General features: G+C 34.8%; 11 protein-coding genes, 3 long non-coding RNA genes and 2 pseudogenes across 25 annotated transcripts in view; 13 read left to right on the forward strand and 3 right to left on the reverse strand.

Annotated features, from left to right (window-relative positions):
* Positions 1 to 3,383, forward strand: part of LOC121254042 (WAT1-related protein At5g64700-like) — a 4,750-nt gene extending 1,367 nt beyond the window's left edge. For both annotated transcript variants that reach the window (XM_041154007.1, XM_041154006.1), the window contains 5 exons: positions 1,345 to 1,461; positions 1,632 to 1,866; positions 1,986 to 2,144; positions 2,771 to 2,922; positions 3,054 to 3,383. In XM_041154007.1, the coding sequence (XP_041009941.1) occupies positions 1,345 to 1,461; positions 1,632 to 1,866; positions 1,986 to 2,144; positions 2,771 to 2,922; positions 3,054 to 3,171 (781 nt within the window). In that variant the 3' untranslated portion in view covers positions 3,172 to 3,383. The remainder of the gene's footprint in view (positions 1 to 1,344; positions 1,462 to 1,631; positions 1,867 to 1,985; positions 2,145 to 2,770; positions 2,923 to 3,053) is intronic.
* A 25,742-nt stretch (positions 3,384 to 29,125) lies between these two features.
* LOC121254043 lies at positions 29,126 to 36,147 on the forward strand (annotated as a pseudogene).
* A 13,657-nt stretch (positions 36,148 to 49,804) lies between these two features.
* LOC121256136 (uncharacterized calcium-binding protein At1g02270) lies at positions 49,805 to 54,387 on the forward strand. 2 transcript variants are annotated; one of them, XM_041156793.1, is made up of 10 exons: positions 49,805 to 50,611; positions 50,779 to 50,883; positions 51,046 to 51,151; positions 51,809 to 52,029; positions 52,145 to 52,221; positions 52,333 to 52,441; positions 52,555 to 52,680; positions 52,795 to 52,905; positions 53,058 to 53,165; positions 53,538 to 54,387. In XM_041156793.1, exons 1-10 carry the CDS (start codon positions 50,426 to 50,428, stop codon positions 53,766 to 53,768), a joined length of 1,380 nt encoding a protein of 459 aa, XP_041012727.1. In that variant the 5' UTR covers positions 49,805 to 50,425; the 3' UTR covers positions 53,769 to 54,387. The 2 variants fall into 2 exon arrangements, with proteins under 2 accessions (XP_041012727.1, XP_041012726.1); XM_041156792.1 differs by having other exon boundaries at positions 53,541 to 54,387.
* A 4,098-nt stretch (positions 54,388 to 58,485) lies between these two features.
* On the forward strand, positions 58,486 to 62,380 carry LOC121256162 (NAC domain-containing protein 91-like). Its single transcript, XM_041156832.1, is given in 6 exon segments — positions 58,486 to 58,990; positions 59,483 to 59,760; positions 60,766 to 61,077; positions 61,191 to 61,616; positions 61,698 to 61,955; positions 61,957 to 62,380. Coding segments are annotated over 6 exon segments (1,479 nt in total). The 5' UTR covers positions 58,486 to 58,827; the 3' UTR covers positions 61,999 to 62,380.
* A 6,032-nt stretch (positions 62,381 to 68,412) lies between these two features.
* Positions 68,413 to 128,396, forward strand: LOC121254002 (NAC domain-containing protein 14-like). 8 transcript variants are annotated; one of them, XM_041153956.1, is made up of 8 exons: positions 68,443 to 68,682; positions 69,209 to 69,504; positions 69,952 to 70,248; positions 70,365 to 70,649; positions 70,733 to 70,804; positions 70,841 to 70,960; positions 71,157 to 71,220; positions 78,807 to 79,553. In XM_041153956.1, the coding sequence occupies exons 1-8, from the start codon at positions 68,520 to 68,522 to the stop codon at positions 78,962 to 78,964; spliced, it is 1,455 nt and encodes a 484-aa protein (XP_041009890.1). In that variant the 5' UTR covers positions 68,443 to 68,519; the 3' UTR covers positions 78,965 to 79,553. The 8 variants fall into 8 exon arrangements, 7 of the variants coding, with proteins under 7 accessions (XP_041009888.1, XP_041009890.1, XP_041009891.1 ...); XM_041153957.1 differs by having other exon boundaries at positions 69,221 to 69,504; XM_041153961.1 differs by lacking the exon at positions 78,807 to 79,553 and adding an exon at positions 71,334 to 72,481 and having other exon boundaries at positions 68,445 to 68,682; positions 71,157 to 71,258.
* LOC121254006 lies at positions 68,851 to 75,952 on the reverse strand. The gene is made up of 2 exons (XR_005938551.1): positions 75,830 to 75,952; positions 68,851 to 68,915 (listed from the first exon to the last, which is right to left on the reverse strand). It is a non-coding gene; the product is annotated as an uncharacterized LOC121254006 (long non-coding RNA).
* LOC121254005 (NAC domain-containing protein 62-like) lies at positions 76,133 to 77,276 on the forward strand. The gene is made up of 3 exons (XM_041153964.1): positions 76,133 to 76,384; positions 76,863 to 77,044; positions 77,105 to 77,276. Exons 1-3 carry the CDS (start codon positions 76,247 to 76,249, stop codon positions 77,166 to 77,168), a joined length of 384 nt encoding a protein of 127 aa, XP_041009898.1. The 5' UTR covers positions 76,133 to 76,246; the 3' UTR covers positions 77,169 to 77,276.
* On the forward strand, positions 96,174 to 153,255 carry LOC121254004 (NAC domain-containing protein 74-like). 2 transcript variants are annotated; one of them, XM_041153963.1, is made up of 7 exons: positions 96,174 to 96,292; positions 96,527 to 96,563; positions 144,487 to 144,773; positions 151,863 to 152,099; positions 152,215 to 152,520; positions 152,621 to 152,953; positions 153,053 to 153,255. In XM_041153963.1, exons 3-6 carry the CDS (start codon positions 144,525 to 144,527, stop codon positions 152,849 to 152,851), a joined length of 1,023 nt encoding a protein of 340 aa, XP_041009897.1. In that variant the 5' UTR covers positions 96,174 to 96,292; positions 96,527 to 96,563; positions 144,487 to 144,524; the 3' UTR covers positions 152,852 to 152,953; positions 153,053 to 153,255. The 2 variants fall into 2 exon arrangements, with proteins under 2 accessions (XP_041009897.1, XP_041009896.1); XM_041153962.1 differs by lacking the exons at positions 96,174 to 96,292; positions 96,527 to 96,563 and adding an exon at positions 143,053 to 143,310.
* LOC121255213 (protein FAR1-RELATED SEQUENCE 5-like) lies at positions 133,246 to 136,892 on the forward strand. Its single transcript, XM_041155492.1, has 8 exons — positions 133,246 to 133,308; positions 133,412 to 133,471; positions 133,564 to 133,680; positions 133,794 to 136,106; positions 136,191 to 136,280; positions 136,354 to 136,434; positions 136,513 to 136,565; positions 136,743 to 136,892. The coding sequence occupies exons 1-7, from the start codon at positions 133,246 to 133,248 to the stop codon at positions 136,549 to 136,551; spliced, it is 2,763 nt and encodes a 920-aa protein (XP_041011426.1). The 3' UTR covers positions 136,552 to 136,565; positions 136,743 to 136,892.
* A 7,179-nt stretch (positions 153,256 to 160,434) lies between the features above and the next one.
* On the forward strand, positions 160,435 to 162,629 carry LOC121253828 (heavy metal-associated isoprenylated plant protein 9-like). The gene is made up of 5 exons (XM_041153747.1): positions 160,435 to 160,726; positions 160,847 to 161,033; positions 161,140 to 161,312; positions 161,443 to 161,533; positions 161,995 to 162,629. The coding sequence occupies exons 1-5, from the start codon at positions 160,706 to 160,708 to the stop codon at positions 162,459 to 162,461; spliced, it is 939 nt and encodes a 312-aa protein (XP_041009681.1). The 5' UTR covers positions 160,435 to 160,705; the 3' UTR covers positions 162,462 to 162,629.
* Positions 162,630 to 175,040: 12,411 nt separating this feature from the next.
* LOC121254075 lies at positions 175,041 to 176,792 on the forward strand. Its single transcript, XR_005938570.1, has 2 exons — positions 175,041 to 175,204; positions 176,320 to 176,792. It is a non-coding gene; the product is annotated as an uncharacterized LOC121254075 (long non-coding RNA).
* A 27,316-nt stretch (positions 176,793 to 204,108) lies between these two features.
* LOC121254183 lies at positions 204,109 to 211,056 on the forward strand. Of its 2 annotated transcripts, none has more exons than XM_041154141.1 (7): positions 204,109 to 204,205; positions 204,447 to 205,193; positions 206,390 to 208,035; positions 209,135 to 209,323; positions 209,487 to 209,664; positions 209,762 to 209,953; positions 210,134 to 211,056. In XM_041154141.1, the coding sequence occupies exons 2-7, from the start codon at positions 204,494 to 204,496 to the stop codon at positions 210,877 to 210,879; spliced, it is 3,651 nt and encodes a 1,216-aa protein (XP_041010075.1). In that variant the 5' UTR covers positions 204,109 to 204,205; positions 204,447 to 204,493; the 3' UTR covers positions 210,880 to 211,056. The 2 variants fall into 2 exon arrangements, with proteins under 2 accessions (XP_041010075.1, XP_041010074.1); XM_041154140.1 differs by having other exon boundaries at positions 204,202 to 204,274.
* A 4,983-nt stretch (positions 211,057 to 216,039) lies between these two features.
* Positions 216,040 to 218,972, reverse strand: LOC121256201 (annotated as a pseudogene).
* On the forward strand, positions 217,569 to 217,808 carry LOC121256202. Its single transcript, XR_005938935.1, has 2 exons — positions 217,569 to 217,698; positions 217,772 to 217,808. It is a non-coding gene; the product is annotated as an uncharacterized LOC121256202 (long non-coding RNA).
* A 23,581-nt stretch (positions 218,973 to 242,553) lies between the features above and the next one.
* LOC121255881 (caffeic acid 3-O-methyltransferase-like) lies at positions 242,554 to 247,320 on the forward strand. Its single transcript, XM_041156429.1, has 4 exons — positions 242,554 to 243,123; positions 245,718 to 246,028; positions 246,245 to 246,309; positions 246,778 to 247,320. The coding sequence occupies exons 1-4, from the start codon at positions 242,705 to 242,707 to the stop codon at positions 247,078 to 247,080; spliced, it is 1,098 nt and encodes a 365-aa protein (XP_041012363.1). The 5' UTR covers positions 242,554 to 242,704; the 3' UTR covers positions 247,081 to 247,320.
* Positions 247,321 to 264,129: 16,809 nt separating this feature from the next.
* On the reverse strand, positions 264,130 to 270,614 carry LOC121255775 (protein DOWNY MILDEW RESISTANCE 6). The gene is made up of 4 exons (XM_041156274.1): positions 270,113 to 270,614; positions 269,769 to 270,016; positions 264,851 to 265,175; positions 264,130 to 264,641 (listed from the first exon to the last, which is right to left on the reverse strand). The coding sequence occupies exons 1-4, from the start codon at positions 270,308 to 270,310 to the stop codon at positions 264,396 to 264,398; spliced, it is 1,017 nt and encodes a 338-aa protein (XP_041012208.1). The 5' UTR covers positions 270,311 to 270,614; the 3' UTR covers positions 264,130 to 264,395.
* Positions 270,615 to 288,358: the final 17,744 nt, after the last annotated feature.

A 288,358-nucleotide genomic window follows, 5' to 3' on the forward strand; every position in this document is an offset into this window, starting at 1 on the left:
CTTCAAATATATATATATATATATATATATTAACTTAATCATAGTGGAAAATATTGAGTTTCCCTAAAATATATGATGATCTGCAGGTGTCTAACTCTTTGGTCAATAATATATATTGTTTATATAGGGTGCAAATTTAAAATTAAGAAGAATATATACAGGTGATCAGAAGAATAATTTCCTAGTTTTTTTAATGGAATATCAGTAGATTTATAAGAGGTGAAAGAACATATATAAATATTTTGAAGATAGAGTAATATTGCTGTTCTGTTATGTATAATAGGGATAATTAATAAGAAAAATTCTTCTCATCAATCACTATTTACTATCTCATACTCTCAAATTTTATGAGAAATACATCAACATCCTATAAAAAAAAAAGCTATAGATGTGAGGTATGGAAATGAATAGTAGCTGATTAACAGAATTTTCTCAATTAATAATAATTCGTTAGAATAATTTAAAATTATTTATTATGAGTCGCTATTATCTTTTAATTATTTAAATAAGGGCGTAAAATTAATATTATCTAGTAAATTTATTTGTTTTTATTAATTGAGAAACGCACTAGTTCTACAAAGTACAAACGGACTTAATAGGCATTTAAAGATTTCGGCTCCCCGAATAATTACAACCTTAAATTTATTCTTACCCATTGCATGAAAACCTTCCATGCAGTTTGGCCACGTGCTCTCCAGTCTTGACCATTCTAGTAACATATATTTATTATGGTTTATTTATTTATGGTATAGATATATATATATTCCACTCATCATTTATTACTTTTACATAGTCAACGTGAGATAATGAATGAATTAAATAATTATGACAAAAAAATAATCAATAGCATTTCTCAGCATTAATACTCTATATGTTATCAATTTATATATACTAAAAAAAAAATAGATTATTTACAATAAAAATGATTATTTATAGCGAAAATACAATCATTTTAATAAAAAATAATTATTTTTTGTAGGAAATACCTGACCATAAATATATATTTAATTCTCTAATATATATGTATATATATATATATAAACACATATTATATGCTGTCTACCTAGCTATAAGCTGGTCTTTTTTATGAAATTAGAAAATATTCTAATGCCACATAGAGTATTAATAGCTACAGTATAACCATTTTTGTTTGTAAGATCACGATCACGAACATATAATTAATGTTATTTATTGTGAAATTTACAATATGCTGTGTTTATAATCTCTCTCAAGAGTTTGGACATTAATTACAAAAAATATTTAAAAATGTTATTTATCGATCAAGTACTGTTTCTTTTTTTTATTTTTATTTCCTTTTACTTTATTTATTTATTTACAATACAGGATATCAATGGCTATGGGACTGTACAACTATGGTCTTCGAGACACCACGGCAACATATGCTACAAACTTCCTCAATTTAGTTCCAATAACTACTTTTGCCTTCTCCACAATTGCAGGGTCATATAATATTGGAACTTATTGCACCACATCTACATGACTAATTTCCTATATATATTTCTAATTAATATATATCGCTGAAAACTTTATTATAATACATAATTAACACTTTGTTTCTTATCTATCTATATATATATATATATATATATATATATATGTTTCATGTGTAGTATAGAGAAAATGGGACTGAATACAAGGGCTGGCAAATTAAAGACAATGGGGGCAATTGTATGTGTAGCAGGAGCACTAACGGCTAGTCTCTACAAAGGAAAAGCTTTCCATCTTAATCACCATTCTCTTCATGACCCTCATCTTGTTGTCAAGCCATCTAAGGCTCATTGGGTTCGTGGAACTTTCTTGTTGGTTGGCAGTTGCTTTTCCTACGGTGCATGGTTCATAATTCAGGTATACATGAACGTCATCATACGAACGTTCCGATTATCTGTTTTTGAAACAAGTGATGATTTAATATTTAATTTACATTCTGACGGGAAATTATGTGCGATATATTTTGCAAAATACAGGTGAAGTTACTCAAAGTTTTTCCATCCAAATTTTGGGCAACACTGCTCACATGTGTTATGGCATCAATCCAATCAACAGTGATAGGATTGTGCTTTGATAGAAGTAAGACTTCTTGGAGATTGGGATGGAATCTCGAACTTATTACAATTGTTTACTCGGTAAGGTTACAAGCCAATTTTTAATCTCCACATCTGTAACAAAATGATATTTGTTTAAGGAAAATAAACAAAGAATCAGTGATAATTTAGTGATTCAAATTAAACTCATGACACCTCCGATGAGAAACCATGTGATCATGCACTTTGATCTGTTCCAATATTTGTCATAGGAAAATGCTAACTTGTCACATGGTTTTATCTCTCATTTTAACCTCTCATGTATTTTATTTTATTTTAATTTTTTTATTTAGTAATTAAGGAAGTGACTATTAGTGAATTTGTATATTTTTTTAAATGTTTGAAAGAAAAAACCAAAAAAAAAAAAGAAAATTTGCACTAGCGGTACACCCAGTGTAAATGCTGGGCGACCTAGTAGCACCATCCTTTGTCATAATGCCAAGTGATCATGACATATTGGTGATTATTCAAGCTAATTAAATTAGATGCATGTGTTTAAAATTTCTTGGAGATACGGCCTTAATATATACGATATACCGAAAGAGAGTTTTCATGATGAGTTATGTTTTGATTTATTTTTAGAGTGGTAATTACCATCTTAGTGAAAAGAACTTGTGTAAAACATAGTCAGTTTTTGTGAAAGAATCGGGTATATTTTTTATACACAGGGAGCACTCACCACGGCTGCAACTTTCTGCATAATTACATGGATAATTTCATTGCGAGGCCCCACTTATCCTGCAATGTTCAACCCACTTTCACTCATTTTTGTGGCTTTATCAGAAGCGATCATACTTGGCGAAGCGATCAGACTCGGAATGTATGAGTATTTTCTTATGATATGAGCAATCATGTGTGACATTTGATCAAATTTTCTGACCCTATGTTTATTAATTAATTTGCTACTTTTTATACAGCAAAACCTCACTTTGTTTTGAATTATTATTGCAGCATTCTAGGCATGATTCTGATTATTTTTGGGTTGTATTCCTTCTTGTGGGGCAAAAGAAAGGAGATAAAAAGTGCAGTGCAAGCAAATCCCTCCAGTACTGCGGTGAACGGAAGTTAAAGCAGCAGTGGGAAGGCTAGCTAACATGCTTAGTGATTCAGATATAAATCAAATTGATAATATACAGTGCGAAGGTAATCAGGGCCGGCTTTATGTTCAATTCAAAACTGTTGTGTCCAAAAACAATTACAGAAAGAAAATTTATAAATTGACGTGTCTTAATATTATACGTCAAATTTAGTTATGATGTAGTACATCTAATTACGTTAGTTTGTAATGCAATTTGACGTACTCTCTTGAATGCACAGAGTGCAATCATTCTATACTTTTTTAAGAGATACAGAAAACCATATCATTGTTTTCCTTGATCTGTAATTGTTTAGCAAGCACAGGGAAAATTAGAACATGACTAATGAAAGAACAAATAGCATAAAGGTAAAGAAAAAATTTCACATTACTAACTGAGGAGAAATATATCATTTCCATTTTCAAACTCATGATGAAACAAGCTGTTTGCATTTGTTTCCTCTAAGCACACGAGACAGTGATCATGGCTTAGCACGTTTTCGCAAGACAACAGCATAGACTGAGAAACGCATCTCCAATAATCTCGTGAAACTCTGCTGAGTTGATGAGAGCAATGTCACAGTAAGCCAACTCCTCAATATCATTCCAATCACAAGCTCCCACATCCTGAATCATCTCCAAAATTGATTCCCTCAAATCCGTGAATGGATTTGTAGAGTACTACTTAACCGCACAGACACTACGACCTGCAAAAACACCACAAACATCATCAGGCAAGCAAGCTGCAAAGCTTATTCTTTTGTTCCACTTGTGTGGATTCTTCTTCTTTTGTAGTTTCTTGTTGGGTTCCTCGGGAACATCCATGGCTAGCTACTGCAAAACAATATTAAGTGTCTATGCACCAAGAAACACAATCGCCATTGTAGGTGATGATCATCTATTTATGTATGTATATATATGCATGATTTAGTTACAAGTACTTGCAGTAGTTAGGTGCGTCAATGAATGGGGATTCGATTTGGAAAAGGGGCCAGCAGGACAGGAAAAAGGGTTTCCATGAGCAAAAGATGTGGCCAGGAAACAGCTGAATAGCTGGATATTTAAATAGCAGTAACGTCAATCTGGCCATTACAGAGGCGCCAAGAATGCAGATACGTGGGTGCCATTAAGAAATTTCATGTAAAGTAGTTGAATGACTTTAAATGCTTCATTTATGGATCACTAGCTAGCTAGCTCCTTTCAAAACTCCCTCGTAACAAATGTCCACAATATATATGGCAGTAGGTTGCATGATTTCACTTCTCTTAGCGGGGCAGCTTGCGATAAGCTAGCTGTTGTTTCAAATAATATTACTGCAGTCTGAAAAAGAAAATTAGAGTAATACTATACATTACACTATCATCTTATTTTCATCCTACTAATTAAGTAGTATATAGCATATTTATCATCATTTAATAATGATAAATGTGTTACATCTTACTTAATAGAATGAAAGTAAAATAATAATATGGTATATAAAACTTTCCTTTTCATTGAAAAAGTTGAGAGCCAATTTGAATTGTGGAACGTACTGCGTATCTGATCCATAGCCATGAACGTTGAAAGCCAAACATTTCTTCAAGTAGTGTGGGGGATAAAGTCGACTGGTTCAGCCCATCCCTAATAATAAGGGAAGAGATAAAACCAATAATCTAGCCTAGAGATGAGGTAAATAAGAGATAAATGAAGTTAATTGACTACTCTTAAAAAGAAAAGATTTTATAAGACAAATATGACTCAATCATTCTAAGGAAATTAATATCTATAAAAAGAGGAGATCTTTTCAAATAAATAGGCTCTCTACGACTTCTCTACGCATATATTCCATCATGTACAATGATTCCAAAGAATTTTCTCTTAAGGAAGACATCTTTTTCGGCCTTCAGAAATCCTAAATTCTTCAAATATTGTATTGTGAGATATGTAATGCTATGAGAAATTGTAAAATTACTCATTATAGTGGATTTCACTTTCAAATAACTTGTGGACAAAAGCTTTTATCTTGAACCACGTAAATCTTTATATCTTTTTTATTTATTTTTATTTATTTTTATATTTATTGTCATGGATGAACACGAAGAATACAAAATTAACGCCAGAATGATCATCATGGACTAAAGATGAATCTTTCCTCCGTTCGGCCTGTTGTGAGATTTTTGGCATTAACAGATAGCATTGAAATTTTCCATCCATGAGGTCGTGTCAAATAATAATTATTTTGAAAAGAGCAATGTGATTGTCCGAATTACAATATTTTTTCATTTTCAATTAGGTTGATATGCGTTAAATAAATTTATAAGTCAATCATTTAAATAAAATACTTATTTAGAACGTGACATCATCACTACAACAATTTTGAGCTTTTGAGACGAAATTATTTAGGAACGAATAAAATTTCATTCCTAAAAGTTATTTTTTGAGACAAGATTTAAATTTCATCTCAAAAAATTAATGACTTTACAAAATCATTCGAACAGTAAAATAACCATTCGAATAATATTTACTGTGACGAATTAAATCGTCTCAAAAAGTTTTTTCAATTCGAACGGAAAAAATACTTTCGAACAGTAAATTTTGGTAAGAAAATAATTTATTATGGTGGGAAAAGAGTTTGGTCCACCATTAAAAAATTAGTTTTACATGTGGATCTCATATTTACTTACTATTTTTAAAAGACGTATGCGACGCTTGTGCACTATTTGGTTACAAATCTCATTTTTCTCCCAAACTAGAGTTATTAATAATGTTTTTTGACTTAATGATTAAAGAAATGATTATTAATGAATTTATGTATTTTTTTAAATATTTAAATATTATGTGAAATAAATAAAAAATCAAATTGAAGTGATCGGTCCAGACTATTGGTTCCTTAATTTTATCGGTACCAGTAGCAGGACTTAGTTTGTTAATATGTTCCACCTAACAAATTTCCCCTGGCTGGAGAAGGAAGATTTTTTTTTAAAACATTTTTTATACTGCTCTTTCAAATTAATATCTAGTAAATAAATAAATACGTTTTTTTATAAGAAAATGATAAATCTACAATTAGTCTATAACTATTTTAGCTCTCTACTTAAAACTAAGAGTAGCTATGTAACTTAAAACTAAGAGTAGCTATGTAAAATTAAAATTAATTTTTTATGAAGTGTCACAATTACATCGGTTAATTTAAAATGAGTTGTAAAATGGTTATAAAAAATTAAGTGTATGATTATCCTTTTTTATATGTATGTTAATGCAATGAAATATACACTCATACAAATTATACTTGCTTGATATTATGGATAATAATTATTTTTATAAGCCTTAGGACTTGTTTGGAAACACAAACCATCACATATCATCTTATCTCAAATTTTCTTATAATTTACTTTGCAAACATCACTAAAATACAAGTACTATTTAATTTCAAATCTTTAAATTTTTCATTTAATTATTAAAAAAATTTCAAACTTCCAAATAAAACACAAAAAATAAAACTTTTTACAAAATTTAAAGCAAAAATTATATTCTAACAATATCTTAACTTTATAATATTATTATTCAACTTTTTCTATCTCTCAATACTCAATAAAATATTTTAACTCAAACAATTTTATTATTATTCACAAATTATTTCGTTACTATTTATAAAATTATCATATCATCTTATTTTCCAAACATCCACTTAGTTAAGTACTTGATCTTAAAAAGGTCGCTGGTGTTGAGGAACAACAAATTAAGTCAGATATGAAAGATCAAATTATAAATCATAAGTAATTTTGATGAAGATTTATTTATTTATTTCATTAAATTACTTAATAATCCTTTTAATCTTCCTTTCTTTTTTACAAAATCGAGAATTGTCCACCATAGCACAGATAGATAGTTATTTCTAAAAACAAAATGAAAAAGCGTAAGTGGCCGGAAAGTTTAATTTGCAAAATTAAGGACATAAGGATGCTTGACCAAAATGTTGTTATTATATTCTTTATACGAAAAAGTATAGAATATGATAGAAATAATTAAATCTACATGATCTTTTTATGGATTCAATTTTTTATATAAGTGTTTATTTCAAAAAGTGTTATAACAAAAATTCTAAATTCGAACCCTAACTTCATACTCTACTTTATTTAATTATATATTTCAGTTAGATGGCATCACAATTTTATGTTTTTAGTTTTTGGAGGGCGGGAATCGCATTAATTCGTTTTTTATGATATGAAGGTCCAGAGGAGGTTTAGCTGAAATTCTATCCATATTTTTTTAATATTTTTAAATATATATAAAAAATAAAAAAAAATACATCAATACACGTAAAATCATTTTCTTAATCACTAAGTAAAAAAAAAAAATTATCAAGCGGTATACTTGAGCAGTACCATTGGGACGGCAAAATAGCTTTTCTCATAAATTATACTTATAATTAAGTTGTTGCAACGTAATTTTTTTTTTTCCGAATAAAACCTCATCTGCATTTCATCAAACTTTTCTATGGCTATCAGCCATTACAAGAGGCAATATACTTGGTATTACATTGTCTAAGTGAATAACTCTATTGTATAGTGAAGCTGCTTGTTGAGCCAACAGATTGTTTCCATCCCTCTTGGTATGTTTAATATCCTACATTGTATCAACCAGAGTAATTTCTTTATCTCTAACCATGCAATTCAGAATACCATGTTGATCACTATCATTCTTCATTGCATTTACAACCTGCCTCGAGTCTTCTTCAAAAAGTACATTTTGTAGACTCATATTTTTCCACCAACTTGCTGCTGTGACCAAACCCCTAGCCTCTGCGATATCAGGCTGCACACAAAAATTTACATGTTTGTTGCAACGTAAATGACACATGATCTTTCGCACAAGAAAATTTATTAGTGGTCATGTGAGTAGTAAGAAAAGTAACAAAATCCACCGATTGTTTTTTTTTTTTTTTTTTTTTTTTTTTTTTTTTTTTTTTTACTTTCAATTTGTTTTTTTATTATTCTAATTTCTGCAACTCAAAAGCATTTGTGATCCATATATATATATATATATATATATATATATATATATATATACATGTGGAGGAAACGTGCTTGGGTGCCATTGGATCATGTACGGTCCAAATTGAAAGTTACAGCCGCCACAAGATTGGTATTCATATTTGGAGAGTGCACATAATCATTGATGACTTCCCAGTATGAGACATATGGGTGGGCCGAAAGTGTTTTAACTTTGCAATATAAACTGTCATATCTCGATTCTCCATTAAAAAAAAAATACAATACAATGTTTATTTTTTGATAAATTTAAAATTTTAAAGAATTTTCATCCTTAACTTCACATGAAGCTAGCGTGTCTTTTAGCTTTCATCTAATTTGTTTGGAACTTTTATCTACGACATGTCATTTATTGTAGTTTTGAGTGCAAAGTACAAATTTTTTTTTTCTGTAAATTTAAGGTTCAAAACATAGTTATCCCTTTTCAATCTATATCTTGTTTAAGATCTCATTGTTGATACGAAAGAAATAGTTTAGGTGTTGATACTTTAGGGTACAAATTAAAATTAAAAATAGATGATAGTTTATATACGGGAATTACAATTTCCTTTATAATATATATATATATATATATATATATATATATATATATACACACATACTTCTGTCTCAAATGTAATGCGAAAAAAAAAAAAAGTTGCAGGAAGTGAACCTCTGCATAAACAGGACTCTATCTTCCCCCCCAGTACGGCTAACAAATCCATCAAAAGCGTCGTCTCGTGACTTTAAGCTTAGTTTGGAATGTTAATTCATTTCAACTCAATCATTATAATTTTTTTAAATTTTAATATAAAATATAATAAATAATTTAATTTTTTAAAATTTTAAAATAATAATAATGTTAAAAAATAATATTCTAATAATATTTTATTATCTCAATTCAACTCAATTAGCATCTAAATACAGCTTTAGCTTAGGCTTTTACCGTTAAATGGGCTCTTAGCAGCAGCGTCAGCATCAAGAAGAACATGCTTTTTCTAAAGCCACGGCGGCCGTATTGGGCTACAATTATAATAGAAGCATCAAGGTAATTACTAATTAAGCAGCCTACCTAAACACATATCAAGCCCATTTTAAATTACTAATTACTTTTTCCTTGCTCATTATGCATTGCATGCATTTTAAAACAGAACAAGCGTTGGCCACGCAAGTACGGGACGATTTGAGTTTTCCATTTCTTTGGTGAGTTTAACAGTAACAAGGTTGACAGGGGTTGTAGATGAGGCCATGGGATCGGGCCTAGGGAAAAAAAAGAAAAAAGGCAATGGTCACGTTTAGGCTCTTGATACCATAATACGACACCAAAATTCTGGGAAACTCTGTGTTTTCCACGGAGAGGATATGTATTTATATGCAAAGTTTACAAGAGATGGAAGCCGAATACAGGCTGTCCCTTAACGTCTATGATATACAAAGCAAGTATAAATATGGAAAGTAAATATTTACAAGAATAACAATATCCTCAAATCATGCATAATATATATATTGCAGGTCCTCAAATCATGTTCGGCTGATTTCAGCCATTGCTGTCAAGATCATTTACGGTTGTTTCCTTAATACGCCATAGATAGAACAAATCAGCTCTGCAGACCCACTTTCCAGACAACCATATTATATACTACTTTTTTTTCCTGTTTTTCATCCACTTTAATTTCTCTTTATACATCCAGGCAGACGGAAATCAGTCAGGTAGAAGTCTGTCTTATAAACTTATATATATATATATATATATCGAGAGAGAGAGAGAGAGAGAGAGAGAGAGAGAGAGATCATCAATCGAAGAGATGGGCATGAATATGATGAAGAAATGGTTTGAGTGGTCAAAGGTGGTGGTGAGCATGATAATGGTGCAGCTTTTCGCAGCAGGTCTGCAACTGCTCTCCAGGGTAATTCTCAGTCAGGGAACCTTTGTTTTTGCATATATGGCTTACCGCCATGTTGTTGCTGCGATATGTGTTGCTCCTTTTGCTTTCTATTTCGAAAGGTGATGATCCTCCAGTTCTTCTTGATTTTTTTTTTTTTTTTTTAATAGCCTTTCTAATTTTTTGTAATCTTTAACAATTTATATGGTGCCGTGGTTGCAGGGGGAACGCAAAGAACTTGAGATCGTCCGTTTGGTTCTGGCTCTTTCTCAGCGCCGTAACCGGGTAAGCCATATCTGCGCGTGTATATATCTATATACATATATGTATATATCTATCTCTATTATATAAGAGCCTATCTCAAATGAACAGTAATAAATAGTACTTTTCTTATTTTTCCGTGTGACATCCGTGTAGCATGTATACTGCTTTTTATATTTTGTATCCGTAAATGTCTTTTTATTATTTTAATATCTTTTTATATATAGATGTATCCTATCTCAAATGAACAGTAATAAACAATACTTTTCTTGTTTTTTCGTGTGACATCCGTGTAGCACGTATTCTACTTTTTATATTTTGTATCCGTAAATGTCTTTTTATTATTTTAATATCTTTTTATATATAGATGTATCAGTATATATTATTTTAATTATGAAAAAGGATGAATTATGTCAGTAAATGCTTGTATCAGTATAAAATGTCAATAATTTTATATTCCCAGTATAAATTTTTTTATTATCTTCTTTAGTCAGTATATCATTTTAATTATGAAGAAAATTACTTGTGTCAGAATATATTTTAATTATGAGAAAAAAATTAATTTTATTAGAAATCTTTACATGCTTGTGTCAGTAGGAGAAAGAAATTACTTGTGTCAGTAGGTTGAATCAATACATGAATATAGATAATTATACTGATTTACATATTTAAATAATTAAAAATGATAATAAAAAAGAAAAAATCGCCACAGAAGAAGGAAACATTAAAAAAATATTGTAAAACAATCGGTCAAAATCTTCTGCCGAGACAAATATATTTGTCTCATACTCCAAATTGAGCTTCCCTACAAAATAAAATAAAATAAAATATATGTCAAATTTTTAATTTAAAAAAATACAACTGAGTGAATAAAAAAAACTGTAAAAAAAAATGTGCCGAACAAAAAATCCATATGCATACTTCATTTCAAGACTTTTTCTCCCTATCTGATTTGGAAGATTTTCTTTTTATCTCTGATTTGATGTCTGATTTGATTGGTTTTACAGCTTTTACTTACTTTACAGCAGTCTGATGGGTGATAGATAAGAGGTCTGGAAAGAGGATGCCTAGAAAGAGAGGGAACATACTTTAAAAGATAATGTTGTGTTCATCTTTAGGAGAGTTCCTATTTTCATAGTGTTCTTTGTTTGGTTCTAGATATTGTTCCTCACTACTGGTAATTTTCTGAAAAATCCTGTATTTTTTACTTCTTCTCTAATATTCCATTTTTTTCTTTTACGTACTGATCATTTTTTCAGCTTCTTTACCATCTCTTCTCTTATTCTCTATTTTTTCCCTTTTATTGATTTTTAATATTTACTGTTGATTTTTACTGATGATTTCTTCTACTGATGATTTCTTTTCAGCTTCTTCTAAGGTGTTCTTACCAGCAGATTTCAAAAACTAAAATTTTCTGGTGTTTGATCATTGTAAGTGCATGATTGTTTAGTGTAATATTTTCTGTTAGTTATTTAGAGTAAATATTTTTTTACTTCCATATTTTTTGTTCATTGGTTACTGCCATGCTTAGTATTTTCTTTGGGTTACTGATTTGTTTTCAGGTCTTGTTGATTGAAAACTTTTAGTGCTGGACATTTCTGATTCTCATCTTTGTAAGTGTATAATATTTTTATTTTGTATTTATTTTTCCCCTTTTTCATTTATTGTTTTTCTCTTTCTCGCTTTGTTGATATTTTGTTAGAGAAAACTATTGTATTCAAACAGAATATACAATAATAGAGATAAAGAAAAGCCTTCAAAAAATCATATGTTGTTTATTTTTATTCTATTTTTAATTTATTATTTTTCTATTTGATACTGTGTTTCTAGCTTCGTTAGTCTTGTGTTTAAAGACACTATACCATGTTCAAAAAACCAAACACAATATTAAATATATATAACCGAAAAGAAACTGTGAATGCACTTCAAAAAAAATTGGCAGACAAGTAAAAATAAAAGAAATGCTTCTGAAAGCCCTATCTACAAAAGAGGTTATGTAAGGCCCAGTTTCTTTGTCAAAGTGGCTTGGAACCGTGCGTGAAAATGGCCCAGCCATTTCAGTGCTTAGTGAGACCACCAAGCGGCGTCGTTTTTGAGGTGAGTGTTTTCTCCTTCAACTTCCGTTTCTTTCCGCATTTCTCTGTTTCAGTTTTAGTTTCTCCCGCATCTCTCTCGTGCACGTCTCTCTTTTCTTTTCGGTTTCATCTTTATTTCCTGTTGTTGGCATTAGTTTGAGTTTCCGAATCCCATGCCCTAGACCTCCTCACGTGGATTTCTGTTGCTGCGTTGCTTCTGGTTTCCCGAGTGTTGCCGTCTGCTATACTCTGTTTTCCCTCCATTTCTGCATTTTGGTTTCCGTCTGCAACTCACGGGCATCAATTCGCATCCCCTCCATTTTCGATTGGTAAGGGTTTCTTTCTCATCCAAGTATCGGTTTCTCCTTCTGTAACCGTGCGATTTCTGCTTCTTAGTTTTGGGTTTGGTTTATCTTCTTTTTGATGCAATATCTGTTTTGGCTGTGAGTTTGAGTAGTTTTTGTGAGTTTTCTGGTTGTTGCGTGGTGAGTATTTCGGGTTGGTGTTTTGTCCTAGGTTTGGATTATTTGAAGTTTCATTGTAGTGGAATTGTTGGACTGGTGGTGGAGAAAATATTTGGAAGTGTTAGTTTATACTTTATGTTATGGAGTTGGGAATGGAAAGAAGAGTGCTTTGTGTAGTGTAAACTGGTTTTGTTGGCAAAATCTGCGTACTTCGCTCGAGCAGACTGTCGAGCGCGATTCGAGCGAACAGCCAAATGAGCATTGGCTTGAGCGGAGTGTCGAACGAGACTCGAGCGAACCTCTCTGTCTTGCTTTAGCTCGAGCGGAGTGTCGAGCGAGACTCGAGCGAACCTCTCTGTCTTGCTTTAGCTCGAGCGGAGTGTCGAGCGAGACTCGAGCGAACCTCTCTGACTTGCCTTCGCTCGAGCGGACTGTCGAGCGAACTTGGCTCGAGCCAACTGTCGAGCCAACTTTCAGCAAACACTTTTTCAGTTCCGAATCAGTCTCCACTTATAGCCAACGTACTGAGTTTAGTATAGAATATTTTAGGTCGAAGTGTGGGCTGTCCGGATTGTTATTTGGCTAGTTAAGTTTGATTAAACTCGTTGAATTATGGTCTAGAGTTTGAGTTCTTGAGTTGTTTAAGACCAATTGTGTATTGTTGGACTTTAATATTTAGTTTATATTATCTTATGAATAGGTGGCGAGACGGATAGAGATCGTATTCAAGTCATAGATAATACGCTGCAGGAGTCAGGTAAGTGGGGTTCCTATGCTAGGTTTTATACAAGTTAATAAGACTGAGGCTGATTTTATGAAAAACTTGCATATTTTGTGTTATGTTGGGAACTTGTGAAAATAAAGATCAACCTCGGTCACTTATCTGCATTATTCATGAAATCTGTGTGAAAAAGGAAAAAAAAATATGTTTTGGCATGCATTGTGTAGACATGAGCTAAATTCTGTCATGTGGTTTCTGAAATCTGGAAAAGAGCGATATTGAGGATATGAAAAGTTGTGCATTTTTTTTTTAGAAAGAGGTTCTGGCTTTTGTGTTCAGCGTGTGTAACCGTATGATTCTGTTTTGGTACTCTGTATTATTTTGTTATAACATCTGAAAACCTTTGGCATGGTGTACTGGTTTTCGTATCTGATTCTGTCTCTGCTTTGCTCTGCTCTGCTCTGTTATGCTCTGCTCTGTTTGGGTTGGTACCAACTTCTCTGTCTCTGAGTGCACCCACTTTGGAAACAAAGTGGCTTTATTGTGGTCTTTCCTGTGTGCACACTCGGGGCTCCGAGAAGAATGAAGGAAATATTTCACCTCTGTCTCTGCCTGGTTTGGCCACCGGGGTTAGCACAACCCTACCACGGGGGTGAAACATGGTCTCTGCTCTGTTTGATGCTCTGTTTTGATTTGATGATGATACTCAGTTTATGTTATGCCAAAGTACCATGGGTTTTACTTGTTTTAAAACCATCGCTCTGTTATTTGAAAATATGTTCTGTTCTGCATGATAACTCTGGAAAAATATTTTGTTCTGCATACTCTCCTTGATAAATGCTCATGTTTGCACGCTAGCATATGATTTCTGCTTACTGAGTTGTTGATGACTCACCTCCTATCATTATAATATTTTTCAGATGATGTGGTGAGTCCAAATGAGGACCTGGATTAGAATGCTCTTTGTGTCTAAAGCTGAGGAGATGTTGGTAGAAGAAGGACTTCTGGTGTTCTTAGTTTTAATATCTTTGGGTTTTATTTATGTCTTGAGTTTAGTAAGATTTATGAAATATTTAGTTGGTTTGTTATGACTATCGGGAAGTTATGGACCCCTTTGATTTATTATTATTGCATTAAAGATTGTGTGGAGTTTATAATGAGATTATTGAGAAGATTTGAGATTGATTTTCATTTATGAAGTTGTTGGAGATTATCCTTTGGATGTGTTGGGAGACATGTTTATGAGTGACAGGTAGTAATTCTCCAAGCTACCTGGGTTTGGGGCCTTACAGGTTATGTAATAATCTTATTTACAAGAGGTAACCTTATTTACAATATATAGTGAGAAATCAAAAAAAAATTACTACAAAAATACAAACAAAAAAAAATACTTTAGAGCAAACTAGTTTGGTTCAAACCTAACACTTAACAGAAGAAAAAAATCCACACAGTAACCAATCTACAGAAACCAACACCATAAACAGCTAGGCATGAGAGAAGAAAAAAAACATCCATTCAGCATCCAATAAACGTGATCTGGAAAGAACAGCTTAAACAAGTTATTTCCTTGTTTAATACAGAATACAGAATTGTCAAGCTATGTACATTTAAGGGAATTAAGACTACAAAATTGTCAAGCTATTTACATTTAGGAGAATTAAGATTTCAACAGGTTTGTTTAAACGTACTTTCAAATAGATTTTCAGTAATTTAACCTAAATGAAATGACGGCTAAACAAGTACAAAAAAAGTGAAGATTCCCAAAAGGCAATCTTGTTCCAAAGTGTATATTCAAGAAATAAGATAGCAAATTGTATAAAATGGAAAAAATTAAATACAAAACTAATAATGTAGTACTTTACCTCATCGCTTGGGGAACAAACTGCAAGCAAAGGCTTGATGAATACTCTGCTTGGCCTCGTTGCTAACCAAAACCTGATCAGGCGTGTAAGAGATCACACTCTCCTCTGCACAAACACAATTGTCCGTTAGACTACCCCAACTCAGAAAATGAACCAAATCCCATCAACGTGACCAATTACAACAACAACAAAAAAAAAAAGTTAAAAAATTCTTTCAGATCTACTCAAATATATAAGGAATGAAAATGGTTTCTTCATTCTCTAACACCGAAAAAAAAAATAATCTCCACATATGAAAAACAAAATAACCCTATAGGAAAGCACAACAAAATTAGTGAAAGAAAAAAAATAAAGATCAAGCGAAAAAAAAAATAACACTAAGATCTGAACAAGATCTCTTCAAATATATGAAGATTTGTTCAGATTACAACAAAAAAGGTTGGAAAAAAAATTCTTTCAGATCTACTGAAGAAAAAAAATCTTTCAAGTAGATCTGTAAGTAAAGGGTTTCTTCATTTGCCTACACCGAAAAAAAAATAATCTCCACATATATGAAAAACAAAATAACCCGATAGTAAAGCACAAAAAAATAAGTAAAAGAGAAAAAAAATAAAGATCAAGAGAAAAAAAATAATAAGAACACTAAGATCTGAAAATAGATCTATAGAAAATATGAACAGCTTGAACAGCTTTAAAGATGTTCGGATCTATAGAAAATATATCAATAAAACGAGTTAAAAAAATCCACTTGATCTTTCACATCTTTAAAACTGTTCAGATCTATAGAAAAAAAATAGAAATAAAACATGTTAAAAAAATCCAGATCAACTTAGATCTGTAGGAAATATCTCTTTATTTACCTGCAGATCCATGATGGAAACAAAAATATAGACAGCTGTAAATAGCAAATGTGGCCAAAAATATGAGAAGTGAGAGTGGGCTTACGGGAGGTAGATAGAGAGATAGAGACGGGAAGATGAAAAAAAGTAAGAATAAGAAAGAAAGAAGAAAGAGTGAGCGAGAGTGAGGGAGATGAGAAGATTATTTAATAGAAATCGAGAGAGATATCAGACAGCAAGAAATATATGAGAGAAAGAGAAGAATAAAAGTGAATAAAAGAAATAAAAGAATGCGAGTGAGAGTGAGAGAGAGAGAGACGGAAAATGACGTAGAAGATATGCTTAATGCCTGAATATGTTATAAATGCTTTTTATGAATTGTACTTGTTAAAGTCATTTCCCACTCAAACATTATGTCAGCCATTACTTCTTGTTTGTCACGTGATATGTACTTAAAGTCATTTCCCGCCTAAATAATATGTCGGTCATTACTTCTTGTGAATATATACTTATTTGATTTCTCTTTCACTAATAATACATGTCATTTTATGTCAATCATTGCTTGTCACGTGATTTTATTTATTTAACTGGTATAATTATCGTCTAACTTGTTAATGGTAATTCTCATGATAATAATATTATATTATTATTAATTAATTTAAAAATTAGAGTGTGTCTTCAGTCAATCTCATCTAACTGATACCATTAATAAAAACAGCAATAGTGACAACTCCAAATCATTATAATTGAATGGTGGGAAGTAATTTGTGTTAGAATCAAATCAACGGCTTGAAAAATAAATATTATAGTGTTTAAATAACGCCTCATTTGAATTTAAAATTCACCTTAACTCATCTCAATTAATTTCATTTCAACGATATAAATTTATATATAAAATATAATAAACAATTCAATTTTTTTAAATCTTAAAATAATTTTTTATAAAATATACTAAAAAATAGATAAATATGAAATTTACATAAAAAAAATTATTTTTTAATTATAAACTCATTCTTTTTTTAAAAAGGTACGTTGAGGTTCATATCACATGGTCCAGTGAGTTAAGAAGCATCATGATTATGCTTGCCACGTGATTTTATTTATTTAACCGGTATAGTTAATCTTAAATCTATTATGGTTTTTTAAAAAATATATATAGTTACAATGTATTTTAAATTATTTAGTTTGAATAATATTATATATATATATATCAAATTGACACATAAACCCAAATCCAATGGTGAAGATTTAAAATTCTAAAATTATTTATATATATATATATATATATATATATTATTATGTAGGAGAGAGGGAAGATATATGGGAAATCGTGAAGGTGGGATCCAATGACAGCTGCAACTGACATATCACGTTTCTCTTAACTTTTTTGACCTTTTTCTTCACCTCTACTTTTTTTTTTAAAATATTATTATTGTTTGAATAAGTTCAAAAGTAAAAAAAAAATAAAAAATAAAAAGAATTTGCTGAACCACCACAAAATTGACACGTCAGCTAGGTCAAGGTGACCATCTTTTCGATTACTCTCTTGATCATCTTTTAGAGATAGAGACAATTCGATATTTATTTACCGGTGATAAAACGGAAATTTATGAAAATAATAATTATATTTAAAGGTCTTCATATAACTTAAATGCATATTCATATTTTGGTTAGGTATGAGTAAAATCTTTTACATTAGATTAGTCAAACTACTAAACCTAAACATATGAGTTACAGAATGTGCAAGTTCCATGCACTTCTGGAAAAAAAGTTAGAGGTCATTATTATAAAAATAATTTTTTTATGTGAGTCTCAAATTTATCCAATTTTTTTAAATGAAATATTATGCGAAATTTACACGTCCTAAGATTATTTCTACCATGCATCACTTATCGAACATTCGTCTTTTAAAAATGAAAACATAATAATATTACTATTATGACATAACTAACTGTTCAATTAGAAAGCATATCCGATACTTTTAGCTCGGATTGCAGGCCTACTACATATGTCATCTCAAAATCAACTTAACGAAACGAACACAACTTAGTGAAAATATGAAAATAAAAAATACAATAATACAACAAAAAAAATCATAACATTTTTGCTAATATTATAATTTTCTTTCTAATAATAGGTTTTACATATCCAAAAATTAAATGAAAAAAATTGCAAGAAAATGAAAAAATGCGAGTAAAACCTTTAGATCCACATATAGATCAAACAATGAATAACAAAAATACATAAACGGCACTTCGAAGACCAATGAAAAAATATATCGCATCTAGATCCTGATTCATATGCAAAAATGAACAATAAAAATACAACAAAATGAAAATATATCCCAAATCCAAATGGAAATGCAAAACGAATAAAGATACCAGAAAACCTTCAAATCCAGATCGAAATGCAAAAATAGACAAGAAAAATACAACAAGATGAGAAAAAATCTCGAATAAATAGGAACCGAAACCACATAAATCTTGAATAAATAGGAACCTAAACGACATACACAAATGGCACTTCAAAGACCAACGATGTTATATGTGTGTGTGTGTGTGTGTATGTGTGTGTTTATGTGTATACAATGCAATCAAAACTTACAATGTCTTTTGTGTCTAAACAGGAATTATCCTCCTTATCAAGAGATCTAAATATATAAAAGACTCTCCACTGTTCATTTCAAGACCTGTAAGTGCCTTTATATATATATATATTATTATATGTCACTACCTTGGAGACGTTCATTTCGCATTAAGTAGTTATTAATTATTCATTTAGTTTGGGTTGTGTGGAACAGTATTATCCAACGTTTAGAAGAATTGTTTGCTTCGTTAACATAATGAGAAGTGGTAAGATTGTGTTAATGAGTTATGTAGCATTTGTTTTCAAATAGTAATATTAGTTTTATAAAAGTTAAACTTTGAAACTATTTTTTGAAGATCAGGGAAAACAACCGGCGAAGAAAATCTCGTATAAAGATTTACCTGAAGAGAAAAAATAAAAACTCCATAGAAAACAGAGAGAAAGATATGCTAAAAAAAAGCATCTAGAAGCAATTCCATCCAATTAAAAGATTCAGCTTCATTTGGGGGTGATCAAATTACTACGTCAATTGATGAACCTTCAAATAATGATGTCCAACATATAAACATCATTCAGGATTTCACTGTTCTACAAAAAGTGTTAAAGAGACAACGAATTTTCCGTGCTGGTGTTGATATCGATGAATTGGTTTCGTCTCATGAAGTATGTGTTCCTCTTGGTGTTAATGTCTGTATAGTTGATTCAGAGGCAACTTCATCATTAAACAATGTGGCGAATCGTTCTGATTGTCCGAGTGATTCTATAGATTTCCTGACACGTAAGTCAGGAAACACAAACATAGATGAAACGACCGTCTCTAATCAGTTTTTGATTCAACAGGTTTTCTTGAAATTATTTTTTCATATTTCTTATTCAAGCAGCCTTATATTCTTTTTTATTGAAATTTGGGAACATCCTATTCAAATAGGCTCCATGTGTTGTTCGGGAAGAGTCAAGTTTTGAAACAAGTATACCATCATCTCGTAGGGGTAAGAAACAAGTATAATTATATTATTCGTTCTTATTCCATTGTCAACTCTTGACACTCTTCCGGCAGTGTCCTTAGCCAGATCATTCAAACAATTCGATGGGTTTACGTCTATTGTCTTCTGTTCATTTTTAAACTCAATAGGTGGGGAGCATCGTCGCTTTGTTGGACGTAGACAACTATTGCAAGTTGTGCATCTGAAGCATATTCCTTTCCGTATGTGCCTTGTTGCAGACATTGTAAAGCAAAGCGATTCTATCATAAAACAAACAGATTTTGTTGTGCAGATGGGACAATTTCTTTGGCCACAAATGATGTCCCTGATCAGCTTTATGATCTTTTTACCTCCGATGCAGATGAAGCCGCGCATTTTAAGACATATGTTCGGACTTATAATAACAAGTTCGCGTTTACATCTTTTGGAGTTAAATTCGATAGAGATCTTTGCAGACGAAATAGAGGGATTTATACCTTCCGAACTCAGGGACAGATCTATCACTATATTGATGATTTAGTCCCTTTAAATGGTCGTCCTTCTTCTCTCCAATTGTATTTCTATGATACTGAGCACGAATTAGAAAATCGTATTTCTGATTCAGACAGAATGAACCCATCAATTATAGCTCAACTCATCGATATTCTTCGCATCAATCCATATTCTGTGTTTTTCCGATCTCTTGGTGATTTGCCAAATTTGGAAAATCAAGTAATCCATATAAGATCAGATGCTGGCCTAGATCAGCGTGTGTTCAATGCCCCGACATCTTCACAAGTTGCAGCAGTATGGGTTGAAAATGAAGATGCAGATCAGTTGGGAGGACGGGACATTTGTGTCTTTAGTCATTCTGGTGGAAGTCATATAATTCAGTATTATTTTGGCTGCTATGATTCACTTCAGTATCCGCTCTTATTTCCTTTCGGGGATACTGGTTGGCACCAAGGTATTAAAAGGATCAATAGAGGAAGCACATTAATATGTAATGAAACAACCCGATCAATAGATTCTCACCAATCAATCTCAGCAGAAGAATTACTTACAAGAGAACAACGAGGTTAGAGTGTAATCTTAATCTTTCCATTTTGTACTTAGTTTGTATACGTCCAATTTTGTAATATTGCATTCCCCTTCAACTTTTGTAGCATTAAACAGAAAAATGAAGGATCCAATTGTTTCGTGTCGTGAACATTATTGCTACAAATTACAAATCAGAAAAAATTTCAGATCAATTTTATTGCTGTCTGGTCGTCTGTTGTAACAATTTGTTGTTGATATGTATATTAAGATCGAGACGTCAAGATTAGATTATTTCTGTAGCAAACAACAACATATTCGATCTGAGTTATATCAAGGTATTGTTGATACCATTACACTAGGGGAAACTAACACTTCTAATGTTGGAAAACGGATTATTCTGCCTTCGTCTTTTATTGGGGGTCCAAGAGACATGCGAAAAAGATATATGGAAGCAATGGCTTTAGTTCAGCATTATGGTATACCAGACATTTTTTTAACAATGACATGCAATTCAAATTGGCAAGAAATTTCAAATGAATTACGCCTACATGAGGAGAGTCAAAATCGGCCTGATTTAGTTGCTCGGTCTTTCTTGCAAAATTAGAAGAATTAAATCATCGATTATTCAAGCAACAGATATTTGGAAAAGTTTAAGCATATGTTTATGTTATTGAGCACAAAAAAAAAGGCATTCCACATGCTCATTTTTTAATTATATTACAAAGAGATTGGAAACTCTATGCGCCTGAATCTTTTGATGAGATTGTATCGGCAGAAATACCTGATAAAAATACGAATTTGCACTTGCATAACGCCGTTATCAAGCATATGATGCATGGACCATGTGGAGTGTTGAATCCAACAAATGTTTGCATGAAAAAAAATGGTTATTGCAAAAGCCATTATCCAAAAAATTTTGCCTCAAGTACGACTGTTGGAAATGATTGCTTCCCAATATATAGGCGTTCTGACAATGGAATAACTGTCAAAGTGAGAGGTCATAATTTGGATAACCGTTGGGTTGTTCCATATAATCCGTATTTGCTTGCAACATTTGACTGTCACATTAACGTCGAGATTTGTTCTACTATAAAAGCAGTCAAATATCTTTATAAGTACATTTACAAAGGGCATGATCGTGTTGCTTTCAATTTGGTTTCTGAACAAAATAATCAACAAATTGATGAAATTCAACAATTCCAATCAGCCCGATGGATTGCTCTGCTTGAAGCTATGTGGAGAATATATGGCTTCGTTGTTAATGAAATGTACCCAGCAGTGTATAGCTTACATTTACATCTTGAGGATCAACACCAAGTAACTTTTCGAGCAAATGAAGACTTAATCAATGTTCTCAACTCTGATCGGTCTGGAAAATCGATGTTAACAGAATTCTTTGCATTAAATCGAGTGGATGAGAATGCCAGGACATTGTTATACAAAGAATTTCCAGAATTCTATGTTTGGAGCCAACAATACAAAGAGTGGACTTGTCGAAAAAAGAAAACTGTTATAGGTCGAATTATTACAGCAAATCCATTTGAATGTGAGAGGTATTATCTGCGGATATTGCTAAATCATGTAAGAGGACCTTTGTCATTTGAAGATTTTAGGACAGTTGATGGTATTGTGGCTCCAACTTTTCGTGAGGCAGCAACTATGCATGGTTTGCTACAGAGAGACAGTGGTTTAGAAGATTGTTTACAGGAAGCATCTCTATATCAAATGCCGTCCAGTTTGAGACGGCTAATTGCAACTATATTGGTTTATTGTAATCCAACCAATTCGAGAGAGCTTTGGGAACGTTTTGAGCAAGATATGTCAATTGATTTTAGGTCAGCTGAAAATTCTATGTTGACTGTAAGAATGCAAGTTTTGTGCTCAATCTCTTTTACACTTGAATCAATGGGGAAAGACATTAATTCATTTCATCTTCTTGATGACGACATTTGTTTTGATAAAGACCAATTCGAATCTAGGGAAATCGATGATGAATTGGCTGTTGAAATTCCAGAAGAAGATACTACTGCATCAGAAATCCTTAATAGTGAACAGCGACATGTCTATAATTCAGTTTTGGAAGATGTTTTTTCAAACAAAACTGCTACATTCTTTGTTGATGGCCCTGGTGGGACAGGGAAGACATTCATGTACAAGGCACTTCTCGCTGCAGTAAGATCAAGAAAATTAGTGGCACTTGCAACTGCTTCATCTGGTGTTGCTGCATCTATCCTTCCTGGAGGTCGAACAGCACACTCGCACTTTAAGATTTCACTAGATACTGATGAACATAGCATGTGTTGTGCTAATAAACAAAGTGTCATTGCAAAGCTACTACGTGTAGCAAGGTTAATTATATGGGATGAGGCCCCTATGTCAAGAAAACAACACATCGAAGCATTAGATAAAATGTTACAAGACATTAATGATTCAGAGTTAACATTCGGTGGAAAAGTTATTGTTTTTTGTGGAGATTTTCGTCAGATTTTACCTGTGGTTCGTAAAGGAACAAGACAAGAACAGGTTGACGCCAGTTTGGTTTCTTCTTATTTGTGGCCTACATTGATCAAACTTCGTTTAAGTGAAAATATAAGAGCAAGATTGGATCCAGTTTTTTCAGAATATGTGTTAGAATTAGGCAACGGAATGCCACCAATCACAATTGATGAAACTGTAAAAATTCCTAATGGCATGCTTGTTCCCTATAAAGATGACTGTACTTCTTTGGATCATTTAATAGATGTTGTTTTTCAAGATATTCATGAATATTCAATAAATATTTCAGCTATGATGAATCAGGCCATATTAACACCGAAGAACAGTTATGTTGATGAAATAAATACATTACTGATTCATAGGTTTCCTGGTAAGCTTAGGCGATATTATAGTTTTGATGAAACAATAGATGCATCTGAACAATCAGTTATGGAGGATTTTTTAAATACTCTAACCCCAAATGGACTTCCTCCTCATGAATTGTTACTAAAGATAAACTGTCCCATCATGTTGCTTAGAAACATTAACTCTTCAGAAGGACTATGCAAGGAACACGTCTAATTTGTCGGGATTTTGATCGAAATGTAATTGATGCAGAAATCGCAGTTGGGCACTATAGCGGAAAAAGAGTCTTTATTCCAAGGATCCCATTCTTGCCAAATCTTGATGAAAATAGTGGTTTCCCATTCAAACGAACCCAATTTCTTATCAGATTAAGTTTTGCAATGACTATAAATAAGTCACAAGGGCAAACATTGGATTTTGTTGGGATATATTTACCTCAACCTGTTTTCTCACCTGGTCAATTATATGTGGCTTTATCAAGGGCTAAGACTGCATCTACAGTAAGGGTTTTAATACGGCCAGTGTCGACTGAACGATCAGAAAAGAACTGCACAAAAAATATTGTATATACAGAATTATTAAGATTAGCATGTTCAGATTAATGTTCTACAGGTAATGATTCAATTGTATAATTTGAGTTTAACTACTTAAACAAAATTATGCATTTTATAGAATTCTTTTTTCTGTATATTTAGTATTGTGTTCTTTATTTCTCATTGTAATTTTTTTTTAATTTAGTATTGGGTTACTATACTTACACATTTAATATTTTTGTATGTGAACAATTTTAAAGATGCGGACGGTTTATACATCGATAAAAGATATCACTCCAAGTACAAGGAATTGGAAAATCAAAATGATCATGGCAGACAAGTCACCCAAACGAACAGGCAACGCTCACCAGTGAAGTATCAAAGCCTAACATTCATTGATCCAGAGATATAATATTTATTTCTATCTATTGTCTTTTATTTTTTTTGGTGTACTAACAACTGATAAATAATTTTGTTATTTTTGCATCATATTTATTAAGTTTTGTATTTTTATTTTTTTTACTACTAATTTGTAAAAAGTCTTTAAAATATTATTTTTTTAAAACCCAAAAATAATTTAAAATAAACAAAATTATTATACTCAATTATTTATTACAATATTTTTTTTTGTAAATTATTTATTTCAATTTCTTATACTATACAGGGAAATCGAGTACAAGCAACAGTGTTTGATAAAGATATAGACTCGCGAGATGATACTTTACATATTTTCCGATCATATTACATCAGTAATGCATATGTAAGGCCACTGGATCCGAAGTATAGAATTGAAACACATGGATATCAATGGATCTTAAATTCCAAAACGATAATTGAGGAAGTTCCAAAGGATGAAGAACAATTAGAGGTACCAAAGTACCAACTCATTCCGTTCAATGAATTAGACGCTTACAAAGACTCAATTGCAGAAATAGGTAATTCACTCTTGATTTTAGAATATTTAATTATCAATATATTAAAAATTTAAATCTTATTTGTCAGATGTTTTAGCTGTTGCAATCAATATCAAGCCATGTAGAGAGATAACTTCAGTGCATGGACCAACAACTATACAGGAAATATATGTCATTGATCAAAGGTAAAAATATTTTTTGGGTAGTTCACTTTTTTAAAATTATGTTTCAATTTTTATTTCTTGTATATTCTGTTAATTCTTTTTTTATTCCAATTTTTGTAGCTTAAACCCCATATGTTTAACTATGTGGGGTCAATTTGTGCAAGATGAATGCAAAAAAATCTCAGAAATAATTGGGACAAAACCAGTTATACTTGGAACAAGAATAAGAGTTGGTTCTTATAATGGTATTTTTAATAATTAACAATCTTATATTTTTCTTTTATATTGTATATATTTGCATTAATCATGATCTCTATTTCTAATGAAGGATTATCTCTTTCATCACGTCCGAAAAGTAAATTTATGATCAATCATGTTCTTCCTGAGGCAACTTCATTGCAAGAGTGGTAATCATCATAAATAAATCATTATTTGTTTCATGCCACTTGAATATTAAATTCTTCATATTTTTATTTCTTATGTTGCATTTGTTTTTATGAATTTTAAGGGCGGTAATTAATGATTCATTACTTGAGAGTATTATTGCAATATGCTTGACATACCCGTCTACATCTCTGTCTTCTGTTGGTATACGAGAAATAATCAAGAATTGTGATGTTGCTGAGTTGTATTCGAAAAAGAGCTCTAGAAGTTCAGTCGGTGTTCTCTCATCTCTTAATTAAGATATTTCGATCAAAAGTTTACAACCCATGGCGGTAAAATCCTATTCTTTGTAACAAATTTAAATATTTATACAATCAATTCATCTAAAAAATTATTTTTGATCTAATGTAGAAAGTAAAATTTTGGATAAAAGCGAAGATAATAGTGGTTGACTTGCGCCAGATATTTTTTTATATGTCATGTATTGGTTGTAATAAAGGAACTGGGTATGATTACAATGATAGCTTCCTTTGTTACCATTGCAAACACCAAAGTATTTCCCAACCACGGTATGTATCATTCGAATTTTTTGTTCTGTTTGATAATTTATGTGATAGATTTAATGTATAGCTTTTATTGATTCTAACTTAAAATGATATTTCCACCAATTTTATAGTTGTCAAGAATATATTCAACTCGACGATGGTACAGGAAGACTTTCTGTTGTTATGTTTGGTGAAGTTGTAGAGGAAGCATTCGGTTGTTCGGCAGTTGAGCTAATGAATCATACTGGTGATGTATGTTTTCTTATTTTCTATTACCTTTATTGTTGTGAGTAAAAAAGTCCGTTTTAGAATTTTTGACATATTTACTACATTAATTTCCAGCATATATATTCTTTAAATTTTTATTAATCATGCAAGGTTATTAAAAATTTCTTTTGCAGGAACATTTGCCTTATATAGAAAATCTTGTAGCACAAGTTTCATAAAAAGAGTGGATGATTGAACTTTTAGTAAATCCCAATCGATTCAACCAACAACAGCACAAGAATTTCAATGTCATTTCTATTGATGCAGTACAAGAAGACACAAAATGATAGATCATAGTAAAAACATCAAAGGACTCATATTTTGAACTGATGTTTTTGTCGGGTTTGTTGCTAAAACTATCGATATTATAAATATGTGTTGGACTATGTTATATTTTGAACTAATGTTTTTGTTGGGTTTGTATTAAACTTATCGCAAGTAACTTTGCTAAAACTATCGATGTTATAAATATGTGTTGGAGTATGTTATATTTTAAACTAATGTTTTTATCTTCTAATCTATGCAAACATGTAATTATTATACTCTACTTAACTATCATTACCCTTAAATATTTGCTAGATTTTACATTTTTTTTATGTCTTAATTTGTTGATTGAAATAAACTTTTTTATGGAATATATATTATTTTTTTAAAATAATTATTTCACCCAACTATGCAAACGTGCTTTGCACGTTATTTTGACCTAGTATATATATATATATATATATATATATATATATATGTATGTATATGTATACGCTTCTCTCGCAAATCGAAAGTAGTACTTCTCGATCGTATTTTCATCTTCGAGTTAACGAATTTTAAAATACAAATCGAAAGTTTTTTTTTTTTTAATGTTTGATACTTAAAATACAAATTACATTACCTTCGTATCACTACTAGAAAAATGAATATTTGTAATGTATTATTTGTTATGAGAATGACTATTTACGACAAAAATAAACTCATTTTAATAGAAAATAATTATTTTTATAAAAAATAACTAATCACAAATAAGTAATTTTCTTGTAGTAAATATATATATTATTAACTTAATCATATTGGAAAATAATGAGTTCCCCTAAAATATATGATCATCTGCAAGTGTCTGACACTTTGGTCAAAAAAAATATATATAGTTTATATAGGGTGCAAATTTAAAATTATGAAGAATATATACAGGTGGGAAGAATAATTTCCAAATTTTTTTAAAGGGTACTCTTGAATATCAGTAGATTTATAAGAGGTGAAAGAACCTATATAAATATTTTGAAGATAGAGTAATATTGCTGTTCCGTCATGTATAATAGGGATAATTAATAATAATTCGTTAGAATAATTTAAAATTATTTATTATGAGTTGCTATTATATATCTTTTAATTATTTAAATAAGGGAGTAAAAATTAATATTATCTAGTAAATTTATTTATTTTTATTAATTGAGAACCGGCCTAGTCCTCTACAAAGTACAAACAGACATTCATTAATAGGCCGCATTTAAAGATTTCGGCTCCCTTAATAAAAATTTATTCTTACCCACTGCACGCAAACTTTCCATGCAGCTTGGTTTATATATATGCCACTCTTTATTTAGTACTTTTACATCATTAATGAAATAATAATGAAAAACAAATAAAAAGAGTGGAGTTATTATGCCGTTCCACTTTATCATTGAGCATACCGTCAAGTAGTTTTTTTTTATATTTAAATATTTTTTTTAAAATATACTAATACATTTAAAATTACTTTAAAAAAAAATTAAACAGCGATCAAAATAGGAAAATAGAGTAGTTTTATTCAAATAAAAAATAGCATTTTTCAGCATTATTACTCTATATGTTATCAATTTATATATATATATACTTAAAAAAACAGATTATTAGTAAAAATGATTATTTATGATGGAAATAGATTATTTTAATAAAAAATAATTATTTTTGTAAAAAATACCTGACTACAAATATATATAATATATATTTGATTCTCTAATATATATATATATATATATATGTATAGTATACATGACACACACATACTCTATGCTGTCTACGCCTAGCTAGCTATAAAGTCTTTTTTATGAAATTAGATAATCTAATGGCATAGAGAAATAGCTACAATATAAATATTTTGTAGGGCTCATTTTGTACGACGAACATATAATGTTATTTATTGTGAAATTTACAATATGCTGTACTGTTTATAATCTCTCTCTAGAGTTTGGACATTAATTAAAAAAAATATTTATTTCGTAATCACACGATGTTGTGTTTCTTTTCTTTTTCCTTTTTTTTCTTTTTCTTTTTTCCTTTTTCATTATTTATTTATTTACAAAACAGGATATCAATGGCTGTGGGACTGTACAACTGTGGCCTTCGAGACACCACGGCAACATATGCTACAAACTTCCTCAATTTAGTTCCAATAACTACTTTTGCCTTCTCCACAATTGCAGGGTACATATAATATTGGAACTTATTGCACCACATCTACATGACTAATTTCCTATATATATTTCTAATTAATATATATCGCTGAAAACTTTATTATAATACATAATTAACACTTTGTTTCTTATCTATCTATCTATATATATAGAGAAAATGGGACTGAATACAAGGGCTGGCAAATTAAAGACAATGGGGGCAATTGTATGTGTAGCAGGAGCACTAACGGCTAGTCTCTACCAGACAAAGGAAAAGCTTTCCATCTTAATCACCATTCTCTTCATGACCCTCATCTTGTTGTCAAGCCATCTAAGGCTCATTGGGCTCGTGGAACTTTCTTATTGGTTGGCAGTTGCTTTTCCTACGGTGCATGGTTCATAATTCAGGTATACATGAACGTCATCATACGAACGTTTCGATGATCTGTTTTAAAACAAGTGATGATTTAATATTTAATTTACATTCTGACGAGAGATTACGTGCGATATATTTTGCAAAGTACAGGTGAAGTTACTCAAAGTTTTTCCTTCCAAATTCTGGGCAACACTGCTTACATGTGTTATGGCATCAATCCAATCAACAGTGATAGGATTGTGCTTTGATAGAAGTAAGACTCCTTGGAGATTAGGATGGAATCTCGAACTTATTACAATTATTTACTCGGTAAGGTTACAAGCCAATTTTTAAACTCCACATCTGTAACAAAATGATATTTGTTTAAGGAAAATAAACAAAGAATCAGTGATAATTTAGTGATTCAAATTAAACTCCTGACGCCTCCGATGAGAAACTATGTGGGCAGAATTTATAAGCACATGAGGGGCACGTACTGTTATTATGTGATCACGCACTTTGATCTGTTCCTATATTTGTCATAGGAAAATGCTAACTTGTCACATGGTTTTGTCCCTCATTTTGACCGCTCATATATTTTATTTTATTTTAATTTCTTTATCTAATGATTAAGGAAGTGATTATTACTGAATTTACGTATTTTTTTATATGTTTGAAAGAAAAAACAAAAAGAAAAAAAAGTTTTACACTGTTAAAAGGTGGCTTGAATTCAGATTGAACAGTGCATGTGTCGTAGGTTCGCTCGAGTGGAGGTTCACTTAGCTCGAGCGAAGTCAGACAGAGAGCTTCGCTCGACATTCGCTCGACACTCAACTCGAGCGAATTCAGACAGAGAGTTTCGCTCAAGTATCGCTCTACATTCAGCTCGAGCAATATCCAAGTCAGAGAGCTTCGCTCGACCCTCGCTCAACACCCAGCTCGAGCGAGTTCAGGCAGAAAGCTTCGCTCGACTCTCGCACAACTGTTGGCTTGAGCGAAGTGAAGAATATCTATGTTCGCTCGACACTCGCTCGATGTTCGCTCGAGCCAATGTTCACAAAAGTGAATTCTCACTTTTCCTATAAATATCAAACGGCGCCTCTTCTTTGCCTTAAGACTTCAGAAATCATTTTTGCTTGTTTTTAAGTGTTTTCTTGAGAGAGAAGTCTAGAGTGAGTTTGAGAGATAACTTCCTTGTGAAGTTTTGTTGTATTCATCTGTACTCCATCTCTGTTGATAGTGAAATCTTCGATACCGACCCCACCAGTGGACGTAGGCTCATTTTGAGTCGAACCACTTAATTCTTGGTGTTCTTTCTGTGTGATTGTTATCAATTTCTTTCGTTTAGTTCCAGTACTATACTTCGAGTTAGTCTTAGCTACAGTTATTCCTAACAAACTGGTATCAGAGCTTGGCTCAGGGTGATCTGGAGGGATGGCTATGGCTAAGTTCGAAGTAGAGAAATTTGACGGTCAGAACAGTTTCAGTCTATGGCGCATCAAGATGAAGGCTTTACTGCGACAACAGGGCTTGTCAAAAGTATTAGAAGTGTCGGTATCTGACGATTCTCCGGCTCCTTCGAAAGAAGAAGAAGAAAAGGTACACAGTACTATTCTTTTGTCACTATCTGATGGAGTTTTAAGAGAGGTTGCTGACGAGGAGACTGCAACTGGTTTCTGGTCGGCACTTGAGAATCTGTACATGAAGAGATCTCTCACCAACCGGTTGTATTTGAAACAACGGTTATACACTCTCAAAATGAAGGAAGGTACTCTTATTTCTGAACACCTAAATGAATTTAATAAAATCATTATGGATCTGAGGAACATAGATATTAAGCTTGAAGAAGAAGATCAAGCGTTAATTATTTTATATTCATTACCCACATCTTTTGAGAACTTTGTGAATTCCATGTTGTATAGTAGAAATACAATTTCCTTGGTAGATGTAAAGTCTGCTTTGAATTCTAAGGAGTTGAGGAATAAATTGAGTGTGAAGAACACTAATGAACAAGCTAGTGGCTTGTTTGTTAAGGGGTTCTCAAGCAGGGGTAGATCGAATGACAGGGATTCAGAGAAGAATAAGAGAAAATCTAGGGGCAGTTCACAAACAACGCTTAGTAAGAAAAACGTCAAATGTCATTGCTGACATAAGTTTGGTCACTACAAGAACGAGTGTCCAAAACTGAAAAACAGAGAGGACGGCACTAGTTCATCTAATGCCGTTAGTGTTGCTGATGATAGGCCTAACGACCTAGATCTTGTTCTAGCAATTAGCGACTCCAATAGTCGCTTTAGTGACAAGTGGGTCATGGACTCAGCTTGCACTTTCCATATGTGTCCCAAGAGGAACTGGTTCACTAACTATGAATCGGTCAACGGAGGCTCCGTTTTGTTAGGGAATGATATGGGTTGCAAAATTGCTAGAATTGGTTTAGTCAGAATTAAGATGTTTGATGGAATTGTCCGGACATTGTCTAATGTTCGACACATTCCAGATTTGAAAAAGAATCTTATTTCTTTAGGTACTCTTGATTCTCTGGACTACAAGTACACTGGTGAAGGTGGAGCTATCAGAGTCAGTAAGGGCTCTATGGTTGTGATGAAAGGAGATAAGACAAATGGTCTTTATTTCCTTCAAGGCTCTACAGTGACAGGTGCAGCTGCAGTGTCAGTTTCAGATGATCCAGATTCAGATGTCACTCGTTTGTGGCATAAGCGTTTGGGTCATATGAGTGAAAAGGGAATGTCAATTTTGAGTAAGCAGGGTTTGCTATGTAATCAATAGATAGAGAAACTGGATTTCTGTGAACACTATGTATTTGGCAAACAGTGCAGGGTTCAGTTCTCTACAGGGGTTCACAAAACCAAAAGTACTGTGGACTATATTCATTCTGATCTTTGGGGCCCATCTTCCGTCCCGTCAAAAGGTGGAGCTCAATATTTGCTTACGTTCATTGATGATTTCTCACGGAAGGTTTGGGTTTACTTTTTGAAGTAGAAAAGTGATGTATTTGTTAACTTCAAACAGTGGAAAGCTTTGATTGAAAATCAGACGGGCAAGAAAATCAAGCGACTTCACACTGACAATGGTATGGAGTTTTGCGGGGGTGAGTTTGATGAATTCTGCAGAAATGAGGATATTGCCAGACATCGTACAGTTAGACATACTCCACAGCAAAATGGGGTAGCTGAACGGATGAACAGGACTCTCTTGGAGAGAGCTCGCAGCATGCTTTCTAATGCAGGCTTGGCTAAGGATTTCTGGGCTGAAGCAATCAACACAGCCTGTTACTTGGTCAATCGTTCTCCAGCCACAGCGATTGGTTTGAAGACTCCGAATGAGGTATGGTCTGATACTCCTGCTGATTATTTAAATTTGAAAGTTTTTGGTTGTCCTGCATATTTCCATGTTAATGATGGAAAACTTGAGCCAAGGGCAAAGAAGGGCATATTCATTGGGTATGCCAGTGGGGTGAAGGGATTCAGGTTGTGGTGTACTGATCCTAAATCACCCAAGTTTGTTATCAGTAGGGATGTCACTTTTGATGAAAAATCTATGCTTAGTCCGAGAAAGGAGGATTCTGAGTCTACAGGACAAGAACAGGATGTTAGAAAGCAGGTGGAGTTTTAGGTGGAAGCACCACAAGGGCTGCCCAGTGGCGCCCAAGATCATGCCATTGTAGATGAGCATGATTCTGATTCGAGTAGCGGCGCACAAGGTGAGCAAGACTACAGTATAGCGACTGGTAGACAGAGGAGGCAGATTAGATCACCTCAGAGATATGCTCATGCAGATATGGTGATGTATGCTCTTACTACGGCAGAGAATATTGTTGGTCAGGAGCCCTCCAGTTATTCAGAAGCTGTCAAGAGCGCAGAATCTGCACAGTGGTGCGCAGCTATGACTGAAGAGATTGAGTCTCTTCACAAAAACCAAACATGGGATTTGGTTCTGTTGCCAAAGAAGGTGAAGACTGTTGGCTGCAAATAGGTTTTCAAAAGAAAAGAGGGAATCCAGGGTGATACAGATGCAAGATACAAGGCACGCTTAGTTGCTAAGGGCTTCAGTCAGAGAGAAGGCATCGACTTCACTGAACTCTTCTCTCTAGTGGTGAAACACAGTTCAATCAGATTACTACTTGCTTTAGTAGCATTGTATGACTTCGGGCTACAGCAACTTGATGTTAAAACAGGGTTCCTACATGGTGAACTTGAAGAGACCATTTACATACATCAGCCAGAGGGATTCATTGTTGAAAACAAGGAAGATCATGTGTGCAGATTGAAGAAGTCTTTATATGGTTTGAAGCAGTCGCCAAGGCAATGGTATAAGCGATTTGATTCCTTCATGATTGATCATGGTTATTTGAGAAGTAACTATGATAGTTGTGTTTATCATAAGGAATTATTTGATAAGTCTTTCATTTATTTGCTATTATATGTTGATGATATGCTTATTGCTGCTAGAAGCATATCTGACATAGGTTTGTTAAAGACCCAACTCAGAGATAGGAAAGCTGGAAAGTTGTACTTGTCCCAGGAAAAGTACATTGAGAAAGTGCTTCAGAGATTTGGGATGTTTGATTCCAAACCAGTAAGTACACCACTTGCTACGCACTTTAAGCTTTCAGCTTGCCTATCTCCTCAGACAGATGAAGAGGAACAGTTCATGGCTAGTGTTCCTTATTCAAGTGCAGTTGGCAGCATCATGTATGCAATGGTTTGCACCCGTCCAGACATTTCACAGGCCGTGAGCGTAGTTAGCAGGTATATGGCTAATCCGGGTAAGACTCATTGGCAGGCTGTGAAATGGATACTCAGGTATCTGAGAGGAACCCTGAACTTTGGGTTAATATTTGATAGAGATGTCGATCTCAGTTCTAAAGTTGCTGGTTTTGTTGATTCTAATTATGCTGGAGACTTAGATAAGAGAAGATCATTGACAGGTTATGTTTTCACTCTGTGTGGGTCAGCTATTAGTTGGAAAGCAACACTGCAATCCACTGTTGCTTTATCAACTACCGAGGTAGAGTACATGGCAGCAGCAGAGGCTGTTAAGAAGGCCATTTGGTTGAAAGGCTTGGTCAATGATTTGGGTTTACAACAAGATGGGATCTCAGTATTCTGTGACAGTCAGAGTGCAATACATTTGACCAAAAGTCAAATGTATCATGAGAGAACGAAGCACATTGATGTCAGGTACCATTTTCTCAGAGAGATTGTTATAGAGGGTGCTATACAGATTCTGAAGATTGCTACTACAGAAAATCCAGCAGATATGATGACTAAGTCAGTTGCAGTATACAAGTTCAAACTTTGTTTGGACTTGATTGGTGTTCGCATTTTGTTATTCCCATAAGGGATTTGGTGGTGGGGATTGGTTTTGTGATCGGAGGTTTCTTGTGTTTTGGCAGAGTTCAAGCCAAGGTGGAGATTTGTTAAGAGGTGGCTTGAATTCAGATTGAACAGTGCATGTGTCGTAGGTTCGCTCGAGCGGAGGTTCACTCAGCTCGAGCGAAGTCAGACAGAGAGCTTCGCTCGACATTCGCTCGACACTCAGTTCGAGCGAATTCAGACAGAGAGCTTCGCTCAAGTATCGCTCTACATTCAGCTCGAGCAATATCCAAGTCAGAGAGCTTCGCTCGACCCTCGCTCGACACCCAGCTCGAGCGAGTTCAGGCAGAGAGCTTCGCTCGACTTTCGCACAACTGTTGGCTTGAGCGAAGTGCAGAATATCTACGTTCGCTCGACACTCACTCGACGTTCGCTCGAGCCAATGTTAACAAAAGTGGATTCTCACTTTTCCTATAAATATCAAACGGCGCCTCTTCTTTGCCTTAATACTTCAGAAATCATTTTTACTTGTTTTTAAGTGTTTTCTTGAGAGAGAAGTCTAGAGTGAGTTTGAGAGATAACTTCCTTGTGAAGTTTTGTTGTATTCATCTGTATTCCATCTCTGTTGATAGTGAAATCTTTGATACCGACCCCACCAGTGGACGTAGGCTCATTTTGAGTCGAACCACTTAATTCTTGGTGTTCTTTCTGTGTGATTGTCATCAATTTCTTTCGTTTAGTTCCGCTACTATACTTCGAGTTAGTCTTAGCTACAGTTATTCCTAACATACACTAGCGGTACGCCCAATATTAAACGCTAGACGGCCAATTAGTAGCACTATCCTTTGTCATAATGCCAAGTGATCATGACATATTAGTGGTTATTCAAGCTAATTAAATTAGATGCATGTGTTCAAAATTTCTTGGAGATACGGCCTTAATATATACGATATACCGAAAGAGACAGTTTATGATGAGTTATGTTTTGATTTAATTTTAGAGTGGTAATTACTATCTTAGTGAAAAGAACTCGTGTAAAACAGTCAGTTATTGTGAAAGAATCGGGTATATTTTTTATACACAGGGAGCACTCACCACGGCTGCAACTTTCTGCATGATTACATGGGTAATTTCATTGCGAGGCCCCACTTATCCTGCAATGTTCAACCCACTTTCACTCATTTTTGTGGCATTATCAGAAGCGATCATACTTGGCGAAGCGATCAGACTCGGAATGTATGAGTATTTTCTTGTGACATGAGCAATCATGTGTGACATTTGATCAAATTTTCGGACCCTATATTTATTAATTAATTTGCTACTTTTTATACAGCAAAATCTCACTTTGTTTTGAATTACCATTGCAGCATTCTAGGCATGATTCTGATTATTTTTGGGTTGTATTCCTTCTTGTGGGGCAAAAGAGAGGAGATAAAAAGTGCAGTGCAAGCAAATCCCTCCAGTACTGCGGTGAACATAAGTTAAAGCAGCGGTGGGAAGGCTAGCTAACATGCTTAGTGATTCAGATATAAATCAAATTGATAATATACAGTGCGAAGGTAATCAGGGCCGTTTTGTGTTCAATTCAAAACTGTCGTGTCCAAAAACAATTATAGAAAGAAAAATTATAAATTAACGTGCCTTGATATTATATGCCGAATTTCGTTATACATATATATATATATATATATATATATGATGTAATACATCTAGTCACGTTAGTTTGTAATGCAATTTGACGTACTCTCTTGAATGCACAGAGTGCAATTATTCTATACTTTTTTAAGAGATACAAATGTGGAAATGCCGAAATCTTCTCTGTGATGTGGAGGGGATAGGAAACAGAAAACCATATGATCATTGCTTTCCTTGATCTGTAATTGTTCAGCAAGCACAGGGAAAATTAGAACATGACTACTGATGAAAGAACAAATAGCATAAAGGTAAAGAAAAATTTTCACATTACTAACTGATGAGGAGAAATATATCATTTCCATTTTCAAACTCATGATGATACAAACTAAGCTGTTTGCATCCGTTTCCTCTAAGCACATGAGACAGTCATGGCTTAGCATGACATTTTCGCAAGACAACAGCATAGACTGAGAAATGCATCTCCAATAATCTCGTGAAACTCTGCTGAGTTGAGAGCAATGTAACAGTAAACCAATTCCTCAATATCATTCCAATCACAAACTCCCACATCCTGAATCATCTCCAAAATTGATTCCCTCAAATCCGTGAATGGATCTGTAGAGTACTTAACCGCACAGATACTACCTGCAAAAACACCACAAACATCATCAGGCAAGCAAGCTGCAAAGCTGATTCTTTTGTTCCACTTGTGTGGATTCTTCTTCTTTTGTAGTTTCTTGTTGGTTTCCTCGGGAACATCCATCGCTAGCTACTGCAAAACAATATTAAGTGTCTATGCACCAAGAAACACAATTGCCATTGTAGGTGATGATCATCTATTTATGTATGTATATATATGCATGATTTAGCTACAAGTACTTGCAGTAGTTAGGTGCGTCAATGAATGGGGATTCGATTTGGAAAGGGGCCAGCAGGACCGGAAAAAGGATTTCCATGAGCAAAAGATGTGGCCAGAAACAGCTGAATAGCTGGATATATAAATAGCAGTAACGTCAATTTGGCCATTACAAAGGCGCCATGAATGCAGATACGTGGGTGCCATTAAGAAATTTCATGTGAAGTAGTTGAATGACTTTAAATGCTTCATTTATGGATCACTAGCTAGCTAGCTCCTTTCATCCCTCATAACAAATGCCCACAATATATATGTAGGTTGCATGATTTCACTTCTCTTAGCTGGGCAGCTTGCTATAAGCTAGCTGTTGTTTCAAATAATATTTCTTCAGTCTGAAAAAGAAAATTAACAACCTCGTTGACAGCCCCATAAATCTATACAAATAATGCATCTCTAGCGGTAAAATGCTACTATGTTTATGCATCACTTGTTGTCGGTCTCTTCTATCCTTTTTGCTTTAAAACAGAACGAAATAATTAATGCATTGTGTAGTTGAGAGCCAATTTGAATTGTGGAACGTACTGCTTGAATCTGATCCGGTCATAGCCATGAATGTTGAAAGCCAAACAATTCTTCAGGTAGTGTTGGGGATAAAGTCTACTGGTTCAGCCCATCCCTAATAATAATAAGGGAAAAGATAAAGTCAATAATCTAACTATAGATAAGGTTAAGAAGAGATGAGAAAAGTTAACTCAAACTCTTAAAAAGAAAGGATTTCCTAAGATAAATAGGACTCAATCTTTCTAAGGAAATAAATCTCCATAAAAAGAGGAAATCTCTACAAATGGATAGGCTCTCTACGACTTCTCTATGCATAGACTTCACCATATACAATGATTATAAAGGATCTTCTCTCAAGGGAGGCATTTTTTTCAACCTTCCGAAATCCTAAATTTCTTCAATATTAGTATTGTGAGATATGTGAGGCCATGAGAAATTGTAAAATCATTCGTTATAGTAGATTTTGCCCCAAACAATTCATAGACATAGGTTTTTATACAGAATTACGTAAATCTTTATGTCTTTATTTATTTATTTATTTTTATTTATTTTTATTATTTACTGTCATGGATGAACCCAAAGAATATCATATCGACGCCCGAATCATCATCATGAGCCGAAGATGACTATTTCCTCCCTTCGGCTTGTTATGCGGTTTTTGACATTAACATATAACAATGAAATTGCCCAACCACGAGGTCGTGTCAAATAATAATTATTTTGAACAGAGCATGCATTGCGATTCTCCGAATTACAATATTTTTTCATTTTCACTTAGGTTGATATGTATTAAATAAATTTATAAGTCAATCATTTAAATAAAAGAATTATTTAGAATGCGACATCATACAATTGTACTAAAAATAATAAGGCTTACGAAAAACATCATTTCTCTTTCAACTTTTAGGAACTAGTTTGGTAAAGAGGTATGTCATTATGTTGCTCTTTCGTTTTCTTCAATTCTAATTTAAATGTGTCAACGCACTAATCATTAACCAAATTTACTTAGAATAATGAAGGAAAAATAAATAAACATTATATATTTATTGAATAGGATATTACAACAGGTTAAATCCACATGGACCTGGATAATTATTCAAGCCCATAGCCTACCTCACTACTTGAAGCCCAGTTTGATATTAAGAGGATTCAGCCCATCGCTAATACCATCTAGATAACTATCCGACAGTGGTATGGAATGAAATAATTATCATTCAAATTTACTAAGAGATAACCCCTCATCTCCAAGTTTGAATTTAAAATAACAGATGTGTTCGTTATCACTTAATAACAGAATGGTTTAATTGTTCTATATAAAGAAAGAATCCAAGTATGTAAAAGACATCTGATCTATTGGTATTAAGGAGTTTATTTCATCACTAACTTAGATATTAGAAGCGTTCTCTTGAATCTCTAAACCGTCTTATTCTATAATTGCAAGTGATTGCGAGGCAGCAGAGGTCAAACACGTACATAACATTTATAAAATAAGCAATCAACAGGATTAAATATTAGAAAGGGTGCGGCTACTATGCCACCCTATCTTGACCACTAGGCAGTATGCCCAACGTAAATTTTTTTTTCTCTTTTTTTTTCACATTTTTTAACATATTTAAATACATTTAAAAATAAATATTAATACATTTAAAATTATTTCCTTAATAACTAAGTAAAATAGAAAAGAAAAAAATTTTGATCTACAGTCAAATAGAATTATCAAAATGAGTGGACATGATAGTGCTTTCCTATTAAAAACGGACGTATCTTCAACAACCTATTTCCTAGAGGTGGCTAGATATGTAGGTTCTCGGATATTGTTCTTTTTGCCTAGGGATAGACCATGCAGATCATGTTCCCTTGTCCCTTGGCCCTGAGTCCCCACAACTTTGGTACCTTCGTCTGGTTTGTTGATTAAATTATCATGCAAGCTGCACAACTTACCTCTTTTTATATATTTTTTTACCGTACAATTAGCATTTACTCTACCAAACGTTGCTTTACTTCGCGTAAACTTTTTTTAGTTTTTGGTGGGGAAGTTCATGTATTTGCATTGAACAAAATAAGGCTTCGTTTGGTTCATTAACTCTTTTTAATTCATCTCAATTTATTATTATAATTTTTTTAAATTTTAATATAAAATATAATAAACAATTCAATTTTTGCAAATTTCAAAATAATAATAATAATATTAAAAAATAATATTCTAATAATATTTTATCATCTCAACTCAACTCAACTCAACTCACTTCAACATTCAAACACACTCAACGTACAAAAGTACCTTTTTAAGATTAATGTACTTTTAATCTAAAAAAAAAGTTAGAAATTACGTTTCAAAACATCATTTTTCTCTGAAGTATTTTTCTGATAACGATGAACGTAATTCTAATTTAAAAAAATATATATATATATCAATAATAAAAATATCTATATAATTTTTAGATAATTATAATTTTGCCTGTGCATCTTACCACAAGCACCACACTAACCAGAGTCTGGTGGCCCTGAAAGCTTAGAAGGAACAGCTAAGGCACGTGGGGGGCTGAGATTGTGTTTCTTTATCAGTTTAAAATAAAAGCGATAATGAGATTTAATTCTCACCTGTCTATTATTTGTAACATATGTATTTAACAACTTCAAGGACAAAGAGGAAAAGTTTAGTAAGAACTGGGTCTACATATTAACGGATTGATGAGTTTATTTGAAGTCTCACAGCTAAGTGTAGATGGAGAAGACATACTCGATGAAGCTAGAAGCTTTTGCAAGCAACTTCTGAATGCGTGGTTAAGACATCTTGGCGTGAAGACGACGATAGGGAGACAAAGTACTGAAGGGGTAGAAGAGGAATGGAGGCTGGAGTGCAGGGGTTGAAGACGAATGGAGTGTGACGAGATTGGGGGCCAAAACGCCGTGTTTCATTTTCCACGGGGGCAACGGTTCCCCCACGGTTCCTCCTCCCGGTTGTGTATAGTATTTTTGTTCTTAAAAAGGTCACTCGAGTTGAGGAACAACAAATTAAGTCAGATGTGAAAAATCAAATTATAAATCATAATTAATTTTGATGAAGATTTATTTATTTATTTCGTTAAATTACTTAATAATCCTTTCTTTTTAACAAAATCGAGAATTGTCCACCATAGCACAGATAGTTATTTCTAATTAAAACCAAAATGAGAACGCATAACTGAGAAAGTTTAAATTACAAAATTAAGGACATAAGATCATGCTTGACCAAATTGTTATTATTATATTCTTTATACAAAACAGTATAGAATATGATAGAAATAATTAAATTTATATTCTTTTTATCAATTAAATTTTTTATATAAGTGTTTATTTCAAAAGGTGCTATAATAAGAATATTGAATTTGAACCTTAACTTTATACTCTATTTTATTTAATTATATATTCGGCATCACGATTTTTTGTTTTTAATTAGTTTTTGGAGGGCTGGAATCGTATTCGTTATTTAAAGGCTTATAATATTTGATGATATGGTATTGGTGGACGTCCGGATGAGGTTGAGCTGAAATTCTACGCCATACAAAACAGCTGCGCCCATAACAATGCATGGGAATTATAGTATTATACCGCACGCACGCCAATAGTATATGATCAACGGCTCACTCAAAGCACAATTACATGCATGCACGGGCATGCAATTTGGAATTGTTGTTTGTCATCTTTTGTAGACATGAATGGCATCAAATGTCACACTTTCGTATTCACAGCTGATACCAACGCACCACCTCCATTAACCTCAAACTAATTTTTTTATAAAAAAAAATATATATTATTCTTATAATTTTTGAATAGTGAAATGCGATGATATGATTTTAGATGAGTTGAATAAAATATTATTAAAATATTATTTGTTAATATTATTATTATTTTAAATTTTAAAAAAATTGAATTGTTTATTATATTTTATGTAAAAATTTAAAAAAATTATAATAATAAAATAAAATAAGTTGAGATAATTTTTTTATCCAAACAGACTAAATGACACATCTTTCGCACAAGAAAATTTCCAGATGTTTTCCGGATAATGCAAATATCTTGGTATTGTCTAGTAGTGGTCATGTGAATAGTAAGAACTGTAACAAAAAATCTGCCTTATTTATGAGATGGGAAATGATATTCCCACTTAGGAAAATCATCGACAAAATCCATCGATAATTTATTTTTCTTTTGCTTTCAATTTTGTTTTTTTATTATTCTAATTTCTGCATTGCAAAAGCATTTGTGATCCATATATACAAGTGGAGGAAACGTGCTTGGTTGCCATTGGTTCATGTACGGTCCAAATTGAAAGTTATAGCCGCCACAAGATTGCTTCATATTTGGATAGTGCACATAATGATTGATGACTTCCCAATATGACATATGGGTGGGCCGAGAGTGTATGGCAATGCATGGGATGGCACCTCGTTTTAAGAAGTTAGACAGTTTACGAAATTTGAGATGAGATGGGATATTTTATTAAAAATTAAATAAAATATTATTATAATATTATTTTTATTTTATAATTTAAAAAAATTAAATTATTCGTTATACCGGTCATGTTTATCACTTATTTTTCCTTATCCTACAAGATCAGCTCAAATAAAAAAGAGATTAATTGACATATGAGTGGGGACAGATTATTGCCCATTAGCATGATCAAGAGATTGATTAAAAATTCAGAACATCCTATCCGACCAAGGATGAAAGCTAAAAGACATGCTTTATCATGTGAAGTTAAGGATGCAAATTCTTTAAAATTTTAAAAAATAAACATTGTAATTTTTTTTTTTTTTTTAGAATTATGACCGTTTATATTATGTCATGTCATTAATTTTTATTTATTTATTTTAACAGTAATAATTAAATTATGATATAAAATATTAATTTTTTTATTTTTATTGAAGGATGCGATATTGTTAATTTTTAATGATCTTTTGCTTATTAGATCATCAACGAAACTAGCAAAAATAACCAAATAAAGCAGATTACGTGAAGAAATTTGCACCATAAAGGTCAATAGAATAAGAATAATGCTATTATTTCTTCTTAATTTGTTCTCTTATTTTGACTGCCCATGCATTTAATTTGCCCCCTCATTTGGATCCCTCAATTTGCCCCCTTATTAGTGTATTGCAGGTTTTTTTTTTAAATGTTTAAACATGTTTAAAAAAGAGTAATTCTATATATAATCATAAAATAAGTAAACATCGCATAATCACTTTGAAAAAATGTGGAGTCCACTATTAAAAAATTAAATTTTTTCATGTGGATCTTATATTTTATTCACTTTTTTCAAAACGATTATGCAGCGGTTACACAATTCATGATTGTAAATATTTTTTATCTTTAAAAAATGTTTGAAAAAAAAAAACAAAAAGAAAAATTACAATTTGCACTAGCTAGGGGCATATCAAGTGGGCAAATTGGAGGAGGCATAATAGTACTACTCATAGAATAATTAAGATATACCACCCTAGCTTCCAACTTCTCCACCCTTCCATTAGTTCTTATTCAACAAATTCAGGTAAGAGCTTGAAAGTCTCTAATGAAAAAGAGAAAAAGACTCCAAGTAGATCTTATGATCTTTATTACTGTCTGTATAAATATTAATTGAGTATTAAAGATCATAGGGCATGCTTAACGTATACTTGATCCTCCCAACTAGTTATCCATATGTCATGTTTATTTGGTCCACGTTAAGCTCCAATGGCGTTACGCATCTAGAGATAATATTGAGGACGTACGAGAATTAGTCTTTGATAGACTTTCAAAAAAATAAATAAATAATACTTTGGCAAAAATCTTTTCACCCCCGTAGATGAAAATGAAAGCGAGCAATTTAATTAGAAAGTATATATATGTTCTACAAACTTTGACGTAGTCTGATTTAATGCCAATACTACTATATATGATATCCCAAACATTAACAAGCTCATCCAAATATTCTTATTTTTTCAAAAATTCTATTACATACAATCATTTTTACGTATTTTTTATACATTTAACTGATGTAATTGTTCAAAACAATTATTTCATATTAAAAAAAAATGATGCAACCAATCATATTAATAAGATAGATAAAAAATACCTTTTTACTTTTTAGAAAAGTTTGTATGCCGCTATAGTTGACTGCTACAGTATACCACTTTTAAATTTTTTATTTTTTATTTACTTAATAATTAAAGAAGTAATTTTAAATATATTAGTATTTAAAAATATTAAAAAATATTAAAAAATTAAAAAAAAATTTAAAAACACAAAAACAAGCGGTGCTACTCATGTTACTCACGTAAGAGTAGCACCGCCCTTTTTGTTTTTTAAAAGACCAAAAAGATTTCGATACCCAACCAACACCGTCAATTCCTTCTCAGAAAACCAAGGAATCCCTGATCCCTTCGCATCGACAGGAGTAGTGTTAGGCAAAATATCCACTTGTTTTCCTCCTGTCCAGTAAAACATAGCCACCTGCCTTTTGAGCCCTGACAGTTTTTGTACCTCGTCAATTTCGTAGGGTGTAAATTTGTCTTTTCACTTTCAAAAGAAACCTGAGAGACTTCTTTCTTGTCGCACGCATCGGTATTGCCTCTTGAAATTTGGGAGTAAGCATGGTTCGTTACGTTGACTTGAGCTCTATCTTTTGCTCATTTTCCTTTATATTTTCATCCTTATAGCTACCAAATCTTCCACCACTCTGTTTTAAAAGTTTGACTAATTCCACATCTAAATGTTCAGAGACATGCATTCATATGAATGCACCCACGAACACTCGACAAGAAATGTAGCAGTGGCATATAAGTTTTACATGAGACGAGGGAAGAATCACGCTGACAGGAGTCATCATATCAATGTAGCAGCAGACGGTATGTCCAGCCTTGTTGCAGATATGGCAAAAAAGTCGCCAACTAGTTAGGGATGTAAATTTACACCGAAAAATAAAAAAATTGATCCGGATCTATTTTTTCAGTTTTGAACTAGTCCAGTCCAAAACCGGTTCGTATATTAGAAAAACCGGCTAGAACCGATCCGGTTCTGATTTTACACTTTTCCGGACCGGACCGGTTGAAAAATTATATATATAAATTAATATTTTATATATAAATTTTATTATTTTATACGAAATTAATATTATACAAATTATTTTTTATATATAAGTTTTAGACATAATATATAATTATATGTGAAAGTTGTATATATAATTATATATCATATATGAAATAATTTCATATTATAATTTATAAATTATAAGTTATAATATAAAATGTTAATCTTAAATATGAACATTTGTAATTTGTTTGATCATATGTTATTAATATAATTATATATAAGATAATGTTATATAATTTATAAAATAAAAGTTTAATCTTAAAGATGAAAATTTAATTGATCATATGCTTTAAACATAAAAATATACATTAAATTATGTTATATATAGTCTAATATATTATATAGTTATACTAATATATAAGTTTATAACTAATACTCTATATAACTATACTAATAGTATAATGTTAATACTATTATATAGTCTAATATATTATATAGCTATACTAAATCACTATAAGTTTATAACTAATACTAATATATAATATAGACTATAGCTATACTTATAGTAATATAGTTATACTAAATCACTCTAAGTTTATAATTAATACTAATATATAATATAGACTATAGTTATACTTATAGTAATATAGTTATATCAAATCACTATAAGTTTATAACTAATATTAGAGTCTAATACTATATTACTATTAGTTGTATACTTTAAATCTATGTATAAATTAGTATATAAATCACTATACTAAATAATCACATATAAAATAATGATATAGTAATACTAATACTAAATTACTATACTAATGCTATCACTATAATACTATCAATAATATAGTTATAATAAATTAAACTCACTATAACGATTAATAAATACTAATATATAGTTATTCTAATCACTATAACTAATAGTCTAATACTAATGTTTATAATAATATTAGAGTCTAATACTATATTACTATTAGTAATATACTTTAAGTCTATGTATAAATTAGTATATAAATCACTATACTAAATAATAAATTACTATACTAAAACTATCACTATAATACTATCAATAATATAGTTATAATAAATTAAATTCACTATAACAATTAACAAATACTAATATATAGTCTAAATCACTATAACTAATACCATACCAATATATAGCTAATTAGCTATGCTAAATTGCTAATACCTAATATTAATACTATTATATAGTCTAATATATTATATAGTTATAACTAATACTAATATATATCTATACTAAAAGTCTAATATTGATATTATTATATAGTCTAATATATTATATAGCTATACTAATAATCTAATATAGACTATAGTTATACTTATACAAATCTATATTAAATCACTGTAACTATTAGCTAATACTAAACTAATATAGTTATATTAAATCACTATAAGTCTATAACAATTTTTTAATAGGTTAATTCACTATAACAAAATATATATAACTATATATATATATATATTATATGGTATTAAATTACTCTAAGAAACGGTGTCGCTCCCCCCCCTCAGATTTCGTTCCCCCCAAACCCACCCCCCTCCCCCTCCCCTTGAGTTTTACTTTCACTTTCAGTTTCCCACCCCCTCCCTTAGAAACCCTAGATCCCCCCAGACTCTCCAAGAACTGCACCGCACGTAACAGGCTAACAGCCTCCGTCGCATCCTTCAGTCCCTCCGTCGGCGCCCCTCTCTTCCTCACTCTCCGCCTTTCTGCGACTCACGACCTCCATCTCTGCCCTCTCACAGCCTCTCTGCATCCAACGTTCCCGACCTCGCCTCTCTTCCTCACTCTCTCAGAGTTTCACGCAGCCGGCTCTCACGTCTCTCTGCTTTGACGGTAATTTTTCTTGAGGATCTCTATTTGTCTAACGTCAATACTCAATAGTGAAGCATTAAAGCTCTGTTTGTTTAATCTGCAAATATATGTTTGGGTTGCGGACTTCCTAGTTTTTTTTTTTTTTTTTTCTAAGGACCACGTTAGCCTAAATCTTTGTTTGTTTTGTTTGATTAAGCATCTGAGATTCTGAGTTGAATGAAAGCTTTCAAGTGGCTTTGCTCCATTGCATATCATCTGTTTTAAACTGATTTTATCACCTGCATCTGCATATCATTATCATCAATTCATCTGCTAAGTCAAAAATCTCATTATTCTCTTGTATGTTCCAAAATGATTTTATTATCTGCATCTGCATATTACAACATCTCATATTGTTTTAAACTATGAAGGCTCAACAAAAATAAATAAAAATAAATTAAGGAATAATAACATATAAGAAATTACTTTGAAATTAACATATGCATGCAGATAGGAGACTTTCATATATGGATTGGGTGAAGAAATTAATTGGAGCTTATAATATTAATATATTTATATATATATTCTAGCATATATAAACCCACTGTAGCAGATGGATGTTTATAGGTAAAAGAATGGTTGTACTTGGTCTTTGACACTTAATGAAGCAAAATATAGTAGTTGGACAGGTTGCCTGCATTAAGCTCGACCTTTAGTTTAGTTATTAATAATTATATAGTTATAGGCTATAGCTGCTTTTATTACGATGTTTATTTTTGTTACTACATATATAAATCGAAAAATCGGACCGGATCGGAAATCGGTAAAATCAAAAGTACCGGTTTAGGAAGGTAACTGGTACGTAATCGGTTTTAGAAAATGCAAAACTAGTACATACCGGTTCGGTCCTAAATTTTGTCCAAAACCAAATCGCACCCGGACCGGTTACACCCTTAGAACCAGCAGAGTTTGAAGAGCCACAACCTTTGTCGCGGCCATGAGAAGGTCGATTTGGATTGGAACTAGAGTCAGATCTATGATATCCTATATTGAATTATAAGTGATAAGGATATACGGTATATGAGATCTCACATTATTTGAAAATGAAAAATTCTTGCTATTTATAATAATTTCAATAGAATTCTAATTTTATCATTGATTAATCTGTTTATAATATAATCCCAAATGTGATTGGGTCTTTATGAAGGCGTTACAACAACCACCAGATCCAAGGTAACAACTGATAGACTCCCATGAACAGCAAAAGTGCGAGGGGTAGCATGGGCGCCAACTACATAGAGGTTGATTGAAGACTAAGGCCTAGTTTGGTTTCACAGATAATCTTAACCTATCTTATTTTATTTCATCTCAACATCAAAGTACCATTTAAATACAAAAACTTTTTAATTTTTAATTTTCAACTTTCAACTTTTTCATTTAATTATTACAATTTTCTCAAACTTTCAAATAAAACATAAAAATTAATTCAATTTTTTCAAATTTCCAAATAAAAATTATATTATAACAATATTTTAATTTTAGAATATTTTTATTCAAATTTCTCTATCTTATTTTTTAAAATTTCATAACATATTATAACTCAAACTACTTTACTATTATTCACAAATTATTTTATTTTATTTATATAACCAAACGAAAACTATTTTATCTCATATGTATAACTAAACGAGACCTAATTTTGATACAAGCAAAGTTTGTGGACAAGCATGTGCCCGTATAAACGCTGATTTGGCAATAGATTGGTTTGTAGGAGTAGTGGTTAATTAATTACGGTGGAGGACAATATCTTCATCATAATCATTATTTTTTTTATTAAATCATAATAACTATTACCACTAAGTATTAATAGATAAAAGAAAAATAGAAAGACCTACAAATGTAAGCATGTAAATCTAACGGTCCAATTGACATGGCTGGTCTTGCACACAAATATGTTTTTGCAATAGTAAGACCTTTATGCCTTTGCATAAGATTAGATAGTTGAATAGATCATCAATGCAAAATAATGACTACGAAAAACACGAGTATTGAGACATAGGAAAAGCTCTTTTTAGGTGCCGTTTGGATAGTAAGTTGAGTTGAGTCAAATTGAGTTAAATAAAATGTTGTTATAATATTATTATTTTGAGATTTAAAAAATTTAAATTATTTATTATATTTTATGTGAAAAGTTGAAAAAATTGTAACGATGAGATAATATCACTTTTCAATCCAAACGGGACAATGCTTTTTCTCAAACTTAAATGTTTTAAGTGGAAGTGAAATAGACATCTGAATTGAATCTTACAATATTTATTATTATTCATATAAATATTTTGAATAATATTAAATGAATAATAAATATTATACCAACATATATTATAACAATATAGTATGAATTATATTGATTGGAAAATATTTTAAATATAAATAAATTATATAAAAATAAATTATTTTTATTATAAAATAAATTTAACGAATAACGTAAAATTATATCAATCAACAGTTTTGATTGATTTTTATGTTATATGCAGCATATTTAATAAAGAAAGTAGGGAGGATAGATTAAAAAGAGATACTAATTATGATGCTCCATCACTTTGTAGGCAAACCCATTTGTTTACTTTCGGCGGAGAATGAAATTCTGTGGCTCCCAGCCTCCTACCTTCCAGTACCATTCTATTCCTTTACTATTCTATTCCTTTATTAAACATGAATATTATTGCCATCATTTGTCTATAGTATTTAAATCAAAGGGCTCCCCAATATTATTTCTTTTTAATACACTACTTCGTAGAATATAATGTAAGAAGACAATAAAATAGAGGTGGACAGCAAGGGCCGTCCCCCGCTACCCTGTCCGCCCCGCCTCTGCATAGGCGGGCAAAGAAATAGAAGACCCCTAGCAAGGTCCCACCCCACACCTTGTATTTTGAATTACATAACGAGTAAAGACATATCAATCTCGATATCTTATGCAAGGAATAGAAGAATTTTTTATAATTTATAAAAAAGAGAGATATATATTAGGTGGACTATATTGTATTAAATATATTTTTTATAAATAATGTGAAATTTAACATTAAATACAGTAGAGTCCACACATGTGTCATCTCTTTTTTCATATTTTTTGACGAGAAAATTGTGCAAGTGTACAAGAGATAGTAATGAAAGGAAAGAAGAGGAAAGGAAAGGAAAGGATAAAAAAAAGGACAGAGAGGGGAGACGTTGAGAGCAGGAAAAGAGTACAGAAGCGCGGATGGTGCGAACGAAGAGTATGTTACTTTATTTCGAGAAGTTCACATATTTGTGCAGCTAAAGGCGCCAGCCAGCAATACAGCGAAAGAGAGAATAAATAAAAATAAATAAAATTATTATGCCCTATAAATACACTCACATATATACCAGATACCCAACATCAAAAATAGGACAACATACGTATCTCTATCATCCCAGCCCCCAGGTCTCGCTCTCTCTCTCTCTCTCTCCTCCCTCCGGGTAAACGTACACCGCTGCTGCCGGTAATTCCCCCTTGTAATCTTCATTGCCCTCTTCTTCTTCTTCAAAATAATTATTTTCGTACCGGCTATTCACTTTTCCCATCCCCCGCTCTCTCTCTCTGTGTGTCTGGCTAGATCCGTAACCGAAGCCAAGAGGAAATCTAAAGGGAAAACTCGTTCCCGTTTCTGTTACACCCGAAACCAGCAATTCATCATTGGCTTTACAGACAAAACCCATTGTTTTTTGTTTAATAAAAAGGACAAAAAAGTGACTTTTTTTTTTTTTTTTTTTGTTTTCTTTTGTATCTTTCTTTCTGTGGTGGGTCTGTCTGTCTGCGGGTTTGTAACTGTTTGTTGTGGATTCCATGTGTGTATATATGGGGGAGGGAGGAATGAGAAAGGATAGGAGGGTTAATAAGATGAAGGGAAGGGTATCGAGGATAGGGAGTTATGCCATAGCGTCTTCCATGAGGGATCATCATCAACAGCCTTGCATTACTTGCACCACCTTCAACATCCTTGCTCCAATCTACAAGCGCATCAACCTTGAGGTACCCTTTCGCCATTTTTATTGGCAGAATGGGCTCTCCCTTTTTTATCTCATGTTATATCAATTTCGTGGGTTATAATGGTTTCCGAGTGAACGGTTCTTTCTATGTCTTGTCTGATTTGGTGTCTCTTTTTTGGGGCTTTGGTTGGGGTGGCGGGGTGGAAGCAGGATCCGAGTTGCCGTGAAAGTGATTATAGAGCGTATTGGCTGTCCAGGAATCATAGGATATTGGATTTGTTGCTATATGAGAGATCTTCCATCATTTGTCTTCAGGTTTGTATTTGCTTAACACTTGCTTTTATTTTTAATTGAATTCTATCTCTGTATGGATTTAATTGGATTTGGATGAAGTTCATACACGGTTCTTTAAATTTACTAGCATGGTGCGTTATATGTATATGATGTATCTTTGTTTTGGTTTGTGGGTTGGCACAGGAGTTCTGGATTGGAAACGAAGAACTTGTTAATTTGTATGAAAAGAGACTTGGCGATGCTGGATATGTTCATTTCAAGCTTGGACGGACCAACAACCGTGGTGATGGTATGCTCTTTTATTAGGAATTTGGGTTTATCAAGGTCCTATGTAGTCATAATTTAACTTGTTTTCCCACACAAAAGAATTTATTCAATGATTCCCTGTTGTGACATTTACCCATCATTTAGACTGTTTGAACTAATTGAAACCGAACTTGCTTAGTGTTGATTTTGGATGTAAAACATCCGAAATCATATATTCATCTATTCTTTTATATATATATATATATATAAGATTGGTTTAAGTGTCCCATAATCACATTTGGGTTTTGGGAAAAGATGGAAGGAACCGTGCAACTTTACAAAAGTGAGGATGAAGAGGAAATCCATAAGAAGGATTTTGTGGGGAAATGGCTGTGGTGCTTTTGTGACTTTTGGGTGGGCCTTTTTATCAGACTCAGTAGTATCATGACTTTTCAGATCTTAATTATATCTGATTGTCTTTGGTACCGTACAAGAGTATCTGTCTAATGTCAGCTATACAATAAATAGCTAAAGAGAGTAAAAGGGTAGTGTTGAGAAGTTGTTATTCGTATCTAAATGGTCAACAGACCACCTAATGTTCCATCTTGGAGTATATCGAGCAGATTTATTTTTTTCTGCTTTTTCACCCTGAGTTGTATGCATTTATACTAACTTGAGGTCTTTTGGTTGGACTTTATAGGCCTGCTGACTGCAGTGCGCAAGGACTACTTTAAAGTTCTTAACTATCGAGAGTTGCTTTTCAATGACTGTGGAGACCGTGTGGCTCAGTTGTTGCATGTTGAACTAGCTGCCCCATTTTCACAATTCCGGAACAATGATATCCGGCAAGGAATTCTCATTGTGAATACACACTTGTTATTTCCTCATGATTCAACTCTCTGTCTTGTAAGGTTGCATCAGGTAAGTTCTTTTTCCATTTTGTAATCTTCTTTATCTATATATGTGGCTGTGATATTTCTATTTAACGATTATCCTGATGCTCACCTTTGCCATATCCTGTACATTTCTCATATAGGTCTACAAAATCCTGCACCTTGTGGAATCTTATCTGAAAGAAAAAGAACTTAAACCTATGCCCATTGTACTCTGTGGGTATGTTTACAATTATCTTCAAGTTGGAAAGGTTTATACTTTATATTATTCTGTTGTTTCCACTGTACTAGTATTCTTGAAATTCTCATCTTCCAATTTATGCTTTTGTAGTGACTGGAATGGAAGTAAAAGTGGACATGTTTACAAGTTCCTTCGATCCCAAGGATTTATGTCATCGTATGATACCGCTCATCAGTACACGGATGCTGATGCACACAAGGTCAACTTTAACTCACACCATAAATTTTGTTTCCTTGCACTACAAGATCTGACCAGTGCTTGTATTTGTTTTTATTTTTCACATTCATCATCTCTTTCATATTTGGAATGCAGTGGGTTAGCCACCGAAATCATCGGGGAAACATATGTGGTGTTGATTTCATATGGCTTCTTAATCCTAATAGATATCGAAGACTACTAAAAGCAAGTTGGAGTGAAGCAGTATTTGGCATGTTCAAGGTCATCAGTCTTATTTTTTAAACTTTGACTTTATGCAATGCATGCATTGCTGTAACACTTTCTCAAATGCAACCCTTCGCATTGTTTCTGATGGTAGAACATTCCAATTTTCAGTATCTCCTACGAAGGGCATCACTGACTGAGAATGATGCATTTGCCTTTCTAAAGGCAGACAACCATGGCGACTACATTACCTTCTCAGGTTTCTGTGAAGCACTTCGACTGGTATGGTATAATTGTTGGAACAGGAGTTTATGAACCATCTTAACTTTCCATGTACTTTTTTTTTTTTTTTTGCTCTTTTCTGGTTTCTGAGCAGGGTGGGCTTTTCTATTAGAGGGTAAATTTCTTTACTAATTTTTTGTCATTTTCTGCAGCTTAATTTAACTGGCCATTGCAATGGACTTAGCGTTGAAGAGACAAAGGAACTGTGGGTTCAAGCAGACATAGATGGAAATGGTGTTGTTGATTATACGGAATTTCAGGTAAATTCTATTCAATGGAAGTTTGTCTTTGCTCTCATCTATATATAGCCTCAGGGCATTCTACCAATATAACTCATTTGGTAGCAAAATGTGTCTGGCTTTAGCCTGGGAAGCACTCAGGGTTGTTTAAACTTTACATGTGAGCAGCAAGACAATTTCCGTTGCTTATGTCAATGCTGTTCATGTTGTGGGATTGAGTAGTTCTATACTTGTGGCAGCACTAGATCTAGAAGATATTTAGCTGTCAATAAATTGTTTCTCTTATCATAATATGGTCTCATGCACATAGCCACTTTAACAATTCACTAAACCATTGTGCATATTTTTCCTTAATGTCAAACTTATAATGTTCATGTTGCAAATGTGGCACAGCAGCAGCGAATTTGGAATCCTGCGGGGTCAGATCAAAGGGATGAAAATAACAATGAGGTCCGAGATGGTGATAGAAAGGGTATTAAGGAGCAAACCATTGGCTTTAGTATAAAAAATGCAGTTCTCTTCCCTCCTGAAGTAGAGAAAGGAAGGTGGCCTGAAGACTACTCTCTTTCTGATCATGCACGACTTACCGTGGTATTCTCACCGATAAGAATGCCATGCTTTTAGTCAGTATCCTGACCAACCTCCAGTGTGACAGAACTTAGATGCAAGACTTGTCCACAAAGAACCCAAAAAAGGATGGGGAAAAGCTTGGGATGACAAACAAATGGATCTGAAACCGATGCAAAAACAACCATCGGAATTGTTGTGAGAGAGGTCCTAAACTTATTTGATGGAGCCATGATAGATGATTGGAAACTTGTAGTCTCTCATGCTGTTCAAGTTCCGGTACGTGGCAAACCTATCCAATTCAGGCAACTTTGCCGATAAAGTGGGACTAGGATTCTGCAATGCTATGTTCTGTTCTGCCTTCCGCTCTATTTACCCCATGATTAGGAAAAAGAAGAAACCAAAAATAAGAGAAAGAAGGTCGAGACTGGTATACTTGTGGATATATGTAGACTGTAGGAGCACTCACCTTTTTGTAGTTCCGGTGAGATGCATCATTTTGCAGCCTCTTGTAGTTGGACTGCATTCAATCAAAGTATACAGAACTGAACTACCTTGTAATATACTCAGCTCAGCCACAGCACGGTTGATACACCAAATAGAAGAGGATTACAGATTGAACTTGTACAGAGTATGACAGAGGGCTTTAATGTTATTTTCAAGTTGGGAAATTTAATTTTCTTTTCTTTTCTTTTTATCTTTTAAACTTTTGGTTTACTTTGGGGAATGTTATCTTTCACATGATGGTATGAGAGAAGCCATCGTAAGCACTAAGCAGAAGTTCATGGCGTAACATCTGTGCCTATACTGACAAAGATGCACTAAAGTATAATTTTTGAGTAGAGGGTTTTTCTTCCTTTTCTATAAAAGATAAAAAGAAATTCAAAGACGCAATAAAGTAAATCAGAAATAGAAGAGGGAGGAGGAATCGGAGGAATAGAGGACGAAAGCCGCATATACTGACAAAAAATCTTTAAAAATGTTTTGAGTGGGTAGTTTGAATAGTGAGATGAGATGAGATGAGATGTTTTTAAATGGATTGAATAAAATATTATTAAAATATTATTTTTTAGTATTATTATTATTTTAAAATTTAAAAAAGTTAAATTATTTACTATATTTTATATGAAAATTTAAAAAAATTATAATTATAAAATGAGATAAGATGTGTTGAAAGTATTTCTGTATCCAAAGAGACCGACTCTTATCCTTTGGAATAATTATAAAAAAGACTATAATTACTATTGCAAAGATAGCTTTATCACACTACTCTCGAGTGCTTTGCATTTAATGTAACGTAGATCACATTGCAACCATTCTTTGTTACATTTATTACGCATTGTCAGCCCCTTGTCTTACATTAAATAATGCAAGCCTCCTCGAACATTTTTTTCTCGAGCCTCTATGCGGTTTGTCAAGCATATGTATATCTTTATGTGTTATCTTTCACGCCTCTGGTTCATGGTCTGATTTTACCGTGGTTGGCTTTCATATTTGCCGCCTTCTTGATAGCAAGCGTGTCTGATAAGCTTTCCTATTGGTTGGCCTAACGCCTGTGGCTCGCCTTTTGCTCTCTTTTGGGCTTGCATTCCCAACTACGTACATGACCACTAGCAGGTTAGTGAAGTTGAGATCATTTTGTAATCTTTTTGCTGCTGAACGAGTACTGGGAGGTAGGATTGTGCTTATTATTCTCGCACTCCCCGCCACCAGTGAGGTCTAGGATTCCAAAGAAAAAGTCCCTTTCCATCAAATCAAAACGTAAAAAAGAAAGAAAAAAAAAAGACAGTGGAATCCAGAGGTCATTGCAAGAAGATCAGTTTAAGCCTTATTTTGGGGACTAAAAATACTTCCTTATTATTTATTGTTTTATTATTATTTTTTACTTACTTTTCATTATTATTTAATATATTATTTTTTTTTTTACTATTATTTATAAAATATTTAAAAATATTTCACTATCTAAACACATTTTAAAGCACGCAAGAGATCAAAAGAAAAAGGGATGAAAAGGCTGAATTAATCACCCTTTTTTCCGAGGATGACAAATTCCCATCTTTTGCTCTAAAAGGGCTGTAAAAGGGTTGGGTGCTTATTATCTCATTTTGCCAAAGTGATTCAAATTTCAAACCCCACTCAAGAATGAATGAATATCCATTGGCTTTTATGATTTGAATATTTTGAAAACCATTTATTTATTTATTAGCTTTTTAGAAATTCATTCTTGCTATGCATTAAGTAAAGGTGCTGCATGCTGTGTCCATCCATTTATATATATATATATATATATATATATATATATATATTATTAGTGTTAATTCCAAGTTGCACACTCCATGAATGATCCATTTAAATTCTCTGTCTATAATTAAAAAGGGCACTAACGTCCAAAAGAGCTACATATATTTTGTTCGAAACGAGATTCCTCCACAAACACTGAGGATCAGGACACGTACAAACTAACAATATGCAATGACAATTCAAAAGTGGTGAATCTTTGACCAGAAATGGATTGTATTTTGAATGATTTATTATTATTATTATTATTGGTGGACATATATGTGGTATTAATTTTGGTTCTTAATTCCCTTTTGAGTTGGATAATATGTTTCTTTCAAAAATAAAAATAAAATCAAGAGTAATATTATTTTCTATTTTGAATTTTATTATTTCGTTATAGTACTCATATGATGTGTCATATTTTATACATTAATTTTTATAAGTTAACTACAACAAAATAAAAGAAAATTCTTAAACTACAACTCTCAACTCTTTTACAACTCTATATTAAGTTGTTAGGTTCACATTTCACAAAAATTTCTCACATACTGATATGGTTTTGATGCGTTTAGAATCATATCATTAACAATAAAAATAAAATAAAATAAAAATGAAGATTTTGATTCAAAGTACTTAACTCGCTCGTGACTAGACCAATTTTCCCTCAAATCTTTTTTCATCCCAAAAACCTACACTCTCAACTCCCGCCACCATCACCGGCGGTGACAACAACAACAATGGCAACTATCTCACTAGAACTAGATAACACAATCATTTAGAAATTTAACGGATCATCCATTATATATATATATATATATATATCCCAAATAATGAACTTAGAGATTTGAAAATTGAGTGATTGATAAAACTATGATCCTTGGTCTCATCTTTGAAAGGGTGGGGGCTCATTACATCATCGTGCCAAGTGATTCAAAACCCACTCAAGAATGAATATCCATTGCTTCTATGATATGAACAGTACCATTTAGGAGAGTATTAGCTAGGAAGCAAAGCTGGACGTTCTTGCTATGCATTAAGTAAAGGTACTCTCCCTCCATTATTGCACGCATTAATACACACGCATTAAAACAGTACCTATTATATTAGTGTACGTTAATTTCAACTCACACACACTCTTATCTAATTTACTAGTCTATCTTTTTGCCTTTTGTTGGTTCTCTTTCAATAAAAAAGGGTTCTGATCATATGTTTTGTTGAAAAGGATCATCCCAGTAGGATCCCACTTATAATTAAGGAGAACACATACAATATTCATATATGGAACCATGCATGACGTAGTGAATCTATGAACGAAACTGAACATATTTTGAAGGATAGGATTACTTTAATAGGTGGCCTGGATATATATATATATATATATATATATATATATATATGTATATATGCAGTATCAAATTTTATATAATGCTACTTTTGATCTTGAGTTTTATCTTTCTTTTTCATTCAAATCATGTATCGTATTTTAAGCGACTTTATAAGTCGACCAGTTAAATATAAAAAATGTTCACTTTAAATATGACCTATTAGCCGGTATAATTGAGAATGATAAAATTAAAAATATAGAACATTATTTCTTTAGAAAGAGACATAAACGGCCTCAATATTTACTCATCAAAAAGTTTCCTTTTTTTTTTTTTAATCATGTTTTGAGTATTCTTTAAAAATAATTAGTTTGGGTACTGAGAATACAAATATTTTCAGGTATTCTGAAAATACCTCACTACTATTTATTATTTTATTATTATTTTTAACCTATTTTTTCTTACTATTCATTATTATTCAATATTCTATCATTAGTTTTTTATTACGATTCACATAATACCTCACTACCTAAACATAACCTAAAGGCATCTATTTTTGGCACAGTGACACCAACTCAATTGGCTACCGTTATTCGGAAAGACATCCAAATGGCACCACCAACTCACCGGCCTCATCAAATCAATTAATTTGCTTAACTCCCATGCACCTAATTCCCATTAATCTATACATCATATATAAAGCCAGGCATATATCACTTACTAATTGGATTTATTATATACTTTACATCAGCCTGCAGCAGCAGCAGCGGCAGCTTGTGATCTTGGGGTAATTTGTTATGTTCTTTCTTCTCACAAAACAAAAAGTTGCACCAGATGTCAAATACTCAAAAAGAAAACAAAAGAAAAGAAAAGAGGAAAGGAAAGTGAAGGAACGGAAAGTGAAGTAAAGGAAAATAAAAGAAAGTTGGGGGACTGAAAAGACGTTCGTCGTACGTTCGTCACGTCCTCGCGTGTATCTTTCCATTCCTTCTTTTCCATTTGCCATGCGAACGCATCATGAATTTTCACGCGTTAAATTCCCACGTACTCCAGCAGTCCATTACGTGGCAATGTCTCATTTCCTATCCAGCTCTACCACTACGCAAACTTCCTCGCGACGCTTCCTTCTTTCCCAATGAATGGCCGTGAATAGAGAAATACGAGGGTAAACGCTCCCATGCGGTATATACCAGGAATTCATCCGCGGTGTGTATCATAAATACACGCGTCCAGCCCCAAAACTCCTTCCCTCTCTCTCTCTCTCTCTCTCGCTCTCGCTCAATACGTTGTCTGTTTTACTCTCTGCCTTCTTTTTCCCTTAAGTTTGCTTAATCCACAACCTCAAGTCCAGTGACTGGAGCCCCAAATTGAAATCCTAGAATCTCTTCTGATACCGATTCCTTTTGTTTCCTTTTCCGGGTTCTACCGAAAAGACCTCGATCTCAGTTTTGTTTGATCTTTCTCTGTCTCCTTCTTTGACTGCGTCTCTCCGTGTGTGTGTGTGTGTGTGTCTTATGGCTGTCTCGTTGGATTCGATGCCACTGGGGTTCAGATTTAGGCCTACGGACGAGGAGTTAGTGAACTTCTACTTGAGGTACAAGATCAACGGGAATGACAAAGATGTTTGGGTTATTCGTGAGATTGATGTTTGCAAGTGCGAGCCCTGGGATTTGCCTGGTACAGTTCTTGTTCGTTATTTTCATGATCACGCACCCAAATCCATTTTGTTTAATCTTTTTGACATTTTCAGTTTCGGGTTTTTTAAAATTTGTGATTTTGAGTTTTTCTTGGTTCACTTTTGCTATTTGTTTGTTGAATTGTGAATTTGGTTTCCTTTCCCTTTGACTAGGTGAAAAGATTTATTTCTATCGTTCTATGTGATATTTTTGTTTGAATCTCACTTTGTAAGCTTCTTGATCTGATATTTTGGTTTTATCATTTTGTACCTTGAGATTCTCAAAATTTAGTACTTTGTACTATATTAATGTGTTATGTAAGCTGAATCTGGTATTGGCATTTCCACCTTGTCATTGAACTCAATTCACAATTTTTTTTAGTCTATCTGGTGCTTCATGACATATAAGATGATATTGATTCATATTTTTAAAATTATTCCATTTGATTTTCTCTCTCCTGGCATTCATTTGGTGCTTATTTTCCTCGGTGTAGGTTTATCGGTGATAGAGACGAAGGATCAGGATTGGTTCTTCTTCTGTCCACAGGACCTGAAGTATCCAAACGGACGTCGATTGAACAGAGCAACGACTGCTGGGTACTGGAAGGCAACCGGTAAGGATCGGCAAATTAAGTCAGGAGGGAGCTTGATTGGAATGAAGAAGACCCTGGTCTTCCACACAGGGCGTGCTCCTCATGGAGCAAGGACCAATTGGGTGATGCATGAGTACCGCACTACCCTGAAGGAGCTTGATGGCACTAACCCTGGTCAGGTTGGTTTTCTCACTGCATTGCTTTTGATTCTCTCTTTTTTATGCAGCTTGTTGGTTAGTGACATTGAGTTGAGATTTCACCTTGAGTAAATGTTAAACTGAATTTTAGGTAAGTTTTATGTGGATTTACGATAGTTTTGTTGCTGAAATCATGTGGCTACTTAAGTTTAAGGACTGCTAATGTGATTATACTTGTAATTTTAAACGGTGCTTTTTGATTACTAACTTTCATGGCTATATTGAATTTTTTTTTATAATCAAGGAAGGCTTAAACCTACCACTGGATTAAGGATTTCCTGATTTGTATGATAGAAAACGCTGTGTACTACACTATCATCCCACTACTATCCTATTGTGATGATGTGACATTATCAATGAGCTGATCTATCGGTTCACATCAACACATTGGGATGAAAGGGGGATGAGCATGTGGAATATAGCTTAGCTCTTGTATAATTGGTGATATATAAAGTTGTTGCCTGAATTGTTCTTATAATCTTAGGGCTTGCTGGGGAACACAACTGTTCTCAGATATTCTTAAACCATTTCATTACTATTTCACAGATATTCTGAGATATTCTTAGTATCCAAACAAGCCCTAGTTCTTAACTACTCGATTCCTAGATAAGCCACAAAACCTTTATGATGAGAAACAGAATTTGCACAGAAACACATGGCTTGGTGTCTTGATTTTGTGCATTTGGCCAACAACTGATAAGAAAGAATCATGGACTGACTTTTATTTATTTTTTATTTCTTGATTTTTAGATGATTCTTGTGATTGAAATATATGTACCCCTTATCTTCAGTCAGCTTTATGTAATGTGCTTCCCTAAACACCTACCATACATCAAATGGCTGTGTAGAAAGACCTCATACATATTGTTATATTTGGAGTTTTTTAAGTATTCTGAAACATTCAAACATTAGTAATGCGAACTTTTACTCAATACTCAGACAATTGTTACATTCCCCTAACTTACTATGCTGATTAAATTCATGCAGAGTGCCTTTGTCCTCTGTCGCTTGTTCAAGAAACAAGATGAGAGTATTGAAGCTTCAAATGGCAATGAAGCTGAACCAGTTGTTTCATCTTCTGCCACTGCCAAATGTTCTCCTGAAGATACACAGTCTGAAGTAGCACGGGATCCAGCATCTCCATCGCTGGGAGGGCAATCTGAAAACCATCCAGCGAGTATTGACTATTGTCCTGACAAAAAATCTAATGGAACGATATCCGGCACTGTCATACCTGTCAATCATAACAGCAGCAGCTATGGTGCAGAGAGGAATGTGGTAGAGTCACCAGTTTCTGAGGTGAGAAAGAAACTGAAACTATTCTGTAGTATACGATAAATACTATGTTTTGTGCAAATGGATTTAAGTATTTATCTTGTTTGTTCACGTTTCTTCTATTCGTTGTTCTGCAGCTGCTGGAATGCTTTAAAATGTTTGATGAACAACAAATGGAGCTACTAGATGGCACGATTCTCTCCCCATTACACACACAGGTGAAAAATGAGCTAGGATCTTGCTTCACTGAGTACCCTAACCTCACTAATCCGGAAAATAGTCACAGTGGGGTGCAGTTTCAATATGGCTCGAATGAGCCATATGACTTTGACCCTGTGTTCCTAGATCCCTTTCTTAATGCTCCATATGGGTCCCAATATCTCGAAGCTGTCAGTCTATCGGATCTGGCTAATGAAGGGCAGAGCCCGATGAACATGGAACCCGTTCAACCACAAATTCAACCATCTGTTGAGAACTTTGTGCAGGGCACTGCTCCAAGAAGATTTCGCATGCAGTGTAAACTACAAGTGCGGTCTTGTAGTTCAAAACCAGCTACTACGGAGGTGAGAAGTCTGTGAAAACTACTGTAAAAGTCTGATATTATATACATAGATTGTGAAGTTAATTAAAAGGCCAATGTGCAGGAGGGAAAAACTTCAGAGAAGCACGTCCTTCCTGATGATCCTGGTAATGATGCTAATACCACCAGTACTTTAAGTGAACAGCAAAGGATCCTTTCTGATTCCATTGACAACAGCAAAACCTCTCAAGAGCCAAGTACCAGTAAGAGGAGGGCAAGCTTAAAATCACAGGGTAACACTTTGAGACCTCCCTTTCGTCCCTCAATCTGGCCATTTGCAATTATGTTTAGAGTAGCGATGGTTGGAGTTTTGTTCATAATCTTTGCTAGCGTATGGGAATGTATTAGATTTTGATGCTACTTGACACCTTTTTGTGAATATAGTTGGCTCCAATAGTTTTTTTTTAATTATATTAGGCTTACCAGGATAGACTTGTCAGGCTCGTCCATATTAGAATTTATGTAGTTTTGTAATCCCAGCCACAAAAAAAAAAAAAAAGAAAAGAAAATGGTGTTACATGCTCGAACTTAGTCGATCTTTTGTATTATTTGAAATGATTTTGAGCTGCATTGTGCCATATTCAGAGAACGGTTCGGCTTTCTTGATGAAGATGTGGTTTGAAATTTGGGTGAGTACAATTATGGGGATGTTTATAAATTGTTCTTGCCGGAGATTGTTATATATTAGAGCAATGTTATGTATTAATACAATATTGCGGATCAAACATTTTTACTTTATTATTATAAGATGAGTTTGTGTAATAGTTGCCTTTTTGTCAATTTTCATAGAGTAAAGATATGAAATAAACCCATGAACACGCCACACTTTTTTTTATTATTTTTAATTCTTTTTGTTTTATTCTTATTAAATTAATTGAGTTTTTTTACTCATCATCTATATACTAAGGGAAAAAAATAAAAAAAAAAAAATCATGTAATGTATGGTGTAAGATGGATGAGTATAATTTTTCAATGAATAATTAAAAAAATGAGTAATATTTTATTTTAAGCTAATAGTGGAGAGAGGGACTGATGGTAATGAAAATTTTAAAAGATTCATTAATCGTAATTCTTGATAAAACTTCCCGTAGTCTTCGATATTTGTACTAATGATCACGATTGTCATATGTTTTTGTCATCTATTATTTTAAATTTAATAAATAATTCTTTTGAAATGAATTACAGTTTTTTTTTTTTTTTAAAAAAAAAGCGTATTTCTTTTAAAGAAAGGTAGGTCTATTACGTATATATTATATTTATTCATTTTTCAAAATAGTATATAATATGTAGACTGCAAATATCGTTTTTTAAAAAATAAAATATTTCTCAGATCCTTCGTTAAGAGTTTTATATTTATTTATCTATTCTTGTTCTATAAATCGATTTGGATTCATAATCTATTTCAACTCATTTCATTATTATTTATTATTATTTATTAATTTTAACTTATAAATTTTATTACTATTTATAATTCATCACACTATTATTTACAATTCATTTCAACTTATTTTTGAATTCAAAGCTTAGATTTCGACAAAGAAATTTTTTTATTTTTATTTTTAAGAAATGTATGATGCAGGAGAAAAATATCTCTGACAAAATTCAAGAAAATCTTACAAATGTTTTGTTCTAATACTGAAAGTTCTCCTACGTGGCCTAACGGTCAAAGTTTAGTTTGCTTCAGACTTAAGTTTCCTGACGAATCTGCTGTATAAGGGTCCCACACACACTTATGCATGGTTGATTATTCTGTCTATTGACTTTGTTGCCCTGGTCAATCAACCATGTATATGTATTATTGTTTTTTAAAAAATATTCAAAAAGATTCCTTTTTTCAATATATTCCGTAAATAAATATCACTTAGACATTACATGTTCGATGTAAATAATGAAGTGATTCCTTTTTTATTTTATGCTCTTTTCTAATTTAAATAATCTTTTCTAATTTAAAATGGGCTTGATATGTATTTAGGTAGCCTGCTTAATTAGTAATTATCTTGATGCTTCTATTATAGAGCCCATAATTGGAGCCCAATATATGGCCTCCGAGGCTTTAGAAAAAGCATGTTCTTCTTGAGGGTGGTCTGATGCTAAGAGCCCATTAACAGTAAAAGCCCAAGCTTTAAAGTCACAAGACGACACTTTTGATGGATTTGTTTGTCGTATTGGGGGGGAAGATATAGTCCTTTCTGTTCATGCAGAGGTTCACTTCCTGCAACTTTTTTTTTGTTTTCGTTTTTTCTTTGTATTACATTTGAGACAGAAGTCCATATATATATATATTAAAGGAAATTGTAATTCTCGTATATAAACTATCATCTATTTTTAGTTTTAAACCCTATAGACAGAAATTAAAATCCAATTTGTACCCTAAACTATCAACACCTAAACTTTTTCTTTCGTATCAACGATGAGATCTTAAACAAGATATAGATTGAAAAGAGATAACTATGTTTTGAACCTTAAATTTACAAAAATTAAAAAAAAAAAATTGTACCTTGCACTCAAAACTGCAACAAATGACACGTCGTACGTTCAAATTATAAAAACTGATATTTCGTACTGTCCAGTGAGATTGTGTCACACCACCTATCTTTCATCAACTTAACAGTCATATTTAGCTGAAACTTTTGTTGTTAAAAAGATGTAACGTGTCAAATATAATAGTTTGAGGTCTAAAGTAGAAACTTGAATGTATATATAAAGGTAGTAGAAGTTAAAATCTCTATCAAAAGTGTCAAAGATAATGAGAAATGATAATTACAGTAGTGACTATATAAGTAACGTGCAATCACTTTAAAAAAAATGAATAAATATAAAATTTACATAAAAAAAAATTTATTTTTTAATAGTGGATCTCACTCATTTTCAAAGCGATTGTACAACACTTACACATTTTATAACTATATATAGTATTACTCAAAGACAAATTGCTACAATGCATATTTTTTTCAACGATTTTCTCATTTTATAAGAAAACTTCATGTCTCCCTTTGAAGGCATGCTCGTTGTAAAGACAAAAAGTAGATGATAGGGATACAGATTAGAGGGGTCTTAAGAAGGGTGAAGAAATGTTTTTTTTTTTTTTTATAAAATGGATATTACCCTTTATTAAGAGAGGACTTACAAAATTGAATGGTATAGTCCAGATGGTAAATCTTTAAAGACCTAGATCTTAAAGAAACTACCATCTCTGTCCACGACAGAGGTTACAAAGCCCCATAACCCGGTATACCAAACCCCACCAAAACCGTCAACGCGGAGGGGGGACTACAACTCCATTCGGACCAAAGTTTGAAGGCACCACTTTTTTTTAGATTTTTATTTACCTAGAAACTACATTACACAAAAGAAACTACAAAGAAAACACTGTACGAAAAGGAAAAAGCAGTGCACAGAGGCTGCTGTGGCACGTGCAGTACACGCGCCACTCTGGGAAGAGAACCGACAGTCGACCTTGGAGATCCCGGACTCACAGACTCCAGAAACGCCGCGCGTGGCGTTGGCAGAGGGCTCTCCGGTGGTGCGTGAATGCCACATGCCGAACGACGCCGGAACTTCGACCCGCGCGTGCGGACTACTCGCCGCTCCGTTTGGTGACGCATTCGGTGGTCTTGAAGACCGACGGCTGGGCAACACCATGGCGGGGCTCGTGCTGGCCTTTGGGCGGCAGGAAGATCCAAATCTACGATTCTCTCTTATTTCGCCTGAAAATACACAAAAATAAAATACTACATAGAAGAGAATGGAGGGAGGGAGGGAGGGAGGGAGGAAGGGGAAGGGAGCCGAAGCTTCCACCCCTCTAGCCGGATTTGTGAATGAAGTTTTAGAGAAAAGAGAGTGAGTTTTAGAGAGATTTTTCTGTCGGATTTGTTCGAAGAAATGTTAATATATGTATATTTGTTTTTGGAGAAAGTTCTGGAATTATATAAATTAGTTGGCTTAAAGATGCTTACATTCCAAGTTTATAACTTTAGTTTAAACTGAGATAGTGGACAATCCAGTCCCACACCCTCTACATGGCTGATTATACTGATTATTATTTATTTTATTTTGCTTTTTATTAAGATAAAATATTTCCTTTATAATAAATAGCATGGAAATATTATCAAAAAAAAAATTAAAAATAGTTTAGAAATGAACAAAAATTATGTTTCTATCCTTAGAGAACGAAGAATAATGTTCTTAAAAAGATAAATAATAATTTAAAAAGTTAGAAATTAAAATAAACAATTCAATTTTTTAAAATTTTAAAATAAAAATAATATTAAAAATAATATTTTAATAATATTTTATTTAATTTTTAACTTTCATCTCAATTCATCTCATCTTATCTACTAAAACAAATAAGGCAACTTTGTTTCACAATTTCTTGGCGATCCTTATTATCTTTTTGTATGCATTAAAAATGTTTTGGGTCGACCTTTTAGAGAGAACAATTTCCACACTTGTTATTTTTGTATGCAGTGAGAGAGATTCTTTACTTCTTTTTTGTTCATTTCCACGAAATTTCCCAACAGGGGAATCCTTTGGGGGAGAAGGAAAAAGAAGTAATCCTTCAAAAAGTGGTGTGAGGAGAAAGTTCTGGAATTACATAAAGTCCTGAAAACAAGCGAGACCTAAGAGAAGAGAACCCAAAATGGAGCCGAACAAAAAGAGGCAATCTCCCTAAAAAAGTTGGCTTTAAACTTACAAAAGCTTACGGTGAAAGGGTAGATAGTGGACAGAGGACTGGACAGAACCGGTCCGGTCCCACAACTCTGACTTGCCCACTGACTCCGGTCATGGGTTACGGAAGTGTACGGCTCTTTTCATATATATGTATCTAGAAAATGATACTTGTCCAATTTGTCCTTCGTACGTATTTTATTTTTATTTTTTTAATAGTTAGAAAAGTGATTGTGTATTTTTTTTTTAATAAAAATAAAAAATAATATTAAAAAAATATATTCTAATAATATTAAATACTGGGTCAAAGTATTATATGGTATTTATATTGAAATATGTGTTATCAATTTTTAATTTCAATTTTTGTTCCAACTCCCATTTCTGTGGCAATTCCAGTTTCAAAATCCGAGTTTTGAGTCTGAAAAAGAGTTTGGTTCATTAACACATCTCAATTTATTATTATAATTTTTTTAAATTTTAACATAAAGTATAATAAATAATTTATTTTTTTTAAAATTTTAAAATAATAATAATATTAAAAAATATTATTCTAACAATATTTTATTATCTCAATTCAATTCAACTTAACTCAGTTCAACATCCAAATGTAACTTAAATTGTGCGGTTTCATCAAATCAACCATATCAATTATCCCCATTTACACACACACACAGATATATATATATATATATTCATTTTCTAGAAAATTTATTTTTTAATAACTTATTTTCAAATAATACTAAATTATATAATTTTGAAATGTACAACTCACCACTATCTCTTTGAAAAAAGCGAGGTCAATAAAAAAAAAAAATAGTTTTTTTTTTATTTAAATCTTAAGTTTGATTTTTTTAAAAAAAGAAAAGAAAAGAAACTAAACGAAACTTGTCCACCATAAAAAAAAAAAAAAAAAGTTTGTTCCAAATATTACGTCAATTTGTCCTCGTCCCTCTCTTCTCCGTTAGCATCTTCAATACTTGACATAGTTGCTTGGGATTATGAAATCAAATTAGATTCCCACAGTTAAATGTGGTTGCTATTTAAGTTCAATACATGATTTAACTTTTAAATTTTAAAATAAAAATAATATTATAATAATATTTTATTTAAATTTTATCTCATTAAAATATGTTAATACGTCGCCTAAATTTACTTCCTTATTTTAACTGCTCATATAATTAATTTTTTCTACTTTATAAATAAGGAAATGACTTTTAATAGATTGATGTATTTTTTTTAAATATTTAAATACGTTAAAAAAATGAAAAAAATAAAGAAAAAAATAAAAATAAAAATTTGTGTTAAGTGGCATGCCAATGGTCATAGTTAGATGACAACCTAGCATAACTCTATCTCATTTTATCTCATTGATTAATCAAATAACTCTAATTCTAAATGTTGCTAGGAGAAAGTTCTAGAATAGAGAACCAAAAACAAATAACATCATGAGCAGAAGAAAAAGTAATTCTTAGAAAAATGGTGTTCAGAGAAAGTTCTAGAATTATAGGAAATTTATAGAATTGCATTTAAAATTGGGCTAAAACTTAGGATCCAAGTGGACTGTTCCTAGTCCCCACACGCTTGGTTCTGTTGACTTGGATCACCTGCCCAATGAACTGCTAGAAGAGATCATTTGGACAAGTTAAATATATATTTTCTTTATATTAAAATGGAAATAATATATATTGTTAATAATTGTGTCTTTATTTTTAGAGAATGAATATTTGTTTTCAAATGCTTAAAAACAGATAAAATGTATAATTATTTGAAATGGCATAAACTAACAAGTCAACATTTCTCGCAAATTTTCTTATTTAAGCAAAAGAGAAATATCATTTCAAATATATTTATTTTTTTATTATATTCTGAATTTTTGAATTAATATAAAAACATGTACAAGTTTTATTTTTATTTTTTAAATCCAAAGATTGAATTCCAAAATAATTGTTTTTTATAATCTTATCCAAATGATAAAAAAAAAAAAAAAAAAAAAAAAAACCATTCAAACTTGTGGGTATCAACAAAATAAAAACGAATTTAGAGGATCATTGTGATAATAAATTAAAACTGAGAGGACTAAAGTGCAATCTTCGTTAAGAAGCTAGTTGGACTTGCTTTTGACTCATTTCCCCACTATTTAGGTAAAGGACCAACTGCTTCGTCTCTCACTCTCGCTCGCGCTTAGACTTTGTTATAATTGTGTTTGTTCGAGAGTGATATGGATGCGTTGTCTCTGAAAGTGCGACCATGGATGAGATTTAATCCGCCGAAAGACCAGGTCATCGACTTCTTCTTGAGGGCAAAGATCACTGGGAATGATGAATTAGTCGACTTCATTCCCGAAGCTCAGTGTTGCAAATGGGAGCCCTGGGATTTGAAAGGTAAGATGCATTCTCCCCATTCTTATCATCAGAGACCCAGATTCATGTTTTATTTTTCCCTGCAAAAGTTTGTGATTCTTTGTTACTCGGGAAATGTAGTCTTCCTCTTTGCGAATTGTTGTTTGGATTTTTTATGTCATTGATTTTGCTTTTTTTTTTTTTGTTATAATGTTTATTAAACTCTGTTGAAAAAATCATTAACTGGTTAAGTTGATCATATCTGCAGGCTTAACCTTTTGGGATAACTGTTTATTTAACTTGCTCTCGGGAAATTAAATCGGTATGAGAAATGTGACACCAATAAAATATTTGGCTCTTCCTCAGTATGATCATTTGATTTTCTCATTTGGACCTTGAATTGGTATCTTCATCGTTATTTGTTTGAATTGTTTCGTAATCATATTATTTATAATTTTTCTTCTTTTTTGTGTTGTTTTAATTTTCTACCTTCTTTTACTGCACATTAACTCTTTGTTTGATAATCCTGCATACTGTATTTCTGTTTACTAACATTTTTAGCCCTCGAATTTATGCTCAGCCTGGTTAGATTCATGTGGCATAAACACCGCATGTTCCGAGCGGTGGTTCTTCTCGCCACTGGATCTGAAGCATCGAAGTGGGAATCGATCGAACCGGGCAACTAATGCTGGGTTTTGGAAAGTGACTGGAAAGGACAAGATAATCATGTCTGACTTGGGAATGATTGGAAAAAAAAAGTATCTGGTATTCTATAGAGGGCGAGGTAAAGGCGAGAAAACAAATTGGAAGATTCATGAATACCATACAACCCTGAAGGACCTTGATGGCACCCATCCCGGTCAGGTTGGTTTAAATGATTGGTTTGTGATATTATTGGCCTCACATTTCTTCTTAATCTCGATTTCTTAGTGGAAATTCCTGTAAGTCTCGTTTTTGTGTATTTAAGACCATATTTCTGCGAAACTTACGTGGAGGTCCTCCTAAAAAGATGAATTATTCAATTAGCAAGCGGTATGGAATCTGGTAAATTTCTACTTAGGGTCAACATAACCAGCGAGTTGAGGACTGTTTCAATTGGTAATTTTAATTTTAAAGAGGAAGTCTCTTGGTTTATTAGAACCGCTGCATTGTTCTTTTTATAATAAACGAGGACAAATTCTTCTATTTCATCGTTGCCATAGCTCTAACCTTTCTGATACACATCTATAATTTTTTTACCATGCAGTTCTGTAGCAACCCAATTCCTAGGTTTGATCGGCCTGATTCACTTTGTTGATGAACTTTATGCAGAACGCCTTTGTACTCTGCCGATTATCCTATGAACATGAAAAGAGTATTAAAGATCCAAACATCAATGATGCTGGACCTGCTGTTTCATCACCCGCCGTATCCAAATTGTTTCATGAAGAATCAGAGTCTGAGCTACTTCTGGCCTCAGAATTCACTGCATCAGATGTGGAAGCTACTACAACACCTGAAAATTGTGATGAAACAATATCCGGCACTACAACGGCTGTCAAGTGCAATGACAAACATATTAGTGCTCACGCTGCAGGGAATCAATTGGGAGAACTTACCACTATCAATGTGAGAAAATAACTGATTTTCAGCTTAAAACAGTTTTCACTTTTTGTTTTTTTGAAAGTTCAGAAGCGCAGCCGATTTTAAGTGCTTATCCTATCTATTCATATTTCTTTCATCAGGATGATAAGGAAATAGAAAAAATGATCATTGAGCTGCAGCAAATAGTAGGTGGTGATGTTTTGACGCCTTCAACTTCACTACACAATAACCCTACTGTTTCATCAGCCATCACAACTAAATCTTCTGTAGAAGAATTAGAGTCTACGCTAGGTTTGGATGTGGTATCTCCTCAAGAATGTTTTGGCGGAAAGACATTGAACACTATACTGCTCAGTAGTTGTAACCAAAATAGTTATAATGCTTGTGCTGCAAGAAATGAAGTGCCTAAAGCAACAGTCAGTGAGGTAAGGCATTGAGTTCCTGCAAATCAATAGCTAGTGAGATATTTGTTAAATATCGGTTCTGATCGTTTATGTTCCTGTATCAGGTTGATTCTTGGTTTGAGGATGGCTTGAGCCTGTTTGAGCTTCCTTCCGAGCCACCAGATGGCGTGTATGACCTTGCTACATATGGCCATGAGTTTCAGGATTTAAAACTTGATTATCTCAATGGGAACGTTCCAAATATGTTTGGCAGTCAAAAGAATCTCACTTTGGAGTCTATTAAGAACAATGGATCATGCGGTAGCCTAGATGAAAAATTGGCCAATGCACCGGTAAGTGGAATATCTCAAGTACATTTTTTATCGATAGTTGCATGTTGAACCCAGAAACTGTGTTGAGTTGTGTCAATTGCTGCTTGAATGGTTTGACCTGCTAAAATCTTACAGTTAAAAATGAATGAGTTTTACTTGTCTTATATTTTCAGATTTATTGGTCTTTTGAATCCTAACCTTGCATTGTTCTTGACAGTTTGAGTCAACATTTCAAGATTCTGGAGAGATGAGCAAAAGAAAGGCTTCATCAGGGTTGCAAAATCTGGGATCCCACAACATGATATGGATGGGGGGGTCTTCAAATCAGATTGAAGGATCTGATTGTATTTCGAAGAATTAATGACATTCTTCGGAAGATGAGTCTTAACTACTGGCTCAATCCTAAAACCCCATAATCTTCATACTTAATCAAGACAATTATTTCCCAACTAGTATCCCAAACATCAACATATTTTCCTCAGCTTCTAATACACTTCTATTTCCAACTCCAGCATCTAAACACTATATCACACTTTTTATGAGGCCACTCCCAATTCAAGCTTTTACCATTGAACCATAATTCCATGTAAAACCTCCTTGGAAGTTGTTCAAAAAGGTTTTCTCCTGGACATGCATTTCCCTCCAACTGATTTTTAGGTACCTCGCTTCTTTCTTTTTGAATCCCATCCAATGCATAATACTTGAAACAGAGAAGATTCTAGACTCTTTTCAATTACCCGAACTTTTCCCAGCCGTCCAACCAAAATAGTCCACGACCCAAGCGACCTCCAAAAACCTAATGTGTCTTAACAATTTGAATTTGTCCATATCTGTACCATCGAACCTTAACCTAATGATGCCCTAACATGGGTACATCCATGAAACCTCGTAAGTTTCATGTATGATATCATCTTAACGATTATCAGAACCACTGATAATCATATGGATGACGCCATATGAAATGATTCCTAAACCTGCTTAAAATAAGATTCTTATAGTCATAGGGATATTACCAAATCAAATGATTATCCGAAACCTGGTTAGAAAAAAAAATCAGGTGTATATAATCATATGAATGATGCTATACCAAATGATTATTTGGACTTGAAAAACAGGCTCTAATCATCATATGGAACCTGATTAGGCAGGGTTCTTCTTCTACGCACTACATTTGCACAAATTCAGTATAGTGTGATCTGTGTATTCGATCTGGGATTTTCCTGGTTTTACCTCCTTTCAAGAACTGGTCAAGACTTCATGGAGTAATTCCGCCACTACATTTACAGCGGGCGAAAATGCATCACCACGTAAGTGATCATGGAAGATTGACTAAGACGTGTACTTTTGTTTAAGGTACTTTATGTTGCATGTAAATAACGTTGGGTTGTACTTAAGCTATAGACAATATGTAAAAACTAAGGTATTGTTCGGTTTGAAGACAGTCCTCTTGGTCATTACGCATGACGACACAAAGTTTATTTTATCTTGTACCTTCGAGTGAGGCAAATCTCTTAATGCCTGCGTGCCATTGAAACTGATGCATCGATTACTTTCTTTGTTTTACTTTGGATACAATCTCTATCTATGTGGTATCCCGTGGAACTTAATTGGTACCGTCCTGTGTGACTTCGACGAGCTATATTGCTCAGTTCAGGTCCCCTGATCATCCACCCCACCCCCACATCTTTAAAGAAGCTTTATAGTTTTTTATAAAACTTTGGAGTTTCCTTTTTGTGGTTTCCAACACATAGCAAAAATGGGTTGTTGAATTCTGAGTATTTCTCATTCAATATGCCAAATTCTTGAAAGTCTTTCACCTTTTCAAAGAGATTGGACATTTGTTTTGAAAAAATTATTTTCATCAGTTACTATTTATCATTCTATAATTTATACTTTATAAAAAAGTTATAAGTGTGGAGTGTGTAGTGCGAATAGTTGTTATTTTGTAGCAAAACTCTTTTTTTAAGTGTTAGTGCTGGTTTTAAAATTAGTAGGATTATCAACAATTAATTTTTGAGTGGCCTTATTTTCAAAACAATTAATTTTTATTGGGTAATTGGGTCAAGTCAAATGCCTAGGATCAAACTGTTGCCCAAGTGATTATTGAGAAATAAATATATAAATTGAGTTCTACAATACATACATGTACATAAATATAAAACATCACACTACTAAAAGTTACCATTGTTAAGAAAATTGACTCTGCCTATTCTATTATCGAAAAAAAAAGAAAGAAATGATTAATCCTAATAATAGTTTAGAAATGTTGCTAGGAGAAAGTTCTAGAAGAGAGAAGACATAAAAAACAAATGAACCAAATTCTTAATGAGCAGAAAAAAAAGTAATTCTTAAAAAATGGGGTTAGAAGAAAGTTCTGGAATTTATAGAAAATTGGTTTATAACTTGCAATCCAAGGGACCACGTGGACTGGATTGGACTGGTTTACACATGGTTGATTATCCCTCTGTTGACTGGCGCACGTACTCTGTTTAATGGACTATAAATATGAGATAAAAACTCTATAAATAAAATTAAATATGAGATAGAAAATTGTTTTATTCCATCTCTTTGCATTCGTTTGGTTATATGATATAAAAAATCTATAAATAAAATTAAATAATTTATAATTAGTAATGAAATAGTTTGAGTTAAGATTTTTATAAAATTTTGAAAAATAAAAGAGAAAAAGTTTGAATAAAAAATGATAAAATTAAAAAAAGGATTATAATATTATTTTTTTAATATTATTTTTGTTTTGATATTTGAAAAAGTTGAATTATTTTTTGTGTTTTATTTAAAAGTTTGAAAAAATTGTAATGATTATATAATAATTAAATGAAAATTTTGAAAATTTGAAAATTTAAAATTGAAAAATGTTTAGATGTTGACATGAGACGAGATGAAATAAGATGAGATGAGATGGTTTGAAAGGTTTGTGAAACAAGACCAAACCTTAGTGCTGTTTGTTTATTTGTTTTTTTTTTTTATAAGACCTAAGTGCTGTTTTGGATATTAGGAATATCTTAGAATATTTGTAAATAATAGTAAAATAGTTTGTGAATAATAATAAAATAGTTTGAATTAAGATGTTTTATTGGGTTGTTAGAAATGAGAGAAAAAAAAAAATGAATTTAAAAATATCTAAAAATATCTGAGAACAATTGTATTTTCAAATGAGCCTTTAATCACTATTATCATGGTATCTCTTCACTTGACATCTAATAATTGAATGATATGTATTGAATAATGAACTTTGCTATTCATACACACTGCACATTATATTTATTTTTAATTTTTTATTCTTCTTAAACTAATTGAATTCTTCTACTCATTATCTATATACCACACATTTAGTAAAAGAAAAAAATAAAAAAAAAATATGGTGCGTGATGTGTGACATGATGAGTAAAATTTTTCTTAAATAATAAATAGTTTTCAATTAATTAATATCGCATTAAAATATAATAATAATGATGATGATGTATATTATTATTTATCTTTAAAGATTTATTTTGCTATATATATATATTTTGGTAAGATAAAACATTTGCTTAAAAAAACCTTTATAATTAAGATGATAATATGCAAAAGTTTCCTAAAAAAACTAAAGTTCTAAAGAATTAAATCAAACCCGCGTATTTTAGAGCTATGATACGAAGAACGGAAGAAGCAACAACTGAGGATATTTGGACGAAGAGATGAAATATAGAATTTTTAAAATTTTTAATACTTTTCATAATTTTATTTTTAAATAGAAAATAATTCTTAATTTCAAATTTTTAATTTTTTTCATATAATTATTACCTAATAATTATCCAAATACAAAAATAATACAATTTTTAAAAATTTTAAAATAGAATACAAAAATCAATATAATTTTTTACAAACTTCAAAATAAAATAATATTAAAAATTATATCCAAGTAATTTTTAATTTTATATTATTTTAATTCAACTTTTTTTCTCTTAATTTTTAAAACTTCAAGGACTGATTTGGATAATAAAATGAGATGAAATAAAATTATTTTAGATATGTTGAATAAAATATTATTAAAATTTATTTTTTAATATTAATATTATTATTTTAAAATTTTAAAAAATTAAATTATTTATTATATTTTATATAAAAATTTTAAAAAATTGTAATAATACGATAAGATAAGATGAGATCGGTTCTATATTTAAACAAGTTACAAATATTTTTAAAAAAATGTTATTTTTTCTACTCGCCCTCATTTTGACGCTTCAAAATAAGCATACTATTCTGAGCGGCGAGTAGCACCGTTAGAAATAAAATACTGAAATGTCCAAACTAGCCCGTATAAAGTGTAAACGTAGCGAGGAAGTTTGTTTGTTTTTTTTTTTTTTTTGTTTTTTGTTTGAAATCTGAACGGAACTTGATCAAGAAGTTAGGAGGACCGTTTCGAATATTTTAGAGCTGAGCTCCTCTGTATAATAGACCGAGTTGCCAACTGCTTCTTCTCAGTATCGGTCGCACTTTAGACTTTAGTTCAATTATAGTTCTGTTTGTTCGTGAATGTGATGGATGTGTTGTCTCCGAAATTGCCACTATGGATCAGATTTGATCCGCCGGACGACAAGGTCATCGACTTCTTCTTGAGGGCAAAGATCACTGGGAATGGTGATTTAGTCGACTTCATTCCCGAAGCTCCAAATGGCAATCGGAGTCCTAGGATTTTGAAAGTAACGTATATTCTCCCATTTCTTGTTATCACACACCCAGATTCGGGTTTCTTTTTTTTTTTTTTTTTTTTTTTTTTTTTTTTTTTTTTTTTTCGATTTGTTGTTGGGATTTTATGTAGTTGATTTTGCTAATTTTTGTATGCTTATTGAACTCTGTTGTTAAGTTGATCATATCTGCAGTGTTAACCTTTTGGCATAACTGTTTGTTTAACTTGCTCTCGAGATATTAAATCGGTGTGAGAAATGTGACACCAGTAAAATATTTAGCACTGCCTCTGTATGACTATTTGATTTTCTCGTTTGGTTCTTGAATTTTTAACTTTATTGTTATTTGTTTCTTAATCATAATATTTTTGTATTATTTTTCTTCATATACTGCATCCTAACTTTTTGTTAGAGAATCCTGCATGTTGTGCTCGTTTGTTTTACTCACTTTGGCCCTCAAACTTTGTGCTTAGTCTGGTTTAATTCATGTGGCATAAAGACCAAGTATGAAGAGTGGTGATTCTTCTCGCCACTGGATCTGAAGCATCGGAGTGGGAATCGATCGAACAGGGCAACCAATGCTGGATACTGGAAAGTCACTGGTCAGCCTAAGAAAATCATGTCTGATTCGGGATTGATTGGAAAGAAAAACTTTCTTGTATTCTATAGAGTTCGTTGTCCAGGCAAGAAAACCAATTGGGTATTGCATGAGTACCCCAAAACCCTGAAAGAACTCGATGCCACGCATCCCGATCTGGTGGGTTAAGATGATTGGTTTGTGACACTATTTTAATCTTAATCTTAATTGCCAAGCTGAATTTCGTGCAAGTTTATTTCGTGTGGATTTGATTCTATCTTTCTGCCAACCGTGTGGGGGGGGAGGGGGGGGGGGGGGGGTCGTCCTCTTAATAGGGGTGCGGAATCTATTAAATCTGTTAAATTTTTGTTTGGGGTCATCGTAATGAGCAAGTTGAGGATTTCTTCATATGTTTCAATTGGTAATTTTAGCTGTCCTTACTCTAAAGAGGAAGTCTGTTGGTTTATTTGTCCAATTAAATTAGAACAGAGGCATTGTTTTTTTTCATAAAAAAGAGAGGACAAATCCCTCTATTTCATTGTTGTCATAGCTCTAACCTTTCTAATACAAATCTTTACATTTTTAAACCGCACTTTGTAGTAATGCAATGTGTAGGTATTGATCAGCCTGATTGACTTTGTCGATGAATTTTATGCAGAGCGCCTTTGTACTCTGTCATTTGTCTTATAAACACGAAAAAAAGAGTATTAAAGACCCAAACTTTAATGATGCTGGGCCTGCTGTTTCATCTCCCGCCACATCCAAATCTCGTCTTGAAGAATCAGAGTCTGAGCTACTTCTGGTCTCAGTATTCCCGGCATCAGAAGTGCAAGCTACTACGACACCTGGAAACCTTGAAGGAACAATATATGTCACTATGCAACACCTGTTGAGTGTGATGACAAACATTGTTGTGCTCATGCTGCAGAGAATCAATTGGGAGAACTTACCACTACCGATGTGAGAAAAGAATTGATAAAACAGTTCTTAATTTTTTTCTGAAAGTTTAGAAGTGCAGTCGATTAATTAAGTACTTATCTTATATTCATTTTTTTTTTTTCATCAGGATGATCTGCAACTAGAAGCATAAAAAATGACTTTCGAGCTGCAGCAAATAGTAGCTTGTGAAGTTTTGACACCCTCAACTTCACCACACAATACCCTTATTGCATGATCCATTGACCTTAATAGAGACCAAAGTGAGATTCTTTTGACTGATAAACATATTTTGAATGTACTCACTACGAAAATCAAGTGTTGAATCTGAAAACTCAGCCATATGCAGCAGGCTCACTAGCACCATACTGAAAATATGTCCCACAGTCACTGTTGGATTTGGTATCTCCTGATGAAGAATATTTTGACGGAAAGACATTGAACACTATAGCACTCAGTAATTGTAACCAAAATAGTTATAATGCTTGTGCTGCAAGAAATGATGTGCCTGAACCAACAACCTGTGTGGTAAGGCATCGAGCTCCAAATCAATAGCTAGTGAGTTAAATATCAATCCCAATCGTTTATTTTCCTAATCAGGTTGATTTGCAGTTTGAGGAAGGCTTAAGCATGTTTGATCTCCTACCGAGCCATCGGATTACAACTTGTCCTCCATGTTCCCCTTGGATATCCAGTTTGGCATATCTGACCCCGTCACCAATGACTTGAAAAACAGTCATTGTGGGACATATTTTCAGTATAGTGTTAGTGAGCCTGCTGTATGGCTATGAGTTTTCAGATTCAACACTTGATTTTTCTAGTGAGTACTTTCAAAATACGTTTCAGTCAAAAGAATCTCACTTTGTTCTCTATTAAGGTCAATGGATCGTGCAATAAGGGTATTGTGTGGTGAAGTTGAGGGTGTCAAAACTTCACAAGCTACTATTTGCTGCAGCTCAAAGGTCATTTTTTATGCTTCTAGCTGCAGATCATCTTGATGAAAAAAATTGAATAGATAAGTACTTAATTAATGGACTGCACTGGCCTGATGAAAAAAAAATGTGGGATTTGAACCGTGCCACCTACGATAGACTGGCCCAATGAGGAAGTCGGGAATTTAAGGAGGGTAGATTGTGATACCTCATATGATAAGGATAATGGTAGGTGGTGTATGAGATCTCATATTGCTTGGGAAGGAGAATTTCTTACTCTTTATAAGGTTCTAATGGGGCTCCAATTATATCATTGACTGATCCTTTTGGAGTATAGGCTATGTGGTTTGGGCCTTCCATTGGGGCGTTACAACACATATGGCTATGCTTTCCCAGATTTAGAACTTGATTATGTTAATGAGAACTTTGCAAATACATTTGGCAGTCAAAAGAATATCACTTTGATCTCTATTAAGGACAATGGATCATGCAGTGGCCCAGATACAAAAATGGCCAACCCACTGGTAAATGGGTGCTCTCAAGTACATTTTTTGTTGATAGTTGCAAGTTGAACCCATAAACTGTGTTGCGTTGTGTCAATTGCAGCTTGAATGGTGTGAGTTGCAAAAATCTTATAGTTCAACTCAGTCTATATGAATTATATTTTTCAAATTTATTGGTCTTTTGAATCCTAACAATGCATTGTTCTTGACAGTTTGAGTCAACATTTCAAGATTCTGGAGATATCAGCAAAAGAAAGGCTTCATCAGGGTTGCTAAATCTGGAAATCCACATGGTATGGATGGGAGGGTCTTCAAATCAGAATGTATTCCAAAGAATTATTGGCATTCTTCACAAGATGAGTCTTAACTACAGGCTCAAAATCTCATAATCTTCATACTTATGCAAGACAATTATTTCCCAACTAGTATCCCAAACCTCAACATATTTTGCTCAGTTTCTATTTCACTTCCATTTCCAACTCCAAGATCTAAACACCATATCAACACTATTTTATGAAGCCACTGCCAATTCCAGGTTTTACCATTGAAACATAATTCCATGTGCAACCTCCTTGGAAGTTGTTCAAAAAGGTTTTCTCCTGGACATGCATTTCCCTCCAACCAATTTCTAGAAACCTAGCCTCTTTCTTTTCGAATCCTATCCAATGCATAATACTCAAAACAGAGAAATTCCAGACTCGTTACTGTCTAAAACCCCTTTTGATTACCCGAATTTTTCCCAGCTGTCCATTAACTTAAGCAGAAACTCAATATCCCGAATCCGTTTTCTCATGTTGATGAGTCTCAGACTCGACAAATACACCAGCCAAAACAGTCCACGAGCCAAGCATCCTGCAAAAACATAATGTATCCAATAATTTGAATTTCTCTACATCTCTGCCATCGTACACTAACCTAATGATGCCCTAAAGAAGGGTACATCCATGAAGTTTCACGTATGATATCATGCTGAACGATTATCAGAACAACTATCAGAGGGAGATTAGCAGGCGTGGAAGATTGATTAAGACGTGTACTTATGTTGCATGTAAATAACTTTGGTTTGTACTTGAATTGTAGACAATCTGTTAGATAATGTTGTGTTTGGTTTGAAGGCAATTCTCTTAGTACGCATAAAGACATGAAATTCTTATCTTTGTAACTTCGAGTTTAGGATAATTGAGGGAAGATCTCGATCTCTTAATTCCTGGGTGCCATTGAAGCTGATGCATCGATTGCTTTCTTTGTTTTACTTAAGATACAATCTAAATCAATATGGTATACTTGTTTCCGTTCTGTACAAAAGTATCCCCTGCCATGGTGGTAAGAAAAGAATCTTTTCCAATTATTCAAGGCTTTATGGGAATAAACTTTTCGATTGTTCAACAAATCTACAAAACAGAAGATTCATATTAAAAATAAAAAAAAACAATAAGAAATATATATAGGAAGTCGAACAAAACAAAAAATCCACATCGTCCAGTCTACAACAAACATGGCAGACTTGAACTACAAAGTAAATTGTAGACATATTGCGTACCAAAAATAAAAAAATAAAAAAACATATGTGGAAGGTTAACATGTGACAAAACATCTCAAACATCTTCAACAAACTCGGACAAATAAAATCCTTATAAACAAATAAGGTTAACTTGTGGTTTTCGCTAAATCACTTGGAAATCAAAAATTGGGGATAAAGACATTTTATACCCTCAAGCTACCAAAATAAAACTCACGTATTACAACTTTAAACTCTTAAAAACTGCCACTTTACACCATCTACTAAGGTTTTACAGTCAAAATTGTTATGTGTCACCTCATTTTTATTGATCCCAACGACCATATTAATTTGAATTGAGTGTAAAGTATAAAAAATTTGGTAGTTTGAGGGTGCAATGTGTTAAGTTTTGATAGTTTGGGTTGAAAAATGTAAATATCTGCAGTTTAAAGGCCAAAACAAAAATTGCCTTATATGTTGGAATTGATAATGCAGCATGTTGATTTATCTTGGCAGTAAAATACTCAATAGCTCAAAAGACAAAAATATGTAACCTTCCAATATAGATTTTTTTTAAATAAATAAAAAAAAAACCAATTTGTTGGTGCGTTCTTTTTTTTTTTTTTTTTTTTTTGAAATAAAAAAGTATTTCCTTCATTGAATAATCAGTAACATTTCAGTCATTACAGTATTTTTCACTAAGAATGGAATTAGCAATCTGTAAAAGGCCTTCCTCTATCCACATCCTCTTCTCAGAAAAAGAAAAAGCTAATTTTGCAAGCTTATGTGCTAAATTGATAGCTTCTTTGTACACAAACCTAACACTCCATTCTGAATTCCCAACAAGGATCCTTCCGAGTGTCGTCTATGAGAACCCCATAAACAAAATACACAATGGACACACACCATCGATGCACATAGCAAATAGCTAGCATTTCCCTATTTGATATCGTTGTCCTCTGATCTTCCAAAATCCCAGCTCCACCCTTTCATTTCATAGCATCGTCTTTCTCACGTGAATGCAGGAATAAGGTATTGATAATGGTCAGTTTTTGCACCTTGGTTTTAGTTGTTTATGATGTAACTCCTAATTACAGGCCAAAATCATCATTGCATGTACGAAATAATACGTACCCCACTTTCTAACGTATATATGAAAGATGTTATCAAGGAGAATGGGGCTTGTCGTTAGTCCTTGTTAACGATGATAAAGAGACCACATTTGTATGTATTAATTACTAGCTAGGCGGCTCATGAGAAACTATAATTCAACTTGCTTTTCACATATAACCACTTGTAATTAATCTGTTGCAAAGAAGTTAATGATACACATAAGACTTTTTATATTAATTCTGATCCAAGGCGATTGATTATGTAATATAGAATATCCAAATCAATAAAAATATTTTAATATTTCACGATCACATTATTTGATCATAAAATTAAGGCCGGTAATGGAATCAACAAACAAACTCGAATTTAAAGAAATATTTTGATAATAAATTGAAAATCAAGGACTAAAGTGCGCAGCTTTATAAACGCGACTTGACTTAGTAAAATATAACAAGGATCAACTGCTAATTACAGCATTCATTACAACTATCCATTACGAACTAGTCATTACAAAACAGTTGATTACAACAACCATATTAATACAAATATGAAAAGCATCCATGACGCTACTATAAGTGCAGCCATATATCTAGGTATCAGAATCTTAGTTGATCCCACTTAATTCTCAATTTGTCTTTGATGCCGAGTAGTTTCTATTTCCGTTGCAGACTTGAACTTTGATGGCGCTTGCTCGATTGGATATTTTCAACTACCATTTGTTACTTCTAAAGTTCTCTGAAATTGACTTACTGGGATTACATACAAAACAAGACAAATCTCTAAAAGAAAAAAGAATGGAAATGAGATTGACAATTATGGCTCGAAGGAGAGTGACAATGATACCTAAACTTCTTGGAGGAGAATTTCAAGTTCAGCTGTTATCTTAGAGAAGAAATGCCTATTGTAAAGAATTGCTTCTCAACATCTCTTGCATTAATTCTAACAGCTTGAGGTGTGCATTCTTCGGAAGATCAAAATAGAGTACCTAAAAATAGAATACATGACATAACTTTTAGGTTCAAAGAAATTCAGAAGCTTAACTTTTGTCTCCAGACAAGAAGTGTGTAATATAGTAGACTCCTTGAGCCATTAGATATCAACACTTATATGTCAAATATACTGACTCCCAGAAGATTTTTCTTTTTGGATAAGTAAGAAAATATTGGTTAGACTCCTAGAGGAATTAAGATGCTCACCTTGTTTTGATAGGTAATACTAAAAAAATACCAGAGCTTTAATACTGAGAAACCCAACCCATTCAAAGGTATTACTAACAACACAAACACTGCAACAACACCTCCTAGCTCCTGCAATAGCACCTCATATTTCGCCCTAACAACACAAACACTGAAACAACACCAAACACAACCCATTCAAAGCCTAAAATTAAGATATTACCCACAATCGAATTTCACTCGCACAAACACATGAGGATCATAAACGAGGTATGAGAAACATGATAATTTCAGCAAGTATATAAAAGCTACTCTCATACTCAAAACTCAAAAAAATTTCACAATCATTGAACAATGGAAGAAATTGAAAACCAATTTCAATAAGGCACCAAACTGATCGACCCAGAGCAAGGAAAATTAAGAATTTTGAAAATTAGAATATGCTTGAACAAGCCCAAACACTGAAACATAAAATGGGTCTTCCCAAATAGTGAAAAATCAGAGGGAAAGTGTGGGGCTTACTTGGTGGCTCAGGAGAGGCGTCTCAATTGGCTGTGTGTGGTGGCAGTAGTGGCAGCACCTCTGTTATGTCACCCAAATCACCAAAACCCTACACACAGAGAGAGAGAGAGAGAGAGAGAGAGAGAGAGAGAGAGAGAGAGAGAGAGAAAGAGTAGAAAAGAAGAAGAAAAAGGGCACTTCATTTTGAGCGCCAGTCCAAATTTGAGAACAAACTTATGATGTTTGCAGAAAGTAAACATCACATCATGCAGAAACTTTAGAATGGTTAAGGAGAGTTGTGTTCAGAGTCGGTGGAAAAAATAAAAAAATTTTCAAAGCAATACTAGTCCAACCGCAACGGTATCGTTACCCTTAATTTATATATAAGTGATTATAAAATAATTAGAGTTTATTAGGGCAACAAAAGTCAAATCTAACAGTCAAAGTACACACTTTACCGCAAAAAGAAAACGAAAGATATAAAAAGAGGTGAGCAGCACTGCTCCATTTTACCATTAGGCCAAATTGGTATTTTTATTTTCATTTAATTTTTTTTATAATTTTAAATATTTTTAAAAAATATAAAAAAATACTAATATATTAATAATCACTTCCTTAACTATTAAGTAAAGAAAGAAATTAAAAATAAAATAAAATGCATAAAGTGTCAAAATGAGGAACAAGTTGAGTGGGCAAAATAACATTTTTCTAAAAAGAGTGCAGGGAGTGAGGTTTTGATTTGACCCTACTAGCGTTTTTACGAAAAGCTCCCTGCCTTTTTTACTTTAATTACAAAACTACCCTCCAGCACTATATACTGTACCAGATCCGAAAGTTTCATACCGGTTGAAACACGAAATACCGGTCGAAATTGATTGAAGCAACCCAATAAGACCAAAATTTGACCCTATACGAAGCGCAACCCTCTGCCGTACCAATTGTTGTTCCGGCATGGAAAATACTGAAATGATTTTAAAAACTTTGGTTCAAACCTTTAACTTCCAATACTTTTAATACCATTCTAATAAGTAATAACTCATCAGAAATGACAGCAGACAAATTCATTAAAAATAAATAATGATTACCATACGTATAATTTTTTATAAAATTTTATTTATAAACATGTATAATAACATAAGCATGATTTGATTTAAAAAAAAATCATCAAGAACTATTTTGATAGTAAATTAAAAATGAAGGACTAAAGAGCAAGCTTTACAAAGAAGTTAGGGGCCTGATTTATAAATGTGGCTTGACTTTATATAAATATATAAGGGACAAGGATCAATTGCTTGCTTGCACACAACTCTCCTCTCTTTCATTGCTTCCTTCCTCACTTTCTACATGTCCTCTCTACAGGTCCTCTCTTTCATTGCTTCGTTCAATGGATACTTTAAAAATAAAATGTGGCATGCTCAGTATTTTACAGTGCCTTCGAATTGATTAGGTTGTTAAGGAAATTATGTATATGATTGTTATAATAAATCTGATGATCGCACAAATTTGGATAAGATTGAATATTGAATATCAGCTTTTCAGTTTGCATTCTTGGTTGTTGCCAAAGTAACCCAATGATGTTTGACCCAAAAGCTGTGAAAAGAGTGTAAGGTTATTTGTAAGAAATTAAAGACTATATTATTGCATTAAGAAGAACTGTTACTTTTAAGGTAGTTGGGTATTTGAACCATATTTTGTTGGATTACTCTAATGATGAAAAATACAGTTATGATTATGTATTTTGCTATCTAGTAGAGTTATTTTATGAAAAAGTATGAGACAAATATCTTATTGCCTCATGTACAACAGGGACTGAGTTTGTGGTATACTTTGAGGCCACAATTTATGGAATCTAACTGAGAAGATTTATTTTAGGACTTGGAATTGTTGACTTATAGCCAAACCGTTAAGAAAATATTGCAATAATTCCTTAGAATATTTTTCTCCTAATGACAAATATTTAATGAAATTTTAAATACTTAAATGTTAAGGAGAAAGTATAAAAACAAATATGTCCATAAGATTAGTATGTTAATACTACTCTTATGTCCTTTAAATACTTTAAAGAACATGTTGAAAAGATGGATTAGATGTTTATACCATGATGTGAACATATTAAAGAGATCATTGATATGCTAAGTATTTTGTTATTGGACATTGAAATATAACTATTACGGTTGTTTCTATTTTCTTGTCTTTCCACTTTATATGTACATTAAATGATGTAGATGAATGATGACAATATAATGTCTATGATAGACATGAATTAGAGCCCAAGGCATTACAATATTAGCCTTAATTGTCTCAATTAATGATCGTGTTAAGTTACTCGTGTTGTGGTACGTGGAAAAGAATTGTTGGTTATATAACAGAGGACCGTCATGGCTCGTATTATTAGTTGGTTTGACATTAATATTACAGAACTTATGTAATGTATTTTGACCTATAAAAGTTTTTTGGAAATGAATTTGCGCAATATGTTTAATTTCATGTAATAAATCCATGAACGAAAAATATTATTTTATGGGTGTATGGGCCAAGTGGGAGAATGTAAGAGCTTTATTTAAACTCTATGTCCCACACACCTATATCCTGATGGTTTAGAATAGCTCAATTCTTATTAATTAATTGATGAGTCACAATTAGATAAGATTAACTTTAATGAGATAAGATTAACTTCATATCTAATCACAATAGGACACAAAGTCTGTAGATTTCTTGATGGCTAAAAGTTTATAAATAGTACTGAGGGGTTAATGGTTCTCATCTACAACATCATTGTGCCTCTAGCCTTTGGGAGACACTTGTGAGGTTAAGTGGCTAGGATTATCCTTCTCTCATAGTCAGATCAGATTCTTCATCGAACTGTGATGGAGAAATGTACTTCATTTAACTATTATTATTTTATTATCGTGGATCATAGAAAATCGAAGATTCAATTATTAATGTTCATATTAAAATATTTAACATTGTTGTTAGGTTATGTCAAAGATTTTATATACTAATTTATGTTTATCTAAGTCTATTAGAAAAATGATTTAACTAATTAAATTGATAATTTAGATTCATGTGATACGTTATATTTATTTTACAAAAAAACTAATTTTATAATCTGACGTACGACATCAAATTTATTGAGTTTAGTTTTTATGAAATCGTTTATGGTTAAAGATCAAAAGCTTTGAGTAGGGTTAAATTTTTCATTTCTCGTCTCTCACGAGTAGAGGTTTGCTCTTCTGTCTAGTGCATGTTTGGATTTACCCATGGCTGATGATTTGGAAGCGCTGTACGGGAAGCTATCCTTAACGGAGAATGAGCAAGAAGTTGTCTCTGTTGATGATACTAGTGCAGGAAAATATAGTGCATGGTGAGAAATGCTTGATAGTGCTATTGCTTACCACTAAACACTACAATAAAGAGGCTTTTAAGCAAGTCCTGAGGAAGATTTGGCACCCCACCAGATCTATGCGATTGCAGGAGTTGGGGTCTAAATTTCTTATCGCTGAGTTAGAGGATGGCAAAGATCAGGAGAGGATCCTGCGTGATGGGCCGTGGTCTTTTGACAAGCAATTAGTCCTTCTAAAGCCATTTGATGGCTTTCTTCAACCTCATAAGATAACTTTAACGGAAGCCCTTTTTAGGGTGCGTATTCATGATCTCCCACGTATGGCCTGTAGTCAAAGGGTTGCTCGTATAATTGGTGAATCACTGGGTAAAGTGTTGGAGGTGGATCTGCTTGATGGAGAGTGCAAATGGGGGGAGTTCATGTAGGTGCGAATTTGCCTTGATGTCTCTAAACCTCTTTTACAGGAGAAGTGTGTTAGCCTAGGAGGGAATAAGCCTTACTGGGTAAGGTTTTCATATGAAAGGTTGTCGGGGTTCTGTTATATATGTGGCCAGCTTGGGCATCTGCAGAGGGATTGTGAGCAGGCTGGGCAGAGTGAAGCTTCGGATGGGAAATTGCCTTACAGACAATGGTTGCGGGATCTTGGTCATGCCAGTCCAACGCCTTCTCAGAGTGCTCGTCGACAGTCGTCCAAGGTGGTCAATCTTTACGGTGAGGGTCAAAGCAGCGGGTCAAAGTTGGTCCCAACTGCAGGTGCAACATCTCCGGAAGCGGTTACAACGGTGTTTAAGAAGCCTTTAAATGTGGAGGATCCGTTATCTGCGGAAATAATGCAACCGTTAAAAGGGAGGGGGGGGGGGATAATGGCATTAAGCATGCCATAATGGTGGAGGTTGTGTCAGTTGAGGATGGGGTTGACGAAATGAGTGAATCTCGAAGTCAGTTGGAAGAAGTAATGCAGACGGCTGAAAATACAATGTTGATAGACCTGGTTTATTCTTCTGAGATGGGCTATTGTGATATGAGCCCATCCCCTAACAACCCAGGAAATAACACGGCGTTGCAACCTAAACAAGGCCCACCTAAAGTTTTCTGGAAACGGAAAGGGAAAGTGGTTAGGCAGGTAAAAGCTGTGGATGTTTGCTCTTCATGTTTGAAGTTGAGTAACGGAGCTCGATTACGAAACTGGATGAGGCTCAAGCAAAGAAGGCAAGGAGCATTTTTTAGGATGTTCAGATTTGTGTTCTTCATGAGGTACCAATTGTTCTATCGACAGGGTCTGATGTTCAGCCCTACCGACAACCATGAAAACAATATGCTGGCATTCTCGTGAGCTTTGGAACTCATTGGGAATTCGTGCACTTCGTGATTTAATCATGAGAGAAGGGCCCGATCTATTGTTCTTGCAAGAGACGAAGCTTACAACACGAGTTATGGATGTTTGTAAATATAAATTAGGTTTTACGAACTTTTTTTCTCTTGATTCTGTGGGGCGAAGTGGGGGGGGGGGGGGTTGGGTTTGTTGTGGAACTCTGAACTGGGAGTTGAAATTAAATCTTACTCACGATATCATATTGATGCTCATATTAAAATGGAAAATTTCACGGAATGGCAGTTTACGGGTTTATATGATCACCTAGAAACATCGAGTAGAAAGTCCACCTGGAATCTCATTAAAACGCTTAATTCGTTTGAGCAAATTCCCTGGTTGTTAGGGGTGATTTTAATGAAGTGTTGCATTCACATGAGAAACGAGGTGGAGGACCAAGACCTGTATCTCAGCTTAAGGCTTTTAGAGGGGTGTTAACAGATTGTGAGTTGAGGGATTTAGGTTTCAAAGGGCCCAGGTTTACTTGGTGGAATGGGAGGAACGACGATACTCATATCTATGAGCGTCTTGATAGGTTCTTGGGAAATATTTTGTTGTCTCAATTATTTCCACAATTGGTGATTCGACATGGGGCTATAGCACATATGGATCATTTGCCATTTCTATTCGAATCTTTTTGCTATAAGGATGAGTAGCAAAGAAAGGAGCAATTTCGCTTTGAGGTTATGTGGGTGGGAGAGGTGCAGTGTGAGAGAATTATTGAACAAGTCTGGAGTAACAGGGAGAGTAATCAGGGTATGGAAGGGATTATTAATCTCATTCAAGGATGTGGGGAAGAGCTGAAATCATGGAACATAGATTCCTTTGGGCATGTACAGAAAAATCTTAATGAGGCTAGGTCTAAGTTTGAGAAAATGCAATTTGCTCATTCTTATCATCTGGATCTTGGTGGCCTTAATCAAGCTCGAAAGGAAGTTCGGTTGTGGCTTGAAAGGGAAGAGGTGATGTGGAGACAACGATCTCGGGTGCATTGGCTTAAAGAAGGGGACCAAAACACACGGTTTTTCCATTCTAATGTATCTACTAGAAGGAAAAGGAATTTAATAAGGGTCCTTAAGGATGATAGGGGAATTTGGCATGAGGGGGTACGAAGGGATGATCTGGTTGTTGATTTCTTCAAGGAACTTTTCACCTCCTTTGTGCAGGGTGATCAGGAAGCTGTTTTGAGCTTGGTTGATAAGAGAGTAACTGCAGAAATGAATGTTGCACCTTCCAAGCCCTTTGTTGCAAAAGAAGTAAAGCAAGGCTTGAATCAAATGCAGCCAACCAAGGCGCCGGGACTTGATGGCATGTCTGCTCTATTCTTCCAATCATATTGGCACATTGTGGGAGGGTCTGTTACAAATGCAGTGTTAGATGCTCTTAACACAGGTAAATTGCATTCTAAACTAAATCATACTCTTATAAGTTTGATTCCTAAGAAGAAAACTTGTGAATTGGTTTCTGATTACCATCCAATCAGCCTATGTAATGTGGTTTATAAGCTTGTTTCTAAGGTCATTGTTAATAGACTGAAGATTGTTTTACCTGCCATCATTTTTGAATCTCAGTGTGCTTTTGTGGGGGGAAGGTTAATTAGTGACAATGTATTGACAGCTTATGAATTAGTCAATTACATGAGAAATAAAAGGCATGGGAAGAAATGGTATATGTCACTTAAATTGGGCATGAGTAAGGTATACGATAGAATTGAATGGGATTTCTTAGAGAAAATTATGCTTAAATTGGGGTTTGTACCCAGATTTGTTGCATTCATATGGAATGTATTAAAATTGTTACTTTTTTAGTTTTAATAAATGTGAATGCTCATGGACCCATTTCACCTACAAGGGTATTAGGCAAGGGGATCCACTCACCCCTTACCTTTTTCTCTATTGCATTGAAAATAGCCTTATTGAAAGATGCTGAGGCAAATAGGAGTTTGAGGGGTGTAAGAGTCTGTAAAGGGGCTCTAGTGGTAACACACCTCTTTGCTGATGATAGCATACTTTTCTGTCGAGCTGATGTTGAAACAACCAGATTTATTCAAGGTCTATTAACTACATATGAGATGGCTTCTGGGCAAAAGGTGAATAAAGGGAAAACAACTATGGTTTTTTCTAAAAATGTAGATGCTATTAAACAAAGAGAGTTGTTGCACTTATGGGGTGTTCGAACTTTCCAGCAGTATGATATATATTTAGGGTTGCCAAAGTTTGTGGGAAGATCTAAATCCAGATCATTTGAAGGTATTAAGACAAGGGTGTGGTCATATTTGCTGAGTTGGAAAGAGAGACTACTTTCTTAAGAGGGCAGGGAAATTCTTATTAAAACAATAGCCTTATCTATACCAACTTACTCAATGAGTTGCTTTAAATTACCCCTGACTTTGTGCTGTGAGCTAGGGAGGATGATGGCGAGGTTTTGGTGGGGTCAAAGAAGTAATGAGAGGAAAATCCATTGGATAAGTTGGAAGAAATTATGTGTGTCCAAATTTAGAGGTGTGATGGGGTTTCGCGATATACATATGTTTAATATGGCTTTATTGGCCAAACAGGGCTGGAGGCTTTTGCAAAATGAGAATTCTTTGCTGCAGAGAATTTTCATGGCTAAGTACTATCCCAAACTTCTTTAGGCGCTAACCCTTCCTATGCTTGGAGGGGTATTTTTGAAGCAAGGCAATGGCTTTTGAAAGGATGTAGGTGGCGTGTTGGGAATGGAGAATTGGTGAAGATTTGGAAGGACCCTCGGTTACCTGGACCTAGACCTTTACATTCTGATCTGGATAGTAGGAATGGGCTACCAATTGATGAAGAAAGTACAGTGGACATGTTAATTGATGATACTACAAGGACATGGAATGAACAATTGATTAGAGCTCTCTTCAATCCAAATGTAGCTTAGGAGATCCTAAAGGTTAGATTGCCGAAAAGTCAATGTATGGGTTGGTGGATTTGGGATAAGGAAGTAAATGGCAAATTCATTGTCAAGAGTGCTTATAAGCTGATTCAGGACTTTGAGGCCAGTGGTGATGGGGAAACATTCATGCAAATGCAAGACATGAATCTTTGGAGGAAAATATGGCATATGAAAGTCCCTAGGAAGATTAAAACGTTTGCTTGGAAGGCTTGTAAGGATATTTTACCAACACTTATTAATCTTAGGAGGAAAAAGGTGGAGGTGGAACTTTAGTGTTGTTTTTGTCTGACTCATGAGGAAGATATTACTCTTGCTCTGTTAACTTGTCCTACTAATTATATTGTTTGGTAGCGTTTCTTCCTGGTCAAGCTTTTTCATACTTCTTTCAATTTTATTCAGACTGTGTGAAGGGTTCTGATGCAAGGCAGTGAAACTGAATTAACTTTGTTTTGTGTCCTTTGTTGGAGCTTATGGTACAGAAGGAACCAAATACAGATGGAGAAGAATTTGATACAACCTGTCCAAGCAGTTGAACATGCTTTATCAATGTGCAAAGCTTTCAATGATGTGCGAGCTATTACATCAAGGGAGCAATTACAAAAACTGACTAAGTGGCAAGCTCCAGAAGATGGTGTTCTTAAATTAAATGTTGATGGGGCAACCTTTTCTGACCTGAGGAAGACTGGAGTTGGGGTTGTTCTGCGAGATAAAAATGGAGCAATTGTGATGGCAGCAAGCAAGACTGAGCTAGAGGTGGATGAGGTAGCTACAATTGAAGCCATTGATGTGTTGAGAGGGATACAACTTTGCCTTCCAATTGCCATTCCAAAATTAATCATTGAAACTGATTGTCTCAGCGTGGTTCAGGAACTACAATCTACAGAAGCCTTTTATGCTAGTGCTGGTAATCTGCTCAATGAGATTAAGAACCTGTTGCTGCATTTTCAGGAAGTACAAGTGCTGCATGTCAAGAGGATGGGTAGCTCATGCTTTAGCTAGATATGCTTGGAACGTTGTTGGAATTAATGTTTGGTGGGAGCAGATCCATTCTTTTGTTCACTATGCTTTATGATTTGATAACAATTGATGTATTGATGTTATTTTTAGTTGAATGAAGTTCTGGTTATCAAAAAAAAAAAAAATGAAGAAAGAAATCGTTTATGATTAAAACATTTGTTATTATGTTTTCACCACCAATACTGTTGTGATCATCAAGAACAATTAAAGGATAGTATTTAAACGATGTTGAATATGTTTTTTCATGAAATATATTAACTTTTTGTATACTTATTCACTCACTTCTGTTCGGACGTCGGCCTTAAATTTCCAAATTATAATGTTTCTTTCGAGTTTCTTAGTACTCTTTCACACCTTTTAGGTTGTTTTGATATTAAATGTGAAGAGATATTGATCCATATGTATGGCAACCATATTTGTTATATGAATGCTATATCACTGTTACATATTATTATGTTACAAGCCATGAATTCCATGTCATATGTTATATGTTTATCTGTTACATGCTACAAATATCATGTCATCTGTTATATGAGTATGTCATGAAATACGTCTAAGTCATGTATGAGTCTTTTATTTTATCATGATCTCAAGTGCTAAGATGAGAAATTATCCTAATGGAACTCATCTGTCTACACTTAAGTGTTTAAATTGGATGTGGAATCCCTTAGGTTGACAAAATACAATCAGTAGGCTTCGAATGGAACTTAAGTAATTGGTTACAAGAGAGAAGTCACGCACACAACACTGGTGGTTCCAAACTACATGTTTACAACTTCAATTATCATGATGTACTCACAACTAATGCAGATGCCTGTGATGTGATATGGTATTGACAGGAGTATACGGCCTTTAAGGAGTCGTGGAGCATCTGCGATTCACGTAAAAAAACATGTATATGTAATAAGGTCATGTTCATATCAAGTCATGCCACATTCAAGCGAAAGTCATGTTATGTTCATGTATAGCCATGTTATTTACAAGTCATGTCACGCATGTCCAAATCCATGTCATGATCCACATATGTCATTTTACTGTCATGCATGCCTATTTATACAATTGGTAGTTTAGTAATTTACTTGCTGAGATTTGTAAAATCTCAATTGGTAGCTAGTCTCGACTACCATTTTCTCCGGAATCGTAGACGATGTGTCAAGGGAGTAGGAATCAGGAGTCCAGGACTCAACCAGCTGGATGGGGTTAAGAGCATTAGTAGTGGGCTCAACAAAGTTAAATTTTGGCCAAGGAATAGCTAAGGTGCAAAATAAAGTATAAATGAACAGTGATTTTAGCCACATATTATATCACTAGCCAAACTTGTTGAGCCCAAGGGGCTGGCCAAATATTATTTTTGGACTAAAAAAATATCTTCTTGCTTCTCTCCCGCACAGTTTGAGAACATTGTGCTTTGAACAAATTAGGCCAACGGTTCAAATTCAGGTTCTGAAATTTCACCACCCTTTCCCATAAATTTTAATACAACAATAATACAACTATAAATTTTAATACAATCATAAGTTTTAATAGAACCATAAACTTTAATACAACTATATATCAATTGAAAAAATATTAGCGTTGTAAAAGAAAAAACCGTTAGGAAATTTTATCCGTTAGAATAATATGAACATTGAAAAATTAATATGTAGTTTTTTAATAACAAATAAATATTCAAATTACAATTAGAATTAAAATAAATGAAAAGCTCAAAATCAATATTTTAATAGAATGGTGATAGATTTGTTAAGTCTATTATTTGATATTATTGAAAAATGACTAGTTAAATTTGTAAAAGTGAATTTCCTAGTCAAATTTTGGCCAAAGTTTGTTGAGGCCATTACTAGTGGTCTAAGTAGGCTGCAGAGGTCGCTCAAGGAGTTCATCGGTGCTCCAATTTTTGGATTCCACTTTGGCGCTTATAGCTGAGTTGTGTGAGCGACTCGTTGTTTAGTTCAGTAGTTGTATTTATGTCTATACTTTTGGATCCTTGTTTTTGGTACTCATTTTGATTCAAATTGATGTTATGACTATTTGATATGCGAATATGATGTAAATATATTTATCTTTTGGGATATAGTACTCGGATACATTGTGTATTGCAAAAAAAAATTATCCGTATAGTGCATATTATTAGATGCATGTTAGGTGCGTTGCATTCTTAACTATCAGAAATAAGAGTATGTGATCATATGTTGCATGTCCCGATACTTCAATTCCATTAAATCCCAAATAGAATTTGGGGACATCACAATACTAAGGCTATTTCTATACTGAAACCATATATATGGGTAGACGGCTAGCATTTCTCAAATCATATATATGTGTAGGCAATGAGTGTCCAATAAATTATTTGATTTTCTAAATACTCATGGTCCATATTTGCGGCAACCTGGCCGACCGCACTTCATTAAGGAGGACAAGCTCGTCCAAAAATTGGGAGGCAACACATAATAGTAGCAAGACTCCCTCTACCCAATCAACACAAGAAAGATTTTATGCCCAACCAATTGGTGGAAAGATTTTCAAAGGCCAACAACTATATACCAATTAAAAAAAAATAAACTTATCGAATCTAATAAAACCTTTACGTTTCGTTGGATTATACAATTTAAATAAGATGAGATGAAATGTTTTATTTAAAAATTATATAAAATATTATTATAATAATTTTTTTTATATTTTTTAATTTTAAGATTTAAAAAAATGAAATTATTAATTATATTTTATATAAAAATTTAAAAAATTATCATAATTATGTAAAATAAGACGTGATAGTTTGATTTTTTTTAATCAAATCGGTCTAATATTAGAGTGAAAAAGCTTAAGAAAACTTACACTAGGATGACGACATCCAATTTATCCCATTCATATCCCACTCACTTTATTTGTGAAGGTCATAGGTGATGGTCGCGTATAGGTTGCCGGACTCGTACTATAATAGAAATCGTGTCATCTTCTCACAGTGATCCAGCCAATCAGTTCTTCAAAACCAAACAAAGAGCGAGCAGTTCCTTTGTATCTGGAATGATCTCGTTTTGATCTCCACTGTTTTCAAGAAAGCAAAGTTCAAACTTTTAACTTGCAATACTTTTAATACCATTCTAATAAGTAATAACTCATCAGAAATGACAGCAGATAAATCCATTAAAAATAAATAATGATTAATATATGTACAATTTTTTATATAATCATATTTTAAAAAGATAAAATCTTATTTATAAACAGGTATAATAATCTACTTAACAAAATATTTACATAATATGATTTGATTTAAAAAAAAAATTCTAAAATTTGAATCAATTTCTGTCATATAAATAATGTGGATATTGTGTTCTACCTATCAACTTATAAATAAAAAAAAATTAAAATATAAGTATTTGTGTAAAATAATATTACTCTCAATGGATAGTTAGTTATATTTGCGAATGTCTCATCATTATTAGAAGAAAACATATAACTGCTTATTAACATTATGAGTCGAAGAATAATATTTATACATTTTCACTGTTCATATATTTAATTTTTTTAATTAATTAAGAAAATAATTATGAGTATATTGGTATATTTTTTATTTTTAAAAATATTTAAATATGTTAAGAAAATGTAAAAAAATAAAATTTGTATTAGTAGCCGCCCGCGGCACACTAGCACTACCCATGGTCAAATGGAAAGGATGATACGACAACAAATCGAGAATTCTAACTTGGAATCAACAAAATAAACTCTGATTTTTTTTTTTTTTGATGGAAAATAAACTCGAATTTAAAGAACTATTTTGATAATAAATTAAAACTGAAGGACTAAAGTGCAAGCTTCATCAATAAGTTAGGAAACGTGGCTCGACTTTATATGGACAAGGGTCAATTGCTTGCTTGCACACAACTCTCCTCTCTTTTCACTTTCTACAGGTACTCTCTTTTTTCATTGCTTCCTTCCTCACTTTCTACCAAAGTTTTAAATTTTGTCGGTACGGTAAAAAATTTTTCGTTTCGGCCGTCTGGTCGGTACAGGTACTATATTTTTTTTGTACCGACTAAAATACTAGCTGTACCGGCCAGTACCGGTCATACCGGCCTCAATTTCGACCTGTATCGGTCTATATTTCGGCCGATACCGGCCGATATTTCAGCCTGTATTTTTTTTTTCATTTTTTTAAACTACAAACTTATTTTTTAACCCTCAATTCAGACTAGACTATTTATAATTTATATATATATGTATTTGTATATAATTTATTTATATATAGACTATTATTTTAAAATATAATTTTTATATATATTTATATATATAATTTATTTATAGATTGACTATCCCGAAACCTTATCCCGAAACGTTATCTCAAAACGGTATCAGTACCGAAATATTTCGTTTCAGTGCCTTGACGGGTACGCTGTCCGGTACGGTATTCAAAACATTACTTTCTACAGGTATTTGTGTGTGTGATGGGTGAATTGCCTCCAAACCTGAAATAATGAGTGTATTTGGTTACTAAACTCTTCTCAACTCATTATTATAATTTTTTTAAATTTTAACACAAAATATAATAAATAATTTAACTTTTTCAAATTTTAAAATAATAATAATATTAAAAAATAATATTTTAACAATATTTTATCATCACAATTCAACTCAACTCAACTCAACTCATTTTAACGTTCAAAGACACCCGTCCCTCGGACGAGAAGGTCATCGATTTCTTGTGGTCCAAAATCACTCGGAATGATCATGAAGTTGACTTCATTTTCGAAGCTCCGAATTGCGGATGGGACCCCTGGGATCTGAGAAGTACGTATCTCTCTATTCTTGTTAGAGAGCTGCTAGGCATCCTGCCAAATTCACGGAGAAAGAAAAACGGAGCACAAATTTTTTACTGTTCCTGAAAAGTAAAATGTTTGTGCTTGCCCCTTTTTATTCTGGGTGAATTTGTCCGTATTGCAAGCACCTTCTTTACTATTACAAACCCAGATTCATGGTTTTTTTTTTTTTTTTTTTTTTTTTTTTTTTTTTTTTTTTCTGCAGACGTTTTTGATTCTTTGGCAGTACTTCGACCTGAAGAGTAGGAAAACTCAAGTCTTTTTTTTTTATGTTTATTTTTGGGAATTGTTGTTAGGATGTTCTGTCAAAGATTTTACTAATTTATGTTTATAGAACCCAGTTAGAAGATGATATAAGTTGATCATATCTTCAGGCTTAACGTTTCTCGGGATAAACTGTTAATTCAACATGAATACGAATATATTTTGCATGAATGACTTTAAATAATCAAGTTTCCCCCGTCAATTACTGTTGCGATCATCAAGAACAATGAAAGGATACGATTTAAAGGACGATGAATATGAATTTTGGTGAAATAAATGAACTTATTTAGTACTTCTTCACTCACTTCGGTTCGGTCCGCCTTGAATTTGCAACTATTAATGTTTCTTTTGAGTTTCTTCGTACTCTTTCACACCTTTTAGTTTGTTTTGATAATAAAATGTGAAGAGACATGGATCCATATGTATAGGAGCCATATATAGTCTGCTAAAAGTGTTCTCCTTCTACTACTGTCTTTGGCCCTCAAGAGTTGTGCATCTTGTGGGATATGAACGGCATGGAGTATCCAGAGTGGTGGTTCTTCTTGCCACTGGATTGGAATGGGAAGCGATCGAAAAGGGCAACCAGTACTGGATTCTGGAAAGTGACGGGTCAGCCAAAGAAAATCATGTCGGACACGGGATTGATTGGCAAGAAAAACTTTCTGGTATTCTATAAAGGGCCTCGTCCAGGCAAAATAACCGCTTGGGTAATGCACGAGTACTGCACAACCCTGAAGGAACTCGATGGCACCCATCCCGGTCAGGTTGGTTTCTGGTTTTTGGTCTCTAGTTTGTTTTTTTTTTTTAAAAAAAACACTAGTTGTAGATCTGCACTGAGGAGTAAAGAAAGGATTTAATTCGTGTACATGCATGGACCCATAACTGGGTAAAAAACTGTTCACATCAGATGTATGTATACAAATTATTTTGCATAACCAAGATGCGTGGAGAGGCTGAGCAGGATAGTGAATTGGTTCAATAACAAAAGGGGTTCGAGTTCATAATCCCTGACGATGGTGCGTGGGGAAGGGCTGTAGTCCACCAATATTCATTCCATCTTGAGGGATTTCAGAGTTTAGGCGAAGGGGAGGCAATGGAGTACCTGATTGAGTCAAGCGCAGCTGCACCAAGGCCCTTGATATCATTAGGCCCATCTGAGGGTCCTATGCAAAGTAGCCGAGGCGGCAGGAGAAGTGGACGTGGTGGAGGGAGGATGCAGGGGTTATGGTGGGAGTTGTTACAAGTGTGGTGAAAGTGGGCACTTTGTGAGCTGGCTGTTATAAATAGGAGTGTAACCGGTCCGGTCCGGTTTTGAATAAAATTTAGGATCGAACCGGTATGTACCGGTTTTATATTTTTCAAAACAGATTACGTCCCGGTTAGCCTCCTAAACCGGTATCTCCGATTTTACCGGTTTCCGGTCCGGTCCGATCCGGTCCGATTTTTTTTTTTAAATGTAAAAATATATAATAAAGTGTTATCTCTTATGATAAAATGTTATTAATAATTTAATATATATTTTTTATGTTTAAAGCATATGATCAATTAAATTTTCATCTTTATGATTAAACTTTTATTTTATAAATTATAATAACATTATTGTATATATAATTATATTAATAACATATAATCAAACAAATTACAAATATTCATATTGAAGATTAACATTTCATGTTATAATTTATAAATTATAATTTGAAATTATTTCATATATGATATATAATTATATATATTATATATAAAAATTTAATATATAATTATATATTATATATAAAACATATATATATAATATTTTGTATAATATATAAAATTAATTTTTATATATTTTTTTTCAACCGATCCGGTCCTGGAAACTACGAAACCGAAACCGGACCGATTTCGGCTGGTTTTCAAAATATAAGAACCGGTTCCGGACCGGACCGGTTCAAAAACCGGACCAACTGATCCGGCCCGATTTTTCGATTTACTGGTTTAAATTTACATCCCTAGTTATAAGAGCGGATGCCGCTTTGGAAAATTGGAATTGCTACAACTGTGGGGAGTCTAGGCATTTTGCTAGAGAGTGTCCAAACAGTTATCAATGATCTGTTGGGGGTGGGGGTAATCGTGTTCTCCTCAACACATTTTAATTCTTTATTGGTTTATTACGGTTGCTCTTTCGAGTTGTTTTCTTGATTACACACTTTTAGGATTGGTTTGGTTTCAAATTATCTCATCTCATATAATTATTACAATTTTATCAAATTTTTATACAAAATATAATAAATAATTCAACTTTTTCAAATATTAAAACAAAAATAATATTAAAAATAATATTATAATAATATTTTATTCAATTTTTAATAAAATATATTATCTCATCTGAACTGTATAATCCCTTAGTTTTAGATTAAAAAAATCTTAAAAATAAAAAAACTAATTTACCATCCAAACAAATATTTTTTAACGCAAAATTTTATTTTCATAACACACCATCTACATTACTGATTTTAAAATATAATAACTCATTCTTAAAAAGTAGACCAAGCGTGGGTGGGCAGACCATAGCATTCATTCAGATTAATAAAAGCAAAAGCGAATCCCCATTTTACATACCAATTCGGCAATCAAATTCACCAAAAGCGATCATGGAGATTTGTTATGAGGTGGCTTGAATTCTGATTGAACAGTGCAAGTGTCGTAGGTTCGCTCGAGCGGAGGTTCACTCAGCTCGAGCGAAGTCAGACAGAGAGCTTCGCTCAACATTCGCTCGACACTTAGCTCGAGCGAATTCAGACAGAGAGCTTCGCTCAAGTATCGCTTGACATTCAGCTCGAGCAATATCCAAGTCAGAGAGCTTCGCTCGACACTCGCTCGACACCCAGCTCGAGCGAGTTCAGGCAGAGAGCTTCGCTCGACTCTCGCACAACTGTTGGCTTGAGCGAAGTGCAGAATATCTACGTTCGCTCGACACTCACTCGACGTTCGCTCGAGCCAATGTTCACAAAAGTGAATTCTCACTTTTCCTATAAATATCAAACGGCGCCTCTCTCATTTGTAAGACTTCAGAATTCATTCGAGTTGTTTCTTTAGTGTTTTCTTGAGAGAGAAGTCTAGAGTGAGTTTGAGAGATAACTTCCTTGTGAAGTTTTGTTGTATTGATTTACTCCATCTCTGTTGATAGTGAAATCTTCGATACCGACTCCACCAGTGGACGTAGGCTCGTTTTGAGTCGAACCACTTAATTCTTGGTGTTCTTTCTGTGTGATTGTCATCAATTTCTTTCGTTTAGTTCCGCTACTATACTTCGTGTTAGTCCTAGCTACACTTATTCCCAACAAATTGGTATCAGAGCTTGGCTCAAGATCTGGAGGGATGGCTATGGCTAAGTTCGAAGTGGAGAAATTTGACGGTCAGAACAGTTTCAGTCTATGGCGCATCAAGATGAAGGCTTTACTGCGACAACAGGGCTTGTCAAAAGTATTAGAAGTCTCGGTATCTGAAGATTCTCCGGCTCCTTCGAAAGAAGAAGAAGAAAAGGTACACAATACTATTCTTTTGTCACTATCTGATGGAGTTTTAAGAGAGGTTGCTGATGAGGAGACTGCAACTGGTCTCTGGTCGGCACTTGAGAATCTGTACATGAAGAGATCTCTCACTAACCGGTTGTATTTGAAACAACGGTTATACACTCTCAAAATGAAGGAAGGTACTCTTATTTCTGAACACCTAGATAAATTTAATAAAATCATTATGGATCTGAGGAACATAGATATTAAGCTTGAAGAAGAAGATCAAGCGTTAATTATTTTATGTTCATTACCCACATCTTTTGAGAACTTTGTAAATTCCATGTTGTATGGTAGAAATACAATTTCTTTGGTAGATGTAAAGTCTGCTTTGAATTCTAAGGAGTTGAGGAATAAATTGAGTGTGAAGAACACTAATGAACAAGCTAGTGGCTTGTTTGTTAAAGGGTCCTCAAGCAAGGGTAGATCGAATGACAGGGGTTCAGAGAAGAATAAGGGGAAATCCAGGGGCAGTTCACAAACAACGTTTAGTAAGAAAAACGTCAAATGTCATTACTGCCATAAGTTTGGTCACTACAAGAACGAGTGTCCAAAATTGAAAAACAGGGAGGACGGCCCTAGTTCATCTAATGCCGTTAGTGTTGCTAATGATAGGTCTAACGACCTAGATCTTGTTCTAGCAATAAGCGACTCCAATAGTCGCTTTAGTGACAAGTGGGTCTTGGACTCAGCTTGCATTTTCCATGTGTGTCCCAAGAGGGACTAGTTCACTAACTATGAATCGGTCAACGAAGATTCTGTTTTGTTAGGGAATGATATGGGTTGCAAAATTGCTGGAATTGGTTCAGTCAGAATCAAGATGTTTGATGGAATTGCCCGGACATTGTCTAATGTTCGACATATTCCAGAGTTGAAAAAGAATCTCATTTCTTTGGGTACTCTTGATTCTCTGGACTAAAAGTACACTGGTGAAGATGGAGCTATCAGAGTCAGTAAGGGCTCTATGGTTGTGATGAAAGGAGATAAGACAAATGGTCTTTATTTCCTTCAGGGCTCTACAGTGACAGGTGTAGCTGCAGTGTCAGTCTCAGATGATCCAGATACAGATGTCACTCGTTTGTGGCATATGCGTTTGGGTCATATGAGTGAAAAGGGAATGTCAATTCTGAGTAAGCAGGGTTTGTTATGTAATCAGAAGATAGGGAAACTGGATTTCTGTGAGCACTGTGTGTTTGGCAAACAGTGTAGGGTTCAGTTCTCTACAGGGGTTCACAGAACCAAAAGTTCTGTAGACTACATTCATTCTGATCTTTGGGGCACATCTTCCGTCCCGTCAAAAGGTGGAGCTCAATACTTGCTTACGTTCATTGATGATTTCTCTCGGAAGGTTTGGGTCTACTTTTTGAAGCAGAAGAGTGATGTATTTGTCAACTTCAAACAGTGGAAAGCTTTGATTGAAAATCAGACGGGCAAGAAAATCAAGCGACTTCGCACTGACAATGGTATGGAGTTCTGCGGAGGTGAGTTTGATGAATTCCGCAGAAATGAGGGTATTGCCAGACATCGTACAGTTAGACATACTCCACAGCAAAATGGGGTAGCTGAACGGATGAACAGGACCCTTTTGGAGAGAGCTCGCAGCATGCTTTCTAATGCAGGCTTGGCTAAGGATTTTTGGGCCAAAGCAATCAACACGGCCTGTTACTTGGTCAATCGCTCTCCAGCCACAGCGATTGGTTTGAAGACTCCGAATGAGGTATGGTCTGATACTCCTACTGATTATTCAAATTTGAAAATTTTTGGTTGTCCTGCATATTTCCATGTTAATGATGGAAAACTTGAGCCAAGGACAAAGAAGGGCATATTCATTGGGTATGCCAGTGGGGTGAAGGGATTCAGATTGTGGTGTACTGATCCTAAATCACCCAAGTTTGTAATCAGTAGGGATGTCACTTTTGATGAAAAGTCCATGCTTAGTCCGAGGAAGGAGAATTCTGAGTCTACAGGACAAGAACAGGATGTTAGAAAGCAGGTGGAGTTTCAGGTGGAAACATCACAAGGGCTGCCCAACGGCGCCCAAGATCATGCTATTGAAGATGAGCATGATTCTGATTCAAGTAGCGGCGCACAAGGTGAGCAAGACTACAGTATAGCAACTGGTAGACAGAGGAGGCAGATTAGACCACCTCAGAGGTATGCTCATGCAGATATGGTTATGTATGCTCTTACTACGGCAGAGAATATAGTTGGTCAGGAACCTTCTAGTTATTCAGAAGCTGTCAAGAGCGTAGAATCTGCACAGTGGTGCGCAACTATGACTGAAGAGATTGAGTCTCTTCACAAAAACCAAACATGGGATTTGGTTCTGTTGCCAAAGAAGGTAAAGACTGTTGGCTGCAAATGGGTTTTCAAAAGAAAATAGGGAATCCAGGGTGACACAGATGCAAGGTACAAGGCACGCTTAGTTGCTAAGGGCTTCAGTCAGAGAGAAGGCATCGACTTCACTGAAGTCTTCTCTCCAGTGGTGAAACACAGTTCGATCAGATTACTACTAGCTTTAGTAGCATTGTATGACTTAGAGCTACAGCAACTTGATGTTAAAACAGCGTTCCTACATGGTGAACTTGAAGAAACCATTTACATGCATCAGCCAGAGGGATTCATTGTTGAAAACAAGGAAGATCATGTGTGCAGATTGAAGAAGTCTTTATATGGTTTGAAGCAGTCGCCAAGGCAATGGTATAAGCGGTTTGATTCCTTTATGATTGATCATGGTTATTTGAGAAGTAACTATGATAGTTGTGTTTATCATAAGGAATTATCTGATAAGTCTTTCATTTATTTGCTATTATATATTGATGATATGCTTATTGCTGCTAGAAGCATATCTGACATAGGTTTGTTAAAGACCCAACTCAGAAATGAGTTTGAAATAAAAGACTTAGGTGCTGCGAAGAAGATTTTGGGAATGGAAATCTTCAGAGATAGGAAAGCTGGAAAGTTGTACTTGTCCCAGGGAAAGTACATTGAGAAAGTGCTTCAGAGATTTGGGATGTTTGATTCCAAACCAGTAAGTACACCACTTCCTACGCACTTTAAGCTTTCAGCTTGCCTATCTCCTCAGACAACTAAAGAGGAACAGTTCATGGCTAGTGTTCCTTATTCAAGTGCAGTTGGCAGCATCATGTATGCAATGGTTTGCACCCGCCCAGACATTTCACAGGCAGTGAGCGTAGTTAGCAGGTATATGGCTAACCCAGGTAAGACTCATTGGCAGGCTGTGAAATGGATACTCAAGTATCTGAGGGGAACCCTGAACTTTGGGTTAATATTTGATAGAGATGTCAATCTCAGTTCCAAAGTTACTGGTTTTGTTGATTCAGATTATGCTGGAGACTTAGATAAAAGAAGATCATTGACAGGTTATGTTTTTACTCTGTGTGGGTCAGCTATCAGTTGGAAAGCAACACTGCAATCCACTGTTGCTTTATCAACTACCGAGGCAGAGTACATGGCAGCAACAGAGGCTGTTAAGGAGGCCATTTGGTTGAAATGCTTGGTCAATGATTTGGGTTTACAACAAGATGGGATCTCAGTATTCTGTGACAGTCAGAGTGCAATACATTTGACCAAAAATCAAATGTATCATGAAAGAACGAAGCACATTGATGTCAGGTATCATTTTCTCAGAGAGATTGTTATAGAGGGTGCTATACAGATTCTGAAGATTGCTACTACAGAGAATCCAGCAGATATGATGACTAAGCCAGTTGCAGTATACAAGTTCAAACTTTGTTTGGACTTAATTGGTGTTCGCATTTTGTTATTCCCGTAAGGGATTTGGTGGTGGGGATTGGTTTTGTGGTCGGAGGTTTTTTGTGTTTTGGCAGAGTTCAAGCCAAGGTGAAGATTTGTTATGAGGTGGCTTGAATTCTGATTGAACAGTGCAAGTGTCGTAGGTTCGCTCGAGCGGAGGTTCACTCAGCTCGAGCGAAGTCAGACAGAGAGCTTCGCTCAACATTCGCTCGACACTAAGCTCGAGCGAATTCAGACAGAGAGCTTCGCTTAAGTATCGCTCGACATTCAGCTCGAGCAATATCCAAGTCAGAGAGCTTCGCTCGACACCCAGCTCGAGCGAGTTCAGGCAGAGAGCTTCGCTCGACTCTCGCACAACTGTTGGCTTGAGTGAAGTGCAGAATATCTACGTTCGCTCGACACTCGCTCGACGTTCGCTCGAGCCAATGTTCACAAAAGTGAATTCTCACTTTTCCTATAAATATCAAACGGCGCCTCTCTCATTTGTAAGACTTCAGAATTCATTTGAGTTGTTTCTTTAGTGTTTTCTTGAGAGAGAAGTCTAAAGTGAGTTTGAGAGATAACTTCCTTGTGAAGTTTTGTTGTATTGATTTGTACTCCATCTCTGTTGATATTGAAATCTTCGATACCGACCCCACCAATGGACGTAGGCTCGTTTTGAGTCGAACCACTTAATTCTTGGTGTTCTTTCTGTGTGATTGTCATCAATTTCTTTCGTTTAGTTCCGCTACTATACTTCGTGTTAGTCCTAGATACACTTATTCCCAACAAGATTTATCTTAATTTGAGCCAGTGCGCTTGAAAACTATTATGGGAATGTTGGTAACATCCATAAGCCATAATTAGTGTTTAAAGACAAAAGATTTATATAAAAAAAAAAAAAACAAAAAAAATTTTAAAAACTGAAAATTAAAACGTAAAAACAATTGAAGAATAAATATATAAATACATATATATTATGACGAGAAATTTTGAAGATCATGTAAATGCAACATGTCTCTTCTATTGAAATGATTTTTTTATTTTTTACATTTGTATAGGGGCTTTCGAATTCAAGACTTCCATTTTAGCGACTGAAAGTTTACACAAATCACGTCACACCTCTGGCTTATTAAAATGGAAATGAATCTTAAACATAAGTAACGCGCTGACACAAAAAAGATCAATTAAATCATAGACTTTCACTAACGGACGTGGCCCCGAGAAGTTATGTACTAACTCCCTGATTCACTTAATGCAGAAACCCTTCGTACTCTGTCGTTTATCTTGTAAACAGAAAAAGAGCGTCACAGATCCTAGCTTTAATTTTGCCGGAACTGCTGTTTCCTCTCCTACAACAGCATTCGAAGTTCAAGCTGAAGCTAATACAACACCTCAGATTTTTTATGAAACAATATCTACCACAACACCTGTGGAGTGGTGACAAAAGTTTTTGTGCTCACGCTGCAGAAAATCAATTGGGAGAAGATGCAGCTACCGAGGTGAGAATGGATTTGAGTTTCAGCTTCAACCTGCTATTCATTTTTTACTTAAAATTTTGAAGCCGCAGTCAATTAATTTAAGCACTTAACTTATTCATTTATATTTTTTCCCCGCAGGAGGATCTGCAATTAGAAGCAATGATCTCCGAGCTGCTGCAAAATCCTGTTGATTTTGAAATTTTGACCCCCTCCTCGACTTCACTACTCAACAGATCTACTGCTGCAAAATCATTTCTTGAAGAATTCTTCTTCGAGTCTGAGATAGCTTCGGCATTGGCATCTCCCAAAATTTTCCCTAAAATAAACTTCGATGGCACAACATCAAACGCTATGCCACTCAGTAATTGTAACCATGTAAGCTATAATGCTTATACTGCAAAAAGTGAAGTTTCAGAATGTAACATCTAAGGAAGGACCACAATGCATCCGGTCCAATCTTTAAAAGTATTAGGGTGAATTTAGATGTTGAAGTGAGTTGAGTTGAGTTGAGTTGAGATAATAAAATATTGTTAGAATATTATTTTTTAATATTATTATTGTTTTGGAATTTGAAAAAATTGAAATGTTTATTATATTTTGTGTTGGGATTTGAAAAAATTATAATGATGAATTGAAATAAATTGAGAATAGTTCATGTTCCAAACGAAGCCTTAATAATAATATCGTTGAGTTTTATTGAAATTATTATAAAACGCAATAAGTTCTTGTTTTCAAACAAGGCAGAATCCAATTCACTACCTATCCACTTCATTGATAAGTCAACACGAGGTATCCCACGGAAGCAACAGCCACTTAGCCAGTAAGCCGTAGGGGTGGCCAGCAGGAACCCGCACCCTGCTATCCCGCATTGTCCATACAAGGGCGGGAGCCCCGCCTCGTAGGGAGAATGTCCAGCGGAGGCGGGGGCAGGCTGACCCCAACAGGAGCCCCGCTCCCTCTCCGCTATATATAAAAAAAATAAATTTTAAATATTTATATAAATAAATATATTATAAATAAATATATATAATTTGTTAAAAACTTAAAAGTTGTATTCAAGTTATTAAATTTTCTTGCACAATCTTTATATACGACGTCAAGACAAACAAGAGTCATACTTATACAATGTGGACTGGGAATAGAATAGAGGAACGCGTTGAGTGCGAGAGGGCTGGATTTCCAGCGACGATGTCGTTCAACCCTTCGGTCGAGGTCGCCAGCGCAAGACACTCTTTTCTTTTCTTTGGTTCTGCGTATAAATACTTTTCTTTCTCCATTGTTTGATTTTCTTGTAAGTATTTTCGGATTGGTTTTTGCATGTCTTCGTGTATATGTAGGAGTGCCATGAACAGAGGAGGAGCACAAACTTTTCTTGCTAGGCTTGTAAAGGGTAAGGAAAGGAGACTGGAGAGGGATTTGGAGAAATTTCATAAAAACACCAACTCCAACACGGGTGGTTAGCCACACAAACGTCAACATTCGTTTGAGTGATTTAAGCAACGTTACGATTCCAAGTTGTGGACAGATTGAGGAGAAAGAACAGCGCAGAACAGAGCAGAGCAGCGGCGAGAATTACAATGGATGCCGCGGAGCGGCAAGAGAGGAGCAAGAGCAGAGAGATGAAGGAGCAGAGCAATGGTGCCCAATAACAGTACTGGATGAGGGCAGCGGTGAGGGAGAGAGAAGTAGTGGTGGAGTTCCCTCAAGGAGCGGGAGGGAGTGGTGGCAGCTCACGGGAGAGAGGAGAAGCAGAGAGAAGATCACCGGGGGTGTAAACATTTCAAGTATATGGGTTTCCTCCAGTGCGACGCGTGCATTATTTGAAAATTAAGGATCAAGACGTTTCATAGGGCGTGTACAAAGCCCTTTGTACACTACATATACACACACCCTCTCACCACTGTTCATGTACTGTATATGTAGTGAATTTTTAATTTTGCCCCCGTCCTCTATTTCGGTCAATGGGAAGTCACCCCATTGCAACCTCTCTTCTGAGTTCTCTCCCATTACACCCACCGTCTCACTGCTGTTTGTGAAGCGCACTGAGCACATGTCGGATGAAATTGATCGAATGGTAAGTGCTCCTATAACTCTTACAATCTATGTTGAAATGGGTTTGGCCGACCAACATCACAATATAAATTTGCACAGAATGTATCCCGAAAGAGATTGAGATATTGGAAGATGTGGAACACCCAGTTATTGGTGTCAATGGCAGTGATTTGAAATTGGAGAATGGAGAAGATGAGGCAGGCTTGGATGGTGTACAATAAATATTTAAACCACATCCGGTGTGAAGATTTTCTCTTTTTGTCAAAGTTGTGGGTCCAGTGGATGTTTGGATGCTGTCATGCTGAGAAGTGAGAATAATTGGAGAATATTTATATTTCTTCCAGCAAGATGATCTGCAACAAGAAGAAGCATTGAATGTCCAAGGAATGAATGTTTGGATGCCAAAGGAATCTATTACTTTGGTCTCCATTTAGGACTGGCAAGAGGCCAATGAACTAGTAAGTGGCAGCTCTCAACTACTTTTTATTGATAGTTGCAAGTTGAGCCCAGAAATTTTGTGTTGGGTTGTCACAATTTGCGGCTTGAATGGAGTGAGTTGCTATAATCATCTGCGGGTACTTTTAACTGAATGAGTTTTGTTTGCCTTATGTTTTCAGATTTATTGCTCTTTCGAAACCTAACCTTGCATTGTTCTTGACAGTTTTGTGTCATTATTTTAAGATTTCTGAAGTGATCGGAAAAGCAAAAGAGCAGGCCTTCATCTGGGTTGTTAAGTCCGGAATCCTGCATGGTACCACAGTTGGAAGGTACTTCAAATCAGATCCTAGGATCTGATCATTGCAATAGAATAATTGACATTCTTCGGAAAACGAGGCTTAAGTACCGGATTGATCTTCTTTGAAAAACAAGTAGATATACAAAATTAAACTATCTCATCTCATCTCATATAATTATTAAAATTTTCTCAATTTTTCACACAAAATATAATAAATAATTCAACTTTTCAAATTCCAAAATAAAAATAATTTAAAATAATATTTTATTTAACTTTTAACAAAATATATCATCTCATCTTATCTGAACTGCGTAACCAAACGAGACTTTAAATACCGGATCAATCCTAAAATCCCAAGATCTTCAAGTATTTTCAAAACAATTATTTCCCAGCTAGTATCCCAAATCTCAACATATTTTGCTTAGTTTCTAAATCACTTCCATTTCCATCTCCAGTATCTAACACCATATCAACACTATTTTTGAAGCAACTGCCAATTCCAGGTTTTGCCATTGAACCATAAGTCCATGTGAAAGCTCCTTGGAAGTTGTTCAAAAAGGTTTTCTCCTGGACATGCATTTCTGGCCTTCAATCAATGTCTAGAAACCTCGTCTCTTTCTTTTTGAATCCCATCCAATGCATAATACTCAAAACAGACAAATTCTAAATTCTAATATTTCGCCTATACCTCCATGTGCCCAGACTCATTATGATATAAAACCCTTTTCAACTGCTGGAACTTTCCCCAGCTGTCAAGAACTGAAGCACAAAACTCAATATCCCAAATCCATTTTATCTTGTTGAAGAGTCTCACGCTCGACAAAATACACCAGCCAAAACAGTCCACGACCCAAAAGACCTCCAAATCCTGATGTATCCAACAATTTCAATTTCTCCACATCTCTACCATCGAGCCAAAACCTAATGATGTCCATGAAACTTTAGCTTGACAGGCCCACATGTTTCTATTATACTTCTCTCTTTATTTTTTTTGAACAGGTGGAAGATGGTTTCAGTGGAATAGTTGGTATAACACCCAGTGGTGAAGGTGGTTCTAATTCTGCTTGTATTTTGTTGGATTTAGAGGAAAACGCTAGTCTTTTAGTACATTTCTCTGTGAATATCCAAAATCCTATATCATCCATTCCTCCAGAAAAAAATAAGGGTGACGATTGCCAAGTGTTTCATCGTGTGTGAATTGTCATTTAGGCATGTGGAGCATGATAAATTTGTCGTACTTGGTGGGTAATTTAGAGCGTAGGTACAATTTGCCATCCCGAATCACCTTTGCAAAAGATTGTATAAATTTATATAATGAATAGAAGCAAAAATTGAAAGCTTTGTTGGCAGTTAAAAGAGTTTGTTTTACTACCGATATATTGACGTCGGTGTAAAACATGAATTGTATCTATTAAAAGCTTACCATCCAAATTTAAAGGGAGATAGTGGACAGGAGACTGGACAAGACTGGTCAGGTCTCACACCTCTCACTTGCCCACAAACACCGGATCATTGATTACGGGAGTGTACGGCCCTTCATATATAGGAGAGGGAAATGGTAATTGTCCCCTCAACGTTACAAAGTTATTGTTTGAATATTTTAATTTTTTTAATTTATTTAATGATTAAGAAAGTAATTATTAATAAAGTTATATATTTTTTAATTTTTTTAATAGTTAAAGATGTTAAAAATATTTATAAAAAAATGATAAAAAAAATTACATATTTGTGCTAGTAGTATGCCCAGAGGTAAAGTGCTAGGCGACCGCTAGCACCACTGTAACACCCCGTATTTTAGTATATTTTTACTGAATAATTATTTTTATTTGTTCAAAAATTTATTCTCTTGTTTTAAAATTATCGGATATTTTAAATGGTTTATTTTATGATTTTTAAATTGTGAAAATTAAATTGTTATGTTTTCTTAATATTTATTTATTGTTGTACATTTAAATTGTTCTTCTTTTTAAATTAATTGATTGTGAGATTTAATTATTTTATTTTCATTGTATCATTACGTTTAAATTATTTTAATTGAGATGCTGTTATAAAATCATTTTCGTTGGATCATTTTTTGTGACCCAAGATGTGAGGATTAGACCTCATTTCATTCCCTTCATTTTTCTTTTTCCATTTTTCTTTTCTTTCCTTTCTTTTTTTTTTTCCTTCCCCAGCTTCCCCCCCCCCGCGCGACGCACCCCCCCTCCCTCTCTCCCGTGCACTCCTCCTTCCACCCAACCCACCGCCGTCGAGCCGCCGTGAGCGACACCGCCCCACCCATCAGCTTCCCCACCGGCCGGCGACCACCCCCCTCCATTTCCAGCTCCTCCATCGCCGCCGTTAGCCTCCACGCACCACTCCAAGCCGCGGCGCATTTTGAGCTCTAGCGCCGCCGTCGCACCACCACCGGCCACCATCTCTTCACCACTTCATCCTCGACCTCCTAGCAACCCAATGAACCCAACCCCAGCTCCGATCCGTCACCAGTGAAGCACATACAACCTCATTTCCAATTTGGATATTTTGGCCTAAAACCACTCTTTGTGCCGCCACCCACGGCAAACCACCACCACCATTGGCTTCACCGACCTCTTTAGGCCCTATGCTATCAATTTTGGGTCTTGGTTTGTCTCCGTTGAAAAGTGAATTTTTGAGACCCACGGCCACAGTGTATTTTACACTGTTACGTTGCTGAGTCGCCACTTCTTGCAGCTTCGTGATCCTTCGGAAATTATAATATAGCGCTGTAAGTATTTTTCCAAAGAACTTTCATGATTTAAATATATTTTTACACTAACACATATTATTGTGATCTGGTTGGACATGTCAGACTGAGTCCAAGGAGTTCGGGGGTCGGATGGATTATGGACGGAGTTGTGTGTTTGGTTGATATTGTGAATTGTTGGTTGTTGTGGTGTTGTTTTATGTATATGGCATATTTGCACGCATGTTTATGTTTGTTAATGAAAACTGGGTTTTCACATGATTGCATACATGTTCATGTGTTTATCTGAAAATTGGATTTTCATGTGAAATGATTTGAGTGTGTTTGAAACAACTGGATTGACTGGTTTGAGAAAAAGGAAAAGAGACTGTAGGGATGGTGGTAAGCAGGGACGGTGGTAGAGTCCCGCCTGTGATTCCCGCCTACTGTGCACGCGATAGGGATGGTGGTAAGCAGGGATGGTGGTTGTGTCCCGCCTGTGATTCCTGTCTATGGTGCACGCGGTAGGGATGGTGGTAAGTAGGGATGGTGATATAGTCCCGCCTGTGATTCCCACCTACAGTGCTCTGATAAGTATTCCTTGTGTGTGATAAGTATTTATTGTGTGGAAAGGAACTGTAGGGATGGTGGTAAGCAGGGATGGTGGTAGAGTCCCACCTGTGATTCCCGCCTACGGTGCACGCGATAGGGATGGTGGTAAGCAGGGATGGTGGTTGTGTCCCGCCTGTGATTCCCGCCTACAGTGCACGCGGTAGGGATGGTGGTAAGCAGGGACGGTGGTAGAGTCCCGTCTGCGATTCCCTCCTACAATGTCTGATAATTGGTTTGTTTTGTGTGAATCATTTTCTGGGAAAATGACAGACTATGTTTTTGGGCCAAAATGAGATTTTTGGTGTGTGTTGGAAATAATCATTTTTCTGGGAAAAATGGTATTTTATGGCTAAGTGTATTTTGTCATATGAATGCATGTTGGTTGCATTAATATGTTTTTATCCAGAGAGTTGTTTGGTTTATACTTACCTACGGTACCATTTTTTTTTGTAACGCAGATTTCGATGCAGATGAGGCTGAGGGTGAGCCTGTGGATTTGGCTCCGCCCAAGGAGTGATCTGGGATCACTCGTCTTGGTTTGAGACTTGTAAAATATTTATTTTTGGATGACTGTATAATTTTTTAAACCTTTTTACTGATTCTTTAAATTGTATTAACAATTCTGGTACTTAGTTGTATTAATTATCCGCTGTGTTGCTTTTGTACATTGTTGCATGTACATACACTTGGCACTATCGTTGAGATGTATGACCCTGTTGTCATCATCCCGGCATCTCGATTTCCGTATCTCCTTACATGGAGGTCGTGGGCGCCACAACCACCTTATAGGAGAGTTATTCTATTATCTTCCTTACAAATGTTTGAGGAAAAAAAAAACATTTATGTAGTATACGGATGATTAATAGAATTTTTCTATATATATATATATATATATATTAAGGGTGAAAACCGACCATATTGATTCAGTTTCGATTCAACCGGTCAACGAAGAGTGGTAAAACTAGCCGGCGTAGTTTTGGCCTATTGCCATCTGTTCATCGACATGAACATCGGTTCCCATGAGTCATACAAACTTCTCAACACTCAATGTATAGATTCAACAATAAACATCAACCATACATATTCAAACAATAAAAATCAACTAGAAGAAAGGGAGATGAGAGACCTAAGACAAAGGCTTTAAGAGCCCAAGAAGGAGATGGTATCACCGCATCAGAGAGGGAGATGGTATTGCCGCATCGGAGAGAGAGGCTGGGGGGTGGCTACCTCTGGGGAGAATCTGAGAATGAGGGAAAAATTTCAAAAGAAGAAGGGCTCGTCAGGGGTCTTTTACCTTAATTCAAAACGGTGTCAATACTGTTGTATTTCTATTTTTTTTTACAATTTGCATTCCAAAAAATACGTTGTTTCACTCATTTAAGTGAAACTGCGTCATTTCATATACATATATTTGAAAAAAAGAAAACATAGTTGATGTTGGTCAGTTCAGCAGTTTTTGCCTGGGTTGAACCGGGATCGAACCAGCTGATGTCGATTTTGCTTAATTCCTGCTGCTGGCCGACTGGTTACTCTGCCAGTTTTGGTCGGTCTGAGTCGATGCTGACCAGTTTTCTCGATTCCTGTACAGCCTATTTGAGAAATAATATTTGCTGTTATAAATTAAGCATCGTGCTCTCCTTTTGAAAAAAAATAAGTAAGTATGATACCTACATAAAAAAAATGATTTTTTAGAGGTATACACACACACACACACACACATATATATATATATATATATATATATATATATATATATATATAAACACACACTATGTAAGAGTTTACGTGCAATATATGTATTCCCTGTCGAAAGTGCCATCGAATTTTCGATATAGTCAATATAAATTTTAAGATATATATATATTTATATATATATAAATTAGAATAACAAATATGATAAATATAAAGATAATCATAAATCAATTTAACAAATGTTACAAATTTTATAAATGATTATAATTATAATTAAAAAATGAAGGAGACAAAAAATGTAAAATTATTGAACACATAACAAATCAAATGTTTAAAACTCATTATATTAAAATCATAATAAGACATGCATTACTCTATTGGTTATGAGACCAATTAAACATGTACATAATAATAATAATAATTATAAAAACATTAATATTAATAATATTTTTTTTATAAATGAAAAAATAAAATAATATTATTTTTAATTTTTTTAGAAAACTACTGGATATAATTGTTATTTGATGGATAAAGTGCAAAAATAGACTATTCATTTGAAATTTAAAAAAGTATAATAGTTATTTTCAAATGAAAGTAATATTAATTTAAAAAGTGACCTTCAGTTTGATTCATTAATTTTAAAAAAATAATATGAAGACAATTATTATGTTTTTGATACGATATCCTATAGTAATAAAATATTATTCTTTAAATTTAAAGACAATATTTTCATTTTTGAAATTTGGAATTGTAATATGGATCTTAGAAAATAAAAGCATGTTCTTACCAAAATAATTTTAAAGGATGAAAAGTGATATTAATTTTTTAATAATAATTTAAAAATGCATTACAAATAGATTAATATGAAACATGTTAGCAAAAAAATAAAATAGTGCATAAGATAGACTGATGCATAAATTGAAACATAAAAATAATAATTACATTTTCTAAAATGAAAATATTATTAATCCAATGACTATGGTTTATTTTATGAGTTAATATGAAAAATAACATGAAGATAATTATTATTTTTTCAAATAATATTATATACGAAAAATACTATTATTTTTAAATCTAAGAAGAAATATAAATAAAAAAAATCTTGAGTTGTTGATTTGTTCCACAAAAGTTCAAAAAAACCAAGATCTTCAATTTAGATTATTTGTGGGTCATTAATAATAATAGTAATAATAATATATTCTAATTAATATTAGAATAATAGAAAACTTTAATTGTGGACAAAAATATTAAGAGGACAAAAATGTAATTGTGCACTAGAGGCCAAAATAGTAATTATCCGATGTGAACTCAAAGATTAGATTACAAAAATGTAATCGTGCAAATGAAGGTAAAAAAGGTAATTGTGCAACGTGAACTCAAAGAAAAGGCTATTCATCTTCTCTTTTATTATCATCTTCTTATTATTTTATAATATAGTATTAAATAATAGAAAATGATAGGATTACTACCATCCTATTATCCATTTACTTCTCTTTTTATATTTGATTATTTTTTAATTTTTAATTTTACATAATGGTTAAGGAAGTGACTATTAGTAAAAATATATATATATATTATTTTTTTAATGATTAATGATGTTAAAAAAATATTTAAAAGAAAATGATAAAAAAATAAATTAACTATAAATAGTAAATGAGTAGTAAATAGGTAGTAACCCTATCACTACTCTTAAATAATTGAAGACTACTTATTATGTTTCATTTGTGAGTCTTTCATTTAATGCGACATCAATAAATGTTGAGAGGATTATAATAAATATGATGATAAATAGATTTTTTCAAATACTAATATTGTAATGGAGTTTTTATATAGGATATTCAGCATATTCCAATTGTATATTTGATTTATTTATAAATATTTAATTATTTAATTATAACAAGAAAAAGAAAAAGAAAAAGAAAGAAAAATCCTTTGTGAAAGGGTATAATTTTCCAACCTGACCTAATGGGCCTGTTACGTAGCTTGAGGGCCAAGTCCAGAAAACTGGGTCTCAAGTGAACACACGGAGTATGTTGCCTTGGCATGCCCCCCCCCCCCCCCCCTTTTTTTTTTGTCTTTTTTATTTAAAGTTTGAAATTAACACAAAAGTTCAATTTTGGATTATTTCCAAAACAAAAATGCTACTCACAACCGCGTAAAGGAACCGTCGCGGCATTGTGTTCGACGTGGCAATTAATAGAACGGCATCGTTACGCAACTTTGCTACAGACGGAAGGGATTTTAAACTTCACATAGCTAAACGTTGTCGTTTAGCCTCGTTACCCTCGAAGACAGAAGGGGTCGCTTCGCCTTCTGTCTCATTTCGCCCATCCCCACGAAAACTTCATCACTTTGTCTTCTTTTTCCTCCTCTTCTCAGCGACCTCTTCTCCGCGAAGCCCCATTGTCCTCCATGAACTGGCCTCTCCACGAAGCCGCCGTAGACGAAGTCTTCGCCTTCTCCGCAGTCATTTTTCGTGGTCTCCTTCGAACCCACAAACCCTCGTACCCACGAACCCTACGAACCCCCCGAACCAACAGTTTTGCAAAGTCACTGTGTTTTGCAGTCTTCGTCATCTCCCGCAGTGAGTGGGTTCGTGGTCTCCACTAACCCACGAACCCTCGTTTGGGAAGTCACTGTCTTCGTCATCTATGAAATCTTCTCCACGAACCCACGAAGCCACAGAGCCACATCCCCTTCGTTTTCTCTGTCTTCTCTTTGTGTTCTCCACGAACCCTCCTTCCCAGAAACCCAAATCCTTGATTCCCCTTCCCAGAAACCCAAATCTAAAACCCCCTTCCCACAAAACCCCGAATCGCTAACCCTAATCCTAACCTTAACCCTAAATTTATTTGTTTGGTTATTAAGCCCCGAAATCCTAACCCCAACCCTAATCCTAACTTTGTTTGTTTTGTTATCAAGCCCCGAAACCCAAACCCTAACCCTAACCCTAAACCCAACAAAATTTTAATTTTTGTAATCATCGATCGGGCCGAGTTTCAAAGTATCCTCACTGCAAAATGTCGTTAGTTTTCTCCTTTTTTTGTGCTTTGGTTTTACTTTCCAAATGTTTGGAAGTCAATAATTCTTTTTAATACATTGTACATTTAGTCATGTAATACATTGCCTATGATGTATAATTGTTGCATTAACTATTTAGTCATGTAATTATTCAAATTACATACCATATCATCGTTGTTAAGTTGCCAATTTATAAACAATAATGTTTATAGCAAGGTGTTGTTAGCAGGGTGTTTTAGTGGGATGTTTAACAGTATCGTTGTTAAACAATATGTAATTATTCGTCATGTATGAGAGTAGTAGCATGAAATTAAACTGTTAGCAGGGTAATTATTATTTGACATGTAATTGGATGAGGGTAGTAGCATGTAAACTGACATGTAATTGGATGAGGGTAGTAGCATGTAAACAGTATGTAATTATTTGAATAAGTAATAGCATGTAATTATTCAAATTTAACTGCCATTATTAAATTGTTACTGTTACTCTTGTGTATTTACTCTTGTCTATAACAATCTCACTGCCATTATTATTATACATCATTATTATTATTGTTATTATTATTGTTATTATTATTGTTATTATTATTATTATTATTATTATTATTATTAATGTAATTTTGAGGATCAAATGACTGCAAACAAATGGTCATTTTTGTATAAATAAAGTAAGAGTCAAATAAGCAACCCAAATTCTACACATCAACATGGGCCCTTTCAATTGTCATAGCGTTCTTTAAACTTCACATAACATCACTAAATGTTAAACTGCTAGCTACTGTTACTGTTATTGAGATCCTTACTTCTACATTAAAATGTTAAACTACTAGCTACTATTATTAGGATGCTTACTTTTAGTTTAAAACATTAAACTGTTACTGTTATTGGGATGCTTACTTCCATATTAAAATGTTAAAATTGCTAGCTACTGTTATTGGGATGCCAGATTAAAATGTTAAAGTTGCTAGCTACTGTTAATTGGGATGCTTACTTCCACATTAAAATGTTAAAATTGCTAGCTACTGTTATTGGGATGCTTACTTCCACATTAAAATGTTAAAGTTGCTAGCGACTGTTAATTGGCATGCTTACTTCCACATTAACAAGTGAAAAACTGTTATTGTTATTGGGATACTTACTTCCACATTAAAATGTGAAAACTGCTTGCTACTGTTATTGGGAAGCGTGTATCTGAATAATTCGACTAATTCCTCCCGACAGTTGAATTTTTTGTACTCTTGAAATTACTGCCATATTGAGATGTCATCATCATTTGGTAAACATGCTTTGGGATACCATTCTGTTTTTGTGAGGAGCCAACCACACTAAGACTGGCTCGTACAGCAAAGAATCCAGGACGACCCTTCTTAGGGTGTCCAAAGTACAACACTAAGGTAACTATATAATTTGTACATAAAATTTATTCATGTAATCATTAATATTAAAACATCTAATATTTGTTATGTAATGATTAATATTAAAACATTTAACATTTGTTATATCTTTGATTAATATTTAAACATCTAACATTTGTTATATATCTTCTTAATCTTCAGGGATTACCATACTGTAGGTTTTTCAAGTGGGCAGATATTAATGAAGAAGAGAATGAGCTCAAACTTCGAGAAAGCGCCAATGAACTGCTAATGAAGGAGAAATAGTTCGAGAAGAAACGCGACGATGTCCACAAGAGGGAGATTGAGGTTATGAAGAAGGAGTTGGTGCTTCAGGAACAAGAAGCTGAAATAAGGCGTTCACGCAGACTACTTTGGTTGTATTGTACTTTTGCGTTGCTTTGGGCATTTTGGTTGTTGCTTGGTAGTGTCTAAGTAAATTCCTAGATGGTGTTAGTTTAGTAGTTCCGAAAATTGTATTCGGACTTTCGATCTATATTGGACTATGTAGTTGATGTAGTTGATGTATGGATATTGAGCAGATTGTAAAACTGCTATTATGTACAGTTTGTGCAGATTCTAAAACTGCAATTATGTAATATAAACAGTTTGTAAGCAATATGGTTAGGTTAATGTTTGAGCAGTTTGTATGGATCTTGAAACAGTTTGTAATGATAAGCAGTTTGTAATGGAAATGGTATGAGCAGTTTGTAAAATAGTTTTGTGTTTGTATGGATTTTATTGGTTGATAAGTAGTTTGTAAAACAGATTGTGAAACTGTTATGAACAGTTTGTGTTTGTATTGTAACAGATTGTGTATGGATTGTGAAACAGATTGTGAAACTGTTATGAAATAGATTGTGAAACTGTTATGAGCAGATTGTGTTTGTATTGGAACAGATTGTGTATGGATTGTGAAACTGTTATGAAACAGATTGTGAGTTTGTTATGAAACAGATTGTGAAACTGTTATGAAACAGATTGTGAAACTGTTATGAAACTGTTTGTGAAATTGTTATGAGCAGATTGTGTTTGTATTGGAACAGATTGTGTATGGATTGTGAAATAGATTGTGGAACTGTTATGAAACAGAATGTGAGTTTGTTATGAGCAGATTGTGAAACTGTTATGAAACAGATTGTGAAATTGTTATAAGCAGATTGTGAAACTGTTATGAAACAGATTGTGAAACTGTTATGAGCAGATTGTGAGTTTGTTATGAAGCAGATTTTGAAATTGTTATAAAACAACTTGTATTGGAACAGATTGTGTATGGATTGTGAAACAGATTGAAGAGCACTGTTATGAAACAGATTGTGAAACTGTTATGAAATAGATTGTGAGTTTGTTATGAAGCAGATTGTGAAACTGTTATGAAACTGTTATGTGAGTTTGTTATGAGCACATTGTGAAACTGCAGCCAAACAATTAGTTATGAGCAGATTGTAATTTCCACATTATAGAGCAGTTTGTAATTTCCACATTGAAGAGCAGTTTGTAATGAGCAGTTTGAGAAGTTTGTATTTGTACATAAATGTGATGACACAAAATGCCATTAACTCAACTGTATTACACAGAATATAGTTTCAAAAAAATCATTACATGATATAACTCGGCATAAATTTAGTAAATTACACCAACAAACTTCCCAACAAAAAGAAAACTTCTTAGGGTGTATTTGGCCAACACTACACCTGCCACTATTAAAATATCAACAACTTTAAACCCAAATTCCAACAAATGTCCTCTCGCAACTGCCAAAACTCCAACAAAATGCCCTACCAACAAGTCCGCTCTGCCCTACAAAACACATAGCATAGATCATGTCAGTTCCAACAAAATGCCAACTATAAATAACAACCAAATTGCATCTGTAATTATTAATAACATACTCAATGTATCAAATCATTGCATGAGTTTTGATTCACTCAACCCAAATTCTCCCGGTTGCGATCCATGTAACCTAAATTGCATTTGTAAATAGTAAACACCAATTGTTATTGTGTTGTGATTTGGATAATACTATTAAAATAGATCATCAACACAAGAGACCCGCTTACACTTTCTTGACTACCAATCACCCTTTCTCGGGCCTGGACTTGTTCAACATTGGGAGTATTCATCTCCGGAGGGCCAAATAACCTCCTGCAAGTGTCCACGACTGCTGTATCTCCCCCATCTTGCTAATTAACAAGTCAGAAATATCCTTTAGCATAGTTTTAACATATTTGCATTAAATGGTAAATAAAATTTAAAATATTTACAATATGCACCTGTTTGCATTTTCCCTTCACTAGTGCTCTCTTCATCTTTGCTTTAACTTTCCGTATGTCTTTCTCCATCCTCGATGCTCTCCTCAGAGATGGGGTCTGCCTTTTCCTCTCACAACGTTCGGACTTAGTACTTGCTTTGAACTACCAACTGTAGTTGTATTAGCAGTCGTACTCCCAACATTCGCACCAGTTAGGGTCATCGATGGGGGTTCTTGGTTGGCACGATATAACTCAATCATTGCATACAATTTTGTAGTTGCATCCTCAGTATGCCGAGTTGAGCCCGCAGCAGGAGTAATCATCTCATAACAGATATTCAACACACTTGAATATCTATTAGCATTTGCCCGCTGATCCCCTCCGTCATAACTGTTATGGATTAATGTGTACCTCCTTTTGATGTCTTTTCTCCATCGATCTAAAATGCATGTATCTGGCACAGACTTAATCCCATTATATTTGATGCAAAAATGTGCCTACAAAATATCCCCTCATCTGAAACAACCCACATGAACACTTTGCAGTTGTATCTTCCTCACTAAAGTCCACATAATGAGTAACTGGCTTTGTGAACTCTTCCACACGAACTTCATCCTCTACATGATATGTCTTTATTTTTTCATCATGCTTAAATAACTTTAGATCCATATCAATAATACTGGTAATTTGTTGTTGAACTTCCCTGAATTTAGCATTCGTGTACAAATCTTGAAATCTCTTCTCAATTGGGAATCAAGATATACAGGGAATTAGGACACTAAATGAATGGAAGTCCGCAGCAGTTTCATTCTCAATTTTCTTTTTCAGAGCGTTGTCAAACTGATCGACAAATTCTTTCAAATTTGTCTTGGCATGAACATAACCGTCAAAAAATGCATTCATACTCTCACTCCACTGCGTAGTACTCATTCTAGCCCAAAATATATCCCTCAAGAATGCCGGTACCCAATGCTCACGGTCATCATATACAATTTTTAACCAGGCATTTTCATGCAAGTTGTATGTGGTTATTAGCTGCTCCCAACATTTTTCAAACTCCTCAACAGTTTGGGTGTCATACACAGATTTCATCAAAGTAGTTTTCATACCACTTTTGTACGAACTATGGGAGCCAAGCTTTTCAGGAACTTTCTTCAGTATATGCAACAAACAAAATTGATGTCAGCTTTCTGGAAATACAATGGCAATTGCATTTTTCATCGCTCTATCCTGATCTGTGATTATGGCTCTCAGAGCTATACCGTCCATACATTTCAACCATGTCTGGAATAACCACACAAATGTCTCCGTATCCTCACTGGATATCAATCCTGCTCCCAACAAAATTGACTGGCCGTGGTGGTTTATACCAACAAATGGTGCGAAGGGCATACCATATCTATTCGTCAGATACGTGGTGTCGAATGTGACCACATCACCGAAATACTGATATGCTGCCCTACTACGGGAGTCTGCCCAAAAGACATTTTTTAACCTCCCTTCATCATCTAAGTCCATCAGTGCAAAGAACCCGAAATTTTTATATTGCATCCTTAAAAAGTACTCTCGAAGCGCTTCAGCGCCACCTTTCCCAAGTCGCAGATGTCTTGCCTTGTCTATATAATTACGACAATCTTTTTCGAGAAACGGGAGGTTCTCGAATCCGGCCGCGCCAACAACAAGACTGCCAAAGCTCTTATTCATTTTAATGCCAGCCAAGTCATTTATATCTAAAACTCTTTTTACTGTCTCGCTAACTTCTCTATTACAACGAAAGAAGTGGGATTTCTGTGGATTGAGGCAATGATTATGGATATTATGACATGTTGTCAACCGCACCTTTCCCTCAACTTTTAAGGCATTAATTTTTGCCCTACATTCCGTCTTTCTTGTCGGACGTGGTTTAGCGATATTCAACGTTCTATTCCGAGCCTTCCCACCATGGGCACAGGCAAGGGTCACATATTTAACAGACCCATCATCGGCCTTTTCACTCCTTTTGGTCATCACTCCAAACCCGCATTTCTTACCATATTGCTTGTAATAGCTCAATAACTCTTCAAAAGAATTAAATTCCATCCCCGACTTTGGCTCTTCAATTGTATCACCACCATCCATTTGGACACACTCAGGTGTCCCAATACTACCATCCTCGGTATCCCTTGATTCTGGTGTATCCTCTGTACTTTCCTCATCACGTTTAGAGGATGTATATGGTGATTTAGTTTCCTTACAATTGAGTGGATCCTCTGTACGAACTCTTGAGCTCGTTACAGAACTTGTAGTGATGAGAGGAATGGACAAAATTTGTAACCAGTATTCTGTATAAATCACAAAAATTAAAGCAATTAATGTAATTATGAAAAAGTATATTTAATAAAAAAAAAATACTAACAAAGTTGCATCACCACTTGAATGTTGATTGGATATTGGTTGCCATCTGGATATGGCATAAAAGTCGATGACCACGTAGGCACTGGTCCATGCCAAACGTGCATGTAACTTAAAAGATTTGGAGTCGTTGTTGGGATGTCCCGACATAAAAAATAATAATGATAAGTAGCAACCATGGAGGAATGATGTAATCAACCAATAAACATCAACTCAACACATTCTCGCATTCCTTTAAAATAATATCACATACCGTGCTTGGAGGAATTGAGTTAGATGGTGTTAGCTCAGCTGAGTGGTATTCTCCTTTTTCCATGCTATCCCAAGGAAAAGTATACCTCTGGCAACAACAACAAGAAAATCACCAGATTAATTGTCATCGTCCTTGGGAAAACAAAAGTTAGAGGCATGAGTGTAAGTAAATGGTCCAAAAAAATTAACAAAATAATTATATCAACAATTAGCCTATGCAATGAATTAAAATTTATTAGCAAAAGAAATAGATTTTTTTTTAAACAATTCAATAATGGACTCTATCATTTTCAAATTTATTACGAATTTAACTATGAAATGGTTTTGTTTGAATAACCTAGTCTCTAAACCCCAAAATCAGCTCACAAATTGTCTTTTTTCTACTTAATATGATGTATTCATGTAGTTAAACATGAGACTGTGCCATTAATCCTGTGCAATGAATTAAATTTATTAGTGAAAGAAATATATTTTTTTTAAACAATTGTCAAATGAACTCTATCATTTGAGAATTTATTAAAAATTTAACTATGAAATAGTAATTATTTGAACAACCCAGTCTCTAAACCCCAAAATCAGCTCACAGATTGTCTTTTTTCTACTTAATGTGATGTCTCCTTGCTCTTAAAAGCCAAGGAAAACAAAATGCCAACCTCCTTGCTCTTAAAAGCTAAAGAAAACAAAATGCCAACCATGTGGCAAGAAGCTCACAATAACAGCGTCTGTAGCATTACTAATTTCGTGGTTATACATGCTAAAAAACAACGGTTGCTTTAAAAATAAAATACTAACATCTATAAAATGCGAATCCTGTGGCAAAATTAATGGACATCACCAGTGCATTTTTTTTCCTACTTCCTAACAGATTTTGGTCGGCCTCTAGACGAACCATGTGGCTTTGGAGACTTTCTTTTTAACAACTAAAAATACTTATAGATGTTTCTATCTAGCCACCAAAATGCCAACAAAAACATCACATACGAACACGAAGACACAAACACAGCAAGCAGACGACGCGGGATGTTTTACCTGAAACTAGTGACGGAGACACGAAAACAAAGAACAGAGATGGAGGAGATCTCACAGCTGCTCACGCGAAGATGAGGAGATCTACGGTTCTTCTAGACTCAAAAATCGATTGCCTCAGAGCTTTTCCACAGTTTTTCTTTTTGATGGATTTTTTTCTCAAATGTAAAACTTTTTAGTCGCTGAAGGAGATTCTATAGCTGTTCACGTGAAGATGAAGAGATCTACAGTTCTTCTAGACCCAAATAGCTCCGGCCTCAGAGCTCAATATCTTCTTCTTCCACAAGGTTGCCGTTCTGCTGGATTATTTCGTCCTGCAAAAATGAAAACAATACAGAGCTTTCCCTCCTTTTTCAGTCAATATTCGATTTCCACTTTTTTTTTTAATTAAATAAGTCGGCTGACGGTTGCTATAGACAGTTGTCTGTAGCATTATTGTTTCCAAAATCATCCTACTAAGTTTTTTATATTATGCCTAGGACACGTGAAGCATATCGATTATATCTAGAGTTATTTTCCAATTTGTAGTCATTAATTTTATATATTTTATTGGAAGACGGAAAATAATTTTACAATTTTAGAATACGTAAATGCTGCGTACTTCATTTAATTAAAAAAATATAAACAAACGTAAAACTCAAATGAAAAATTCTACTTTTTAATGATGGGTTCTGATAGTATTATAGTGGATTTATATACTATAAAACTATATCTAATATTATTCTATTTTATCAAAGAAAAAAAAAACATTTAATTAGTTCAATTTAGATATCAAAACTATTTCATCTTATTTAATTATTATAAATTTTATAAATTTCTACATAAAATATAATAAATAATTCAACTTTTTCAAATTTTAAAATAATAATAATATTTTAATAATATTTTATTTAATTTTTAATTTTTAACTTTTATCTAAAATTATCTTATCCAAATTCCATCTTAAAGAAATGTTCACGAGGGAAACTTCTGGAACATAGATAGAAAAAAAAAGGAAGAAAAAAGAAAAACAAAAAAAAAAAAAAAGCAATTCTTAGAAAAATAGTAGTAACGGGAGAAAGTTCTAGAATTATAGAATTGTATTGAAAATTATTAGGACCCAAGAGGACTGGTCCAGGTCCGACACCTATGCTTGGTCGATTATGCTGTCAATATTCATATTTTTACACCCAAACTTTTTTATTTATTTAAGTAGAAGATAAATAAACATATAGAATAAGTTGCACAATATTTATTTCATCAAGTGCGGAAAATCTAAATCAACAATAATAAATATAAGTAAAAATACTTATTTATTTATTTTTATTCTAAAATTTTAAGATTAAGATAAAAAAATATTTTAATTATAAAGTAATTATATAAAAATAAATCTACAAATTAATATGTTTTAATATGGTACGTCAGATTATAAATTTATTTTTATTATCTAATAGATTTCATAAAATCATATATTTTTATAAATTTATTTTATGTAATCTCTTTACGTTTATAACAAATAAAATAAAAAAAAGAGATTCTTTAAAAAATGACAAAATGAAAATGAACAAGAACCAAAAACACTGTCCTTCCCAAACCGCGTTTTTTAGAGCCATGACATGACGTCTCCGTGTGGAAACATACTCATCTTTTAAATCCACAAAATAATAAATTTTTATAATCTTATCCTAATGATTAAAAAATACTCAAACTTCTGGGTATTAATAATAAGCTGAAACTCAGAGGACTAAAGTGCAATCTTCGTTATGAAGTTAGTTGGACTTTCTTTTGACTCATTTCCCCTCCATAAATAGGAACCAACGGCCTGAGCTCACTCTCGCTGGCGTTCGAGACTCTATTACTTCACTTATAATTCTGTTTGTTCGCAAGTGTGATGGATGCATTATCTCCGAAATTGCGACCATGGATGAGATTTCATCCGCCGGACGACATGGCCATCGACTTATTGAGGGCAAAGATAACTGGGAATGATGATTTAGTCGACTTCATTCCCGAAGCTCAGAGTTGCGAATGGGAGCCCTGGGATTTGAAAAGTAAGATACATTCTCCTCATTCTTACCATCAGAGACCAGATTCGTGTTTTTTTTTTTTTTTCCTGCTAAAGTTTGTGATTCTTTGGAATTAAGGAAATGTAGTCTTCCTTTTTGATAATTGTTGTTTTGATTTTTTGTGTCATTGATTTTGCTAATTTTTGAATGTTTATTGAACTCTGTTGGAAGAATTCTTAACTGGTTAAGTTGATCATATCTGCAGGCTTAACCTTTTGGGATAACTGTTTATTTAACTTGCTCTCGGGAAATTAAATCGGTATGAGAAATGTGACACTAATAAAATATTTAGCTCTTCCTCCGTATGACCATTTGATTTTCTCGTTTGGACCTTGAATTTGTAACTTCATTCTTATTTTTTTCTTAATCATATTATTTATAATTTTTTCTTCTTTTTTATGTTGTTTGAATTTCCCTCCATCTTTTACTGCACCTTAACTTCTTGTTTGATAATCCTGCATACCGTGCTCGTGTGTTCTAATTTTTTTAGCCCTCGAACTTTATGCTTAGTCTGGTTAGATTCACGTTGCATAAAGACCGCATATCCAGAGTGGTGGTTCTTCTCGCGACTGGATCTGAAGCATCGAAGTGGGAATCGATCGAACAGGGCAACCAATGCTGGGTACTGGAAAGTGACTGGAAAGGACAAGAAAATCATGTCTGAATTGGGAATGATTGGAAAGAAAAAGTTTCTGGTATTCTATAGAGGGCGAGGTAAAGGCGAGAAAACAAATTGGACGATTCATGAATACCACATAGCCCATCCCGGTCAGGTTGGTTTAAATGATTGGTTTGTGATATTATTGGCTTCACGTTTCTTCTTAATCTCGATTCTTAGTTGAAATTCCTGTAAGTTTGGTTTGTGTGGATTTAAGACCATTTTTCTGCCAAACTTACGTGGAGGTCCTCTTAAAAGGATGAATTATTCAATGAGCAAGGGGTGTGGAATCTGTTAAATTTTTACTTGGGGTCAACCTAATCAACGAGTTGTGGATTTCTTCATGTGTTCCAATTTGTAATTTTAGCTGTCCTTACTTTGAAGTGGAAGTCTCTTAGTTTATTAGAACCGCTGCATTGTTCTTTTTATAATAAACGAGGACAAATTCCACTATTTCATTATTGCCATAGCTCTAACCTTTCTGATACACATCTATACATTTTTTTATCATGCAGTTCTGTATAACCCAATTCGTAGGTTTGATCAGCCTGATTCACTTTGTTGATGAACTTTATGCAGAACGCCTTTGTACTCTGCCGATTATCTTATAAACACGAAAAAAAGAGTATTAAAGATCCAAACTTTAATGATGCTGGACCTGCTGTTTCATCTCCTGCCGCATCCAACTCTTGTCTTGAAGAATATGAGTCTGAGCTACATCTTGCCTCAGTATTCCCGGCATCAGAAGTGCAAGCTACTACAACACCAGTCGTGTGTTATGACCAACATTTTAGTGCTCATGCTGCAGAGAATCAATTGGGAGAACTTACCACTACCAATGTGAGAAAAAGAATTGAGTTTCAGCGTAAAACAGTTTTTAATCTTTTTCCGGAAGTTTAGAAGTGCAGTCGATTAATTAAATACTTATCTTTTCGTTATTTTTTTAGCAGGATGATCTGCAACTAGGAGAAGCATCGAAAATGACCTTTGAGCTGCAGCAATTAGTAGCTTGTGAAGTTTTGACACCCTCAACTTCACCCCACAATACCCTTACTGTTTCATCCCCTACCACAGCTAAATCTTCTCTAGAAGAAATAGAGTTTGCGCTAGGTTTGGATTTGGTATCTCCTGAAGAATATTTTGATGGAAAGGCGTTGAACACTATAGCATCCAGTAATTGTAACCAAAATAGTTATGATGTTTGCACTGCAAGAAATGAAGTACCTGATGCAACCGCCTGCAAGGTAAGGCATCGAGCTCCTGCAAATCAATAGCTAGTGTGTTAAATATTGGTCCCAATCGTTTATGTTCCTAATCAGGTTGATTTGCAGTTTGAGGAAGGCTTGAGCATGTTTGATCTCCTACCGGAGCCACCTGATTGCAACTTGTCCTCCTCGTTCCCCTTAGATACCCAATTTGACATGTCTTACCCCGTCACCAATGACTCGCACAACACTCATTGTGGGATGTATTTTCAGTATGGTGCTAGTGAGCCTGCCGCAAATGGCTATGAGTTTTCAGATCCAACACTTGATTTTCCTAGTGAGTACATTCAAAATACGTTTGTCAGTCAAAAGAATCTCACTTTGGTCTCTATTAAGGACAATGTATCATGCAGTGGGTCTGATGCAAAAATAGCCAATAAACTGGTAAGTGGAGCTCTCAAGTACTTTTTTTTAATTGGTAAAAGCAAGTTAAGCTAAGAAATTTTGTGTTGGGTTTTCTCAATTTGCAGCTTGAATGTTGTGACCAAAATAGTTATAATGCTTACACTGCAAAAAATGAAGTGCCGGAAGCAACAGCCAGCGAGGTAAGGCATTGAATTCCTACACATGAACAGCTAGTGAGTTAAATGCCTGTCCCAATCGTTCATGTTCCTATCATCAGGTTGATTTTCAGTTCAAGGAAGGCTTGAGCATGTCTGATCTCCTACCAGAGCCACCAGATTGGATCTTGTCCTCCCCGCATCCCTTGGATATGCAATTTGACATGTCTTACCCAATCTCCGATGACTTAAAACTACGGGATGTATTTTCAGCATGGGGTGAATGACCTTGCCACATATGGCTCTGATTTTTCAGATTTAGAACCTTTGTAGGGCTGGTTTGAACAGTGAGATGAGATGAGATGGTTTTAGATGAGTTGAATAAAATATTGTTAGAATATTTATTTTTTAATAATATTATTATTTTGGGATTTGAAAAAGTTGAATTATTTATTATATTTTGTGTATAAATTTAAAAAAATTATAATGATGATATAAAATGAGATGAAAATATATCTGAATCGAAACAGGGCTATGTTAATGAGAACCTTGCAAATACGTTTGGATGTCAAAAGTGGGATATCTCAAGAACTTTTTTTATGGGGGCGGCTACTATGCCGTCCCCTTTTGACCGCTGGGCATATCGCCCAGCATAAATTTTTTTTTTCTTTTTTCTTTTCATATTTTTTTAACATATTTAAATATATTTAAAAAATAAAAAAAATACACCAATACACTTAAAATCACTTCCTTAACCACTAAGTAAAAAAATAAAATAAAATAAAAAAATAAATTTTGACTAGGTGTCAAATAGAGGTGTCAAATTAGGGAGTCAAAGTAGACTTTCTCTTTTTTTATTGATAGTTGCAAGTTGAGCCTGAAAGCTTCGTGTTGGGTTTTGTTGATTTGCTGCTTGAATGGTGTGGATTGCTATAATCTTCTCTGGGTAAATTTAACTAAATGAGTTTTAGATGTCTTATATTTTCAGATTTATTGGTCTTTTGAAACCTAACGACTCAACAATTCAAGATTATGGAGAGATGAGCAAAAGAAAGGCTTCATCAGGGTTGCTAAATCTGGAATCTCACGTGGTATCGATGGGAGGTTATTTCAAATCAGATCGTACGATTGTATTTAGGCTTATGATCCTAAGAATCAAAGGCTTAACCAAATTAATATTCAAAAAGTCGGATACTAATTTTGGTTCAACCCTTGGGAGGTAACATATCTAGCAATTTCTTGAAATCTTGTCTCCTCTTTGAATTCAATTCACTGCATAATACTCAAAAGTCTTTTCAATTGACCAAACTTTTTCCATTTTCTTTTAAATCAAAACAAATATTTCCAAATAAAAGAAATACTCTACTTCAACTTTTAATCTAATCATTAGCTAAATAGAAAATCAAAATAAGTTTTACAATAAAAAATCTTCTCTCATAAAGTTATATTCAAATAACTTTTCAAATCTACCTGTCTACTTTTCCAAAATCAAATACAAAATTTATTTTCAAGAAGTATTTACTCAAATTCTTTTCTACATTTTCCAAAAACTCAATAAACAATAGATCTCAAAATAATTCTTCAAATTTTGAGAGATTTGTATTGTTTATTGAGTTTTGGTAAATGAGAGAAAATTTGAATAAATCTTCTTAGTTTTGTATTAGGATCTATGAAAAGTGGATAAGTAGTGTTGAAAAGATGCTTGAATATGACTTTTTAAGAGTAGTTTTTATTTTTGTATTTGTAATAGTCTTGATTCTTGAGTTTTTATAATAATTAGATGTAGAGTTGAAATAGTGAATTATTTTTTTTTTAGAATTTGGAAATGTTTGCTTTGAAATCTTCAAATTTATTGAAGACTTTTGGTAACCAAACAAGGCATCCCAAAACCTTTTTGTCATGTTGTATGTAGAGTCTCTGAGTCACAAAATACACCAACCAAAACAGTCCACGACCCCAACGACCTCCAAAAACCTATTCCATCCAACAATTTGAATTTCTCCACATTTCTACCATCAGACCATAACCTAATGATGCCCTAAAAAGGGTCCTTACATCCATGAAACTTTAGCCAGACAGGCCTGCAAGTTTCATGGAATATCATGCTGAATAATTATCAGAACCCTCATTTATAAGAAAAAATCTGCTTCTGATAATCATCTGGATGATGCCTTATGAAACGATTCTCAGAACCTGTTAAAAGTAAGATTCTTAAAATCATATGGATGTTATTAAATCAAATGATTATCAGAAACCTGATACAAAGATCATCAGGTATTTATAATCATATGAATAACACCATACCAAAAGATTATTTGAACCTGAGAAACAGGCTCCAATCATCATATGGAACCTGATTAAACATGGGTTCTTCTTCTTACCCATTACATTTGCACTAAGTCAGGATAGTGTGATCTGTGTATTTGACCTGGAATTTTTCTGGATTTACCTCCTTTCAAGAACTTGTCAAGACTTACTTCATGGAGTACTTCTGCGACTAGATTTACAGCAGGCGAAAACGCATCACCAGGGAAGTGGTCATGGGAGATTAGCAACCATAGAAGATAGACTAAGATGTGTACTTTTGTTTAAGCTACTTTATGTTGCATGTAAATAACTTTGGTTTGTATTTGAGCTATAGACAATTTGTTAAATAATGTTGTAATTGGTTTGAAGACATCTGTCAAATACTCTTAGTGATCACGCATGATGACAGAAGTTTATTTTGTTTTGTACCTTCAAGTTAAGGAGATTTGAGCTTAATGCCTGGGTGCCATTGAAGCTGATGCATCGATTGCTTTCTTTGTTTTATAGAGTTAAGACAGAATCTATGTCAATATATATGGTAATCCCATGAAACTTAATTGGTGATGGTGTCACTTAGAATGTGCAGATATTTCCTTGCTTCCTCCTTTCTTCTCAAAATTCTCCCCTGCCATGGTGGTAAGAATCTTTCAATTATTCAAGGGCTATGGAAAGAAAAATTCTCATGACCAGAGCTCCATGGAATACGTCTGTTTTGAACCAGATTTGTGATTTTGCTAAATCATACCTTGTACTTTGACATATTACATTTGTGTCCACCCCAATTACTAAAATTTGACATATTACACATTTCAACTATTAAAACCTCACACTTTGTACCATCGAATATTGTAGAGACCATTGATGCCAGAAAAAAAAAAAAAAAAAATGCTATGCTCCGATTGATTCTATAGCACGTTGATTTAGATCTTGTTTGAATTCAGAAATCGTCTCGTCTCGTCTCATCTCATCATTACAACTTTCTTAAATTTCTATATAAAATATAATAAATAATTTAATTTTTTTAAATTTCAATTTAACATTTAAAAATAATAATATTTTATTTAACTTTTATCTTTTATTTAAAATTATCTTATATAATCTAAACGAGCACTTATTTTCTATCCGAAGGAAAATCGGCATTAGCGAATCTCTTTATAAAAAAGAAAAAAACAGTTCTTCTGCTTGCAACCTCCGGCGCGGAACCGGCGCGAAACCGGCTGACGTGGCACTGCCATGTCAGCCGATAATTAAATAATTAAAAAAAAAAAAAAAAAAACTCAAACTGAAACCCAAACCGAGTGAAACCCAAACCGAGTGAAACCCAAACTCAAACTGAAACCCAAACCAGAAACAATCTTTCGAAGAACCCCCGAAACGTTTCCTCTGATTGTATCTTGGTCTGTGGTCGCCGTCGTCGCCTTCTTTAGGGGTCCGAAAGCACACTGGTCACTGAGCGAGGAGGTGAGCTTTGTTTTTGTGGATTTCTTCTCTCCTCCGCTTCCTATACTTCGCATTTTATTTCAGATTTGGCCACGGTTTTGCTGCGATTTGGACTGAATATCGGGTCCAAATCTCATCCAACCTGATTTTGAACCCCCTTGTATACTTGCTTGTTGTGATGGTGGAGCTTGTACCCGAGCTGTTGCATTTTACCTGTTTACTCGAGCTGTTGCATTTTACCTGTTTGATAAAATGCGTGAAAGAAATATTAGCAACAAACACTGAAGCAAGAGCAAATGAAGAAGCAAAGGAGCCAAGCTGCCTCTTCCTCTAAGTTGAGATCGGTCTTGGGGAGGACTATCATGAGTAGAGAGAGCAAGACTGGGGGACTGAGGAGAAAACCTCAAGGAGCTGGCTTCATTATCATGACTATCTATCAATATAAACCACTAGACTACCTAAAGTATCATGTAACTCCAAATTACAACTTTTACATCAATCTCCTTCTATGAGACCCATTTGTTAAAATCATGTTATATGACATTTTCTACTTACCTCAATGGTCCAATCATAAGAAGATAGTAATTAAATTGTAATTTATATTTTATATTGGGAGCTAAAGTTTAAACACTAATTTTGATAGTTTCTTGATCATATTACAAGAGGAAAAGGATCATAAGTTGTGATGTATTCATAAAATATTGTAGATCATTACGAGAATAACTCTCACAACAATGAGAATATATAAGACAAGGTGGGGATACCATAGAAATAATTCTGAAACTTTAAATATTAAATCAAATAATCTATTATTTAATGATAAGATTAATACATGAGATATAAATATATAATACAAGAACATGATCAATCTCGAGACTTGTAATCTTTTTATATTTGTTTCACTTCAGTGGCACTGTTCTCTGGTCTTGATCAAGAGCTACATATTTTCGTAATATGCAAGAATTTGCTGATCATATAACTTCCACTATGAGTGCAGCAAATTAGGAAGGAGATTGGTAGGAAATAGCTCTTGCTAGGTTCAAATTTTCTGACATCTTTTAACATTAGTTTCCCTTGGAACGTTACGTTTGGTTTGTATCTACGTTCATCATCAAGATCAAACAACTTGTAGTAATGCTCCCATTTGACCTAAAAAATATATATTCTTCTGTGGGGAAAATGCTTTCTTTCTTGCCCCATGAAAAAGAGAATCATATAATATATTTCTTTTCCATCTTCTTGCAGGTCAGCTGCTGGTTTTTAGGTCCTGTTCAATAGCATCAAACTCCCAGTCACCAATCTCCTCTGCCAATTCATCTCCACTAACCTGACCAATTTCCAGCTCTACTTTTGTCGGCTCTGCCTCAGAGTCCAATGCATTGATCAGTCTCTTAGTCATGGCCTCATCTTGTTTCTCTTCCAAAGTCACAGTATTCTGTTTTGAGTCAAGGAATGGACTTTGATGGGGACCATTGCTGGATGGTGTCTCTAACTTTCGAGTTGGAGACTCGATTTGTCTACCTCTCAGCATGGAAAAAGGAAAAGAACATTCATCTACCATAAGACCATCTACCTCAAATCCTCCATCTGTGGTATGTTATTATATGGTGCAATATCTCCACCACATTAGACAATACCAGATTAGTTGATTTTTATTTTCTAAACAGAGTAATAATTTATCCAATAACATTTCAGGACATACCATCAACTTCTCCAAACATCCCAATGCACGGTTACTATCGACCCTCATCCGCGGTATGTAATTTAATTTAATATATCAATAGATCTGATTTATGTTGATTTTTTGTGTGGATATCATATCAATATTTGTTCTAATAACATTTTAGGATATACCATTAACTTCTCCAAACATCCCAATGCACGATTTCTATGGAGCAGTGCCTGTGTGGTCACCGGGTTTTCTCCCATTTCCCGCTGTCAACCAATATCCAAGCAATATACAGGTGGTTCTGTCATGTTCTCCCTTATATGTTAATCTTGCTGGTTTTTTTTTTGAATAGTTGAATTGCAGTTGGTTATTTTGAAGAGTTTAATTGCATTTTTTTCTTTTTAACAGAATGCTAGTTATCCATTTCAACATGGCATGGAAAGCCAGTTGTCTCTCACCAATACCTCCGTTACAAGCAGATTTCTGGGTACGGAGGATACTAGACCCTCAGTTGGGGAAACTCAATCGGCAACTACATCTTCTAGAGTTGAAGAAATTCATCTTGATAGACGAGATGCACAAGAAATCGAGTGTGGTAGTGCCGAAACATCTGAGAAAGTGGAAATGGATGGTGATGATGAGCCCGTTTCGGGGATGGAATTTAATTCATTAGAAGATTTAATGAGTTATTATAAGGAATATGGCAAAAAATGCGGGTTTGGGGTGATGACAAAAAGGAGTGAGAGGGGAGAGGAGGAGACTGTGAGATATGTCACTCTTGCTTGTGCCCGTGGAGGGAAGGCCCGGAATAGGACTATAAATGTCGCCAACCCACGTCCGATAGGAAAGACGGAATGTAAGGCAAAAATTAATGCCTTAAAAGTTGCTGACGGAAAGTTTCGGCTGACTACAGTTCACAATCTCCACAACCACGACCTCAGTCCAAAGAAATCTCGCTTCTTTCGATGTAATCGAGAAGTGAGTGAATCTGTTAAAAGGGTCTTAGATACAAATGATTTGGCCGGCATCCGAATGAATAAGAGTTTTAGGTCTCTTGTTGTTGGCGCGGGTGGTTTTGAGAACCTCCCGTTTTTGGAAAAGGATTGTCGTAACTACATCGACAAGGCACGACATCTACGATTGGGCGCAGGTGGTGCTGGAGCGCTTCGAGACTACTTTCTACGAATGCAGTACAAAAATCCGGGGTTCTTTGCACTAATGGATTTGGATGATGAAGGGAGGTTAAAAAATGTTTTTTGGGCAGATCCCCGTAGTAGAGCAGCCTACCAATATTTCGGGGATGTCGTAACCTTCGACACCACCTACTTGACGAACCGATATGGGATGCCCTTTGCGCCATTTGTTGGTGTAAACCACCATGGGCAGTCAATTTTGTTGGGAGCTGGATTGATTTCCTCTGAGGATACTGAGACCTTCGTTTGGTTATTCCAAACTTGGTTGCAGTGTATGGATGGTATAGCACCAAAGGCTATTATCACTGACCAAGACAGAGCCATGAAGAATGCAATTGCAATTGTTTTCCCAGAAAGTCGACATAGATTTTGCCTGTGGCATATCCTTAAGAAAGTCCCTGAAAAGCTTGGCTGTTATGGTTCTTACAAAGGTGGAATGAAAACTACACTGATGAAATATGTGTATGACACACAAACGCCCGAAGAGTTTGAAAAATGTTGGGATGAGATGATTAGTACGTACAACTTACATGATAATGTCTGGTTGCAGAGTTTATACACTGAGCGTGAGCATTGGATACCGGCCTTCTTGAAAAATGTATTTTGGGCTGGAATGAGTACAACACAGAGGAGCGAGAGCATGAATGCATTCTTTGATGGTTATGTTCATGCTAAGACAAATTTGAAAGAGTTTGTTGATCAATATGATAATGCGTTGAAAAAGAAGATTGAGAACGAAAATTGCGCGGACTTCCAGTCATTTAACGTCACAATTCCCTGCATCTCGAGATCTCTAATTGAAAAGAGATATCAACAGCTGTACACAAATGTTAAATTCAGGGAAGTTCAAATACAACTTACCGGCATTATTGACTTGGACCCAGTTTTACTTAAAGAGGACGGTACAGTGAAGACCTATCTGGTAGAGGATGAAGTTCATCTCGAAGATTTCACTAAGCTGGTTACACATTCAGTGGATTTTAGTGATGACGATGCAGTCGCCAAGTGTTCTTGTGGTTTATTTGAAATGAGGGGGATAGTATGCAGGCACATCTTCGCCGTCTTCAAATGTAACGGGATTAATACAATACCAGATAGGTACGTGCTGGATCGATGGAGGAAAGATATCAAAAGAAGATACACGTTGATCAACAGTAGATATGACGCATGTGATCAACGGGAAGATGCTAATAGATATTCAAGTCTGTTGAATATCTGTTATAAGATGATTACTTGTGCGGCGAGTTCGAAAAAGCATACTGAGGATGCAACGACTAAGTTACATGCGATGATTGCAGAGTATGAAGGGAACCAAGAACCTCCATCGATGACTGAGAAGTGTGGAAATGTTGATGCCGCGACAAATGACACATCGACATATCGTAGTTCAACAAAAGTACTCAGTCCACTTGTTGTGCGAGGAAAAGGCAGACCCCCATCTCTGAGGAGAGTATCCAGGATGGAGAGAGAACTGCGAAAAGTTAAGGAGAAGATGAAGAAAGCGCAGGGGAAGGGAAAACGCAAACAGGTGCAGATTTGTTATATTATATTGTTTATTGCTAAATTTTCATACAAATGCTGTCAAGAACCTCATTGGTTACTATTTTATTAGCGAGATGGGGAAGAGAATCCAGTAGTGGACACTTGCAGGAAGCTATTTGGCCCTTCCGATTTGGACGTCTCCAATGTTGGACACCTGCAGGTAATATAGTAAGTATATATTTATAATGGTTATGTACTGATTTATTGCTAACTTTTTAACAAGTATTTATCAGGAGGCTAATGCAAAAAGCATACCAGCTGTTGAGTTTAGTCAAACCCAGCCTCGAGAAACAGTACTTGAAAGTCAAGAAAGCGTAAGTGGATCGAAACTATAACGATATTGTAATGATATTAGTTGATAGCACATTAAATTGAGTTAATATTTTTTACAGATGCAATTTCGGTTTGATGAATCACAACCACAACAATGATATGATTATTGTGGGTATGTATATTTGACTATTATTCTTGATTATTATTTTTCCTTTATGTCAATCTATGTCGGTTTAGAAGCATCTAGGTAGTTTGAATATGAAAGGTCTTTGGAAATGAGACTTTTGAGGATTGATATATTCTTTCTTTCATTTTGTAATTTTCGGGTTCTGTTATGGTTTTTTTTCAGTCATTTTGTCATTCAGCCTTTGACTAGAACACACTCCATATTAGCGTATGGAGTTGGTTTTTTGTTTTTTTTCACTTGCCAACAAGCGGACACTTGCCAAGAAGGATGGGTTTGTTCATGTGCCGTTGATTTTATGTTCATGCTTAATTGCCCAACACTTATTCTTAATGCAATTAATATTTCTATCTTCTTCATGTGCCCAAGACTCATTAATGCTTACATAATATGCATATGTATAAGGATATATTTTTCCTATATATCCGGATTGCCGTTTTCTTTTTTTTTTTTTCCAGTTCACATTTCGGTCAACTGAAAACCTTGTTGCTCCCAGCCTCTAGTTGTTGTATCAGTGTTGAATTTGTTTACATGATATTTCTCAGCTATGTGTAGTCTGATCTTTTGTTGTTCTTTTAACTTTACTGGAATTGTGTTGATCTTCTGAAACATAAAAAATAAAAAAGAGTCTTATCTTCTGAAACCAAACTGATTATGCTGGAATGTAGCAGGAGCTCTCATGTTTTCTCAATTTCAGGATTGATATTTATCCTTGTGCCCCATCTACAAGCAGATACCAACATACCCTGCTATATTCAGCTTTATAATCTCGTAGTTGTGATATCCATCTGTATCTGTGAAACTTTAGCTATGATGAGTCTGATTGAAAGTAGTAAGTTGTGTCTATCTGGTGTTCATTTTAATGATTGTCTATGTCTCTGATCTAGTGGAACTGCTTGACAACAGCATTGACTAATGATAGTACGGCAGAATATTTTGGAGGCGGATTTGGAGATTTCTTGCATTTAGTTGATAAATAATGATTCTTGGGACTTGTTAAGAAAATGTTAATACATGATGATCCTTGGGGTAGGTCAGTTCTCTTCACACCCCCGTAAAGAGTGGGCTCAATGGGATGCAAATTTATAGCTCACCAAATGTTAATATAAGTTTCATGTGCTATGCCTTTTGCAGGTTCCACAAGTATCATCTTCATAGAAGGCAGGTAAAACCTGAGAATGAACATCGTAAGCAGGCAAGTTCCAATAGGCAAGTTTTTTGATGAGCTGGATTGATTTATTGTATATTGGAAACCATGCATATGTATAAGCTGGTTGCTATTCCAGAGTTGGATTGATTTTAGTTCAATATTTTGGTGGGTTCATGAGTTGTGCTGTATGCACGGGGCATTTAATGTGATTGTGTAATCTGCCCAATTTATTGTGTATTTTGCTTCTGGGCATTGAGGATGTAACATGAGCTATTTTTGTCATTTTCGGCTTCATACTCTTATTAGGTGCAGATTGTGTGATTGTGTCCAGATGATTATTTGAGCCTCCCGTTTTTGGACTAAGTAATGTGCAGTATAGTTCTCGTGCAGATTGGACTAAATAGCTTTTTTCATATATATATATATATCTATTAGATCATAGCTGGTATAAATGTAGTAGCTGGTGAGAGTGAAAAGATAGTCAAGAGTTTGTGAAAAAACAAGTTGTAAATGTGAATTAAAATGTCATCCTCAAGCCGCACTAAGAAATATAATATTGCAAACTGTCATCCTGAAGCCACACAAAAATGTGTATTAAAATGCTATCAATCTTTTTATAAAGCAGTCAAGTAATAATAAAAGCCGCTGTTGAGTATGCAAAAAGTCATAGGTATTCTCATGCATTCAAGCCATAAAACCAGTATGTGTTCCAATATCTCCACCAACATTCCCAATTAAGCAATAAAAGCAGTACACTAGTTTATTACAAAACATAAAAGCAACGTCCCATTTTTATACAAGTTTCAGGAATGATTTACAAAACAAGTTCTCAAGGGAAGTCTGATTTTTCACAATAAAGTGAAAGCGAAACAGGATAAAATTGCACAAAAGGACTTTTTACATAAAAATTATCCGAACCAAGCTAACAATATTACAAAGGCGACAATCCAATACAAACATAATAACTTTCATTTTTCCTTTTTCAACTTCTTCGCCATCTCTCTCACTTTATCTTCCCTTTTGCGAACGGCATACTCGCACTTTAATACATCATCCAACGTCTTCCGAGCCTTATTCTCTCTTGATAAAATGTTCTCCTCTATCAACTTAAATATATCCGTCCATACAAAGAATTCACACATTGCATCTCCCTGCACACAGTAAAAACACCCAATTAACATGGATCCATGTACACCCCGCCACCAACAAATCGATATGCAAATCTAACAATTATAAAGTTTATTTACCGTATTATATTTTGGGCAGGCAAAGAATCTCCTTCCAGGATTTTTCTTAGTGTAGGACGTCTTTATTGGTGTTTTCAAACCACACCAACAAGTTGGTGATTCTATGACATCATCATTAACTAAATCTGATGATTGAGATGATGCCATGTGTGATTCTGAAAAACCAAGCCATGGATCCCTTGTATTAGTCAAACCATGCATATTTAAAATTGTTAAGCTAAGTCAAGGAAAAAGAAGAAAAAAAATAAAGGTTCTCAACCAATAAGTAAGACACTCTAATATAATAAAGTGAACCAAACACTCTGATTTTGCAAAGAAATGTATACTACGATATTTGTGCGTAATGTTTTTCATTTCATACTTAATCCAACTAATTATATTAGTTGATATGAGATAGGTGTTATTAGAGATTATAGAAATGTAGGAGGAAGAAACAAGATTTTTCTTTTCAAAAACCAGAAAGTAAAAAGAGATAATGAATTAGAGGAGAAAAACATTTTTCTCAATGCGCCAAGACCTTGGGATACAAATTGGTCAGCACTAGGACATTGTAGCAGGTTCTTAAGGCAATTAACATAAAAAAATGCAATTGTTGGTGGGGCGCCGCATGGCCAACCCCATGGCAAACTTTATCTCTAAATAATATGATTTCTATAAATAGTACAGAAATAAGTATAATATAATTTGAACGAGAGTTCTATGATTGAATAATAATCTGTTAATGAAATAAATAAATACAAGATCTCCTATAAATAAATACAAGATCTCTAAATAATAATCTGTAAATATTACAATATCTCCTTAAAGCATCCTAATTAGCTTGGCCAAATGAGAAGGTTGGCTAAAATTTGCATAATTAATGTCAAAAACATCACATACTATTGTTATCCTTGAATTAATAAGAGATAAATTGAAGTGATTTTATAATTGTTGATACTAACCACAATGAATCAATACTATCCAAATCAAGCTGCTGAGATAAGCAATGGCAACTGCTGTGTAAAGCTTCATATATTCCCACCCTCACACTATTAACTTTCAGTATTAATAGAAAGCCCACTAATCAATACTTTATTAATGAGTTTGTTAAATTTTTCGTGCTATTACCCATTTAAGCCAACAAAATGCATGATCTCTAGCATATTTCTAAAATAGGCACATTGATATTATTGTTAAGCATGATTAACGATAATATCAGATAATCAGCAGGATATAAAACTTGAACAGATTTCTAACATTGCACTCTGTCATGTAAAAAACATATTTGGAAGAAGAAGTAATTATCAATGCATGGAGAAGAAAGAGGAAGGGTTTATTCACATATTTGTCATTGCTCTTAGAATGGATATGAAACAAGCAAGCTCATAGATCCCCTTCAAAAACTTGGACAGACTATTATATATATAAAACTAATGAGAATTTCTTCTTGGATAATTGGAGATATTGGTCAATGTAAACTAATAAACTATAATGGAGAAAAGAATTAGAGATCTCAGCATTAGTGGAAAGAAAATTTGATAAAAAAAAAAAAAAAGGTCACACCTCAGTACTTGGATATTGCAGATGACATTCAATGATTTCCTCAAGTTTTTTCTAGTAATAAATAAAATCAAGAGTAATTAAATAAGTACTGCTATTGTAATCAAGTATGATTATTAGCCAATATGCTTTACAGCCAAAACAAATAAAATATCAGCCATAAGTATAATCGCAACACTTTGTATATATCATTAATCTTAACTCAAGGGACAAATCAATGATTTTTCAAATAATTCTAATTGTGACAAATACAAAGTTTGACAATATAAATTGATTTTTTTGTGAATTCTACAATTTCGATACACATTCCTCAGAATCCATTGCTCATCAAATAGAAATTCATTCCACTAACATTTACAATTTTCTTATGATTCCATGCAGGGATTCAAAGCCAAGTTATTAATCGGAGCTCAACAATATATAAGAAAATATAACAATCAGAGAACTAACCTGATTTTCAAACTCGGTCCGATTTTGAATTAGGGAAAATTTTTGATGTTAGGGTTCGGGTTAGGGTTCGGGTTCGAGTTTTCGGGCTAAGGCTTCACATTTGACAGGGTTCCGTGGTTCGAACCAGCTCACCTCCGTGGTTCGGTGAAGACGAGAGGGGGGTTAAGGTTAGGGTTAGGGTTAGGGTTCGGGTTCGAGTTTTCGACCTAGGACTTCACATTTGACAGGGTTCCGTGGTTCGAACCAGCTCACCTCCGTGGTTCGGTGAAGACGAGAGGGGGGTTAAGGTTAGGGTTAGGGTTAGGGTTCGGGTTCGAGTTTTCAGGCTAGGGCTTCACATTTGACAGGGTTCCGTGGTTCGAATCCAGCTCACCTCCGTGGTTCGAATCCAGCTCACCTCCGTGGTTCGGTGAAGACGAGGAGGTAGGGCTTCACATTTGACAGGGTTCTGTGGTTCGAATCCACCTCACCTCCGTGGTTCGGTGAAGACGAGAGGGCTCCGCCGTTTGTGGTTCGCTGTAGGAGACCTCCGTGTTTCGATGAAGACGAGAAGACGTTGGTTCGTGCTTCGCCCTAGAAGACCAAGTGGTTCCGTGAAGACGACAGGGTTCCCCTATTTCGTGGTTCGTGGTTCGCAGCTTTCAGACCAAGCGGGAGGAAATGAAATTTTTGCTCTGAAAAAAATGAGCAAATAAGCTGTATTTGCGCGTCTTCATTTCAAATTGGGACGACGACGTTTCGAAACCGTGCCACGTAGGCCTCGGTTACGCGCCGGTTCCCCAACCGGCTGTAAATAGCTTTTTTCAAAATGCTATGCTCCGATTGATTCTGCAGCATGTTGATTTATCTTCTGTGCCAAGGGAAATAAGCCGATCTCTTTTTAAAAAGTTTGGCTTTTCCTTCCCGTGTATTCGAAGGGCAGAGATAGTGGAGAGGTGAGTGGTCCCCACATGTCTGCCATGTTGAGCATGACTTTGTTCACTTTCACAGGCTCCCAGGTCAATGGTCTACAGATGATTTGGACAACCTCAGACTCCGGTTTTCCTCCCTTAATATTATGTATTTATTTATTTTATTTTTTGTTTTTATGGGTAAGATTAAAATATTTTTCCATGTTGGAATGTAAAAACATATTGCCAAAATACAATTTTAAGTAAACAACATATTTCAGAAAGATATAAAGAAATTGTGTTTCTATGATTCTATCCTTATAGAATGTTTATTTTATTTTAACAAGATTAAAAACAAACAAAAGCGTTAAGGTTAGTAATTGAAAGATAGAAATAATCAGAAATTAGTCTTTAACTTCTCCAAACCCATCCTTATTTACCTTCATATTATTATAATTATTGTGAGCACAATAAATAAATAAATATATTTTTTAAGTATCCTCTCAATTGCAAGTGATATGGATACTATTTATTTAATGTAAAATAAGTATATTTTAATCATTTTATTTGTTCATATAATGCAAATTAACTAAAATATCTATGTTTTGCACTAAATATTTTAAAGTGAAATGATGATAATCCTTCTTCTGTAGAAATAATTCTCTAAAAAAAAAAAAACAAATGTCGAAATAATAATGCCTTTAAAAATAAAATATTTAGAGCCATGGAGTTTATCTATATTACTAGGTGGCTTAGATAATTACAATGGAGTTTGCTTTTGACACATAATTTCTATGAAAAAATAATAATGATACCTTTGCAATCATTTATAACTCTTTTATAATTTAAAAACGATTATATAAAATCGAAAGTCTAAACTAGGAATCAACAAACTAAACTCGAATTTAAAGAGCTGTTTTGATAATAAACTAAAGAGTAATGTTAGATATAAATCCTAAATATATAAGTCTTATATAAATTTTTTGTAAAATAATAGATCTTACTCATAAATAATAATATTTTTTATATTTTTTTAAAGTAGAGTCTATTTTTTTATAAAAATTTGTATGAAATTTATATATTTAAAACTTGTACAAATTATTTTTTTAAATTAAAAAGCAAAGACTACAGTGCAACCTTCATCAAGAAGTTAGGTGGGCCAGCTTTTAGAGACTCGACTTATATATTTTGGACCAACTGCTTGCTCTCAGCTCCATACTCTCTGACCGTATTCACACTACCTTCCTTCCTTCCTTCCTCACTCTGATCTGCTGGTGTGTGTGTGTGTGTGTGTGTGATGGGTGAATTGGCTCCGGACCTGCAACAATGCATGAGATTTAGTCCCTCGAACAAGATGGCCATCGACATCTTGATTTCAAAGATCACTGGGAATTGTAAAGGAATTGACTTCATTTTCGAAGCCGGGAAATGCAACTTGGAGCCCTGGGATCTGAAAAGTAATTTTTTCCCTATTCGTGTTCTTACAAACCCTGGTTCTTGTTTTTTTTTTCCCTGCAGAAGTTTGTGATTCTTTGGCTGTACTTGGTTTATTAAACCCTGTGAGAAAATTATTAAGTTGATCATATCTGCAGGCTTAATCTTTCTTGGGATTGGTGGTAAATGGGTAGCTGATGATACATGTGGATAAAATAATGGGTTGGAAGTTACCATCCAAATAATTTTTAGACACCATCGGATTAGCAAGTTTTTTCTTTAACTTATCCGAGGTTAACTTGCTGAAAAATCCTTGTCGAGAATCTAAGCATCTCCGGGATTAGTTGGGAGAAAAATGATACTCTCATCGCTCCTTCTTACCACTAAAAGTTACCATTGTGATTTTTTATTTTTTTTCGACTTATTTTGCTTAGTGATTAAATAAATATTTTTTTGTAATATTGTATTTTTTTAAAAATTTGTTTTTTAATAATATTGTATTTTTTTATTTTTTAAAAATTGATTTAAAAGTGTTAATATATATATATATATATATATATATAAAAGCAAAAAAATAAAAAATCTTATAACTTAGAGCAGATGTTGTTTTGGACACCTGATACCAATAAAAAAAAAATTATGGGATAACTGTTGAGAATGATTTAGATTTAGAGATGAATTAAAATGAGTTGAGATAGTTTGTGAATAATAGAATAAAAATTAAATTATTTATTATATTTTATATGAGAATTTGAAAAAATTATTTTGAGTTTTGAAAAAGTTAAATTGTTTATTATATCTTGTGTAGAAATTTGAAAAAATTATAATGATGAGATGAAATGAGTTACGATAAGTTGAGGTAAGTTTTAAATTCATAGGAGATTAATCTTCGTTCTTTAACCTCCTCCTTTGATTGTCTCTTCATCGAATAATACTCATAGAGACGATGAAATGTGAATAAACCTTATTCAGCACTTGTTCACTCATTTGGGCCTCGAATTGGAAACTTGAAGATGTTTCTTCTTTTGAATTTCGTAGTACTATTTGAAACGTAAACTGATCATTAATAAATCCATTGCATTACACTGATTTGCTTGTAAGATAAGATTTCATCACTGTTTTGCAATCATAAATCCATTGAATCTTTGTTTTGCAATCACTGTTTTGCTAACGTGTTTTACTCACTTTGGGCCTTCTAGATTTGTGCTTAGCCTGGTTACATTTATGTGGCATAACGATGTATCCAGAGTGGTGGTTCTTCTTGCCGCTGGATCGGAATGGGAAGGGAATGAAAAGGGCAACCAAATCTGGGTTTTGGAAAGTGACAGGTCAGCCGATGAAATTCATGTCGGACTTAGTATTAATTGGCAAAAAAGACATTTTGGTATTCCATATAGGGCATGGTAAAGAAGGCAAGAAAACAAATTGGGTTATGCATCAATACCTCGTAACCCTGAAGGAATTTGATGGCACGCATCCCGGTCAGGTTGGTTTAAATGATTGTGATATCAAATTGCTGAATATATAAAAACAAATTAACGTGACTGATAATTTTATTTTATAATAAAAGTAATTTTATAACCTGATGTACCATATTAAATCATGTCAATTTATGAGTTTATTTTTATGAAATTATTTTATAGATAAAATATTTCCCTTTTGATATTATTATTGAATTTGGCTCCACTCAGCTCTTCTTTCTTAATTTTTTGTTAACTAGTGGTAGAGAGGAATAATGAAAATTTATTAAATGAAAATATTAATTATAACTAATTTAACATATTTTGAGTCATTATATGATGAATAAAACGTCTGGCAAAGTATTATTATTAGCGCCCAAACAACTCTATACACTATGAAAGAGAGAGTTTTAGGCCTTAGGCATAGATTTTGTTTTCATTGTGCGGACCAAAATACCCCTGACATAGTTCATGTTTGGACTAAAAATGCCCTATTGCCTCTCTCTCTCTCTCTCTCTCTCAATTCGCTACAGATCAAGCTTAGGGCCACATCGCCCATGGCAGTGATCTCTTTCAGTGCAGGGAGTGGCCGCTGGTCAAAACCTTTGCCACTATATTACTTAGAGCATTCCAACTCCATCCCCACTGCAACTCCACTCGTCAGCCACTGCCTCCCCGTTTTGACATTCCATATCAAACTTACCACCCACAAATTTAGACAAAACAGTTACAAATCTACACAAATCTAGACAACCAGAAATCTACACAAAGTCATACACCACAAAAGGCATCAATGGAGTGTGGTAGAAGGTAGAGGTGAGATGGATCGAGAGGAAGGCAGCGGCTAAAGGGAACCATATGTTCAAAAGCAGAAAGATATAGAGTAAAGACTTAAGGGCTAGCATCGTGGGCCAGTCAACATATGTGCGGGGGCTTGGCTTAAGGAACCAAAGCGATGGGCTGAAGACCATAGGCCCAACATCTATCTAGTATTTCTTTTGTAGTTATTTCCGTTATCTGCAATAATAATCATAGGCCCATTACCGAAGGGCAGTTTAGTCTTTTACGTACTAGTATATATCATAACAGACTACTCTATGGGAATGATTTGGAAGATTTGCTCTGTAATTCAGTTACAATTTGGAGGTGCTCTCCCTCGAAGAGAGTTTATCAAATTTACAATATTATTTCCATCCATTTCCTATCTTTGATTCATCTCTATTACAATTTGGCTTCTACAAAGTGGTACCAGAGACCTCGATTTTGCAATAATGGCTGATGGAACACGCCTAAAGGATTTGTAGGAGGGCTTTCAATCCTTGAAGAAATCCATCAAAGTTCACGTCCAAAATATCAAATCCCAATTCACCACCATTAGTGTGGAAATGTTGGCCATGAGAAGACAAATGGAGACCATGATGTAGTAATTCTCAACTGTAGCAGTAGACCTGCATAACGTAAACAAGATAATTTCATTAGGATCCAACCACAGCGAAGGCAACACCAATTCGCATCAACTCACACATCACACGGGTGAGATTCACCCCAGGGCTATCAGGTTGGATTTCCCAATTTTTAAGAGGAATGATCCCTATGGTTGGCTGTACAAGATCAATCAATTTTTTTCGTTTTACAACACACTTCCACAACATCGTTTGAGATTAGTATCTTTCCATGTGGAAGGTAAGGCACTTGTTTGGTTCCAAGACTTGGATGAGTCTGGTGTGTTATCTAGCTAGGAGGAATTTGTTAGAGCCTTGTTAATAAGGTTTGGCCCTAGTAGCTACGATGATCTAATAGAACAGTTAACTAGATTGAGGCAACTAGGCCTGTTGAGGAGTATAAAACTGAATTTGAAGCATTATCAAACAGGTTGAGGGGACTTTTTGATACATTTAAATTGAGTTGCTTCTTGAGTGACCTTAGGGATGACATCCGATTGACTGTTAGGATGTTCAACCCAACCAAATTAATAGGAGCCTATGGGCTGGCTAAGATCCAGAAGGAGAAGGTATCAGTCCATAAGAAACTCAGCCATAAACCTACCTATTCTAAACCAGCCTTTCCCAAATTTAATCGTACCTACCAGACCCAAACACAAAGCAAATTCTCACACACAAACCAACCCAAAGCAGTGGTACCTATCCAGAAAATTTCACAAAACCAAATGAAGGAGCGTAGGGAGAAGGGCCTTCGTTATCATTGTGATTCTAAGTGGAATCCAGGCCACCAATGTTAAAGTCCCAAATTATATTTGATTGAGGAGGTGGAGGAGGACCTCCCTCCTATAAGTCATGATACTGGTCAAGTAGTAAAAAGTGAGGACATGGTAGACATTCCTGGCCTTATGAACTGTCCAGAAATTTCATTGCATGCCATTTTGGGTTCCCTCAATCCAAGGACTATGAGGATAAGGGGAAAGATTGACACTCAAGGTGTGACTATTTTAATAGATTCGGGTAGTACACATAATTGCTTGGATCCAGCAGTGTTAACTCAAGTGACACTCAATATTAATGCGGAGGAGACGGTGCCATGACAGAACCTCCTGTTTTGGCCCTTCCTAATTTCGAGTTCCCATTTGTTATATAATGTGACGCCTTTGGTGCGGCTATTGGAGTAGTTTTGATGCAAAGGGGCATACCATTGGCCTTTTTCAGCCAAGCTCTCAAAGGCAGGGCCTTAGGGCTCTCAACTTACGAGAACGAGTTACTTGCACTGGTTTCTTCAGTGTAGAAATGGCGTCATTATTTACTGGGATAGTCCTTTGTGATCAAAACAGAAAATCAAAGCCTTAATTTTTTGCTGGATCAAAGGATAGGCACGGTCATGCAACAGAAATGGGTTGCAAAACTCATGGGCTACGACTTCATAGTGGAGTATAAAAAAGGGAAAGATGATGTTGTGGCCGATGCCCTCTCTAGACAAGGCTTAGAGGAAGAAGTAACTATCTCCCTCACATCTCTGCCTACATCGACTGGATGGATGAGATAAAGTCCCTCTATACCATGGATGCACAAGGCCAAGCCCTATTCCAAAAGCATCAAGAGGATAAGTTGCCCCCACACTATTTAGTCAGAAATGGGTCCTTATTCTACAAGAATAGATTGTACATTCCTGCCCATGACACCCTTATAACCAAACTCTTGGAACTGGTTCACAGCAGTCCTATGGGAGGACACCTTGGTTTTGACAAAACCATCCACAGGCTAAGGCAAGATTTCTACTGGCCAGGTCAGAAAAATTCTGTTAAACAGTTTGTGAGGAATTGTGAAGTGTGCCAAACGGTGAAGGTAGACAACACTTTACCTAGTGGTCTCCTTCAACCATTACCAATACCTTCTATACCTTGGTCAAATATTTCCATAGATTTCGTGGAGGGTTTACCAAACTCAGGAGGCTTCAATGCCCTTTGGGTTGTGGTAGATAGATTTACAAAATTTGCCCACTTTATCCATATCTCTCACCCCTATTCAGCAAAGGTTATTGCTCAGCTATTTCTAAAACACATCTTCAAACTTCACGACCTACCCCAAACAATTGTTTCAGACCGAGACTCCACCTTTATCAGCAAATTTTGGAGAGAGTTATTTACACTTCAAGAAGTGCAATTGGCTTTCAGCTCTGCTTACCACCCCCAAACGGATGGTCAAACAGAAGCTGTTAACAAATGGGTAGAAAACTATCTCGGGAGTTATGTGGGGGACAAGCCCATACAGTGGTCACAATGGGTTGCACTCGCTGAGTGGTGCTATAACACAAGTGTCCATGCTTCAACAAAAACAACTCCTTTTGAGGCTTTGTACGGCTACAAGCCTCCCAGTTTGGTGAACTAAACTTGGGGCACACCAAAATTACAAGAAGTGGAAGAAACACTACAACAAAGGGATCAAATATGGGCTCAGCTGAAATAGAATTTGCTCAAGGCTCAAGACTGCATGAAAAAATATGTAGATAGGGAACGAAAGGAACAAACTTTTCAGGAAGGGGATTGGGTATACTTGAAATTACAGCCATATAGGCAGCTTTTCGTAAAGACCTGTTGGAGTCTCAAGTTATCACCCCGCTTTTATGGGCCGCATCAAATAGTCCAGTATGTGGCGGAGGTCGCATACCGCCTAAGGTTACTGGATTCAGCATAGATCCATGATGTGTTTCACGTCTCGTAGATCAAACGGAAACTGGGTGAGAATCATTCAACAGTAGCTACTTTACCTCCAATAGATAAAAATGGGATCTTTAAACTCGAGCCAGAAGAGATCCTTACTAAACGCATGAGGCAGATGAACAACTGGCCCTTGGTTGAACTATTGGTGCGTTGGTAGTGACAACAACCTGAAGAAGCTTCGTGGGAGCCCTACAACAAGCTTTGTTCGGAATACGCTCACCTTGTGGGCAAGGTGATTTAATTAAGGGGGGTATTTTTCATACACCACAGAAGGCATCAATGGAGTGTGGTAGAAGGTAGAGGTGAGAGGAATTGAGAGGAAGACAGAGGCTAAAGGGTACCCTAAGTTCAGAAGCAGAAGGAGATAGAGTAAAGGCTTAAAGGCTGGCATTGTGGGCTAGTCAGTATATGTGCGGGGGCCTGGCTTAGGGAACCAAAGCTATGGGCTGAAGACCATAGGCCCAATACCTATCTAGTATTTCTTTTGTAGTTATTTCTGTTATCTGTAATAACAATCACAGGCCCATTACTGAAGGGTAGTTTAGTATTTTACATATAGTATATATCGTAACAGACTACTCTATAGGAATGATCTAGAAGATTTGCTCTGTAATTCATTTACAATTTGGAGGTGCTCTCCCTCAAAGAGAGTTTATCAAATTTACAATACTATTTCTATCAATTTCCCTCTTTGATTTATCTCTATTACAATTTGGCTGTTACACTAGACAACTATAGCCATGGCATTAGGATTTGCACACCAGAGACCCACGGCACTGTCGTGGGCCGTGTTCATCGCCCATGGCAAGAGCACTATGGCTCCTCTTCATTGACCCATGGCAGCACCTGGATCTTGCTCATCATAGACCCTCGGCTGCACCGTGGGTCTACTTTCATCGATCTACAACACTATTGTTGGTCTGCGTTCATCGACCCACGACAGCGCCATGGGTTTGTGCTCATTGTCCATGGCAACAGCACCGTGGGGTCATGTTTATCAACCATGGGCCATGACGACAATGCCATGGGTTCATTGCCTTCTGTTGCCAATATTTTGATAAAAATATTACCTCTATATAATGAAAAATAGAAAAAAATTATTTTCAATAACAATATTTTTCATTTTATTTAGTTATGTTTTATTATTTTTATATGCATATTATTTTTATTGGTAATAAAAAAATATTAAAATTTTAAACTGTAATATATTTTTTTGTAGTTGTTAGAAACTATTGATGCATGAGAATAATAATATTTATTTTTCCTATTGTTTTGCAAAATGTAATGAAATTAACTGAATAATAGTATTCTTATATTTTTTTTCTTAGGTAAGAATTTTTATTATTTCTAAAGGAAAAGAACATAATTAAAAAAAAAATCATAGAATGCCATAACAAATTAAATGTTTCTGTAGAAATTAATATCCATATAACATAAATTTTATAGTTTTCAGTTATTTTTAATTTTTTTTAATAAAAATAATCATATTTACTTTAAATCAATAATATATATTATTTTTCATTTTTTTCAAAAAAACTATTATGATAATAATTCTATATTATGAAAAAGAACAAGAATTGCTAGAAATACCTAAAAATAAGAATAATAATATTTATTATTTTTCTTGGAAGAAAATTATTAGAAAACCCAAAAAATAGTTAATAAAAACGAGACAAAATAAAAAAGAAAAGATAAACTCAAAGAATGCACATCTAAAGTTATTTGATGAGCTTCCTTTTCCTTAATTGATTTTTATTTTTCTTCACTTTTTCCATATATCTTATGATTTCCACATACCTGGATGGGCCGGAGAGTTACTTTCAATTGTCTAAAATCATCTTTCACAATACAAATAGATATTCCAAAAGACTCCATAAACATAAATTCATCTATTTCCACCAAATAAACATATATATATATATATATATATCCCTCTACAAGGTCATCAAAATAATATTCTGACAAACAAATTGACAACTCCTTATAATAAGAGTAGCACCGTTTGCTATAAATATGTTATATTTGATTTTTTTTTGCATGACTTTCAACATATTTTGTGAAAAAATAATTGTCAAGTGAGTGCATATTGTGTGAGAGCAAAAAACTCTAGAGAGTGTGAGTTGAGATTGAGTGATTGCAATCTCCTCTGGTTAATGAGATTGAGTGATTGTAATCTCCTCTGATTAATATAGATTTTTTTTTGTTTAAGGATAATTCAATTTATTTTTATTAGTTTTAATTGTTATTTTTTTCCTAACACTTTTTATAATATGTTTTTATACTATTTTTATATCGTTTAAGAGATGGATTACTTGGGATACTGATGCTACGTGTCAACTTTTGGTTACTGATGTGTGGCATCTCTCATCATGTGGCATATATTTCATTTAAAAACTAATGAATGGACCCAAACACTAAAGTGAGAGTTTTTTTAACCTAGGTAGGTAATGTGTGAAATTTGGAGACAAGGTTCTTGTTACTGTGAAATCACAAGCTATCCCAAAAGTTTAAGCTTATGAGAAGATGTAGATTTAATTATTTGTCTTATATTCTTAACATTCTCTCTCACGTGTGAATCAGACTCTCCCTTAATGAGTAGGCCCAACTCGTGGAATATTTAATTAAATGAAGTAGATTGTAGAGTCAGGATGCAAATTCAGGACTTCTGCTCTGATACCATTTGAAATTATCATTTGTTTTACAAATTTAAGTTGATGAGAAGAAGTAGATTTAATTATTTATATTATATTCTTAACATTTACAAAAGTACGAAAACTTGAAGAATTGATTTTGCAATTAACTAGAAACAAATCCTGTATTTCATTGTTGTCATGTCCTTAGACTTTCCAAATCCCATCTTTACATATTGTTACCTTGCAGTTTTGTATTAACTCAAGTCTGTAAGTTTTGATCAGCTTAATTCATTTTGTTGATGAACTTTATGCAGAGCCCTTTTGCACTCTGTCGTTTATCTTATAAAGATGAAGAAAGTGTCGGCTTGAACTTCAATATTGCTGGACTTGCTGTTCCATATGAACTTCCGGCATTAGAAGTGCAAGCTACAAAAACGCCAGAGAATTTTGGCAAAACAATATCTACCACTATAACACCTGTAGATTGTGATGGCAAAAGTTTTAGCGCTCATACTGCAGAGAATCAAGTCGGAGAACTTATAGCTATTGAGGTGAGAAAGGAATTGAGTTTCAGCTTAAAACAACTGTTCATTTTTTTCTGAAAAAGTTATAGGTGTTTTCAATTACTAAGGTACTGATCTTATTCATTTATGTTTCTTCCGTCAGGATGATATTCAGCAAGACAAAACATCAGGAATGATCTATGAGCTGCAGCAAAAACCAGTTGATTGTGAGATTTTGGCCCGGTCACATTTACTACATAATAACTCTGCAGTTTCATCTACAGATAAATCTTCTCTTGAAGAATTAGAGTCTAGACAAGCTCTGGCTTTGGTATCTCCCTCATCAGAAGAACAGTCTGACAATTACCTAGGAAAATGTCATCCTGAAGAAACTTTTGATGGAACAAATTTTAACACTACAACACTTAGTAATTGTAACCAAAATGGTTATAATGCTTCAGCTAGTGAGGTAAATCATTGAATTCTTACTTAAAAGAAAATATTATATCGAGGGTAGCTAAGCACCTGCCCCAATCCTTTTATATTCCTAACATCAGGCTGATTTACAGTTTCAGGAGGGCTTTGGTTTTTCTGATCTACTAAAGCCACTAGATTGCAACTTGTTCTCGTTACTCACCTCGGATATGCATATTGGCATGTCTTACTCTGTCAGCAATGACTACAATCATTGTGGGATAGATTCTCTGCATGGGGTTTTGATGAAGGATGATGGATCATTTAGTGGGTCAGATACAAAAATGGCCAATGAACCGGTAAGTGGAGCTCTCAAGTACTTTTGATTAAGAAAATATCATTTTGAAGAAATTTTTGATGGAACAACATTTAACACTACAACACTTAGTAATTGTAACCAAAATGGTTATAATGCTACAGCTAGTGAGGTAAATCATTGAATTCCTGCATAAAAGAAAATATTATATCGATGGAAGTTAATCACCTGCCCCAATCCTTTATGTTCCTAACATCAGGCTGATTTACAGTTCCAGGAGGGCTTTGGTTTTTCTGATCTACTAAAACCACTAGATTGCAACTTGTTCTCGCCACTCACCTCGGATATGCATATTGGCATGTCTTACTCCGTCAGCAATGACTACAATCATTGTGGGACGGATTCTCTGTATGGGGTCTTGATGAAGGACAATGGATCATGTAGTGGGTCAGATGCAAAAATGGCCAATGAACCGGTAAGTGGAGCTCTCAAGTACTTTTGATTAAGAATATATCATATTGAAATAACTTTTGATGGAACAACATTTAATACTACAACACTTAATAATTGTAACCAAAATAGTTATAATGCTACAGCTAGTGAGGTAAATCATTGAATTCCTGCTTAAAAGCAAATATTATATTGATGGCAGTTAAGCACCTGCCCCAATCCTTTATGTTTCTCACATCAGGCTGATTTGCAATTCCAGGAGGGCTTCAGTTTGTCTGATCTACAAAAGCCACTAGATTGCTACTTTTCCTCGCCACTCACCTCGGATATGCATATTGGCATGTCTTACTCCGTCAACAATGACTACAATCATTGTGGGACGTATTCTCAGTACGGCACGAATGAGCTTCCCAAATTTGGTTACAACTTTTTGGATTTGACATCTACTTATCTTAGTGAGAACTTTCCTAATACGTTTGACTGTCAAAATAATCTCCCTTCAGACTCGATGAAGGACAATGGATCATGTAGTGGTCTAGATGCAAACTTGGCCAACGCACTCGTAAGTGGCGACTCTCATGTACTTTTTTTATTGATAGTAGTTGAGCCTAGAAATTTTGTTGGATCGTATCAATTTGCAGCTCGAATGGTGTGACTTTTTATAATCTTCTACAAGTACATTTAACTGAAAGAGTTTTATTTGCCTTGTATTTTCAGATTTATTGGTCTTTTGAAACCTAACCGTGCATTGTTCTTGACAGTTGGAGTCAACATTTCAAGGTTCTGGAGAGACCAGCAAAAGAAAAGCTTCATCGGAGTTGCTAAATCTGGAATCCCACATGGTACCAATGGGAGGGTCTGCAAATCAGATCGTTGGATCTGATTTTATTTCGAAGAATTATTGACATTCTTCGCAGGATGAGTCTTAACTAAAGGCTCAATCCTAAAATCCCAAAATCTTAGTACTTATGCAAGACAATTATTTCCCAACTAGTATCCCAAACCTCCAACATATTTTATTTTGCTCAGTTTCTAATTCCCTTCCATTTCCAACTCCAGTATCCAAACACCATATCAACTATTTTATGAAGCCACTGCCAATTCTAGGTTTTAACATTGAACCAGAATTCCATGTGAAACCTCCTTGGAAGTTGTTCAAAAAGGTTTTCTCCTGGACATGCATTTCCCTCCAACCAATTTCTAGAAACTTGCCTGTCTTTTTGAATCTCACCCAAGGCATGATACTCAAAACAGACAAGATTCCCAATTCTAACATTCCACCAAAACCTCCCATGAGCCTAGACTTACAGTCTAAAACCCTTTTCAATTGCCTGAACTTTTCCTAAGCCGCAAATAACTCAAGCACAAACCTCAATAGCCAAAACCCATTTTATCATGCTGTACAGTATGAGACTCGAAAAAATACACAAGCCACACAGTCCATAACCCAAAAGGCCTAGAAAAACCAAATCTACCCAGCTATAAGTTATGGAGAAACCTATAAGTTATGGAGTTTCTCCATAACTTATAGCTAAAACCAAAAAATGATACCACGCATGAAACTTTAGCCAGAATGGCCCTCAAGTTTCATGGATGATGCCATGCTGAACGATTATCAGAACCGGTTGATAATCATAAGTATGATACCCCATATGAGATCATATGGATGTTAACAGATAATTATCAGAATTGACTTATAATCATAAGTATGATGCCCCATATAAAATCATATGGGATGTTACCAGATAATTATCAGAACCGACTGGAATAGAGGTTCTGATAATCATATGGTTGTTACCAAATCAATGAGACACGATGTCTTTTGATCTCGGAAAGATAGTGTCGTTTGCATGTTTGCTCTGTGGTTTTTATTGTTTACCGACTTTCAAGAACTGTTCAAGACTTCATGAAGTATTCCCACAGTTATATTTGTGATGGGGAGGAAATGCATCACCACATAAGTGACTGTGGAATTAGTAACCATGGAAGATTGACAAAGACTTGTACGTTTATGTAAGCTTCTTTGTGATTCCTATAAATAATGTTTGCTTGTACTTTGACAATGGATACTTTGTAAATAATGTTGTGTTGTATTAAAGGGTTTGGTATAAGATTGAAATGCTATAGGTTGCCTTCCTACAGGAGTCTATAAGTACTTAGAAGGATACCATTTCCTTCGAGAGTTCTGAAACTTGTACGCAGTATGAAGATTAGTTAGTATGCACAATGACAGAAGTTTTTGAATTGATTTATTTAGTGGTGAATTATTTTGGTACTTATAATGATAGTTCTCGTTATTGTGTTTTTTCTGTTTCTACGTATACAGTCAACCTTTGCATCAGTTTTTGAACTGATTTATTTAGTAGTGAATTATTTTGGTCCTTATGAGTATACATTTGCTTTTGTAGTATTTGAAGACCATTAGGTATGAACCCTTAACCCTTTCATTGTTCAAACTTTTGACTGCTAGAAATTACAAAATTACATTCAAATCGATATCAGAGTCCAACTACATTGGATCATATTGCCAGAATCCATGTTACATGTGTGTGTGAGAAAGAGGTTGATTTGAATAAGTGGATCTCATGCTTTAAGTTTCAATTTACCAAGTTGCACAATCTGTCGTGAATAATGCACCAGAAACAGAAAGATTGCAAGCACTACTACTAACACAGAGTGGACATCTACTTCACATGCATGTTTTCTTCCGTGCAATGTACCTATTCTGCACCACAGAGATCTGAAATCCCTTTTCCCAAACTTCCAAAATAAAGAGAATTTAAGACCACAAAAAGAGCAATAATTAATCAACAAAGCACTCCCTTTACCTTTCTTTATGTTCATCTATTATGCCATGGACCCCTTTATATGTACAATTTTTAGGTTTGGGGGGTCATAGCCCATGTTAAAAACTGTTATAATTCATATGTACAATTTTTTTTAAAAAAAAAAGAAGAAAAAAACAAGAAATTCCTATATACCATGTATTTTCTAGGAATTGGCATGCCGCATGGCCATCAAAATCAAGTTAATCACTGATCTAGCTTTCAAACTTTAAAGGGACAACATTATTGCCAGAGACTCTATTGCTTTCAATTGTTTGTCAAAATGAAAGAACATCATCTTGATTTTTATCACAAAGAACAAACCTAACTTTAATTCAAGATAAACATGATTTTTGTCCATGAATTTGTGGATATCATGTGGTACGGTGTTATGGAAATTGTAAGAGAGACTTTTATTCCCTTAGCCTGTCAAGCAATTACATCTCTTTTTTGGACGGTGTAGCTCTGTCCTTCAATAATTTATCCTTTCCATTATAAATTTGTATGTTTTAGAAGATTTAAGACAGTTTGGATAGTAAAAGTGTTTCATCTCATCTCATCTCATCATTACAACCTTTTCAAATTTCTGTATAAAATATAATAAACAATTCAACTTTCTCAAATCTCAAAATAATAATAATATTAAAAAAATAATATTCTAACAATATTTTATTTAACTTTCAATTTTCATCTAAAACTATCTCATCCAATCTCACTATCCAAATGGCCTTTAAAATTCGCAATTATTCTTGACTTATTGGTCATCGGCCTTACATAAAGAGCACTCCAAAAGTGTTTGTCCCACAAAAAAATTACGGAAATCGGATCACAAACAAATAATCAAGACACATGAAAATTCCAACTGCACGATCTTGACCATTATGATGGTCACTGTATTGTTTATCATTTGTTCCATCTTTGTATGATTTTGTACATATAAATGAGTTATTTTTCCTAATTTGAGACAAATATACAATATTTAAAGGACTGTATGATGAATCCTTTAGCTGCAATTCAGTATGAAGAGCACGTCATCCATATCGCTTATATGACATGACAAGATTTGATTTGCATGCATGTTAACAATTTGAAACTCTCATACATATGTGCTTTCTGAAACATGAAAGCTAAATTAATGAGTGGTTGAGTATGATTGCACTTTGCCCAAAAACAAATGGTTTTAAAGTATGATTGCTTTAATCATCTAGATTGAACAATCATCTAGATTCTCCTAACCGACGGTCGCATTGCCAACACCTAGCATAAGATGAGAATCTTCTAATCAGCCTATCTTTCAAAGTTGAAGTGATTCCAACAAACATAACCTAAATTAGCATCTTTACTAGTGGAGAAAGCTAGGAGAAGATGGATTAGAATTAAGGAGGTCAACCTCTTAAGCTTTCTTCCTTTTTTATTTTGGCTGGACTTTGTGACACTTTTGCATCAGAAAGAAGATATGTTGGTTGGTGAAATTTGTTTGGCTTGAAAATTTTCAATGGTTGAGATCTTTAGCCCAAATCTTTCAAGATGGAGGTTCAGTTAATGTCTTATGCTGAGTCATCTCCATCTGTTGTCTGGCCAGTTAGAAAGTAAGGGCTCTTCGATCTTTCGATTTTAGTCACAAAAAGATTTCACAAAAGTGCGTATAGAGAAAGAATAAAAGATAAGATTTACTTAGGATGTACTTCTCCGGTAAATCAGATTGCTAAGCAAAGGACTTCACATTTTCCATGACTCTTGAATTTGGGATGAACGAAATGTGGGGATTGCAGATATATATATATATATATATATATAATAGGTTTTGCGTGTAAAGATCTGCATTGCATACAAGAAACTAAGTTGATCTCACGTGGGTTGCTACCCTTCAGATCACAAACCTGAACTAATAACAACTCTCTTTCTTTCCCCTTTCATTTTCTCTCTCTTGCTGTCATTTTGGGTTACCATAAAGCTTCCTGTTGGGTTTACCAAATGCTCTCTCTTTCGCTGGCAACCACGAAATGATGGGTCAGCTAAGGTTTCCTTAAACATGTGATAACACTATCTTACCAAACCATTTCATCTTGAATTCCGTTATTCCTGATCACATCAACTAATGTATCATATTTTAAGTAGTTTTTCAATTGAGGTAATTGATTTATAAAATTGTTTCAAACACAGAAGTGTTATAGTCATAAAAAAATCTCACAAAAATAAAATCACAAATTGACATGATTTTATATGATATCACTACAAGAAAAACGTGTATTTGTGACTTTTTTTGCAATAGAAATAGACTCGTTTTAGTTAGAAATAACTAGTCACAAATAAGATGTCTTCTTGTAGTATATGTTAGATCTACTTAATTTACAATACAAGTACTAGTAGCTTTACAATATATATAATATATCACATCAAGCTATGTTATTTTGTAAATTTACTTTTGTAGGATCTTTTTGTGGCTAAAGGATTTCTCTATATGTATTTTGATCAACAATCAGGACCTAGATAGTCTTTTACACCCTCCAACATAAGGCTAATGCGTCCACCCCAAGATAGACCTTGAACCTAGGGTAGATTTTGGGTTGGGGTGGCCGTATCAACCCTAGAGGGTGGTGCCAGATTTGACCAAATCCAATCACTTTGGCACTGGGTCTGACAAGGTTATGCGACTCCGGTGCTGGATCCAACTAAACTAATACTAGTGATTTTTCGGCTACCATCAGCCGCCACTAAAGCGGTGACTAGAATGGTGGCTGGTTATTGTCCTAAAAATAATTACAAGTATTAAGATTTTTAGGAATTTATGGTTTTAGATTTATATTTTTATTCTAAAAAATCTTAATCCGATATAGTTTTAAAACTCATTGTTGAATGAACAAATTCTTCTTATCAACTACTATTCATTATTCCACATGACCCCACACCCTATAAAAAATACCCTCACATCATATAAAAAAGTTATATGTGTGGGGTGTGTGATGTGAATAGTTGATGATTTGTAGCAAAACTTTTGTCGAACTACTAAAATGATGATGTGGTGGTGTGTAATTGGAGGGTGTACATCTAGGTCCTGACAGCAGTTGCTCCTTTTCTATAAAGCCATATGCCTTTGAGATAAATAAGTTCTTACAAGTTTGATGCATAAACTTAACGCTAGAAATTTAAGCTAAGCAATATATCAAATACATCGGTGGACATGGGATGAAGCATATGCACAAGTGTCTGTCAAGTCTAAGTAAGGTACTGTAGACTAATGCTAAGCGTGTGTAGCTATGGGCGCCACGCATCAAGCATACCATTCATAAAATCTGTAACTTATTTATTTATTTATTTGGACGTATCATTTCATATATAGTTGCGTTGAAAACAAAAGAAATACTGAATACTGCTGGAAATAAAGAGGCACACATGTTAATTATAAGCACATTCAACAGGCAAAAAACGGAAGAAAAAAAAGAAGAAAGAAAATCTTATATAGCTTGTTCTCTTTATTCAGCATTTTGAGACAATTAGCATGCAAGAATATCGATGTCGTTTTGATATGGTGTACACATACATTGAGACAATTAACAACTTATTGTTAGATTTTTGGATCCTTATTGATAGCAGCATAAAAGCCAATATCTAGACTATCAAGTGTTAAGTTGTTTTATAAGTCAATAACTTAAAATACAATATACCAATATTTCATGTGAATGGAGATAACAAAATGTAAAATGAAAAAAGATATTAATTATCTAATTTAATTAACCATCTTAGATGAGTTCTTTTTTATTTTATTATATTTTTAGTAAAGAAAAGTGTAGGAGAGACAATCGGAGGTGGCTACCTTTCGTGGGCGTGACCATGGTAACACATTATCTACTGCGAATCGAACAAGAGGGACCTAGAAGGTCAACTCGAGTTTGAGCTATAACTTAAACCCCAGTCACACTAGAGAATTCAATGAATTCTTAGGTGGGGAATACTTATAATCTAAAGTGAATCTATATTTAGATTTGAACTCAAGACTTAATACATGTCAAAACACTTAGAAGTAACCAAGGACCAAGAGCAACCACCCTTGGCGGTAATTGTTCATTTGCTAAATTGGTGGGGATCCAAATGGTGATCAGATGCAAATAAAAAAAAAAAAAAAAAAAAAAATGTGTGGTTTTTCCCACATCAGATATATAACAAGTCGTTGATTAGGATGAAGCTATCCAGGTTGTCCACATAAGATGGCTACACATTTCTAACGTTCGCCATCTTGTGAAAAAGATCAACCCGGTCGGTGGGGTGATTGAAAGTATTACCATCTGTGGTTTTTTTCAATGTTTACTTTATCTCTTTTCTCTTGGCCTCACCCATTTTCCCTCCTCTCTCTATAAATCTGCCAACCCTGCTACACTGGTTTTTCCCCCTTCTGAGGTTCCTCTTCAGCTTTGGAGTTTGGAAAAATAATCAGAAAAGAATATTAAATTAAGTGGCTCTTTGCACAGTTAGTGGCACTGCATGTGCTAAGGAATATTACAGTTTTTTTGCTTTATATGCAGCAGTCCCACCTTCCATCCATTATAATTTCAGTGTCTGTATATATAATCACTCTCTTCTCATTGTTACCTCTCCCTCCCTTTCTCCTTCCCTTTCTAATTTAAATTATATCTTACTCGCGATTGATAGAAATGGGTGAAGAAGCTAAACAGGTAAGTTTCTGCATGTTCTTTGCATTTTAGAGTTTCATTCATTTTTATTGAGGTTTCGGCTGTTTTGGGGGGCTACATTTCGTCTATCCTTATTGGTTATTATTTCATTTGCATTTGTAGGAACAAGCTACAGCAGAGGAGAAGAAAGAGGAGAAAGCAGAAGAGAAAACAGAGGAGAATAAGGAACAGAAGCCACAGGATCAGGAGAAGGAAGAGCCAAAACCGCCATCTCCATTAATCTTGTACGTGGATTTGCATTGTGCTGGATGTGCCAAGAAGATCGAGAAGACAATAATGAGGATTAGAGGTCCCATTTCTTTATTAATTGTTATACTGAAGTTTAGTTTCTTTGAGTTAATGTGTGTGCATGTGCAGGAACGTGTGTGCGCTATAACTTTTATGATTGTCATCAGGAGTGGAGGGTGTTGAGGTTGACATGGCTAAAAACGAAGTGACTATAAAGGGGATAGTGGAGCCTCAAGCTGTGTGCATGAAAATCATGAAAAGGACTAAAAGAAGAGCAAAAGTCTTATCCCCATTACCAGCATCTGAGGGTGAACCCATCCCAGAAGTTGTTACTTCACAGGTCTTATGCAGTAACTTTAATTACTTTGAAACCAGAAGAAAAAACAAAATAAAGAAGAAAATTTAAATTTAGTAAAGTACTCAAGTTTTTACTAGCATATTGAAAACAGTCTTGCTTTACTGTACTCCAGGTTACTGGATTAGTGACAGTGGAACTCAAGGTAAACATGCACTGTGAGGCCTGTGCAGAGCAACTTAAGAGGAAGCTACTCAAGATGAGAGGTACTACTAATGATTAAGAGGAAGATACTCTATAAGCTAAGTTAATTATTTGAGTGTGACTGACCAACCGCATGAAACAATGAGGAAAGTTGACATGAAAGGAATCCCATAAAGGATCGATGCTTTCTCATTCCTGGTTTTGCCTGAGGGTCTAGAGCCACTGGCTGATCCAAATGCATGGTTGGCCATCTTATGTGGCATTTAGTCATCTGGGCGTAACTTACATATTTCCAAAATTCCTTATTGTGCTAGTTCAATTTCCCTGATTAGTCCCGTTTAATGTATGTCAACAAATCATAGAAGACCATACAATTCAGTGAATAAACTGGAGAGTATTTTATCCTTATAAGGAGCTGGGATGGCATGTTCTAATTTGAGGAAAAAAAAAACGAAATCATCAGACACAATCTGTCTTGGGGAATAAATGAATCTGAAATTTGATTACTCATGTTGTGTTACAGGTGTTCAAACAGTCGTAACCGAGCTCAGTTCTGAGAAGGTCATGGTCACGGGGACCATGGATGCAGACAAGCTTGTAGCCTATGTTTATAGACGCACAAAAAAGCAAGCTCGAATTGTACCACAACCGGAGCCTGAGCCCGAGAAGAAAGAAGAAAATAAGGAAGCCGAGAAACCAGCAGAAGAAGCAAAACCTGAAGAAAAGAAAGAAGACAACGGAGAAAAGAAAGAAGATCAGGAAAAACCACCAGAAGAAGCAAAGAAAGAAGACAATAAGGGTGCTGAAGATCAAATGAAGGAATTAGAAGCCATCAAGCTGGAAGGTGGAGGGGAAGGTGGCAACATTGATCATGAGGAGGGTATAAAGAGGATGATGTACTATTATGATCAGCCACTGTATGTGATTGAACGAATCCCACCTCCTCAGCTCTTCAGCGATGAAAACCCGAATGCATGTTGCATTTCATAATAATTTCTTATAATATCAAAGAATGTTATGAGAATGTAAAGTGTCAAGTAGCAGCAGTACCACTCGCGTGACTGTGAGAGAATGAGTACTGAAGTTTGGTGGAAGGCGTCAAATAATTAATGGAATTAAAGCAAATTGATTAATAATATAAATCAATATTCTATATGATATCTTTGTATGATATTTAACTGGATATATGCATACTATATGGCCATTTTTATCCAGATCAAACCAATCTAATAAGAATATTCTGATCAGTTGAAATATGTGTCGGCCTTCGCTTGCATGCTTCTTAATTTTATCTTATTAGTAAAGAGTTTAATATCATTTTATTAACGCATTTGTAAATTTACTTTTTATAAATATTTTTGTGGTTGTAGCACTTCTGATCTTTATATAATTATATATGTAGCCTGATATGACACTAGTCAACAAAAACAATCACAAAACCCGGGAAAAATTAAACGCTTTAACCACAAACTACCATGACTACTCTTGATAAATTTATGACCTAAAGTACTATATATATATATATAATTAAATTTAAGTCACGTTTGGATAATGAGGTACTTTGTGAATAGTAGTAAAAAAATAATAAAAAAGTAAAGATAGAATATTGAATAGTAGTGGATATTAATGAAAAGTATGTAAAAAGTAATAATAAAATAATAAATAGTAATACCCAAACCAAACTAGGCCTTAACCTCTTAGCAATGAATATGCTTCACATTGCGCCATTATTAGAATATGATTGTTCATGAGATAGAACTTTCAATAATTTGGGGTGAATGTTTAAAATGAATAATAATTTATGTATAAAAAGTACAGCTTACCCAAAATCAAATTCCCATGATTTTATAGTAAGCGCGCACCTAATATTATATTATCAGGCACTAATATTTCACATGACTTTAGGCATATCAAACAAATATTGATGTAATCTATGCGAAGGAATGGTAGCTTCGGTACCTAAAAGAGAATCTTTCTTTGTACCCTAGTGATCTGATCATCTGGGAATACTATATATTTGCAAGATTCATGTATCATTTTGTCGACCTCCATAACAATGTGGACTCTGGAATCACATGCTATACAATAGCATGATTAATTATTTGTTTAACCAGTCTTTGTCAAGATCTAAATGAAGACAGATTAAGGGTTGCTCATCAAATCCTGTTGCACATGCATGGAATGAGCTGATCATCATGTTTCTGAAGAATCCAATACCCAATTATCCAACATGTTTAATTTTTTTTTTCTTTTACCTCATGACTGCAATCATATAAATAAGAACAATGATGGAATTTGTGTAATTACAATGAAATTAGCCTATCTCTTAAGCATAAGACTGAAGATATGACCATGAAAATCTTGATCTCTGCCATTAAGATCCAAGAACAATACTTGGAAAATGATCATGTCCCACCATTGGTTTCTGATTTATAGTCTAAAGAAAATATTGTATAAGGCCATAAAACACATAAGAATCCATTACGTCAGAAATCCAAATTCAATAAGGGTAAAACTAATTATGGAAATAATTTGAAACCAAAGTACTATATCAACAAAGATGATAAGAGACCCATTTGTTTTAATTGTAACAAACCATATCACTTGGCCAAACATTGTCACTATAAGAAGAGGAAAAATCAAGGCAATGAACAACCAAGATCGCCTAACCCACATGCTCATATGATGCTTTCCAGGACCAACTCCATTGAAACTGATAAACGATATGTAGCCATAAGTTCTCAAGTTTATTTGGCTTGTAGTGCTACTGATTGGATAGTAAACACATGAGCCAATATGCCACTTCTAACCGCAATATTTTTTCAATATATCAGGATACAAGTAGCATGAAAGTGACGCTGGGTAACTCCACCTCTGCACAAGTATTTGGAGTAAGAAAAATTGAACTCAAATTAACACCTGAAAATACTTTTCCTTTAGAAGAAGTATTTTACGTACCAGAGGCGAGGAGAAACCTAATTAGTGGATCTTTACTTAGTGGGGCAGGCTACATATTATTATTTCAATCTAATAAAGTTATTATAACTAAATATGGGTCATTTGTGGGGAAATGTTATGTGAGTGATGGTTTGTTTGTAATAAATATTCAAAATAATGTAGTAGACAAATTAGATTCTAATAATAAATTTACATTTTCTACATGCTCCTCTTCAATATGGCATGCTAGATTAGGTCATGTTAATTATCATAATGTTAAAAGAATGATGGATTTAGAGATTATTCATAAAGTTCCTGCTGATTTGGATGAAAAATGTTTAATCCGTGTTTAATCAAAACAGCCTAGAAAACCATTTAAATCTATTATAAGAAATTCGTCTCTACTTGAATTAATTCATAGTGATGGTTGCTATTTAAATGGTGTCTCCTCTAAAGATAGTAATAAATACTTCATTACTTTTATAAATGATATGTCCAAATTTGTAATGGTTATTTGATGAAAATAAAAGATGAATCTTTTAGTAAATTTGTCGTCTATAAAACTAAAGTTTAAAACCAATTGGAGATAAATATTAAAATTATTAGGTCTGATAGAGGAAGTGAATACTTCTCTAATCAATTGGTTCAATACTGTGAGGAGAATGATATTATACATGAGGAAACTACTCCATATTCTGCTCAATCCAATGATGTTTCTAAAAGAAAAAATAGAACCTTGGTAGATATGGTCAAATGCATATTCTCTAGTTCTGGCCTACCTGAGCAATGGTTGGGGGGAAGCAATACTTTCATCTTATTTTATCTACCATTTAAGGGATCTGACATGACATCGTATAAACTTTGGAAGGGTAGAATACCCAATATTATTTTCTTTGGAGTTTGAGGTTGTCTTGGAAAAGTTAATGTTCCAAAAATTAAGAAAAAGAAATTAGGTCCCAACACAGTAGATACAGTATTCATTGGGTATGCTAAACATAGTTCTGAATATAGATTTTTTATTATAAAATCAGAAGTCCAAGGTATTGATCCTCACACCATGATGGAGTCTAGGGATGCAACATTCTTTGAAGATCTATTTCCTTTCAAAAATAAATTAGGAAGATCTCTACCTACAGTAAGTTTTCCTTCTACCAGTAGTCAACCTACCATTATATCTAATCCTAATAGTGCATCTGGATTAGAAAATAATCTTGGAAGAGGAAAATGAGTTAGAAAGGAAAATGATTTTGGACATGATTTTTATACTTATTCTATGGGGGAAAACCCATTGACTTTCAATGATGCCATGCTTTCCATTGATTCTACTTTCTAGAAAGAAGCAGTAAATAATGAGATGAAATCTCTTAAGACTAATGGCACTTGGAACTTATGTGATCTTCTTCTTGGATGTAAAACCATTGGATGTAAGTGAATTCTTAAAAAGAAATTGAGACCTGATGATATTATTGATAAATTTAAAGCTAGTCTAGTTGCAAAGGTCTTTACACAAAGAGAGGGTATCGATTATTTTGTCATGTTACTAGAATAACCACAATTTGTGTTCTAATTGCTCTAACAACGATCCATAAACTTGAGATCCACCAAATGGACGTAAAGACTGCATTTCTTAATGGCGATGTAAAAGAAGAGATATACATGGATCAACCAGAGGGATTTGTAGTTCCACTACAGGAAATGAAAGTTTGTAAACTTATTAAATCTCTCTATGGTTTAAAACAAACCCCTAAACAATGGTACCAAAAGTTTGATGAAATAAATTTATCTTATAATTTCAAGATAAATGAATCTAATAATTTTTTATACACTAAAATAGTTGATGGTGCATGTGTAATGTTATGTCTTTACGTTGATGATATTCTCATTTTTTATACCAATATAGATATTGTTCTTGATGCTAAAAACTTTTTATCTAAGAATTTTGACATGAAAGATATGGGAGAGGCATAGATAATTCTTGGTACTAAATTAATGAGATCTTGTAATGGTATTAGCATAAATCAATCTCATTATATTGAAAAGATTCTTAAAAAGTTTGAGAGATTTGAATTCAAACATGACAGTACTCTTCTTGATCCTTGTTTGCATTTATGAAAAATCTTGGAGATCATGTGTCATAATTGAGATATTTCCAGATCATTGGTACGTTACTGCATATTGCTAATTCTACTAGACCTAATATACTAGTAGGCCTGATGATTCTCATTGGAAGGCACTGGATATAATTCTTAAATATTTGAGAGGAAACATGACATATGGTATCCATTATTTTGGGTATCCCACTGTATTAGAAGCATACAGTAATGCTAGTTGGATAGCTGATACAATAGATCGTAAGGGAACATGTGGATATATTTTCACTGTCGGTGGAACAGCTGTGGCTTGGAGATCTTCCAAGCAAACTGTAATTTCACGATCTACCATAGAGGCTAAATTAATAGCCTTGGATACTACCGGACATGAGGTAGAGTGGCTTAATAATTTATTATCAAAAATTTCACTAGTTAAAAAATCAATGCCAACTATTTCTCTTCTTTGTGACAATCAGACTGTGATAAGTGTTTGTAATAATAAACATTTTAATAATAAGAGGAGACATTTGAGTATCAAGCATTCTATAATAAGATACCTGATAAAAAATGGATACCTGACTTTGAAATATGTAAAGTTAGAAGATATCCTAGCGAATCCTTTGACGTAAGGATTAGTAAAGTTGAAAGTTATATGTACATCAATGCAAATGGGACTGAAGCCCATAAATGAGGTCACCAGTAGTGGCAACCCAACCTTCCTGATTGGAGATCCCAAGAAGAAGGTTCAAGAGGAAGAATAAACTATTTGAGTGATTGGATAGCACTATTAAAATATTATTATAGGTCCATCCCTAGGGTATGAGTGCTACAAATGCAATGGCAAAGGAAAAGCGAAATGCTTTGAATGAGTCCAAAACTAAGAAGAGATATTGAATTGCAGGTATCTTTGGAGGAGTCACCTATGTGAGTGTAACTATGGGGCTGCAGTCCATGGTAATTGGGTTATTCTCTAGTGCGCTCATGAATCCAAGATATGGTGCACGACCTTTATGTACCACCTTGAAAGGAACCTAATTTATTTCGTACTATGTGTGTGGTGTAGAGAAGTCTGAGTTAAAAGATTCTGGTTCAAAACTTGGTTCACCATGAATCTTTCAGATGGAAAAACGCTAACACTAGGTAGACGTTCAAAACCGCAAGCTACCTCTATTGATGCATAGTACTTAGCCCAAAGAAAATTTTATTCTATTTTGTCTTTTAAAATATTTTAATTAGGTGAGGGATTGTTTTTTTTTTAACTTAAAAATGATTAAAATATTTAATGTTGAGTAAAAAAGAATGTGAATCATTACCATTGTTCAATGTATCGGTTCGCTTGTTTAAATTTAAATGAAAATGTGTCATGGTAACTTGAACTAATATATGCCTCTTGGAGATAGAAATCTTAACCGCTTGCCAACCAAACAAAATGTTGTGTCTTTTGGTGAACTAGAAACATTTTCAATGTATTTTCTAATATTTGAAAAGTTGTGACTTCTCAAAAGTGCTCATTCATTTTAGTTGTGATTTTTCATAAATACCCTTTCATTTATATGTCTTGATTTTTCACAAGTATCATTTCATTTAAATAATTTGTGACTTTTCATAAGTGTCATTTCATTCTCTATAAATAGGGAACTCCACCCAAAAATTGATGGGCTTCAAATTCTCTACAAAAATTAGAGAAATATTTTCTCATTCTTTTTATCTTTCTTTCTTTGGGCTTTGGCTATTTTATATATATCGGGTTCGAGGTTATCCTTTTGTGTGCACCGACAAGGAGATTAACGGAAACCGACGTTGTTGTATCTTGGGAGTAGATTGTCAAGAAGCCTAGTGCATGTTTAAATTTGAAGGCGGCAAAATCTACTTTAAGGACAGCGTCCATCACAACGTACCTAAACATCGGGTTCTCTCTTTCTAATTTGCTCATGTTATTTTACATATTCTCTAGTTTACAAAGCGTTTCAAATATTTCCCAATAGAATCCAATACCCAATTATCCAACCTGTTTAAATTTTTTTCTCTCTTTTACCTCATAACTGCAATCATATAAATAAGAACAATGATGAAGTTTGTGTAATTAAAATGAAATTAGCGTTAGTTTTTTGTTAAAGCATCACTTGTTTCCATAATTTAAATTGATGAGAAGAACTAAACTTAATCATTTATTTATATTATAACACTCTTATTAACTTGTGGGTCGAATAATAATATTCATTTTATTAAGAGCAATGCTATGTATAATTGTAAAGTATACAAACGTCATATAATCAATTTGAAAAAATATGGTGGCCACTATTAAGAATTTTTTTTTTATGTGATTCTCTTATTTCTTTACTTTTTTTTTAAGGGATTACGCGGTATTTGCACATTTACGATTATAAATATCATTTTTCTTTTAGTAAAAAGTAATATTAGGTACAAGTCTTTAGTATGAATCATGTTTTTTGCAGAACTTTGTAAGAAGTGGACCCCACGAGAAATAAATTTCATTATTGAATTTATATCCTAATACTTTTTAAATTGCTTTTCTCTATGCTTTTGAAATACTAATAATTAGTAATTGAAGCCAAGGAGATGCAATGCAAAGTGAAATAATCTGGACCATGGTGATCAACATGCTCTTTCTTTCCCTTTACTTATCCATAACTTCTGAAAACTTTCTACTTTCGTAATAATTACACTGAAATAATACATCATCCTTTCTGATTCCGATTTTCACGTGTTGGTTTATATATAATAGAATGGCATTCAGAAACAGTAGTAAAGCAACCAAAGACTCGATCCATGGATTCCTGTGAGGAGCTCCGTGAAGTTGCAGAACATCTTGACATGCTTACGCTAAACAATCATTGTACCCCAAGTCATCAGAATATATCCATCTTTATGCGCGCGGTTCCTTTTTGTTTTAGTGGGTGCAGTTAAAAGTACTAAATGTTAAGATATAGAAAAAGTTTTGTTAAATTTATATATATATATATATATATAATCTTTGTGGATGTCACATGAAAATACAAGGATAGGATAAGGATAATATGATAAGCAGGTTTTTTAAGATTCTCTGAGACAAACCAGAGGCGTGGGTTTCACATGGAGGAAACGTCCCCACTGCGTTTGAGATCTGAGTCGTCATAATTCTGATCAATAGTCCGAATGAGACACAAAAATCCATATGATCAGATCAATTAGCATGATTTTTAATGTTAATTTTATTTTTTATTTTACATTCAAACTTGAAACTTCCTATACATTTATGCATGTTTCTAAATCAATGCATAAATCAATGTACAATTTCCTAAAGATCATATGAAGTTATAGGAAGGCGATTCATTATCATGTAGTTACGTAGGCATCTTCCGGTCCACATCATATATACTAGGTACTAGTTCTACGAAAAGGTGGATTCCACCGTGAAAAGGTGTGAAAAAATCATTTTTTTTATAAAAGATTTATGCAAGACGTGTGCATTTAGGGTTTGCTACTACCATTACTCAATTCAATTGCCTTTTTTTCATCTACACTGTATATATGATCAGATTTTTGTTAGAACCCTCTGTCCCTTCCTCTTATATTATTATTAGTTTTAATCCTTAATAAAAATAAAATAAAATAAAAAATTGTGCCTATTGGCAGGCTATGATCCACTCAATTCCAAATGCGCAAAATTTGATGCAGTAAATAATCCCTAGTCAACCTCGTAATAAAGTTAAAGGTTATGATCATTGATGTTTAATTTCTCAACCTTGCTTACACATGATCATGATGCAAATGTCAGTTCATTACTACATTAATATATATTATTTTTCTTCCTCGAGTTTTCTCCAGTCAAACAAAGAATGATCGTAGTACTGATCTTGACATTAATGTCTTATTTCTCCAAATACTCTTACGAGGTAAAGGATGTCATCTCGAGAAAAGATTAATGAGCGCGCATGCTGCATGCTGCATGGTATAATCCAATGAGTAACGTAGAAAATGAAACATCGAAACGGGACATGTTTCCTTGTGGTCATGAAAGAGAAACAACTTAAATTAATATTATATATACTTTAATTAATACTTTAGTTTTTATTTATGATCACAAGATTTCCAATTAGCAAAAGAAGAATGTTATATATAGTTGTAAAATGTACAACTGTCGTCCAATCATTTTGAAAAAAAAATAGAGTCTATTATTATTTTTTTTATGTAAATCTTATATTTATTTACTTTTTTTAAATGATTGTATAATACTTACGTACTCACAAGTACAATTATCATTTCGAGCAGAAATCCATCAAGCTTCGTTGATAAGGAAAACAACCCACATGGGGGCCAACATCTATGACTAGCATGGAACCGCACGAAAAGGGTGATCGATCAGATGCATGAATGAACTTTTGGTTACCCAGAAAAGATGATGACACAGCTTTGTACTCATCCAAGTCATCACCCGGCCATATTCATTCGAAACAAGAAATTCTGATCCCTACCCAAAGCTGTCTCTTTAATTGATCAGAGCATGATCCTCTTCAACGTCCTACTCAAGACGTCATGAAAAAAAAATGTAGAGGGGGCAACTTTCTTTTCTGGGGAATCTTACAGGATACATAATGATCTTAGACCTTAATCTATGTCCTATATAATAATCCTATATAAGGCCTTCGATAACTGAAATAATGATCATCAATTACCAACTTATAGTTCGGAAGCAACAAGAATCCGAATCGCTGTGGATATAAAAACGCAGAGCGTGCAGTTATTTGGATGCATGTTAACTTGTGCTAGCTTTCATTAATGGCGGACATGCAGGTTGTTCCTGCTTCGAAGAATGTGGAAGCACAGTACGTGGAGATGGCGGTGCCTCTGTTTTTGTTTTCCATTCTTGTCCCTATTTTTGTATGAAATTACCAAATAGTATGATTGTTTTGTTCCCGCCGTCTGCACCGACTGTATATATTTGTAAACTTATTTCTTTTCCCAAAATAGCCTTTCTTTTTTATTTACTTTCCATATTTGCCCCTATAGTTTTCTGTAAATTGCCAACTTTGATGACTGCTTTTGTATCACCGTTTACACCGACTGTACATATTTGTAAATTCATCTACTTTCCGAAAATGTCCTTTGTTCTTTCAGTGATTTACAATTTGAATTACATTTTCGTTGTTTTGCTGAGGGGCTTTTTTGTCTTTTGTCATTTTTAGGTCGCATCTTACCCATTACATTTTACTTGCTTGCAAATTTACGCTGTTCTATATTTCTTCAAACCTTCAAAGACTCAAGTTTGTCAAATTCGGAATCTAATCGGTATGTTTTCCTTAGCTTTTAGTTCTCAGTTAAATACATGCCAGTTTTCTATATATACTTTGGTGAAATAGATTGTAGACATATGTATGTGCAGTCGACTATAGTTATTAAAATTAACTATAATAATTTTATCAATATAATTATAAATTTTAACAAAATAAAAAAAAAACATATTTTATTAATAATTGAAAGAAATGGACACCTTTATTAAATCAATTAATGTGTTTAATATACTCATGTGATTTAATATAATTTATTAATATTTAATGTTATTACTAGTATGTAATAGTAATAGTTGAAATTTTTTTCATACCTAAATATATAAGATTGTTAATATATATAATTAATATGGTCTTGTTTAAGAAATATAATTACAGAATTTTTATGTTCTGTTTTTTTTTTAATGTATTTTTTATAACTGATCTGGTGCTTCTGTGCTTACTTCAGTGCTCTCTGTTGGCTTTTTTTACTTCCACCGATCTTGTATGTGTATATATATATACACATACTCATATGATATATATTTTTACCTGTATGATGTTATCATGTCCCCAGCTGGTCCATAAATTAGAAAACTAGCAGATCATAGCATGCATTAATTCACCATCTCATATATGAACGTGTGATAATGGGATTGGACCCCTTCCTTAAGTTAATGAATACATCGACACTAGTCATTCCATCATACACACAAACGAAACGTGCATAAAGGAAAACTGGCACAATAGCATAGATAGCAGTGTCAATGATATCTGTATGAGATACATATATATATATATATATGCATTATTGTATATGTCATTAGTAACACCAAATTCGTGCATGATGATCTGTGAGCTGGTCCAAAAATTCAATCGCCCCATTTGTCGAGGAAGAAGGTCCACCCCACAAATTAGGCCTCAATCATTGCTTTCTTGGGCCTTGGCTTTACTGACACTATCATCATTGCTTACCCACCGTGATCCTTTGCGTTTGAAACGATATATATATATATATATATATATATATATATATATATTATATATATATATATATTGTGGATAAGAACAGCAACCCCTAAACTTTTTTCACCAGGGAGGACTAGTCAAATAAAATGAAATCGAGGGTAAATGACATGGATAGATTTTTGGTGTCCCAAAAGAGCAAAACACTCAAATTATAAAACAGACAATTTTTTCCTTTTCAAAATTTTATAAGAAAAATAAATATATATGATGAATTATTTAAGATGATAATTTGTGATAAAAATATTCATTTTAGTAATAAATAATTATTTTTATTAAAAATAATTGTTTACAAATAAACAATTTAATTAATTAAAATTATAGATCAGTTGGAATAATATATATTGTATATATAGAAAAATGTTAGATTGTCCCCTAAATGTACCTCTGATCAGTTTGCCTCCCTTACATGTGTGGTGAATAATTCATGCCTTTTTTAATAACCACAAAAAAAAAAAAAAAAAAAAACCTGGTACAATAATTATTTAGGATAAAAATATTCATTTTAACAAAAAATAATTATTTTCGTTGAAAATAACTGGTCATAAATAAATAAATAGTTTAATTAATTAAATTATAGAGTAATATATTATATATATATATATATATATATAGAAAAATGCTAGGTTGTCCCTATATGTATCTATGACAGTTTGCCTCCCTTAGAGCATCCTTATTGGATTGGCCAAACACATATTCAAAATTTAGCTAATATCACACTTTTTTTATATTTGTCTATTCCATTTAAATTCAATCTCCACATTAAATTAGCCATTCACTCTCTATATAATAATAAAATATTATTAAATTAATAATTTTTTTATTTAGTTTATTTGTATCACATTTTATAATTCTACCAATTTAATATTAATAATACTTATATTCTAATTAAATTAATATTAAATAAAATCATATTTTCAAATGTCATTTAATGCTAATAACAAAAAATTAAGATTAAATTTATCTAAATTTTTATCTAAATTTCTTATTTACTAACTAAAGTGGAGAAAGAGTTACGAGTGAGAAATATTCCCACATTTTGTTGCCATTCCCGCGTATATAGTTGGAGTGAGAAATTAGTATTTTAATATTTAGTAAATCAATTGTGGTTGTTTATATTTGACTAATCCCTATAGTAGAAATTTAAATTATTTTAACGATGGTCAATCTAATGTAAAGTCTTTTTTATATAAATTATATAAATTTTAATTAACTTCTTCGTTGGCTAATGAGGATGCTCTTACATGTGTGGTGAATAATTCACGCTTATTTTTTTTTTAACAAAAAAAAAAAAAAAAAGAAAAGGCTGACACGGCAAGCCCGGTCTCACAGTCGAAATTAAACGAAGAATATCGAGTACTGGAGATGCAGCCAGTAAAAACACATTGCGTAAAAGATCTTATCATTTTGTATATATATAATTGTTTAATTTCTCAATCATTAATATGTATAGATCACTCTCTGCTTTGGTCGTGATCTGTGTTCTAAAGGGCACACGGTGATGCTTCTTTTTGCCTAATTTTACGTCTTTTATCGGATTTGAACAAGCTAGCGATCGAAATATTGCCATCTAATTTCTCCTTCGATTCTTTGAACTTAACCCCAAATTAAGGGTCAGAATAGGCATGCGCATGATACAGTCTCTGACTCTCTAGAACGTACGAACTATTCATGGAGCACGTAATTGGTATTAAAATGGTGGACGTAGCCTTCATAAGTCGTGCATGTTAGGTGATTAAAACAACCAAATTAATGATTTCTGAAAACAAAACAAAAATTAAAAAATTAAAAAAAAAATTAATGATTTCTGACCTTTACCAGTATTGGTTTTTTCTCCGACTAGTTATATATTGGAAGTTTGCCGACACACCATTAATCATGCCTCACAATCTGCGAAACGGTTGGAATTTTTAATTCTAAATTCTATACATACAAAGAGTTCTCAAAAGTTTTAAATTTTTTGAGCGAGATACAATTTGAGAGCAACATCATCTTTATTATTCTCATATGTTATTGAATATAAAGTAAGATAATTATTAAATGAGTCTTAATATTAGATATAGTCATGAGTTATGCAAACGTTGCACACTTTTTTTCATAAAGAGGGATAAATTTGTTTATCATAATGAAAATCAAATCACTTGATTTGATAATTATGAAAACTAAATCAATTGATTTGATAATTATGAAATCAAATAAGGATAACAATCAAAACGGATTCTTGATTTGATATTATTTGCAACATATATCTTTTCAAACTCAAGGTGGAGAATTTTAAAATTTTGAGTGTAGCCTTTATATATGTTGATTGATCCCGCACCACACAGTGAACACCTCTTGCCTCTTGTCCTCTCTCGCCGTATTCACTCAATCTCTCAAATTCTCTCCCCCTTGTCGTCATCCCCAATCCCAGGTATCTCTTTCTTCCCTTATCCCTCTCTCTATCTCTCTTTCCCCGTGCGATACCACACGGTGGGCAAATGGCCCTAGGATCAATCTGCCCCCACCATCCAGTCAGAAGCACCAGCCCACGGGGAGCGAGGGAGAGCACCGGGCTGTGGGTAGCACCCCTAGGTATAGCTAAAAGAAAAGGAGAAAAAAAGCATCAGATAGCTGCCTTAATTTTGGGGGGGGGGGGGGGGGGGGGGGGGGGGGGGGGGGGGGGGGGGGGGGGGGGGGGGGTTTGGGGGGTGGGGAGGATTTTTTATTTTTTTTTGGATTAAAGTAAGAGAAATAGTTTGGATTAAAGTAAGAGAAATAATTTTTTAAACGATTTGAATATATGGTAAGTACGCTTTGCTAGCTAACATATTCCTTGATCACATTTATATGTATGTATGTATGTGTATATATATATATATATGTATATATTTATATGATTAGGAAGGAGCTCCAGAGTACGTAATTCAAAGGTACTTGATCTTTACCATAAAATGCTTGAAGTTAGAAAAACATGACAAGGCAGGTCACATGTCATTCTCCTACGTCCCTTCAGAGATTATCTAGCTTACACTGTCTGATAATGCCAAAGCATCCTATTCTTTCAAAATAAATAATATATACTTTCAAGCCACTCCACATCCGATATCCATCATCCTATCCAATAGGCTCCTTCCACACAAGCCAAAAATGGGCGAAAAAAAAGAAAAAGAAAAAGAAAAAAGTTTCAAAACGTGATAACACAGGTAGTGCTCACACAAGACAAGAAACATCTTGGAAAACCTAGAACGTGGTTAATTTTTAACCTTAATGATTACCGTTTGCGCGTCAGCTGACCAAGAACACCATCTTGGGACCAGTTTTTTTCTTGATATGATGCGCCTAACACCCCCACATGCAATATATCAGAAATTAAGTACCGTCCAAAAAGTTGCAGCCTGCTATCGATCGATCCCCACATTCTTATAAACTTGGCCGTTGTTTTTCCCAGCACCAAAATCAATCTCCCAAAGCCAGCCACACGTTATATATAACTATTTCCATTGTTAATTTGTTAGGGACTTTGAAGCTTGAATCTGTACTTTCTAGCTAGGCGTCTCTTGTTGCAGTGCTTTCACACAAAGGAAGAAGGAAGAGAAGAAGATGATGATGGTTGCTGTAATGGCGGAGCTCTTGGGGGAGTATACTGCGGCGCTTACAAGGATGACGGAATGGCTTCTACCACCAAGGCGTAGCATGCATTTTCATGGTCTCAGGAATCTTCGTCTGAGTTCTCCAACTTCGACCCAAGACTCGTCCTCATTCATTCTTTATTTTTAGCTGCTGATCAGTTAGTTTTAGTTAGGTCACCACCTTCTTCATACATATATCTTTTTCCTTTTTTTGCAAAACAATATTGATGCAGCTTTCTTGAATGTTGTTTAATTAGGAGATACTTCTGGGGAGGCTTTAGATTTGGGGTTTAATATGAGTACTGGCTAGAATTCCTCAGATTTCAGTTAAATTATTATGTCAGGTTCATTCTTTACTTCAGAAAAGTAATAATGCAATGTTTGAATGAACTCTTGCATGAGCCTTTTTTCTTTGCTTTTCATCCTTAAAGGGTAGTGGCATCAACAAACTACAGTAATGACTGCAGAATAGAATTTATTTTTTAGGTAAATTTAATGTTGCAAGATGATGCAAGGCTCTGTTTATGCATGGTTAATTCAGGATATTTGCGAAAAGTTCAAATCACGCAGAACATTACTCACAGGAATTTCATTAAACTAAATTAACTTATAAAACCAGATAATGATGGCGGAGTTGTACGTACATGAGCGATCTCTCTAAATTAATGCTATTATTGGCAACATGACAAATTTATTAATGGGTCGACTTTATCGGCCTGATTATTGAGCGCCATACCTCAAAATATAATAAGTTTTTTTGGTAAAATAATTATTGGCCGCTCTGCTAAGTAGTTTAGTTGTTTTTGTGGTGGTTCGATTTGATGATCCGAACCATCGATTAAAATTTAGGTCTCGTTTAAATAGTAAGATGAGATGGGATAATTTTATATATAAATTAAAAATTAAATAAAATATTATTAGAATATTATTTTTTAATATTATTATTGTTTTGAGATTTAAAAAAGTTGATTTGTTTATTATATTTTGTGTAAAAATTTGAAAAAGTTATAATGATGAGATGAGATAAAATAAAACATTATCACTATCCAAATGAAGCCTTATTATACTATCGCATACACTGTACGTATTTGGTTATCATCCTAAATAAAATCCTCTATAATTTCATGGATGTAGGCATGCAATTAACCTTATGTCATGGGCTATTAATTCTACTAATTTTATTTTATGTTTTTCTCTTATAGTTCATAATTAACAATAATTGCAGTATTAGTACTAGTTATTTTAGTCAAAGTTAATGGATCTCTATCCTCATTGATTGTCGCCTACCTAAAAAGTTATTTGCCTCGTAGAATATATGATTACATTAATAGTTCTTTCGTTCTCTACGATCACAAACTTTAGATTTCACGTGAATAAAATATGAGATTTGAAAAAGTGATTCTAATAAAAAAATAATTGTTACTCAAGAAATACATATAATTAGTTAAAAGCAATTAATGAACTAGATAAGCATGCATAAGCCCTTTGAATATTACAATAAAAAGGTTAAAGTAGACGCAGTTAACGAGTTAATTATCATCAAACCACTCATATCATATGAATATATTCGCATAAATTTAGGGTACAAACACAACCAATCGACACCATGCTATATATAGCTGATTTTAATAGAGCAATCAGTTCGATTTATAATAGTAAAAAGAAAAAAACATCATGATTTGCTGGCAAACTAATAAACTTTTTGTCAATGAATAATATGAACTTGGGATCCAATTAATTTGCCTCTTCTACAAACAGGATTTTTGAAAAAAAGGACATAGCAACTTTGCATTTGGCGTTCATAAGGCTATTAATATGCCTCCCGCTGCAAGAAAAATCGCCTTTTTCAACGCCTAAATTCGTCACAAAAAGTGCCCTATTTCGACGTAAAAAAAATTTTTTTTTTCCCTATTAATATGAGTTTTGTTGGTAATTTTTTAATAATATTTATTTATTTATTTACGTTACTTTTTTCTACTTTAAGTGCCTGCATTCAAGTACCATATATTGATATATGTTTAAGTGCCAACGGGCTTGTTATTTAGTTGCCGTTGCTTTGAGTTTGGGCATTAAGATAGCTTATTTAAGTTGTAGATGTTGGCATTAAAGGTTGTTAAAGTTGGCTCCTTAATTCTTTTTCCCGTTATGTCCACTACGTCCAGAGTCATTTTTTGTCCGATTTATATATATTTGTTTAGTCTTTCGGTACAAGTGTGACATATACAGGAGAAAAAGTGAGATAAGAAAAATAAACTTAGTGAGTATATATTTTTTAGAGTATTTTTAGATAAAAGAAAGGTGTTCTTTTGGTGAAGTTTTGAGCTCAACCACTTGTGCAGAGTTGGTTCGGACTATACGACGATCAGTTAGATTATTGTATCTTGGAGGAGTCAAGTTAAGAGGAGTTTTCCTGCACCGGTTAATTTGAGATTTTGTATACCGTAGATGACTTAAATCTCCTTAAAGAGAGCGATATTTATATGCCTCAGTCCAAATTGGTTTCGTTTGAATATTACTTTTTTTGTAATTTTTATTACATTATTGTGTATTTCACTAACAATTTTATGGAGATTTCAAATAGAGCCTACAATCGAAAAATGCATGAAAAGCGTTGGAGATCTCAATAAGCCCTTTCAATTTGTTGAAGGATGGTGGGCAGATTCTGGTGCCAATAGCTAGGCATATCTGCTATGATAAGGGTTTGTTTAAAAATTATACTCCCTTTGAAGTAGAGAAAGAAATTACACTTGGTGATTCTAGTAAAACCAAAGGTTGTTGGAGTGGTGAGGTTGAATTGAAATTCATCTTTGGGTGTATATTGAGGCTTAAAGATGTGTTTTATACACCGTATAGGAAGAAGAATTTGATGTCGAGTTTTTTACTCAACAAAGCAAGTTTCAGACAAACTATTAAATCCGATAATTTTGTTATAACGAAAAATGGAGTTTTTGTGGGCAATGACTATGTTTGTGATGATATGTTTAAATTGAATGTTAAGCATAAAACATCGAACGTTTATGTTTACATGCTTTTTTCTTTAGATTTTTGGCATGCACGTTTATATCATATCAATAGTAGATATGTTGTTTTCATGAGGAGTTTAGGATTAATTCCCAAACTCACAAAAGATTTTCAAAAATATGAAGTTTGTAGTCAAGCAAAAAATACAAAACAGCCTCATAGAAATGTTGAAAAAAATACCAAATTGTTAGATTTAATTCACACCGATCTTTGTGAATTTGAAGGAATTTTAACTCGTTGAGGAAATAGATATTTTATCAGTTTTGTTGATGATTTCTCAAAATATACATATGTTTATTTATTAAAAAATAAAAGTGATGCTTTTGAAAAATTCAAAGAATTCCTCCATAAAGTTGAAAATCAATTTGGTAGAAAGATGAAAAGATTTAGAAGTGATAGAGCCCAAGAGTATGATTCAAATGAGTTTAATACTTTTGTTCAATCTTTGGGAACTATTCATGAAACCATTGCACCATACGCACCTGCATCTAATGGTGTGGTTGAGAGAAAAAATAGAATGTTGATTGAGTGGACGAATGCTATGCTTATTGATTCAGGCGTTCCTTCAAGTTTTTGGGGTGAAGCAGTTTTGACTATTTATCATGTTTTAAATAGGGTGTCTTACAAAAATTTAAAAACTACAACTTTTGAATTATGGAGAGGGTAGAAGCCAAATTTGGGATATTTTAAAGTTTGGGGTTGTTAGGCTTTTGTAAGGTTAACAGATCTTAAAAGACCCAATTTGAGTGTTAGAACTACCACTTGTGTTTTTCTTGGATATGTAAAAAATAGCACAGCCCATAGATTTTTTGATATTGAAAATAAAGTTATTTTTGGATCAGGCGATACAATTTTTCATAAAGAAAAATTTCCTTTTAAATTAAAAAATAGTGGGGGTCAAGAATTTTGAAAAACTAATTTTTCTGAACTAGTTCTCCTACTCTTTTAGAAAGTGAAGAAATCTTTGAATTAAGAATGAGTAAGAGAACTAGAATTGAAAAAGATTTTGGTCCTGACTATTTTATTTACAATATTGAGGAAAATTCAAAGAATTTACAAGAAGTTTTAGCATCATCTGTTTCTGTATTTTGGAAAGAGGTTGTGGATGTCACTAATTTCTAATAAAACTTGGAAATTAGTTGAATTACCACCGGGTTGCAAATCCGTAGGGTGTGAATGGGTCCTTATAAAAAATTTAGACCAGATGGAATAGTTGAAAAATTCAAGGCTAGGTTAGTTGCATAAGGTTTTAGTGATGCTAATTAGAATACCTTATCATGTGATTCTCTTTCAACTACTGGTTATGTTTTCGTCTTGGATGGTGGTACTGTATGTTGGTAGTCTAAAAAACAAACGATTATTACTAACTCAACCATGGAAGCTGAGTTTATAGCTTCAGCAAGTGAGGAAGCAAATTGGTTGAGAGATTTATTACATGAGATTCCCTTATGGGAAAAACCAGTTCCACTTATTTTAATTTATTGTGGTAGTATTGCTACTATTGGTAGAGTACAAAACCGTCACTATAATGGTAAATTTAGATCCATAAGAAGAAAAGACAGCACTGTGAGATCTGATTTGACTGATGGTGTTATTAACGTGGATTATGTTAAGTCTTGTGATAATATTACAGATCCACTAACTAAGGTCTTGACAAGAGAAAGGATTTGAAATACATCGAGGGGAATGAGATTAAAATTCATCAATTCATGAGCCATGTATGAGGATACCCAACATGGGACTAGAGATCCTGAGAACTAGGTTCAATGGGAAAAACAAATCATATGATGGTCGTAAGAAATGCACTATTTATTTTATTTCTCATTCTTATGATATGAGTGCATTTATCCTGTAATATTATGGAGGATGAGTTTTTGGAGAAACTCTTAATAAAATTCTGTAACTCTTATGAATAAGGTGTAAGAATTACAAGAGCACCCTTGACAGATTTCACCTGTGTGAGTGTGAGAGTGAAGCCGCTCTTTATGAGATTTAGGTTTATTCTCAAATACACTCATGAAATCAGGATTAGCACAAGACCGTAATGTGCTGGCTAATAAAGCTCATGTCAACACGTGGGTTATTGTGTATGAGTCATAATTCTTTATTTCTCTTAACCAATCATAGTTCATGTCTAAAACTACTACAAACTCTGGAAAAGGTTTTTATTTCACTAAGTGAGGGTTCAATGCAGAGCACACCTTCATGATGCATAATAATCTTTCTTTGTCTGGAAATATCTCTTTTTATTTATATAATTTCTTTTATGAAAAAATAGTGGAGGAATGTTGATAATTTTTTAATAATATATATATATATATATATATTTTTTTTACTGTTACCTTCTTCCACTTTAAGTGCCTGCATTCAAGTACCATATATTGATATATGTTTAAGTGCCAACAGGCTTGTTATTTAGTTGTCGTTGGTTTGGGTTTAGGTATTAAAATAGCTTATTTAAGTTGTAAACGTTGGCATTAAAGGATTGTTAACGTTGGCTCTTTTATTCTTTTTCTCGTATGTCCACTACGTCCAAAGTCAATTTTTGGCCGGTTTATATATATTTGTTTGCTCTTTTGGTACAGGTGTGGCATATACTTGAGAAAAAGTGAGATAAGAAAAATAGGCTTAGTAAGTATATATTTTTTAGAGTATTTTTGGATAAAATAAATGTGTTTTTTTGGTGGAGCTTTGAACTCAATCACTTGTGCAGAGTTGATTCGGGTTATACGACTATCAGTTGGGCTGTTGTATCTTGGAGGAGTCAAGTCAAGAGGAGTTCTACTACACCAGTTAATCTAAGATTTTGTACACTACAAAGGACTTGAATCTCCTTAAAAATAGTGATATTTTCGTGCCTCAGTCCAAACTGGTTTCGTTTGAATATTAATTTTATTGTAATTTTTATTACATTATTATATATTTCACTAACAAGTTTCATTGCACGTTGGATGTTAAAGTCGGGATACAATAACTTTATTGAGACGAAAAATAAAAATTATCAAGAATATATCTTTTTGCAGCTCTAAAATTTTCAATGCAAAAAGGTTAATAATCGGCACAATAAAGTGGCTTGAGAAAAATGATGAATCGTTGCGTAAACTTTTTCACAACAAGTTTTCAACGCCACAAAAGAAATGTAATCACCGCAAATAAGCATCAAAGTTTTTGCCGATGAATGTTTCAATTGATACAATTAGGTTTTTCCGGCGATCTTTTACCGTTAAGAGAAAATTTTTGTGGAGAATATTTTTCAAATAAAAAGCATTAATAACAACACAATTAGTTGGGTTGACAAACTGAAATGTCGTTGCTTAAAATTTTTAGTGGTGAATTGTCATTGACGCAAAAGATACATGTTATCGCCGCAAATAACTATTGTTGTTATCAGCGAATTTTGCAATAGCTATGATTTGTTTTTTTTCAACGGAGTTTTATAGTTGGAAAAATTATTTTGTGGTGATGTTTTTTTTCGTTAGAAATCTTATTTTGTGATAGATCAAAATATCAAAAAATCGTGGAAAATAGAAGGCTTATTTCGTTCGGAAAAAAATTGTCTTTAGGATCGGTTAATGTGGTTATTGCTTTATGATCAATTCAAATTCTATTCATTGTAATATGCTCCCAAATAATCACCAATTATAACATATAATTGTCTCAAATAATGGTAGGCTATTTGTGGAGGGGTCATGAGTCAACAATAGACAATTGACAATTGTAACGCCCCAATAAAAGGCCCAAACTACATGACCTATACTACAAAATGATTAGTCAAAGATACAATTGGAGCCCCATTGGAACTTTATAAAGAGCAAGAACTTCTCATTCCTAAGCAATGTGGGATTCCATACACCACCCATCCTTATCCATATCATGTGGGGTATCGCAATCTGTCCCTCTAAAATTCTCGATATCCTCGTCGGGCCTGTCCATTGTAGGTGGTATGACTCAAGTCCCACATTTCTGGTTGAACCTATCTCTGATACTATTTGTAACACCCCAATAGAAGATCCAAACCACATAGCCTATATTTCACAAGGACTAATCAATGATATAATTGGAATCTTATTTGAACCTTATAAAGAGCAAAAACTTATCTTTCTCAAGTAATGTGGGATCTCATACACTACACATCTTTATCCATATCATATGAGGGGTATCACAACAATGTTACTTACAGAATATTCATATCAAATTTTTGAATTCCATACTGTACTGGTCGGTATGGCTAAAATATATCGTTTCTATGGCGTAGCTGGTATAGAGAAATATATAGTTTCGTGTCGGTTAGAATTTCAGTCATTTCGGCCCGTACCGACCAATATTTCATCATTTACTCTTTTTTTTTCCTTCAAACTGCAAGTTCATTTTTTGACCTCTTTTATAATATATATATATATTTATATATAATTTATAATATATATACTATTATTTTGGAATATAATTTTTATATATAATTTATTCATATATAGACTATTCAGAAACGGTATCCGAAATAGTACTAGTATCGAAATATCTGGTTTCAATACCTCGACCGAAACGGTCACCGATACGATATTCAAAACATTGATTCATACGCAATAGTATGAAAAAAAGATTTATGCAAGAGTATGGATGAAAATCATTTTCTGTAACGCTCCAATGGAAGGCTCAAACTATATGACCTATACTATAAAAGGACTAATCAATGATGCAATTAGAGCCTCATTAGAACCTTATAAAAAGTAAGAACTTCTCATTCCCAAGCAATGTGATATCTCATACACCACCTACCCTTATCCATATCATATGGTGTATCACAATCTACTCCCCTTAAATTCCCGACATTCTCGTCGAGCCTGTCCATTGTAGGTGGCATGGCTCAAGTCCCACATTTCTGATTGGGGACCTGTCTCTGATATTATTTGTAATGCCGAATGGAATGCTCAAACCACATGGCCTATACTTCAAAAGGACTAGTCAATGATGCAATTGGAGTCTCATTGAAATCTTATAAAGAGTAAGAACTTCTCATTTCCAAGCAATGTGAGATCTCATACATAACCTACCCTTATCCATATTTGATTTGTAACATACTAGTCATAGATTTAGGGTATATAAGTAGATCTTCTAGTTATTTTTTTTCTATTATTATTATTATTATTATTATTATTATTATTATTATTATTATTATTATTATTATTATTATTATTATTATCATATCAGATTTTATACATAGATTTAGGGTATATAAGTAGATCTTCTAGTTATTTTTTTTTCTATTATTGTTATTATTGTTATTATTATTATTATTATTATCTTATCAAATTTTATATTTATTAATTTTAATAATTACTATTATAATTTTGTTTAAATTTACTAGAGTTTTGTTTTATTATTAATTCTAATAATTATTACTAGATTTTATCAGATTTTACGTCCAACTAGAATTTTGGTTTGAATTTAAATCTCAGTTCTTCATATGTCCACCGAACCTCATCTTTTGATTTTTTATGATCCTAACCTCATACTCATCCTTATCCCCTAATTTGGTAAATCCAAATCGGAACTAACTCTAAAATCCTATCAGCAAACGTTCCTTTTCCCATCGTCTATAAATCCCACGAAAACCCTTTGCTTTAAACACACGAAAATACGAAGAAACTCATTTGTGCATAAGGCTTTTACTCTGTCTAGCAGCCACCACAGCCTCCCTTCCAACAGCCACCGTAGCAGAACACCCTTTCCCCAGCCATCCAGAGCCGCCGCGCGTCAGCTCCTCCTCTTGATAAGTTTTTTTTTTTTTCCCTCCCTCCGTCCATCACTCTCACTCTCACTCTCTCTCTCTATATATTCTTTTGGTTCTCAGTTAGTATTACCAAGACTAAGTCCTTTCTCTTTTTGAACTCCACGATATTCAGAGCCATTTTCAGCTTCATCGTCGTTGATCTTCACAGATCTGTCGCATCGATTTTCCTCTCACGGTGAGTTGGTTTCTCCCTGTCGCGTATACCTCTTTTCTTCAATGAAACTTTCATTTCTAGGTTAACAGATTTCCAGATTTGCTTTTCATTAAAGTTTTGCGTGTTTGTTTTTCATTGAACTTACAAAAATGCCCTTCAATGAAATCTCTAGAAGCCTTGATTAGGTGCAATTCCAATTCAGCCCTTAAAGTTTTAAACACATGTTTTAAGTTCACGTAAAGTTTTGTGAAATGGGCTTGAGTTGTGTTATTACGTGGGCTCTACCTTTATGATAATTTTTTACTAAAGTTTAGTAATTTTATGGGCTGCACTCTAATGTTGGACTTAATATTTTAAAGATAAATTTTTACTTTAATAAATATATTAGTCATAGACTTATTTTATAAAAAAGTGTTTAAAGAATTGGAAATATATTTTAAAGTATACTATTGAGCCTAATATTTTAGTTAATATTTCCTTTATCAATTTAGTAGGTTGTTAAAAAAATTATTATGTTATACTTTAAATAGAGAAATTAAGGAATATGTTATGAGTTTTTGAATAATTATATTAAGAAATGAAACTTATTTTAAGAATTAGGATTTTTATGACTTATTTTAAAATAGCCCTAGTATCCTACTAAATTATAATATGTTATTAGTATTTAAGTAATTTAAAATATCAGGATTTATCGATTATGGTGTTACACAAAGATTTATTTGACTATCTTTTGGATTATGAATTTAATTAAGTAGGATATTAGTACATGTAGTTCCTAGAAAGATTTAGTGATAGTTAATATTGCGTATAGGTGACGAGCTACAAAATCAGATTCAAGAAGAAGCACAGCGAGGTAAATAATTTGATCACAAATCAGGATCATCATAGTTCAGCTTATATATAAGTATTATTCAAACCAGTTCATTGACAGCCATTATTTATGCACCACTCATGTCATATGCAAACATGTCATCCAGCATAGCATACAATCATGTTATTCTACATCATGTTCAAATTTAGAAATTATAATTATGTATTATGTCATGCATCTCATGTGTATAAGACACATAAGCTATCTTAAGTTCAAGTGTAAGATAAAATCATATCAGTTAATCAGATGGTCATTCAGATGCATGGTACCAATACAGTTCAGTTTTAGGGTGGAAGTGCAAACCACAGGCTCAAGCGTGGTCCACCATAGTATGCCAGAATACTATCAGCAGCTCCCCTCGCGGTCGTGGGATGTGGGCCGGTGCACAACCTTGCACACAGGGTTAAGTGTGTTGTCCAGTCAAATAAATCAGTCAGTTAATTCAGATAAATTAGTCTTGCATAGCATAAGTATTAGTATGAACAGTCATGAATTTAAACTCTCAGTATGAAAACTTTATGAAAACTTTATGTTTAATATGTTTACGTTGTGATGGATTTCTTGCTGAGTCTTCGACTCATTTTAGTTTGTTTTCATATTTTTAACCACCCAGGTGAGGATGATGAATACAAGCAGGCAGGCTAGAATTAGAAGGAGCAGTTAATTTTAGTTTCAGACTTTCTAAAATAAAACTTACTTTTATGACATGAATTTATTCAATTTATTCGTTTAATGTTTTTTGGAAAACATTTTATTAGACATTTTTCTATAAAATAAATTTCTAATTTCATTTATGAAATATGAGATCTCTTGCCGGGTTTATTTTTATGAAAAATACGTGACACTCCTAGCCTACGGGAAGGGGGTGTTACATTTTTGGACACAATGCTAGCATAATATAAAATGTTACCTACCTTGTATTCATTGATGAACTATTAAACTAAAGTCAAATAGTGTAACAAATACATTCCATCAATCATATTACTTAAGTCTTTCATGATATTCATAATCATGACCTACGTCCATATAATATTGATATGCTAGCATAATTAACCTTATGGGCATTAATATATGACGGCAAAGCTACTTTGCTTGAAGTCATGAACTTGCTATTAACATGTACTTGATCATCCTATCATGCTTTCCCATAAACTGAGCTTGTAAAAGGTTTTTTTGGATGGTTGTATTTATGAGCTACCTTGAACACCTATTCACCTAGAACAATATCTCACTTGTGAGTCATCACTATAACCACCAAGACTACCTTCTATAACCATCAAGACCACCTTCAATTATACTTAAAGCAACATACCATGAACATAATTAAAGCTATATTACAATGTTCTGAATGAGAGTACAAATATTACTATAATGAAAGAGATCGTTGAATGTGCTGCAATCAATAAACCTTCTATTTACAAACTCTAATTATAATAGTATGAGGTATGAACAGAAATATTAATAATAAAAGTGTAGAACATCCATCAATGTGCAGCAAGGTTAAATGAGGGAAGAATACTACCACACTAGTCATATACCAGATTAACCTTAAGGAAAAACCATCATATTAAGCCCTTCTACAAAATCAGCAATACACATGGGATGAAATCACCATGTCAAATACAATATCCTCCCAACTACCTGGGTCACATACCAAACAAAATAGCGCCACAAAAGGCTATTACTCTACCAAATTCGAAGCAACATTAATCTCATTCGATTAGAACCTTTGTGGCTTGAAACAAGGCCACTATGTTTCAGTCACCCAATATTTCTACATCCATTTACACTTAGACATTAAAAAAGTGCCTTGTACTATGAGTTGTGAGATGGATTATTAGACTTGTATATTCAAGGATCTAGGTGTTGTGTACTTAATCTTTACAGACAGATAAGTTTAAGTATTTACACAAAACCAACCTTATACAATATCACAAATAGAGCATATGATCAGGTAGCATTATAAAATCCATCCATCGGTAATACATTAGATATGAGCAGATGTGCAAGAAATTCACGGGCTAGCTAAGAGATCGTTACCTCTGACTTTTGGCCAACAAGTACAAATATATATTTCAAAAAGTGAACGTACAAAAAATTCATAACCAGATATGTAATGTAGTGACTACCACTACATGAATCACTTCAGAAAACATATAAGAAAATGGAAAAAACAACATCAGTTTTTAGGATTCAGTAACTAAGAGACAAAACTCATCTAACAAGAAGTGGTGCTTTGCACATTACTAGACATCAAAACCTGAACAAGTAGTGGGGCATATGGTAATTATACATGCATTTCGCATAAACTGTGCAACCACCATTTACTTATGTCAATTCCACCATCTTCATTTAACAGACCCTCCAAACAATATCACAAAAAGGTAACTCATCTTGTGAATTATACTGCATGTCATACCCCTTATATCTAACTTTAAAAACAAAATATAACATTCTTGCAAAAGGATGCTAGCATATCAATCTCAATATTGGACCTTGGAAGACCTGATGTCATAAGCAATAGGGAGAGACTCTCCCTGGGACTGCCTCTTGGACATCATGGTGTTCATAAACTTGTCATTCTCTTGTTGTTTTTCCAACAGAATTCTCACATCTCCCCTTTATTCATCAAACTGAATCTTATAGTACCCAACTTCTTTTTTATGTCTCTCAACTACTTCAACATACTGTTTATCACGCTCTCGCTCTCGTTTTTTTATTGAGTCTGACGTTATCATCTCATCTAACCCTTTAGCATACTCCGGTTTTTGTCCCAAAACCTCCCTAAACACCCCATCTAGTACCTCTATTCTATGAACCTCAAGTTCTAAATCACTCATGTAACACCCCGTATTTTAGTGTATTTTTACTGAATGATTATTTTTATTAATTCAAAAATTTATTCTCTTATTTTATAATTATCGGATATTTTAAATGGGTTATTTTATGATTTTTAAATTGTGAAAATTAAATTGTTATGTTTTCTTAATATTTATTTATTGTTGCACATTTAAATTGTTCTTCTTTTAAATTAATTGATTGTGGGATTTAATTATTTTATTTTCATTGTATCATTACGTTTAAATTATTTTAATTGATTTGCTGTTTTAAAATCTTTTCCGTTGGATCATTTATGTGACCCAAGATGTGAGGATTGGACCTCATTTCTTTCCCTCCATTTTTCTCTTTCCTCTTTCTTCTTTTCTTTTCCTTTCTTTCTTTTTTTTTCTTCCTCTTCCTTTTCTCTCCCCGCGCGCGCAGCCTCTCCCACTCTCCCGTCCGATTTCTCCTCCACCCAGCCCGCCGCCCTCGCGCCGCCGTGCGCGACACCGCCCCTCCCATCAGCTTCCCCACCGGCCGGCGACCACCCCCCTCCATTTCCAGCTCCTCCATCGCCGCCGTTAGCCTCCACGCACCACTCTAAGCAGCGGCGCATTTTGAGCTCCAGCGCCGCCGTCGCGCCACCTCCGGCCACCATCTCTTCACCACTTCATTCTCGACCTCCTAGCAATCCAATGGACCCAACCCCAGCTCCGATCCGTCACCGGTGAAGCACATCCAACCTCATTTCCGATTTGGGTATTTTTTACCTAAAACCACATTTTGCGCCGCCACCCACGGCAAACCACCACCACCACCATTGGCTTCACCGACCTCTCTAGGCCCTACCCTATCAATTTTGGGTCTTGGTTTGTCTCCGTTGAAAAGTGGGTTTTTGAGACCCACGGCAACAGTGTATTTTACACTGTTACGTTGCTGAGCCGCCACTTCTTGCAACTTCGTGATCCTTCAGAAATTATAATATAGCGCTGCAAGTATTTTTCCAAAGAACTTTCGTGATTTAAATGTATTTTTACACTAACACATATTATTGTGATCTGGTTGAACATGCCGAACTGAGTCCGAGGAGTTCGGGGGTCGGATGGATTATGGACGGAGTTGTGTGTTTAGTTGGTATTGTGAATTGTTGGTTGTTGTGGTGTTGTTTCATGTATATGGCATATTTGCATGCATGTTCATGTTTGTAAATGAAAACTGGGTTTTCACATGATTGCATACATGTTCATGTGTTTATCTAAAAATTGGATTTTCATGTGAAATGATTTGAGTGTGTTTGAAACGACTGGATTGACTGGTTTGAGAAAAAGGAAAAGAGACTGTAGGGATGGTGGTAAGCAGGAATGGTGGTAGAGTCCCGCCTGCGATTCCCACCTACGGTGCACGCGATAGGGATGGTGGTAATCAGGGATGGTGGTTGTGTCCAGCCTGTGATTCCTGCCTATGATGCACGCGGTAGGGATGGTGGTAAGCAGGGATGGTGGTATAGTCCCGCCTGTGATTCCCGCCTACAGTGCTCTGATTAGTATTCATTGTGTGTGATAAATATTCATTGTGTGGAAAGGAACTGTAGGGATGGTGGTAAGCAGGGATGGTAGTAGAGTCCTGCCTGTGATTCCCGCCTACGGTGCACGCGATAGGGATGGTGGTTGTGTCCCGCCTGTGATTCCCGCCTACGGTGCACGCGGTAGGGATGGTGGTAAGCAGGGACGGTGGTAGAGTCCCGCCTACGATTCCCGCCTACAGTGTCAGATAAATGGTTTGTTTTGTGTGAATCATTTTCTGGGAAAATGACAGACTATGTTTTTGGGCCAAATGGGATTTTTGGCGTGTGTTGGAAATAATCATTTTTCTGGAAAAAATGGTATTTTATGGCTAAGTGTATTTTGTCATATGAATGCATGTTGGTTGCATTAATATGTTTTTATCCCGAGAGTTGTTTGGTTTATACTTATCTGCGGTACCCTTTTTTTTAGTAACGCAGATTTCGATGCAGATGAGGCTGAGGGTAAGCCTATGGATTTGGCTCCGCCCGAGGAGTGATCTGGGATCACTCGTCTTGGTTTGAGACTTGTAAAATATTTATTTTTGGATGATTGTATAATTTTTAAACCTTTTTACTGATTCTTTAAATTGTATTAACAATTCTGGTACTTAGTTGTATTAATTATCCGCTACGTTGTTTTTGTACACTGTTGCATGTACGCACACTTGGCACTATCGTTGGGATGTGTGACCCTTTTGTCATCATCCCGGCATCTCGATTCCCGTGTCTCCTTACATGGGGGTCGTGGGCGCCACAACTCAGCTTTCCAACTATTTGCATCTACACCAGCAAATTATACATACTTTGTAAGCTCATGTCCTTAATTAACTAAAATAAGTTGGAATAAATAATTCAAGTTGACCATCCAAAATATACATAATAAAGCTACATTGAAGTAAATCTCACATAAAGTTCTTCTGTGGAGGACAACACAAATTGGTCATTTTTTTTAGACCGATGAACTTTCTTGTAGAACTCCACCAGGTTTGCTGTAGTTGAACGCTATATGTCCATTTAAAAAAAAAAACTTCTAATATGCATATAAAGTTAAAAGTAATATTCAAGACTAGATCTCCCAATTACCATCCAAACTTGTCTCTAGAGATTAAGTTCCTTAAACAATTATATATACATTCTCTTCTAGTATTCTCACAAATGAATTTCTTCCTTTTTTTGATTAGTACTTAGACTCTTTATGTTCTTTTTATTTTGTATTGACAGTTTCTGTCATATGAACTTAATCAAGTCAGATTATATTTTAGGATATAAACAACCCAAATTAAAATAGTAGAGATCACATATATGATGTGAAATGAACTAATAATACATTGAGTGCTTCACTTTTCCATCTCCCATATAACTTAACCCAAACTAGGGGTTCCACCAATTCACACCCATTGGCCAATGCTTTTTCATGACTTGCGTATCTCAAATACTTCTCTTGGGCAGCTGATGGTGGAAGACATTAAATTGTTTACAAAACTAGTTTTGTGATAATTCATCAAATCCCAAATCGAATATGAAGTCACCCTATGTATTACATGGTACAATGTCAGGAAACGATAATACATTTAGCAAAAGGGTACCATGGACTTAGTGAGGCTTACCCAAACATGATCAATCAACTCATCTTTCTCGTACTCGGGGACATCAGTTCATCGAGTATAACTCATGTCTGCATGATACTTTAATATCCATGCTACCTTGTCGTAAACATGGCTGTATTCTCATAGCATGGTGTTGTTTAACCATCATTGATTTTTAAATAAATTTTCTCATGCTTTCGCAGCTTATCAAACTCAGTGTACTTCATGGGTCAGCATCCATGTTTCTTGCGAGGTAGCACTAATGGTTCTTGCAACAAGACGGCATCCACCTCTGTGCATGGGGTAATCTTATAAGGTGCTAACAAGTCAGACTTACCATTGTCATCTCTATTCGGTTGTGAATCCAGTTGCGGATTCTCCAAAAAACTGTTCAGTACCATGTCTAGTGGATGCGTCAAGTCATACGAGCTATGCTCACTATCATCTCTAAAGTTCCATGAATAAAGTTCTAGACTCTGTGGTGATCGTCTAATTGTCATAGTCCTAACACGTCTACTGCATCCATCTCGTCCTTTCCATCTTTCTTGTCCAGTTGGCGTCATCTATTGATAATCTAATGTGTCGTTGATATTAGAAGAAATTTTTATACAGTAACTTCAATAATAAAAAAAATACCTTAGACAAGTATATATATGCCATCATAATATTGCAAAAAGTAAACATTATATAATAAAATAATGTTGAAATGGATATAAAGTTGCCTAATGACATAGATAAAAGGCAACATCAGTTTATGAAATTAAGCATAACATTGTACAGGTTGGTAACCTCCGAAAGAAAACACTAAAATAACAATTTCAGTGTATCAAGAAACATGATAATCTTACATTGCCTATTGACTCATATTTCAGCATATTAAATATTAATTTATTATTATGAACTCTATGCATTATGGGTTTGACAACATGAATGACAAAAACAATTTTTTAAAACCATCATTACGGGTATGGCAGTATTATCACAAAAATAATTTTTTAAATTAGTAAATGAATGACAGAAGGACATAATTATAGCATTAGATGTTGTGTAAATGATCACAGTAGTGGTCTAGAAAGTTCCATTTAAATAGTACAATACTTAAAAGATGCTTTGTGTACTAGAAAAGATTTTTTAACTGCAAATCTCAGTTTTGTAGACAACTTACCTTTTAAATAGTAGAGGACCACTTCAATTACTGGAACTATGCTCTACTTGCTATTTGGCAGGCTTCTAAGAGGACTTAATCACCTAGCAAAAATGTTCTAGCCAGAAATTGAAGGGAAGAAACAAAGGAAAAGAGTTAAGGAAGAAAGACACGCAGAACTATGCTCAGAAACTCACATGGATAGTTGCTCTTATATTAAGAAGAAAGAAAAAAAAATGTTGGAAAGCAGACATATTTAACCTATCACCTTCAAGTTGGTATTAGTAATGGTCCATGCATATAGAACATAGCACCTTGGTAGCAACACAAGTTAACCTTAGGCTCTCAGCACCTTGGTAGAGATTATGCTCACTTTCAGCTTGGCTAAAATAGTGAAGAACCCAACACCTGAGGAAGGTTCTCAACCCTAAACTTTTTAAATCCAAAAGTTACAGAGTTGATCTATCTCCAGCACTATGCGGCACATAACACAACCCTTAGGAAAGGAACCAGCTCATTTTGAATTTCAGCCTCCACTGAGAAAGGTTGTCTTTCTTGAACATAAAAAGTTAAAGAGACCTCCCCTACCTCTACTACCTAAATGTCATTTCCTATTATACTTTGTTATCAATTTAAGGGCTAAAATGAGTATGAAGTTATACTTTTAGCCCTTAATTTTCCTCCTGGGCGCCAAGCTCTCTCACTCTTGTATATTTGGCTCCATTCTATTGTATTAAATCATTCCCTTGTATCATGTTTACCCAATCTACCGTTCACAACATTAGATCACCAAGTTAGAATTACTGTAGTGCCTTCAACTATTATCATATTTTTGCATAGGATATTTGTATTGGAAGGAATGTCAAAGTCATGAAATATTTGTTTACTAACACTCAGGTGCCTCGGCATGTCCAATAAACACTCAAGCCTAGTAAATTGATATTTTCTTAAAGTTGTTAATATTATTTGCATGAAACTTATAGAATAGTCATTCGGTCAGTGTGAATAATTATTAAACTAATATTCCAAAAATTATGTTCATAAGCCATATCTAATAATCCATGAAATTTTCTTGGAAACCCTATTTAACAGTAGTGTTTAACTAGCCTTCAAAATTCTCTTCCTGTTTGCACCCAAGCATGAACAACATTATTAATTGAAAAAAATTTATGTGCATTCTTCACTGTTGAGATTAACCATTGCATACTCCAAATACTTGCCAACATAATTGTATGTTTTAGGAAGAAGTTACAAAAGTTATAAACACATTGTTAGGAAAAAGGTTTGTCTTTAGCTTTTGTGACTTCCATCAAAGTTGTAGTAGCATCACATTTCAACTAGAAACATTAGGGAAAATGCTACAAAGCTGATCTCTGAACTGCAAATATTGTTAACAAAGATAGAATAATGACACTAATCTATCAATATATTCCACCAGCCTAAAAACTTGATCTCAAACTTGAGAGATTAATAATAGACAACCAGTATTGGTAATAGTTAGGAATGTCATATGTTGTAAAATAAAAACTCGGCACTCCAGTATGTAGTTTGTAATGTACCACGCAACTTTATCTTTATATGCATAATGTACCACGAAAACATTATAAATTGACTTGAAGTTGGGGACAACGAGGCATATACCTAAGCATCACTAGCATTATGTCAAAAATCTAAGAAATATTTTTTAGAGATTTATACCCACAAGTGCTTGTGGGGTAGAAAAAGGATAAACTCATATTGAAGTGGTTATTAGATGGTCTAGTGTGACAATTTACCTTCATCGGTTGATACATCCTCATTGTCAGAATCTTCATCACTTCCATGTCTATCTTCTGAACTAGACTCTAACTCTTCGTCATTGATAAAGTCCCCTACTAGGTCATTATGATCAATGTCAGCCATTATCGCTGAGTCATCAATAGGGCTTAGTTCTAAGTCACTCCTATGTAGTGGAGTTGTCACACTTACATCAGAACATTCATCAATTGTGTAAACATTAGCGAACTCATCCTCTTGGCAGGCATAATTGTCCCTTGCCTCTGGATCATGCTTTTCGAAAATAGGCCCTGATGACATGTCATATACATTATGATCTATGAACTTCCATACAACATATCAATTACCTTTTACCCTAGAATCTTTGAAGTAAAAACACTTTGAAGCTTGGCACGCAAACATAAAATGTTCATCCTTATACTATGTTCGGTCCATATTGACACTAGTAATATGGTTATTCACTGGATTTCCTAGTCTATGATCACCAATATCAAACCACTGACATTTGAATAAATAGACACGACGTCATCCCATATAGTGTAACTCCACAACATCATTTATAAAGCTATAAAAGTCTATATGGTTGGATTGATATTCAACAGTTGCAAACACACCACAATTTTGAGTATGCCGTTGTTATTCATGATACTTTATATGGAGCTTTTTCTATTTACTATGCAAGCAACATATGATGCGACACAAGGGTTAGGATCGCACGCTAATGCATATAGATCATTAATGATGTCACTAGTGTCAGTTGTACATTGTTCTTGAACTTGGCAAAACTAGTAAAGAAACTTAAGAATAGTTATTAAGATTGAATGAACTGAGTTAACGTCCAGATTATACCAATATATTAAAAGTTAACATACAGGTTGCTTCAACCATTTTGAAGAATGTTTTTCAAGAGTACGATCCACAAAATGTGGGTTATTTAGCTTGCAATTGTTGTAGTGTTCATTACACAACAACAACATAGAAATTAACAACGCAAAAATGCAATGAAAATGCATATGCTTAATAATAGTTCTTAACTGCATGCATATGACTAAGCAAAATTATTACTAATTGGGGAGTAGGAGGATGCATACTCAAGGTAGGATGCAATCTTTGTATAGCTGTCGAGGATGAACCAACAGGCTGATTTAAAGAGCTTATCATCTAATTGGAGATGAGTTGATATACCTAAGGGACGAACGTTTTGGGTGAGAAGTAAGAAGTCATCTCTTTTATCCTCTTCTAACTGATCAATGTTGTGGTCTTATCGATTAAACTTCATCTCAATATCATGGAGATACATCAAGCAAAATGTCAGGCATTCTATATGAATGTAGGCTTCCACTGTTTCTCCTTCTGGGCAGGCTTTGTTCTTGACATGCCACTTGAATTTGCTAAGATATATTTCAAAAAGGTACATCTACCTATATTAAACTGGGCCTGCAAATAAGGTTTCACGAGATAAATGAACTGATAGGTAAACTATAACATCGAAAAATGAAAAGAAAAAGATCATCACCTACTTGCATAGAATGACGATGATGTCACTCTCAAGCTGCGTCAATAGTTTCACATCAAGTGTTTTTGCGCACAATTTTTTGAAGAAATTGCTAAGCTCAATTAATGCCAAGCTAATATCATTCTATAAGTACCCACCAACTGCAACAGGAAGTAGTTTATGCATAAAAACATGACAATAATGAGATTTTAAACATGAGATTTTGCAATCACGTGCAACACATTTGGAAATATTTGCAATGAATCCATCAAAAAATTTCATTTCTGACATCCACTCACAAAAAATTTTCATCACATCTCCATATAATGTGAAACATGCATGTGGCATAGTATGCTACTCACCATTGTGGATCAAATGTAATTTATTTCTTATATCCAGATTAGACAGGTCAAGGCGTGAATTAATATTATCTTTTATTTGCTCGGAAATGTTCATTAACGTGCTCAAGATGTGGTCGCATCTGTTCTTCTCAATATGCATAATGTCCAAATTATGTCTGAGTTTAAGTGTTAACCAATATGGCAAATTGAAAAATATACTCATTTTTGTCCAATTCAATTCCCCTAGAGTATGTGTGCGTTTCTTCGAACACTTGCCAAAGTACACATCTCCAAAACAAGTTAGTTTATTAATAAATTCTAGTCCCATTAAAAAATTTGGCAGTAAGCGATAATTTTCTTTACCAATGAAAATGCTTTTTTTAATTCTCCATATATGATTCGGTGGTAAGAATTAATGATGACTCATATATGTATGCTTTCGGTCGTCTGTCAACCACATAGAATCTGTACCCAGGATGCACGTCAGACATGCCAATTTTCCTTTAGTTAACTACTCGAAAAGGTTACCGTACGTTGGGAAGTCATTGATTGTCTACAATAAAGCAACATTATAAAAAATGTTTCCTTAGTGGAGGCATCATATGTAATAAACTTATTTTCTTGAAGATCATTCAATTCATCTACCAAAGGCTGCAAGTATACATTTATTTCAAGAATAATGAGAGACATCAATAAAGAATTTGTCTTTCATGTATAACTACATAGGCAAGTTATACAAAATGAAAATCACAGGTTATGTACTATAAGGTTTAGCCATATATAGAAATGGTTGAAGTCATTACTTGCTAGGCCCAGCCGGATATTGCGAGCATCCTGAGCAAACCAAGTATACCCTTTATCAAATGACTTCCAGACCACAAAATCAGTAGGATGTCTCATATTGATGCCATCATTTGCTCGTTGCTCTTTTTACCATCTCATATCAACTGCTGTCTTTCGTGACATATATAATCATTGTAACATCGACTTTAATGGAAAATAATACAAGATCTTATGAGGAATTGGGCGGTTGTTGTGTGTGGTCGACATCCACCATAAAGCCTTACATTTAGGGCACACTTCAAAATAATATGCAGTCATTAGGACAAACATGAATTTTGGTGTAACTAAAGCTCAAACTCCGTTGCAATGATTGTGACTCATTGTATAAGTGTGGCAAGATAGTATTAGGAAATGCAGATTTCAATAGCTCAAGCAACATGCCAAATGATTTTATTGAGCAACTTCTAATTTTTTTAATATGTAACCACTTCACAATGAATGAGAGTCTCAAAAATTGTGCACAACCAAAAAGTGGTTGTTGAGCATCATTTAAGAGTTTCTTATACGCATTGATTTGTGTAGGTCCTAGGATGGGAGTCCTAGCATCATGCATGGGACTACCTGAGGTGACATCAACGAACGTCCCAGCCTTAAAGTCATCTAACATCTTATCCATGTTATCAATATATTCTGCTTCATCACTAACTAGGACATCGTCCTCAATATCAGTGACATTCCATACTTCTTCCTCCCGTGAAATATCCAGTTGGTGTAGTTAGGATTAATCTCTATAATGAACAAGTGAGTTTCTACTTTGCTTATAGGTAAGCAAATATTATTACAGCATATATGGTATGGAGACCAAATATCGTGGTTTCATGGTAGTGTGAAGAACTGCTTAACCCCTTCAGCATATTCAGTTGATCTACGTCTATCATTAGAATTCATCCAACTTTTGTCTATATTCAAAAAATGAATGGATATCAATTATAAGTTCGTGTGAACCGAACAAAATAGAAGACAAATTATATGTATTTGTAGAATGAGTGGAAAAAATAAAAGAGTGCCAAGTCGTTAGAAATTCCATTAGCTTTCGATGGAATAAATCATTGCTATCTATAGGTACAATGTGTGTTGCCATCCTCAACACAAATGGGAAACCGTTTCCATTCATCAATGTAGGTAAGGTAGGATTGAACAAAATGCATGTATCTTTACTTTTCGACTAAAAACATAACATACTACCAATGCCAACTAAAATTTCTCACTAGAACCCTAGGGCAAACATAGTATGAGAAAAATGAAAACAAGTCTTGTATAAGCAGATCTTGTATAAGCATATCTATTGGCCATGTAAAAGAAAAGAAGAGTGGGGCATCAAACAAAATGAATATATCTTCCACTAATTGATGTTAGAAAAATGTAGATGCAAAACTTGAAATTGAATGTATCACGAAGTTTTTTTACATTGATCGTAACACTAGTAATCATGGGATCTATAAATTATACCTGAGCCCGATTAATTGTGAGTAAGGAGGTCTTGAAAAATAATTATACCAGGTAGTTAGGTCCGTCCATCAAGCAAAACATAAACTTTGTAGGAAAAAGATAAAGTTCCTACCATGCACTAGACATATAGTGACAACTCCCTTCTGTTGAGGGGAAATTTCTTATACGATGAAGTTTAAAAACAACAATTCCACTCACTGTAGTTTATGTTTAGAATAGCAAGACCTATGTTAGATATTGGAAATACAAGCAAAAAGTAAATAGGAAACTAAGTTAAATAGAATTATAATTGTTCATAGTATTTGTTAGTGAGGCAATGAATAATCGTTGTAGTATTGTTGCTAGAAGGAAGAACGGTGCAAATATATATACATGGATGCTAAATGGTTGTATCTGAGGGTAAGTAATATTCCCTGATAAATAAGATGAGCAGAAACTACATTATGACACTCGTTATCTTGACAATAGTGCTAAGTTCTCAAGGGCATTGTTGGCCTAGTTGCTTCAAGCACAATGAAACCTTCCTTATGGTCACCCTTGTCACTGTTAGGTCTATCGACGTCATGACTCATACCAGTTTTTTAAAAATTTTAAATAGGTTCCTATAGAATTACACTGGAAGTTAATTCCCAAACCTAAAACCAGAGAGAAATACCAATATTTATCTTAAATTTTATCATTTTGAATGATATTTATTGATATCTTTTTCAATAACGTGCCATATAAAATAATGATGATATGGTTTTACATTTCAGTTAATAACTAGTAACCAAACCTTAAGAAGCCCCCTCCTGACTTGTCAAAATGGGGCTTCAGGTCAAGAAAAGATGGGCTAAGAGTTACAAAAGTCAAAGTGATGAAAATTGTGTGATATCTGGATTCTCTTTCAAGTTCAAAATGTTCAAACTAAGAAACTAGGCCACTCATTATATATTTCAACAAGAATATCACACAAACAAGATTTGCACGGAACCCTTTATCATTTTACGCAACTACATGAGAGTATGCATTTCTCACAAAAGGACCTACCCAACTCTATATATATGGGCCCACTAACTTGTAAGGGATGGCAAAATGTGCTTCGGAGGGATATGTATATATATATATATATATATATATGTACAACTTAATACAAAACTCATTAGTGCAAAACTCAGAACCTCTAGAGATATCATCAATCTTTAAACCTGCATATATATACATAAATATATATTCTGTTTCATATGTTCTAAGGTCACGACACCAAATTTCCATTTGCATCAGCTATGCTTATGCTAATTTTGACCCTTTGGCAAACTTCCTTGTTAGTCGGTCACATTACAAGGTTCCCTTAGTAATGAGGAATTAGTAGTAGTAGGTTATTGGAGCAAGAGTCCTAAATGGACCAAGGGCCCTCCAAAAAGTAAAGGTCAAATTCCAAACTTGTACTAGCTCCTGGTAGTATTATCAACCGTTTTTTTTTTTCTCCATCTTTCAAATATTAGAGAGGAAAAACCTCTGGTTGTAAAGATACATCTAAGTCCTCTAGATCCTAGTAATTGTTCCTCAAACTGATATTTTCAAGCATGATGTATTAATGGTCATCGAGCAATTATAATAGATATGTTGTTTAAACTACAGTAGCCACAATTATTTTTCTACAGTCATCCCTCTCAGATTCAACTACCAGAAAGCATAATTTTGCCATCCAATTATTTTTTCCCATCACACTCTGGTAATTAGCCTCATCATTGTCTTTATCATTATAATCACAACAATAATCCACTAAACTTGTACTCTGAAAGATAACTGCCTTGAATATATTTAAGGCATTCTTAATCAACAATGATCTCCCAAAGTATAAACTGTCAGAGTTTTTGAAAGTGGGTGGAGGGGGGGGGGGTGGAATAGCATAAGATAAAAAAGGGGAATGGATTGAGGCTTGAGAACAAATATCAATGAATTGTAAAGTGGATATCATTCTGGAATATGGTAGGTTGTAATACAAATTTATATCTTATGGGGGAGCACCCAAATTTTAATTTGATAGAACTGCATGTCCAATTAATAAACCATAGCATAGAAACTAGTAACAACGCCCAACAAGTACAAAACAAAAGACTACAACTTTATCTTTACAAATTTTTATGCCTATCATCAGTATGTAAAAATCGAGAATTAATGGAGGATACAAATCGAAGCTAAGATTTTGCTAGTAGGATTAGTTAGGGGAAAAAAATACCTTGATAAAAAGTAAAATCTAACTCCTCGTCAAAGCAAACTACAAATCTACTTTTAGATGTTTATTGCCCAATTTGAATCTTGCTCCATTATACGAAGTAACTGAGAAAACAAATTCATTCCAATACTAACATCAATATCGAGGTCGATGTCTGAGATAAACCACAGCCAAACTTGTCCAACGCCATTAAAAATGCAAGAAAGACTTACTGTTGAAACGAAGATCTTGCCGTGATGAGAAACAATCCTATAAGGGCTTTTTTTTGGTGGGAGAAATCGAAACATTAACAAGTAGAGATAAGGTTAGATAGAGAAGGGGATGTTGGAAATCAGAAGAAAAAACACCCAAAATGTTGCTGGAAGAATAAAATTAATAACCAGGTTATTGCGGCGAATAGTTTTTATCACTGTAATAATATTATTTCTGTTGGAATTTTGTCGACGCACTAAAGGAAGAGAATTTGTAACGATAAAACCATCACAAAAGATTACAAAATTATCATAATAAGTGAAGGCATTGCTCATGAAATCTCTTTAGAATAACTAGCTACAAAATTTAGCAACGACACCGAAATCGTTGCAATTACATGATAATCGCGGTGAATGTTTTGTGTCATTGAAAAAATCGCTAGAAAATAGCAATTTTCTTATAGTGTCCAATAAATTAGCAACAAGAATAAGAAGAAGAAACAAATATATATATATATATATATATATATATATTTTTGGTACTGGAGGAATATATAAGAAGTTATGTAATTTCTTAAAGACATTCGGACACTTTGTACCTATTGATAATCATAAGATTAAGATTGAAAATTAGATTAAGATCTCTTAATTTTTTTACTTGAAATCTAAAATCAATAGGAGAGAGATAGGCATATGAAGTTGGTCATATAATATTTATCGCACATTATATGAGTTTTTGAGATAAAACTATTTAACACTCAATCAATATCGTAGAGCATATTTCATGATCAGACAGATAATTATGATGTCCCTTTCACTCAAATGATCAATAATATCTATTTAATGTAAAACATGGTATATTATACTCATTGTTTTTCTAATTAAAAGTGATTAAATTGATAACGAAAAGGTAAAAACATCCTTGTTTTACAAATAAAGTGAATACAATCCAATTCAAAGTGAAATGAAAAGGATCATATTTCCATTTCATGTTCCCATTTTTTCTTAATCTAAGACTTGAAAAAGTTTAGGCAAAAATTTCAGCATGCAAGGATCCCAACTTGATGACATATAATTGCATGTTTATATTTTCCATATTAATTAAGCCGATTTAGATCGATCAAAGACGGACTGCTAATCCATTCAGGTTGGTGTTGGTAAGCAATTCTAACTCCGAGATAGTCAATGTACAATCTATTTCAGATGAATCGATCTAGATGCAGGTTCAATCCCTGATAATTTGGAGAGAAAATCAAACTCCAAGGGTGCTGGAAAGACTAGTTATTCCTATAGAATAACCCATTCTTTTGTTTGGTTACACTTTTAGGACACATAGAATAGCTATTGTCATGAAATAACAATATTCCTATTTCCAAAATTTCCGCAAATCATTTAGGGCTCATTTGAATAGTGAGATAATATAATATGAGATGAGATGAAATGATTTTAGATAAGTTGAATAAAATATTATTATAATATTATTTTTTAATATTATTATTATTTTGAAATTTGAAAAAGTTAAATTTTTTATTATATTTTGTATGAAAATTTAAAAAGTTGTAATGATAAAATGAGATGGGTTGAGAGTGTTTTTATATCTAAACGGAGTCTTAAGATGTAGCAAATGGGCCGGATCCAAGGGCCTTTGTCCATCATTTGGACTGGGTCCAATTCTAGACTACTAGGGTTAATAAACAAAGCACCAAATGATCGAGGTCTATAGGGCCGAAAATCTGGGGGTGGGTTATTAGGCAGTCTACAGACTGGCCCATTAAATGCATGCTTTTATGGAGCCAGCATTTAAACATGCAGTACTGTTTTGGGCTTCGACCCATGCTTTATTTATTTTGGTATATCAGGTCCTCAAAATTATATTACATTGGCTTATTTCTTTGGTGAAGTAAATAACAAATCTTCAAGAAGGTTCATTTTTCAGCCAAGTTTTAATTATTTTCTAGGCTTATCAATTCATAGCGTAATTTGATTAGAAAAATAGTTTTTTTTTTAAATAAAAAAACCCTACAAACAAAGCAAAATTGTCCAAAATAAAAAGAGTTTAAAATATAATATTAAACAAAAGAGATTAAAAAATAAGAAAAATTTTATTCATCATTCTCACACATTACACACCATATTTTTTTCTCTTATTAAATGTGTGGTATATGAATAATGAGCGGAAGAATTTAATAAGTTTAAGAAGAATAAAAAAAATTTTAAAAAAATAAAATATATTATATAGTATGTACAGATGATGAGTAGTAAAATTCAAAAAATAAATAAATATATTGATAATTTTAATCAACGGCTTTTTTGTAATTGGCAAAAGAAAATATCTACTCATTATTTATTTTCTTATTATCTTTTTATAATTCTATGAAAAAGTGATAAAATTTGAGATGGTGATTAGGATTACTCTCGGCAAAATTTGGCATCAACGCAGTAAGAGCCAAGGCCCAAAAGTCACCTAATCAGTGTCTCCTTTTTCCTCGGTTGAAACAGAGACCACACTGCTGCTCTCTCTATTTCGCTCGTCTTTTTTCAGGTATTAATCTCTGTAATACTTTTGATTTTCTGTACAATTTACCAGCACAACACCGTTATTCATTAACAGGTTTCATATTATATCTCTGAGATGATAAATTATTTTACATGTTTATGCTTTTTATTATTATTGTTCTTGATCGTATTTATCCATAATCTTCTTTTTGAATTCTTTCGATATTAGATTTCATTGTTACTTGATTGTCCTTGGTTTGATATAAACTTATCTGGGTTTTGATCAGTTTGACTAAATTTCTCCGACAACCAACGAAATTAAAAGAAAAAAAATATGATGAGCTTTTGGCCGCCGGGTTATGAGTCTTACGGTCATGGAGGATCTTCAGCATCATCTTCCAATCTATCGGCTTTAGCGCCGCCTTTTATGGTTGTTCCAAAACCCATTTCAAGCCCACTTGTAGATTTGACTGAACCCTCTTATGGTGTTCCCTTGAACTCTTCTCTGCACAATTGGCTCCGTTCTCGCTATCCCAAATCTGGGCCTGGTTTATTTCCAAACCATGGTCCAGAATACGATCCAGCGCCTTCATCGGATGCATATGGATATGCTGCCTCGCAGTATATTGGGTCCCTTGATAGCCATTTGTCTCCATTGAGCCCTGTTGCGTCAGCACCGGTTGATACATACTTGTATGTTCAGCACTCCGACGGTGTGGAGGCTAGTACTGTTAAAGCCCAACAATTTTATCCCACATATGTCCCGCCCGGAATTGAAGACCATAGTCCTTTGGTCGTTCCAAATGACAATAGTTATGATTGGTTATCTTGTTCCAATGTTGCAACCTGGGGTGGGTCCTCCAACAATGATCATGCTCAATCTGGTTGGGATAATACAGTTGATTGGGCTAGCTCATGTAATGGACTCGGAGAGTGGGAGCATGATAAGCAGGTCGAGATTGATGGCGGTTTCTGTTTAAAGGGGTCGACTATGGGTGATTCTTCTTCCATTTACAAGAATGATGTGAACCAAGGTATCTCTTCCTTGACTTGTCACATGTATCCTTATTTCATTATGAGTAATGATAGATACAATCATGAGTTGTGCAAGTGCTGTCTACTATTAAGAAGTGAATTTTTTCACGTGGGTCTCATATTTACACACTTTATTCAAAAGGAGTACACAGTGTTTGCACATTCTATGATTGCAAATGTCATTTCTCTTTCATTGTTTTCAAGTAGAATGCTTGTTATTTTTGGTGCTTGTGGATTCTATATATTACCATTCTCAAGTTTATTATGGTTGAAGTTCATTGGTCAATTTGTTCTGATTCAGTGTATGTTCATATTGAGTAATGGTACACACCATACTCTCATCCCACTTTTATCCCACTATGTAAAATGTAGCACTTTTATCACTATTGGATCATCTTTTTTTTTTTTAACAAAAATCTCAGGACAATTTCCACCTCTTCATGGGATGGGAATGTGGAATATAGAATTTTCCTGTAAATCGGGATACGTTTTGGGATGTTTTTACTTGGTAATGAAGTCCTTCTACTCTCTCTAAATTGACCCTTTTTCTGGAATGCAAAATCTAATTGACTGTCATCAATAGTATTTCTATGAGATTTTTTTTCCAGAAGACCCATGGTTTTTCTTGTGGAAAGGTGTGGTTAGGGTACGTCCTGTAGTCAACTTTCTCTGGCCATCATGTTGCGTGGGATTGTGTTATACACACATTTGATTTCCCTTTTTCTTTGTATACTGAAAATTGATATTTTCGCCAATTGTGCAAGGCGCACATGCATTTCCACAATAAAGGGAAAAGGTCAGAAAGGACACAGGGATTGGAATGGTCAGTGAATTCATCTGTTGGAGTTTGAACTGAAAAGGATATCATGATAGATTGGATTGGGTGATCAAAGTATCATCTTGCTATCCTCCTTTTCCTCAGACTTTACTTCATCCTTTTTTTTTATTATTATGCCTTAGAAAAGACTTTCCTTATATTCTTGTTGAACCAGTACTAGTCTCACTCATAATCTCTGGTGTGTTTTGTGTGTAGGTATATCATTAGAATTCATATGTTGTTTATTCTTTAGGAAACTTTGCTTCGGGATTGTGAGAAAAAAGAAAGGGACAACAAAAAGATAATATAAAGAGTACCTGTGATAGAAGTGGCATCTGATTTTTCCCCTTAATTTTTATGAGTGTTTGTTATGCACAGGAAGTCATGCATCTGAGGGTTTGGACACATATGCAGAAGCTTCCCATATCATTGATATGTTGGGTTTGGAAAAGTGCGGTGGATGTGTGAGTATGGAACAGACTAATGATAAATCCTTCTCTGGGAAAAATTCCAGAATTATGCCTGCTGATTATTCAAGAACATCTTTCTTGGGATCCCCTTCACTACTTCCAGAAAACCATTATGAAACACCATCCTTAATACCAGTCACAAATATCTACAAATATCAAGTGCCATGCAATGCCTCAAATGAGAAACCTATAAGACATCATGATGCTAGTCTGAGTGGTTGTGCATCATTTGTGACATCTTCGCATTCACTTGTCATTAGACCACCGGATGTCGACACCAGCTTGTCTGCACCAAATAAAGGTCCACTAGTGGATATGGATTTTGGTACTGATGCTGCTGATCCAGATCTTTGTGGTAATAGTCCCTCCAATGTAAACAAATTTCATCCTTTGATAGGGTCTGAAAGCAAAGTTCTGTTTGATACAAGCCAACTTAGCATTCACCTAGATAAAAATTATCCTATTGGCGTGAAGTCGTTCTCATCAAAAAATGAAGAGCTGTCAAAGAAGAAAGAAATTCCTGAGGATGCCTTGGACCAAGTTTTTAAACCAAAATGTGGACTTCAAGTTTCTCATACAAGTTCGGATGGCTTCAATTTCGCACGTGATTTTGTTGAAGCTATCAATCCTGTTGAAAATTCTTCTGAGAGCTTAGATCATTATAACCCTGCTGTGGACTCACCATGCTGGAAAGGAGTTTCAGTTACTTGTTTTTCTCCATTTGAAGCTTCTAAAACTGACAGTTGTCAATATTTTAAGATATTAGAATCACATAATAGTTCAGATTTTCAGGTGCCTCAGGTTTTTACTCTCAACATTGATGATGCTGTAAAAGTCTCCTCTCAAAATCCAAATGAGAAAACAGTGTCTGTGGAGAAAGGTTTAAGACCTCCTCCGAAGAGGCCTTCAGATGCTAACTCGTTGTCTAGAGAACCCAGATCAGATGATTTTGTAAATACTGGACCATTTTATTCAAAACCAAGTTATGGCTATGCGGTCCAGTATTCTGGTAACAATTGTGAGCCAGGGGAGAACCATGCCTTGCTCAACATGTCCACAGTTGATTCAGACTTAATACCCTCCCTCACCACGCATCAAAATTTTGAAGCAACCATAATGATTCCAGAAAAGAAGCACTCGTCAGATACTTGTGATACTTGTGTTGCAGATTCTGGATCGAGTATTGGTGATCCTGCAAGAAATGGTTTATCTGATGTGCCATTCCATAACACTGGATATGGCCTGTCTTCGGCATCTTTGGTGGAAGATGCTTGTTCTAAGCTCACCAAACTGCATGAGGCAGATTCAACCCCAAATATAGATGTCCAGATGCTGGTTAGCACAATGCGTAACCTCTCTGACTTGCTTCTATTTCACTCTTTAAATGATACGCTTAAACTGACGCAAGGAGATCGCAAGGCCATTAAAGATGTCATCTTTAATCTTCATCGATGCATATTAAAGGATGGTGAAAAAGTGATTCCAACACAAGAATCACCCTTTCTCCAGCAAGGCACGGCCCAACATCTAGAAGAGTTAGCTAAGCGTCGAAAGGTATGTTGTTTTGCTTTGTTTTTAACTCATTATAAACTTGGCTCAACCCCTAGGGGTTGGCTCAAGTGGGAAAGGCCTTGGGCTTGGGGGTATGCTCCCCCTAGGTCTAAGGTTCAAATCCCCTTGGGTGCAAACAATCTCTAGGAGCCATCGGACTGAGGAATTTTTTCCTTGATTTACTTGAGGTGCACTTACGGGAAACTCCTTACTGAGGGCCTGTGCACCCTCGTGATTAGTCAGGACGCTGTTCCTGGACACCCGGTGCCAATAAAAAAATAAAAAATAAAAACTTGGCTCTCTACTGGGTAAGAAATAAGTTACCTTATAGATAAAAAGGGTAATTGCAAATCCATTGGATTGCACTTTTTTCGGTAATAAAAGATAAGCACATAAATGGCGCAAAAATGTGAAGAATGGCAAGCTTTTGTATAGGCCATTAGAAAAATAGAGATGGCCTTCTTTCGTATGAGAGCAATATCTTACGGCCCAAAGAGCATTTGTGCAGGATTTTTAAAGATTCTCCAAAACCCAGATATGTAAGCCACCTGCATCTTTCTTAGGAGAGCAAGTTTTTCAACACCTCATGGGTACAAACAATCATTTGGGGCCACACCTCCTGGTATAAAGCTAGCAATTTAACCAGTTTTGTGTAGGGAAACTTCTAAGGGTGCGGTGCACAGGACTAGGGTTTACTCTGCAGGGGTTGGTCCGAAAGGCCATTGCCTTGGAGAGGTTCTCCTACATAAAATAAAAAAATAAAAAAAAATAAAAAAACTAGCTACATAATGATAATTTCTTGAAACAAGATGAATGCCTATGATGTGTAGCAGCTGACTGGAAGGCAATAGTTCTGACTGTTCAGTATAATGTTTATTCAGCAATCTAAGCTCTATTTATTTTTATTTAGATTGTGATTGTATATCAACATTTCCTTATTCACCCTGCAAGCTTACTTTTAGATTCTGAGTTATCCAGTCTACAACCTTCCATTCTATGATGCATTGATTGTTGTTTGTGGTTCCAGTGTTTAAAAAAACATAAATTAGTGCCATTGTTTTTTTAATATTACATTAAGTTGGATGGATAATGTCTACTTCAGGAAGTGAACGTGGACAGGCCTGGATTGACAAAGGATGCACCTATTATTGCTCAGGACCAGCTTGATCCTAAGTGTCTACATGATGAAAAGCATCATATCATTGGGTCAGGTAATAAAATGGAGATGATATCGGATTTTGTTTCTGTGAAGGGTGATGCCAGCAGACTGGAAAAAGATAATATGACGCTGGTACGTTTTCTGTTTGTTTTTGTTTCTATGCAGGCACTTTTCTGTTTGTTCTTGTTTATAACCATAATAAATGTTAATACATTCTCCCCCTGAAGAATGGCAAAGGAAGGGACACAAAAGAAAATAGAACTTTAGTTCCTTCACTGTGGATCATGATTTGCAGGCTATTATGAAGGTTCTCAATGAGAATTTTGATTATGAGGAAGAAATGGAGCCAAAATGCTCCTTGTTTAAAAATTTATGGCTTGAGGCTGAAGCTGAAGTATGTTCCATCAACTATAAAGCTCGTTACAATCGTATGAAGATCGAGATGGAGAAATCTGAGTTGAACAAGGCAAAAGGTTAGAGTTTTTAACTACCCAAAAAAAGTTTTTTGACTTTTTTCTTTGACCAATCATTCCTTCGTTATAGCTTAAACCTAATATTCTTGTGCTTCAGATGCTTCAGAAAATACTATGGATGTGGAGAAAAGGCGAAAATCCAAGGCTTCCTGTGATTTAAACACGCTCAACAAATTGGTACCTGAGGCTAACATTGGCCCTTCCCCTGATATTTCCATCCAGGATACCCCTTCTATGCAGCATGTTCGGGCCAGATATGATATTCTAAAGCATCAGATTAATTACTCAAATTTCACTACTGCTTTAGAGGAAGCATCAAGCTCAAATGTGTATCCTGATCTGATCAAGGTTGACAAGTTGGTACCTGAAACAACAGAAACAAAGTGTCCGAACCAGGATATTTCCATTCAGAATTCACCTATCCTCGGCACAACCTGCCATGTGAATGATGTTATGATTAATTACTCAAATTCCACTACTGCTTTAGAGGAAGCATCAAGCTCAAATGTGTATCCTGATCTGAACAAGGTTGACAAGTTGGTACCTGAAACAACAGAAGCAAAGTGCCTGAACCAGGATATTTCCATTCAGAATTCACCTATCCTTGGCACAACCTGCCATGTGAATGATGTTATGGCCAGATTGCATATTCTGAAATGCCAAGTTGACCGTGTGAATTCTATAAAAGCTACAGATGTAGAGGAACCATTAACCGAGAGTGTTTCTCCTGATTGGAATGAAATTGACAATTCGGAACCTGAAGCAACTGAAGCGAAGGGGACTCTAAACATGGATATTCCCACCCAGAATCCTCCCATTGTAACAAGAAGCTGCCATGCAGATGATATTGAGGATTCTGTCATGGCCAGATTCCTTATGCTTAAATGCCGGGATGAAAACTTAAGTTTCATGGATGTGGAAAAGCAGGAACCGGAAGAGGTTATTCATCTTGGATTGGCATGTGAGAAAAACCATAGGCCAATTACTACAGACAGATCAGGGGATGGAATTGTGGATGTAAAACTGGGACCTGTCTTGCAGAATCCCACTGCCAACGGTACCCAAGACAAGTTGACTGTGAAGGATTGTCATCTACCTGGGAATGATCCAATGATCCAATTTTTCCAGTTCAACAAGCCTGGAGACTCACTTATTGAAGGCTGGTATGACGGCACTTCATCAGATTGGGAGCATGTAATGAAGGAGGAGCTTTAGGGTAGACCTGAATGTTCGTTCCGTAGATGGCTCCATATAGTCTGGAAGACACTTTTATGCAGTTTCTGTATAAAAATAATGGATATTTCTCTTAAAATTGTATATACGACTGCTCTGTGAACTTGTAAAAAGCTTTCTAAACTTATCTGGATTTTCAGAACATGTTTTTGCTTTTAATTTGCACAGTTTTCTGTTTCAGTACCTGAATTTATCTTTTGGTGTTTTGCTCCCTTTGAAGTGTATTAGGAACTTATTTCTTGAGGGAATGTTTTGCCCTCAGCTACGGCAGTCAAAGCTTAAACTATGTAGGTGGAACGTATAAAGGACTTTATTTTTAAGGAAAAAATTTATTTGGAAGCCTATTTATTAATAGTGAAAGTGTTTCATCTTATCTCATCATTATAACTTTTTCAAATTTTCAAAACAATAATAATATTAAAAAATAATATTCTAACAATAATTTTTTTAACTTTCATCTCAACTCACTATCTAAACTGCACCTAAATACTTTATTGGTGTGAAAACCCATCATATTAGCTTGCATAAAAAACAAAAAGTATTTGATTTTCTTTTTTTAATAAATGAATGAGTGATAAAAGAAATGGTATGTTTACTCACTGATTTTCAAATAGCATAAATATCTTTAAAAAAAGAATATAATTTTCAACTTTCAACTTCAAATACATGCTTGATCATGCAGATCAATTCAACACCTAATTAAACAATAATCGCTAAACTCCTCTTTAAAAGAAAAACTGCTATAATTACATTGTAAAACTTGTCTAAATCGCCACTATGACCATCACCCCTACCATGGAAAAACATGATGTTTTCCCTTCGTTTGTTTGTGTTTGCCATTATTACCTCTTAAATACCTTCTCAAATAATGTCTTTTTATTCTCTTTTTAACCCCTACTTTTTTCCATTAGAATTTTGTACGCAATAACAATATAAAAAAGCAAACGAATATTTAAAAAAAAAAAAAAAAAGTCTTGGGAGAAGCTATTGTTTGCTGCATCCAAATTACACACATTACATGTCGAAACAGGAGCAGCCATTAAGAGCTGAGCTAAGATGAGAGAGAGAGAGCTGCTGATGAGAGAGAGAGAGAGAGTTTCTATTGAGAGAGAGAGACCGAGATGAGAGACAGAGTCGATGAGAGAGAGAGACCGAGATGAGAGAGAGTTGATGAGGGATGAGAGAGATCTGATGAGAGAGAGAGGAAGAGAGAGAGGGGAAGGTCTGGTGCGTTTTGAACCAAAAAAAAAAAAAACGAAAAGACTAGAAACAGCCACGTAGTGTGTGCAATGTGTGCACAACTATAGTGACTACTATGTAGCAATACTCTTAAAAAAAATGTCTGTCTTATTTATTTAAATTTCTGAGTATAATTTTTGAAAGTAACTTGTGCACTAAGTCAAATACTCTTAATATCCCGGTAAAATTAAGTACAGGGATAAGATTTTCGATAAATTCTATCATGAGAATCGTTTTTTCTCATTCTTTGAGTCTTCTATTTAAAAAAGGTATTTTTTTTACTATTTATAGTAATATTATGACTAGAAATCATGGACTGCATAAAGGATTATAGTTGATTTTTTATTTTCCAACTGACCATTATTGAGAACTATCACCTTCTTATATGAGAAACTACTTGTTATTTTACACTTAAATCATTTAATATCTGTTAATGGCACATTTATAAATAATAATAATAATAAAGAAAAAAGGATGACTATTCTTTTTTTATACATGGGGAGGAAGGATCTTGGCAAAAGGATGACTATTGAAATAATAATGTGTAATAGTTTTCGTAATTTATATTATATAGTTATTATTGAGTGTTTTTGACAAAAGAAGAGTTTTCTTTCCTTCTTCCTTGTGTGTTTTCAAGCAGGATGTAGGCATCTTCTCTTCTTTTCTATGGCTTTTGCTAAGTCACAAACCCTTCACAGAACTCTCTGCAATTTGAAGTCGAAGATGTAAAATATGAATGTCCGAAAAGAAAGATATAGAATGTATCAAAGATGTGCAGTGATATCACCTCGTCTGACACGTGAGTACGGTAATCATTCTCATTTCTCATCAATGCCAATGGCGATGGTATTTCCAGTGGACGAATACGTAGAAATCACAAGGTATACTGCACGTGTATATTGGGTATTATTCTAAGGCCAGAATGCTTCAGGTCACTCTTGCATTTGTTGGATAAATTCGCTCATAAAATTAGAATATTACACTTCCATTGTGCTGACGACTTTACCATGATATCATCACATGAAATTTTAATTTTATTTAATTACACCTTTTTTTTTTCAATGTGATAGAATATTATAAGCATTAGAATAAGAAATGTCGAACTAGTTAAAAATACACAAGGTCCCCTTCTCTTCTCTCTAAAAATCCCCTGGAACAAGGTCGAATCAATTAACTCTAAAAATAAATGCTTCATATCTACAAAGAAATTAACAAAAGTAAACTCATAAACTAACGTGGTTTGATGTGATATGTCAAATTGTAAAATTAAATTATAAAATTACTTTTATTGATAATTGACTCAAAATCTAGAAAAATACCTCGCTATAAAACAAGCATCCACCGACAGCAAGGGAGTCAGTCTTACATCTTTCCAGTTATAGCGCTACAAAATCAACTCAAAACAGATGATCCTATATGGATCTTTGAAGTTAAGAAACATGAACTAATTTACGTGTTAACTCCGAGCATGCATATCAAACATTGCTAAACCATTTAAATTCAGGATAACATTGCATCTTAATGAAGTAAAGAAGAAGCACAGAATGTGCTCGATAGAATGTCAAGGAGAAGGTGACTTTTCTGAAATATATCTTAAGTAATGTTATTCTACCTCAATGCAATGATACTCGTATAGATGAGCTATTTATAGCAAAACAGTACATACGTAAATCATAACAACCAAATACAAGATTAAATCTCCACTGTACACTTCATCATCTTTCTGTTATGCAAAGAGTTCCAGAATATTCCAATGGTAAGTGTTTGTTATTTCTGTCCAGATGGTGCTTGGTGTGTTGGCATGGTGCGGTTACAGCCTTGCTGTAATTCTGAGGAATTTGTTGCTTCAATAGTCCCCCTCGATTCAAGTGGCACAGGGAAGATAGTCAAGGATGAGCGAAGCAAGTTGAATCGATTCGGAGATAGTGGCTTGGTGAGAATGTCAGCCACTTGATCCTTGCTTGAAGCAAATGCAACACGGAGTGTCTTGCCTGCAACTCTTTCTCTTACAAAGTGGAAGTCAAGCTCAACATGTTTAGTTCTTGAATGTAACACAGGATTGACTGACAAATAAGTAGCACCTAAGTTATCACACCACAAGGTTGGTGGGTCAGATAAAGAAATGGATAATTCTTTTAACAGGGACTGAATCCAAAGGATTTCACAAGTGGTGTTAGCCACTGCCTTGTACTCAGCCTCTGTTGAAGAGCGGGCAATGGTGGGCTGCTTCTTAGATCCCCAGGAAATTAAGTGTGAACCAAAGTATACACAAAATCCACCCGTGGATTTGCGATCATCGGGACACCCTGCCCAGTCAGCATCCGAGAAGGCAGTAAGTTTGAAGAAGGAGGAGGATGAAAGATAGAGGCCAAAATTTTGTGTAAGGCGAAGGTAGCGTAAAATACGCTTGACGGCTTGCCAATGGGAGACACGAGGGCAATGCATAAATTGGCACACTTTGTTCACTGCAAATGACAGGTCAGGTCGAGTAAAAGAAAGATACTGGAGACTGCCAACTACACTCCTATAAAGCTGAGGATTTTCAAAGGAAGGTCCATCAAGTGCTGAAAGTTTAACATTGGCACACATAGGAGTAGACACGGGCTTAGAGTTGTGCATGTTGGTCTTTTGTAACAAAGTGGAAATGTAGCAGCTTTGAGACATGAATAAACCAGAGGATACACGAGAGATTTCCACACCCAGAAAGTAATGTAAATTACCAAGGTCTTTGACAGGGAACTCACTACGAAGAGATTTAATAAAGTCATGAATTAAGGAAACAGCAGATGCAGTCACTATAATATCATCAACATAAATTAAAATATAAATGGAATCAGAACCATGGGAGAGTATAAACAAGGACGAATCTGAAACTGAAGCATGAAAGCCTAACGAAAGCAATTTAGAACTCAGTTTAGAGAACCAAGCCCGTGGGGCTTGTTTCAAACCATAAATGGATTTGCGTAGCTTACATACATGGTGCGGGAAGTCAGGATTTATGAACCCAGCAGGTTGATGCATGTAGACATCCTCCTCCAAGTCACCGTGTAAGAAAGCATTCTGTATATCAAGCTGATGGAGAGGCCAGTTTCGGGTGACAGCAATGGACAGAAGAAGCCTTATTGTGACAGGTTTAACAACTGGGCTAAAGGTCTCTGAGTAATCAAGACCAGGCTGCTGATGAAACCCCTTAGCAACAAGACGAGCTTTCCGTCGCTCGATGGTGCCATCAGCCTTCCGTTTAGTCTTGAGAACCCACTTAGACCCGAGAATATTGATGTGAGGAGAGGGCGGGACCAACTCCCATGTTCTGGTCTGAAGAAGGGCGTGAAATTCAAGGGCCATTGCATCCCGCCATTCAGAATATTTGGCAGCTTCGGTGTAACAAGTGGGTTCTTCTGGAATGGAAGGAGACGCGGAAATAGTGAGAGAGGCAGATTTGGATTTCGGCCAGGGAATGGTACCGTCGGAACGAACCAGAGGACGATGTGTGTTGGTCTTGGATCGTGTGACGATGCCGAGCGGAGGCAAAAGAGAAGGGGCGAAGGGTACAGATGATGCCGTGGGTTGCTGATAGGTGGGGGTTTGAAGTAGAGAAAGGTAAGCTGTCCGCTGGAGAAGAAGGAGGTAAGCTGTCCGCTGAAGATGAACTTGGGGAATTAGAGAAAGGTGCAGATGCCGTGGGTTGTGGAGAGGTGAGGTTAGAGGATGATATCTCAGAAGGGGAAGAAACAGGGGAGGTGTCCGCTGGAGAAGAAGAGTGGATGGACCGGGTAGAAGGGAAGGTTGGGTGGGCTGGGTTATGTGGAATAGTGATAGGCGTGGGCCGAATGAATGAATACATCTGCACTCACTGCTTTTTGGATGCAATCCAAAACTCGAACAACAAAATACTACAGAGTATAAATTCAAAAGCCGTGTATTCACATGAACTTAATTCTCAGATATAACGGAACCACTCTTTGATTTCATGCCACATATTGTCAGAAATTCTAGGCGATTCTAGCAAACAATTCTTAGAAGGAACTACGAGAGAAAGACTTGCATTGCCAGCCAGAATATCTTGTAAAGAAATTCATACAGCGACTAGTTGGGATCAAGGCTTAGATGAGCAGTAAGGAAACCTTATGACTCAAGAGTATATCGACTCAGCAGGACAACGCATCCTTACTGTGACCCAAAACTGTCTCAAGTCCAACAAAAAACAGATGTGAGCCGAATTGATTGCAAAAACTGAATGATGACATAAATACCATGACTTGTCATCTGAAAGCACCACTGCAGAATAGACTAGGGAGATGTCTAAGTAGTAAGCTCCATAATAGCACTCACAATGTCCCCATTATGAGTCTTGAGAGCCTTGACGGCCTTGCTCCTTGACACGCTCGCCTGAGTCATGACTAAATCAATGTCCCGAGCCTCCACCCCAGTTTCATCAACCTCCTCTTCTTCCTCATCCGCCGGCATTTCAGCAGCAACAGAAATGTCTGGTTTTGCCATAATGGATCCCATGTCTGGCATTCTGAACTGCTGAGCAGCCTGTGTCTGCAGCTGAGAGCTCAAATCCTCTATCTTTGCCTCCCCAAATATGACATACGTCTCAGAATGTGGGCTTTTGAAAACATCGGGCTTTGAGATAAAAAATAGTATCTGCACAACAAAAAAACGTGAAGTGAGTTTCCATCACTACGTATACACTTGATTACACCAGGAGAGAACCAGATAAAAGCTAACATTTTTTGTTCTCTTGATGGTAACCCTGCTAACACCAGTAACAGGTTTCATACCCAGCTTCAACATTGCCTTGCGACTCTTCTTTTCACTTCAGCTCTGCTTGGAACCCTCATTTGCACCTGCACCTCATTCTCCAATCAAAAGCTAGAAGGGTAACATAGAAAATATTTACTTAACTCAATGTCCAAGTGATACCCCACCGTAAATTGCACTTTGCACCCACAAACTAGCACCTTTTGTAACTTGCACCTAAGTGTTCCTCCAAATTGGGTTGGTTTCCTCAAACTCGTTTAAAAAATTGAAATGCATCGCTTGAGCATGTGGCAAGCATAAGTTTTATTAATGAAGGGAGACATCAGTTTTTTTAAGATAAACTTTTACAAAAGCATGTGCTACTCACATGTTTAATGGACACTCATCATATTTATAGATAGGTTGGAGGAAGTTTCCCCTAACCCAGTTAGGAGGAAAACTCTGTTCCACCTGATACTATGAAAACTTGCAATATGCATCCTAAGATATCAATAGGCTCCAACAAACACCCCCTTTAAGATCTGAGTGTTGAGATAAAAGAAAAATATGCCACATGTCATGATGTTAATAGTCAGATCTTATTGGAGGGTTCACATTGAAACCTGTTGCTAGTATAGGATGCACATTGCAAATCAGCATTAGTCCGAGGCTGCAAAATATAATTAGCCCAATAACAGATAACCTAACTAATAATAGTTGAATAATGAAACCAAACACAACCAAGTAATGATCTTTAAGAAAGCAGCCACACAGTCTCTGTAGTTTGTGTTATCTATGGTACCTAGACAAATTTAGGTTGAACAAGAACAAAAAATGAAATAAACACCAAGAAATAGCAGCAGATGCGCAAAGACAGACAACAACATAGCACAAAAAATACATGTTTTTATATCAGTTATAGCACAAAAATAAAATAAAATTAAAGAATAAATGAGAGTTCTACAATGGACAAAGGTGTTGAACAAACCAGAAAACCAATAAAAAAGAATTAAAACTTGCAAACAATTAAAGTCTCTCCTATTATCTCGAAATTCGGATTTCCTCCAATAAGTTTTTGACAAGAAATAATAAAACACACTCATTTCATGTTCAAGGTGATCAGCACAAAGCATTCTTACATACACCATATCCCTTACGTGGTATTACCTCACACGAAGAATTCTTACTTCTGCTTTCGGAAAAGCAAATAACAAATTCATTCATCTTTTAAGTCTCCTATATTCAATATATATCAATCAAATCCTTTCCCTCTATAATTTCTTAACTAACCAAGCAAACAAACCATTTACACAACATGACAAAAACATATCCCAAAACCTTCAATACAACACTCAAAAAATGTTCCAAACCCCACTTCAGACTAACTTTCAAACCACGCCATTAAAACAAACCCCAGGTTTCAAAATTAAGCAGAAAATGCGATAAACATAATTATACAAAAGACTCGCATCCGACAAATAAATAACAACCACACAAATCATCCCTAGTAGCAACACTCGCAGGAAATCCATGATAGAACAGAGAGTGTAAAAGAGGAAATAATATTAAAAAGACAACCTTGATCCCCATCCTCCTTCTCATCATCCTCCTCGTCGTCTTCCTCGCCGTCGTCGTCGTCGTCCTTCTAATCCTCCTTCACATCCTCGACAACAACCTCATCTTTCTGCCGAAACACACACAAATAGAAAGATTAAATTAAAAAACACAGAAACCCAAAGGAAAGAATTTTTTTTTTCCTAAGATTGAAAAGGAAAGAAATTTAAACACGTGTAGAAGTATTAATTGAGGGACCTGCGGTTCAGACTTCTTCTTGGGTTCGTCGGTGGTGGGGACCAGGGCTCGGTCTCGGGCTCTGCAGCCTCAACTAGAGGTCCAGGTGACATGGCTTCTTCTGCTGCTGATTCTGGAGGTTTGGTTTTGTTTCTGTCTGTGCTGTGGAAGATGAGAGAGTGGGAACTGGGGACTCGAACAGTGGCGATAAACCGGCGAATGAGCTGCTTTTTGCGGGGAACTGTGTATAAGAGATAACGGTTTTTTCTCAAGAATCTGGGCCAAGTCTGAGCTCTCTGTTCAAATGTGAGAAGTCCATGATTACCGCTTCACGACCAAGTTTGGAGTAATTTTATTTTGAGATTTAAAAAAATTTAAATTATTTATTTTATTTTATAAAAAAATTACAATAATTAAATAAAATGAGATTAAATAATTAAAAAGAATTATGAAAACAAATAAAGTCTAAATGACCCAAGAAAAAGTGAAGCAACAGAAAAATAAATTTATTTGTTTTATTTTATTTTGTTCTCCCTCTATTTCATTGTTAACTCTAATTAATTGTTAAGAGCATCAAAACTAAGAAATTATATTTACGGCATCGAATTATTATTATTTGAGAAAAGCTCCAGCCGGTCGGGTCACTTTCCCATTTTTACACCAGCCAATAACATCTCAACAAATATATGAGACTTATATAATTTATAGTGTGTACTAGTGTATTTAATACACCTCCTCATTTCTCTCCACTCTCCCACGCGCACTCTCCCCTCTTTCCCTTTCATTCTCTCCCCAGTGTCATTTACTGATTGAGTCCTTCTATATGGTATTCACTGTAGCAGTGCACACGATATACACATTACATAGATGCCTATGACTTTTTTTTTTAAATAAAATAAAATAAAACGTGCGTTTGATTCAATTTGAAAATGTGTATTTTCATCCCATTCGAATTCATGTCATGAAAGCCCTGCTCCATTGCAACCCGCGTCTGCTTTCACAACCCAGCACCTCCCGGCGACGCCTTCTCTCTCGTTAGTGCCACCGAGCAGTGCTCCTCCGTCTGCCCAGCGCCTCCACTGTCCTACGAGCTCGTTGAAAGGAGCAAACAAGATTTGAATCCCGCGAACCCTCCTTCCTCTCCAAGAACTCTCGTCCATCGGCTTCCTCTTGCCAGCGCCACCTCGCGACAACATCTCTCTGTTCAGGGCAAACTCGCGACACTCGTACTTCTGCCCAGCACCTCGGCTACCCGCGAGCTGATTGAACGGACGAAACTAGCGACAAGACCAAGTGCTCTGTTTCGCCAAATGGTTTGCTAAGTAAATATTGTATTACCATTTTCCCGTCCATACATGCTATGTTCTTCATGTGTACATCGAGATGTGATTTTTGTGTTTTCTGAGATGGGTATGCTTAATGATTGTGTCGTCTATGATTTAGGGCATGGAGAAATTTCCAGATCCTAGAAGACACCCAGGTGATTTAATGATTGTGTCGTAAAAGTGTGAGACTGTTACGATCCCACATCGACTAAGTATGGGATTGGTTGATGGTTTATAAGCCCCTAAGCACCCTTCCCTTGTAAGCTAGTTTTCAAAGGTGAGTTCTACTTAGTGGGTTCATAACAAATAGTGTCAGAGTCACCCCACGTCTAAGCCCATGTTGCGACGGTTGCAATCGTGCGGCACGAGAGGTGATGCCGGCATGGCAGTGTTCGCTCGGAGCTAGGAAAAGACCTAGCGCACAGCCAGCCCATGTGAGCGCCAGGACCGCCGTGGACGTCGGCTGCGAAGTGTGGTGGTTGTTACGATCCCACATCGATTAAGTATGGGATTAGTTGATAGTTTATAAACCCCTAAACACCCTTCCCTTATAAGCTAGTTTTCAAGGGTGAGTTCTACTTAGTGAGTTCATAACAGAGACCCAGATCCTGCAATTTTTATCATTTCAACTTTGGTGTTTTGAGGTTGGTGTTGGTTTTGGTGGGAGTGAGTTTGGTTGGCTTCACAGTTGGGCCATCCATGTTACGGCGCTTGACAGGGAATTCAACTGCTCAAGTTTCATGTGCTTCATGTGTTTGTGATTGTTCTTCAGAGGATTTCCTCTCCATACCTTTAGGTGAGGTTCAGCTTTCATTCCTTATGTTTCTAAATAAAGAAACATTGGTCAATTTGCATATTTAGGTCTGACTCCTTTGTCTGACTCTGGGAATTTAGTATACAATTGTTTTGAATCACGTTCTCTTGTTGGCATAATAACTAATGGTCCTTGGCAGTAATGCCTAAGATAATTCAGTTTGCCGAGTGATTGATGAATTCGGTCTTAGAATTTTATTATTTTTAATTCTTGATTCCAATTAGTCGTAGGAAGTTTTTTTTTTTTTTTTTTTTTTTCCCCTTGTATAATAATATTGTTAATTTATTCTTTTGTTAAAATCTGGAGAATGTAGCTTTGTTAAAATGATTTCCTATTTAGATAAAGATGTAATGAAGTCCAGATTAAGATTTACAACTTTTGAGGAACAGATTATTGAGGGGACTGCTTACAGGTTGGTCTGCTAATTGATTTTTAGGAGCTAGTCATTCATCTTCTTTTAGCCAACCCCTACTAGGGTCTTTGCTTTGATTAAGCTAGGGGCTGCTTGGGAGAGTGAGATTTCTACCGATCTATCCTGTTTAACTTCTATGTGACTGTAAGGCGGGAAATGGGGATTGTAATACTGAGATCTCATTTACTTATGGTCTCAGTGGATGATGGTGCAGATTCTACTTGAACTGAAGTTGGTTTTTCTATCCTGGGTTTTCTTGAATGAATGAGGGGACATAAACATTTTACAAGTTCAGGATAAGGGATATAGGTGACCACTTGGCTGTTAAGTCAGTAAATAACTTGTTAAACTTCATCCCATTTTTTTTCTGGGTCTATCTTTTAATTTTATCATATTAGTGGTATCTCATTTTTATTTATTTTAATATGTTAGTTTTTTCTTTGTCCTTCTTGCAGGAATCTTCAACAGCTCATTTCCAGGTCAGTTCATGTGTCTTATTTATGTTTTTTGTTGTTAATTGTTATTGTGAGCTCTCCATTGGGACAGGATCGAGTGGCTCTGGCAGTTAGGACCTCTAAAACTTGTTAACAGTTCACTCTTGCATCTAGTGGGATCTTACTTAGTGCTTCCTGGAATAGGGTCTGATGAACCTTTATCCAAAAGGATGATGAAAGTTTTCTTTGATTTGTTTCAAGAACATCTGCAGGTGTAGAAAGAAGGGGATTTACACTATACCTAAGTGGAGACAGTAATTAAGAGCTGCTATTGCTTTATTTTTGGCAGTTTGAAGCATACTATGACTTTAATATTTCCCCTATACAGAAATGTTTGAGGACAAACTTTACTAAAAATATGGTCATGTAGGTATTTGAATCGATAATAATGTTTTTAAAGTATTGTAATAGATACTCATGATCGTTATCTTCAGAATTTTAGCATGCTAAAGTTCCTATTGTCCAAGTTAGCTACGAGGCCCGTAAATATTCAGCTGGTCCAAGTTCCTATTGCACGGGGTAAAGCTGATCTTAACACTTACCCCATCGCATGTTCAGAGGTCTGTATATTCAAAAGCCATTACCGATAGATTTTTTTGTTGCTCTTTAATACTCATTGACACTTACCTACTGCTGTTGCCCGTAAATTTGGACGAGCAAAGGGGTTGAAAACTCTTGGTAAAATATACTAAATGGTGCAGTACATAAATTGAATGGAAATGAGTCAAACAATGATGCTTCTTCTCCTAGTACTTCACCAAAATCTTCAAATCGTGAAGAGCCATCTTTATCCACATTTCCACCACAGGTACCTTTCTATCTTTCTAATTAGATCATGAATTTTTTAAATCACCTCAGCATTTCACAGGTTCAATCCCAAACATGACAGAGTTGTAGTACCTTTCTCAAATAAGTGGATTTTTTTGTCGAATTTCATGAATAACCGTGTCAACTCTTTAATACCAGCAGATGATTTCTTTTGTGACACAAATGGGAATGATGGAAGCATAGGAAACTATTGTGTCCCTGTCATCTGTCAAAGGATAAGAGAAGATGTGAGGTGTTGTTTCAATTTGGTGATTGGATTATACAAAAAGAATAGGAAGCATAGGAACATGTGTCCCTATACATTAGCTGACTGTCATTTTGCTACTTAGCTACAAAAAGGAAAGAATTGGAGTGGAAATATGTTTTTTATATTTTTTTGTATTCTTCTCTCTGTTCAAAATTGTGCTGCTGGTAAGTTCTTGTGAACTGTAGTGCTTACTGCCAAAGAAAACATGGTGTTCAGGAAATAGCTTGAAGGAAAGCTTGGGAGTTCTTTACAAAGTGATCTGGGGGCGAACATTGTTGGAGAGCTATTGTAGTTTTCGGAGGAGAAGCTACAAGAGAATTAAGGGGCGAATGTAAAAGAGTTATGACAGTGTTATTACAATTTTACCCCAATGTATTACAATGTTAAGACAACGTCAAAATTTACTATATTCACAAAATGTATGTGGCCTTATTGATTCACAATTTGTTCCTTGAAAGCGTAGTACAATGTATTTGGTTTGCATTATTATACCGTTTGCATGATTAGGAAGATGGATTGCAACACAGCGTTAAATTTTACTTATTCATAATTTATGTTTCATTATTATTCCGTTTGCATGAACTCGAAACTGTGTTGCAATCTTGATGTAGCCATCAACCTGAGAAAGCAAGTGAAGTGAGGTTCACTTTGCACCATCAGCAACAATGGAATCAAAACTGAAATCATTCATGAGAATAGGCACCATTAGCAACAATGTAATAGGTAGAAGACCTTTTCATTACAGAGGTTGATTTAACAAAATACAATTTACAAACATGGTTTCCACTTTCAACCATTCCTGCACAAGTTATTTTTACTCAAAAGTTATATAATTCATACAAGGTGCTTTTTACATTACATTTATCCGAACCAAGCAAACACTATTACAAAAGTGATAATCCAGTACAAACACAATAACTTTCACTTTTCCATTTTCAGATTCTTCACTATCTCTTTCACGTTATCTTCCATTTTTCGAAGGGCATACTCGCGTTGAAATACATCATCCCACGTCTTCCAGGCCTACTCTTTTAATAACATGTTCTCCTCTATTAACTGAAATATATCTGCCCATACGAAGAATTCACACCTTGCATCTCCCTGCACACAGTACGAACTCCCAAATTAATAATCTAAAAAGTACATCCCGCATCAGCAAATCGATTAGTTTAATATGAAAAATATAAAGTTGCTTTTACCGTATTATACTTGGGGTAGGCAAAAAATCTCCTTCCAGGATTTTTCTTAGTGTAGGATGTCTTTAGTGGCGTTTTCAAACCACACCAACAAGTTGGTGACTCCATCACAAAATCATTAACTAAATATGATGATTGAGAAGATGATGATTGATTAAAAAAATACTACAATCACCCAAAAATTAACGCTTACCCAAGATTAAAAAAAAATAATAATAACACAATCACACTCCAATCATTGTCACCAACTGATATTTGTTTACCTTTTTAAATAGTTTCATATGCCAACCACATAAATAGACATACATTTAAAATGTGCTACTTAATAAATTTGATTAAAGAGACAAAATTTAAGAAGAAGAAAACATTTATGTTTTGAGTTTTACTCATATCTCATTTCTAGGCTGCTTTCACTGCAATAACAGAAAATTTGGCATTGCTAGTCAAACCAGGAGGTTTAACTGATAATAGAAAGCCATACAGTCTAAATCTGTGTATTAACTAGTGTGAATAAAGTACAACCACATGCATGGTCTATTTCAAAGTAATCAAACCCAATGTAGGTAAGTGAAGAGAACATGCATTCTATTCTAATGAGCGTTGGAAATATTGGGTGCATTCTATCCTAGCTAGTTTTAGTTCATTATAGAAGGTGGAAATAGCTGATTTTTGTTGCTAATTTTCCTCTAAAATCAGCCAACACAGTGGGAAAGACCCACCACCAACTTCTGTAATAGCCTAGGTTTAATTTTCTGGTTTTGTTTTGAATGGTTGTAATAGTCTAGATTATTTTTCTGCAACTTTCTCTCAATTTACAATTTTTGAAAGAAAACAAATATATAGAAGAAGAAGAAGAAGAAGAAGAAGGTGAAAGGGAAGGATGTATAGGTTAGGTTAGGTTAGGTGCACCTTGAAGGTTTCAAGTTTTGTACACATTGTTTTCTTCCTCACCGCCAAGAAATAAAAACAAGGATGGGGGGATCCATCGTTTCTGCCATTACAAGGGAGAACAAAAGTAATGCCATCCATACACAATTTTGAACAAACTCGACTAGAGTCCCATTGGTGACAATGATTAGTGTAATGCCATCCACACACAGTCATGTATATATCTATATACATGACCAAAATCAAGATATATAACATACCCAAGAGGTTACATTGCACCACCCTCCACTAAAATCTGATTCGTTTTAGTTTTAGCTATTTCCACCTTCAATAATAAACTAAAACTAGCAAAGTACCATTAATTTACAGATCATATAACTAAACCCTAGAGGAAAAAAGAGATGCTGTAAATACAAAGAAAAAAAAAAGAAATGCATGACTAAACCCTAGAATTACAGAGAAAAAAGGAGTAATACATGGAAAAACTTGAAGAACATTATTTACAAGAAACGATACATTACCCCTCCCGCAAATCTGAGGTGTTCACGTCGGTGGATTGAGGGTTTCAATCTGAGTGTGTCGAACTCGCAGAGAAGAAGAAGAAGAAAGCTTAGAGAAGAAGAAGAAATCTCAGAGAAGAAATCGTTAGAATCACCTACGAACTCAAAATCGCAGAGCAAAGGGGGGCTTCGGGGAAGGAACTTGAAATCGCAGTGCAGCGTTCCTTCGAGGGAGGAACTCGAAATCAGTGGAATGGAGCTCGGTGGGGGGAGAAGAAGAAAGAAACGGAAAGGGAGAAGAGGAAGAAAGAAACAGGGAGAAGGAAGAAAGGTCAATGTAGGGGGTTGGGGGAGAGGAACGAAAGAGACGAAATGAAAAGTCAAAATGTGCGTGCAAAATCTTGGTCGCCACCGTTTCGACACGTAAGGTGTGCAATTTGGATGCACCCAATATTGGATTCTACCAAGAATTTTTCTTACTGATTTCCTCTCCCCTTTTCCCTTTCTCGGCAACACCCCAATGCCCTTTTCTCTTTCACCTTTTCTCCACTCTCCCACGCACACTCTCCCCTCATACTTGCGTGTTGGGATGAATTTCTTCATATGCTGGGGATTAAAGGAAAATTTTCAATTCAAAGGTTGTGGATTTCTTTTTATTAAATACTCTACCCCGTCGAACTGGATATCTAGGAGTAGGGACACCAATTGCCTTATCGATAACAAATTCATCAGCATGACGATAGTCTCTCTCTGTCGGTGCAACGTTATTTTGGATTGCCGAAAACACTGGCTTTGGTAATTTCCCGATAATATCTACCCGCAGTCCACATTCATCTGCTCTTTTTGGGCCTTCGTTACTTTCTAGGAGTGAGGGAGGGTCATCAATAACAAGCTGAATTGCTGACTTTTGCTATTTCTTTGTGTTGCCAAGTTTTATAGCATTTGATTCAATTTGAAGAGGTTCAAATTCTCTGTTAGAAAGGAGAAAATCTTACCACAATGTGGATGGATCCAAGGTTTAGTGCTAAAAAGAGAAAAACCAAAGCAAGCACTATATCATCACTAATGTCAGCTGCAATAAGGGGATTGGAGTGACTTGAGAATTCTACAAATTTTTAAGACAATCGGAGTCTGGTCTTGGCTAATCTCATGCAACAATCGGAGGAGAGGGAGGGAGAGAGGGGTTTTGAAGGAAGGAGAGAGAGATTACTCAACTACACATGTGAAATAACTAACCTTTATTTTCTTTTTATTAAGGGTAAAGCGATTAGTGCTTTTGCCCCAAGGTCCATCACAATAGTCTAGCCATTATTCTTAATGACTTGTGCAAATAGCATCACAAACTCACTTAGTCAAATAAATCATATTTACCATTTAACGAAATCTCAATTTGAGCAAACTATAATGTAAACACCAAAATATAGATTCTTTAATACTCGACATCTCATTAATTGTCTATGGATTTTAAACAAAAACTCAAAAAAGTTATTTTAATTGTAAACAATCTCACAAGACATAAAGTCTAAGCTATTTTTCACAAATCCATATTGTAACACTCGGGCTCTAAGCCCAGGTACAGTTGAAACCCAGCCCGGAAGACCCCCAGACGAGATGACGTCGTTTTATGAGTCTTCTTCTTCCCTTTGTGATTTTCTTTTCTCTTCTCTTCCCAGACGGTTTTCCATCCCTATTCATTCCTGATTTCTTCTCTCTGCTGTTTCCAACTTCTCCCCCACGTTCTTGCAGTTAGTCTCGGTTCCTCATTTGAAGATTTCACTCACCACTCCTGAATCACTCCGATTTTCTCCCTCTTACTCATATACTAGTTCATCATTGCGAGAGCTGTGTTTCTTTTTTTCTCTCCGTGTGTCCTCAGAAACTCGTCATCGCTGACTGGGTTCCACGATCGTGAGTCATCTCTCTCTCCCTTTCTCTGTTTCTCTTTGCCTCTCCGACTGCTTTGTGACTGTTCGTTGGTTGATTGTTCTGTACAGCCAGCTTGTGGGTCTCTAGATCCTAGTGTTGCTACCGAGCCTCACATCGGAAGTGCTAGGCGTGGTAAAATCTCTTATCCCACCATCCAACTTTAGTCTCATTATTTTTATCTTACCCTCTGTTTAATTTTCACGCACATCTCCTCTCCGTTTGAACTCATTGTGTACACTTTCAGACCACTCAATTTTTTCCCTTTGTGCAGAAACACTTTTCTCTTTCACTAGAGATTTATGTGAACTTTGGGCATAGACTTCAGTGGGTTGCATCCATTCGAAGTGGTTCGAAGTTTTGTGACTCTTTTAGGTAAGCCTTTTCCGAAGCTTTTGGTAGTATTTTGATATTATATGGTTGGATTGTGAAATGTGGTAAAGTGTTACTGATATGGTTGTAGCGTTGATCAAAATTGCACTACTGCAGTAAACTTTTGAAAATTTATTACCTATGTAAATTTATGGTGTTTTGGTGTTTTATCTGTTGGATTGTAGTTGCTTATGTTGGAAGTCTTGAAGTTGAGGAGTATGATTATTTTGGATGGTTTTGTGAGACTGTTTTGGGCTAGTAATTGGGACTGTTTAGTATAATTTTTTGATTATTTTTATGTTGTTCGTGTTGGGTTAAGTGGTTGTTGGGTGGAAATTATTTGGTGGTACTAGAGTGAAAATATTGACGGTTTGAAGTGGGCTGTCCGGATTTACCTTATGGAGAATTTTAGATTAAAAATGGGCTGATTTAAGTTTTTATTAATTGAGCTTAGTGGTATACCTATTTGGATTATTAATTTATGTGGTATACATTTATTGTTTTAGGTTGTGATACTGTTAGACGACAGATCCAAGACATATCTTGTACACGGAAGTCAGGTAAGCGGGGTTCATATACTAGTTTTGCATAAAAGAAATGAAATGAGGTTGATTTTAAAAATATGCATATTTGCTTTTGAAAAGAAATCTGAAAACGACTTCTGATGTTTGTTCTGCATATGCATAAATTCTATATAAGAGAAAGTATTTTCTATTATAACAAGTATAGACATGAGTTAATTTTGTGCATTCTGTTTCTGAACTATGCAAAAAGAGTGAATATGAAAATCTAAAATTTTTTCCTACGAATAAATGAAGATATTTTGATTTTGTTTGTTTCGAACATGTAAATGATCTAAAGCTATTCAGTATTTTGTTTTGATATGATGTATCATCTGAAAACTTTGGCATAAAATTCTGATTCTATATATGAATGTGATCTGATTCTGATGATGTTCCGTTCTGTTTCTGTTAAGGCCCAGCCACTGGTATAATGTTGGTTTATAACCCTACCACGGGAGTGAAACATGGAATACGGCCCAACCACGAGTATAATGGTGGTTTATAACCCTATCACGGGGGTGAAACATGGTATACGGCCCAGTCAAGGATATAACAGTGGTTTATAATCTTACCACGGGGGTTAAACATGGTATTTGTCTCGATGTGATGCTATGAGATGATATAAATATAATGTTTCAGTTTGGATATGCCAATGAATTTTCTTTTGGGAATAAGTTTGTCTTTTTAGAAATTTTCGCTCTAATGTTTTGCACCAAATTTTGGTTTATGCATTTCGAAAGTAAAATATGCTGTTTCTACATTCTGAAAGTAAATGTTTTGTTCTGCATATCAACGTTATAAATGCTCATGTTTACATGCTAGTATATGTTCTCTACTTACTGAGTTGTTGATAACTCACCCCTTACTCTTCATAATATTTTTAGATGACTTTAATGGTTCAACTGAGGATCAGTATTAGAGTTTGTGGACAAGATTAGCTGTGAATAGTTTTGGGTATCTCGCGGTATTAGTATTGTTGTTGGATGTTATTTACTTATTAAGTTGATTTCAATGGATTTAGATGGTTTGTGGAGACTTATATCAATTTTATTTTATTCTAATTTGTTATTTGAGACATGAAGAAAAGTTGATATTTTATTTGAGTTGTGATATTGAGGATTTGATATGTAAGTATGTATGGTTTATTAAATTGAAGTATTTACGTTGTTTTGAAGATTTGGAAGGATATATTCTTGGTTTTGGAAATATATTAGCATTGTTGGAGTTGATTATCAGGTTATATGAGTTAACTCTCTAAATCCTTGGGGTCGGGGAGTTACACATATGCACTACCTCATAGTATGGAAAACCACTTATTAGTTGACAATTAATAAAATAAGATAACCAGATTGACATTTCTCTTAGGAGGACACTTTTTCTAGGATTGTCAACAGTGTTCAAATAATCTTATTTTATTCAATAAGTCATTAATAATAACGACTAGGTACATTGGGTATTTTTTAATAGATGGTTGGTTTAGGCAGAATGAAAAAATAATATTTGTATGAGGGTTTTCTCCTTATTGGCCCGTATAGCAAGCCCATGAGGGACCACTGGGGAAGTAAGTTAGAGAGCCCAGGCAAGCCCACGACCCTCCTCTGGAAGGAGTCAGTGGGCTTACAGAGTACTCGGCCCATGAGCGAAACCCACCCACGAATCAACCCACACATGGGGAAAACGGATGGTAGGGACAGATGAGACTATCCGCCCTGACATCTCCCCGATGACATCCTACCCTTGAGAACCTGCGTAGCTAGGTGGATGGGAAATAGGGAGAACCCTTGATCTCCTGATAATAAGCATGGAGGGGCTTAATAGGGAACAATCGTAGGGTAAAGTGAGTTAGGGAGCCACGTCGCATTAATAGCGCCACTCCCGGACTCTATGCTGCATTAATGGTGCAATCCCAAAAATCACGCTGCATTAATGACACAGCCCCAGAAACTACGCCACATTAAAGGATTCTAACTAAGTGAATAGTTAAAGTGACATGGACTTCCTGAAGCTAGGTGTGAACTATCCCCACCTAAAACCTAGTATAAAAGTTGACCCCCAGGTATGAAGAACTTTATCTGATTCCTCTAAGCATATGCATGAACTACTAAGTGATATATTGACTTTAGCATCAACGACTCCCCGACCTCCACCAAGGCCCCCCACTCTCCGTGTTTTCTTGATTGTGCATGTGAAATACTCAAGACCCGAGTTGCTAGAACCCTTCCCAAAGGAGTACGAAACACAACGTTAATAGTGGCACCGTTTGTGGGAGCTTTATAGACTTCACAGGTCCTTCGTATGCCTACGACAACTCATTCTCAAAAAACTGAGGGACAAGAAGAAGCAACGTCAACAAACATGGAAGCAATGCTCGTCACAATGGAACAACTAGTAGAGAAGCTAATTACTGAAGTAGAGACCCTTCGAAAAGAGAACTAGACGCTAAGAGTAGCCACAAACAAGCCAGAAAATGGAGCAGAATTTAACAACAACAAGCACATATGATCCAGAAACATAGGAGGGGGAGGTGACGCTGAAGAATAAAGAAAAAACATGCAGGACGAGCTACGTAACCTCAAAAGGAAATACGAAAAAATGGTGAGGAAGATGGGCACAGCGTTGTCAGTAGACCAATCGCTCACCAATACGGGTCTACCCTACAGCGATGAGGTGATGGTTGTGCCCCTACTACCAAAATTCCCGGTTCCCCTCATGGACATGTATGATAGGGCTAGAGACCACCTTGAACATCTGGAAACTTTCAGAGTTCACATGGCCTTGCACGGCTTCCCAAGCGAGGTAGCTTGCGAAGCTTTTCCGCTAACCTTAAAGGGCCTGGTGAGAGTATGGTTTGGGTCTTTGGCACCCTGATCCATAGATAGCTTTGAGGAGTTGGCCCACCTGTTCCTTACATAATTTTTTAGCAATGTAATGGCATTTTTTATGTACTCTGATCCTGTTCATATGCCTTGGTTACTACTTCTTGCTTACTGCCTTGCTCAATTTAGTCAAAAGTAAGCTTTTTGGACTCAGCTTAGTTCTATTGCGATAGCCTTTCCTAGACCTATGTTAGGATTAAGAGATTTTAATTTAGTTCTTCATCACTTTGAAAAAATAGGCGGAAGACTTTTCGCCTCCTCTTCTCAACCCAATGGCCTTAGTTTTTTCATGAATCAAAATGGTTTAGGTGACTTAGGTTTTAGGCTTCCCAAAATATACCTGGTCCAATAAAAGATTTGGTAAAAGTCACATTCGTGAAAGGCTGGATAAAGGGATTGCTAATCCAACTTGGCTCTTGTTTTTCCTGATGCAAAAATTTTATACTTGCCAATCCACTCTTCGGACCATTCTCCACTCCTTCTATGCACATCTGGTTGGAAAAAGGCCCCTAAAACTTCCAAGTTTGAAGACTTCTGGGCTAGGGATCCTGCTATTCTAGATACCGTTATAAAATGCTTGGGACATGATCTTTGTGGGCTCACCAGCTTATATACTCTCCCAAAAATTGAAAGCAGTCCAGAAAGCCCTAAAACTTTGGAATAGAGAGAGTTTTGGTCAGATTCAAACTTTGATAAAAGATCTGAATAACCAACTAGCTCAAATCTAGTCTAGTGACCCCTCGGATTCTTTCCATCCTTATTAAAGAAGATCTAAAAGTTTGCCTCATTGAGCAACTCAAAAAGGAGGAAATTCTTTGGAGGCAGAAGTCTAAACTACAATGGCTCACAATCACTGACCTTAACACCAAATTCTTCTACATAATTTCCACGATGAGAAGGAGAAGGAATGATATCTCCTGCCTGAAAAAACCCTCTAATCAATGGGTTAATGATCCATCCACCATTAAATGCATGCTTCTGGATTATTTAAAAAAAAATCTACCAAACCTCAAATCTTGAGTTCCTTGATGATCTGGACAACTTGTTTCCCGATAAAATTTCAAATCTGGATGATGACATCCTTTGTAAAATTTCCTCTGAAGAAGAAATCCTGTTAGAAAAAACATCATCCTCTAAGTCCCCTGAACCTGATGGTTCTACAGGCTTCTTATACAAGCATTATTGGGAGATTATCAAGGAAGATCTCACAAAGGCCATAAAGAACTTCTTCACCAATGGGTATCTTTTCGAAGAGCTTCATTATACTCACATTGTCTTACTCTCCAAGATTGATTCGCCCAACACTGTTCATCAATTTAAACCAATCAATCTCTCTAATGTGTGTTACAAAATCATTGCAAAAATTCTTGCCAACAAACTTAAGACTATACTCAATAGATTCATATCTCATCATCAATTTGCTTTCGTCCTTGGCAAAGTAATCCAAGAGAATACTATAGTTGCCCAAGAAATATTCCATTTTATGGAAAACATTAGAAGAAATAAAGGATTCATGGCAATTAAGATTGACATGTAAAAGACATTCAATTATATGGAATGGAACTTTCCGCTGAAGGTTCTGAGCTGTCTTGATTTTCATCCTACTTGGATTAATTGGGTTAAAGCATGCATCTCAATAGTTGCTTTCTCTGTGGTAATCAATGGAGAACCCTGTGGCTACTTTCATCCTTCCAGGGGACTAAGACAAGATGACCTATTTTCTCCTTTCTTGTTCATAATTGGTAGTGAAATGTGACTCATCACTAGGGAGGAGCATCTTGGAAACATTGAAGGCATTAAAATTGGTCAAGATGGGCCTTACCTCACCCACCTCCTCTTTGTTGATGATCTAATTCTCTTTGGGTCAGCTTTTGTTATGAATGCAAGTTCTTATCTCAAATGCCTTAACAATTACTCTTCTTAGTCTAGTAAAAAAAATAACAAGAATAAATCATTTATCCAATTTAGTAAAAATTCTTCTCCTTTAATAATCAGAGTTGTCATAGTAGTATTGAACTTCAAAGTTTCCTCCTCTAGGATTAAATACCTAGGCCTCTAGTTGAATTTTGACAGGTCCAATAGCAACTATTTCGAAGAAGTAAGGGATAAAATTGAGAAAAAATTGGCAGGATGGAAGGCCAAGCTTTTATCCCAAGCTGGTAGAACTACTTTCATCATATCAGTAGCTAGCTCTATTCCTGTCTACATGATGTCTAGTATTCTGATTCCAAAAACCATTGCGAGAAAAACTTATCTCCTTTATGAAATTCTGGTGGGGGTTTGATCTAAAAACATCTCACAACTTCACTCCAAAGTCTTAGAATTCAATCTGCAAGCCTAAGTTAATGGTAGGTGTAGGTCTGAGACTTATTTCTCATTTCAACAAAACTCTTATGTACAAATTAGGATGGACCCTCCTTGATAACAGCACTTGTCTGTGGAAAACAATAATTTTCTAATAAATAATTGAAAAGTGCTTTGTGGTTGGATATTCCTATAAAAACAAGGTGATTCTAGGTTTTGGAAATGGCTGTTAAAACAAAGAGATTTTCTAGCCCCTAGCTTATGCATGCAGATTAATAATGGAACAAGCACAAACGTCTGAAAAGATCCTTGGATTCCCACATTGTCCCCTCCCTTTCCAATCCCATCATTTCTACTCAATATCACTGACCCCAGCTAAGAGTCTCTAAATTAATTTTAGAGGAACCTAGAAGATGGAATACTCTACTCCTCCAAACTCTGTTTTCTCAAGACACTGTCAAGGAGATTGAAAAATTCCTCTTGCCCAATACCAATTTCACAATACTAGGGATAGTCTGAAATGGTTGCATCACTCTAATGAAAGATTCTCAATAAAATCTGCATATATTGCTTTGATAGGCCAACCAAATAGCCATGGCAATCTTCATTCTTATTCAATATGGAAGAAACTATGGTCTTTGCATATACAAGATCGACTTGAACTCTTCCTATGCAAAGTGCTAAACAACATTCTTCCTATTCAATTCTTGTTAAAAATCTGCATACCTTTTGATGAAGATCAGGTGCTCTATCCCATTTGCCAAATAGCAGAGGAAACAACCTCTCATTTGTTTCTGAATTGTCTCTATTCTAGGATCATATGGAGGCAATCACCTTGGCCCCTAGATATTACTACCATAGTGGGGCAAAATATTACTAGTTGGATTCTAGCAATCCCAGACCCTATCACCAATCTACACATTTCTGCACAAAACTCAAAAATTCTAACTGTTTGTTGTTATAGCAATGGATAGTCTCTGGTTTTATAGAAACCAAATCATTCATGAATTCCAAAATGTACCTACCGGCCTTTTTGTACCTAAAATCATCAAAGCTTATAAGGAACACAACAAGGCTTGGGAATGGAAAATACTAAGTAGTGGCCTCAAATGGTACCCCCTCCGTTGGAACATTACTCAATCTCATTTGATGTAGCTGTGAGGTCAACAGGAAGCATAGTAGCAACAATATATAGGGATCATAATGGAACAATTGTATCCATAGTAACAGAATTTTTGAGCAACTGCAATCCAAACCAGGGTGAGACATTAGCAACCTTCATAGGAGTAAAGGAAGCATCTTCAAAGAACCTTAAGAAGATAATCATAGAAGGAGAGTCGCAGGTAGTGATAAGAGACTTGACACAACCACAACACAATTTAGAATGGTTCACATAAGTAACAATAAGAGATACAATAATACTGCTACAAAGATTTGAAAGCTAGGAAGTAGTATTAAAGATACATCAGTCTCAGAATCGATGCGTTCATTCTATTACGCAATATGCATCTTCCAATAATTTGTATGGTAGCATACCCCTGATCAAAATTCTACCATGTCTTTTAGATTTTTACAGTGATAAAGACTTACCTTCATAATTTCTTCTTAGCTAGTATGTAGTAGCTAGTTAGTATGTATTTACAATTTCAGTTTATCTGTATTAAGGACATTTTATCAATGAGGTTTACCTTTTGGAAGGGGAAAAAAACTGATATGATTGAATATCATAAAATTTAAGATAAGAAATAAAGAAAACGATTTTCTACCCTGTATGTTAACATATTAGAAGGGAAGGAAGGTATCGTAAGCAGAATTTTTATAGTAGCGGAAGTGGAAGTCAAGGTTGGTGGGAAGTAGGTAAAGATAGTTTGGGATGATATGTTGCTATACTTCCAGAACAAAGGTGGAGTCGAGTTATGTTTCTGCACTGTTGTTTATCACCAACTGCGACCACTGTCCCAATCGAGTTTAGGTGAGATGTTGTTTGATTTGAAATGTCAATGCCAACCAATCAAAAACTCATGCTTTTCCTTCCATGGCTTTGCTACAGTGGTACTACAAGCGTTAATCACATTGCTTTCATTTTTGTGTTCATTTAGTCAAACTGTGTACGGCTTGTCTTTTAAGGTCTCTTTCATACTTGATAAAATTCACTCTTATAAAAGGATCCCACTCTTTTAATTTTTGTATTTTTTTTCTTACTCTTTTGGTGTTGAATTTAGAAGTGATTAGACATTTTAATTAAATATTTCATATTGATGTCGTGTTTCATAGGCCTGAGCAAATTCACGCAGGCGGTGTTGCGATGTGAATTATTTGGAGCCTCTAGCAGTGTTCCAGTGCGGCTGTACGGTGACGGTTCGTACGTCTATGACGGTGAATGAAAAATAAGTATAGGAAAAATAAATAGAGATGACACAAGATTTACGTGGTTCGACAATATGCCTACGTCCACGGGGTTTGTGAAGAGAAGTCTCCAATATAATATATATATATATATATATATATGTTTATAATTACTTGTGGATCCTCATGTCTCACTATACAGAAAAGGTTGTAGCTCTTCCTCAATATATTTCCATTGATTCTATATTTATCCGCCTGTACATCGTCCTAATCTCCCTATTTTATCAACCTCTAATCACTAAAACGGCCCTTCTATGTTATCTGGGCCTCTCCTTTTATAGGCTTGCCTGACCCCTCTACTGTACATGCCAGCTTGCCATGAGTTGGCAGATCTCCCTTATATGAACACTCTTCTTTCTTCTACTGACCCTCTGCCACTTTACAACCCTAATATCTCTCTTATCTCCTTATCCCCCTGACATTTGCAGCCCCTGATATTTGCAGCCCTCATGTCTCACTCATGTCCCTTCTTATCTCTTCATGATCCTTCTTTTTGTCCTTAGTAATGGCTTGGTAGGTTGGGCCCTAATTTTATGGGCTATGGGTATTTTTTTTCCCCACAGAAGCCTGCTAATTTTTAGCACCATTTTAGGGCTGAAAATTATAAAGAAAAATTATTGTCTCCCTTAATTCCTCAGCTTTTCTTCACTCCTATTTCCTCAGTCTCTTTTCGCTCTTATTTCCTCAGCTTCTTTTCGCTCCTATTTCCTCAGCTTTGTTTTCGCTCCTATTTCCTCAATCTTCTTTTCTTCAATTTTTTCGCTCCTATTTCCTGAATCTCTTTTTCCTCAATTTTTTTTCTCCTATTTCCTCAATCTCTTTTTCCTCAATTTTTTTTTCGCTCCTATTTCCTCAGCTTTGTTTTCACTCCTAGTTCCTCAATCTCTTTTTCCTCAATTTTTTCGCTCCTATTTCCTTAGCTTTGGGCTGGGCCCAATAATGCCTCGCGAGCGCGGAGCTTGAATGATGCGGGAGATGTACTCGATGGAGATTCGATCTCTGATGGAGATTTCATTTGATGGAGATTCGATCTCTGATGAAGATTCGATCTCTGATGGATATTCCGTTTGATGGAGATTCTGTCTTTGATGGAGATTCTATCTCTGATGGAGATTCCGTTTGATGGAGATTCTGTTTTGATGGAGGTTCTATCTCTTATGGAGATTCTGTTTGATGGAGATTCTATCTCTGATGGAGATTTCATTTGATGGAGATCTTTGCATGAAGCTCGGCAAGTCATTTAGACTGCGTTGAGAATAGTTGTTAGCAGGTCAGAGCTCATGACTCGGTTCATGTGCTTTATACTTCGTGGATTGACACTTATAGGTTGGCAGAACCCGATGGCCCTACTTCCTCACCAACGCATTTCACATATTGCATGAAGCTCGGCAAGTCATTTAGATTGTGTTGAGAATAGCTGTTAACAGGTCAGAGCTCATGGCTCGGTTCCTATACTTTATACTTTGTGGCCAATCTAAAGACCGGGCTTGTTTCTAGTAGGTCAGGCGATTTTTGACCATTCGCTCCTGGTAGTTCGTTCCAATGATAGAATTAACTTTGTTAGTATAAACATAATTCCACATGAATTTTTTGAGTAATGAACCTGGAATTGTTGATTAGTCAATGAGTGTACGTGCTTGCCTACGCAGTAGTGCAGAGTAGAATAGCGGAATAGCCGAGTCGAGCAGGAAAATTGAGCCAAGCAAGAAAACCGATCCGAGCAGAAAATTCGAGCCGTATAGAACAAAATAGTGCAGCAGAGTAGAATAACCGAACTGCGCAAGAAAAGCCGAACCGAGCAGGAAAACAAATCCGTGCAAAACAAAATAGCGAATCAGAGCAGAGCAGAATAGTTGAATCGAGCAGAGAAGTCGAACTAAGTAGGAAAACTGATCCGAGCAGAATAAAATAGCGCAGTAAAGCAGAGCAGAATAGCCGAACCGAGCAGAGAAGCCGAACCGAGCAGGAAATCTGAACCGAGCAGAAAAATCCAAGCCGAGCAGAAAATCCGATTCAAGCAGAATAATAAAGTCTCCTGCAATTTTGTGCAATTTCCTCTAGCACATGATAGATGTAGCCGTGTGACGATTTCCGAGTAGGTGCTTTAAGTAATGAAGTGTATGCTCCCGCATGGTGATCTCCGAACAATAGTTTTCCTGAGCTGAAGGATCCACGCATATATTTACCAAGCTGGGGCAGTCCGTTCATGTAGTAGCCAAACTGAGTAGTTCGTGCATGTGGTCACCTCTGTCTACGTAGCTTTACCGAGCTGAGTACACTGTGTAGGTGGTTACTGAGCTGAGGGGCAGAGCAAGTTGAGGGAAATAGCAGAGAGACACGTGCATATAAGTTTCGAACTGGTGGGCCCCGAGCAGGTGGTTCTGTTTCGAACTGGTGGGCTGCTAGAAGTTCCCGTGCAGGTTCTCTTCGTGCAGCAGTTTCCGAGCTGAGGAAAGTCAAAGCTAGGGCTTCACATGGAAGTAAGTTTTTGAGCTAAAGAAAGTCCGTGCATGTTATTTCCTCAGTGCATGTATGTTATCGAGCTGAAGGATCCGAGTAGGTTCTTCCCGTGTAGTTCTTTCTGAACGGTGGAACCCCTGTAGGTGGCTACCATGCTGAGGAGTTCGTGCATGTGTTACCGAGCTGAGAATTTCCCATGCTGAGTCTGCCGAACTAAGTTTCATGCAAGTTTTGTTGCCTCCGTGCATGTATTTCGGGCAGGTGGGTCTTCATCCTATTGAGTGATGCCAAGGGGAGGACTACCATGGTTGTGGTGGAGCATGCCGGTGGTCATTGTTACAGTTGGTTGTCGCCACTGTCCATTATGCATGGGTTCGAGACCATCTTGCAGAGTTGTTTTGTGCGCGGCCACTACTGGAGGTGGCCGCTGAGGAGCCACTGTTGATGTGGTCAGCGGACCACCTGGTTGTCGCCACAAATCCCCTTGTGCCATGATAGTTTCGAGCCGTGAAACCTTTGTCCCTTGCGAGCTATCCACACGACTTTTAGTTGGAGCTGCCCTCCTAGGGGAGGAGGATGGCAGCCGCCAGAAACTGCCAACGAGCCACTTAGTGGCTGCCAGTGGGGGCATCAGGCTTGCGGCTGGTTGTCGCGGGCCCATCAAATGGCAAACAATCCATATGGAGGACCCTGCTCGGCCCCTGACAACGGGGCCGAGCTTGTCAGAGACAGAAACTTTCGACGGCCTCAGTAGTGGCCGCTAGAAGGTCAAGTGGCTCACGTCTAGCAGCCGTGAGCCTTATGGTCTTTGCGGGGGGATCTCCAATGGTGGGCCACTATGCACGTCATGCACGGCCTTTGCTTTCGGTGACCATCACTGCCGCGGCAGAAAATGCCGGCAGCCGATGCACAGGATGTGCACCCATCGAGTGTATCGTGCCATGCATGGCCTCCACATACGTGGCACTATGCATTTAAGTGCACAGTGCCGTGTATAATATACACAACACAGTGCTCTGGTTGGCACTGCTCGCATTTAGTTACTGTCCACATGCATGTGCTTGTGCATAAAACATATTGTCGAGCCTGGAAAGTAAGTGGCTCGGTCACTTGAGCTACAAGTGCTGTGTTTACCCAAGCAATGTAGAGTTTGCTCTCCTAATAACTAATTTATTAAAAATAAATGAAAATAATGAAGCATGGAGTACTTATCTGGATGATACTTCCTTTATTCATCATTTGGAATTTATTCAGTGCATCGAAAAATATCCTTCTTCCACCTTTATTTCGTTTTCCTTCTGTGCTATCATAGGCAGTTCATCAGCTCTTCCTTCCATTACTTCAGTATGTTCTTCTTCACATCGCGAACTCTGAGAGTGTGTTGTTGTCGGCCTACGAAGGACACGCTAGTTATGGGACAACAGAAATTCCACAGACGATGCCACTGTTGATGTCGTGTTTCGCAGGCCTGGACAAATCCATGTAGGCGGTGCTGCAATGTGAATTATTTGGAGCCCCTGGCAATATTCTGGTGCGGCTGTACGATGGCGGTTCGTACGTCTATGGCAATGAATGGAAAATAAGTATAGGAAAAGTAAAGAGAGATGACACAAGATTTACGTGGTTCGACAATATGCCTATGTCTATGGAGTTTGTGGAGAGAAGTCTCCAATATAATATATATATGTTTACAATCACTCGTGAATCTTTATGTCTCACTATACAGAGAAGGTCGTAGCTCTTCCTCAATATATTTCCATTGATTCCCTATCGATCCGTTTATTCATCGTCCCGATCTCCCTATTTTATCAGCCACTAATCACTAAAAACCCTTGGCCCCTTTTATGTTGTCTGGGCCTCTCCTTTTATTGGCTTGCCTGACCCCTTACTGTACATGCTAGTTTGTCATGAGTTGGCAGATCTCCCTTGCGTGGACACTCTTCTTTTTTCTTCTAACCCTCTGCTACTTTACAGCTCTAATATCTCTCTTGTCTCCCTATCCCTCTGACATTTGCAGCCATCATGTCTTACTCATGTCCTTTCTTATCTCTTCATGGTCTCTCTTTTTGTCCTCAGTAATGACTTGCTGGGTTGGGCCCCAATTTTATAAACTATGGGTATTTTTTCCCCTCACATTTCATATGATTAAAGTTAGTTATAAAAAATTGGAATTTGGTCTCACTCGTTTTTGGAATGAATCTATATTGATCAGTAGAAATCAGACGGGGGGGTTAAGTGGATCGTAAGAAATCATAAAATCAAGCCCAGAGAAAGATGATGTAAGAAGGCACAATTATTGGTTTGAGAAAGTAAAATACTAGCTATATCAAGAAAATTCATCTAAAAAGGCTATTGATTGTAATTTTTTTTATTTATTGGTTAAGAAAGTATTTTTAATGAATTTATATTTTTTTAAAAATATTTAAAGAGATTTAAAAAAAATTGAAAAAATAAATTTACATGTTGAGACCCACTCTTGATAGGTTTTCTTGGTAAGTGTGCATGATCTTTTTCTCAAAAGGGTACTACTATTCAATCCCAAGAGTTTATTCTCTCAAACTTATCATTATTGCAAATTCTACTTTTTATTTTTATTATTTTTAAGCGATTTTTAAACATTTTTCAATATATTTTAAAAAAATAAAAAAAAATACATAACTTCACTAATAATTACTTTTTTAACTATTGAAAAAAATAAAAATAAGAAATAAAATATTCAAGTCGTAATTTTGAGGGGCAAACTCATGGAATCAAGTATTATTTTCTTTGAATAATTCCAAAACAGGGTCCAATATCATTGTACTTGTCGGGTCCACTCATCAAATTACTAGGTTTCTAAAAAGTTATATATATAGTTTTTTTTAATTGTAAATGGTTTGTAAGTTGTGTTTTTATAACTCTCTCTATAGTAGTTAATAGATAATAATAATTAATAATAATAATATTCATCATCTCTATACTACAAACTTTCTAAGAGGAAAAAAAAATTAAAAAAATAAGAGCGATAGTTTCAAATATATTCGCGTTGCATATATTTCAAATACCATTTTGGTCATTTAGGTTCTGTTTAGATACAGAAACGGTTTCATCTCATCTCATATCATCATTACAAGTTTTTTAAATTCTTATATAAAATATAATAAACAATTCAATTTTTTCAAATCTGAAAACACTAATAATATTATAATAATATTTTATTTAATTTTCATCTAAAATCATCTCATCTCATCAAATCGGGTTTTAAGATTTTATATACAGACAAAACATTGGAATAATATGATGGTTGATGCTGCTAAAAAAAAAAATATGGTTGATGGATCGAGGGTTTTAGATTGATATTCACGTTGCATTTTTTTCAAATACCATTTTGGCCATTCAACTTCTTTTTATGGACCGAGTAGTTTGAATTGACATTTAACTGTGCATACTGCATATCATCAAACTCAAAGATTTATATGGTAGATTAAAGACTATAAAATTAAGTATCTATTAAAATTGTCCTTTATATGTTGTCCAATACAAAAGCTTTATTTGAAATAAAATCATCCAAATCTTCACCAGTCGGAGAGATTGATTTCTTTTTTGCTGTTGTGCAAATGGTTTGAATATGGTGAATCCACTAATTTGGATGGCAAAGTGGTAACAACATTGATATTGGATTAGTTAAATGTCAGTGAAATATAAAATATGGCTAAGTTTTATTTAAATGAGTTGCATTGGACTAACTAAAACTCTTTTAGGTAAAACTCTAAGCTACAGTAAATGGAAAAGGATGTCCAAACTTGACTAGTCACTATTCATAGATCAAACTCATATTTAATTTCCAAATTTTTTATTGTTGCAGTCTAATATTAACACTAACTATATGTTAATTAATAATCTAATAATTTTTAAATTATTAATTAATATATGCTTAGTGTAGTAACAAAATATGAAAAAAAAATTATTATTAAAAAAATAATATTATATTATTATTTTGATTCATTTTATCTAGTCGGGTTATACTTGAATGGTTTTAGCTTTTAGCCAAAAGATTACTTTTACTCAAATTTTGGTTTTGACTAGACCAATATCAATGCTCTATTTACAGTTGTGCTTGCTGTAATAAACACTTTAAAAAATAATCCATCCCTAAATTTCACGCTTTTTTTTTCTAAAATAGATAAATCTTAAATTTATATAAAATTATTTTCTTAACCATAGATATTATTATTTACTCTAAAGCCTTGTCAATGTTGTCATTACGAATGTGGTTTACAAACGACACTTGTAAATCAAAGTTGAAGGTGACGGGCGGTGGTTGAGCCAAAAACCACATAAATATTGCTACTTTTGCTGCCTCTGTCTCAGCTCATCAACTTCCTCGGCCTCTATCTTCCTTCTTCTCCACTCATCAGAGACTCCCACAAAAACCAGCCAAAAAATGGGCTCAACAGGCGAAACCCAGATGACCCCAACCCAAGTCTCCGACGAAGAAGCAAACCTTTTTGCCATGCAACTCGCCAGCGCCTCTGTTCTTCCCATGGTACTCAAATCAGCCATAGAGCTCGACCTCTTGGAGATAATGGCTAAGGCTGGGCCTGGCGCATATCTTTCGCCTTCAGAGATCGCTTCCCAGCTCCCAACCACGAACCCAGATGCCCCTGTTATGCTGGACCGTATCCTCCGCCTCCTGGCTAGCTACTCTGTTCTCACTTACTCCCTGCGCACACTCCCTGGTGGCAGGGTTGAGAGGCTGTACGGTCTGGGCCCTGTTTCCAAGTTCTTGACTAAGAATGAGGATGGTGTATCTATTGCTCCTCTCTGTCTCATGAATCAGGATAAGGTCCTCATGGAGAGCTGGTAACTATTCCTTCTAATTATACCTTTTGGACCTTTGGTTTACTTCAAATATTTTTTCTTTTATAGAATCAGATCATTGAACAGTTTTTGGTTCAATTCAGTTTCAGTTTTGTCATGATACTAGCTAATAATGTTTTGTGCCAATGTTTGGTAATAATAACAAGTGAACATTAGATGGTGCGTTTGGATATTGAACTAAGTTGAGTTGCGTTAAGTTGAGATGATAAAATATTATTATAATATTATTTTTTAATATTATTATTATTTTAAATTTTGAAAAAGTTGAATTGTTTATTATATTTTATATTGAAATTTAAAAAAAAAAATTGTAATAATGAATTGGGATGGATTTGGGATCCAAACTAACTCTTAAACTCTTAGAAATGAGTTAACAAATATGTGAATACCAATAAAATAATTTGTAAATATTAATGAAATGATTTAAATTAAGATGTTGCATGACGCTTTGATAAATGAGCTAAACAAATTTAAATAAAAATATTATAAAATAAAAATATTGTTAAAATATAATATTTTAATATTATTTTTATTTTAATATTTAAAAAAGTTGAATTATTTTGTGACTTGATTAGAAGTTTAAGAAAATTGTAATGATTAGATAATGATTAGTTTAGTTTAAAAAAGTGAAGATTTAAAATTGAAAAGCGTTTATATTTAAGTGGTGTTTGAATATTGAGATAAGATGAAATAAGATGAGATAAGATAATAAGATGAAGTAAGGTGGTCTCAACATCTAAACAGAGCTTGTCTTATTTGGTTACACAGATAAAATGAGATGAGATGAAAATTGAAAATTGAATAAAATATAGTTAGAATATAATTTGTTAATATTATTTTTATTTTAAGATTTGAAATAATTAAATTATTTATTATATTTTGTGTGAGAGTTTAAAAAAATTATAATGAGTAAATGATATAAGATGAGATGAAATAATTTGTATAACCAATCGAGTCCTTAGAATCTCCACTCTACATAAATAGACGGGCATGATGTAAAGGAAATAATATTTTTTTGAGTCGGGCAACAGAGTAGCCCGCTCCATTTGACCGACTGTGCTTTTTAAGTTTTTTTTTTCATTTTTTTTTTCACATTTTTTTAATATATTTAAATATTTTAAGAAAATAAAAAAAAAATCTCAATACATTTAAAATCACTTCTTTAATCACCAAGTTAAAAAAAAAAAAAAAAAAAAAAAAAAAAAAAAAAAAAAATCTGTCAAGCGGTCAAATGGAGCGGTACATTAGAGAGGCAAAATAGTTTTATTCTATTTTTTTATTATTATTACTTACATTTGTTATATGTATAATACATCATCATTATGATTTTTTTTTTTTTTTTTTTTGGTACGTGAGTTTCATTGCATCTTTTGGGTACTGCATGCTGTCATAAGGTCGTAGTCTTAAATTTAATGATGCGTTTTTAGTCTTTTCCGTTTTTGCTTTAATTGTCTTCATGCTCAATCAGTAAACTGGTTTGATTGGGACATTACCGTAACCACCAAACCTAAATATTATTTCAGCCCACTATAATTATCATTGCGTTTGTTGATTATAAAATATTATCATGATTTTTTTTAAGACTTTAGAAATCAAATCATCTTATTTTAAACACGAGCAATCAAAGCTCTTTCATATTCAAATAAAGCAAGCGGTTAGAAACAAACAATAGCCAAGCAAGCAAGTCATGACCCTATCTATCACGTCACTTCGCCGCTATTCTCTATAAAAAACAGAATAGATTCTCTCTGTTTATCCTATATCATCTAATCATTAAAAAATTTTTAAATAAAATACAATAGAATATTATCATGATTTTTTTTTTTTTAATGCTTTTGATCTAAACTTTAGGACTTGGTGATGGGTTATTATCCATTAGACGGATATGAATATATTAGAGAATAAAAGTAGAAAATAACTACTTTTTGGATTTATGGCTGTTGATTGATAAGATATACTCTTTTTTTTTTTTTTTCCTTTCATTCTCTTCTTTTTAAGTTGTGGATATTATGCAAAGAAAATAGAGAGGAACATAATTGATTGAGTAGCACCATAAAATGCTGAGGCTGGTTGCGGGGGAAGATGGCACTGATTGCTTGTTGCTCAAGCACTTATCTGATAATGGGAATAGGGACCATACCCACTTCCAGAGTAGAGAACCACTCTCTCACGTATTATTTACACCAATTTATTATTCAATGTTTATTGCCTTTTCATTTTTTGTAAAACTTTTGGAATATCCCATTTCATTTTAGTGAATGTTCATTGTTGGTAGAAAACTAGTTCCTCTACTTAAAAAGTTCATTATAAGGAACAAATCAACCATCTTATTGGACTAGGGCTTTAATTTTCAACCACTAAATAAAAAGCTAAGAGTCTTATTGGCAGAGGAAGTTGAAAAGCGTGATTGGATTCAATTATTTGAGAGAGAGAGAGAGAGAGAGCCTTGTTGTCTATAGGTGTATGAAAAAGATGTTTGGCAGGAGTAATTCTTCACCTAATTTTGTTTTTAGGTGTATGGTAAAGATGCTTTGCATGGATCAGAATATGTTCAACTAATTTTTATATTCTTATAGGTACTACCTGAAAGATGCAGTTCTAGAAGGTGGCATTCCATTCAACAGGGCCCATGGAGTGACCTCTTTTGAATATCATGGGAAAGATCTTAGATTTAACAAGGTTTTCAACAAGGGAATGTCTGATCACTCTACCATTACCATGAAGAAAATCCTAGAGACCTATAAAGGCTTCGAAGGCCTAACATCGGTGGTGGATGTTGGTGGCGGGACAGGGGCTGTCCTTAGTATGATCGTATCTAAATACCCTTCTATAAAGGGCATCAATTTCGATTTGCCGCATGTCATCGAGGATGCACCATCTTCTCCTGGTATATATTAATACTACATCACCAAAGCTTACTAGTGATCATATACTTGATAGCCTGCTTAATTAAAGCTATTATTGGTAATTCTAAGATGGTTTAAGCACTAAAATATCCTGACATTCCTTCCATATGAACCAGGCTGTTGGCTACATGTTAAAGTTCTTTCTTATGTTTTTGGGTTTAATATGAACTCATGGGTTAGAAATGGTGGCTGTGCAGGTGTGGACCACGTAGGAGGAGACATGTTTGTTAGTGTTCCAAAAGGAGACGCCATTTTCATGAAGGTGGGTTGCATTTGAATATGGAAATCCTTTCACTTTCTTACCTACTCCCCTTCTTGACTTTTCCTGGATCCAATATACAAAACCACAATGATTCTATTGATGGTTCACACATAAATGGTATCACTAGTATTCAAGGTACCATCTATGCCACCTCAGATTTCTCACAATACAAGGTATTTCATTTTCAAAGGAAGTTCAAACTTTAAACGCACTCTAATTTCAAAGTAGCATTAGAACGGTTTCGGAGGATTGTTGAATTTACCTTTTAAAGGAAAGGGAAGCTAAGTGGAGAGATTAGTCTTGGTGCTTATAATTTTTAACCATAAGATTATTCAGGGAAAACATTTTAACCTTCTGACCAATGGATCAATGAAACTTACATGAAAGTGAAATATAATAAAGATTTGATTAGTCAAAGGTCATTCTACCTTGATTTATGATCCTGACATTCGTGTGCCCGATGTACAGTGGATATGTCATGATTGGAGTGATGAGCACTGCTTGAAATTTCTGAAGAACTGCTATAAAGCTCTTCCAGACAATGGGAAGGTGATTGTTGCTGAATGTATTCTTCCAGTAGCACCAGACACTAGCCTCGCGGCCAAGGGAGTCATCCATATAGATGTTATCATGTTGGCTCATAATCCTGGTGGGAAGGAGAGGACAGAGAAGGAGTTTGAGGCCTTGGCTAAAGGGGCTGGATTTCAAGGGTTCCGAGTAATGGGCTGTGCTTTCAATACATATATTATGGAATTCATTAAAAAGCTTTGAGTCTTTGGCTAAAAGGGGTTGGATTTCAAGGGCTGGATTGTGTTGTCAATATCTGTATCATAAAATTCATTATAAAGCTGCATTTGGCTTTTGAGGTTGTGACTGTGTCTGGTTCACTGGTGGCTTTCTGATATATGTGGTTTCTAGTCAGAGCAGAAAGAGAAGATTAAAGAAAACATAATAATATGAAAATGATGTACTTCTTGTAAGAAATAAGATCTTTGAGCTTGGATTTCTATAGATGCTTTTCTTGAGGCCTTGGTTATCATCAAAGGGTTAACTGTAACAGTCACCCAGAGGGCCAGAAGGACTGCATCTCATGAGCCCACTACATCAGAGGCTTTTAGAGAAGTCATTTAACTCTTTGTTTCCATTCTGATTCAGAATTACATCATCTTATAGAATTGACTTAGTTATTTGGAAATAGCAATCCTCATCAGAAAGGCAACTACGTGGTAACCCAAACTACGTAACTTCTCTATCTTACAAAAAAGGCCTTAGATTTAAGACAAAAGTCTCCAAAAGAATGAGCTCCATACACTTCCCAACGCCCTACTGCTGTTTAACCTTTCCCAAGTACCTCCATATTCTGTAAAAACGGCATTTTGTAAAAGCTCCACCCTAAATTTATAATGGCACTATAGCACACCATATCGCTAAAATTTATTTTTCTCCTCCTAAATTTAAGATGTATTCGCTAAAATTGTTCTTTTACTCGCTCCTATAGTTTTTGAGGCACACTCTATCCATGAACGTCGTATATAAATGGACAGTTCTTGAGTATCTTTGATTAAGCTAATACATGCTTCACATAGTTGTATCTTGTTTTCACATTAGCTACGCCTTTTTCTTGGATTTTTCTAGTGTTTTTACTTGGAGAAAATGGCATGCATGAATGAAACCACTGTTGGGGAATATGGCCTTGAAAAATATGATAATTAAAAGTGACCATTTAAAAGGCACTGACATTTGAAAATAAAGAATATGATTGGTAAATATTTAAAAATATAATCATCGATGGTGCCCCTCAGGATAACCCGGACTCACCAATGTTGTAGTGGGATCTTAACACTTTATGGTTGTCTCTTTTTTTTTTTTTTTTCTTTTTTTTTTTAAGAAAAGAAATTTAATTAAAAGAAGATTAGAGGCACTTTTCAAACTATAAGGCTTGAGAAAGAAAGTCTGGAATACTACTCTACCACATAGCAATGTTTTTCACATTTTTTGCATTTCTTGCTAGCCTATGAGCAACCATGTTACATTCCCTATGCACATACACAAAATCACATTCAACAAAACATAAAGAAAGAGACTCTATCTCTCAGCATAATAAGCCTAACAATGATCTCTCCATGCTGTTTTGCTTTAAGGCCTCCACTACCAGCAAGCAATATGATTCTACCATAAGCTTTGAGATGCCCACGCTAACACACAGCTGAAGCCCTTTGAATATAGCAATTAATTCAATAGCTTCAGCTTCCTCAACCTCATTCTCAACCATACTAGCTGTCATTAACACAGTACCTTGGTCATCTCTCAAAATTGCCTTAGAACCAGATTTATTTTGATCTTCAAAAATAGCACCATCAACATTGAGTTTCAACACACCTACAGGAGGGGGCTTCCATCGAAAGTGATTCTTCAGCTGGGTACTTGATTTGAGTCTGACCTTCTTAAAGCTTCTGACCAACACAATAGCATTCTCAGTAGCTTTCTTTGGATTCAACAGCATCTGGTCATTCACCATCTTGTTTCTTCTATACCAAAAACTCCATGCCAAACAAAAGAAAATTGGCAACTTCTCCTTTGATTTGCCCTCACAGAACTTCAATGCAACCTCATAAAATTTCGTTCTAGGATTAATAACAATGTCTGGCAACAGTGCTTTCCATACCTTCTGAAGACTAGCACAACTGACCAAAGCATGATGTAGATCCTCACCCTCGGCCTCACAAAACAGCACTACCCTTCAGTTAATACATGTCTTCTTAATCAATTCTCTTTTGTGGAGAGTTCATCATTACAAGCACGCCAAGCAAAAAATTTATCTTACTTGGCACCTTCATCTTCCATAATTGCTTCCATAAGACCTTATAAGTACCAGCTGTGAGGATTCAACACTATTTGAGACCTGTCTTGTCTTGATGAATCATCTATAACAACTTCTTACACTAAATGAGCCACTCCTCTCATGGGCCTGGATTCTGCTATCCATTGAATCTCTTGGATAGATCACTTCTTTGAGAATATCAGCCACCGCACTTGGATTGAAGAGAGTTCTAAGCTTATTTACATTCCACATTCTGGGATCAGTATCAATAAGTGTTGCCACCAAGTCATCTTGCGTATCATTTGGTCTAAATACCCCTTCTGAAACTAGCTCAGCATGCCCTGGTATCCATTGATCACTCCAAACTCTTACAGTTCTTCCATCTCCAATTCTCTATCTACAACCAGCAAACATCTATTTCTTTGCTTCACACATGCCCCTCCAAGTATAAGATAGATTATTTCCCAAACCAGCTTGCTGAAAACTAGAATTTGGAAAATATCTAGCTTTTAACAATCTGGAAATTAGTGATTTATCACCATTCATTAGCCTTCATCCTTGTTTTGCCAAAAGAGCCAAATTAAAGACCCTAAGATCTTTAAAACCCATCCCTCCACATGATTTCATCTCACACATTTAGGACCAACTCAGCCAATAAATTTTTCTTTCTTCTCCCTTCTTACTCCACCAGAACTTAGACATGAGATGCTCTAACTCAGAACATAGACTTGAGGGTAGCAAAAAATAACTCATAGAGTAAGTAGGGATAGATAGAGCCACTGCCATTAAAAGCACTTCATTTCCCTCATGTGATAGCAATTTTTCTTTCCAACATTGACGCTTTTTCCAATCTCTTTGTTTTATGGATTGAAAGGCTCGGTGTTTTGACCTACCCACGATTGGTGGAAGGCTTAATACTTTTCATATTGTTGGATTTCACTATTTCCCCACAGCAGCCTTATCTCTTCTCTCACCTCCCTCCTGACATTTCCACTAAACACCATGGCAGATTTTTCCTTATTCATTTTCTGACCAGACACAACTTCATATTTATCTAAAACGGCCTGCACTCTTTTGTTCTCCCTTATCTCAGCTTTGAAAAAATAACACTGTCATCTGTAAATAGCAGATGATTTATAATTGGAGCACCCCAACAAATCTTTAGTCCCAAAATCCCCCCTCTCATCCCAACTTCTTTTAAAAGAATAGTTAAACCTTCAGTACATATAAGAAAGATATAATGGGACAAAGGGTCCCCTTGTCTCAATCCTCTACTTGGAACAATTGACCGTCCACCATTTATCAACACAGAGAAAGATACTGAGCTGATACATTACATGATCATGCGAATAAAATTCTGATTAAACCCCATAACCTCCATCACTGATTTTATAAAACTCCATTCCACTCTATCATATGCCTTGCTCATATCTAGTTTCAAAGAAATAAACCCATTTTTCCCTCTCTCTTTTTGTTTTAGATAATGAACTAATTCATAGGCAATTAGAACATTATCCGTAATTAATCGACCAGGAACAAATGCACTTTGACTCTCCCCAATAATACAGGACAAAACATATTTTAATCTATTGGACAATACCTTTCAATCAATTTATAAGCCAGATTATAAAGACTAATGGGTCTATAGTCACAAACTTTTAAAGGAGACTTCTTTTTTGAGACAAGAATAATGTGTGTATGATTTAAAGAGGCTAGAAAAGAACCTGTATTTAATGCATCCAAGACGGCTAAAGTCACTGACTCACCCACCGCATTCTAGTGTTTTTGAAAAAAAACTGGAGACATGCCATCTGGGCCAGTGGGTTTTATGGGATTCATTTGCTGCAGAGCTGCTTTTACTTCTTATGTAGAATAATCCTTGCACAGCTCCTCATTCATACTGTTACTCACTCTACCAACAAGAGGCTCCAAAAAGTTCAGTGGACTAAAAGTTGTGAATAAATTTCTAAAATAATCCATGATAAGCCTATCCCTACCTTCTAAATCCTACCACACCCCATTATCATCTTGAAGCTTTCCTATCTTATTCTTTTTTCTCCTCTGAGAAGCCTTCATGTGAAAGTACTTTGAGTTTTGGTCACCTTCTTTGAGCCACAAGGCCTTGGATCTTTGTTTCCACATAACCTAATCCCTTTCAAGCTATTTCTGAACCTCGTCCCATGCCAAATCAACTTCCTCTCTATTAGCCCCCAAATGAACCTTTTCATGAAGCATTAACATGTGTGTGTTTTGCTTGATGAAGCATTTTTTGCACATGACCAAAAGAATGTCTATTCCATACAGCCAACTAATTACCACAAGACTTTATTAGCCCCTCACCTCGTTTGAGAATCGCATCTACCCCATGTATTTTTTATAATATCCTAATATGCTGGCTCACCCACCCACATAGGAAGATGATCTAAATATGCCACCAATCTGTGAGTAACACTAGCATTAGGAAACATGTGCCACCTAGAGCTGTACAGAAAATTGCAAAATCGGCCGAGACCGACTCAAACCGACCGCCGGAGCTCGGAACCGGTCGGCTGTCGGTGATAAATCATCAAAACCGGCGTCGGCCGGTTCGGTTGCGGTTTGAACCAACCAAAAACTGAAAAACCGGCCGACGCCGTATATATATATATTTAAATATATTCATTTATTAAACGACGCCGTTTCACTTAAATAAGTGAAACGACGTCGTTTTCATCTTAAAGTTAGAAAAAAAAATAAAGCGAACGGCGCCGTTTCAGGCTTCAGCCCTAGGGCATATTGTCCCCGAGCTGGCCCCAGCCCCCAGCCTCCCAAGTCCCAAGTCCCAGCCCCCAGCCTCCCAATCTACCTCTCTCAGACTCTCATTCCGTCATTTCTCAGTCCGTGAGACTGTGAGTCCGTGAGTCCATTTCGACGATTTCGGCAATCGGCGCTACTTCAATGACTCAGTCCGTGAGTCCGTGACGCCGCATCGTTGTCCACGACTCCAGCCACTCACGGCTCACCGACGCCCAGCGGTCCACCGCCCAGCAGCGGCGAGACTTCCTCCGGCAAACCATAGGGAACCCGAGAGCCTCCACTCCATTGTTGTTTTTAGGTATGATTTTGAGATTTATTTATTTATTTATTTATAAGTATTTTGTGTTTTTTTATTTAGAACCCGAGGATCAATTTTTGGATTAGGGTTTTTGTTTTCTGATTTGGTATTTCAATCTAGGGTTAGGGATTGTGTTTGCTTTGTTTGAGATGATTGAAATAGTGAATATCATTTCGATGAAGAATTTTGATTGATTTTCGTCGGTAGTGTGCATTGCCATTCACGGATTGGAATTTGGATGTAATTTTGTTGAAAAAATAATAATTTGTGATGTTTATTGAAAGTAAAATTTATGATGTGTTTATGTTATAAATAATTTGTGATGTTTATTGAAAGTAAAATAATTTGTGAGATTTATGAGCGATCTAAAATGTAGATTAGAATCTTAGATTTGTGATGTTTGCCACGTTGCAAACTAGCTGCTGTGTAATTAACAATTGTGGTGATTTTTTGTTCTTTCTTGTTTTTACATGTTAGATGGATTCTTCATCAAGTCCAATTGATCTTGATTCGAACTCCAAATACCAAAACCCTCGACTTCAAGTGCCCCTAATAGTAGTAATTGTCCACTTCCTAAGAAACGGAAGGGGAAGGATCCGTCAATTGTTTGGGATCATTTTACAAAAGTTGAGGGTTGTTCCGTAGATGATCCTAAGGCCAAGTGCAATTATTGTGGCAAGATATACGCTTGCCACTCGAAGAGGAACGGAACTTCAACTATGCAAAACCATCTACCTTCATGTCTCAAAAATCCTCATAAGCTTGGGCCTTTAGATAAATACCAAACAACATTGGCAGGTGAGGTATCCTCGGAGGGGTTTGGAGAGAGTGATAATTCTTTAAGAAATCTTGTAACTCATAAATATAGTGAGGAGGCTGTGAGGATGGCGCTTGCGGAGATGGTAATTCTCGATGAATTACCATTTAGAATTGTTGAAGGGCAAGGATTTAAGAAGATGGTTTGGTTGCTTGAACCTAGATTTAAAGTGCCATGTCGAGTGACGGTTGCAAGAGATTGTATGAAACTATTTGCATCTGAAAAAGCCAAACTTAAAAAGTTATTCAAAGATGGGGGAATGAGGATTTCATTAACTACCGATACGTGGACATCGGTACAAAATCTTAATTATATGTGTCTAACTGTCCATTTCATTGATAGTGATTGGAAATTACAGAAGAAAATTATAAATTTTTGTTTAATCCCTAATCATCGAGGGGATAACATTGGAAAATATGTTGAATCGTGCCTCCTTCATTGGGGCATTGATAAGATATTTACTGTTCCTGTTGATAATGCTAGCTCAAATGATACTGCAATTGCATATTTGAGACATTTTTTTACGGAGAATATGTTGGAAGGGAAGTATATGCACATGAGATGTTGTGCTCATATTCTAAATCTTGTCGTGAATAAGGGTCTTAAGGAGTGTGATGATGCCATTACAATGGTTAGAAATGCTGTTAGATATGTGCGCTCCTCCCCTACAAGATAAGACAAGTTTAAGAGATGTGCAGAAAAGGAAAAAATTGATTGTAAAAAAATATTGTGCCTTGATGTACAAACCCGATGGAATTCAACTTACATGATGTTGGAGGCTGCTGAGAAATTTGAAAAAGGCTTTTAGGCGAATGGAGAGTGAGGACTACAATTTTCTTTCTTACTTTAAGGATGGAAACATTGGGCCTCCTAGAGCTGACGAGTGGGAGACAGTGCGGGTTTTTGTAAAATTTTTGAAAATGTTTTATGATGCCACTTGTCGATTTTCTGGTTCTTTACATGTCACGACAAACACAAGTTTTTTGGAGATTTGTAGGCTCCAAAAAGAGTTGGTTAGATTGTGTGAGAGTCAGAATACTTGTTTGATGAGCATGACCATAAGCATGAGAATGAAATTTGATAAGTATTGGGGTTCATTGGATAGACTGAATTTGTTGTTGTTGATTGCAGTTCTCCTTGATCCACGTAGTAAGTTGGGGCTTCTTACTTTTCACTTGAAAAAAATATATGATCATAATTGGGCTGAAGATTTATTGTCGAGGGTGAGACAATTATTATCAGACATGTATGAGGAGTATAATGCTACGTTCGGTTCTTCCTCGAGTAGCAGAGAACATGTTTCCCCTCTGTCATCTGCACCTCAAGATGATGTTGAAGACAATCTTGAGTCACAACTTTTTTATGAGTGGTTGCAAGCATCGATTGCCTCTGGATCTACATCTACCAAAACAGAGATTGATCGGTATTTATCAAATGGTTGTGAGGCATTCAGTCAATCTTTTGATTTGTTGAATTGGTGGAAAGTGAATGAGCCTAACTATCCTATACTTGCGAGAATTGCACGAGACGTGTTAGCCATGCCTGTTTCCACGGTTGCATCAGAGTCCGCATTTAGTACGGAAGGTCGGGTACTTGATCCTTTTCGGAGTTCCTTGGCTCCAAGAACTATTGAGGCACTTATTTGTACTCAGAATTGGTTGCAACATCTGTCAACGCCAATTGATATTCGAGACTCCATGGATAATGTTGAGAGCTTTGTAGTAGAATCTGGTAATGTGTTTTTAACTTTTTCTCATTCAATTCCATATTCATTTATTTTTATTATTTAATTTAATTTTTTTTCATTATCCCAATTTATTAATATTGATAATTTGATTATTTGGTATTTTCTTATATAGTTAGGAGTATCATACATCACAACTATTGATGATTGAAGAGTCGAAGACTGCAGACTGAAGAATGAAGATTTTTTCGGTTTTATTCAAAAATAATTGTTATTTGTTGCTTAAGACAATTTAATTTTGTTTGTAATGTGTATTAAACATCTAGTGGAGTTTTTTTTTTATTTATCTAGTAATTAATAATTTAGTATATAAGATAATAAGACTATAAACTATAAGTAGTATATATGTAGTAGTTACTAGTTAATAGTTATTAGTTACTAATAATATATGCATGGCATGATTAAAATTAAAAAGAAATTGATTAAATTAATTAATTTTAAAAATTCTGGAAAAAAAAAAGTCTTTGTAGTAGATGATTTTGAATAACAAAATGAGCTCAAAAAGAGGTTGAATTGAGTCTTATAATGGCCCAAACAGTGCCAAAACCGGCCCAAACACAGTGGCCCAAACCGGCCCAAACCCGACAAACCGACCGTGAACCGGCCGGTAACCGAACCGGTCGGTTTTCATACCCTGATTCGGTCGGTTTCGGCCGGTTTTGAGGCTCTAACAAAACCGACCGGTCGGTCTCGGTTTGGGCTCAAAACCGAACCGACCGGTCGGTTTTTCAGCCCTAGTGCCACCATTCAGAGTTGGCCAGACCCTTATCTAGCCCCTCACTGATATATTTAGCCCCTTTTCTATGATTACACCATGTAAAAGAGTACCCTTTAAAACCTAAATCTCTCAAATCACACTTCTCCAATACCTCCCTAAAATATGCAATTTGCCTTTCAGGTCTTGGCCTCCCACCCCTCTTCTCATGATGATGTAAGACCTAGTTAAAATCTCCTAGAATCAACCAAGGATCCCTACTATTTCTGTATAATGATCTAATCAAATCCCACGATTTGTGTCTAAGGTTTGAGTCTGGATTTCCATATATGCCAGTTAAAAACCAAAACCCATTTCTTAAAGTATCACATTTTACCACGGCATCAATATGCGAATTAGAAAAATTAATAATAGATAGATATATTTCCCTTCCCCATAGCATTGCAAGACCTCCTTTCCTTCCACAAGAGCCAATCGATAAACAATTTTAAAAACCTAATTTGTACTTACAGTTCTCAAACTCACGGACCAAGAGTCTAGTTTCTTGCAAGAACAACACATCGGGACCTTCCCTCTTGATCAAATCACAGAGGGTTCGAATACCCTATGGGTTCCCAAGCCCATGTGCATTCCATCTCATAATCTTCATTGCTCCCAACAGTGCTGGACCCCAGCCACCACCGATCTCTCTACTGTAGAGACCTCATCCTTGTCCATAACAGACAAGGTGATGATACACTGCTTGGCCAAATCGCCCTTGAGCTCCTCTGTCCCTTCTTCTTCGCTAGCACCCCCTTTCCTTTTTCTTGAACCAGATACCGACCGTTTTGTCACTTTCCTTTGGTCTGTCGTTTCATGGAGAAACGACACCTGTTTCCACTTCCTACTACTAAGACCGTCTAGTTTCTCCTCAATACCAAAGCCCTTTACAGTGGGCCTTTGGGCCCCCGGAAGCCCATCAGTTGATTGCACAGCAAGAGACTCCCCATGGAGAGATCCGTAATAGCAGGCCCATCTAAGTCCAGCCCACCCTCACTAATTAACTATTCTTCTCTTCCATTCCCATTACAGTTTATCTCATCATTCGATTCAGAGGTCCCTTCTTTACTCACAACATCAATCTTCTCAAAGATTTTCTCCGCTAATTTCACCAACTGCTTATCTTTTTTCGCGGAGACCATTATCTCCTTTTCCCTTGTAATTTGAAATCCCTCATAATAATCCCAGCCGTAATTCACACCATATTCCCCTCCTGTCTCGGCCACTCCAGTCGTAACCCCCAACCCTTCTCCAATGTCCCTTTCATAGGTAAATAACCCTGCCAGAAGAACTTTTGGTTTGTCTTGGGCAGCCTCCCTCTTCTTTAAGCCATTTCTACGTTCACAAAACCCCGAAGCTTTCAGCCATGCACCATATGGAAACATTATACCATCAGCTTGCATGGACGTTGTTTCCATTCACTACATTCTTTGTCTGCATGGCCCAAACGACCGCACCCATAACAAAAATTAGGAATTTTTTCATAAGAAAATCTTACCCAAGAAGACTTGCCTGCACCAATGGAGATTTTTGTACCTCTTAATAGAGGCTCTAGAACATTAATAGCAACTTGGACATGCACGTACTCCCCCCATGCCATTTCACTCTCATCCAAGGCTACCTCCTCTACTTTACCTATTTTATTCCTTACCAAACACCCTATATATTCATTCCTAGCCATAAGAGGGAGATCATAAAGTCAAATAAAAAACAAAGCCTCTGTTATTTGAATTTTTTGTACCTGTTGACAGCCATCTACCTTCTTCACCAATACAATCTGCCTGGCAAACAACCAGGGTCCCTCTCTAACCATGCATTCTTTGTCTATGCGATCATCAAAATCAACAAGAAACAAAAAAGAACTCAAATCTCGAAACCTAACTCGCTTCTCAGGCCTCTAGACTTTCCTCATCGCGGATTTGAAGACTTCCTTGTTGTAATACTTATTTGTTAACACCTTTAGTATCAAACACTACCCCCACTTATGATAGCATCTTCTAACTTTTCCGGCTCCACCACAACCGTCAACGAGAGTCATGTATACAAATCTGCCAGGTTTTCCTCCATAGATCTTGACCAGAAGAGACCAAAATCTATGCAAGGAAGACAACTGCACAGCCGGCGTAGAAAACCTCAACTTGATGGTTGTTTTGTTCATGGGTTTTCCTATTTTTGAAGGGGGAACAAACTCATATGTTGAACTTTCTGCCTCTTAAATATGGCATTATCATATTGATTATTGAATCTGATTCTCTAACCAATGTTAACTGGTTCAATAAGAAACACCCTCCCCAGCACAATTTTTGAGATATAGAATGACACAAAATCTCTCTTTATGCATGTTAACATAAGTCAAGCAAGTCCCAATAAACCAGATCTCGTAAATCAAGCAATATCAGACCTGGAAAGTCAAGCAAGCAACTCCTGTAAATCAAGCATCATGGCACGCAGTGAATTCTGAAGAGCAATTCTTTGCCTGCATTTTATTTCTTTCCTTTTTTAGTTGTTTAAAGGCACTTTTTCCTTTTGTAAGTATTAGGCCATTACTTGGCTGACTAATTCTATGATCACTTTTATATATAAAAATCATCTTCTCGGCTTTAGTATATTCATTGAACTAGACACTTCTTCAAAAATTTCTTGGTGTCAAAGCAAATATTGCTCACGCTTGATCCTGCAAAAATGGCCTCTTCAAACACTACCACTCCAATTGTTTTCAAACCACCAAATGTAGCTCAACTCATTTCAGTGAAAATGGATGGTGGAGATTATTTAAACTGGACCTCTCAGTTTTTACCAGCATTGAGAAGTTATGATCTCTTGGGTTTCATGGATGGATCTGAACCAAGGCTGTGGAAATTTGTGCTGGCAAAGCATCAACTGAAATCAATCATGCCTTCCTGCTCTGGCTTAAGAAGGACCAGTTCGTTCTTGGATTAATCAACTCCACACTTGTTGATCAAGTCTTACCATCTGTGTATGGTTTAAACTTGGCAAAGCAAGTATAGAACATCTTGGCAAACAAATACACATCCCATGCTCGTTCTCGAATTAACCATTTGAAGCGTATTTTACAAAACTTGCATCAAGGAGAACAAAGCTGCACCAAATTCTTGAACACTGCCAAGATGAGTGCCAATCAACTAGTTGTTGTTGGACAGCCTATTGGTGAAGAGGATTTAATCAGCTACATTATAGGAGGTCTCAATCCTTCCTTTAATCCATTTATTGTCTCCTGCTCTTTTGCTCTACGAAATAACATGCTAAGTCTGGATGACTTTCAATCGGAGCTCTTGTCTTATGAGATTCGTCTTAAGAATCAAACTCGGCATCATAGAACTATGGAGCAACAAAATTTTGCTATGGTGGCAGCCTCTAAAAATCAATTTAAGAATGGTCTAAGGAAGCCTAAAAACAACAGCAACTTCCCTCCTAACTGGAATCAATTTCCACCAAGGACCTTGCAGCCAAAGCCAAAAAATCTCGGGCCCTTAATGTAGTAGCCGAACCTTAATGACACTTCCAGTCAGCATTTTCCTTAGCACAACTACGCTCCTGCATGTGTACCTTGTCAGATCTGTGGAAGATTTAACCATAGTGCCTTGGACTGCTATCATAGGATGGATTACAGCTATCAAAGGAGACATCCTCCCTCTCAACTTGCTGCTATGGTGGCACATAATAATGCACACCATGAAGACAACACGTGGTTTGCCGACAGTGGAGCCAATCAGAATATCACAAATGACTTAGCAAATCTCACTCTTCAGGAGACTTATGGTGGCACTGAAACGGTATCTATGGGTAATGGTAATGGCCTTACAATCCAAAACACAGGTTCTTTTTCTCTAAACACTCCACAAACAAATTTAATCTTTAACTGTGCTTTACATTCAACCGATGCCATGACCAACCTTCTTTCCATAAACTAACTTTGTGTTGATAATGATTGTTTTTTTACTCTAACAGATTCCTATTTCTTTGTCAAGGACAACAAAACAGGAACCACCTTGCTAAAGGGTCTGAGCAGAGATGGCCTCTATCCTGTGCATCTCAATCAAAATACCATAAAAAGATGTTGTGCACAAGTAGCTCTTTTTGGCTTTAAAACTTCCATAGACATCTGGCATGCGAGACTAGGATATCGTTCAGCTCGAATTACTCATCGTGTCATAGATTCCTTCAAGATTCCTCTTCAAGGGTTGGCCTCTCAAGAATATCTTTGTTCCGCTTGCTAGTTGGGAAAAGCAAAAAAAACTTCCTTTCAATGATTCTAATAAGGTGTCTCTAGTTCCTTTAAAATTATTAATTCCAATGTATGGGTATCACCTGTCAAATCTCAAGGCGATTGTCTCTATTATGTAATTTTTATTGACGACTACTCTCGATTTACATGGTTGTATCCTATTTCTCAAAAATCATATGTTTATTCTTGCTTACTTAAATTCAAGCTGTTAGTTGAAAATTTGTTCTCATGCAAGATTAAACAATTTTAATCTAACAATGGTAGTGAATTCACATCCAATCAATTTATCTCTTTTCTAAATTCAAATGGGGTTCACCATCGGTTGACTTGTCTCTATGCATCACAACAAAATGGGATTGCTGAGCTTAAACACCGGCATATCATGGAGATTGGACTCTCTCTTCTAGCTCAGTCTAATCTCCCTACCTCTTTTGCGTTGATGCTTTCTCCACTGCTATTCATCTCATCAACCATCTTCCTACCCCCACTTTAAATTTTGAGTCACCCAACAGTAAGTTGTTTAAAAAACCACCTAATTATTCCCAACTTAAGACGTTTGGGTGTGCATGCTACCCTTTGTTAAGACCCTATACCACCAATAAACTTGCCTTTAGAAGCAAACATGTATCTTTTTAGGTTATTTTTCTAGCCATAAGTGATATCGTTGTCTTGATCCAATATCAAAAAAGGTTTATTTGTCACGACATGTGGTATTTGGTGAACATTTATTTCCTGCACAGAGAAAGGTGTACGTCTCTCAACCCTCCAGTTCATCCCAACATGATCAACGTGACCCTCTTTATTGTCCCACACATCAAACTCTACTTCGACCATCCTCAAATTCGGCTGGCACAACTCCATCTTCAATTACGGTAATTCCTCCCTCCATATCTCAACTGCACCTTCCTCTTTTAGCCAACATCTCACCGACAATCACTCACCCATAAATCTCTCCGAAAATCACTCCGCCGAAAAGCACTCTCTATCTACTCCTTCGGATAATAACTCCTCCCAATCTCCATTAATTCACCAATCCTCTATAATCTCTCCTCTCACCGAAACATCCTCTCCCATCCTTCCCTCTTCGGATACAATCTCCCCTCAGTCAAACTCTTCCCTCAATCTTGAGATTTCCTATCCTTTCACACTTTCCATACCTGACATTCCTCCCCTACACGCATGACCACTCGTTCCCAAACCGGTTCTCTATGCCCCAAATCTTGCCCTGATTACATTTCTTTTTACTCAACAAAACATCCGCTTTTTATTCTTAATACAACCACTTCCTTACCTGAGCCCAAAACCTTTTCTCAAGCCGTAATTTCTAATGAATGGAGAAATGCCTTGAACCAAGACTATGTTGCGTTGGTGAAAAATAATACTTGGACCCTTTGTCCACGTCTCACTTACTAGAATATTATTGATACTAAATGGGTGTACACAACTAAACAAAATGAGGATGGGTCTCTTGATCGTTGTAAGGCTCGATTGGTAGCCAAAGGTTTTAAATAAGTTCCCGGTATTGATTTCTCATAGACTTTTAGCCCTGTTATCAAACCTGCCACTATCTAGCTAGTCTTGGCTATCGCCGTTCACTTTGATTGGAAAATTCGTCAATTGAATGTTTCCAATGCATTCTTACATGGGACCATTGATGAGGAGGTGTATATTGAACAACCACATGGCTATGTTGATCCCCAGTTTCCTGATTATGTGTGCAAGTTCAACAAGGCTCTCTATGGCCTTGAATAGATCCCAAGAGCATGGTTTAAACGACTTTCTCAATCTCTTGTTAATCTTGGGTTTATTGGTTCTCAGGTGGATTACTCTCTTTTCACTTTTCACCAAGGTGGTATTATCATTTACATTTTAATATATGTTGATGATATACTAATCACGGGTTCAAGTGATGCTTTTGTTTCTTCTTTAATTTCTAAGCTCCAAATAGAGTTTGTCTTGAAGGAGGATCTTGGCCCCCTTGCCTTTTTCCTTGGCATTCAAGTAGTTCACGATGCTCATGGTCTCCATCTTTGTCAAAGGAAGTACATTCTTGATGTGTTGCATCACGCTAAAATGATCGAAGCCAAGCCCTATGCTGCCCCCTGTGTTACAGGCAGCAAACTTTCCTCTCATTCTGGTGAACCTCTCCCTGATATCACCAAATATCGAAAAATTGTAGGGGCACTTCAATACTGCACTCTCACTCGACCTGAGATTTCCTACTCGGTCAATCAATTCCATTCTCTAACCACTGCACATTAGTCCTCCGCCAAGCGTGTCTTACGCTATTTAAAAGGCACTATCGATCATGGATTATATTGTACTCGGGGTTCTATCCACTTACATGCCTTTAGTAATTCGGATTGGGTCGGTGATCTAGATGATCACCGATCTACTACAGGTTATGGTGTTTTTATGGGTCATTGCTTGGTCTCTTGGTGTGCCAAGATGCAATCCATTGTTTCCCGGTCAAGTATGGAGGCTGAATATTGTGCTCTTTCCATGACTGTCACTGAAGTTTATTGGATTTGAATGGTTCTCAAGGACCTGTCCATTTCCTAGTTTTTCCTCCTATTATTCATTGTGATAATCTTGACGCTATTTATTTAGCCTCTAATCCGGTTTTCTATATCCGTACGAAGCATGTTGAAGCTGATGTTCATTTCATTCGGGAGAAAGTCCACAACAAGGATGTTACTCTTCGTTTATTTCCACTGTTGACCAGTTGGCAGACCTCTCTACCAAAGGACTCTCTTCCTCTCGTTTCTGTTTTTTGCGAGACAAGCTCATAGTTTGCGAGCCTCATTCGCTTGCGGGGGATGTTGACTTAAGTCAAGCAAGTCCCAATAAACCAGATCCCGTAAATCAAGCAATATCAGATCTGGAACGTCAAGCAAACAACTCCCGTAAATCAAGCATCATGGCACGCATTGAATTCCGAATAGCAAATCTTTGACTACATCCTATTCCTTTCCGGTTTAAAGGCACTTTTTCCTTTTGTAAGTATTCTTAAAAGGCACTTTTTCCTTTTTCCTTTTGGAAGTATTCTTTAAAGGCACTTTTTCCTTTTGTAAGTATTCTTAAAAGGCACTTTTTCCTTTTGTAAGTATTGGGCCATTACTCGGCTGACTAATTCCGTGTGCACTTCTATATATAAAAATCATCTTCTCGGCTCTGGTATATTCATTGAACCAGACCCTTCTTCAAAACTTTCTATGCACGCTTCCTTTTTGAGCTTCATCACTCTTATAGAGAAAGTAAGTGCTTGGCTGATGGCTAAAGTATGGACTGCAGGATATAATGCTATTTTTTCATAAGCTACTGAGTTTCTTAATATTTTGGATGGCATTCATCTTAATTTTGGATAAAACCGGTATACCTTAGGCAGTAGACACTTAGATTTGATTGTAATACTCTGTTATCTGCATGGCCATGTAAAGTTTACTTCTGCTTAGTTTTATGTCTAGGAAAAGGCTATTTTACAAAACTTTGGTTTTGCGATTATCCATAACCCCAGAAGTTCTTTACATGTATAAGGTATTCCTCTGTGAAGAATGAGAGTAGCGAATATCAGGGAATAATCATCTTCCATAAAAAACAATATATATATATATATATATATATATATATGTATGTATGTATAAAGAAACAATGGAAAAGTAATAAAGTAGATTGATTTCTTAAAATTAGATTGAAATCTTGGAAACTTGCCGTGGGTGCCGTGCTTCATACTGTTGGCAGCTTATCAAAGCATGAACAATGAACAAGAATTATTATAGCAGTCTGCAGTTAATTGTCATTGGCTCCGTGGGTTTTCCATAGAGCAAGGATTTGTTTGAAAAGTTTTAGCACTAGTGAAGCTGATCAGGCAAGCTCTTCGATGAAGCTATATAAGAAATGGAGTGTGCATTGGCATGAAAAATGCAGAAATTAAGGAAGAATGTAAAGAAGATTCATTTGAAAACTTTGCGGAAAGCTGTAAACCCCGAAATTAATAAGAGTCGAGGAGATTGCATAAAAGAGGTACTTCAAGTGACCCTTAAAAGTGGCCAGCATTGCTGACTTGGGATTGTAATGGATATTGTCTTTCAAAGGTTTTGAATATTATCTTGAAAGGGAGTTTCCCCTCTCATGGTGGTGAAGCTGTGGAGATCTTGAGTTATGGACAGAGATCTTGAGTTCGAACAAGTAGTGATTAACCACGCTTTATACCCGCTCTCAACGTCTCTCCTCTCTGATGCTTTGCATTCCACAAAGAAAGTGGTAAATATAACCTTCCACTTCACAAAATATAACCTTACACTGCAGCTTCGTCCAAAAACCATAACAACCAGCAAAAGTACGTAAATTTATGGCTAACAGATCAGAAAATTCTACCTAGTTTATAGTTCAATACAACTTGTTGCACATTAAACAGAGGAGAGAAGTACACCGCCGCCATTCTTCCCCCAAAAGTAATTGGGGAGTTTTCTTAAATAAATTGATGTCAGTGTATGGTAAAGCGGACGAGCTCCTTCTGCATCAAGAAAAATGCAAACTAATAGTAGAAAAAGGAAAAAGAAAGAGAAACAATTGCCGATCAAGAACTAGGCAATTATTAATTAAGGCTACTACTGATTCTTGAAAAGTTCGAGACAGTGTTCTTTTTCCAAGTCCCGACTCCAAAACTTCTTGTAATACTCTGCATATGTGAAACCCCTGTACACTGCTGCTGATCCATCTTCTGTGAGTGCTGTTGGGGCGCTGATTAAAGCGTCGTCACATGGGCAGAGGAACGAAGCTACCGATAGCCTTGGCTTCTCAGCATTCACTATTGCTCTGTGCCAAACACTCTTATAAATCCCATTACTTAATGCCTGCAATCACTCATTCTCATGTCAAATTCAATTCCTTAGGAAACCAGACAAAATCCCTTAACAACATTACATCATTATTTTTAAAATGTGTCTTCTATTATAATATCTAAGTTGGAAGCTTAGTGAAAGTAATTAAATTTATGTATTCCCGTTGGTTTAAGTTTTTGGGACATGTAGTGATTTCACATAGTGTAATGTCTCGCCGTTACCTGCAATTGATCGCCGAGATTAATGACAAAAGCATTTGGGTGAGGATTAACAGCAAGCCACTTGCCATCTTTGAAAACTTGAAGGCCCGCTACGTGGAGGTCTTGAAGTAGGATTGTGAGGGCATTGGGATCAGTATGTCCTGGCAATCCATAGGTGAGTTCTGGCTCTGGACAAGGTGGATAATAGTTCACAGCCATATGCTGTCCTTGCTCTCCCAATATATTCTTTATAGAATCCTTTTCCACGCCTAAGCTTTCTGCTATGAGTTCTTGTATTCTGTACCCGAGTTCCCTTACTTCCATGCAATAATTGCTCACAATTTCCCTATCAATGCAAGACAATGTTACATTAGCTTCATCAATTATGGGTTCAAATCGGATTGTTTTGAGTACACTATTGAGAAAACATAAGCATTTAAACATTCAATCAACTTGAAATTAATGCCAGTAAACACTGCAATATGTTGATCTGGTCTTATTCAGATATGCAGAGACTTGGTAATGCTCTAATTGATTGCTGGTTCTACACAGCTCTATCTCACACAGCAAAAGCAGGGAACATTAGGTATGTTTGAACTTGATATGAGAGAAGACATTGAAATGGCCAGCCGGGAGCTACAAACCCAGATCCAATTGAGTTGAATGCAAAATAAAATATGCTGTAAGCAAGCAGTATCTTGGAAGAGAATCTAAGATCAACATCCTCTATAATCTTTTATTAAAACATTTTCTACCATTCGAAAAGAGACATACATGGTTTATGAATCCCCCGTGATTACTATGAACCCCAATATTAAATACAACAAGTCTACATGTCTCTAAATTGTATATTTGGGTAAGAAGACTGTAGCTTGATCTGAGAATCTATGAAACTTACAAGCACAAAGACCTGATATTTGTTTTTCCTATTATTATTTATATATTTTTCTTGACTTTTTTATTCGCAGGGTGGCCGAAAGAAGACATCATCCATGATCGAACTTGATAATTAAGAAATAGAATGGCATTATAAATCGAGACCCACAAATCCCTCACTTACAAATAATTGTTAATCGACAAAGAAGCTTACGAGACGTATAAGTACAAGAAGTATTAGTAGTCCAATTAAACAATGGTAATAATAATATTATAAGCACTAAAAAATAATATTCACAATAAAACAGATGATGACAAAGAGCAGGATGATGATGCATGATCATAATAACCAAGTTTTATAAACAAGATATGTTTTCAAAGCTTGACCCACGAAAAGAGAGAGATCTTAATCACTGCTTCGTACGTAACAAATGACGTTAAATGCAATTATTCATCATTTTACTCGAGACAATGAGACAGAGTCATCTTCGTGCCTTTTTTTTTTTTTTTTTTCCATTGATTTCTTAGCATATTCTCTTGATATCTTTGTCTATGAAAAGAACCTAACTGGGCTCTTCTCCAAAAAAAAAAAAGTGTTTATTTAGTATAGTTTTTTTTAAAAAAAATCTTTTAAAACAAATTGATAAAAGAAAGGTCTTAAAAAGAGTAATATTATAGATACAGTCGTAAGGTGTGTAAATATCGCACACTTTCTTTAAAAAATAGTACAAGCCATTATTAAAAAGTAAATTTTTTCATATAGATCACAGATTTACCAATTTTTTTAAAAAGAAGTACGTAAAAATTACATATCCAAAAACTATATTTAGCAGTATTCCGTTAAAAAAAGCATATGCCACCCTATTTTTTCCAAAACAGATTTCTTAATATTTTACAAAGATCATCGGTTAAACTTTAATTCACAAACACTATTTGCCTCTATATTGTTTCCCCGAAATAGGGGTTTTTTTTGTTGGAAAAAAAAAAAATTATTCCTTGAACTTAAGTTTTAGAAAACTTAATTTTCTATTTTCTATTTTATTTTCCTTTCTAACTAAAAAAAAAAAAAAAAAAAAAAAAAAAAAAAAAAAAAGACTCTACCTTAAAAAGCATCACGATAGTGAAAAAAGAAAACATATTCTTTTGATCACTAGGATATCCAAGGTTTTGTCTCCACTAATTCCGAGGTTTTGTCAGATACGAACAGAGTAATGCGTAGTGATTCTAAAAAAGACTGCCATATTAGTAAACTTTTAACTCTTAATTGTCGTTATTCTCTCCACTTACAATTAAAAGAAAAAAAAAATAATTGTATATCTAATAATTATTATAGAACGTATAAGTGTCGTATAATTATTTTAAAAAAAAATAAAATTTATTATTAAAAAATTATTATTTTTTCATATAAATCTCATATTTATTTATATTTTTTAAAATAATTACATAATATTTACATATTCACGATTAGAACTATAGAAATACCTTAGAATAAGACAAAAATTAGGCCTAATTGGATAGTCTATTAATTATAATGTTAGTATATGAGCATAATCAATCAATCTAGTAGGATCTGAATCATGCTCCGCAACATGCAAGAATAAGAAATATTTTAATTCTGTTTCTAAGTAAAATATGCAAATCGGTTTTCAATGATCCGTAGGGTTGGACAAAAATCAGAGTTAGGAGTCAGAGATAAACAAGATTTTGATCGTGAGATTCGAAAAGGGCTGACGACAACACGGTTTGTTTCCGTGATGTCAGCCACAATTAACGACTAACGTGTAGACTACGTGGTCGATTCTATAGTACTGATGTCAGCCTGGTCTACTACTAGGGTGGCGTCCTCACCGTCCGATTTGTCTAAAAAGTCTCCCCTCCATATTTAATTCCAATACGCGTATCCCACCGGCGGATTAATGTTTATAACTTTATGAAATAATTCATGGGTCCCACTCTGCAAACTAGTATGACAACATCACACATTTAGCTGGGTTGACCCGCCAACCCCGATAGTTGTTTGAAATTTGTGTAGCAGTAATTGAAAAAGCTACTTTAATATGGTGCCTCTACAGCCACGCGGGAGCTCCGCTATTGTATTTTATATGTTTTTTTTTTATACATTTTTTTAATATGTTTTAATATTTTTTTATGATAAAATTTATTTAAAAAAAAAATACACGACACTTATATATTAAAAATGGATGATTCTACAGCTTCCGCTGGGACTCTGCTAGAGCTATAATATGTGTTTTCATATATTTTCATGTATTTTTTTAAATTATTTTTTATATAGATTTTTTTAATATTTTTTAAAAATGAAATAAATTTAGAACATCATTAAAAACAATTCCTTAATTAGAAAGTAAAAAAAAATCATAAAAAAATATTTTTTTTATTTTAATTCATGATTAAGAAAGTATTTTTTAATAATATTGTAAACTTTTTTTATTTTTTAAAAATATTAAAAATTATTAAAAAAATCTATATAAAAAATAACTTAAAAAAAACACATAAAATACATGTTAGAGCTCCAGCGGGAGTTCTAGCATTATTCATTAAAAATTTGAAAAATGATAGTTACAGTAGTAAATGCGCAAGCGTCGCGCAATCACTTTGAAAAAAATTAATATATACAGGACCTACATGAAAAAAATAATTTTTTAATAATAGACCGCACTCTTTTTTAAGACAACTGCACGGTACTTATACACTCCATGACTGTATGTAACATTACTCTAAAAATTTGTATAAATCATAAAAATGAAGTTTGGTCCAATAAGATGATATTATGATTTGGTCCAATCATAATGCTCGTATTGCTCTAGTGTCAAAAGATATATACAGTTTCCTGTCTCTTCCACTTTCATAAGCAAGCATGAACTTTGAATAATATATATATATATATATATTATTGATTAAGATATATTAGATTTATTTTAGTAAATTTCTTTTGGATCTTCTCGATTGTTTTCAAATTAAGTATTTAATATTCTGTAAAGCATTGACATGCATTTATCATTTTAAACGGGTTCTGCATGGAATAATTTGTGACGCGTATCTTAAAAATATGGCATCGGGACAAATAAAAGCTCAATTAGTGGCATTATATGAGCATTTTAGTGCTGTATTTTTCAAAAAACAAAAAACAAAACATTATTCGGAGGAAAATCAAGAAAGAAGAAAGTGCATGTACGTGTGCGTGTCTTTTCTTTATGTTTTTTAGGAGTACATGCTAATTGGATGTATCTTGGACTTTTCAGAAACCACGTTCGGGAATCGCATGATCGATCGAAGCACATGGGCTGGTGAGGTTATCAAGAGTGGACTTGACATGGTGGTTTTTGACACGTCGAAAGGACAGAGAATATATCTCATACGATGAAAATCAGAACTCCAAACCCTAAAGTATTTTAGGGCAACGCATAATGGTAAGAGAAATGAAGGAATTACTATAGAAATGGCATTCTATCATATTGAGATGATTTTGAGAACATTATAGCTATCTACATAGCTAAAGCATGACCAACTCAAGGAGTTATTTGTTAAAACACATATTAATGACATTGTTAAAAGCACCTATTATAAAACAAAGATGAGCTAGAATCTCCATTGTTATTTAGAAGATGCATGATTGGAATACTCTAAAATTAAAACTTTATATGATACTTTAATCATTAATTTCGCTAAAATCGATATTTCAATTTCAGTGAAGACAAAAATAATATTTTAAAGAATCATGCAAAGTACTAAAGATCGTCAATTAATTAGACAGTTTTCTGTTATTTAGATTCCTAGTACAATAGATCGCCTTAAAAGAATATTTTATTTGACGCAGTATTTAATGTTCAATAAATACGTCACGTGGCATGAAAATAAAACTATCTACATGATTGAAATAGTTTATTACTCAACTCTTTGGTCTCCAAAATAACTATTGGATCTAGGTTGAGACTTTATTATTACGGAGGAAAAGGACGTGGCAATAGTGTACTTTTCTTCAAATGTGAATTTCTTAAGCGTGTTTGTGTGCGTGAGAGAAGGAGAGTAGGATAGTAAGACTTACTTGAAGGTAGAAGGATTGGAGGGCCACTCAGGTACATACTTGTCTAAAGGATAACAATGAAGTCTAAGATAATCTCTCCAATTGTGAACCTTTTCTTTTTTCACGTTAAAACTTGTTGAAAGTCTCACTGTTTTTGAAGGATCATCCGAATAGAGCTTCAACTTCTCTTCCACCGGCAGGCTAAAGAACTCGGTAGCCACCTCTAACATTTTCTGCACCGCCTCCGGTGACACGCCGTGTTTGATTACCTAAACATATTTAATAAAATGGCAAAATAGTCGTGCAGTTCTCTTTCAAAAAATTAAGTGAACTCTGATCTCATGTGTATGGAAACTACTTTTTACCTGGAAAAAGCCAAAATATTTGCAGGCATCTCCAATTTGCTTGACAATTTTGCTTCTATCTGCAATACTCAAGTCGATGATGGGAACATCTTCACAAGCAGAGATTTCAGACAGACGAGGCCGCTCGGATTCTGGTCTGATGTAGCTTTGCGGCAAGCTCGTGTAGCGAACTCCGGTGGATAAAACCTTGGTATCCATGTATATATATGGGGAAAAAAATAAAAACCCAAAAACGACAAGCAAAAGTTAGTATTTAGGTAGAGCTAGGCCGCTCGTAGGTGTGGTAGATCTCTCTCTCTCTCTCTCTCGGTGCTTAGACTTTGTGTAGTTTCCGGGAAGGTGCTAAGAGTATATTTATACACCCAGGGAACGAGTGCATCTTGGGCTTTTTTGGTTTGTGCCGTAAACTTGGGTTCTAATTGACGTATGTAGAGGTTTGATTGGTTACAATCTTTATTACAAAGCTTGTTCTAGAGATTTCGCACAGTCTACATATATAGTTTGCTTGCAGAAGGACATATGAATATATATATATATATATATATATATATATATATCACATATTAAATCATTAAGGTAATTTTGTGAACTATAATCTTTTTGTGGGGTTGAAAGAATTTAAGGCTAGATGCAGAAAATTAGCTGATTTCAGTACTGTCTGGTTGATATATGCTGGAATGTTATTGGGCCTGGAACGTGATGTATTTGGTCAGTCTATGGGTATTAAGATATTCTAGGTCAACTTAAGAGCTGAACTTGGGAAAAATGAAAAAGGAAAACATGCATGACAGAGAAGTGGATGCAGATCAGTCAGTGAAATTGTGGTGGGAATTATGAAGTTGAGCATGAGGCTGACCTTTCCAGAGGCAGGATGGCCATGGGATTTTGGTTGTGGCTAAAACATGATCATGATCAAAAGGGAAGTATTAATGGAAACCAAGTAATGCATCCGAGTAGCACTACCAGATCATGTATCAAAATTAGAGCATATATATACATATCCTCCCAAGTCATTAGGGGAAGTAGGAACAGCTTTTCTTCTTTCCTTTTTGTTGCGGATCTTAAGGCCGATAACGAGGCTTAAAAAAAAAAGAGTGAGATGTACCGTACAATCGATGTGGCAGATGGAATACCACATCTATCAGTCATCGGATAAATAGAAATTAGAATAATGTTAACGTAAATATCGCTCATAAATTTAAAAAAGAGTGAGATTTATTTTTAAAAGAAATACATAAAATTTACATATTTTAAAATTATAAATATAATTTTTTTATAAATTAACTATCAATATTTTCTAATTCAATGAAAAAATTATATATATATATATATACACACAAAGAAAATATGGAAAATATTATATATGAAAAATGTATTAATTTATTAAGTATTCTTAAAATATGGATTAATTATGATATATACTATACATCATCGTAGCGCATAATATTATATCAAGATTAAAATTGCTTATATAACCCTTAATTTTTAATGATAAAATATCCTGTGATAGAGTGAAAGTATTGTATGTTTATATTTCGAAATTATTCAATAATTAATTATTAGTAGATATCTTTTTTAAGAAAAAGGGGAATTAAGAGATAGAACGTTGCCAAGGAAGAATCCATTTAATTTGCATATATAATGTCACGAACTTATTGAAATTGCCCACGAGGTTTGGGAATGAAATGAGAATTTAATATTTTGTTTAAAAGGTTAAAATATTTTGTTTTAATATTATTATTATTTTGAAATTTGAAAAAGTTGAATTGTTTATTATATTCTGTATGAGAATTTGAAAAATATAAAATGATGATATGAGATGATTTGAGATGATATGAGAATTTTATATCTCATCCCACCCCCAAACCTCCGTATGTTTGGATGTCGTATCCATTTGAATCTATCTCAAATTAATTATTGATGGAATTCGCTACTTTTTCAACTTTTCATAAAAAGTTAAACATATCTCAACATACTTCATGTATTCAAATATATATCTCCACCTAGCTACTTAATACATTCAAACATATTTCAATATGACCCACAAAATATTACTATTCACAGATTGATTCAAATTATCTGAGATCAACTTAATAACCAAATGCAGCTTAAACCTAATTTTGTGGATACATCAATGATGAGAATATGTAACGTTTTGCTATTATGTGATTGCTTGCTTTGTTTGAATGTTAAGGTGATCTTAAATGATATGTAAATAATAATTAAAAGATAGTAAAAAAGTAATTAATAGTAATAAAAATAGTAAATAATTTGTGAATAATAATAAATAGTAACGCGGTCTCATGAAATGATACTCACTATGTATCACGGACTTTGAATATGTGTGATTGGTATTGCATGTCATGACATGTGAATATCTTTACACAGGTGTCAAGTACTCGGTCAGATCCCTTGCCTCATCACTCTCTAAAGTCAATGGCAATGCGGAAACAAAATGAAAAAATATATTCAGCATCTCAACTTCTATCATCCTTTCATCATTTCATGATGTGCTATTAGATGATAAGTTTACAAGTAAAATATAATAAATAATTTTTAATCACATAATGCCACATCATAAGATGATGGAAGAATGATAGAAGTTGAGATAATGAATAGTATTACTCAAACAAAATATCTCGAGATAGTTCATCTTTCATTAGATTAATTAAGATCTAAAGTTCTTTTTCGAACTTAAAGCAGACAGCTTCAGTAATTAATATTAACCAAAAAATTTATGCATGGTAAGACTCACTTCATTTGTTGTCTCAAATTTAAACAAGAACTTAAGGGAATTTTTTTCATCGCCATTGATTCCTTCTATACTATTAAAAATGAATATTATAATAAATTAATTTATAAAATGACACTATAAAAAAATTATTTATTTGGAATCAATTATTTTTAACGAAAATAATTATTTTTTATCAAAATAAATCTGTTTTGTACAAGTTCAAAATAAAGAAATTACATACTAATTAAAATTTAAAAAATAGAATATCCAATTCAATACTAATGATCTTTTTGCTGGGCTTGTACATGTTCACATGTCTCGTGGGGACGTTTAATTCTGTCAAATGCGACAGAGAAACATAAAAAGGAGGATCCTAATTTGTCCTTGGAAAAATTGAAACGACATTGCATTAATCTACCATTGCTGGCGTACCTGTCCTGAGACTAGCACCCTTCCCCACTTGTCAGAAAAGGTGATGTGTGCTTTTATGGCAGCTCGCTCTCAGACGTGAGGAAAACGTTGCTAGCTAGCCAGCCAATTAACTTTCTTTCTTTGGATTGGATAACATTTTCAACCAATCTTATCTCATTTCATCTTATCTCATTTTATTATTTTAATTTTTATAAAATTTTATATAAAATTTAATAAATAATTTATTTTTTTCAAATTCAAAAACAATAACAATATTAAAAATTAATACTCTAATAATATTTTATTTAACTTTTAATTTTCATTTCATCTTAATAAACTTAATCTATACGTAATTGGACATGACGTTGTTTCCGTAAGGTTTGGGTTTATATATGTATATATATTTAGGCCTAATTTGTACGGTAAATTGAAATTAAATAAAAGTTAAATAAAATATTATTTTTATTTTAATATTTAAAAAAATTAAATAATTTATTATATTTTATTTTAAAAATTGATAAAATTATAATAATCAGATGATATAAAATACAATGAATTAAGATGATTTCACTAATCAAATCAGGCTTTAGCGAAAACTTAATTCCTACGTTAATTTGTTTCTTGTGTCAGCTAACAGAGACTGACATGTGACACATAGCCAACAAGTGACAATTTTTTTATGAGCGGTGCTATTCTACCGTCAAGTAATATCACTCGGTGTTACTGTTAATTGTAAAAGTATATTTTTTAAAATTTTTTTATTTAAATTTTTTTAATATATTTAGATATTTTAAAAAAAAATCATTGAGCGATACGTGTGGACGGCAAATAGACTTTTTCTTTTTGTATTAGCTTTATAACGAGAGAGATGAAAATAGTAAGTTTACTGTTTCTCTAATTCATAGCACTCATTTTGTTCTTTAATATACGTGACACCACATAACATGCTTTATTTAAAAAATAATAATAATATAAATATAAAAGGAATCTAGCATTTTAGACTTTTTAAGTCTTTTTTCTTTTTATGTTGTCAGACACTATATTATTTTAAATAGATATTTTTTACAAAAATGTTAATAAATCACACACCATAGACTTTTAAGTCTAGACGCTGATTTTGCAATTTATTATTTTAAATAAACAAATGAGATTTACCCCTTCGACCTCAATCATCTCATCCATTCATTTGCGTAGTGTAACGTGTTCAATAATCTTTTATTGGACATAAGCCAAATTCATTTCATAAGTCAACCGAAGAGTTTGCCGTGTGATCGCCGTTGTAGCCATACCACACGTACAACATGAACGCGTTTGTGATGGTGTATAAGCCACGTCATTATAAAATCCTGTTGGGGGAAAATGGCAAACAGAAGTTTAGGACTGTCATCAAAAATCCAAAAACTTTTCTTTGTTTCATCTATCAAATTTATTGTCTGTTTGGATTTGTGTAAACTGAAAACTCATTTTTTTAAAAATAAAAAACACCAATTGAAACTTTTTTTTTTTAAAAGAAAAAATCATATTTTATTGATAGTCTTCATCAAATAAAAGAATGAATACAAGAAGAATAGTACTCCATAAACAAGAAGAATAGACACATCACTAAAATGCGGGTGGCAACATTTGCATTGATCCCTACTAATGTGTTGGGCTGACCAACTAACAAGTCGTGAGAAATTAATCTACCAATTAGCTATTATTCACTATCCCACGCATCTCACACCCTGTACGACAAACCGGGTTAACTAACAAGTGAATCAATAAAATTTGACCAAAAAATCCCTTTTAAGATATTGCCCAAACTTAAGGGTCCCAAGCAGAAAAGATATATAAGAAGTTAGCCTACAACATTTATTTTTGTTTGTATAAATTTTTTGGATAGTATTAAGTAAATAATAAATATTATATAACCCACTTTATATATATATATATATATATGAGAAAATATATTTATAACCGTGAATTGTATAATCTTCACGTAATCATTTTAAAAAAATGAATAAAATATAGGATTCATATAAAAAAATTAATTTTTTAATAATAGACTCTACTATTTTTTAAAACGATTATACAGTATTTATATACTTTACGATTATATATAGAATTACTCAAAGCATTCATTTCTTGTGAACACCTTTGATTCTTAATCCAGAAAATGACTTGACACCTGTAAAAGTAGTCTAGTCATTTTCTGGACCCATATCATTATGAGGAGAAATTCTAAATAAATGAAGTGCCAACTATACAAGAGAAATTATGGAATGAAATTTATGAAAATAGATTGGCTCCAAAAACAAAAATGGAAGTTGGGGTCGTAATTCAATCAGTGGAAGTTTTTCCTAGAGAGATAAAATAGATGTTGATTTTATTGTCGTAATGAATGGTTATGAGTAGTGTTACGTATAGTTTTAAATTATACAGTTACGTATAGTTTTAAATTATACAATCGTTTGAAGTAGTGACAGTGACATGATGTCATCATCTGAAATTATTTTCTGCGTGCTAATGATTTTCAGGCCAATCAGACATGAAATTAAGAACATTTTTTTCCTTTTTCTCATGTATATATACTTTGAAACAAAGAAAACCTAATTTACAGTTGATTTTCAATTTATTCTAAGTAGACTTTTTTTTTTATAATATATATATATCTAGTTTGGAAAAAGCTACTCTTCTCGCTGGTGACTCCTATTGGAATTTTTTTTTTTTTACTTAGTGATTAAAAAAGTATTTTTTAATAATATTGTGATTTTTTTTTATTTTTTAAAATATTTAAAAGTGTTAAAAAATACATATAAAAAATGTTAATATAACTACCGATAGCTCCCAACGGGAGCTAGGAGTAATGGTTGTAGAGCGAATGTTCGTAAAATAGGATTCTTGCACTGTTAAGTATAAATACACACGTTTTGCACAGTTTTGATTCCTTGAATAATGTTGCGGCTAGAACAAAAAGAAAAGAGAGAGAACTCATTTTATAAGATTTCTAAAGCTCATTGGGTGTATTGGGACTTTTGGGATTGAGAAGTGATTTGTAATTTCTCTCTTTTACTTAATCTTTGTGATAGTGAATTCCTTAAGACCGACTCTACCAGTAGACATAAGCTTATTCAAGCCAAATCATGTAAATCTTGGTATCCTTTGTGTGATTGTCTAATTTTTTTTTTTTTTTTTTTTTTTTTTTGTTTACTTCTGCTATTATACTTCAAATTAGCCGCTGGAAACTAGTTAATCCCAAGATGTTCTAATTCGATTCAACTTGTTTCAGTTTTCCACTATTTATTGTATGCAAACTATTTATAAATATATATATATATATATATATATATATATAATCGAGAATTTGGAGAACCTAGCTAGCTAATTGCTTATTTGGTGCAAGACCTTGACTTGAAAAGTATTAATTAAGGGAAATACTCTAATTACAAATAGATTATATAAAAGTAATCCCACAAACTAACATGGCTTGATGTGGATCGTCAGATTATAAAGTTACTTTTATTATAAAGTAGATTTAATAGATCAAATGAAGCAATGCCAGTTTATAAAATTATTTTTGTAAAATTCATTTGTGGATATAGCAATACTCATTAATTAAAGACATTCATTTTTATGAAACTTGATCCATTCATAATTTCACAGTCTGGACTGTCCCACTATAAACGTTCATTGAACTTGAATTATTTGCCATCATATAATGATATCCAAAAATCGTTAGTTCTTATCAATATCCTATTTGTTTTTTTAAATGAAATACTTTCTACAATTCAAAAATAGAAAGACACTATCTATCGATTCCACAATATGATCAAATATATGAATCTGCATCCTAATCCATTCATCATTGAATACCACTGATATGCATCGATCAATCCAAATTAAACGTTCACTTCAAGACTAGTGCTTTTTTCGCTACAATACCACCACTTAACAAATTTTGATGTAAGATCATTAGTACTGCTCATTTACTTGCTTCATGCTAAATTTATTGAGGATAAAGTTGTGCACGTGATGGATGATCAGTCACACTCCGGATTTATTTTTAGAGCCTGCTATAATTAGGCACTGTTTTACCTCACACCTCACATTTTTTATTTTTCTTTCTTGTTTTTTCAGTTATATGTTAGACTCATTGCCATCACCTGCAACTTCTCTCTTTTCTCAATCTCTCTCTCTGACCTCTCTCTCTCTCCCCCTCCTCAAGCTCTCCTCAGCCGTCTCTCTCTCCTCAAGCTATTCTTGGCCTCTGTCTGTCTCTCTTCGACCTCTCTCTCTCCTCAAGCTCTCTCCAAAAAGAATAGTGGCCACATAAGATGTGGAGTATGAGATAGTGAATAGTGAAAGATGAAAAGATTTATTCTTAATTTTATATGTTATCTTCTTACAATCATTAAAAAAATTTTATTATATATATATAATTTTGTATACTAGATTGTAAAACTATTTTTATTATAAAAAAGATCTAACGTATCATATGAAAATATGTTAGTTTGTAAATTTACTTTTGTGAGAACTCTTTGCAACTATGACACTTCTCTATTCATTTTGTGAAAACTTGATTCATAATTATTTCGATTATCCCACAATATTGGATGTTCACTCTGATAATTCTAATTTGATCTAACCTACTTATAATTATTTACCATTCAGTGAACGTTACCTAGATTATACCGAACTAGATCTTCTTGATTCTTATGAAGATCTTGGTTCCATGTGATCAATCCAAATTAAACTTTCAGTTTTCAAGACTTGGGACAGTTGGGAGTCCTTTCAGGGATTATGTTCAATCCGTACTACATGCAAGACATTGTCTATGCAAAAAGACATCATACAGACTAGGAGTGCTACCTGCATGGTGCGGTGCGGGGCAGGGCACCCCCTCCCCGCCCCCCGCCCCGCCTTCCGCTCAACCCAGTGATTCATTGGATTTATAATTTTTTTAGGACTAAACTTTTTTTTAGATTCAAATTATAATATAATATAATTATAAATTTTATTCAAAAAAATATAAACTCATTAGAGTTGTATTTTAGTTTGCATTGGCCTCTTAGGCCAACCTTTAAATAGGAGACCAAGATAGCATAATAGTCATTCTTAAACAATGTGAGATTTACTTAAGAGGTCAAGGCAATCCATTAACTTGAATTCAAATTTTTAACAAATTGTATATATTTAAATACAATATATATTTATATAAATTATTTATATATAAATATAAAAAAATAATTATTTTTATTATAAATTTAGGACGGTGCGAGGCGGGGTCCCGGACGGTGCGAGATGGGGCTCCGTTGGGGTCACCCCCTCCTGCGCTATGGGTCTTTTATGCGAGACAGGACAGACAGGGCAGGGTAGCGAGGGGAGGCCCCTGCTGTCCACCCCTAATACATACGTACGTGTTGTGGGAGATAGAAACATAATCACGATAGACGGTGCATGCAGTGGGGTTGCATGAATGGGTGGTTTTCATTGACCACTCGTCCGCAATAATAAGGTGGTGCATTGTACCTACATTAGGTATTTATTGTATCCATGTGCCATTTCTTCTCAAGTGGGTCCTCTTAGCTAGCAGTCTGATAAGCTTTCAATGAGTTTGAACTCAAACTACGATACTCTAAACTACTGGTGATAAAATTGTTTATTTTTGATTAATTATTTTTTATAAAAATAATTTTTTTTGTCAAAATAAATAGATTTTTATCATAAATAATTATTCTCGTCATAAATAATTCGTTACAATTGTTTATTTTTCTTGTAGTATGGCTAACGAGTAAGACTACTTATGTCTGATTTTTGAGTCATTATATATCGAATGGTAATTTGATATGTAGTAAAGTTTGAATTTAAATATATATTCATCTTAGTCGCCTAATAGTTTATTGAATTTTTTTTGTGAGGCTAAGATCTTAGCCATCATGTCTAAAATCGGCCAACTCGAAGTAGTGTTCTTCACGACTTCTCGCAGTCTAGATCCCTCAATATGTCTGGTCACAGCAAGTAGGATCGATGCTATCATCATGACCAAATCAAGTAGGAAAACCAGCTCTAATTATCCCCTCCTACCCATAATCATCCCTCATGTTTATATAGACACAATTATTTTATAATTTTTCATAACTTTTCTGTAAAATAAATATTTTTGAATTCAAACCCATTAAAATCAAATAAACTCAAATATATAATAATACTAATTGAAAAGTAGTGTAAAAATTGAAACATTTTTTATCATTTTTTTTTTTTGGTATCACATTTGTATGAAAGATACAATTGATGAGATGTTCTCTAATTTATTTTATGAATCTAAATGATCCAATCCAGAGTGATAGATAAAGTATTAAATGCATATATGAATTTTGAGTTATTATATTCTCGAGTTGATGTATAGAGTAATTCATCGATATCACTTAAATGATATGATTTGATTTGTAATATTTAAATTTTAAAATTTATCTTTAAAATCAAATTATAATACATAATAAATAATGTATGATATAGAGATCTTAAAATTCAATACTCATGAATTCTTCTGTATCAAATTGGAATCTAGACTAAGTAATTGAAATGAGTTATTTTATTATCATGTCATTGTGTAGAGTATACTATTTATATTATTTAAATAATAAGATTTAATTAATAAGATTTAGATTTTAAAATGTATCTCTTAGATTAAATAATGATATATAAGTATTTTATTTGGTGTGTACCACCGACTTGAAAAAGACTACAACCCTAAGAAGATTAAATGCATTTAATTAGAATGGTAGATAATTACATGATATTGGTGTATGAAAAGATAAGCACGTTTAATTTGAGCGGTAGAGAATTGGAAGATATGTGTTTTGGTAATTGGTGAGTAAAATGCACACGTTTCAATGCCCATTGGATGGGTCTGCCGGTGCCAAGTAAGATTGTTATCCGAAACATTTACGAATGTCAATTTCGGCTTTCTCAGCTTTCGGCAGAAAGAAAAGCCAAAAGTTTTGGAAGCATTAGAATGGAAGCTAAACTCAATTCAATTCATTTTAATTTATTATTATAATTTTTTTAAATTTTAATATAAAATATAATAAATAATTTAATTTTTTTAAATTTTAAAATAATAATAACATTAATAAATAATATTTTAATAATATTTTTTCATCTCAATTTAATTCAATTTATTTATTAAAGATAGTCTTAGAGTATATATAAATATTAAAGTGAATTGAGTTGAGTTAAGTTATGATGATAAAATATTATTAGAATATTATTTTTTAATATTATTATTATTTTAAAATTTGAAAAAATTAAATTATTTATTATATTTTATATTAAAATTTAAAAAAATTATAATAATGAGTTGAGGTGAGTTTGGTAATCAAATGCACAGTCAAGTGTTTGGCAGATTGTATAGCGGCTCCTTTCAACAGGTGGACGTTAAATCTTATCATGAATATTGCTGACATAGAAATTGGCCGACATGTTCATCATTTAACTGCTTTCGGTTCTAAATAAGTGGTGAGATTTCATAGAACTTGAACATGTTTCAAACGTGGTATTTTAATTTATTTTAATTTATCATTATAATTTATTTTAAATTTTAATATAAAATATAATAATAAATTTAATTTTATCAAATTTCAAAATAATAATAATATTAAAAAATAATATTATAATAATATTTTATCATCTCAACTTAACTCAATTCAACTCAATTTAACATCTAAACATAAATGAAAAAAAAAAATGAATTTGTATAGCCAAATATAAATATAAAATTATAAGTTTTGGAAGTTGCCTTTAGTTATCTTTGTCATTTAAGAAAGGCTCATATATTAGCTTATACATCTTTTAATCAAAATAATAATCAAATGTTATCTTTTTATTAGTATTAATTTTTTATCCTAAAATTATTATTTTTATTTATATATTTTGTAATTAAAACTAAAGTTTTGAATATCATTTCGATGACCGTTTCGGTTAAATCACTAGAATGAAATATTTCGATATCAGTATCGTTTCGGAATAGTCTATATATAAATAAATAAATTATATATATATAAATTATATTTTAAAATAACATAAATGCAAGTCTTAAAAAAGTTAAAATACATATTTATAAAACTCAATAATACTTCTAAGTGGTCAATCCAACTATTAAAAAAAATAATCACTCATCTTCATTCTTCATCATGAAAAAAGAAGTAGAGATTTAATTTTTAGTTCTCGAGATAAGGAAATTAACAAAAAAGTTAATAAAGAATGAGATCTGGGATGAAAACAAATTCAGAATAAACAAATCTTATCGATTCTGTCGCAAGATCAAGCCTACGCCGGTGGGTTTAGTAGATAGAGAGAGCCGTTTGGGCTTTTGTCCAGAGAGAAGAGCCGTCTGATAAAAGAGAAGGGGAAGCTGTCGAGATAAAAGAAGAAGGTGATCGATCTATCGAGAGAGAGTGTGGTGAGAGAGAAATAAGGGATAAAATAATATATGGACGATGAACAGTCTTTCTCCAAACATGCAAAGTTATTGTAGCATATTAGGAAAAACAATGCATTTGCCTAATTCAATGTAGCGGATTTAATGGACTTATTAGGTAAAAGTTGGTTTGCATTGGTGTTTACCACCACCAATTCATCTATAACTAGTTTACATCTCTGCTTAAAATTAAAGATAATTAAGTAAAATTAAAATGATTTTTTAATAAAGTATTACAATTACATTAATATATTTAAAATGAATTGTAAACTAGTTATAAAAAATTGTAGGTGTGTATCGTTACTTTTTTTCAAATATTAATATAAATTTAGAGGAAAAGAGATATCACTACTTAAAAAAACAGTTACTTTAAATGTGTCATCTTAATTAATAGAATTTAGAATGATAAAATTTAAAATTAAGAGTAACATTGCTTTATCGTAAGATATTATTTAGGATTCGTTTGGTAAAACAATTATTTTCAACTATTCTTAGAAATTTTCCTTCCAAATATTACTAAACACAAAATACTTTTCAATTTCAAATATTTAATTTATTCATTTAATCATTACAACTGTTGATGTCATGTTTCATACACCCTTTTGCCAGGCTCCAACAACTCAAGTCTTCACAACGGGCTCTACAAAGATAGGGACGTATGCGGCTTTGAGAGGGTAGCCTAAGGGTCATGGGAGCCTCCAATGCCAAAGTCAGTAAATATTCTTGAAGTGCAGTAAATAAGTAAGGAAGCTTAAAAAACCAAAGAGAGCATCCTTGTACATGTGATCAACTATTTATACTAGAAGTTCGGTGAGCAGATCAAGCCTGTCGCTATGAGATTTGGAGTCCTTGTATTGTTCATTTTATAAGAATATTTAAATGTGGCGTGGTCCTGCGACGGTTCCATTAATGTGGCGTGCCGCCCGGGCGGCAGAGCCATTAAATGCGGTGTGGTTCTCCAGCCTTCTCCCCTTGGTCTGCCATTCCCCTGGTTCGTCCATGCTTTCTCTGTTAGCATATCGACGATCCTCCGTAAGTTGCGCCTGCTATGTGGGCGGACACTCGATGACTGGACATTATCTGAGGAACCTTAGACCAACGAATCTTGACGAGTCCCATCTTCTACTACATTTCCCCCCCCCCCCCCCAAGGTCGTGTACAAGGGATCCTCTTAGTGGGCCGAATCCGTGTCCTTTTGTCCTAGGTCAGGCTTGGCTGGGCTCTTGGGCCTCAGGTCGGGGGGAAAATCCCTCACACAGTTACCCTATGAATTCTCACCGAATAAGTACGATGAGAATTTTATCATGAATCGCCTCACCCATCAACCAAGGTCAGGCACTGTTTTTAGGTTTTTTGTTGTCTGGAAAGCTTGCATTTCTAGAAATTGAAGCAGCACGTACCATGGCTGCGATGACTTACGAAAGCCTGCCTGTTACCTTCTTTTATAAAATGTGGAGTGGGCCCCGACTTGCTCTCATTACTTGGCGATTGTCCCGCCATTCTTGTCCTTTCGATTCTCCTTCTTTCCAACCAGTTCCTTTGTTACTTCTCACTTTGGCAGTGATGGCCTGGCCTCTAAAAAATCCGCTTAATCCAGTGTTTCTGCCGATGTTGGTCCAGTGTTTTTGGGCAGTGGGTGGCACTCGTCTACCAATAAGTCCACATTGCCTCCTTGGCCTTCACATATCGAGTGCCAGAATCTGTTGCCTTTGAAGTTCTGGGCCCTGAGACTGCTATTTTCTCGCCTAATCCACAAACTTCTAGACTGCCTGTGATTGGCTCCTTCACAACTGCATCCTAATTCCTAGAGGTTATTGATCTACTATAGCATTATTTGGCGGCGAGCTTTGTTGGAATCCTACCCGGAAGATGCTGACCTTCGTGGCTGCGAGTTTCTTCTTGCGCACAGGGTGCTTCGCTTAAAAGGGAACGTGTGCAGCTTCAAGGGGTCCCACGCCTTAATTAACTTGGAGCAGCGGTATCGCAAGGTAAAAGACTGTTCCCCTAAATTTTTCTTTGTCTCAGGCCATGGTTGGGAGTTTCCGGTGGGCCAAGTAGGCCGCCAAGAGTTCCCCATTTGGACAGATTGGGGAATGATTCTAGAGGATAAGGTCGTGCGTCCGTTAGCCACCCTTTACGAATCAACGCACTTTGCAATCATGCGAGAGTGGGTGCAGAAACACCTTGACAGCGTTCGTTTCGAGATTCTCCTTTTCAAAGAAAGTCTGGAAAGTTCCCAGCCTTGGGGCACTTTTCTTCCGATGACAAGTCATTGGTTGTGCGGCCACAGGACGCTTCACTCCAGAAGGGTTTCTCGGACCTTCCTATTCCAAATAAAGGGAAGAATTCTCGTAGGGAAGAGGTCCCTGCTGAGGACAAACCTCTTCTTGGAGTTCAGGACCCCTTGGAGCGGGAAATGGCTGCTTTGGAAGCTAGTTATCTACACTGATCGCAGCGGGCGGACATGCGAGTAGTCTCCCTACGATGCCCCATCCCGCGATGATTGGCGAGGCCCCCGGGGTTGAGGTTGACATGGGCAATCTCCTCGAGAATATTTTTACGTCTTCCCCTCCTCGGGGAGGTAGCATTCATCTTCTTGGATCTCTCCCCCTTCCTCATCTTTTTTGGCTGCTAGGAATCACTAGTGTGAAGAGGCCGGCGAGGGAGGGGGAGCTTCCTCCGGCCATCATGCAAATGCAGAAGGTTGCATAAGAGGCCAGTCCTCTCCCATTCTTGAGATTCTCAGGAGTCCGACATGTTCCATTGCAGATTCTTGGTCCAGGCTGATGGAGGTCTGAGGGTCCCAGTTGTCAACCCGCTTACTCATGTGGTGCCTCTCGCAGGTAGCAACTCTTTCAGATGCTACCATCGGCCCCCTCACTGGGTGCTTAAGTGAGGACCCAATCGCTCCTTCCAAGGTTCCTGAGGAGCTTGCCGAATGTGCTGATCTTGTGGAGGCCATCCCTTCCTTGTCTCAATTGCTGGCCATTGAAGGGAGCTGAGATGATGTTATGGGGCGGGTTGTTAAGTGCCTATCGTCTTTCTTCCGTGAGGTTTGGCTGCTCATTCCCACCTTTCTTTTGTCTCCTTTCTTAGTATTGCTTTTGCGTTAACAGGGCACTTCTCAGCTCGCGAACTTTATTGTGGACGATCAGGAGGCGGCCATTCTAGAGAGTTTGGATCGTGCTCGCGTTGACAGGGAAGAGAATGAATGGCTGAAATCTGAACTTGAGAAGATGGGACAAGACTTGTCGAATGAGCGTAAGAGGCTGAAAAAGTCAAAGTGTCATCTTCGAAAGCATAAGCAAAAGTGGGAGGAGAAAAAGACCCGACTGGAACAGATCAATCTCCAGGCCGACCTCTCCCGAGAGTAGTTGGAGAAAAAGTAGTTGCAGGGAGAGGTTGATCGGTTAGAGCAGCTGTGCACGAGCCTCCAAGATGCCAACCTTTCCTTACACAATCAGCTAAGGTGATTCCTGACTCTTCGCGATAAGGTGTGGGGGTAAGAGATTAATGAGGGCCGCAAATCGATGTAGTCATTTCTTCTTCAGAGCCTGGAGTTGCCTTCAAGATTTTTTGCCAAGCACTTCCAGCGACTTGCGCCTAGCAATATCCCCACCAACGAGACATCCTTTAAATCCAACCGCGATCTAAGGAGAAATGAGATGTCGACTGCTTACGTACCCTTGCCAGCGTTAGAGGATCCAGTCGACCTCGTTCCTGTGGCCGTCGAGTTGGGCGATCCCGCTTTTGTTGCTGTTAAGGTCGGGGCTCTTGGCGCTAAAACATAGGATTTTTATGCTCCTTGTTGTACCCCCCTCCCCCCCCCCCCCCCCTTTTTTTTTGAACATGTGTCTGCATTTTATCGTTCGACGGCTTGTACATAGAGACATACTAGTTAATGTACACATTTTTGCTTGTTATGCCTTTGCCTTTGTTTCTTTTTCCTTTCTTCCTTGTCATCGTGTGGTTGACCTAGGGAACATAGGTAAAGGGGTCCACGGTGCCCCTGCCTACTCTGCTAGCCGGTCAAGCTGAGCTTGTTTCTTGGAACATTGCTTTTGCTGTGGTTGTTATTTTGGTGGCCGTGCCAGTTGTGCCTTCATTTTTCTCCCGTCTTACCCCGCTGACATCTTCCGGTTTGCTGGAGAAGATATAACTTTTCCCTTGTAATTTGACTTCATGATTTTGTGTACTCGGCTGTGTACTTCTCGCATATTGTTTCCAGCTTTCCCCGTAGTGTTGTTTCTGCGTCTTGCTTACTGTACCATTTTTGTATTTTCCTTTTTGTGTTGTTTTCATGTTTTCCTAACTGTTTTTGTTCTCGCATTTCCCGCCACTCTCTCCTTTTTTTTCTGTAACCCTGGATTAAGTAATAAAGTAAGTATGTGTGTTTGGCTGTACCTTTTCAGTATTTTCCTTGATTGCTAACGCTTTTGTGCGGCTTCTTTTCTCAGCACTTTGCTTTCTTTTTTTTTTTTTTTTTTTTTTTTCCTTAGAGCTTTCTTTCTTCGGTTAGTCGTAAGACTTAAACTAGCACTCCATTAGGGAGGGGTCGGGCTACCTCAAGCTAGCCTACCCTTTTTGATTCTCCAAGGAGGTAACTTCTTCGGGCTGCCAATGGAGCAGTCCGCTCCTTCACCGTGATAAGAGTTGGGGTAATTTTTGGGTCGCCTCGTGGGCGAAGCCTGCTCTCCTCTGTGTGAGGGATAAGGCCACCCTCGTGCCGACCTTCCCCATCTTGGTCCCGCAAAAGGGCAGATTGTTCGGGCAGTTCGTTACTAGACATACTCCCACTCATTGACATCACAGGGAAGGGTAATACTTTGTGCCAGGCTGACAGTAGACTCACTCTTCACTCGTAGTGCATGTCGGGGTAAGTATTCGGGAGGGCCATGTGCCAGTCCCGCTCTCCTTTGCGGGAGGGATAAGGCTACCCTTGAGCCGAACTTTCCCTATAGTGTCTCATTGGGAGGTAAGTTTTCGGGCAGTTTGTTACTGTACCTGCTCCCGCATGTTAACACTTAAGAGCAAGGTAACATTTCTGATGTCAGGTAGTTGAGGACTAACCCACACTCCTTTGCTGGAGGAATAAGGCAAGTTTAAGGCCTACCTTTCCCTATGCGCCCCAGCAGGGAGGTAAATTGCTATTCGCCATGATAAGAGTCAAGGTAATTTATTCAAGAGGGCCCTATGCCAGTCTTGCTCTCCTCTGTGGGAGCAATAAGGCCACCATTGGGCTGACCTTTCCCTATAGCATCCTGCTAGGAGGTAAGTTTTCGGGTAGTCTGTTACTGAACCCACTCCCGCTCGTTGATATCACAAGGAAGGTAGGTGTTAGGTCAGGCTGTTGTTGATCCCACTCTCCATTGCAATGGAGGTTGGGTAATGCATTCGGGAGGGCCATGTGCTGGTCCCGCTCTCATCTGCATGAGGGATAAGGCCACCCTTGGGCCGACCTTTCCCTATGCCATCCTGCGAGTAGGTAAGTTTTCGGGCAGTTTGCTAATGAACCAGCACCCACATGTTGATGTTTGCAAAGAAGGTAAGTTTTTTTTTCGGGCCGCCATTGGTTGTTCCGCTATCCCTCGCGAGAGGGACAAGGCAACACTCAAGCCTACCTTTCCCTATGGGGACTCGTGGGGAGGTATGTTGTTGATGACCTCGACGTCGTGTGTCTTGTTAGCCGCATTTTGTTTCTATTTGTTGGTGCCATACTTGTAAGGTGAGAGCATAGAGCCAATGTTCCGAGTTGCCCTGAAAAGTTGTATTATTAAGTAAGCAGAAATATACAAGTTCAGTGTAGAGTCATTACAAAATTTAAGGAGCCCATGTTCTCGTTCTGGGGAAGTAGTTATCCACCTTTTTCTTTAGAGTCTCGTACCATCCCTTCCCCTAGAAACTAGGCAAGGCAGATCGTCGATGGGAGCCTATCGTTGTTTTTCCAGTGATGTTCGGCCTATTTTGTCCCCTTCATGTAGTCTAAGGCGAACTTTTTATCTTTCTGCTTCAGCTCCTGCATGTAGCAATCTCTTGCTGACACTTGCTCCTCCCGGACTTCTCCTACCCCCTGGGGAGTTGGGAATTTAATTTTGAGCTGGTAAGTCGACATGACCACCCTTAAGCAATTGAGGGTAGGTCTTCCTATGATGGCATTGTAGGCCGACATAGTTTTTACCACTAGGAAGTCGACCATGACAAGAGCTATGCTCAGGGTACTTCCCACCAGGACGGACAAGGTGATGGTCCCCACTGGCAGGATGATGCCCACATAGAAGCCTTTCAAGAGAATAGAGTGGCCAGCAATTGAGAGGTTTCGATACCCATTTTCATGAAAGCTTCCCAGAACAGTATGTCTTCGGAGCTTCAGTTGTCGATGAGGATCCTGCTGGTAGTGAAGCTGGCGATAAGCATGGTGACCACCAAGGCATCGTTATGGGGGTACATGGCCTATTTTTCATCAGCCTCCGTGAATGAGATCACACGAGTGGGGTTACCCCTTTGTTGCTTGGTGGGGTGATACTTGGCCGAGAACACCTCATGGTATCAGGCTTGCCTGACATGTGCCTTATGTCCCGACGAGATGACGCCCTTGCTCGCGAACCCTCTTGTTATGGTTTGAATCTCCCCAAGAGGGGGTTGC

The sequence above is a fragment of the Juglans microcarpa x Juglans regia genome, chromosome 3D, assembly GCF_004785595.1.
Source record: "Juglans microcarpa x Juglans regia isolate MS1-56 chromosome 3D, Jm3101_v1.0, whole genome shotgun sequence".
Classification (NCBI taxonomy): domain Eukaryota; kingdom Viridiplantae; phylum Streptophyta; class Magnoliopsida; order Fagales; family Juglandaceae; genus Juglans; species Juglans microcarpa x Juglans regia.

Excerpts from the sequence above, each read along its gene's own strand:
- LOC121256136 (XM_041156793.1), top strand. The coding sequence starts at position 50,426 with ATGTGTGTATATATGGGGGAGGGAGGAATGAGAAAGGATAGGAGGGTT. Across the intron at positions 50,884-51,045 it reads CTTCCATCATTTGTCTTCAG|GAGTTCTGGATTGGAAACGA; the intron begins GTTTGTATTTGC and ends GGGTTGGCACAG. Across the intron at positions 52,906-53,057 it reads TCTGTGAAGCACTTCGACTG|CTTAATTTAACTGGCCATTG; the intron begins GTATGGTATAAT and ends CATTTTCTGCAG.
- LOC121254002 (XM_041153954.1), top strand. The coding sequence starts at position 68,520 with ATGGATGCGTTGTCTCTGAAAGTGCGACCATGGATGAGATTTAATCCG. Across the intron at positions 127,449-127,535 it reads CTGATGCAACCGCCTGCAAG|TTTGAGGAAGGCTTGAGCAT; the intron begins GTAAGGCATCGA and ends GTTGATTTGCAG. Across the intron at positions 128,015-128,091 it reads CGGAAGCAACAGCCAGCGAG|GTTGATTTTCAGTTCAAGGA; the intron begins GTAAGGCATTGA and ends TCCTATCATCAG.
- LOC121254005 (XM_041153964.1), top strand. The coding sequence starts at position 76,247 with ATGTCTGATTCGGGATTGATTGGAAAGAAAAACTTTCTTGTATTCTAT. Across the intron at positions 76,385-76,862 it reads ATGCCACGCATCCCGATCTG|AGCGCCTTTGTACTCTGTCA; the intron begins GTGGGTTAAGAT and ends AATTTTATGCAG. Across the intron at positions 77,045-77,104 it reads TCAGAAGTGCAAGCTACTAC|GACAAACATTGTTGTGCTCA; the intron begins GACACCTGGAAA and ends GTTGAGTGTGAT.
- LOC121255213 (XM_041155492.1), top strand. The coding sequence starts at position 133,246 with ATGGAAAAAGGAAAAGAACATTCATCTACCATAAGACCATCTACCTCA. Across the intron at positions 133,472-133,563 it reads ACTATCGACCCTCATCCGCG|GATATACCATTAACTTCTCC; the intron begins GTATGTAATTTA and ends ATAACATTTTAG. Across the intron at positions 136,435-136,512 it reads TACTTGAAAGTCAAGAAAGC|ATGCAATTTCGGTTTGATGA; the intron begins GTAAGTGGATCG and ends TATTTTTTACAG.
- LOC121254004 (XM_041153962.1), top strand. The coding sequence starts at position 143,151 with ATGGGTGAATTGGCTCCGGACCTGCAACAATGCATGAGATTTAGTCCC. Across the intron at positions 143,311-144,486 it reads GGAGCCCTGGGATCTGAAAA|ATTTGTGCTTAGCCTGGTTA; the intron begins GTAATTTTTTCC and ends TGGGCCTTCTAG. Across the intron at positions 152,521-152,620 it reads ATAATGCTTCAGCTAGTGAG|TTTCAGGAGGGCTTTGGTTT; the intron begins GTAAATCATTGA and ends GCTGATTTACAG.
- LOC121253828 (XM_041153747.1), top strand. The coding sequence starts at position 160,706 with ATGGGTGAAGAAGCTAAACAG. Across the intron at positions 160,727-160,846 it reads TGGGTGAAGAAGCTAAACAG|GAACAAGCTACAGCAGAGGA; the intron begins GTAAGTTTCTGC and ends TTGCATTTGTAG. Across the intron at positions 161,313-161,442 it reads CAGAAGTTGTTACTTCACAG|GTTACTGGATTAGTGACAGT; the intron begins GTCTTATGCAGT and ends ACTGTACTCCAG.
- LOC121254183 (XM_041154141.1), top strand. The coding sequence starts at position 204,494 with ATGATGAGCTTTTGGCCGCCGGGTTATGAGTCTTACGGTCATGGAGGA. Across the intron at positions 208,036-209,134 it reads AGTTAGCTAAGCGTCGAAAG|GAAGTGAACGTGGACAGGCC; the intron begins GTATGTTGTTTT and ends TGTCTACTTCAG. Across the intron at positions 209,954-210,133 it reads GCATCAGATTAATTACTCAA|ATTCCACTACTGCTTTAGAG; the intron begins ATTTCACTACTG and ends TTAATTACTCAA.
- LOC121255881 (XM_041156429.1), top strand. The coding sequence starts at position 242,705 with ATGGGCTCAACAGGCGAAACCCAGATGACCCCAACCCAAGTCTCCGAC. Across the intron at positions 243,124-245,717 it reads AAGGTCCTCATGGAGAGCTG|GTACTACCTGAAAGATGCAG; the intron begins GTAACTATTCCT and ends ATATTCTTATAG. Across the intron at positions 246,029-246,244 it reads GGATGCACCATCTTCTCCTG|GTGTGGACCACGTAGGAGGA; the intron begins GTATATATTAAT and ends GTGGCTGTGCAG.
- LOC121255775 (XM_041156274.1), bottom strand. The coding sequence starts at position 270,310 with ATGGATACCAAGGTTTTATCCACCGGAGTTCGCTACACGAGCTTGCCG. Across the intron at positions 270,017-270,112 it reads AATATTTTGGCTTTTTCCAG|GTAATCAAACACGGCGTGTC; the intron begins GTAAAAAGTAGT and ends AAATATGTTTAG. Across the intron at positions 265,176-269,768 it reads TCCAATCCTTCTACCTTCAA|GGAAATTGTGAGCAATTATT; the intron begins GTAAGTCTTACT and ends TTGCATTGATAG.